This window comes from Stegodyphus dumicola, chromosome 4 (assembly GCF_044657685.1).
Source record: "Stegodyphus dumicola isolate Sdum_Otavi_A_Nest chromosome 4, ASM4465768v1".
In the NCBI taxonomy this organism is placed as follows: Eukaryota; Metazoa; Arthropoda; class Arachnida; order Araneae; family Eresidae; genus Stegodyphus; species Stegodyphus dumicola.
Window position 1 is genome coordinate 139,701,339 of NC_140771.1, and position 288,358 is coordinate 139,989,696.

General features: G+C 34.1%; 2 protein-coding genes across 7 annotated transcripts; both read left to right on the forward strand.

The window, feature by feature from the left end:
- The first annotated feature begins 24,887 nt into the window (after window positions 1-24,887).
- On the forward strand, window positions 24,888-54,716 carry LOC118199127 (mpv17-like protein 2). The gene is made up of 4 exons (XM_035370927.2): window positions 24,888-25,218; window positions 38,075-38,310; window positions 41,424-41,552; window positions 54,019-54,716. Exons 1-4 carry the CDS (start codon window positions 25,050-25,052, stop codon window positions 54,055-54,057), a joined length of 573 nt encoding a protein of 190 aa, XP_035226818.1. The 5' UTR covers window positions 24,888-25,049; the 3' UTR covers window positions 54,058-54,716.
- A 21,266-nt stretch (window positions 54,717-75,982) lies between these two features.
- On the forward strand, window positions 75,983-215,721 carry LOC118190395 (WD repeat-containing protein 89). 6 transcript variants are annotated; one of them, XM_085815552.1, is made up of 13 exons: window positions 80,633-80,693; window positions 126,137-126,227; window positions 150,330-150,421; window positions 165,166-165,250; window positions 165,326-165,372; window positions 171,626-171,737; window positions 179,387-179,450; window positions 186,700-186,831; window positions 187,905-187,982; window positions 201,603-201,653; window positions 203,473-203,543; window positions 203,952-204,057; window positions 215,597-215,721. In XM_085815552.1, the coding sequence occupies exons 1-13, from the start codon at window positions 80,648-80,650 to the stop codon at window positions 215,654-215,656; spliced, it is 1,035 nt and encodes a 344-aa protein (XP_085671678.1). In that variant the 5' UTR covers window positions 80,633-80,647; the 3' UTR covers window positions 215,657-215,721. The 6 variants fall into 6 exon arrangements, 4 of the variants coding, with proteins under 4 accessions (XP_085671678.1, XP_085671679.1, XP_035216981.1 ...); XM_035361090.2 differs by lacking the exon at window positions 80,633-80,693 and adding an exon at window positions 115,101-115,236; XM_035361091.2 differs by lacking the exon at window positions 80,633-80,693 and adding an exon at window positions 115,148-115,236 and having other exon boundaries at window positions 126,114-126,227.
- Window positions 215,722-288,358: the final 72,637 nt, after the last annotated feature.

Genomic DNA, 288,358 nt, shown 5'->3' on the forward strand with positions numbered 1-288,358 from the left:
CCCTATCGATTTACGTAGTATTTGCGTTGGCCATGTGGTTGCCAACGGAAGTAGCTGTCATGAAAACGATAGTTAATTAAAGGTATTTATATTTATTGGCGCCACTCGGGTTTTTCGCTGTCTGGCTGTACTGAATGAAAAGAATTTGTTATTATTTTTTATAGGAAATATTCAGTAAGGATATTTATTCGTTTTATGTTTTAATGGAAATAAATTCAAAATGATTAATGCTTTATGTTCATTTGCCTAATTTTGTAAGAAAGAAGAAAAGTTCGTGTTTTTATATCTCTGATGTATTTTTACGTGTGTTATTTGTGAATAACTATTTGAGTTCTTATTTTTTTCTGAACAATTACTTTTGTGAAAATGGCATTTTTGGGAAAAGCTAGGAAAAGGGATCTATTCCTTGTCGCTTCAGAACTTGGGGAAATAGCTTTAGAAGATATGAAAGTAATAGATTTAAAACAATTAATAACGAATAGTAAAAATTATGAAGAAGAATTTGCTAAAAATTTTTTAGAAAGTATTATGACTGATAGGATAGAAAAGGAAAACTTAGAGAAGCAAACAAGAGCGAAAGAATTACAGTTAAAACAGGGAATTTCAGATACTACAACAAAATAAAGAAATTGAAAACCAACAGTTAGAACTAGAATGCCTTAAAGGAAAACAGAACACAGAATCTGCTAAACCTGGAGGTGAAACGGTATTTAATCAGAATTTTCAGAAACTTATGCCCAAGTTTAATTTAAAAACTGATGATATTAGTTTATTCTTAGAACTTTTTGAGAGGCAAGCTAAAGTTTTAAAACTGCCCACGGATCTATGGGTGTCATATCTCATTGGTGTCCTTCCGGTTGAGGTAAATAATATAATTGCTAGGGAGCCTGAAGAACAGGCCAGAGATTACCAACATATTAAAGAATTACTACTTAAAAGATTTAAGTTAAGTGTGGAGGAGTTTCGGCAACTTCTTGTTAAGACTAAAAAAATCCGGATACTACGTGGTACGATTTTTATCACGAAATTAAGACATTTTAGATGAGTGGCTCAAGGGATTAAAAATCGAAACATTTGAGCAACTCAAGGATTTAATGGTAGTAGATCAGATTAAAAGGCGCAGGCCTAATGAGTTTAAGGAACATTTTATAGATTAATGAACCAAGATCACTTCACCAAAACAGTTGGTGGGTAAAATAGAGGAATTTGAAGATGCGAAAAAGACGATGGTTGGGAAAACGAAATTGGGTGAACTGAAAACAAAAACATCAGGTAGACAAATGGGTGTTTTTCAGTCCACTGGTAACGTTTTCAAAAATAGAAAAAAACCCTCAAGGCACACGATTTAAAAAAGATGATGATGCACGCAATGTTGGGAAAAAGTCGGACTCAAATTTTCATAGGAGAAAAAGACTCCAGTGCTATGAATGTGGATCTTTTGACCATTTACGTCCTCAGTGCTCTAATTTAAAAACTCAAAGGGCAGATTTGTATCGGATAAGCGGGAGATCAGAGAAAAATCTCTTAGATCCCTATACAGTAAATGGTTTTGAAGTACCTATTCTAAGAGATACAGGAGCAACGGTAGATATTATTTGTCAGAAATATGTAGACAGAGATCGAATAAAGGGAGAACACGTGTGGGTTCGACATTTGTTGGATGACCATATGACTTGTTTACCTGTTGCTGAAGTAGATATTGAATGCGATTTGGGTACAGTAACCACCAAAGCAGCTGTTATAGGAGACCACTTAGACCAAGGGCTATATATATAAGCAACCAAACAGCGGCTCTTCTCAGAGGAACTGAGAAAAATTATTCGTCGTATGTCGGTAATGTTAATGCGGTCGTTACTCGATCTCAAGCACGACAATTCAAGGAAGCGGAAAATTTAAGTGAGACGAATCAAAATTCTGAGCAGAATGAGTTAGAATTGGAAGAGGAGGACGATGCTCATGAGAAGTCTGAAAACGGAGAGATATTGCCTCCCGCCGACCTTTGTATCCCCACAAAACCTGCGATTCAAATAGACTCAAGTACTTTTATTTATGAACAATAAAAAAGTAGAGAACTTGCCCCTTTATTAGAACTAGTAAAAAGCGGAAGTAAGACATGTTATGGGATTAAAAATGGGGTTTTAGTAAAAAAGAAGGTAAATAAGTTAAGAAGAGAACATTTAATTGTTATTCCAGAAAACCTCAGAGAGCAAATTAAAGCAATTTGTCATGAAGGAACTTCAGGTCACTTAGGAGTTCTGAAAACAAAAGACCGGTTACTAAGACATTTTTTCTGGCCAAATTGTTATAAAGACATTGAGGTATTCGTTAAAACATGCGACTCCTGTCAAAGTGTAGGAAAAGCAAGTGACAAAAAGAAAGCACCGTTGGTAATAGTACCTGTGATATCTGAAATTAGTAAGGTTAATGTACATGCTTGCGGGCTTATGCCTACATCTACTGAAGGTAATAAATATCTTATTACTGTTATGTGCTTAGCATCTAAATATCCTGACGCCGTCCCGGTACCGGATATAACGTCGAAATCTGTTGTAAGTGCACTCTTGCAAGTATTTAGTCGGATGGGCTTTCCAAGGGAGGTTCAACCTGATCAAGGCAAATCTTTTATGAGTCGCTTAACCGTTGAATTTTTGAAGAGGTTTGGTATAAAAATTTCTAGAAGTTCGGTTTACCACCCCCAGAGCAATCCTGTGGAACGTTTCCATAGGTCAATAAAAGGGGTCTTAAAGGTATTATGTATTGAAGCTGCCCCAAATTGGGAAATACAAGTACCTGCCGCTCTCTATGCTCTGTGGACAGTAACGCATGATAGTACAGGATTTAGTCCAGCTGAATTAGTGTACGGGACCAACCTCAGAACACCTGTCGCATTATTGTATGATAAATGGTTAGATTCTCAGGAAAAAGAAGATACCGAAATAGAATAGGTTTTCGAATTAATCAATAGGTTAAAGAAAAGTAGAGAATTAGCTACAGAGAAAATGGAAGAGGTGAGAGACAAAAGGAAGAAATGATATGACAAAAATGCCGTGAAAAGGGAATTCCAGCAAGGAGATTCTGTATTATTAGCAGTGAATCAACCCCATAAACTCGCTCCTCAATGGAATGGGCCGGGAAAAATAGAGAAAAGATTATCAGAAACAAAATATGTGGTTAGTTTTGAAGAGAATCTGGAAGGGAATAAAGTGTATCACATCAATATGTTAAAATTTTATCATAAGAGACCTGAACTTTTGAATATGGTGCTCCTTGACAACGAAGAGATAGTTGAACCTTCGGAATTAGAGGAGGATTTTCCTTATATGTTAATCGACCCCAATGTGTTTGATTTTAATGAAATAATAGCAAAAGATAATCTTAAAGAAAGACTTAGTGATTAACAAATCCTGCAGTTGGGAAAGTTATTGGTAAAGTTTTCTGCTATATTTTAGAATATTTCAGGGAAAACAAATTTAGTCGAACATGATATTGAACTAATCAGTGACAAACGCGTACAGCATAAGCCTTATAGAATGACAAATCGACAGAACGAAATTCTTAAAGTCGAGATTGAAAAAATGTTAAAATACAAGATTATTTAACCAGGACCTTCTGAGTATACTTCACCCATGATCCTTGTTGAGGCACGAGGTAGGAATCCTAGGCCGTGTATTGATTACAGAAAGTTAAACGAAATAATGCGTACTGAGTTCTATCGGATCCCCAATATAGCGCAACGTGCTGCAGCAGCCAAATTTATCACCTTGATAGACTTGACCAAAGGTTATTGGCAAATTCCGCTGACCCCTAGGGCGCAGAAATTTGCTGCATGTGCTACAAATTTTGGCGTATACAGGCCTTTGAGCATGCCATTTGGGCTTAAAAATGCTCCTTATTATTTCAGTAAAATGATGAGCGAAATATTGTGCGGATGTGGGAAATATGCTACCCCTTATTTAGATGATATTGCTATTTTTTCTGAAACGTGGGAGGAACATTTACAACATTTACATGAAATTTTAGAAAGAATAAGAAAAGCCAATTTAACTATTAAACCCTCTAAGTGCAAGTTTGCACAAGAAGAAGTGCAATATCTCGGTCACATAGTAGGTCGAGGAAAACGTTCTCCAGCAGAAGTAAAAATAGAAGCGGTTCAAAACTTTCTTGTTCCCGCAACTAAAACTGAGATTAGAGCTTTCTTAGGGTTAGCTGGATACTACAAACAATATATACCTATGTTTTCTGCTATAGCCGCACCTTTGACAGATTTGTTAAAAGGGAATAACAAAAGGGGTAAAATTGTTTGGAATGATGAATGTAATGAATCATTCAAATTGTTAAAAGAAAAGCTATCTAGTAGGCCTGTGCTACATGCACCCGATTTTTCTAAACCATTTATACTACAGACAGATGCATCAGATCAAGGATATGGTGTTGTTTTAGCCCAGAAGGATGATAAAGGAGAAGAACATCCCATATTGTATCTCAATAAAAACTTTACTGATAGCGAGCGAAAGTATTCCACCACTGAAAAAGAGTGTGCCGCAATTCTGTATGGAATCAAAAAATTGAAAGGGTATATCGATGGGCAGACTAAATTTTCAATTCAAACTGACCATGATTCCCTAGTATGGCTAAAAAATAATGCAAGTAGAAATGGTCGATTGTTACGCTGGGCCTTAGCTTTGCAATCTTATAATTTTACGATACTTCATAAAAAGGGAAGTGACAACTTAAATGCAGACTGCTTAAGTAGAAACTTTCTACTTGCTAGTTAGACTAGTTATCATTTCTTTTAAATTATCTTGCTATTTGATTATATATATTGTATTTTTATTTTTTTTCGTACTATATAGTAAATTGTTAATTTTATTCATAAAGACAAATTTTTTGTGTTGGTTTTTCATACATTGTATATGTATTTTTATATATGTTCTTTTTATGATGGCCTGCTTATGAGAGTGGAGAGCCTTTGTAAAAGTGTGGTTTAAAATTAACTGGTAAAATGTTGAACAATCTCTATTGAAACCAGAAACTGTGAACTTAAAAGAGAAAAAAACGTTTTTCTTCTCCTGTGTCCGTAGAAACAAAAACTGGAGGCGGAAGGTGTTTGTTTGTATAGAACGCCTGCCTGAACTTGTATTTTATCCTGTAGGAACTTTAAAAACAAGTTTTGTTTCCTCTGTGTCCGAGGAAAACAAAATCTGGAGGCGGAAGGAGTCAGTCTATAAAGAACGCTCCTGAACTCTCGACTAGAGAGAACTTCTCAGCAGACTCCTCACACTACGAGGACTATAATTCATTTTTAATACCTATTTTAAAGAACTGTGAATGGCAACGACGTAACTGAGTAATACGCATGCGTAAAGAGAAGAGACTTCTGGTCGAATGCCTGTCGGAGAGAGAGTTTTGAGAAGCTCCGCCAGCGAGCTGAGGTGTGGAGACTTAATTCGTCCAGTGGTGACGATTGCCATCTTCGTTAACGTCTCTGATCGTGTCACCAGCTCGGATATCTACTAACGTTTTCTAAAATGTATTAATTAAATGTTGTATCTGTGGTATGTGCTGTGAATAAAAAGTGATGCATCACCAATACCAGTGTTAATTCCTTTACCACTGAAGCATCCATGACGTCACAATGTTTTTACAGATGGTTCTGGAATTAATGGAGGAGTGGGTAGCGCTATGGTAATTTATTTTGATGGAGTGGAGATAGACAATGTGGGAATAAGACTTAAACCAATGAATCCGTTTTTCAAGCAGAACTATACGCATTGACAGAGGCTTTAAATTGGATTAATAAAAAATTAACAATTCGATGTTTTATAAATATTTCTACTGATACCCTGTCTGCGCTTCAGGCACTCGCCCAACCGGATCATAAAAATCGACTGATTAATGAAATAAAAGATTTGTTTAAAAAGGCTGAAAGAAAGTATATTGTTAAATTACACTGGGTGAAAGCACACAGTGGAACGGTCGGAAATGAAAGGGCGGACACCCTTGCTAAAATGACGGCACTTGGGGATGAGACCGATAATTTTGATATCCAAGATTCAAGAAAAAAGACCATTGCTGAAATGGAAAACTGGATTTATACAGAATGGAATTTTTGCTGGGAGTCATCTAATAACAAAAAAGAGTTAATGAAAAATATGGGCTAAACAAGTAGATGAATATTATAAATAATGTTGATATAAATAAGGTACTGACTAATCATGGGTGTTAATCGGTTTCATCTACAGAATAATGATAAATGCTTAATATGTGATAAGTTTGGGGACCGCCAAGATTCGTCGATGAATATACGCTTACCCAGCGTGCAAGAGAGAAATATAGAAAGAATTTTAAGGAAGGTTATAAAAATAACTATTCAAATTTGAAAGACTTTGCAGAAACAATAATGAAGATTATAAATTCGAACAAAGATAGAATTGGAATTCGGCACTGAGAGTCAGATTTTGGACTTTATATGTTTTTTCTTATATTTGATTTTTTTTCGCCATTCCCATTTTTTGATCATACGGTCGGCTTGTGCCGACTAGGATGATCGGGCCATTGCCCTTATAATAATAATAAAAATAATATTAATAATCTAAAAAATGCTTTTTATTTTGTACTCGGTGGCACATCCTTTTACGCGGCTTCCAAGCTAAACCTTTATTTCTCGGCAAATCAGATTGAATCAGAATCATATCAGATTTAAAAGGCAGAACAAGTTCATGTCTACCGTTGAAAGAATTTTCATATTATTTTTAAACTCTTCCAAGACTCTAAATTCCTTTTATGATTTTCTGTTGGATCTGTCATTTAAGTACAGCGGACTAAACTTCTTTAAAATATGATCCTTCGGCATCAATACAGCGCTGCCAGGGTGTCTTTCACTGTTCGTAGCTCTTCTTGAAGGGCTCGGGCGTCATGCTGTCAAGGCCTCTGGTCGAAGCCTGCTGGATGGCGTCGAATTGCTTCCCTTTTAGGCCTGCCTTGATTCAGGGCAACAGGAAAAGTCACTTAGAGCCAAGTTGGGGCTGTAGGGGGCTGTGGCAGTGTTGTCACGTTGAACTTGACCAAAACTTCGGCGACGGAGCGCGACGTGTGAGCGGGCGCGTTGTCGTGGTGGAGAATCTAATAGCCCTTGATTATCGGGCGGACGCCGAAGTTTTGGTCAAGTTCAACGTGACAACAATGCCGCAGCCACCCTACAGCCCCGACTTGACTCCAAATGACTTTTTCCTCTTCTCCCGAATCAAGACAGGCCTATAAGGGAGGCGATTCGACGCCATCAAAGCAGGCTTCGACGAGAGCTCTTGACAGCATCATGCCCGAGGCCTTCTAGAAGGGCTACGAACAGTGGAAGACGCCCTGGCGGCGCTGTGTTAATGCTGACGGAGCATATTTTGGAGACGTTTAGTCCGCTGTACTTAAATATCCAATAAATTTCTAGTTCTGAGATAAAAGTCTCGAAACTTTTGAATCACACCCTGTAAAAATAGTCCTGACTCCAGCCGAACAGATTTATTTAGTAAACAAAGCGCCAATAATATTCGCTCCCAAGAGAAGGCTTATTTCGTAAACTGAGGAATCGACATCAGACAAAGCAACTCTTTTTCTCTCAATTGAGAATTCTACAATAGTTCAGTTTTGGCACTGTAGCGCAAATTTTGCTTTCCGGAAGTGTTTCGATCTAAAAGGGGAAAGATTTATCTAATATCTTAATAAACAAATTATAAACATCGTGAATTTTGTGCTTATGTTTCTCTTCCCCCGAATAAAGAAGGCTTCAATTTAATTTGCCTTAAGGTTTTAAATGCAGATTTTCTTCTAGTCTTTCACTGAAAAACGAATGCTGAAAAGCTGTATCCAGTAATGTGTGTACTTTTACCAGTAAGCTCAATATTTTTAAACTTAATTTTAACGATCAGCGTCATTAAATAAACATTTTCTATTCTACAGTTATTAGTAAAGAGGCGTATGGAGGCTTACCAAAGATCGAAAATATAAGTTCAGTTTTATTTTCACCTTAGCAAAGTTTAATTTAATTATGTACCCAGAAGGACTAGTAGCAAAATTCATTAACGTTTTACCTCAAGAGAGGTCATTTTAGTTCATTTAAGGAGCAAAAGCAGCTCGGATGTTAAATTGTAACAATGTTTATTTTAATGTTACTCTAGAAATAAGAATGAATATTGTATGAAGGAAATATGAAGTGCAAGTCATCAAATTGAGAAAAATTAAGTTAAAAGTAAAATTAGCTGTATGCATGAGTTAAGTTAGACTCTTCAGTCAACATTCAAGTTTAAATTACATTTTTGTTAGCACATTATAGGTGCAGTTTTGAAAATAGGGTGTCTTTGAGGTCTCGATTGTCAAATACTATTACCAAGTAGGTTATTGGTTATTGGTAGTGTCTGTAAACACCCTTACAAAAGACATAGTTTCGCTATTACATTCCAGCTCTTCTGGAGAGCAATGGGGTAAGAGATTAGTGGAATAAATGTGTGGTATGAAAGTGTAGAGAAAATTAAAGGAAATGTTTGTGAGAATTATATATTACGTTGTAGAACATTTTTCTAAAGTCATTTTCCTTTAACATTTTCTGGAAAGATGTGAACTGCTGAAAAATTGTACATCGGAAACTGATAGTATGAAAGAAATTTTCCTTTACATTTAAAATCTAATCTTATTGTAATAATTGTTTCTTATTGTAAGAAATGGGCTCTGATAAGGTTAGGTAATTTAGATAGTTAGAATTTAAGTTCTTAACGAGGTCGTTAAGGCCCTCAAGATGTGAGTATTCATATATTTAATTTTACCTAATAGTTAATTTTAAGTTAAATTACTTTTCTGTCATTCTCTTTTCACCCACGCTTTTCATGCCAGGATGTAAATGAGATAGCAAGCATTTATTCAGATTGAAGGAGAAAAAAGGGCTATTTAAGCGAAGGTTTCGCAATTTAATTTTAGAGCGTGTTCTGCCTACTTGAGACCACGTTGTTACCTTGACTTAATAGCGATTTAATTCTGCGGCGTTGAGTGTTTCTAGCCATCAAAGTTGTCTCGCCGGTTTTTCTACGAAACAAAGCCTTTCCTGCGCCGACGTTTTGGCTTGTGTAAGCCCAAGCTGAATCATTGTTACTTCTTTGTGCTCAAATAAAAGTGTCTTATACCCCCTTCTTCTGACTTTTGTTTTGTTCCACCAGAATAGAAGCTAACTCTTCTACAGTCCTTTTAAGGTCGATATTGTGTACTTCCTAAGAATACCAGACTTAACAACCGAAAAAAGAATAATGTTCAGATTGTAAACAGGGAAATAAAGCATTTATGGTCTTAAGTAAGACAGATAAAAAGTAGCAGCGTGAAGTAACCTAGACTTGAATGTATTCTAAACTATAGCAAACAATGTGTTAAAATTGGAAAAGTCCATGTGACCTATCATCTCATAACAAAGGCCGCAATGTGCTGTTGTAAATGTATAGTATGTTGAGGGAGGTGTTGTAAATGCTAACCTAATCTAAATGAAAATTAGTTAAGAAGGGGATACTTCGTTCCAGTAACTGAGCGCATCTGAACATTTGTTTCTTATCAGAGCAAAACACGAAGCTAAAAACCCTCTGATCAGGAGTGCAGCACTTTGAAAATTATAAGCGTGCTTGATCTAGTTGAAAGCAACTGCAAAGCCGAAGAGAAGAAAATGTTGGGGGTCCAGTTGCATAACAATTTTAAATCTAGTTACAAAGATAACTTTAAGGTAAGATAGGAAAGTAAAAATGACAAAAGAGGGATAAGTCCAAGCATGATATATAAGGCATAATGTTGAGAAATGTCACCATGAAGTATATAAGATAGCTTTCCCGCAAAGTAGGTTTAGAGTTGCCAGAAAATGGCAATAGAAGGCAAGATTGCAAGATTTGGGGCGAAATTGCCCATTTGGCGACAAAATTGGCGATATGCCATAGACGGATGGAGAACCTTCTAGAACGAATGCTTACCGAATTTGCCCAGAATGTTCTCGAAGGCACGCTAAAAGCTATATAAATCCTGCCTGTACGCTGAGTAGCAGTCAAGTGTCTCGTAGTCTATAGGGTTGATCGTCGAGTTAGTGTATCGCGAGAGTGTCACGTCAGTGCATTGAGTGTCTCATAGTACATCGGTGTCTCAGCAACAGAATATTCAGAAACAAAATCGGTACTGCTTACTCAACCACAAGAGTAATTAAAGCTGGTGTCCCACAGGGGTCGGCACTTTCGCAGTACCTTTTTAATATTTATACAGGTGACAGGTGACGGAGGACGGGGACGCCTGGTGTTTATCATAGGTAAACAGGCGTGTGTCACACGCCCTCCCCTATCTAGGAATAACAACTCCCTGGGGCCCCGTGAGGCTGCCTCGGGAGTTTATAAATTATTTAATATTTATACACAGGACATCCCTAAAGACCTTTCTGTTCATCTTGCACTCTTTGCCGATGACACCGCCATGCTTACTAAAGCCTGCAAAGCAGTCGCCGTCAGAAAACAACCCTAAAACTATCTCATAAAACTGGAAAAATGGCTCACCCTTTGGAGGATTACATTAATACTGATAAAACCAAGGCAATAATTTTCCGTAAGGGAAACATGAAATACTATCCTCCATCCCCTGAAATATTTGACGAAGAAATAGACTGTATTAATGAAACCAAATACCTTGCTGTCCCCCTTGATCAAAAACTTACCTTCAGAACCCCCTTCCGCTCCGCAGTACAAAAATTTTAAATCACAACAGCTACTATGCGACCTCTTCTTGGCAGAAAAAGCAACTTGTCTACTACAAACAAATTAATTTTATATCGCTCCATACTTCGCCCAGCCCTCCTTTTTGCAGCTCCGATCTGGAGATATGTAGCTAAAACCAATATTAAACAATTTCTAATTCTGCAAAATAAAATTCTACGAGAAATTATCAATGCACCTTGGTATATTCCAAACATTTACATTCACAGAGACCTTCAAATCGAACTTATTCAAGAGTATATTAAACGATTAGCGGTCAACTTCTTTTATTCAGTACAAACCCACAGTAATAGCCTTATTAGCACTCTCAGACACTCCCCGCATCTCAGTGAAAAACATAGGTACCCATGGGACATCCTACCCACATAAGAATTACAACCTTAATTGACTCATTCACGCTAAATTGACTCTGCGGTCTAAGACCCACTGCTACATATTATACACCCCCTTTCTTTCGCCGCCGCTATCACGGACCTGACTCTCTTTTTCCGCCACCCACAACTCCTTCCCCACTACTCTTTCTCCTCCCCCTCATTCTTATCAGAAGTCGAGTAAAAAGTTGTTTCTAGGTCTTGACACTCGAGAATAAAATACGATCTGTGTGTGTGTACCGCGGTTGGAATTAATGGCAGCACTTCTGAGTGTAAGATTATATCAATTGGCTATTAAAAGCTTGAACTGTATAATCACGAAGACTTATTTTTGATCAGACTCTTCAGTGGTTTTAGCATGGCTAAAAAAGCGAAATAAGGACAGTTCGACGTCGAAAAATCGAAGGTCCGTTTTTGTAGAATCAAAGGTCCGTTTTTGTAGAAAACCGAGTTAAAGAGATTCAAGATTACAGCAAAGAAGGATTTTGGAACCATATACAAGGTATCTTAAACCCTGCTGATTTATTGTCAAGAGGATGCTATCTACGGCAACTTCTAAAATCCCAATGGTGGATAGGACCTGAATTTCCAAAGAAACCTTCAGAAACTTGGCCTTCAAATGATCCTGATTTTGATATGAAAGAAATCAATAAAGAACGACGTCGAACTGTCCTTTCGGCGAAGAATTCAACGTTTCAAACTATTCTAGCTAAACTTGCCTCCAGATTTTCAAAATATTCTATGATAGTACGAACTATTGCTTGGATGTTAAGATTCCGACTCACTTGTATGAAAAATGAAAATCGTTTGGCTAATATATCCGCTGAAGATTGCGAGAGAGCAGAAAGAACTTTATTTTTTCTTAAACAAAAGGATGCTTTTGAAGAACAAAAAAGTCTGATCTGAAAAATCTTCAGATTTTCGTTAATGAAAATGGAATTTTAAGAATGAAATCTCGAGCTTTAAATTCTTCAGATTTGCTGGAATACACATTCCCTACATTGCTACCTTCTAAAAATGCAATTGTAGGAAGAATGATCAAACAATTAAACTTAAAACATGCTGGAACAAAAACACTTCTGATGATCTTGAGAGAAAGATTATGGATTATCAAAGGTAAAAAAACTGTACGTTCTGTGGTAAAAAGATGTGTCACATGCCTGAGATATGCTGTTAAGGCCTTAGAAGTACCTCTTCGTCCTTTACCTGATGACAGGACAAAAATGCTCAAAACTTTGAGTGACAGGAATCGATCTCGTTGATTCAGTTTTCTTAAAAAGGAATTTAAAGAATAATTCTCACGTGTGCAGTTTTTAGAGCTGCTCATCTTGAATTAATCACTTTTTTGAGCACAAATGTGTTTATCGATGCATTTAGACGTTTTATTTCACGAAGAGGTCGAGTTGAAGTCATATACTCGGACAATGGTTCGAATTTCGTAGGTTTAAATAAAGCTATGAATCAATTGGATTGGAATGATATCGAAAGGAAGTGTGCATTAATGAAAATAAAATGGAAATTCAATCCTTCCACAGCATCATGGTGGGGAGGATTTTGGGAGAGTTTAATAAGAATTTTAAAGGATTTCCTCCGAAAAAATTTGAGACACGCTTGTTTAGGATATGAAGAACTTCTCACCCTCCTGTGCGAATGTGAAAGCCTAATGAACAACAGACCTTTGACTTACCTGACAGAGGTAGGTGATGATTTGTCACCGTTAAAACCTTCTATGTTCCTACAAAACTTAATTGGCAGCAATGTGTATGTTTTAAATGAAATTAATTCTCTGAGCATTATAGAAAGATGGAAATATTTACGAGTTAGAGAAGGACTTAGAAATCGTTTTAAGAAGGGATATCTAGGCTTTGTTCGAAATATTACAAAGGTAAAAGAGGAATAATTAAAGTGAATGACATTATTCTCATCGGAAATGATAAGAAGAAATGAATAGACTGGATGTTGGATCGAGTACCTGAATTGTTCCCAGTGAAAGATAATATCACGCGTCTTGTGAAGCTAAAAACATCCTCTGGAGTTGTCCTTAGCCAGTTTAACGCCTCTTCCTTTTCGAACTAAGCAATAGTTCAGATAAACTCTCTTTCATGGGGAATAATGTACGAGACAAGCAAATTTATAAAATAAAACAAAACTATCAAAAGGTTCAATGTACACCTATCAAAGAACAGGAAATAAGTCATCCACGATGTCTTAGAAAACTCGTCTTGGCAGAGAAGTATATTCTCCACAAAAACTGAACTGATGAATTTATTGAGAACTTTGAAATACATGAACTTTACTGATTTTCAAAATCCTTTTAAATTTTAGTTTACAACTTTAAGTTATATTGATGTTTCAAAATCCCCATTTTGCAAGGTGGGGAGAATGTTAAAAATGAATACAGTTATATTGTTTTATATTTACCTTTTTGGAACGGCAACAAAAATTATATTGTTTACTTAGAATATTCTATCTGGAAGTTGAGTTTAAAAATGGTAATAAAGATGTGTCTAACTCCATTTTCGTATTCATTGCATAAAATAAACACCGTAGTATTTAAAACTTGGCGAAGTGGAGTTTTTTTCTTATTAGGGCCATTCTCGCCACACGGGAGACACAGAACTTTTATTTGAACTGACATACTAAGTGTTGTGAAGGATAAAGTATTTAAAAAGAGAATGCACAGTCTCAGATCCTCAGATTTCGCCACATTTCTCATATTTATTGGGGACTTTATAAATATTGCATTCGGGAAGCCTTAGTACGCATCTCTCAAAAATATGTTTAAGTTGCATCCACACGATTAATCCGCGATATAAATAAATGAATGAAAAGCAGGTCGCCAGCGAAAATTCAACCAAACAGTGAAACTGATTCAACCAATCAACCAAACATCGAGACCGTGAGCGAAAACTGAGTTTAGTGAATAAAATTAGTGAGTAGAATAAGTCATGTGACATACCCAGAAGGCTATAAGCGCAAAGGTCGTTCGCTTCATTTTACTTTTCTATTCATCCTCGCATATCGCTCTTGATTCACTCCCTATTGACGATCGAATTTATCAAGTTTATTGTGTTTATTTACTCATTAGATCATCGAGCTCAGTTGTTGACCCTGTCCCTTAAGCGGTCAACACAGTTGTTACTGAACGTACTAATAGCTATTTTGTTGTTTTGTGTTACCTTCGGGTAGCAAAAAATGTCCTTTGCTAGAACTCCCGACTCTCACAATGATGATCTAGGTGACTACGCCGATTCTGGAAGATCGACTGTATCACAGCCTGTATTCTCCAGAAAAGATTAATTTTTCAAGAGCTCAGATCGCACAGCTATTAAAGGAAAAGGGAAGAAGACGACCCGATCAAGATCTACCAAACAGATTGAAAAGCTACTAGACAAGGAAACGGACGAAGGACGGATAAAATTCATTAAAGGAACAATAAAGAACTCTGGGATTGACGAAGCAGTGAAAACGATGCAAACATGCGGTTACATCAGCGACGGAAAAGAATCCAAAGAAATCTCGTAAAGAAATGCAAAATTCACAACCCGAAGCGGAGAATGATGAAGAATGGATAAAACCAAAGAAAACTGCAAAAAGTCCAAAGAAATCCCTTCCGATGGAACTAAGTCAAGAAAACAAATTCAAGATGCATGAAACTGTAGCAGAAGCAACTGGAGAAGGAGGAGCGAGGCCAGCAGAAACGGCCCCCCGCCTGTTGTACTGCCGCACGACACCACGGATTGGATGGTAGTAGAAGAATTTTTCCTGGAATATTGCACAGAGGCATGTGAATAAAGTATGAAGCAGAGATCAATTTCCGTTTGCACGAAAAATCAACTCGATTATCGAACTATGACTAAGTTAATGAAGGAACAAAACGTACCGTTTCATACATATCAACTGCATAATGAAAAGACAATCAAAGTGATAATGAAAAACGTGCCTGCCTCCATCAAAGAAGAAACATTTCATAAAGACTTAGAAAGAAGGAAGTTGGTGAAAGTTAGTGCTGAAAGTTAAACAGTTCACCACAACCCGGATAAACTGCTTATCTTCCTGATTGTGCTGAAGAAAACGCCAGAAGGACAGGAAATTCACAGACTAAATAATATGTTTAGCTTCAATACCCGAATCGAAAATTACTCTCCGAAAAAACGTCCCACTCAATGTTTCAGATGTCAAGAGTTTGGACATTCCCAACACTATTGTAACAACCAAATACGCTGCTGCAAATATGGAGGACTTCGTAGGAGTAATGAATGCCCGATGAAAGCAGAAGAGAAGCCGAAGCGCATTTTCTGTCAAGAAGAGCACGTCTGCAGTTACAGAGGGTTCAGTGTCTACAAAAAGCGTTTTGAAGAGAAGATGACAATCCCAAACCTGAAATCCCCGAAATAAATAAAGTGTTCTTTGTTCAGCTTTCTTTCCCGAGAGCATATTTCACAAGTGCACATCTGTGTAGCCACCGAGGGAGTGGCTTCTAGGATGGACAATGAGCATCCAGTAATATTTCTGTCATGTGACATAACATTTCGCACGCTTTAAGATTTAAGCAAGATGGTTGAAAGTATTTTGCCCCGCAATTTTCTGTACAGTCAAAAGTCGTTAATTCGGACACCCATAATCCGGACCTCAAAGCTAAAAACTTTCTGCGCATGCGCCGCGTTGACACATGCGCATAGGCGTTTACGTGTGCGCGTAAGACCTTTTACGTCTGCGCATATGCGTATGCGCAAGCGCAGAATACGTTTTCGTTTGCGCGTTTTATGTATAACGGACGGTATAATCTAAAATTATCTAATTATATATTTCAGTTAATGTTGATGATTGCGTTGTTCCTTAATTTTCGAATTGGATCCGGCTTATTATTTTTTGCAGACTGTAAGAGCAATACTATAAAAGTAAACTTGAACTTTCCATTATGTCAAATAAAATTTCGGATTCTGGAGCTCCCAAAGGATCGTACAAAACGAAAGTATGTTTCGATGTCCATCAAACAAAAAGTGGAATTGCTGCAAAAAATGGACAAAGACATGAAGAATGTGACAGAGAGGTTAGTGAAAACGAAAAAATTTCGATTGACAAGTTAGTTGGTATTCTCGGCGCAGCAATTAACGGGACTTGAACAGCGGAACTTTGTAACTAAACAAGAAATTATGTCTGTTTATAGAATTAAAGAGAAAGTATTATCACATAAAACGAAGCAACTTAAACAACTTACATTGAAAGAAATGTTTAATAAAGTAAACAAATAAATATTAAGCTTTTTTTTATAAATTTTGATACCCTTTAGATCATAATTGTTCTTTATTTTATAAATTACGGTTTCATATTTTTAATTTTAGAATTTCTGCATGCCATCTTACGAGATTTAAACTGATGATCTATAATCCGGAAAAATCGATAATCCGGAATCGCCGAAGTCCCGACGAGTCCGGATTAACGACTTTTGACTGTAAAAAATAATTAAAGCATCGTGTATTTCTTCTGAAAATTTTCATTGCAAAATTAGATAAAATATAAAAAATTGTGAAAATTTCACTACCTGGTTAAAAGAATTTGAAATAAATACAAACACATGTTGGATACTCAGCAAAAAATATCATGCGAAATATTACTTAATAAGTGATAAATAAGACGAAAGAAATATATCTGAGCCCAAATGCTTTCTTTACATAAAACTAAAATTACATAAAACTAAAATTGCATATGAGAAAAATATTTACACCAGTTATATGTGTAAATAGAAGTTAGCACTTTTTATCGCAGTCTATATGGAAAAGATAATAGCCAATGCAGAATTTTATTCAAAGTGAACTTCACTAATTTGCAATCAGTGTGTTAAATTTCATATTTAATAACTGCTCACTCTTAAACATACTATCTACACGAGAAATAATCACCAAACAGAATGAATTTATCTATTCACAACGAATGTATTCAATTTATTCACATATAACTTTTAATGTTAACAATGGATATAATCAGATCATGCACGATATGTATTCTGAATCTCACACTTTCAAAATCAAAAGAATTCAAGCATTGAAATAAGAAAACACTAGATTAATTGCAACACTTCCAGTCCTTCTCAGCTCAATAAAAAATATTAAAAAACTATACACATGACTTCTCTTAATCCATATTTGTTAGTAAATTCATATATTTGAGGCTAATTGTAATTGAGTCCTTTTCTCGATGTAAAGAGCAATAATATACCGTGAACATCAATCCAAATATCAATGCGTGATAAAAATCGCGAAAGTGAAATGTCAGCCATTAATTAAACTCATAAAACAAAAGCACTACGAGGTTTTCTACTTTTATGCGATACATTTATAATTGCGAAACAAATGCAAATTAAAACGTCAACAGCATACGCTCATATGGCACGAAGATTTAGCGTCACAAGAGCAATAGAAGCTCATTGGTCCATTTTCGAAACCCCTTCCTCAGTGGCTACGCTGATGTGCACTTGTGAAATATGCTTCCCGAGATGAGAAATAAAGCTGAACAAGTGATAGAGAAAGTAAGGAACACCTCTTACAGCGAAAAGTTTAAAGGAAAACTCCAATTATCACACCAACATATTACAGAAGCTTTCTCATGGCTCAGCGATGAGAAAACAAGGAATTTTATAAGTGGAATAATCTCTCATATTGAAAACAATAAGAAAGCCAAAACTACAGCTGAGAAATTCAAAGTCGGATTTCAAACTACCATGATGATAATGGAATTCGCAGAAAATGATGATTAGCTACCTTAAGAACTCAACGTTTAGAATTCTCTCTGCAATGATTTAGGACTTTTCAGCTCTACACTGATTTTCTGTTTTTACAGGACTTTCGTTTTTTCTACACCAGCACTGATCGCACGTCCTGCATGGACTTTTCATTTTCGCTTTCGGGTGAGCGGCGCGATTGCGCCCTAATTGAAAAGTTTTGAGCATTTTTGTCCTGTCTTCAGGCAAGGGAAGAAGAGGTACTTCTAAGGCCTTAACAGCATACTCTCTGGTATGTGACACATCTTTTTACCACAGAACGTACAGTTTTTCTACTTCTGATAATCCAAACTCTTTCTCTCAAAATCACCAGAAGTGTTTGTGTTCCAGCATGTTTATGTTCTAAATGTAATTGCTCAATCATTCTTTCTACAACTACATTTTTAGAAGGTAGCAATACAGGGAATGTAGTATATTCTAGAAAATCTGAAGAATCTAAAACTCGAGATTTCATTCTTAAAATTCCATTTTCATCAACGAAAATCTGAAGATTTTTCAGATCAGACTTTTTTCGTTCTTCTTCAAAAGCATCCTTTTGTAAAAGGAAATATAAAGCTTTTTCGGCTTTCTCGAAATCTTCAGCGGATATATTAGCCAAACGATTTTCATTTCTCATACAAGTGGGTCGGAATCTTAACATCCAAGCAATAGTTCGTACAATCATAGAATATTTCGAAAATCTGGAGGCAAGTTTAGCTAGAATAGTGTAGGATGGCATTGTACATTATAATCGGATGACGTGACAAGCTGTGAGAATAAATCTTTTACTTTTCCGATGATAGAAGTCAGACGATTCCGCTATTAAGACGATGATGCGACTGAAAGATGTTTACATGTAAAAGACGGTCGATTCTCTTCATCTGTAAATATCATCTATGAAAATTTATCCTTCTACACATGTAATCATTTTGTAGTTTGTAGGAACTATTCATGTTTCCATTAAATATTCAAGTTGTTTGTAAATTGGACTAGTTTATTAGCCCCTAGACAGCCACAAAAGAAGTAAATTTACAGACATCATATTCCTAGACAGTAAGTACCGATTCTACAGATTTGGCCGCTCAGGCCGCGATGAGCCTAGGAAGAATCATGATGAATATTACAAAAGAAAGGAGCAAGTTTTGTTTCGATTATTTCCGCATTGTTACTTCTAAGAATAGTGTTCTACGATACTGTGAATTAAGATAACTACCTTAAATTCTATTCCTAGAATTTCAAATTCCTTAAAGACTGTGCCTACTAAGTCAATTAAACTTTTACATCAAATTGTGTTTGGAACTTCACTTGATCGAAAAAATAGAGCGAGTTCGCTTAATTTTTGTGGTTTTCCATCTGATTTTAATATTGAAAACAAAAATTACTTAAAACTCTTACTGCAAATGATTTTATTTCTGTGTGTAATTTGTTACACCTTAATTATGATTCAAATCCTGATAAAAACTTTGATTTAATATTGAATAGTCTTTGTGATTTTAAGCTTCTAAAATCCGAAAGTGATGACGATGATAAGTTATCTGATAACAGACAAGCAAAAGAAACCACTGGAAACAAGGAAACTACAGAGACAACCGGAGAAGAAGAGAAGACTGAAGAGTAGAGGTCAATCAGAAAACCTGATCACAACGACGCTGATACAGAAAACAAAGACGGAACAAAAGAAATTAAAGAAGGTGAGAAAAAAGAAGCGGAAATGCAGATTCAGAAGACACAGGAAGAAAATCGAAAATCTTTGATAATGAAATAACGATTTTTGATAATTCCTGATTTAGACTTTTTTCCCGACTAGACAAATTTCTCCAGATTTGACTAATGGGATATTGTTTTAAAGACGTGAACTAATTTAAGAAGACTAAAGATGAGTCTAAGGATAAAATGTATAGAAGGAAGACGGCTTTAAGAAGATGGTATCTAAGAAGACGCATTCAAGAGACGTATCCGGATGATGTTTAAAAAGACGTAAATACGAAGACGAATCCAGACGAATTGTTCCAGACAACATCAAAGGAAGACTTGTTTGTGAAGTACATTCCTTCAGATAGACTGTTCATGATGAACGCATACTGAAAGAGCATTGAAGAAAAGACAAAGCCTTATTTCTGAAGATGTTAAGATGATGAGGGAAGATGGCTGAAATAAACCATTTAAGACGACTTTTCCCTCAATACTAACTAAAAATATTTTTTTTTGGTTTTTTTTTTAATTTGTTTTTCAGATCCCTAGATGTTGATGGTCGTACTGTAAGGATCTTAAGTTTTACTAACGTTTATTTTATTTTAAATCTTTACCATCACTTCTTATTTTCTACTTCCGGCCAGAATTATAAGCGTTAATGTATTTATGCAAAGTTTGTCTGGCGAACGCCAAGTATTTAAGTTGTGGCTTTTTGCCAAGCGAGAGAGAGGAAGCAGAGAGTTGAAGCAGGCCGCTTACCTTAGAAGTTTTACTCAGTTGCTGGTTGCCTTTCAGGCCAGAGGTTTTAATCCTCTTGATAATTTTTAAACGTATTGTAGTGTTCACAGTTCTCTGTACTACATACGGCTTCCTGTTAACATAAGGCCAATCTTCCACGTTTATTATTTTAAAGTTAAATTAGAGTTTAGTTTTATTTTTATATTTTTACGTTAGACCACAAGTAGCGGGTCTGTGTATTCCGAAGTACGGAAGTTATTGTAAATAGTGAAAAATAAAGGGTTTTGTATACCCTTCTTGTGTATCCTGTCTACTTCCCACAGTGATTGAACATAGCTTTAGTAAGCTCTCTGTTCCGAGTCAGGTCCTTGCATGTTCCCGAAGAAAGTAAGACGGAACATTGAACCTGATAGTACTACGAGAATGCGAGGCCGCATTCTGTCAGAATAAACTGAGCAGTTGTGGGATGGCATCGTTCATTATAATCGGATGACGTGACAAGCTGTGAGAATAAATCTTTTACTTTTCCGATGATAGACGTCAGACGATTCCGCTATTAAGACGATGATGCGACTGAAAGATGTTTACATGTACAAGACGGTCGATTCTCTTCATCTGTAAATATCATCTATCTAAATTCATTCTTCTACACATGTAATCATTTTGTAGTTTGTAGCAACTTTTCATGTTTCCATTAAATAGTCAAGTTATTTGTAAATTGGACTAGTTTATTAGCCCCTAGACAGCCACAAAAGAAGTAAGTTTACTGACATCATATTCGTAGACAGTAAGTACCGATTCTACAATAGCTTCAACCGTTGAATTCTTCGCCGAAATGACAGTTCGACGTCGTTCTTTATCCATTACTTTCATATCAAAGTCAGGATCATTTGAAGGTCAAGTTTCTGGAGGTTTCTTCAGAAATTCAGGTCCTTTCCACCATTGGGATTTTAGGAGTTGCAATGGATAGCATCCTCTTGACAATAAATCAGCAGGCTTTAAGATCCCTGGTATATGTTTCCAACATCCTTCTTTGCTGTAATCTTGAATCTCTTTAACTAGGTTTTCTACAAAAAACAGACCAATTATTTCGCTTCTTTAGTCATGCTAAAACCACTGAAGAGTCTGACCAAAAATGAGTCTTCGCGTTTATACATTTCAAGCTTTTGATAGCCAATTGTATAATCTTACATCCAGAAGTGCGACCATTAATTCCAACCGCGGTAATGTGATCTCTTTCAATGGGGTAAGTCGGGATTTTGCTAGGACAAGACTCAAGTAAACTTCTTCATGTTCTTCCGTTCTTAAAAATATACAGGTACCATAAGCTAGTTTACTTGCATCGCAGAAAACGTGTAAAGAGCTTGTTGAATTAATGAAAATTCTTCTTGGGATTCGGCAGTCAATCAAAAAATGTACTTCTGTAGATCATTTACTGAAATCTTTCTGAATGTCTTCTGGTAGTTCCTCGTCACAGTCAGACTTTAATTTCCAAGTCTTCTGCAAAGTAATCTTTGGAATAAGAAGAGCTGGTGAAGAAACTCCTATAGGATCAAAAACTTTCTGAATGCATGATAGGAGGATTCGTCTTGTGGGAGCTTCAGACCAAGATACTACTCGGCATCCCAATTCATCTGATGGGTGATATCACTGAAGACCGAGCACATTTTCTGGACTTTCATTCAAATCTAAACTACTTTTCCAACCTCTAAGGTTGAACCCAGCTGTAGACATCAGTTCTGTGGCTTCATTAATGCGTGATTCGATTTCTTTATCTTTTTCCTTCTCTGTAATTCTTTCATCAGGATCTGAAATGCGTAGTGTTTCTAACTTCCAAAATTTCGATGCTTCAATAGAGCATTTCATTGAAATAAGTAAACAAGAAAAATAGACGTTGGGTCGTAACTACTACCTAAGAGTGTCCAACCTAAAGTGGTTCTGACAGCCACTAAATTCTTTTCAACAGAAACCACCTCGGATGTTACAATTTTCGCCCAAGCGCCTGCACCTAATAATACCTGGATATCTTCCAAATAATGATTATCTTTTAAACAATCACTTATCTCAATTCCTTTACGTTTAAGGATTTGATAAACCTTCTCATTTTTAAATCTCGGTACGTTAGTACAAATTTGATCAGATCTAATAACATCAACTTCAAAAACAGTTTGAGAATCAAGGCTTGAATACTTAGTTTTGTACATATTATGTGTCGAGAACGGAATTCTCTTACCACCGAACAATACTTGCGATAAAGTTACCTTGCCTTGTGGTCTCAAATTACATTCTTTTGCAATCGAATTTTTAATATAACTTTTCTGAGAGCCTGAATCACATAATACTCTCACTGGATGTGTTTTATTATCAACAACAATATGTGCAATCAAAGTTTGTTAATATGAAACAGAATACTTAGATGAAATAGATAAAGTTTAACTACTTCTGATTCATTTTCATTCTGAGACGTTTTATCATTTTCATAGTTTCTAATTTTGGACCACATTATAGAATAATGTGACCTTTGCATAACGCACATCTTACAAAACCTCGGCATTTTAAACTCATATGGCCCGTTCTGAGACATTTAAACCAAATACCTTTCTTCTTCAGTACTTTATTACGTTCTTTAATTGAATAATCAGCAGTTGTAGCACAGTCTTGGGAATTATGACTTTTTCTATCACAAAAAATGCAAACTCTTTCTTTAATTCGAGAATTCTCTGTTGAAACTAAGGCAGCAGCCGTAGGAATATCTTTATTTCTGCTGTTAATTCTCGAATTACCTTTTGTTTTGCCATTAAAAGGAAATTTTCTTTCATCATTAAAAGAATCATTTCTAAGTTTTAATCTTTTCTCACCTTCTACTTCTATTTTTAAAAATTCCAATAACTCGCATAAACAATCATAAGGAATTTTAGTCGAAGCCTTTTTAGTTACCCGGTGTCTTTCCCAGATCTTAAAAATGTTTTCTGGAATAGCTAACTCAACTAACGGGAAAAGCATCGCTGCATATTTTTCTTTAGTTACGCCTAAAGATTCTAAAGCACGTAACTGTGTTTCTAGTTTGTCATACAGTTGCGAAATTGGAATATTTTCCTCTTTTAATAGACCTAGAGGCAATAATTCACGAACATAGAATTCTATTAAAAATTCTTCCTTCCCATATCTGGATTTTAAAAGCTCTATAGCTTTCGCATAATTTTCTTTTGATGGTGGGAAACCTTCAATTAATTTTTGTGCTGATGACCCAGATTTCATACTAAGGCTCAAATATTCAAATTTATCTTCATCTGATAAAGAATGATATCATTATGAATTTTAGTAGACAGTCCCCAGTAACCAATCCAGTTCCTTAAATCTCCATCAAATTAATTCTATCTTAGGTAATTTTATCTGAGTTTTGAACCCAGTCTGACATATAGCTTCAACATCTGAGAGTACTGTTTGAGTAAAAATTGTTTCTTTAATTTTAAGAAATCTTAATTCGTACTACGCATTCCGCTATTTCCTCTTCCACTTTATCTTCTGTCACATTTTTATCTTTCAGAAGTTCTTTTTAATGAGTGGAATTTAGAGCATTAATTCTTTCATATTTTATTTTTAATGCTTCAAATCTTGCTTTCAATTCTGTTTTATTCCCTCTACTGGAGATAAGTTCTTCTAAATTATTTGCATCAACTGTGAACAATCGCCAAAGAACTCTTCGTTCTGTCGTATCCGTAATCTTAATGCACAGTTTTGAATCAGAAATGAAACCTAACACCGTAGTTCAATTTATGACTTTTATTTAAAAGTTCCTATTCGCCAAAATATGGCGAAATAGTCCCGAGAAAATAGAAATCCACTTCACCGGGTTTAAAATACTACGGTGTTTATTTTTACGAGAAGAATACGGAAACCTACTCATAGATAGAACAGACTCGCATCTTCATTAGCATTTTTAAATTCAACTGACAGATAGAATATTCTAAGTAAACAATATAATTTCTGTTGCCATTCCAAAAAGGTAAATATAAAGCGATATAACCAAAGAATGCATGATATAACTGCATTTATTTCCAACAGCAGGTTCAGTTACTGTGATGTTTATAAAGAGTGGAGCAAGGGACTAAACATTAGTAGAGCAATGGAAGTCACAATTAGTAAAACAAGAGTGCAGATGCTAGATACAAAACAGCTCCGGTACAGATATCGAAGATCGGACTCTACTTACTGTGATAAATGCTTACTGATTGACGGCACGGAACATGTAATTATTCATTGTAAAAAATACTAGAAAGCTAGAGACGAAATACTAAGGAAAATGAAGCTAGGAGATATAGATCTAATGGCCGATTTGATAGCTCATTGCAATAAGAACCCGAATTTTAGGGAATTTTATCACCAAATGGATTCAGAATTCTGAAGTACTGTTATTAAAAGATAAGGATCTTTACATGATTGACGTTCTCTCTGGGGTGGAGGGAATACGTCCATGGAGGGACTCTTACCTAAAAAAAAAAAAAAGAAAAAAAAAAAAGAAAAAAGAAATGTTCGTACGTATGTGTAGCCGAAGGGAAGCCGAGCTATAGTGTACTAGAAGATCTCTAGTATCTTCTAGTACACTATAGCCGAGCCAAAGAATATGTATTGACATAGACGTTCTTTGGCCGAGCTTCACAAAGTAGCTTAAGAAGAATATGGCAACAATTGGTATCCTTGCGTCATACAGAGGTTGAAATGAAATTTTTTACTAAATTCAAATATGTATCTGACTATTTCTTTAAGAAACATCTGTTGCTGACAAATACTGGCATAGGAGTTATGTTTTTAGGCGCTGGTGATGCTATTCAGCAGAATATTGAAAAGAAATTATATCATGGAAAAGTTTACGACACAAGACGAACAGGTAATTAATTCACTTTATTTAATTTTATTCTTGGGCTCAATAATTCTTGTATGTGAAATGTAAGAACATTTAAAAATATCTGTGCGTGAATAAATTTAATGTATGATATATGTATAAAATGTTAAAGGTTTGGCAGAGAAAGCTTATAATTAGAGATATGTCTGTGATTGTTATTAGAATAGCATTATTCAGCAAAATTTTGACACTATTAAAAATAAATTATATTTTATTGTAATAATACATAATAATCATCTAAGTTAAATTATACAGTGGAACAATGCTGCCTGTTTTTTTAATAAGCAGCTAGACATTTTATCTTACGTGTTTCCCTCCGCCGAATCCTCCGTGGAACGGTGTACACACCAGGGTAGTGTGATACTTCTTTGGCAATATGAAACAACTCCAATGATGGAACACAGAAAAAAACTTTATTTAGCACTCAAAATGGCGACATACAAACAAAAAGAGAAAACATATTCAAACATTTAAAAATAAAATTACATTCTTCCTGCGAGAGTCGCACGAGGCACTCGAGTCTGGTTTCAAATATTGCCATTCACAAATACCTTACTGTTCATCTATTTAAATTATTTAAACTACAAGATTTTAATATTATTTAAATCTGTTACAACCTCATCCCCAACGGAGAGACTTTTACTGAAGGGAAAAGTTCTGTAAATTTCGAAAGTTTATAAGCTCGGCTTGCTCAATTGCTTAAAGAGAAAAGATAACTTCTCTCATAAGTTTCCAAATTTTCAGGCCGAAAATTTTAAGTTTTAAACAAATATTTTTACACCACATTTAAATAGGAAGAAAATGGACAGTGTTCAAATTAGTCTTCGTTTTTTTCCTTGATGGCGCCTAGATCTCTTCCATGGTGGACCAGTTCCTCGGCTATAATTCACAGCAAAGCCTTTCCTCAGGTCATCTGTGCCTTTCGGATAATATTCATTTGTCATTTGCTTTCGACAATTGTTTTTTTCGTATATTAGTAGCGGCTTTGATATTAAATCAAAAGCCGAAAGATGATGATAACGCTGCATTGCAAAATGATTCTCAATATTAATTTCTTTATCGTTTTTCAAATTTTCGTGAACATCTTCCTCGTGTAATTCTGGTGATTTAACTTCTTCAAATACATCTCTGGATGCTTTATTTTCTTCCTTCGTTGGTTCCAAGATCTGCTCTTCAGCTATTTTTCTTTTCCTTTGAGCTCTAGTAGAAATGGCATTAAAATGGTATCACTAAGTTTACGTTCAAGTGATAAACTAATAAAATAAGGCAGTTCAGTATTAACAGGAAGTAATAACCTGATATCACTAATATTACGTTCAGTGATGAACTAATAAAATAAGGCAATTCAATATCAACAGGAAGTAATAACCTGGTATCACTAATATTATGTTCAGTGATGAACTAATAAAATAAGACAATTCAATATCAACAGGAAGTTACGTTCAGTGATGAACTAATAAAATAAGGCAATTCAATATCAACAGGAAGTAGTAACCTGATATCACTAATATTACGTTCAGTGATGAACTAATAAAATAAGGCAATTAAATATCAACAGGAAGTAATAACCTGGTATCACTAATATTGCATTCAGTGATGAACTAATAAAATAAAGCAATTCAATATTCACAGGAAGTAATAATCTGGTATCACTAATATTATGTTCAGTGATGAACTAATGAAATAAAATTATGCACGATTATTCGATCTTGGTCGGTGCCTCCAAAATAATTAAGACTGTGATACTTCTTTGGCAATATGAAACAACTCCAATGATGGAACACAGAAAAAAACTTTATTTAGCACTCAAAATGGCGACATACAAACAAAAAGAGAAAACATATTCAAACATTTAAAAATAAAATTACATTCTTCGTGCGAGAGTCGCACGAGGCACTCGAGTCTGGTTTCAAATATTGCCATTCACAAATATCTTAATGTTCATCTATTTAAATTATTTAAACTACAAGATTTTAATATTATTTAAATCTGTTACAGTAGCTATGTGTGAGAATTTTCCCTAATCGAATATAGTTGTACTTTCCTAATCAATACTAAAAGCATAAACTAAATCCAAATTAATAACTTTTTTTTTTTTTTTTAAAAAAGAAGAAATTCAAAGAATAAATTTAGAAATGGTCAAGGTTAAATTAAAAATGCACGTTTGGTATACCTCTCATTTTCTTTTAATATCTGCACTTTTTATGTCAAGCCAAGGTCTCATTCGATGGCATATGTGCCTTTGTTGATGGGTCGACATAAATTTTTGATGATTAACATTTAGATGATAACCTAATTCTGTAAAATTTATGTAAACTGACATTCATCAGAATATATAACTGATCTAGCAGCAACTTTAGGCTGTATTATTGGTATTCAAGAAGTTGTATCTTGATACTGCACTTAAAAGTATCGACAATCTGAATTGAATGCTTCTTCAGACTAAATACCCATCACCATCAATTCTTATGCCATAATGTCTATTATTGGTAATTGCAGCACCACTGTCTTCAAATATGGCAGGTCTATCACTCCTATCCTCTATCACTCCTTAGAACTTGGCCTCGATCATGCTTTCTGCGACCTGCAGATCTGGCTTCGTCTATTTGCGCAGGACTCTCATCAGAACCTTGCATCTAAGGTCTTGCTGTCACAATGAAACTGTATACCTCATGGCAGTGCAATATTAATAGTAAACAAGTTGGAGATGGTATTTTTGGTAAAAGTTTACAATTGGGTGCCTCTTGTTTTTTGGCGATTCTTTTTTGATGCCAAGATCGGTACCAGGAAGACACGATTTCAAGGTGGCCGCTACACAAAACCAAAATAAGAAGTCAAAGAATTGCATAAACTCTGTGTCCATGTATACATTGATCTGTTTTCACTTAAAAAAACATCCCAGAATTGCACAAACTAGGCATTGTGCACTGCTTTAAATTTGACCATATACACATCAATCTATTTTTATTTAAAAAAAAAAAAAAAAAATCAGGAGGCTAAAGCAAAGTTAAACTATCATGGTAACCAGAAATGAGGTTTTATCACCAAAATTTTACAAAAAATTGTCGCTAATCGAAGGGGCAAAAAAATACGTAATAGTAAAAAAATACGGCTCTACACTAGAGCCGTATTTTTTTACTTGCATGTAAGTCTACCAGTAGTATCCCTAAAGATATACTTGAAAAAATACAGCACAAGCTTCAGGATTTCACATAGAGTCAGACTGGAATGATCCTTTGATTTATATCTGTGTAATTAGAGAAATATCTCCTTTTAGAATGGAACATGTGACATGACAGACTTTCTGGGGGGATTGATCTGCATTCACTACCACAAGTGTCACTACTACGCCAATGATTGGTTTCTGCACATCCATGTCCTTCTTCTAAAAGGCTGTGTTCTTCTACAAAACCAACAGCAACTTTTTCACTCAACAGCAGTTTCATCAATTTTTAAGACAACCAACTTGTGAAAAATCTTTTAATAGCATTGTAGATATTTAGGCTTTATAAATTATCTGAACTGCTTTTAAAATGAGAAAAGTACTGCTCCATATCTTATTCCTTTTTGTAAATATTCCAAGATACCCCATAAAAGTATTAACAATTATATTAATTATAATAGAAACTCTTAATAAAATAATTAAAACATTAAGAAAATCAGGTGGACTGCATGCTATACTGACACCAGATGAAGATATAAAAATAAATATTTTCCTATAAGTATTGTATTTGCCGGCCTATAAGTCACCCTCCCTTTTTTATGCACATTTTTGAAGGATAAAACTTTTGTTACTGATCATTATAATGAATTTATAGTATTTTAAATATAAAGTAATACAAATACAAAGTATATTTTCTGCAAATACCCAGTCTATCTGATATGGAACACCTTTTAATCTCCTTTGTGAAAACCCAGACACTCATCTCTAGAGCTAAGTGAAGAGTTACTTGAAACCTCTTCTAAATCAGCATCCGAGTTCTTGTACGACAAATTGTCCTCTATACCATTCAGTGCAATACTAATCCCACACTTCTTAAATGATTTAAAGATTAATCTTTGGATTATGGTAACTTGGCAATTTTTGGGTGAAAATTTGGAGACCAACCCTGCTACAGTAACCTGCTAGTTTTTGTTTGAACGCCATTTTGTTTTCACGAAGTAAAGGCATGTTTTTTTTTCTTTTTTTACTCAACATTTTTTTCCAACAATCTGCTAGCCAAATTACGCTTATGCTAGAACTTTTATGGAACAAAAGTGCTTAATCATGGCAAAGATTAGGTGCGAAATTGGAAGAAAGTGGAGAATCGCAAACTGCTTGCCGCGTTTTTAAGAATTACACATACACGGTATCCATGTACATGTCGACCTATTTTCACTTAAAAAAAAATCCCAGAATTGCACAAAAATGGCATTGTGCACACTCTTGACTTTATCCATGTACACTGCTAAAGTCCTAGCTAGTAACCTTTATTGCCTTACCAAAATGTCGGCAAACTACCTGTTACCATATTCCAAAGATTAGACGATTTAACCACTTTCTCTGTTTTCACAGCATCCCATAAAGCTTTGACCCATTCACAAACGGCGTATCAACGTAATAAGTATCGACGAATAGGGTGCAAATATCAGCATATAAGACATATAGTATTTTTCAGACCTGTTTTCAAAGAAAAAAGTACGTCTTATATGGCGGCAAATACGGTAATCGATTTCTTTGGTAAACAATATATGTATGAAAAGAAACAAGTTTAGGCTTTGTTTGAAGTATACAAAAGTTAAGAAAATCACACACTGATGAGACAGATGTGCTTTTTTTGGGGGAGGGGGGCACTACATAACAAATTAAATCTTTTGAAAAATGTTATAAAATCAACACAGAAAAACCTAGCTGAACACATAAAAACCACATTTAAACCCAAATAAAATAAAAGTAGAACAGCTGTCACAGATAACCTTTCTACGTCATGGGCTGGAGCTCAAATAAAGGGCTTTATCACATTTGTCATCTTTTATTCGTTTATGGAGAGTTGCTGTACTCAGAATTGCAGTTCAGATGTATGGAAGATTGAGCAGAAGGTTGCAGTTGCAACATGACTTTGTGGTGATCTCATTCACTTCTCTAACTTTGAGTCTATTTTTATTTTAAGGATTCGATAATGATTTTGACGTTGTTCTGTTCAATTATTGAATGGAAGAAGGAATTATTAAATGGATACTTGTTGAAGTATTTGACTAAAGATATGCTATTTTCGTTAATGAACTGGTTGGCAGAGAGCTTGCCATTAATCTCTCTTGTTCATTCAAAGCATACCTCTTGACATTTTTCTTACTTCTTTTTGTAGTAATAAATTTTTATATTCAGAATCTATGTCTTGGAACAGCTTTTGTATAGCCCACCCAGAATTGTAACCAAAAAATATTGCCAAGAAGGGTGATAAATCATATGATGTGGCAATCCACACCGGTTTACGAGCATGTGGTAACCCATACTATACGGCAAACGCAATGTAAACAACTGTAAATTTCTGATTTCTAAAGAGGATGGAATTATGGATACAGCTAACATAGTGGTCAATTACATTTATTAAATTTCAATACAAATTACTGACATATCCATTCACTCATAGTTAAATGCACTTGCCCCTGTATTCTTACTTTTCCTGCATAGGTCCTCTTAAAATTTATCTTGCGCTGCATTGCACGGGGAAATACAACATTTTTTGGTACTTTTTCATTCTGCCCGCACAAATCTCGCCAAGCAGGTGTTATTGGCGACAATATATAGTATACACATAAAAAATGTTAACAAATGTTAGTTCTAAGAATTTTTTATGTTGGAGGCATAAACATTTTAATATCGTTTAAAATTTTGTAGAAAACCAATAAATAAAGACAATAAATTTGTAAAAAAGACGCTAATTTAAAAATTTACTACGCATTCATGCTTCAACATCCTGATTCGCGGTTCATATCACGTTACCACGAGTAATCTCGCATAAACTACGCTGCAAAAATCTAATTTCCTAAGTAATTATTTACATTAATTTCAAGTTAAATCTTAATTTGGAATACAAGTTTAAAAGCAAGAATTATTTCAATTCGTACGATTAGCTCACTCAGAAATTATGTAAAACCGCAGTGCTTTACTTCACTATTGCATTCTCATTAGAAATGAATCCTTGATTTTGCCCTTTCTATATTTTCGCCTTCGGGTGAGTGGTGTGATTGCATCCTAATTGACTTAATTACTGCGAATGGCATTAGGGCATAAAATTGAACGGTACAACTTTGATATACCCTCCCCCCAAAAAAAAAATTATGCGCCAAATCTGGCACTCCCTACGGACTTTTTAGGGTTGCTGTTTCTTATTTTGGTGTTGCCAATTTAGGTTTTTTCAGCTTTTGGGTTTTTGCTGTTGCCAAATTTAGTATTTTCTTGTATTTTGTACCATTTTTTGAGTTTTTTTTTTTTTTTTAAAAGTTTTGTGGGAACGATTTTTGGATTTCATATATGTTTTACCGCCATTTCTTTGTGAAGTGATCAAGCGGATTTCTGACTTGCTGTATTTTGCTGCAAATCTGGTTGTATTTTCCAATTATATTTTTTTTTCTATTAATTATTTTTATCTTTTAGCTTTCAATAGGCTTACTGTATATAGTGTTGTTGAAAAGTTTCAGGGAATTTTGAGTCGGAAAATTGATAGATGTGCTTCTTTTTCGTCGGGTAGGCCGACAGTTGGAAGGCCAGGTACAGAAAGAGGCGCAGCCCCCCATCCACCTAATCGATTTGATTTTATGACTTTTCCAGGGGGCGCCAAGTTAAAAACCACATAATAAAATACGCCCATTAGGATATAACCTAATGGACCTTAACGGCACAATAATAATTAAAATAAATAGAATGGTTAGAAACTAACTAAACAAAAGGACAAAACACAAGACACAGACCATGCTCTATCATAAAAACACTAAACACATGTTAAATCAAAATTCCGACATTAACACAATTATTATTAATAAAATTCATTAATTCCCTAGCAAATTCAAATTCAGTGTTTTTTCCAGTAAATATATTAATATGTCCAAATTTTTGTCTTATATCATAAGTTAAATCACATTCATTTACAAAATGTTTAACTGAACCCGTAACTCCACAATTATAACATAACTCATTTTCTTGTAGACCGAATCTCTTTAGGTACTCCGGGAAGCATCCATGTCCTGTGATAATTTGATTAAGATCCAGGCAGCATGAAATACATTTATTATATGTAGGGCTCAAATTATAACTGTAATCCTTTTTTCTATCAGACTCATTCCAATCCTTTTTCCACATATCAATATAAAATTGTTTTATTTTATTTACAAGAATTCTTCTGGATGGTTGGACAATGGACAATGGAAATCTTAGCCTGGGTGGTCTAGTATTTTTGCCGGCCCTAGGGAAAAACATATATGAAGTCTTTCGCAAATTAAAAATCAACTTCTCATCCTCGGCCCAGTTCTTTAGAATATCACTCACCAGTTGAAAATGCTGTTCTAATTTTTCTAAAGATACATCATATACTACATATAAAATATCGTCTGCATAGCAGATCACATTTGGAAGGCCAGGTATTGTTAATTGTTTATTTTTGCATCATTTGGTTCAGAATATGCAGATTTTAATTGATTTTTTGATGGAGGTTGGATTGTTGAAGGCTGCAGTGTGTAAGAAGTGTGCAGTGTGGTCTGGTATGAAACAGAAGTTGAAGAAGTCGTATTCGGATGGATTTGTGTATGTTTGTCGCAAAATGGTAGGTGGTAATCAGTGCAACACTGAAATGTCGATAAGGCATAATTCTTGGTTTTCGAAGTCTAAGCTTAAGTTGTTTGAGGTTTTGTTGGTCACGTATGAGATTTTGAAAGGCACCAAGACAGGTAGGATTGCAGAGGAGTATGGTTTCTCTAGTACTACTTCAGCAGATTGGAGGCAATTCATTAACGAGACCGTTTTGAATTATATTGAGGAGAATTCTGAGAAGGTAGGTGGTGATGGTGTTGTTGTGGAAATAGATGAGTCGAAGTTTGGCAAAAGGAAGTACAATAGGGGTCATAGTGTTGAAGGTCAGTGGGGTTTTGGTGGTATTGAAAGGGGATCAGGTAAGGTTTTTTTAGTTGCTGTGCATGATAGGTCTCAGGAGATGTTGTTGTCGGTAATTAAGGAATGGATTAAGCCAGGTACGTCTGTTTATTCTGATTGTTGGAAAAGTTATGATTGTTTGACGAATGATGGTTTTGAGCATTTAAAGGTAAATTATTCTTTAACATTTGTAGACCCCGATTCCGGGTGTTATACAAATACAATTGAAAGTACGTGGAGGCATGTTAAAGCTTCTTTGCCTACGTACAATAGCAAGGCAGATTATAAATTTTACCTTGCGATGTACATGTTTTGTAAATCATGTTTAGCGGCTAATGTTGATTGTTTCAATAAATTTATTGAAATTGCTGCTGGGGTAAATTGGGAGGAATTTAAAATTTCCGTATAAATAATTCTTTTTATTAGATTGCCGACACGTATTTTCAATTATATTTGTTAAAATTTTTGTGTAAATTGTATATAATATGTTATTCAGTGTCATTTATTTATATTTTTTATGTATTCATCGTATTTTTTAGGTATTCCTTTTTTTTGTATTTAATGATTCCGTATTTTTTATGTATTAATTATTTGTATTTAGCGAGAATCCATCTTGGCAAGAAAAAAAAGGCGCCAAAAACAATTATTTTGCTTGGCGAGAAAAAAAGTCGCCAAATTTCCGATTTGGGGGGTATATCAAAGTAGTTCCAATTGAACTATCTTGTAAAAATTCTGTATCGTTATGTGTGAGTATTGAAAGAAACAATCAATCTGATAAGAAATGGTTGTGACTTGTTTTGAAAATCAGGCGTAAAAGGTTACCAGTGAGGATATTCCATTTGGCATCAGTTGTACCATATTGGCAACTTTATCGCCTGCGCCAGCAAAATGGAAAAGTACCTAAATTTCAAATGATACCATGTACTCAGCATTTTGTTTTAACTTGAAAAAATATCAGCGAATTGCACAATATAGGCATTGTGCACAAATCAACAAAATAAAGTAAATTACAAATAATTCAAAAAACGACAATAACAACAGAAATAGCATAGCAAAAAAAAAAAATGAACATAACATTCTACAAAATAAGAACAACAATAAAATAAAATGCTCTTACCATTGTGAAGGCTTCTTCAAACAGCAGAAATATCAATTTCAAACATCAGTCAACCTCATCAATTTCCAACAGTTTATCCTTCCTCCCTGTCGTCTAAGACACAGAGCATACAAAGTCCAGCATATATATTCGTGAATAAAATTTACCCAGTCTCGCAATGTCTGTGAACAAAAAGCCACGATATTGCTACACTTCTTTCTGCGATTCAAAATTTCAAAAGTAACGATTTTACCTTGCACACAATCCAAAATACGCGACTAAAATTTTGCCACCACGTCTTTCATTGCAATATAAGCCATTTCAAAATGCCCACCTAAACAACCAACCAGTTAAATAAAACAACTCCAGGAAAATTAAGTTGTAACGTCAAAAGGGTTGCCATAAAAACCACATCACGCCAGAAACCACTGCAGAACACACAATTGGGCCAAAAAACAGTGCAGCACACATATCAGCACATTTGGCGACGCCATACATCTAAGGGCATATATAAGAGTAGTACCCTATTTTCCCCAACAGTCGTAAATTTTTCAAAATATTATCGTTATTTTTTTTAAGTGATTAACAGTCATTCGAAATATTCTTTTAGGTTATTGATGTACAGAAAATGCTCAGGTTCAAGATGCTTTTTCAGTTTTGATGGTTTCATAGCCAAAACATATAGCAAATTTAAAAAACAAAAAAACTGTTCATTACCATCACAGGTACTGAAAGTAAAGCCGAATTGGAAAAACATCTCATCATATTTTCTTTCTCTGATTAAATCCTCTTTGAAAAGATTTTGTGCATTGACACCATATCGTTACCTTCATTGCTCAGATTCAACCATTTATCAATGCGTAAAATATATTTGTGTCCTGAAATATACAAAAACTAACATCTGTGATAATAATTATTCAAATAAATACCTAACTTAATTGAATAAAACTGTGAAATACAGTACTGTTAAGGTACTTGCAATGCACATACTTGTTGCAATGAAACAGAAACAACTCACTATATTTGAAAGGTGTTTTCATAATACCAGTTACATAATACCAGTTAATCAACCTCTTATTTCCTTGCATGCCTTTGGGGTGCAGGACATCACATATTTTGCATTTGCAGCATATTTTGATTCTGAAATAAGTTACCTGCTGATGCTGCAATATTATCATTGTTATGATGTGCTTAGTGGTATTTTTCAGGATGTAAATATAATTACAACCCAACTTGGCCAATGTTATAATTTTAAAACTCTGCTGTAGAGCAAAAGTAATATATTTCAGTTTATGAAGGAATTGCCCATAACATTTTGTTAATTTCATGTATCTGAATTAAGTTTTCACTTTGCAAACCAGAATTTAAGAAAGATTGCCTTGTGTGATGTAAATGCAAGCAGCTGCTCTCTAAATTTCTGGATATATCTGTTCAAATATGCCATTGAAAGGATGATTGTCGAAAATGTGCAAATTAACCAAATGTTTTATTTAAATATTGGAAAAAATGTTTTAATACAGTTTAATATTTAATATTTTAGACATTTAGTTTTAATATAGTTTAGATAATAAAGTGGTAACTGTTACATTTTCTGTATCTCAGTAAATTAAATATTGGTCATCTGGAAAGTTCTATGTTTTTTCAGATTACAGCGTGTTTTCTTCTAATTATTTTGTTGCTGCTGATTGAGAGTGGCCTTGATCAAGGCAGATATTTAAATATGGTCTTTTCTGATTATGTTGCACCATTCTAGCATGTGTTGTGACATCTTTTTTTCCCAGTGCAATGCTAAGAATGGAGAACATTCATTTTTGTCATATTATGCCCTTTATTTTAAAAAAAGAAAAGAATGCTAGTAAGACTGCTCATAAAATTTGTGCTATCTATGTACAAAGGACTGTTTCTGATGATAAAGTTCGAAGGTGGTTTGAGAAGTTTATTAGTGGAAATTTTAGTCTCAAAGATGCTGGATGATAATTTTCTGTAAACAAGGGGCCTGTTAAAAACTGTCACTCAAAATCCATGTTATACATTTCAAGAACTACCAGACAGATTAAATAGTCTCCAGAGTACAGTACATGGTCATTTAAAAAAGATTGGTATGTAAGCTGACTCTTAAGATATATGGGTACCCATACGTCATACTCTATTTTATACGTCATACTCTATTAGAGCAGAATATGCTTTAAAAAGGCAGAATATGTTTGCTCAGATTTCATGTATGATTTTTTGCTGAAAACAGATGAAACTCCTCTTTTTTTAAAGTGAGAAAGTGGGTCATTATTCGATATGAAAAATGGATACTATACAAAATGTTTCAAAAAAATTGTGGAGTTAAACATTGAGAGGGTAATTGCATTCCCAAAAAGTAATGCTTTGTGTACTACAAAGCATTACTTTTTGAGTACCTAATCAGATGATAAATTTGAAAAAAAAATTTTTTTTCCATGTGGCAATTTTAAAAGAAGTTGGTTGAAGCAGTGGCAATTTTAAAAGCAGAAGTTGAAGCAAAGGGGCCAGAGATGACCTGTCGTTGAGCTGCTGTTTTCTATCATGACAATGCTTAGCTCCACATTTTGATGAATGTCAGACAGAGTTATTGAGTTTGGATGGTATGTTTAGTATCACTACCCATTCACCAAATCTGAGAATTTATCTCTTCAGGTCACCTGAAAATTCTCTGAATTGCCCAGCGTTTACTTCTTTGAAGATTGTCAGACTGCACTACAGTACGTTCTTTATGAATAAAAACCTAATGACTTTTTAAAAAAGGCATATTTGAGATGGCAAGAAGTCACATAACAAAATGTTTATTTGTAAATTATATATATGCGATTCAATAAAAATTTCTTTTGTTTTTGTACTTCTTCATTTGTACTTGTCATCAAGATCCTTCAGAACTTTCCAGGTGACCCAATAATTATTTTTATAGCATTTACTACTTTTATTGATGCTTATTGGTTGTACCAGGATACATTTTCTTGGAGATAATTTTTGAGTGACTAAACATCCCCAGTGATATTTTAGTAACCATACCAAACTCTTCGATAATTTGAAATAATGGAAAGCATGTGATGGCTTTCAACCTAGGGGAATGGATTCTCTTCATAGAAGACATTTTAAGGGAAATTGGCTCATATTCACATTGCACAATGGAAAATTCATGAAAACTCATTTGCCCTGATTTAAAGAGTTGTCAGTGTTCAGCAGTCTTATTGCTTGCCTGTTGGTTGGCACCAAACTTTTGAAAAATGGTTGTAAGCATAAGCATCTGATTTTTCTTTGCGTAACATAATTCATTGTTTAGATGTTAGAAGAGAAGAAAAGTAACAAGCGAAATTAATGTATGGAAAGATTGATAAGAGTGCAAATTATTAGAATAGAGCATATAACTTTTATAGACCCAGAGGGGGGATTAGAAATAAGAAACAGATATGATGTGTGGGTAACTAAAATGCCACTGGATTTTTTTTTCCACCAAAAACTGTCATCATGAAAATGTGACCTTATAAATTACCAATTATTTCCTTTACTTGGTTATTGGTATCATATAAAGTCATAAACAATGTAAATGAATATCATTTCCAATATTATTTTATTTAGAATGTTACTTTTTACAGGAAATATGATGTTTGCTGGAAGTGCTTTTGGAGTTCTGGGACATTATTGGTATAAATTTTTAGATTTTAAATTTCCTGGTGCAAGTGCAAAAGCTGTTGGAAAAAAAATTCTTTCCGAAATGGCTATTGGACCTCCACTGTTTTTGGGATTTTTCATAAGTATTGGTCTTCTGGAAGGGAAATCTGTTGATCAGAGTTTTCAACAATTCAAAAAGAACTTTTTTCTTATATTAGCTGTAAGTATTCTGTTATGCTATATTCCCATGCACAAATATCTTAAAGTTACTAAATTATACATCTTGGGACTATAATTTCTTGTATATTTTATGCATTCAAGAAAATTAATATATGTATATATTTATATCCTTTTTCAGTTAAAGAATAATGATCTATAGTTTGTAAGATTTTAGAGCATTAGGTTTTTTTACTGCTCCTTCAGTAGTTAAACTCCATGTTATTAAAAATTGTACTTGACATCTTCTTTCATTAATCCCAAATTTTAATTGTTTTTTCTTTAAGTGAATGAATGAAGGAATGTAAATTATATAGATAATTTGAAAGAACTGTGAGGAAAACTAAACATAAAAGGATACTAGAAATTTTATGCATTATGTAATTAAGTATGCAATCATTAATGCAAAATGACCAGTCAATGATGCCATTATTTCAAGAGATATATAAAAAGTATTAAGTGATTGAAAAGTATAATTTGAATCTGAAAATTACTTTTTGTAATGTGTGGAATATAAAAACCTTTAATAGGGTACATCTCATAATGGAAATTATGGTAATATATTGTTATAATCTTAATATATTGTTACAAATTTGGTATTTAAAAAGCTAATGTTAGTTAAATTATAAATTAAATGGTTTTATTTCCCGCGCAGTGCAGCGCGTGACGAATGTTAAAAGAAAGCTAAGCCGAAAAAATTGAAAATACAAGAGCACGTGCTTTTAACATTAAATAAATAAATATGTCTTTTTGATTTCAAGAAAGTACCAGAAAATTCTCGCACGTGATTTAAAAATCTTATAAAAGGAGGAAAACCTCTCAGTTTGTTGTAGTTGCTTAGTTTGTTGTTGTTTAGAAAACTGCTCTTGTTGATTGTAGCAAATTCGCGGATTAGCTTTCTTTAGCTGTTTTGGAATAAGTTCTTTTGAACTTTTGAAGTTTGAGTAGTTAGAAGATAACTACTGTGATATATTGTGATACTGCATGATTATTTGAGGACAGTTAATAATATTTATTGTGATAATAATAAATTTTTGTTCATTTTTCATCGGACTTGTGCATTCATTTTGTAACGAACCCGTACGCACGCAACAATATTTAAAAACTGAATAATAATTGAGAAGAAAATCTAGCTGATTGTTTTGAAATCAGTAATAAATTTATTATTATGCTAGTGTTAATTTTTCAGGATTTTTTTTATCCTGCTCTAGAGATAAGGAACCAGAAAAAGTTTAGTCTTCAGTATATTTGAATCTTATAGTTAAATATATATTGGTATTATGCAGGGCTTAATTTCTAAAATTAGAAATGCTGGAGGTTATGCAAGGCCATCAGAAAAGAGCTACAGAAACAAAGAAATAAAATAATTAAGTTATTAAAAACATGAGTAAAATGTAATGAGATACAAATTCAATTAATTATTAAATTAATAAAATAACAAATCTTGTCTTATTTGGAGCTGCGGCTGGAATCACATTTTCGTTCAAATATAAAGAAACAGCAGCTCTGAATGTGCAGAATGTACTATTTCAAGTAACAACGGATAAATATGAAAGCATCCCTGATGATAACAGAGAGAATAGATAGAAACAGTATGCCAGTATGGAAGGAAATTTTAATGGAGGAGTGACTCTTTGTTTTTACAAAGAGAAGAGAGTCCAGTACTTTCGGATTACGATCTCTTACTTAACTGTTTCTAGTTGATGTATAAACTGAGAACGGTTATGCACAACAACCATTTTCATCCCCCCCCATTTGGTTACATTATCCCATGTGTATGCTCTTTTCCATGAGAAAGCACTAGCAGTACATGCATTTGAGTTGTTTATCTTAGTATTTCATTATGTTAAACTTGTAACTTGGAGCAGTAACGTACACAACATAAACTCCTTCGCTGTTCTATTTTAAATGTTGTTTAATTGAAACTGCTGATTCTGAATTTGTGGAATGATGATAAGGATGATCTCTTCTAGCACTTTTGACTCACACACAATGAAAAATTTATCCATTCTCAAAAGCTTTCATAATTTCATTGCACTTCCTGAAGAATAAGGTTTTGATATGTGGGTAGGGGCATCTCTTTCCTTAAAAGTTGCAGTCTATCTCTAAGGGTTCGTTCCATGCATTCAGAAGTTAGAATTGACTTTTAAAGTTTACTCATTACTAAAATAAATTTTTATGATATCAAAAGAACTTTTTTTCTGAAATTATGGTATGGTTTCATAAAAGATGTACATTCATAGCTCCAGTGCCCTCTGGTCGGAATTATAATTTATCTCAGAAGCTGAGAAGTACCAGAGAAAAACTCAGTTTAAGCAATTTAAAATCTCTCTGATCTTATAATCAAAATATATTGATATAATCTAATAAATGAGTATTAATTTGGTTAAAAGTTAGATGTAGTTATTATCTTTATGACAAAGATGAACAGGATAAAAAATTATACAGTCAATTTTATAAAATAATGAATATATGTTAAAATGGTCTGTTTAAGATTTTTTTTTTTTTTAAATGTAAGAATATATGTTACTTTCTGATTATTCACAGCACCGCTGAAAAGTTGCCAAAAAGTAAATAAATAAAATAAAAATCATAAGGCAAAGCAATATGTTGTCCAAATAGTTGTGTGGCAACCCATGATGTTGCCAAAAAGTATTTTTACAGCAATCCAGGTATGTGCATTGCATGTCTTTTTTGACAGGTGTGTGCAACGCAGAAGTTTTTTAGCTTTTTAAATGAAAGCAGGTCACTGCGTACATGGTAGGAAGAGCACAGCAAAAAAAAAAAAGGATTTCTTGAAAAAAGTGTTTTATTGTCAGTGTTTCTTGCTTTTAAATTTTATTGATTGATTGATCATGTATTTGAAAATATTGCCTTTTGCGCATCAGCTTGACGAAAAGTTCACAACTTTTCAGTGGGACCTATGAATAATCAGAAAGTATAAAAAATTTTAATACTGAAAAGAAAAGGTGGAAATAATCCAATTGTAGCGTATGCAGAGAGAAATAAATTTCCATACTGTGTTATTTAATTGAAAAAATTTAGATTTTTAATTAAATAGCGTATAAAATTTCAATATTCTTTATTTTTTATACTGATTGGTTAAATACTTTTTAGGCAGATTGGGCAATATATGCTCCTTTGCAAGCAATAAATTTCTTCTATGTTCCTCTAACATACAGAGTTTTGTATGTATGTGTTCTTTGTTTGGGATATGATATCTTTCTATCATATGTTATACATAAGGTAAGTCAAATTTTATTAGTAGCTTTCATTATATTCTGAAAAAGCATTCTTTACAGAGTCTATGAGTTTTAATTTGAAGCTGTTAAATTTATTAAAGTTTAATTTTTATGGTGCAGTTTTACATGAAGAGAAAAAGAAGAGTAATTGATCAGTACTTAACAGCAGTTTTCAAACATTTTGGCTCATGGAACCCTTTTTAGAACCAATTTCTATGGTTGAGCTCTCTCCTTAGGCTTACTGTGTGTCTTACAAGTTAATAGCATTTACGAGCAGTGTTAGGAGGAGGAAAAGGAGATAGATAGTCAAAAAAATGACGAAAGAGGTATTTAAAAACTGTGCAATATCCATGCAATAAAATTACTTTAAAAACTTTGAAATTTACTGTTCTTTTGTTTATTCTTAACTATAACAAATACAGTACAAAGTGTTTAATCCGGATGTCTATAATCTGGAATGATCTATAATCCGGACCTCAAAGCTACAAACTTTCTGCGCATGCGCATTTAATGGATAACGGACAGTATAAGCTAGGTTAACATTATCTAATTACCTATTTCAATTAATTTTGCAGATTGTGTTGTTCCTTAATCTTCTAATTAGATCCGGCTTATTAATTTTTGCAGACTGTTAGAGCAATTTTATAAAAAGTAAGCTTGAACTTTCAATTATATCAAAAAGAGTTTTCGGTTCTGGAGCTGCCAAAAGATCTACAAAGCGAAAGCACGTTTCAATGTCCATCAAACAAAAAGTGGAATTGCTGCAAAAAATGGATAAAGGCGTAAAGAAAATGACAGAGGGGTTAGTGAAAACAAAAAAATTTCGATTGACAAGTTAGTCAGTATTCTCGGCACAGCAATAACAAGCTGTGCCTGAATACAGGACTTGAACAGTGGAACTTTGTAACTGAACAAGAAATTATGCCTGTGTATAGAATTAAAGAGAAAGTATTAGCACAGAAAACGAAGCAACTTTTAAACAACTTGCATTAAAAGAAATGTTTAATAAAGTAAACAAATAAATATTAAGCTCTTTTTTTTTTTTTTTTTTTTTTTTTTTTTTGTAAATTTTGATACCCTTTACATCATAATTACACTTTATTTCATAAATTACGGTTTCATGTTTTTAATTTTATAATTTCTGCATGCCATCTTACCAGATTTAAATTGATGATCTATAATCCGGAATCGGCGAAGTCCCGACGAGTCCGGATTAAAGACTGTACCATGTGTATTCATTGTAGTTGAGAATCTAAATAAGTATTGTCTCACCAATGGCCGAATAGTCAAAATCACTGAATATGGGGAATTCAGTCTCAGGCAAATGAGCTGGCTATATGGTGGTTTTCATGATTTCCTCCATGTGTAACATTAATGCGAGCTAGTTTCTGTTAGGAAGTCCTTCATGAACACATCTCTCTCATTAGGCTGTTAGCCCATTTGTGGTTTGTCATATTTAAATAAATTAACCTAACGTTATCCATGGTATTATTAAAACTATGCAATAGAAAAAAGTTATTTCAAAGTTCTTTAAATCAAACCTTTTGTATTAAAACAGGTTATTCATGACAGCATTAAAATAGATCCATACAATAAACACAGCTCCTTCAGTTTAAGTGTTATATTAATCAATTTAAAATAAACATTTGTTAATTATTTGTAATTAAAAATTGTGATTAATTACAGAAAATGATTTCAGTTTAGTTTTGCTAACTAGAGTGCTGCATAGTGCAACAGAAGGCCTAAATTAAGATGTAATATAAAATGGCACTGCTTTCTTATTTTAAGGTCAGTTGCTAATAATTGCAGGTGATTGTCTGGTTCTATATTTAAGTGGCTTCTGTATCTTGTTTTGGTGCTTGTGTAGGTAAAGAATCCTATGTCAAAAGACGTATAGTTAAGAGACTGATACCGGTATAATTTTCTCAGATGAGATTTTGAATTCATTTTGTGATGCATCCAGAACTACTGCAAGCATGATTTTTAGTCCCTTTTAAGATGGTGAAGTCAAACCTTGTATTCTGCGGAGTTTAAACTGAGTGGTTTTTAGCTATTCATTCTGAGTGCATTCAAGAAAACATTTAGAGTCTTGAGCTGTTGGAAAATAATATTCAAACAAATTTTTCAAAGCTTCAAGCTGTGCCTGAATAGTTTTCTGTAGTTTTCTTTTGGTCTTGATGTTATCTTCATTCAAGAAGCATTTTGTAAGCGGGAAGCTAACATTATTTTAATTTACCATGCATTCCAATTAATACATAAGTTTCATCTTAAAAGAAGATGCTTTGACATTTGCAGCACAAACTGTAGCATTTTTTATTTGCAGTGGTAGATTTATTTTGTTTATTGCATAATTAGGATATATTTTGAAACTCAGTTTGAGTTAATAATAGTAATAAATTAGAAAATTAACATATTTATTCAGAAAGAACAAATATATATATACATACATATATATGTGTGTGTTAAGGTAAAAAAATAATTTAAATCAAAATTATAATTTAGACTAGTTTTAACCCCTTAATTCCCCTTCTCTATTCTGAAAATCATAATAATAGCTTTTCTGGACTACGTCATTTCTGGATTAATCAATCTTGCATAACATTTATCATGTATAACTCAGAACCTGAACTCAAAATTTTGAGAATTGAAAGCTTTCTAATCTAACTTTTCTAAAGCCTCCTCTTGGTGAGCCTGGTCGTGTTACTAACAATGCTATTATCTAAAATGAGATACTCTGTATAAAATTGTGTGGTGCATATTGCACTCATGATCATGTATGATGAAGTATATATTTTCGATAATTAGTTCATAAAAAACTAAACTCAGTGGTGTAACAGCCCTGAAAGGCCAATACAGAGTTGCCAACTCTCCCGATTTTCGACCGCTCTCCCGCCAACCCGATTTACAATATATTTCTCCCGACTTTTTCTTAAAATTTCTCACAATTTTTATGGAACTTGGCTTAATACTTTATTATATGAACAAAAAAGATGATTTTGGATGTCTGAAAGCAATTGAATTTTCTCTAGATTATATCTAAAACAAAACCTTGCGAATCGGATGAGAATTTCTGTTTTGTGAGTGAGAGCGCATACGTATCCAGAAACATCGTCCTCCAGTTCTCCAATTGGCATCGAGCTCCACTGCGTGTCATCTGGCATATATTAGCTAATTAGCACAAAGCAAGCAAGCTGTTATTTGTATGTTCTTTAGTAGTTTCGTTCATCTTGTCCCAAGTTGTGTGAGTTTACGTGCTTTTGGGAAATAGTTTTAGAAATTATCATCTTTTGTTATGTCTGCTAGAAAGGTGAAATACTCGTGTACGTTTCAAAAATAGTACACAGTTGACTTTCCTTCCTTTATTTCCTCAAGGAAATGTAATAAATTTGCGATGTTTGCCGTCTGTCGTTGCGATATTTCGATTTCGCATGGTGGAAGGGCGGATGTTCTCAAACATGTGCAAACACAAGGACAACATGAGTTGTTTTGGAAAAAAACTGAAAAATTAAATTTTTCTTCGGAAACAAAAGACCAAAAAGTTATTAATGCAGAATGTTTGTTTTCTGCCTTTTTACTGGAGCCTTTTTTCTTGTAATTCTATATATGATGTGATTTATGGTGAAATAGAAAATCACAAGAAAGATGAAGATTTGGTAATAGGAGCCGCAACTACAAAAGTAGTGGAAGAACTTTCAGAAGAAGACAAAAATAAGTTTTATCTTCATGTTAGAAGTTACTTCTGTCGAGTATGTGATTATATACTACATAAATTTCCAGTCAACGATGAAGTGATTTTGCATGCTAAAGTTGCTGATGTTTCTGCTCTAGCAAGTGCATTTTTTTCTAATATAAGGTACTTTTTGAACAGATTTCCTGTGTTACTTCATTTAGTCATGAAAGATGATGATATTGATGTTGTCACTGATAAGTATTGCGGTCGCAAGTTTGCAGTTTACGAATAGAAAACTTGGATTAAGTTATAAAATCAGCTGGATTGACATTTAGTGGAGTTTAATTGGAAAACTGAAATGTGCTGATGGAACTTTAAAATATAGTAAACTGCCTAGAATTATGTTGGCCATCTTGACAGTTCCCCATAGTAATGCAGAGTATGAGAGGATTTTTCAGTGTTGCGAAAATGAGAACTAAATTTAGATCTAATATTAGTGAACATTAGAAAAACTTTTATTAGCGAAAGCAGGCCTACGTGACAATTGCTATGAACAAAATTATGAAGTTTTTTCCTTAACGAAAGCAAAATCTGCCACTGTTCCATAACATTTGTACGAAAACTGATTAAAATGTCTTTTTTTGTTGTTTTGTTTTCTTAAACGATGCAAGTAATAAAAATGGTTTTATGTGTAAGGTATTTTTGTGTTGCTTGCATTTAAGAATTAGTAACTATTTAAAGTTAATTCATTATTAAAAACTATATTTTTTATCATTTAAAAAGTCTTTTTAACATTGTGAAAAATCTCCTGATTTTTGAGTGTCATAGGTTGGCAAGTATGCCAATGCCTGCAGCGCCCCGAAATCTGCTTTCTTGACCGTGGGCCCCGGGGTGCGTAAACATATGCCCTGAACAACTGGTCAGCTTGTCGCAGCCCCCCCCCCAGTGTTTAGTCCCCAAGCGAACTTGGTACTCATTTTATCAACCCAAAGAATGGAAATCAAGGGATGAAAGGCTGAGTCGACTTTGCCCAACCCGGGGATCGAACACCGGACCTGTGGTGCTGCTGCGCGATGCGCTAGCCACTGCACCACTCGGCCTCAAATAGTTCATGTCCAGCAATAAAAATTATATTAAATTCAGCCACACCTGTCTACAAGTTTCTCCTTTCAAGTTTCATCTTTCTGACTATACAGTAAAGTCCCTCCTCCCAAGGTTTATAACTCGGGAACCACTGTTAATATGTTGCAGCTTACTCCAAGCCATTATATTATAGATATATATGTAATGATATTTTTAAAACAATTGATTAAATTAAATTCTATTAATATTGCTTAATAATGTGTTGGCGATTCTCTACCTAAATTGCATCCCTGTTCCTAAATTTTGGCGAAATCCTTTCTTTAGTATAAAATATATTAACCTGTTGGCGCCCGCCAAATCGCCAAACTCATAAATCTGTCATATTACATAAAATACTTAAGAACACTCCTGATGAGAAGATAGCGTCACCTCGTGATTTCAATTAATATCGCTGATTGGAGGAGCTTCGTGACGTACACATATGTATAAGTAGGGCTTCTGCTCGAGGTACGAGGAGAAGCTTACGAGATGGATGCTAAAATAAACCTACCACTTTATATTCCAAAATTTGTCTCATTCCTGTTGCCCCGGCTGCACAAAACAAATAATGTATGAGAAATTACATTTCAGAAAGCCGGTAGGATACCACCTTCAAAGGGATTATCTAAAAAAGAAAATACCCCAAGGATTATATGGATAAAATGTTACGCACTTTAGATGAATTTGCCGCTGTGCGACTTCTATGTTTCTGCATTTTTCGCTAGGCGTTCTTGCTTCAAGAGAATCATCCTTCTGTTACCTGTATTCTGGTATTCTGCAGATTATTTTACGTCCAGAGAAGCATCCTTCTGCCCCCTGTGATGTGTGATTTGTGTTTCCATCGAAAGTTCGTCGTTCATCAAATGTGCTCTTACCGTTGACCTACTTTTGAGGATGGAAATCTTTCCCTACGTCTACGCCGTTCTGTGTTGCTCTCGAGAGCTTTGTGCTTGTGTGGTGATTGATCGTGTTTTGCGAAAATCTAATCAAGAGTGCCCAAAAATGTGTATTTTCGTGTCGATTTCATCACTCGTATTCTCGTCACAATAAGTCAAACAGAAGCAATTAGTAAAAAGATTGGCGATGCAAATGATATTATTACTATTGAATTATAATTACTGATTTAATAATAGTGTTTTTATTTTGAAAATTTTAAAAAGTATTATTTTGGTATAAATGTATTTTAAATTTGGTATTTAAAGGATGTATTTTGGTTTTAATATTGTTTTGGGAAAATTTAAAGAGTATTATTTTTGAATTAGTTATTTATGAAAGTATTATTAGTTTTATTTATAAAGTATTATTAGTTTTATTTATGAAAGTATTATTAAAAGAATAATGGCTAATGAAAACCTCTCTGATCCTGATGATTCATTAAGGGCAGCTAGCGCTGAACCTGAAACAAGTATAATTCCCTTTGACGCGCAGAATGATATGGATATAAATTCATGGCTTGAGTACTTTAACAAAACTCATTTAGATAAAGATGAAACGTGGAAGCTTAATAATGTAGCTCGATATCTAAAAGGTAATGCACTTAGCGTATATGTCAAAAACTGCCATAAAATTACTAAATATGTGGAATTAGTCCAAATTTTAAAGGAAAATTTTTTCGACCCCACTTTAACTACGTTTGGTGATTTTGCCAATTACAAGTACAATCATAAAGAGGACATAACGCAATATTTTCGCAAAAAATTAGATATTGGTAAAAAATTAAATCTAACTCATGAAATGATCTTGGAGGGTCTGACGGATGGCCTTCCTATAGAATTAAAATCCTTAATGACGATCAACGCACCCTCTGACCCCATCTCTTGGCTTACTCATGTCCATAAGCTTATTAAGATTAGCGAAAATCAACAAATCAAAAGTGCACCTCCCAGATTTGTTACTCCGATTGGGAACAGTTCTCAAGATTACCATCGATTTAATAGAAGTAGAATTTCAGCTACTGTGAGACAAGATTCTCCTAGACCCAACGATTTCCAACGTTTTCAGAGACCAAGTAATTTTTATAATCGGTTCAGTGGTCCAGGATTTACAAGCCATCATAATTATAATTCTCAAAATAGATTGCCATTGCCACCTAGTCCCTGTAGACTTTGCACCCGGAACGGAATCCCAAATGCTTTTCACTGGTTTCAGGTTTGTCCTTTCAGAAGGGAGAGATCTGATACACCTAATGTTACACCCCTTGCAATAGAACCAACCCCAGTAACCCCTCACAGTAGTTGACTATTAAAGGTGTCGGGATATTTGCCCAATAAGAAACGTCTAGAGTGTGTTGTAGACAGTGGTGCCACCATATCAATAATTTCTTCCAAAACAGCTAGACAATTACGTTTAAAAGTACAAAGAGTTAGATCATTTTCAGTAACCCAAACTAAAGGAAAAATAATCTTCAACAAAATATGTTGTATACAAATGAAAATTGGACGGATTAGTAAACAAATTACCTTGTTTGTTCTTGATAATAATTTGAATTATGTAATTTTAGGACTTTATGAATGCAAATTATTTGAGTTGAGTATTGATTGTACTAATTTAAAAATTAAACAGAGAGCTATTGTACTTAATGATGACTGCCATTTTGACAGCCGACCCATATCTCTACACCTCCAACTTCAAGGTGGTACAACAAATGTTTATCCATGTGTTAGTAATAATAATAATAATGATGATGATGATGTAAGAAATTTTCCAACCTGTAAATCTCGGACTACAAATCCAAATGAATTAGTTTCTCAGTCTAACATTTATGTGAAAAATGCTGTTTCTAATACTGTCGATAACAAAGAGTATAACTTGGAAAAATTGTTAAATGATTATTCATCTGTGTTTTCTAAAAATAAGTATGATGTAGGAAAAATTAATATTGAACCTCAACGAATTAATTTAAATTCTGATTTGCCTGTATCATTAAGACCTTATAGAACATCCCCTATGGAAGAAGAGGAAATTAAGACCCAAATTGATCAATTATTACAAGCAGGTATAATTAAAGAAAGTTGTAGCCCATATTCGTCCCCCGTGACTTTAGTACTTAAACGTGAGGAAGGAAAAAAAACTAGATTGTGTATAGATTATCGAAAATTGAATTCCCTGGCTAAAACAGATGCAAACCCTCTTCCTCGCATTGACACTTTCTTAGACAAATTAAGTAAAGCAAAAGTATTTTCTACAATTGATTTGAGATCTGGTTTCTGGCACATCCCGATTCACCCTGCAGATACTGAGAAATTAGCTTTTTGCACGAATTTTGGATTATTCGAATGGTTAAGACTCCCTTTTGGTTTCAAAAATGCACCTGCAATTTTTAACAGAACAATTAGACGAATATTAACAAAAAATAAAATTAATTTCGCTTGCAGTTACTTTGATGATATAATCGTTTACTCTTCCTCTGAGAAGGAACATTTAGAACATTTAAAAATTTTATTTGAGGTGTTTAAAGAGGAGCATATTAAATTGAATCGAAACAAATGTGTGTTCGCCCGAGATCAGATCACATTTCTTGGCTATGAAATAAAAAATGGTAGAATAATTCCCAATAACCATAATATAGAAGTTATTAAGAAACTTAAAAACCCCAGTAACACCAAAGAGTTACAAAGAGTTTTGGGAAGTGTGAATGTGTATCATAGATTCATTCCGAATTATGCAACTATTAGAGCTCCATTAAACAGACTCTTGAAAAAAGATGTCAAGTGGGAATGGGATGACCAATGTCAAAAAGCTTTCGACGAAATGAAAAGAATACTGATTTCCAAACCTGTTTTACAATTGTATGATTCCAGTAGGCCATGTCATATTTTTGTTGACGCTTCTCAAACTGCTGTTGGAGCTGTTTTGAAACAACCAGATGAAAATGATGTCCTTCACCCTGTATCATATCATTCCCGAACTTTAAGAAATTATGAGAAAAATTATACGATTACTGAGTTAGAATGTTTGGCCATAGTAGATGCCCTAGACAAATTCTATTACTATCTGCATGGACAAAAATTTGTTATACATACGGACCATGCGGCCCTCGTTTGGCTCAAAAATGTTAAAAATTTAAAAGGTAGACTCTTCCGTTGGTCACTCAAACTAAGTATGTTCAATTATGAAGTAAAGTATCAGAAGGGCTCTACCAATATTGAAGCTGACATGCTTTCTAGACATCCTGTTTCACAGCACCTCCAACATTATGTACATTTACTTGATAGAAATGAAATAATCCAACAACAAAAAACTGATAATGTCTGCGGAAAAAATTACCAAGAGATAAATGATATGATGGTAATTAAGAAAAAGAATTTTTATAAAATTGTAGTACCTAAATCTTTAAGATTAAAATTGTTGAATAAAACCCATGAAAATTTTGGTCACCCGGGAGTTCAAATTATGCTTAACTTAATCACCCCTCAATATTATTGGCCTCATATTAGCGAAGATATCGGAAATTTTGTTAAACATTGTCATACTTGTCAACTTAATAAAAAGAAAAAACAGAAAAAATTTGGTCTTATGCAAGACGTACCCCCAACCGACAAACCTTTCGAATGTCTCTCTATTGACACTGTGGGAGGATTTAATTATTATAATTCTACAAAAAAATATTTGCATATAGTTATTGACCATGCAACAAGATATGTCTGGGCGTTTCCCTCTAAAAGTGTAACTTCAGAAACCTATGCCAATTGTCTAAAACAAATATTTCAAATACAAGTCCCCGAAAAAATTCTGAGTGACAGGAATGCAGCCTTCACTTCCTCTAGATTCAAAAAATTTCTTAAAAAGCATAATGTTAAACAACTTTTAACTTCATCTCACCATCCCCAGACAAATGGTAAAGTAGAAAGAGTAAATCAATCAATAGTAAGTCGACTAAAATGTAAAGTAAATTCTTCTTCTAAAAAAGTACCGTGGACTAAAGTGCTAGAGCAAGTTGTTATCGAATATAACAACTCCCCTCATACGGTAACTAAGTTCACCCCAGCATACTTACTATTTGGTAACCTCCCTTTTGAATCTCCAATTGATCAAAATAAATACCCTTCCTTAAATGAAGCAAGGGCTTTAGCAAAGAAAAGAACTATCGAATACCACCGAAAGAATAAAACTAGATATGACATCAGATTTGTAGAATCTAAATTTCAACCTGGAGATTTTGTCCTTTACGAGGAATTTGAATACCCAAATACTAGAAAATTGACTTCACCCTATTCAGGCCCTTATCGGATTATGAATAAATTATCTGAAGTTAATTATGAAATCGACAGGGAAAATTTTCACACGAAGAAACCAACTGAGATTGTACATGCGTCAAAATTAAGGTTCTATTATCCACCCGAGAACTTTAAATTACATCATGAATAAATCAAAATTTATAAATCAATAAACTATCCATAACCCTTCTTTTAGTTTTCATCCTGTTGTCCCCCTTAATAATTGATTTATCTCTCAGTGTCTGAAAAGTTTGTCTGCCCTTTTCTTTTACTGGGCTCCTTCAAACTTGAGTTTCAGGTTCAATGCACTTTCCGTGTGGGAAACACTCAATTGAGGCTATACTACAAGTAGAGTACTATACCCTCACATTTCCTTGAGCTCATGGTTTCCTATGTTTGTGTTATAAATTGTAGCAACAGTTGAAAAAGTTAAATTTCAGTTGTTGAAATTTCTGAATTTCATTTTGTTTCTGCAGCATCGTGTACAAAAAACTGGTATGGATGTTGGAAGTTAAATTTTGTTTTGTTATCATTAATAAGAGAAAAATAGAGTGACAAAATATGTTAAAAACCTAGCAAAATGTGTATTTTCAACAAGAGATAAGAGCTCTAGTATCGTGACATAAAAACTCAAATGTTTTCAGTGCCAATGCTGATCCATAATTCTAGCGCTAATTAAATGATCCGGAGATCTCCAAAGACCAGTAAAAGACTGAAGATGAGACTGAATGACAACTCTAATGATTGTATGGACTCATACACAAACTGTGAATGGCATGCCCTAAGATATAAACTTACAAATTCAGTTATATTACTATTTCCTATTGCCGCGTAGCTAACCAGCAATGTGTTATTAGTGCTTTATTTGTTCTGCACTTAGTTACTATATTATAATTTCATTAATCATTTATTATATTTTATATACTGTATTAATTATATTCAAATATTTTATGTCATATTTTATGTAAACATTTTGTGTCCCTTGAGGTAAATACAATCAGTTTTCCTACTCACTTAATTTCCTAATAACTAAATTTTCTGCTCTCACTATCTGGACTGTCTTGGGTCGACGGCCGCGACAGCAAGCCTTTTCAGATGGGGGGGATAATCTGTAATGATATTTTTAAAACAATTGATTAAATTAAATTCTATTAATATTGCTTAATAATGTGTTGGCGATTCTCTACCTAAATTGCATCCCTGTTCCTAAATTTTGGCGAAATCCTTTCTTTAGTATAAAATATATTAACCTGTTGGCGCCCGCCAAATCGCGAAACTCATAAATCTGTCATATTACATAAAATACTTAAGAACACTCCTGATGAGAAGATAGCGTCACCTCGTGATTTCAATTAATATCGCTGATTGGAGGAGCTTCGTGACGTACACATATGTATAAGTAGGGCTTCTGCTCGAGGTACGAGGAGAAGCTTACGAGATGGATGCTAAAATAAACCTACCACTTTATATTCCAAAATTTGTCTCATTCCTGTTGCCCCGGCTGCACAAAACAAATAATGTATGAGAAATTACATTTCATATATATGTTATAAAATTGAATCTATTTCATCATTAACATCATGCAAAAATACTACAACAAAATGAAACCTTTTTTTTTTTTTTTTTCCTCTTGCATAAAATAATCTGTTTTGCAAATTTGAAATATTTAAGAAGTATTATTTAAATATATAAATTTTAAAAAGAACAATTCATTTATAAAATCTTAAATTGTAATGATAATTTTTTTTTTTATAGGGGCAACATTTTTGAGAGGAAAAAAATCATTGAATGTAACTTCAGTAAATGTGTAATGAATGTAACTTTAGTTAATGTATAATTCTGCAACACTTTACACTAGATTTTTTTTTTTTTTACAAAATAATTTAATTTCCATTTTATTGCAGAAGTAATAAAACATTTCTTTTCAAACAGGTTAAATTGTTTGTTGTAAATTTCTCTGCTTTAGCTTTTTCATGAAGAAATTAATAACAATAATGCAAGTAAGCTTTATCTCTTTTACATTATTCTTATTAATTTCTTCCTGATCTCCACTGCTCTGGAAAAACTATATGTCTTTTGACAGAAACCTTACCTGAGAGATGCATATAATTTCAAGTTTTTTGAAAGGTTAAGGTTAACAAATGTTGTAGTGAAATTTTAAAATTTCATGTTTGTAAAAATATTTGTAGTTTTATGCTTTGCTGAGCTATCAAAGAGATTTATTCTTTTAAATCTCATTACATTAATATTTAAGTTCAGGTGAAACATTTTAATGATCTTCTAAATATACTACATATAACTTTATGTAGAAATAATACTACATATAACTTGATATTAAATCTTCTTAGTTGATGTAAATATTTTGTCTTTAGTAAGATACTTTATATATACATTGCTATGCATTCTGAAACTGTCTTCCTACACATGAAAATTTTACTATTAAGTATTTATTTTCTTTCTAGGAAGATCTTAAGGAGCAGAAAGAAAAGAACATTTTATAAAGATGGTTTTAACTTAGTTACTGGATGTGCTGTTGTGAACAAAAATTATTTTCATCTAGTGGTTGGAATGTGATATATCAGCAAAACCCGAGTTTTACACCATTATGGAAATCTAATAGTTATTATTTTTTTAATCAGCATTTGCATAGATATTAAATGAGTGCTGGGAATCAAATACTGTATGTATTAAAAATGAAGAACATTTATTTAGTATTTTAAATACATCAGAATGTTTTCCAATACTATTGTTTGATGTTTTATAACCATGCATTTATACAAAATCTACAATCATATGGTTTAATTTGGCATCATTTTGCTTTGTTTGTTTGCATCTAAATGCTAGTAATGTTTGTCAAAGATCCGAAAAATTAGGCTATGATTGTACAACTATGGCTTAATTTTATTATAATACATTCAAGCACATATCAGATATAGAAATTTATAGATAAAAACCTTGATATGTGGAATTTAAAATTCTCGTAAACAGGTGAATATGTATATTAACACCTGTATAAAAAATTTTGTTTCAGACCTAAATTTTATTTTTATATGGAAATTTAGTTATATATTTTTAATATAAATATTCAAGCTATATTATATTTTATTTCAAATTTCTTTATACAAAAATTAATAAACAAACTAAATGTTTTTGATGCAGATTTTTCTCTTTTATACAAATCATATGTGCATAAGAAGTATTTATTTTAAATTTGAAAATTTTGATATTCTACATTTTGATGCATATTTTAACATAATGTTACTGGGCTGCTACTTTTCTTGTAAAATGGGGACACTTCTGGCTTTTATCACATTTCCCAGTAAATCTTCTAGTTTTTAAAATTTATCTAAATTAAATCATCTTTTTCAAATGCAGTTCTAGAGGAACTGTTGATGAATAATTTCATAGGAAGCCAAAATGGTAAAAAAGGGAGGGCGCTTGATAAAAAATGTAAAAACTCTTATATTATCATTTCTAGATGAACTCCAATTTTAAAAATACAATTTTTCCCCAAATGATTTTGAATATCTTTCGGATTAACTTTTATTTGATATGCATTTTAATCTATTGCAGAGTTTTATGGAACATTTTATGAAGACTTAATATATAAAATATATAATTTTGTTAGTGACATTTATTAAGTTAATGTTTTGAAGTTATAGACTACTATTATCTACTAAACATTACTAAGTTTATTTTCATGGTTATATGCACATTTATTATTAATTTTACTTTTACCGTTTAATTATACTTAATAAAAAATTTTCTCCTTACTTGGGTTTTCAATAAAAAAATTTACGAAAATTAATAAAAGTGAATGCAATTAGCCAAACACTAAAAGTGAAATTAAAAATTTAGAATAATGAATTAAATATAAACATTAATTTAATGTATTTTGCAATAATCACAAACATGTTATAATTAGTATATTAACCTGAATTTGCATTGTAAAATAAATCAGATTTGCTAATAGTGTTCTTCTGAAATTGCATTGCTCTGCAAGTGCAAAAACCTTGTAGTTTTTCAGATTTTGAGGTAGCCAGCTATGGTATTAAAATGCTGCGTCATCTTGAAAGTTCTGTGGTTTTTCAATAATAAATAGAAATGAAGCAGTACAAATTTTCATTGAAGCTCATAAGAACCATTTTGTTCTATGACATTTCCACATCTCTTCAGCAATTGGAAAATTCCTTTTTACTACCTTGTACGAAGTAAAAAGGAAGTATTGTAATCGCGAAAAGCTTCAGGCAGCATATTTCAACGAAAATATCCACTTTGACCACTTTCGAATGCAATTTAACGATGTTTCTGCGTGATATCTGTACGTAAGGGCAGAATAAGACTCTTTTCCCCCAAAAAAACTAAAAAACTGCTTTAAAATAAATTCTGAAGGGAATTTTTCGTGGCGTATGTACGTACGTGTGCACGTACGAATGTACGTATCTCGCATAACTCAAAAATGACTAGCTTCAGAACGTTGAAATTTTGTATATAAGACTATTATAACATGTAGATGTGCACCTCGTATTTTGGTTTCAATCAGCCGCGCCAAACGTATAAAAATATATTTATAAATATATCCACTCTGTTACCCAGCTCAGTGATCTCAGTTTCTTTACTCTTATATGTTTGTAAATTGTACATTTTTTGCTTTAAAAATGATTGAATTATGTTGTTTTTATCTTCCAGTTAAGGGTTTTATGCCTTTAGTAAATCTGTATGCAATATGTTTAGAATTATCGGCAATTTTAAAGTTGTTTAATTGCCGCTAAGCCTTTTTTAATGGCGGCCATTGATGTTTACATTTGAAACAGGAGACTAGTGGATTTGTTGCCCATCTAGAGAAACTTAGCTTCACAACAACAAAGATCGCCTTCATTTATTATTGCGAATTAAATCATGTTTAATCCTTTCTGGAATTTTTTCGAGGAAATAAGCGTTTAAGATTTACTTCGTAATTTTTAATATAGATATTTTGAGTTTTTATGTATTTTTGCCTTGTCATGAAGTGAAAACTGAATTAATTGAATGAGAAATACTCAATCGTCTGTGAAAAACTGTTTCTTTCTTGTTTTGTTTGCTTAATTTCTTTCATGCATAGTTCTAGCTTTATTATAGTATTTGAATAGAACATGTGGCAACGATAAGATAATTCTTTAAATGATATAAATTTTGTGCATTCTGAGTTATAATATGAGTTATAATATGAGTAGTTAGTATATTGTATATTAGTTAGTAAATATATAGTATTGTATATTAGTTAAGTAAACATAGGTCGGCGAAGTAGGTTTAATTCAATCTAATAAGTTTAAATGAAATGCAAGAAAAAGTGCGTATAATTTAATATTTCCTGTGTACAAGGAAGTCATGTGGTGAACACAGCAGATTTTTTTAATGTTACGAATTTGGTATTTAAAAAAACTTATCTGGATGCTGCCCTGCGTTACCCTACAGACCGTGTCCTATGAGAAGATCGACATCGAGGGAAAAGTATTAACATCACGTTTGGAAGTGCTGCTTACCATCACACGGCATATGTAGCGGAAATTTCTGTTTTTGGCTATGGATCCAGGAAGTAAAATTTCTGTTCTTGCTGGTATTGTGATATTGTCTTGTGCTATGATTTTATGAGCATCATTAACTCCAAATAACGCTATGTCCTCAGATGTAGAATGCAATTCGTTATTTTTAAAGTCCAAGGAAAAATTGTATTTCCTTAGAAAGTCCAATCCGAGTATGCAAGAATCAGTGATCTCTGCTACATATGCCGTGTGATGGTAGGCAGCACTTCCAAACGTGATGCTTATGGTTAACTTCCCAGTTATGTTGATCTTATCACCAGATGCAGTCTGAAGGGTAACACAGGATGGTGTCCAAATAAGTTTATCTTTAAACTGTTCAGCTAAATCTTTCCTAATGATGGTAACATTAGCTCCTGTGTCAATGATCATATTGCAAGGAACTCCATCGATATTCCCATTAATGGACGGTCCGTTACTGTTGCCACTCACTGTATAAATTTTAATATTCGTCACGCGCTGCACTGCGCGAGAAATAAAACCATTTAATTTATAATTGAACTAACATTAGCTTTTTAAATACCGAATTCGTAACACTTCCCCATTCCCAAGGACTGCACGTCCCAGGCAGTACAATCCCTGGACAGGAAGCTAAACTTACAACTGTGGCATAAATGCATTAATAAGCATTACATTACAATAATAAACAACATGAACAATAAATGCAATACATAAAACAAATCAAATGCTATCAAATACTAAATACAAATCAAATCAAAGACACATTTAAAAACAAAATGGACCATGCTCTTATACTATTTACAATTATTTGCATTATGTACTATGGCCATAGTAATGAGCTAACCTGTTGTAATGAACGACTTTAGGTTTAGAGTTCGAAGACTTACGAATCCGAACCACGACGTCATTCAGCCTGTTTAGGACTGTGTACAGGCCATCCCATGATGACTGTAATTTCGGACAAAGTCCTTTCCGTCGAGTCGGATTCCACAACCACACCTTGTCTCCTTCGTGGAATTGATGTTCAGTAGCTCTTGTGTCGTATCAGGTCTTCATCTTCTCCGTCGCCAAGTTCACTCGCTTTCGTGCGAAACGGGGCATCACCTCAAAAAGGATCCTCGCCTGGAAATGCTGACGCCTTGTCCGAAAGATCCAGCTCGGGAAGCTGCCGAAATCATACTAGGGTCGAAAAGAAACGCAAGACTACCAGCTCTTCTCCAGCCCAGTTGCTCTTCGGTCGAGACCTTCGTCTGCCTTGTGACCGCCTGTTTCATCGCCGTACGGATGCGCCTTCATCGCCGTACGGATGCGCCTTCATCGCCTGAGGAACACATCCAAGATGTCCAGGCCCGTTTTGAAGTGATGCCCCGTTTCGCACGAAAGCGAGTGAACTTGGCGACGGAGAAGATGAAGACCCGATACGACACAAGAGCTACTGAACATCAAGTCCACGAAGGAGACAAGGTGTGGTTGTGGAATTCGACTCGACGGAAAGGACTTTGTCCGAAATTGCAGTCACCTTGGGATGGCCCATACACAGTCCTAAACAGGCTGAATGACGTCGTGGTTCGGATTCGTAAGTCTTCGAACTGTAAACCTAAAGTTGTTCATTACGACAGGTTAGCTCATTACTATGGCCATAGTACATAATGTAAATAATTGTAAATAGTATAAGACCATGGTCCATTATGTTTTTAAATGTGTCTTTGATTTGATTTGTATTTAGTATTTAATTTGCATTTAGTATTTGATTTGTATTTGATAGCATTTGATTTGTTTTATGTATTGCATTTATTGTTCATGTTGTTTAGTATTGTAATGTAATGCTTATTCATGCATTTATGCCACAGTTGTAAGTTTAGCTTCCTGTCCAGGGATTGTACTGCCCGGGACGTGCAGTCCTTGGGAAGGGGGCAGTGTTACGAATTTGGTATTTTAAAAAACTTATCTGGATGCCGCCCTGCGTTACCCTACAGACTGTGTCCGATGAGAAGATCGACATCAATGGAAAAGTAAATGTTAACATCACGTGTGGAAGTGCCGCTTACCATCACACAGCATATGTGAAAGGCATATATAGAAACCTTATGATGACGGTCAACCCCCTTTTAAAATTAGAAATTTTAAAGAGGTAGACCATACAGTGTGTAGCAGAACTATTGGAGTGTATGTATCTATACGGACAATTTTGCTAGGAATGTGTTGAAAAGAAGAATAGGAAATGTTTGTACGAAAGGAAAAGAGAGGTGGGAAAAGCGCAACTAACGCAGTAAGTGGCGATGTTGGTGGTATTCAAGGTGACGGTGAACAGGGGATTCGAAGGATGTCGACGGAGAGAAGAGGGACGTGAGGATGGTAAGCAGGATGAGGCCGGTGAGGTTGCAAAAAGTATCGGTGATGTACGGAAAGGTGAGGAACCTGTTACAGATAATCGTGTGCCTGTGGATCCGGGGCAAAAAAAACATCTGTGAAGCGATTACCAAAGTATTAAGGAGTGCGCATTTAACAGATCTCGTAGATGGAGCATTAAATTTAGATGACTCGAGTGGATTAATTTACAGCGTTTTGACGAATGCAATGGAGGGATTATCCTTTTCTGTGACTGGGATGTCAATGCCCTCAAAAGTACCGCATTTTTATCAGCTTAAAGTGGTGTGGGGTGGAACGATGGGTGTAACAGCAGGGGAGAATGTACCGCCTACTGTCGAATCACAATTTTCGTTTCTTGAACCAATTTGGAAAGTGTGGGAAGGGGGATTTGACTTAGCGTATGTTGCCATTAACACGAACATGGAAGGGTTCGAGATGGAAGTAGATCCATTTCATCTTGATAGGTGTGGTATTCGGGTTGAGGGTCTAAATGCAGAGGGAGTATCTATTGGATATAGTGAAGGACAGCATCATATGACTTACGATGAGACTCGTACGCCGAAACAGTTGCTTGAAATTTTGTTGGGTTTGATTGGTGTTGCGGGACGTATTGGGAGGTATGTGCTTCTTGGAAAGGAGTCGGGTGAGGGAGATGGTGTTTTTTGCGAGTTACATCCAGGAACTCATCCGTCGCCGCTTGATGCCATTACTGCATATTTATGTCGCGACGATTACGAGCAATACCCGCATGTCCTAGAACCATTGCAAATTTCTCACAAATACGATTGGTTTAGTCGTGAGATAGCCGGGCGCTGGGAAGCACCAGTGTTAGGAACAAGTGGACTCCCAGTTAATGTTGCTGCCCAGCGAAAGATTAGTCGGTTGTGTGTCGCAAATGTGGATTTCGTTACGTCACGTGTGCATGAACATGTGATGGAGGAGTTGCGTGCGGAACAGGCTGAGGTAGCACAGTTTGTAGCATTGTTAAATTCGATTCAGTTTTGATTAATGATATTTTGAATAGACGAGGGGACATTGTCTTGTATAAGTGGGTACTAAAAGTTTCTAGAGAAAACTTAGCATATACGCACATGTTCACTTTTCCGCATAGCGTTGAGTATAGGGATGGATACGTTACTGCGTTTTTAATTTCCTCAGATTTGCGCTTCGTCGTGTACAAACATCTGTTGGATAATGTGAATTCACGTATGGGATTTGTTGACCTGATTACCCCGGCCCATTGTTTAAATGGTTTTTCTACACCGCTCTACGCTATGCAACGGGGGAATATGACCTTGGGGACGACCTTAACGACATGGTTGCGATGTTTTTCGAATTTTACAAAGGAGACGTTGTGCCATACAATTGTCCAGGATGTGACGGCGCCGTTTATGGATGTCCAAGCGCTACAGTCCCAGTTTGGTAGTCCGAATTCTGTGAAGGCGGTGTTGTTTGCGATTGGGATCAAAGTATCATTGGTGATGTCGCCCAACCTGCACACTTACAATCGACACGTGCAGGCACGTATGCTAATGAATTTCTTTTGCACGTTTTTTGAGTGGGCGTACTATGCATGGTTGGCTCGGGACGGCTATGGGCGAACCGCTGAGGGAGAAGTGATTCATGATTGGGTGAGAGAGATTGCGACGAGGCGTACATGTGTGATACGTGATTTTACAGTTCTTGAGTGACCAGGTGGCGTACCACGGGGGACCGACCCTCGTCAATGGTATCTAATGGTAGCGTTTTGAGATTTCTTTTGTGAGAACGACGTCTCAGTGAAAATCGAGATACCAAATCCGGATTATCGAGTGGGGATTCGTCGTGTACACTTAGCAGGAGTGATTTATGCTCCACGTTCAGGGGAAGGGGGAGAATGGACGCCGTTACAAACAGTTCTCAATACGGTGGACACTCTGGGATACCAATACCAGGAAGTATTCTACTCAGGGAGAGATCGTCTGCAGAGCGCGGCCACCAAAGAGGCCATTGCTCACACACTAGCTGTTATTTCACGATATATTATTGGCTTTTCTCAGTTCTTTCACTCGACGTATTGTCCAATTTATCATCTTGTTTTCTTGCATCCTGAGTTATGGTTCGATAGCGTTGATCCGGGTGCGGACTGGCGTAACATGTATGGAGTTCGGGAGAACCCAGAATACCTGGAGCAGATACGAAATAGAACAGCTCCTTATGCCCGTCCCTCCTTTACTGTGTTCCCATCCTGCTATTGCTTCGTTGTCGCCCCAGCAGGGAGTAACTGCATTTAGTAGTTTGGTGGCGATGGAATGCGTATACCGGGCGGGGATGCGTGATGTAGATCAGACGGTGGATTTGCAAACATACATCGCACTTTGGAATTCAAATAATGTGAGCAGTGTGTACGGGAATACGAGTGGAGACTCACGTTAGGACGACAGATGATGGAGGTTTTGGGCATTATTGCGGGAATTAGTACGGGCACATTAATCCGTCAGGTGGTAATCCAGGAGTTTATTGTGCGTGCGCTCTCCCGTGGGACATTGAACACGAACTCGACAGTCGTGCTTATGCATGCGTTTGGTGTGGCCCCGAATAGCTCGGATCTTGTGCGGAATATGGATATGGTAGAGTTTCGAACGATCCATCTGGATCCATGTGTGTATCGTCTTGAGTATGGGCAAATTACGCCTACAGATGAGTTCCACGTATTGGGAGGGCAAAATCGAAATTACTTGCGTGAGTCTGTGTTGCGAAATTTCTACTTGTTATGCAATGCATTCTTTGGTGATCGGGCTGGGATGGTGCGAATTAGTCGAGGGATGACGTATAGTATGCATTGTATTCACGGGTTGACATTTCAGACGCTGCATGAGTTATCCCTGGTTAATGTTTATATGATTCCACATCCCCATGCGGTGCATAGTGAGACTAGGGATCAAACGCAGATTCTGTACATTATCTATTTGGTGTATCAATATTGGAATGAAAATCTGGAGCTTGAACAGCGTCGTGTTGAAGTTATTGCACGTCATTCTCATGAACTGCTGGAGCTGGCTCAGCAACATTTCAATGTGCAGGTGAACTTTCTGACGTATATCGTTGAACAACCTTGTGCGATAAATAGTGCCATTGTGAGCTTTATTGAAGAAGCGGTGCAAAAACAGATTGGGGTAGTGTGCTTTCCAAAAGCTCGTTTTATGTATAACTACTCCGTGTGCCAGATTGGGAGTGCGACGAGTGAGTTTGCAGCGGAAGGTAATTGTTTCACACGTCTGCAATCTACTCCAGAAGACGTGTTGGGATCGGTTCACGTTTGTGATACCCAAATAATGCGTGGTGGTCATGATCCTGGACGGTGTGTAAAACCTTTACTGCCGGCCGTTGGTGTTGGAGATGACTTCATATTTGGGAGTGATGTGAATGTTCATGGATGTCGATTACAGGGATTGCATATTTGGGCGAGTGAATTTTTTCCACGGTTAATTCAGAATGGAAGTGCGCAAGTGCAAGTGTTGAGAGATGGTCAACTCGTTGCTAGGTTAGATGTATTTCTATACACGGCATATATAGAAATTAACGCAAAATCTTGTTGAGCCTTCAGTAAGTCCATGGGCATCTCCCATCGCCCTAGTCAGAAAGAAAGATGGCTCAACAAGATTTTGCTTCGACTATCGCCGGTTGAATGAGGTTACGAAGAAAGACAGTTACCCTCTTCCTAGAATTGACGACATTCTAGACACTCTTTCTGGAAGCAAGTGGTTCTCAACACTTGATTTAAAGAGTGAGTATTGGCAGGTAGAAATACACCCTGAAGACCGAGAAAAGACGGCATTTACTATGGGACAAGGGCTTTGGCAATTCAAGGTGATGCCGTTTGGACTGTGTAATGCGCCGGCAACATTCGAACGTTTTATGGAGACTGTTTTGAAAGACCTTTCCTACGAAGCCTGCCTGATATACCTGGACGACATCATCATCGTCGGAAAGAGTTTTGAAGAACATTTAGAAAATCTTAGGAAGGTGCTTCAGAAACTGAAAGAAGCCAATCTGAAGCTGAGTCCCGCTAAAAGCAAATTGTTCCGAAAGGAAGTGACTTACCTGGGACATGTCATCTCTGCAGTAGGTGTGCGCACGGATCCTGAAAAGGTATCAGCGGTTAAATCCTGGAAACGTCCCGAAAATGTCCATCAGCTGAGAAGCTTCCTAGGGCTTTGCACCTACTATAGGAGATTCGTGAAGGACTTTTCTTCCATCGCAAGACCCCTTCACAAGCTGACAGAGAGCAACCAAAAGTTCTTGTCGACAAAAGAATGCGAGGATGCATTTAACAACTTAAAGGAGGCTTTAACAATATTATTAGGTTTATTTGTTAAGTTATGGAGGTGCTGTTTGAGTTTCCAAAAAAGTGAATTCTAAGCTGTTCAGAGAATTTTGAAGAGACATGGAGATCTGAAATTTTGAGGGGGTAAAATCTGATAAATATGTGGGTGGACCCCTAACATTCCAGCCATACTCATTAAGCTTTTGACATTCATCGAAAAGTGGGGCCGAGCATTGTCATGATGGAAGACACCTTGATGATTATTCAGTTTGAGTTGCATGCTTTGCTTTGGTTTCTGCTTTTAATACTGTCATTTGGGAGCATTTTTTCTGAATTTACTGTCTCATTTGGTGGCAATAATTCATATTATACAATTCCTTTGTAGTCCCACCATACACGAAGCATTACGTTTTGAAGATGCAGCTTTTTTCTCGATGTTACTAAAGAAGATTCTTTGAGCTTACCCCCATTATCTTTTTCCTTTTAACATCACTGCTCAGTATAATTTCTTATCTCCAGCAATGGGCTACTTCCAGAAGAGAGCTTCTATATTTCTTTTCAGTGAAGAATCACATTCTGAAACTCGTACATGTTCTGCTCTGTTAAAAGTGTGGCATACCTATACATCATTGTGGCTTACATATTCACTCTTTTTCAAATGATCATATACTGATATAAATTTCTAATATTTAGTCTATCTGATAGTTTCTGAACTGTATAATGTGGACTTTCAGCTAAGCATCTTTTAATAGGTCCTTGTTTACAGAGGCTGGTTATCTAGAGGAGGCTTCATCTTCAAGTCTGAAAATTCTACACCTCTCAAACCATCCAAGTCTGTACTTTGCTCATATATGTCACAAATTTTATAAGCATTTTTTCTTTCTTTAAACTGAGAGAAATGTCTATGTGATAAAAATTAAGTTCTCCATTACATTGAACAAACACTGCACTTGAAACACTATAACGAAGCAAAATTATGCCACAAACACACTAGAAATATGCAACTTGAAAATAAAGGAATATATTTAAAATCTCTACTTTGATCAAGGCCAATCTGTATCAGCAGTAACAAAATAATTAGAAGTAAATGTCCTTCAATTTGAAAAAACAGCAGAATTTTCAAGACAACAGTACATTTATATGTCATGGTAAAACTTATTTTTAACAGATTTTATTTCTTCCATTAGGTTTAGAGATTCAATCAAATACTATAAATCACCTATTGTTAAAAATTTTTGTCTACTGTACAGACCTTAGAGAGGAGATGTTTATTTTCTTAAAAAAATACTGTTCAATTTCAAATGTATCTAGAAGTTATCATGCAGCGTATCATACATAAAGGTTTCACTGTAATTAGAAAATCATTTTTATGAAAGTATTTATATTAATTACAAAATCATTTTTCATAAAAATATTCGTAATATACGTATTTAAAAATGTTTCTATACTAAATTTTTGTACTAATTCAGTAATTAAAAAAAAATATGAAATGCATATATGTGACCTGATAGAGAATATATTCAAATATCCAGTAATGTCCTAGAACGTCTCATAACTGTGAAAATGGCAGAAGTTTAATGCATTACTAATTATTTAATTTGTCTGAGTAATGCCAATCTTAATAAACAAGTCACTTGTAATTTGGATGATCAAAACAATTTATTTTGGTAACTATAAGTTACATAAAATTGATAAAGTCTAAATAATTTTGGTGGCATGATACTTAATATTGTCTTATCGTATTGCAAGATAATTTACATAAGAATTTCTGATTCTTATGTAATTCTGATTCTAATTCATGAAGATTTCTCAGTCTCTGTAGTACAAAAAATTCTGAAAAAAATGACATTTTATTTATTGTATTTTATATTATTTATTAAATATATTACTCATTTTCTGTTGTATAATTTATTTGCATAATTTATTAAAAACTATCTTATGAAGAGAAGTTTTATAATTTTCAAAATGTTCAGATGAGAGTAAAGTTAAACTAATCAATTATATTTGAAATGAATACAATTGATTATTTGAAAATTTTCTTAGATTATTATTACACTATTCAACATTTTGGCAAAGAGTATTATATTATTGAATAATCATATTACTCTTTATAAATAGTAGTCTTTATTAGGAACTTGAAAGTTGTAATATCTCAGCGTTCCATGATGTCTGAAATGCAAATATATCCATCAACATTAAAAAATTCTTATATAGTTTTTCTTCTTTATTTGATAAAATTTTAAGAATGAAGGATGATTTTTCTTTAATAAATAGTTTAAACTTGTGTATATTTGTAAAAGTTGTTGTTAAAGTTTAACTTAACCACATCAAGAATGACTAGAGGAGATAGATGGATGGAGTGGTTATGCTGTAAAACTTAATGTGATAATTCATTGAACTGATGAAAGTGGTCACTTTATACATGTATTCACATTTTTCTGCATAAAATAAGATGCTTTTTTGGGAGGGGAAGTCTTGAAATTATGATAAATGCCTTATATTTTATTATTAAAACACAGAAAAATAATTTTTCATAATTAAACAGAAAGTTTGTCTACATGTATGTATTGCATATTATAGTGATAGATTGGCCTAGAGCACATATTTCAGTTACATTTTGTGGAAAACAGCTTTCTAATCTGCTGGTATGGAGAATATATAAGCCAGCACAGTTGACAAATTGTCTGCAAATAACGTTGCCTATTACTGGCAGATCAAGATAAAGAAGGTAAGTCTAAATGAATGTTCCAATTCCATAGATGTATTATGTAAAATGTAATAAATGTATTCATTAAAAATGTGCATGCATGCAGAGGTAATATAAGCAAATTTTGAATAGTTTCAAATAGATGGAGGTGGAAATCAGCGTTTCTGGAGAAGAAAATGGGCAGAAAACCAACGGCTTCATAAAATGGCGATGCAACAGCAAAAAAAATTTTGTGTGTTTGAGTTTCATGTTAGCAAGTTTATTATCATTGTTAAGTGCCAGTTCTGAACAAAACAGGCAGACATCACTGGATCATAAGGCAATTCATCATTGGTATGTAAAATTTCAAGAGACAGGCTGTGTTTGTAAAAGAAAATCAACAGGTCTTTCTTTAGTAGGAGAAGACGTAGCTGAACTTATTGAAGCCAGCTATGTGAGAGGCCCTCGAAAATCGGCATAGTATCAAGATGGATGAGAACTGGGAGTAGCCCTTAAAACTGTGTGGAGAATTCTTAGTTTGCAGCTGCTGCAACATCTGAAACCTGAAGATCTGACATGTATGGAGGATGAAGAATTTTCACAAAATTTAGTATTCAGTGATGAATCAATTTCTTCACATTTTTGGATTAGTAAATAAGCATAATGTGTGAATTTGGGATAGTGAATATCCACATGTGCCAGTGTAATACCAACATAATTCCCCTAAGGTTAATGTGTTTTGTGCAATATCAAATTAAACTCACTGCAGTCCATTTTCTTTTTCTGAAGCCACTGTGATGGGAAGAGTGTACCTCAATATATTCAAATTATGGCTTCTGCCACAGATACAAGTAGATATACCTAGCTTTATTCTGCAATATGATAGTATACCGTCACATTATATGATTGAAGTGCGGAGCCACTTCAATAACATGCTACAAAAATGGTGGATTGGTTGCATATCTACGGCAGACAATGCACTCTTGCCCTGGCCACCATGATCCCTGATCTTACCTCATGTGACTTTTCCATGTGGGGGTTTGTAAAAGATCGTTGCTTGTATGGGCCTCCATGGCAATAACTGGTTTGAAAGCCTGTATCACAGCTGTTTTCGCCAGCATCGATACAGAGTTCCTGCATGAAGTTTGGCAAGAATTACATTTCAGACTTGATGAATGCCATATAACAAAAGGAGTGCAAATCAAACATTTGTGAGCAGTACATTCAAAACTTGCTTATATTACCTCTGCATGTATGTAAATTTTTAATGAGAAATTACATTTTACATAATGCACCTTTACTAATAAATGTTATGTAAAATGCACCACCTGCATTTTACATAACATTTATTACATTTTACATAATGCACCTATGAAATTGGGGGATTCATTTTGATTTGCCCTGTATTACCTAGCTACTTAAAGCAGAAACGACAATAACATAGGCCTGATGATGATATTGATGTTTTCGGTACTTAGCAAATTACCTAAAACACTATTAGGCTTGACTGATAGTCTTCTTGATTCTTCACGTGAGAAAACTCATGTGTCTGTCTTAGGCATTATGGAAGTTTATCTTAATCATTTCTTTGCCAGACATATGGCCGTTGTTATGTCCAGCACACTTGTTTCTCATTAATACAATGTATCATTCATTCCTCCAATGCTGGCAGCATCTTATGCTTTTTTGAATGAAGAATTCTGAGAAATGGGTTATGCATGAGGAATGTAGAAAATGCATTTTTTCCTTCAGGCAAGGGGTATACATTGCATAAATTATAGATAATAGATTGATTCAGCACCTGAGAAATCTACAAATTATATTTTGTATAGGTAGGATTAGATAAGTCAGATGAAAAAATATACTTCTTAATGAGGTCGAAAAATAACAGTTGCATTATATGGGAAATTTAGCTATCCCTTTTCTTAATTGAAATCATCAGCATGCCAAGCATATCACTAACCAAATGGTTAAATTTGTGACACAGTAGTAGTATGCAACAAATTCACTTCCAGTGATTGAAAGCATTGGTTGCATGAAGTCTGTCAGTGTATTATGAAAAAACAGTCCCTTATCCTCATATAGCCTTCCACAAAGACATCTCTACCTTAGACAGAAACTCTTTTTTCCTTTGCCATAGTTAATTTAATAATTAACATTATAATTGCAATAATAATTAACATTATTATTATTGCCATTATTTTTGCAATGGTCGAGATAAGTTTGAAATAGTGTTTGACGTGTATTTAACTAATTTTATGTAATGTATTTGTTATGTTCTTTACACTATCTATAATTAAATTCTTTTAATGTTTAGCTTATAATTCTAATACTCCTAAATAAACCTGTGTTGAATTATTGTTAGAGTTCAAATCACAGAGCTTGTGTTCCATTTAGTAAAATTACAATTCGTTACATCTGCAGGTGTCTGCAGTTAAACTGCTCATATTTATAAACAGAAACAAATTTGTTAAGATGTTAGTTTAAAAACAAATAAGCTTAATATTAATGTTCTATCTATAGTCTAATAATTTCTCATGTTAAATATTTATGTATCTTTTAAAACATATGGCGTTAGAATATTCATATTTTTCATTTTGTTGACAGATGTAACATTATTATTCCGTACATGTTATCATTAATCCCAGCGTGAACTGCTTTAGAATATTTTTCAGAGCATTATTACACTATGTATGTTATTATTAATCTCAACAAAAAAGAAAAAATAAATGTAATATATTTAAAAAATTCGACAAAATAACTTAACATACATTAAAAATGGAATATTATTTCATTAATACATGCGATAAGTTCGCCTTAAAAGATTATATAGTCGGATAGCAATTACATATTTGTAAAAGTATTCAATGTATATTATTTTTTGTGTTAAAGATAGTTTTAAAGTCTTTACCAACTTATAAAGCATCTATTAAGTTACATTATAACCAACATTTACAAAAGCCAATAATCGAAATGCCATGACTTTGACATATTTTTAACTATGATGTAACATACTAGGAACATTAAAGAAAACAAATTCTATTTTTTCCTTTATGCTTGTTGAAAAGTAAAATATTAATAAAATGGTACAACATTCATTCTAGTACTTACAATGTAAATTTACATATAAATTTACTATAAATTTTCTATAAATTTTGGTGCAAATTCATTATAAAATGCATTTGCTAATATTTAATAGTTATAGCATTCAATATCAAATCATGGAAATTTAAGTAATGATACGTCAGTTGCATATATTAATTTCAATACTCAGCTCAATGCCAAATTTCTTCTATATCTGAGATAACATGTATTTTTTTAGAATAATTCTTTTGTGCCATCTTTTCATTTAAAAATCTCTTTGAGATATATTTTAATGTAAATTATTTTCAAAATTATCCTCATTAGAATGAATGTTGTTCTCTTTATTATGTTTGAAACTGCCGTTACGCTAAAAAATATATTCAGAAAACTATTTATTGCTGAATGTTTAAAATAAGTTCTACTGCTCCTTTTTGACAAAGAGTATCCATTTGAATTGCAGTTGGTTTTAATTAATCGTTGGTTGTATTTTTAAGAACTACTTGATAAAATTCAACAAATTAGTTCAATCTATGAGTTCATCTGAAAAACCTAAAATTTTTATTCCAATTCTGTCATGTGTATATATTTCAAGAATGAAAAAGAATTACAAATTCACTATCCAACAATACTGAGTAATATAAGTTGTTGATATAGCCAAACTTAAAATGACCCATTTTAAAACCAGATTAAATAAATCATCGCGTATTTTCGGTCATCGAATTTCTTTGGCGTTAAAAGTGTCATAGATTTAGTAAATCCAAGGGTCAAGGTAAGCTCAGATATTTTTTTTTTCATAGTTCATATTTACTAAGTTATAAATTTTGCTGATGCAAAAGTTATGTAACTTATGCAAACATATGCTTAGAGTATTTGAACTAGTGTTGAAAAATCACTGGAATTTAAAATGTAATTGACAGTATGCCTTAAAGCTTGTTTTGGTAAAAGCATATTTATGGGTGCCCCTTGGCAAAAATTGGCGATTTTTGGCAGTACATGGATACCGAGTTTGTGCAATTCTTTGACCATGTTATTTTGGCTTGTGTAGCGACGATTTGTGTGCCAAAAACCGCCGCTACATGAAGACAAGAGATTGCACATACTCGGTATCCATGTATACATCGACCTATTTTCGCTTTAAAAAAATCTGCGAATTTTACAAACTTGGCATCGCGCACTCCCTTGACTTTATCCATGTACACATCTACTTATTTTCACTTAAGAAAACATCAGAGAATTGCACAAACTTGCGCTCCCTTGATATTACAGGGAGCACCCTTCAATATACTCTAACTGTTGTTTTTCATAAATTAAAACATTTTAGGCATTTAAGATATCTTCCTGTAAGTTACAACTAAATGAATGACTCTTAAGCATAAAAATATCAAATTTTTATGCTTAAGTGTAGAAGGAGTTATACACTTTTTAAATAACAGTGTCAGAAAAATGTACTTTTTAAAATATGTAAACCATTGTTTGAAGTACAGAAAAACCTTCCTTAGCAACTATACCTCTTTAAGTGACTATGTCAAGTATTCTGGTGATACAAACATTGATATTAATTATCACTGAGAATCATGCTTTGTGAAGTAACCACCTCCATTAAATATCAAAATTGTACAAAATTATGGAAGGTTATAGAGAGGTTTTACTGTATACTTAAAGTATATCATATTACTGATAGATATTGATGATGCAAAAGATATTATCTAATCATAAATATTTCAAGCATTAAATAGCTTAGTGTAAGTCAATAAGTTTTCAGATTCTGACTTTGTACCCTGTCTTTCACTATGTAATATTTTTCTAGCAATTGTGTTAAGTACCAGTAAGTAAGTTTCTGTCTTAAATACCACTTAATGTAATCAGGTATCATCTGTTCTGTCTGTAAAACTTAATCGTAATAAGCGAACAAATGAATATCTATAAAACTAAAGATGACACTCTATGTAAAAAATGCAAGTATTAAAATGTCTATGAGAGGAACATTTAAAATATTAAATCCACGATCAATTTTTGCGACATCTAAGATAGAAAATACCCAAACTGACTAGTTAATTCAGAGGAAGAATGCATGTAACATCATTGTTCATGTGTTTGTTAATTGTGTAAGCTTTGAAGTTCATGCATTAATTGTTGATAACTATATTATTGGCCTTATATATATACTTGCATTTCAAAATTTTGTATATTTTGCCAGTGAGCTAAGTATTAAATGCTGTTACGTATAAGTTCACATTATGTGGAAAAGTAGTTTTTGATCTAACACTTTCTGAGAATTTTTTAATGTTGATCATCAAGCTTAAAGCATACGGCTGAAATTACCAGTATTAACCATAATTTAATTATTCTCCTATTTCAGCGTTTCTCAAACTTTTTTCGAATAGAGATTATGTGAATTATCATAATTTGTGAATCACCTTGCTGCTGTTCCCTTCGAAAGCAATTTTTTAGCATATATTACTACTAGTACACTTATATTTTTAATATATAATTAAAATCCGTTATATTTTATAATTAAGTCCATTGAAGAAAAGTTATATTTCTAATATTTCAAGATTATTAATGAGAAGGATGATTTGTAATTCTTGCATGGCTCTTCTATATTTGGATATATGATGGTAAGACCACAGTCTTAGTGGATATATGATAGTATATTTGGATATATGGTGGTAAGTACCACAGTTATAGTGCTTTAAATCCATCTTTTACTGCTAAGACTGAGTGGGAAATCTGTAAGTAGGGTAACCAATAATAAATTTCATAAAATGTCTATCTTACGAGAAAAGGTGATAGATGATTGTCATATGTAACTTTTTAAACTCTGAGATTTTTCAACTAAATTTTTTTGTCTCCTTTGGAAACTTCGGAGGACCATGAGGGCAAGCTGTATGATCCACAGATTGAGAAGTGCTACCTTAATACATTTCAATTTCTAGAGAAATTAATCTTAAAAAAAATCTGATCATTATTAAAACTACTTTACAGATTTATTTTATATTACAAATAAATATAATAAATATCTAATAAACCTCAAATTATTTTCTGCAAAATGAATTATTTAAATTTGTACTGTTTTTGCTTCAAAAATGGATGATACATGCAATTTATGATTTCATGAAAGGACCAAAAGGAAAGAAAATCTGAGTCATTTTGATTATAGTGATAAATTAGTTCCATTAATAGTAGGATAGAAAATTAAAATTTTAAGGAGCCATTATGCATTATCAATTTTTCATTAAAAAATTTTTAGTTTATTACTACTATCATATCAATTATTAATGCTGAATTCTTTATCTTCAGTTTTTACATTCTTAAGTCTACTTTTCTTAATTTTCTAGGCATAGCAGAGAAAAATATAATTATAGGATCAAGGCATTTCCAAATACGTTATATTTTCTTCCTTAAATTTTTAAGATCATTCTATATTCATCATGTATTTGTGAGAACATTGTGGCTACATCGATTCTTGTATCGTTATCACGCGCGAGCACGTGCGTCGAAAGGTATAAAAACTGGAAGGACTGGTTTGTCTCTCTCTTTTTCGTTTTCCCCCTCTTGCTGCTTGACGTCGAGCTTAGCAAGTGTGTGGGCCTTCGGGCCACACACACTCAGCAGTCGCCATTTGTTCCTGCCTAATTTTGCCGAGAAAGAAGCAGAATGAAGAAATCCAGTACTTAAAGTAGATGTTTGATTTGTGAATAACATAAAATAAACGCGCAAGCAGAATATAAGTAACTGTTCGACTTCAAGATGTGCTTGACCAGCAATGTGTCACCACTTGTGACGTGTGTAAAAATCATATGAATGTAAAAGGAAAAAGAAGAGCTTATAAGTGTGTGTGTAACCAGACAGCGCGATAATACGAAGAAAAAATTGACCACGTTTCAACCGCAAAATTATTCGATGGAACAGGATTGCGCGAATAGTCACGCGTCGGCACTCCACGGACATTCCATTTGAGTTATCGCATTGCGAGTATCTAAGTTATGATATCTTAGTATGTATATGTGTGTGATAAATGTGTCTTATTTAATCCAGAAAGTATGTGTATTAAAATAAATATGAGATTGGAAAAAGAAAATATTCGGCTCATGCATGCATCAGTGGGTAAGTCTTGTTAATCTATTTAGTAATGATTATGCAATGTACTAAACACCAAATTTTAGTTTAAGTATTTACGCAAAATTAATTTGTACTTGATATTCTTAGTATCGACACTTTTGGCGATCACGCCCGTAACACCACATTTATGGTGCCGTGACCAGGATTATAATAATAAAGGCACATTATGGTGCCGTGACAAAAAAAAAAAAAAAAAAAGAGAAATTAAGTTTTAACTGTTTCATTTCAGGTAGAGAACCATTTTATGCTTATGCCTAAAAATATAACTACACATGTGATTCCAGTTTGATAATTGCTTAAATATTTTGAATTTTGTGATGATGTCTGATATCAAATAGGTGAATATTAGTAATGATTGGATAAAATTTTGAATTTTGTGTTTATCTGATATGAATCATTAAGAAAAAGTTGAAAATTGCATATGTAAAATATATATATATATATATATATATATAGAATTCCATATGACTGTTTCCTGCTAATGTGAAATAATTTAATGATAAAAAATAGATATGTGAAAATGGTAATATCAATTCAAAATTGGTCAGTATTTAAAAAATTCCTGAATGTATATCATATTGTGTGGTAAGGAGTATGTAATAACTTGTATCCATGTGAAAAATTTCGATAAGTTACAATAGTGTATTTATGAATGTACTATACATTAGAAGTAATAATAATAGTAATTTAGAGTGGTACTAAAGTATAGTAAATTGATTCAGAATGGCTAAGAAAAATAATGTAATGAATATGAGTCTGGCTACTGCTCTGCCTACTTTTTCAGGGGAGCATGACGAAAATATAACGTTTTTTTTAGATCAATTATGCCAAATGGCAAATTTAGAGAACTGGAATGAGAACAGAAAAAGTTTGGTGTTAAAAATTCAATTGAGGGGTAAAGCATTAAAATTTGTAATTGATAATGAATCGTGTAAAGATATGTCATTTGATGATTTAAAAGCATTACTAAGTAAAAGATTTGCAAAATCTCAGTCACTTGACACAATTCAAAATAACTTTAACTCAATTAGACAGACCCCAGATCAGTCAGTCGAGGACTTAGCGGAAAAAGTGAATATTTATGCCACAAAATATTTTGGGTCCTATCCTAGTTCGAGTGAAGAGGTACATAACCTCACTCAAAAAGCAATGCTTTCAAAATTCTTAGAAGCTCTCAGACCAGATTTAAAACTGGAGGTTAAAAAACTAGGACCTATTGATTTTGCTACTGCTGTTAAACAGGCAAAGAATATAGAAAAAGCATTGGAGGATTCTGGTAATAGCTCACAGACACATGATTTTTCACCTGAATTAAATACATTAATTATGCAACAAATTCAAAATAATAGAGCCATTGAGGATTTGTCAAAAAAATTCAATGAAATTTTACCTAATGGTAGTGTAAACAATGTAACTAGCCTAGAAAATAATGCTACACAAAGTAGTAGTAATAGAGAGTCTTGTCATATTTGCCAACAGAATCATTGGACTACAGAGTGTCCTTATTTTCCTTCAAACAATAATTTTCAATATTATAGACAGGCTAGAAACAACCAGAGAAGAAATTTTTATAGGGTTAACTTTATCAATAGAAGGAATAGATATAATAGTCGGTATGCTTTCACGCAAGGTAATAGACTACAGAACAGTAATAGAAATAGGCCACAATACAAAAGATACAATACTCATACAAATAATTTAAACTAATGAAGGGTACTTGCAGATCTCCCAGATACACAAAGTATTACTCAAGTGCCCATAAAAAAATTTGGGGGAAACAAGACAAAATAAAAAAAGTAAGGAACTCAAATAGGCCAAATACACATGAAAGATTCCGACACAAAATTAAAGAAAGTAATGAACAAAAATTGGTAGCTTCTTGCCAGACTAATAGTATCACAGAATTACCAGTAATAGAAATCAAATTTGGTGACTTGGTGGTAGAAGCATTACTTGATACAGGTGCAAATTTAAGCTTAATACAGCCAGACACCTTGCAAGTAATAAAAAATTACACAAAGATTCATTACTTAAGCAGATCTGTAAGAATACATACGCTAAATAATGCTACTATCCCATATGCATCTGCTGTAAACTTAAAATTTCGTTTAGGAAATAAATGGCTTGCCAACCAATTTTTTGTTACACAACATAATTGGAACACAAATTATCAAATGATTAGGGTATGATTTCATTCAAAAAAATAAGATACTTATAGATGCAGATAAAAGTCAGTTAATCATTGATAACACATATTTTGATCTTTTGGACAAAAGAAAAAACTGTACTAATATTAATGCAAAAAAGGTAGACAAGTCGGAGAAGAGGAGTCGGGTATTGTAAGAGTAGTATTGAATACCAGAATTGCGCCAAATACAGCAGAGAGTGTAAAGTTAAGCATTCCAATTAATATGCAGAAAGAAAAGCAAATAATGTTCTCACCAGACAGGCGAAAAGTGGGCAACATAGGTGTGACTGATTCAATTCATGAGATAAGTGACAGGCAATATATATTCACCATAATTGAAAACAATTCCAATGCCGCAATTATTCTAAGAAAGGGTGAAAAGATTGGTAAGGTATATAAAGTCGAAGAAAAACAATTTGAAAAACCTAGAGAGCAACAAAATTTGCAGATTAACCATATAACTTTAAAAGAAATTAAACAATTAAGAAAGGAGGAATTAAGCCCAGATGATTTTGATTTAAGTCATTTAGAAGCAGAACAAAAAATAAGATGATTGAAATGCTCATGAAAAATTCAGCTGTGTTTTCAAAATCTTACACCACTCTGGGTGAGACTGATGCTGTCGTGCCACAATTTAATTTATTACTTAACTTTCCAATTCAAACTAGACCATACACTATTCCTCGCATTGCTAAAAAATATGCCCAAGAGGAGATAGCCAAATTGTTAGAAGCAGGTATTATAGAGCCATCGACATCAAGTTACAGTTTTCCAGTAATTTTTGTCAAAAAGAAAGCACCACCTAATACTGATCCTAGCAAATTAAAATTTAGAATGGCAGTAGATTATAGATTGTTAAATTGCATAACTGAATCATATCAAATATGTCTACCTAAGATTTCAGATATTTTGAATAATATAGCAGGTAAAAGTTATTATTGTGTGCTAGATCTTAAGTCAGCATTTTTTCAAATAAAGTTAGATCAGAAAGATAAAGAAAAATTAGCCTTTTGCACGGAACTTGGCAATTTTCAACCAACTCGGTTACCTTTTGGTGCAAAAAATTCATCTGCTTATTTCCATACTCTAATATCAAAATGTTTAGGTGAACTGCAGGGTCCAAATTTACAATATTTTCTAGATGACATAATTGTTGCAGCTAACAGTATAAATGAACTAGTAATTATTTTACAAAAGGTGTTTGACAAGTTAAAAAAATTTAATTTAACATTAGACCCAGCCAAATTGCAGTTATGTAAACAAGAGATTACGTATTTAGGTTTTTCGGTTAATAAGAATGGTTTTGCTCCTTCAGAGGAGAATATTCAGAAAGTAGCCAAATTTCCTAGGCCAAGAAATGTGAAAGAGGTTCAAACATTCATAGGCATGGTAAATTATTTTCGACACTTAATTTTTAATTATGCAGAAATTGTCAAGCCAATAGTAAATTTAACAAGAAAGAATATACCATTCGTGTGGAACGAGAGATGCCAAAATGCATTAGATAAAATACAAGAATTAATTTTAGAAAAACCCACAATAAAAAACATAGAAAATGATAAACCTTTATATTTAGTAACCGATGCTTCTAGATCAGCCATTTGTGGCATATTAATGCAAAAAACTGATGAAAAGTTTTTCCCAGTACAATTTTACTCAAAAATTTTAACACCTGCTGAGGCTAGATATCCTTCAATTAGGAGAGAACTTTATGCAATCTTCAGATCAGTAAAGCAATTTCACGAACATCCGTATGGGAAAAAATTTATAATATTAACAGATGCTAAACATCTGACTTTCCATATTAGTCTTGACAAACAGCCAGATATTGTAGCACGTTGGTTGTTATATTTACAGGAATTTCAATACACGATGGAGCATATTCCTGGTTTAAAAAACCCAGCAGACTACTTGTCAAGAGTTTCAGAGGATGTAGTGGTAAACAATGTAAATATATTTAAAACCAATGATAATTTGTCTATTCAAAACATAATTAGTAAACAGCAAAGTGATCCAGACATAAAATCAATTATAAAAAAATTACAGGATAACCACAAAGAAAGTGTAGAACAATATTTTATTGATAGTCATACAGATGTAGTAATGATAAAATTAAAACCTGTAAATATGAGAAAGAAAGACAGAAGTATCCAGAATAAAATTCTAATTCCTAAGGCATTAATTAAAGATGTATTACAGACAGTTCATGCGCCTCACTTTGGTATTCAAAAGACATATGAGTTTGTAAAGGCAAAGTATTATTGGAAAGGTATGTACAGCGATACGAAAAGTTTTGTAGAAAATTGTTCAGATTGCTTACAAAATAAGTCTAGACCTCACAACACTCTGCCACGTCTAATTCCTAAGAAAGATCTTGCTCCTGGAGAGATGATAGCTATAGACATAGTTGGTAAACTGCCAAGATCCATAGATAATAAGTTTTATGTACTCACTATCATTGATCATTATTCCAGATATTTGGAAACAGTTCCGTTAAACAACTGCACTTCTCAATCCATCATAAAATCTTTAAATGATTATTTTGCCAGATTTGGCATTCCAAAAATTTTGTTATCAGACAACGGTTATTATTTTTGTTCCACAGAATTTACTCAATTTTTAAAATCTCTTAAAATAGAACACAGAAAAAGTTCAATTTATTATCCACCGTCCAATGGGTTGATTGAAAGAGTTCACAGGGTAATGAAAGAATCAATTGCAGCAATATGAAACAAAATATTTGAATGGCCACAAAAAGTACTGATGTTTAAACTGTATTATAATAATGCTAAACATTCTATAACTCAATTTTCACCAGCAGAACTATTTTTCGGTAGAACATTAAATACTCCCATAGATAGCAATGATCCTCTTAAATTAGCAGAAGATTTCTAGGAATATTCCAAAAGAATAAAGGAACAATTGAGTAGATATAAGCAACAAGTAAAATTAAATGAGGATGAATACTTTAATTGTGCAAAAAAATATTTGAAAGGGAGAAAAATTCCAGAATTGAAATCGGGGGATAAAGTTTTTATGCAGGAATTTACTGATCGAAGGGTGCTACATCCAAAATACAAGGGGCCATATGAGATCATTAAAAAGCTACGAAATGATAATTATATAATACAATTAGATAATAAAACCACTAAAGTTCACGTAAGTAAATTGTTTTTACAAAAGCCTTCAAGAGTAGATTCAACACAAAATGAGGATTAGGAGTGTAACACAATTGTTAATTGTAGATCAGCAAATCAAAAAAAAAAAAAAAAAAAATGTAAAGACATTGTGATTATGATTAGAATGCAGCATGTGTACAAGCTAGATAATGAATGATGATCATGTGTGGTATGGATCAATTTAGTGTAATAAAGCGCTAATTGCACGATTTTGGTAGAGTTGGCTGGTCCATATACCAGAAGAATTGAATTATACTATGCAGGGTCTCATTGATTACTAGGTAGCAGATTCAAAAAAAAAAAGTGTGGTTCAATTCTCCTTGTCTTACTGCTGAATCAAATTGAAGGTATGTAATTTAGTAGTGGATCTAATACAAATGTAGCTTGTAACAATGTCATGACATATTGGTATATGAAATGTATATGTAAAATGAATATGATCAAATGATAAAAGTAGATATGTAATGAAATAGTGAATGTGATTCTAAAATGTAAAGAATGAAATAAGGTAAACAATGGTTAAGAGGAGTTCCATCAAAATTGATAATGCAAATGTTCTTAGTTTAAGTAATTGATTGGATATTTAATCATATGTGAATTGTAAATTATGTGTCTTAAGTGCCAATTTTCATTGCTTGGAATCGCATTTGTGGTGATATTTTAGGAAAGAGTAGACATGCATGAGTACGTAAAAGAATAATACTAATGTAAAAAATATATATCACAAAATGTTTAAAATGCTGTGTTTTTTTTTTCAAGCAATGTGAAATATTAACGTGAAATATGTGTGATAGTGCATACGAAAGCTCAACTGTGTTCATGTAATGAGGAATGTATGGAGTGCCAACGAAATGATAAACTGCAGTGCCTTTGCAAATGATGTAAAGATTGGTGTGAAATGTGTATGTAATGCAGACGAAAGTTCAAGTGTGTCCAGCAGAGAGGGATTTCATTTGTCCAGTGATGGGACAATTTTTTTTTCTTGGCCGGAGGGAATGTGAGAACATTGTGGCTACATCGATTCTTGTATCGTTATCACGTGCGAGCACGTGCGTCGAAAGGTATAAAAACTGGAAGGACTGGTTTGTCTCTCTCTTTTTCGTTTTCCCCCTCTTGCTGCTTGACGTCGAGCTTAGCGAGTGTGTGGGCCTTCGGGCCACACACACTCAGCAGTCGCCATTTGTTCCTGCCTAATTTTGCCGAGAAAGAAGCAGAATGAAGAAATCCAGTACTTAAAGTAGATGTTTGATTTGTGAATAACATAAAATAAACGCGCAAGCAGAATATAAGTAACTGTTCGACTTCAAGATGTGCTTGACCAGCAATGTGTCACCACGTGTGACGTGTGTAAAAATCATATGAATGTAAAAGGAAAAAAGAAGAGCTTATAAGTGTGTAACCAGACAGCGCGATAATACGAAGAAAAAATTGACCACGTTTCAACCGCAAAATTATTCGATGGAACAGGATTGCGCGAATAGTCACGCGTCGGCACTCCATGGACATTCCATTTGAGTTATCGCATTGCGAGTATCTAAGTTATGATATCTTAGTATGTATATGTGTGTGATAAATGTGTCTTATTTAATCCAGAAAGTATGTGTATTAAAATAAATATGAGATTGGAAAAAGAAAATATTCGGCTCATGCATGCATCAGTGGGTAAGTCTTGTTAATCTATTTAGTAATGATTATGCAATGTACTAAACACCAAATTTTAGTTTAAGTATTTACGCAAAATTAATTTGTACTTGATATTCTTAGTATCGACACTTTTGGCGATCACGCCCGTAACACCACAGTATTATAGACACAGTATCAGGGGATTCTGTTCAATTTTTCAGTTAGAATTTGGGACGAAGTTGTGAAGTCATACTTACATTAAATGCTTGAATTGATTATTTGAAATATGACAAAGCAAGAGAGGGCCATCTGTCCAAGGAAAGGAATATTTTAAGGAAAACTTCATGTTACACAAACATTTACACAGGCAGCCCATTCTCTAGGATTTAAATCTAGAGCCAAATGCTAGTGTTCAGCTTACTGTCTGGCTGCCTGTAGGCAATAAATGTTTTAGTAGAAGGAATACTTGAAAAATTAAATTTAGAACTAACTAATTCTTCAATTTTGTATTCAATGAGAAGAATGTAATTTATTAATAAAGTTTTAAATCTGGGAAAATGCCTGTACAACTGTCCGATTAATTAATCTATTATTTCAATTAATGGTGAGTAGCAGAAGAGATTAAAAAGCATTTATGCCTAAAAGAATTATATGTTGTAATGTAAATGAATAATGCAATTAAGCATGAAAATAATTTTGGATAGCTTGTGATAACTGAATTTAAGTTCATTGTTGAGTTACATCAATAATTTTTTTTAGAATTTGAAAAAATATTTAGAATTGATTATTGAAACAATTTCATTAAAATATTTTTTGCTGTAATCATATCCAATTGCAGTCTCTTTAGATTACACTGTTGGGTATAAGGAGAATGATTTGGTTTAGTTTATTTAAGTATGGCAAAGCACACTAAGACTATCTGCTTAAGCGGAGAAATGCCTTTGTGGAGGAATTTCGAAGGGAAACTGACTTATATACATGTTACACATGGAGAAAACCATGAAAATACCCATGCAACCAGCCCATTCGCGGGATTTGAACCTCGGACCGAACTACCAGTGTTCAACCGAGGAATTCTAGAACATTACTAATTTATTGCCAAAAATATATTATTAAGTCTAATACACAAGTTTTTTTTTTTTTTTTCCAGCTATTTCATGATGCATGTGTAACTTTGAGATGTCTCAAAATTCAATAAAGGAAAGTAATGCAGATATAATAAAAACATAAAATTTGGGCGTCTTTTTAACATTGGGAATATTTTGAAAGAAAATGTTGTATATCTTTTAGAAAATCTAAGGTATTTTTCCTTAAAAAAAACTTAATAATATTTAAAGTTACATAACTTCCCTTTCCCCACAAATAAATAAATGCAGCATATTTTGTTACAAGCAGTAGCTGTAGACATTTCACATAAAACACATGTTCTACATGTGTAATTATTTATAGTAATATTACAATTAAAATATTTAATATTTGAGAATACATCATTTTTGTATTTTGTATAAAACAAATATGTTCTATATGCATAATTATTTGGAAGAATTTTTAAGTAAATTATCTGCAACTTTTACATATATATCCTTTAAAATTTCACATGAAAATACATGTTCTTACATAATCACTTGCAATAACCTTACAAGCAGAACACTAGTAATCTACAAATATTCCCTTTAGTAATTCACATTCAAAAATTACGATCTACTTACACTATTATTTCCTGTAATCTTTACAGATGTTTACATTGGTAAATCACATATGAAAAACATGTTATATTTACACGATAATTTCCTGTAACATTACAGATCTTTGATCTGTAACCTTTACAGACATATGCTTCGGTAATCAACATACAAAAACTTTGTTATGCCTACGGAATAACTTCCTGTAACATTACATGTCAAACATCTGTAACCATTACAGGTATAATCTCTGTAAAGTTACTAAGAATATTCCTGTTTTGACTACTCAAATAATCCATGGCATCCCAGTTTCCACGACTTTTCTTAGTAACTTTACAGATTTTTTTTACAGTGTAAGCGCTCTCGAATCCTTAGATATTAAAACCTAAAGCAATGCTTGTTGGTTATATCCCATAGTAGGAATCATGCCTCTCGGAGCCTGGCAAAGAAGCCCGCTTTTTGGAGAATAAATGACAATATTTCTCGCCTAACTAATTTGATGAAATTTTTAAGTTGCGAAGTGGAAGGGGAGGAAAGACTTAAGTTTAGCGCTGAGTGGATTTGAAATTTTTTGGCGAAAAGACAAGTATTGCGCTTTTTGGAGAGGTTAAAATTGAACCGAACGTACATAAAAAGTATCGAATCAGGCTATACTCTCTCAATCCTCATGTGAGAAAAGAAATGAAATTTGTATTTTTCCCTATTTTAAAAGAAAAAATGTAAAAAGATATGGCTTTGAGACATAGGAACAGGTTGTCCGAATATAGAGATGTTAATCGGCAGCGACATTTACAGTACAATTCTTACAGGGAAAGTCAAACAGCTCGATGGAGGTTTGACTCCAGTTGACGCTGCATTAGGATGGACTGTTTTTGGCCGACTTAAGATGCATTCCGAACCACAAGGTAGAGGTATATCTACTCTGAATGTAAATCTAACGTTTCAGGACTTAAACGTATCCGATCTTTGGAACTTAGAGACAATAGGAATTTCAGATTAATTCTACAAAGAATGCAGAAGAATATATTGCTTAAGAAGAGATTTTAGGCTCCTTAGGTAAAAAGGAAGAAGAGAGATACTGTGTTGGTCTACCCTGGTTAAAATATAACATAGATTTACCGTCCAACCTCGATATCGTTGAAAAAAAGGCTTCTCAGCACAACGCAAAGACTTAAATCTTTGAATATATTTGAAGAGTACGATGAGGTTTTTAGGAAATGGCTTGTTGAAGGGGTGATAGAGAAAGTTCTGGTGTACGAAGTCTAAAGAACATTACTTGCCGCATCATCGTGTCATTAAACTAGATTAGTCCGTCACAATTATGTACAGACACACGCCAAAGGTGTACGGAAAAGTTTACCGTGACGTCACTGGCTTCTGGATGGGTTACAATATTTGGCTTTTTATCATGTTTCGCGGTGAATTATGGCAAAGATTAACAATTTATCGTGCGATGTAAACAAACATCAAAGATTTCTTGTTAGGGTGCAAACGTTGTTGTAGTCAAAGAATATCTTAGATATTCGTTGTTGTAGTGTTCGCTTATTAATAAATTTCTTCTGGTGATAATTCAGTTAAAATCACTGACAAAAGTTTGATAGGACATGTGAGAACTTCCATTGCAGTGTTCTTTGGATTAACATTTATTTCTTGCTAAACGTATTATAAATAAAAGAACAAAACAATTTCAATTTTTAATATCTCTGTTAGCACTTCATATAATTTTTTTAGTGGTATGAATAAATTTTGTGCATATTGATTTAAAACTATTACCATCAGGGATACAAAACTGAGTTTTTTTTCCTCTTACGAAAGCACTGAAACTGTTTAATTATAAAAATACTATTTTAATACTGAATTTTGAACGCATTTTTTCTGTTGATAATTTAGTTAATCGTAAAATGACTGTGCTTTCGCATAATTTAACATCATTTGTGAAGTGAATGACACTAAATTTCAGATGTGATGATTTTTTAAATTGTTTCTGCCTCTGAAATAAAAATTTATTCTAATGTTTTGCGAGTTTTTAAGTGTATCAAAATGTCAATGTTCTATCGGCACTTGTGCAGAAACATGGGAAATTGACTCATCGTTTGTTGTAATTATTATGTCATTTAATGTGAGCAAAATGTTGCAATGTATTTGATTTTTTTCTTGATGAATTTGAAATTATGAAAAAATAACGTATGGTGTAGATGATGATAGAAATTTTTAATGAATGAATTTAGAAACTGTAAGATGAAAAGAATTTTACCTTTGATCTGATTCACAACTGCATGTCACAAAACATACTTCATAAAGTATGCCGAAGTTTTATTCCTTGCAAAAAACATGATATCTATTATTCAAGTTTGTGATCAGAGAATTATTATAGAGCAATGAAAGAATATGATCTTCGTGAGGGGAGCTGTATTCTTCATAATGAGGAAAATTTGGAATTTTATTCCTTGCAGAAAACATGATATCTGTTATTCCAGTTTGCGATTAAGGAATTTTTATAGAGCGATGAAAGAATATGATCTTCGTGAGGTGAGCTGTATTCTTCATAATGTGGAAAATTTGGATGAAAGTGCAAATGAATTAATAAGGACTAACCTCCTTGGTGTATTTTCTGCATCTTCTAAATACATATTTTGAAACCATGTTTCAGAAAACACAATAATAAACTGTTTTAAGCAGGATAACTTTTACTGATGGCAAAATCAGTCGCTTTCCCAAACAGATCCAAGTACAAAATATGAAAAAAATGTCTTTGAATATGATGATGAGAAAACTTTCTTACTTATTATTTCTCAAAACTGTCTCACCCAGTGCTCATAAACTGTGTATGAATGAAATTTTTCATGACAACTGCATGCTCTCCACTATTATTGAATTTTTAGCTCTTATTTCTTAATAAAAGTCCTGTGGAAACATGCAATTTTATATTTCTATTATACAACCATTTATTTAGTTAAACTGTATTGCAATTTCCTTGGGCATATTTCTCATCATTTAATATTATGATTCAGTTTTTGCTATCAACACAGATATGGACGAATGTAATGATATGCAAAACAGTGTGTGCTTTTTTTGTAGAAAATGCAATCGAACTTTCCAAAGAGAATAACCTCTTACTTAAATAGATTTGTATTATGGGAGTGGTTATCTAAGGAAATGTGCTATTAGTGATGTTCTATTATCAGCCATTATTTTATTTTATATCAAGTATGCTAATCATTCACAAAGGACCTCTTCACATAAATTTTCTCTCCATTATACATGTATAAATCAACTAGTTGAATGCTTTGGCATAATCAATAAAGTATTACTACTTGCACAGTGATGTTTTGGTAAAAGTATATTTACGAGTACCCATTGGTGATTTTTGGCGGCACATGGATACCGAGTTTGTGCACATTGACCTACATAAATGCGACACGAAAAATTACAAATTATGATCAGAACAAGAGAGTTATAATAAAACATTGGTATAACAAATACATTTGTTAATGGAAAAAAAAAAAATCACAGAATTGCACAAACTAGGCATTGTGCACTGCCTTGACTTTCTTTATCCATGAACACGTTGACCTATTTTCACTTAAAAAATCACCAGAGAATTGCAGAAACTTGGCATTGTTCACTCCCTTGACTTTATTTACTGACTGAGTATATTTACGGATGTACAGAACATTCAACTACTCAGCAATCAACATAAATGAAACAACAATTTGGCAATAAATGAAACAACATCTTCGCAATAATACAAGGGGTACCCTTCAGTCTACTCTAACCGATGCTTTATATAATTGCCTGTACTTCTGATGAAATGATATTGTAGCTTTTGCTTACAATATTTTATCAATAATTATTTTCTTTTCTATTAAGAGCATGTATAGTCCTCACTGTACCTTTACTTACCTCATCTTTATGATATGCATTGCTATGCTTAATTTGACATCTGCTTTCTATTTTAAATATTTTTCCTCCTCTTTTTTTTCCCCCCAACTCCTTAAAGGATGGGTCTTTGGGAGGAAAAATTAATGTCTCCTAAAGTGTCATGTGCTGTTCTCAAAGTGGGCCAATCTTTTTTTTTCCTGCTTTTTTATTTTCAGCTTTCTTGAAGATAATCTTTTTAGCTCAAAGGGGCAATTTGCCCAGAAAGGCTATTAATTTTGTTTTGGCATTTTGCGTTGATTCATTATAAATGGTGAATCACTTTTTCAATTGTTGTGGAAAAATCCCCCAAATGATTTATGTATCGCCGTTAGAGGGCGCTTCGCTTCTGAAAAAGAATGTTAGTTTTTTAGTTTGCGACGTAGTTAGTTAGCAGTGAACCTTCGATGCAACCAAAGTTGCTTTGTAAATAAAATGATTATTTTTGTAGATTGTTGAAGTATTTCACTTCATTTAGAATTAGAACCACCTTTCGCATTATGGCGCATCGGTGCCGAGAACCTTTGGCCAATTTAGAAGTTTGTGTTTTTTAATTTTGGATATCATTTTATGCGAAGACAGCCAAGGTAAGCCTGTATTTTCTATTTTTATATAATATGGAAGATCTTATTGCTAAACTGAAATCGAAACGAAAGGTATTGAGGACCGGAGTGTCCAAGATATTAAAGAAAATTGAAACCGAACTGAATAAAGATGATAGTAGTATAAATGTAAATGTATTAGAAGAAATTTTAGACCAGTTAAACGAAAAATCAAAATCCTTGAGTAATTTAGACGCAGAAATAGAACGAGAATTAAAAGTCGAAGAAGACGAATTTGAACTTGAAATCTCATCCGCTTTGGAATATGAAGAGAAAATTCAAGTGTGGCAGTTTAGAGGAAAGAAAAAGTTGAAAGAGTTGAATAAGTTGGAAAATTCGGACAATGCAAATAGAGACATTTCTAATGAAACCGTTACAGAATCCCAAAACGAAAGTATCAAATTCACTCGTCTTCCAAAATTAACGATCTCTAAATTTTATGGTGATTCTTCGGATTGGTTAGAATTCATAGGTCAGTTCGAAAATGCGATTGATAAAAATCCGAATTTATCAAAAATAGAAAAATTAATTTACTTAAAAAGCTTTCTTGGTGGCTCAGCCGCTAAAGCTATTTCTGGTTTCGCTCTCATCGAAAATAATTACGAAGCTGCTCTTGAACTGTTACGTTCCAGATTTGGTCAAAAGAACATCTTAATTAATTCGCATTTAGGACAACTCTTAAGTACTTCACCTGTTAGAAATCCTAATGATATAAACGGATTAAGAAAACTTTTAGATCACGCCGAAGTACAGATAAGAAATCTTGAAGCATTAAAAATAGACTCTGATACCTACGGAAATCTGTTAACGCCTTTAATTTTGAAATTACTTCCTAATGAATTCGTTCTTGATTATAGCCGAAAAATTAAAGACGAAAATTGGGATTTAAAAGGTTTGTTAGCCTTTTTGGGGAACGAAGTATTCAGTAGAGAACGCGCGGCTTCTGTTAATTATAATTCTAGAGAAAAATATTCGCGATTGGAAAAGCATTTGCCCTTCAAACATAAACATTCTCCAGCCATAACGAGCAAGCCGTCTACAGTTGAGTTATTAGCGGCGTCATCCGAATCGCAGTGTCTGTTCTGCGGGAACACAAATCATAAATCTGCGGATTGCTAAGTTTTAAGTGTAGAAAAGAAAAAGGAGATATTAAAAAGTGAATCGCGGTGTTTTTTATGTTTGGGTCGGTTTCACCGGATCCAAAATTGTAAACAAAAAATAAACTGTGCCTTCTGCTTTAATAAACACTCGAAAGCCATTTGTTATTCATTCCATCAGAAAAAAGATAATGAAAAACCTGAAAAGAAAACGTCGGATTCGAGCGTTATTTCCGCTGTTTCGTCATATAATTCCGATGAAAATAGATCTAATAAAATATTATTACAAACGGCTTCTGCATTGATCCGAAATAATGATAAATCTGAAAATGTCAGAATTCTTTTTGATAATGGCTCAATGAGATCTTTCATAACTAAAGATGTATCTACTAAAATGGAACTTCCGATTGTTAGAAAAGAATCACTTTCTGTTTATTCCTTTGGTGATAAAAGTGCGTTAGAAAAAACCTTTAATGTTGTTCGAGCAAAATTAGAAAATGTAAACGATCCTAATCTTAATATATATATTGAGCTTCTTGAAACCAAAAATATATCCAATACTGTTATCTCTCCTCCAGATTTGAACTTTGCTAAGAAAAATAAAATTTTACAAAATTTACAATTAGCAGATTGTTGTAGAAAAAGTGACAAAATTGATATTCTCATAGGGTTAGATTTCTACTATTCTATAATTACTGGTAAAATTAAAAGAATTTCAAGAAATGTAGTAGCCACAGAATCTTTATTTGGGTGGTGTTTGCAGGGTAAAGTAAATAATGATCATAGTGAATTATTAACTATGAAAGTAATTGTAAATGAAAACTTGATATCAGATCAGTTACAACAGTTTTGGAAGCTAGAAAACTTGGGTTTGGAAAATGATACTCAAAACGACAAAACTGTTGATTTAGAAATTATGAAATCTTTCGAATCTGATATCAGGTATAAGAACAGCAGATACCAAGTAAAATTACCTTGGAAACCGAATTCAAAACATTTAATGGAAGATAATAGGGATATAGCACTTGAAAGATTTAATAAATTGAATAACAAATTTAAAATTGATAACTCTTTGTTTGTTCAATACACAGAGGTTTTAAAGGATTACGAGTTAAAACATATTATTGAACCAGTTCAAGAAGAAAATCAAAATGATAAAACCCTATTTTATTTACCTCATAGAGCAGTCATCAGAAATGATAGAGCAACAAGTAAACTAAGAATAGTTTATGATGCTTCAGCCCATAAACCAAAAACACTCTCTCTAAATGACTGTTTATATACTGGTCCGAACCTATATCCTGATAGTTTTGATTTATTGATAAAATTTAGACAAAATTCGATAGCCTTTACAGCGGACATTACACAAGCATTCTTGCAGATAGAGTTAAATGAAGAAGACAGGGACGTTACACGATTCTTTTGGAAAGATGATCCTAATGATAACAATGAGAGTTTGAAAACTAGATTTACTAGAGTTTTGTTTGGAGTAAAATCTAGTCCCTTTCTTCTCGCTGCTACTATTAAGCATCACCTTAAAAAATATTCAGAAATATATCCTGAAACAGTAGAACTCTTAAAGAACTGCCTGTATGTTGATGACATTATTGGTGGTCAACAAAATTTAGAACAAGCCCTGAAAACAAGTTTAGAAATTGTGAACATTTTTAATGAAGCTAGCATGTCACTACATAAGTGGCATACTAATTCCAAAGAACTCAAAGATATTTGGCATCGCAAAGAATTTTCGATGCAAGAATCTCCTGAAGTTGTCCCGATCAAAGTGTTAGGAATTAACTGGGATACGGATAATGATAATTTTTATTTTGACACTGAGCACTTGACAAATTTCATTTCCTCGTCAATCAACTCAAAACGTTTTCTATTGCAAACCGCAGGCCGTATTTTTGATCCTGTGGGATTTTATGGCCCTTTCACTATAAGAATAAAGTGTCTGATTCAGGAAATCTGGTCTGCCAAAATTGATTGGGACGATGAACTTCCACCTGATCTTAGTTGTAAATGGAAAGCCTGGTAGGAAGGAATTGAAGAACTGAACCACCTCAGAATTCCCTGCTACTATTTAGAAGGAATATTAGATGCAGATGTGAAACAAATAGAACTCCATAGCTTTTCTGATGCTAGTTTGAAAGCTTATGGATGCGTGGTATATCTGAGAATAGTTTTGAACAATGGAACTTTTCAAACAGTTTTTGTTGCTTCCAAGAGTAGAGTTGCACCTCTGAAATCCCTTACACTTCCTAGATTGGAGCTTTTGGATGCGCTTTTATCCGCTAGATTGAGTGATAAAATAGTAAAATCTTTAAAATACGAAGTAATCCCCTTCCACTGGACTGATTCTCAAATAACGTATTTTTGGATTCAGGGATCTCTCGAAAAATTTAAATCTTTCATCAAAAACAGAGTTTATGAAATTCAGAAACTAACTGAAAGCAATAATTGGCATTATTGCCGTGGGAAAGATAACCCCTCCGACCTCATATCACGAGGAACTACTGTTGCTAATTTAAGAAATTGTTCACTTTGGTAGTTTGGACCAGATTGGTTGCAAAACAAACGTATAGACTGGCCAGTTCAACCGAAGTTTGACGTGGGAAACGATAAGCAACTAGAATTCCGTAGTAAGATATCTGTTTATGACGTTGTTGTGAAAAGAGATGATCAACTATTGGATATAACAAAATTCAGTAATGTGCTGAAATATCTCAGAATTATGGCATGGGTTAGACGTTTCGTTGCTAAGGCAAGAAAACTGCCTGCTAATAGTGGAACATTAAGTGCTTCTGAAATTCAGAACACTGAAATTTTTTGTGTTCGTAAAGCCCAGATGGATTTCTTCACACCTGAAATTAAGGATCTTCAATCTAACAAGTCAATTTCTCCAAGCTCTGATATATTCAGCTTGGCACCGTTTCTTGATGAAAATAAAATTCTTCGAATTAAGGGAAGATTAGAAGAAATCGAATATACAGTTGACGAGAAGCATCCAGTTCTTCTTCCTAAAGATTCCAAATCTACTGAATTAATTGTAAAAAGGGAACATAATAACGTTCTGCATGCGGGAGTTGCAGCAACTTTAGCCAAACTAAGACAGAAATTTTGGATTCCTAAAGGCCGTCAGTTGGTAAAGAAAGTCTTAGGGAACTGTTTGATTTGTCGGAAATACGCAGTAAAACCAGCGAAACAAATGACAGCTCAGTTACCTAAAGATCGAATTGTTGAAACTCCACCTTTCTATGTTACAGGCGTGGATTTCACAGGTCCAGTTTACATCAGGTCTGGAAACGACATTCAGAAATCATACATCGTATTGTTTACGTGCGCTGTTACACGAGCGTTACATCTAGAACTCATTTCCAATATGTCTGCAAACAAATTCATTTTGGCTCTCAGACGTTTCATTTCGAGAAGAGGAAACTGTCGCACCTTTTATTCAGATAACGTGAAAACTTTCAAATATGCTGCCAAAGATTTACAGTATTTTTACAGCATAATTAAAGGTACAGACTTTCAAAATTTTCTAGCAAATGAAGGCTTGACTTGGAAATTTATCGTCGAGCTTGCTCCATGGTGGGGAGCTTTTTATGAACGCCTTATGAAAACCATAAAGGAACCGTTGAAAAAGATATTAGGCAGAGCTCAATTGAATTTTGAAGAATTTATGACTGTGTTGACAGAGGTCGAAAATATTGTGAATAGACGTCCTTTGACGTACGTTTACAACGATTTACATGAACCTGAACCGCTTGCACCGACTGATTTTCTATTGATCGGACATGAGGATGAATATCCATACAACTTTGCTGAGATCCTGAATAACTCTCCAACAAGAAAGAGTCTAATAAAACGAAAAGAATATCAGACAACACTTATAAAACAGTTCTGGAAAAAATGGAAAAATCAGTATCTCCTTGAGTTAAGAAATGCTCACTTCTTCGGTACACCAGAAGCCAAGAAAAATCTTAAAATTGGTGATATAGTTTTACTTGAAGGAACAACTAAATCTAAGTTCCTCTGGGATTTAGGTCGAGTAATTCAAGTCTTCAAAGGACGTGATGGTCTTGTACGATCATGTGCGGTAAAAACTAAAAAAGGGGACTTTAAGAGACCTGTACAATTGATATACCCCCTTGAACTATCAGACTGAAAATGAACTAAATTTGTAACCTTTTAATTTTACTTCTTGTATTTCATATTCACTAACATTAATTTTAGATAATTAGTTTAGTTATTACTAATAATTTACTGTTTGTAATTTGAATTAATATTTACGTATTGAGTAACATTTGAGTTGATGCAGTTAACTATATTTGTTTATTTTATAGAATTTCCTTTTGCAGTTTATATTTACATCAGTTGAATGTATTTGATATGTAAGTTGCTTTCTTATATTTTATTATTTGTATGCTGAAATAGTGATAATTTTTGCAAAAATTATCAGGTGGGGAGTGTGGAAAAATCCCCCAAATGATTTATGTATCGCCGTTAGAGGGCGCTTCGCTTCTGAAAAAGAATGTTAGTTTTTTAGTTTGCGACGTAGTTAGTTAGTTAGCAGTGAACCTTCGATGCAACCAAAGTTGCTTTGTAAATAAAATGATTATTTTTGTAGATTGTTGAAGTATTTCACTTCATTTAGAATTAGAACCACCTTTCGCATTAATTGTTGCCACCAAATATTAGAGTATTATATTTAAAGAAGTTAAATAATGAAGAATCTGCATAAATGTATGTATGTTTCTCACGTTGTGATAAAACAACTGTGTTTAGGGCCATCAAATTTTGAATAATGTATGTCTCCATTAGAATATGGGCATCTGGAAGCCCTAATTTGGAATTGTTTTATTATCTATTTCATATCTTGTAACGCATTTATAAGTCTTTGATTAAGAAACTCAATGATTTCAAACTCTGTATCAACTCTGTATGGGAGGAGGGAACATTTTTATCTCCAATGTGCGAGACTGTGTACTGGGAATTCGAAAGACATGCTCTTTTAAATATTTGTGATATTGCGGTTGAATTGAATTTTATGATTTAAGTGGGAAGAACATGATATTTAATAAATAAAGATAACACAAAATGTTAAAAAAAAAAAAAAAAAAAAAAAAAAAAAACCTCAGGGCATAATATAAAATCTGAAAGCTTTCAGTTTATTTATTTATTTATTTTCAAAAAGTAGTCAATGGTTGATCATGTTCAGATAAATGACTTGGTGGTTTCACAAAATGAAATTTGCTGTCTGGTTCCGAAACGAAAAGTAAAACAGATCTGATGAATTGGAAACGGATGAGTAATTACACGAGATGTCAAATTCACTCAAAAAGTTGCACTAAATGTATTTAATATGGTACATAATTTGCTATTTTTATTTTCTTTTATATGAATTGTTGATAAATTATGATTAGTCATGTATACTTCAGATTGAAACTACTTTGTGAAATCAGGTAAGGTATGAGGATTGAATATTAAAATTATCGTACACAAACTTAAGAGCGTATTTCATTTCTTAAATGAGTTGAATGAAAAATTTAAATGGGTGAATTATCTGTTTTCTTGGTACATTCACTCTGCTAAAACAGATTACAATATTTGGATTTTATTTTTGCCTTGTGATTCGGTGCAGTTTTTTTAATCAAATCAATTAAATTACTACAAAAATTCAAGAGGGAGTCATACAGTGAGCTATAGTACAATGAAATTAATAAATATACAGATATTACACGATTTGTAAGTTTTAAAATGTTTTATTCTGTAACATATTACACATAAAAAATGATTACTACATGAAATGAAATAAAAGTTCATCAAATTTGACATAATACCATAAAGGTCATTGTGTGTTCCTGTTGGTACAGGACACATATCGACCGGGTATCACAATTCTATTCACAAACATAGTAAAATTTCCCTGCTGATGGTCATCAAAGGAGCTATAATGCAGTCTTGGAGTTTTGATATTATTAGCAATAGGAGCATATAAATATAATCTAAAGCACATTCCAAAAGCAAAAGATTGCGGAGTGTATGGTCAATGATCTCATGGTCATCTGAACAACATTGAGTCATCTTCTGATATTGATCAATCCAAAAAAAAGATAGAAATTTATTATTAGGTAATACAACAGTTTTCAGAGAGGAAATGTGTATTTTTCTGAATCATATTTCATTTAGAGAAATAACAACTATAACGTATTAAAATCTGACATACCTTTTACAGTGTTTCTGTAGAAAAAAAGGACCCATGTACCTTTATCAGTGAAATGGCATATAAAATGTTCAAGTAAATATAATTTCTATTCAGTAACAGCACGACAATTTTCCATGTCCAGTACACAAACGTACCTATCCAACAAATGCTTCACCACTAGATAGTGGAAGAATTGTCTTCCATGCATACGATTGCAAAATTTATATTGCAGCATCTGTAAATAATATGGTTTTAGTTGTAATCAACATTGCAAAATCTTCCCTATGTTTGGTTATAGAACACATATTTGCTACTAATGTAATTTGTAGACCTATCCTGTTTGTGGATTACATGCAGTGATGAGCTATGAAAAACTTGACAAAGAGTTTGCATTTTATTCTATATAAACAACTTATGCAATTCTAATGAACTGTTATATTTTTTACAAAAACAGAAAATACTAATAATTGTATATGAATGAGAAAAACGTAATATCTTTTACCAATAAATCACAAAATATCAATTTTTAAATATTTCAATACGTTTACCATTACCAGTCTCAGGTTAATCTCATTGATTTTGGAGGGTTAATCTCATTGATTGGTGATAAAATGTATCAAGAAATATTTCAAAATGATTTCTTTAATGGTTTTGCTTACTGAATCTTGTGATACTACTGTAAAAGCAGTATACAGTAATAAATTACAATATTAAGAAAAATATCTAAAAGTTTGATTACAGCTACTTTGTTTCCCTTCTTAATGTCACACCAGCTGTATGTGAACAAACTGCAATTAAATCTTTCTTCAAATAGTTTTTAAAAAATAGGTATGAATGTTAACCATTCATTATACATGCATGTGTAGATTCAGCAGCAGCATTTTCTGAGTCTAAACAAGAAGAATAAGTTGTATCTATTATAGCTTAGATATAAATTTAATAAGGAGCTAATGCAAGTTTCCTATAGCTCAGTTACTAATTTATATGTGAAACAAAATTTTTGCACTGTTTCATTGGAAATGACTGGCCATCTGGGGTTCTTGCCTTTATATAAGTAGCCAGTGTTCTTGAACTGTCAATACCATCATAGGATACTCTGCAGGCTTAGAGTCATAGGATGCTTTGTGTACACTGGTGTGCAAAAATTAAGGACGAAGTTGAAAAATTAGCATATCAGCTGAACGAAGAGGTAGAGCGGACAGAAAGACCAATCAGGAGATTAAGTAAGGTGATGTATGGTAGCACATGCGCAGATATGCAGGTAGACGTAATGGGGGAGTGTCTGAGTATTATACAGCATGTTGTCGGTGTAAGATCAGTATTTCTGGCAAAAAGATTGCACGCCGTATAGCAGTTAAAATCACACCGAGTTGCTGCCTCAGCGAGAAATGGCGAATAATCAATCTGTTAGACGACATCTGGATGCTTTTACCCGAGGTCAAATCATTGGAAAGTTGGAGGAAGGCCGCAGTGTGACAAGTGTGGCTGCAGAGTTCGGAATTGCTCACAGCATTGTTTCACGACTTTGGAGACAATTTCAAACTACAGGAACAGCTATCCGGGGGTTTAGTAGTGGTCGTCCACGAGGAGCCACACCCGCAGATGAATGATTACAGGCCAGAAGAAACAAGCAGGAGACAGCGGGAGAAATCACTAGACACACAACACAGGTGACTGGACGACCGATATCGCGTTTTACCATGGCCAGAAGACTGCACGGTGGTGGTCTGTTTGCAAGACGCCCTGTACGGTGTGTACCTCTAATGCCTGCCCATCGGAGAAGGTGTTCTCTGTGGTGCCGGGAACACTGGAATTGGAGAGGCAATGAATGCGGACGAGTACTCTTTACAGATGAGAGCAGATTCAGTCTGAGTAGCTATTCTCATCGCATACTCATCTGGAGATAGCGGGGAAGCCGCAATCATCCCTCGAACATCATTGAAAGGGACAGGTATGGAGGTGGTGGTGTTCTCGTTTGGGGAGGCATCATGCTTGGTAGTCGTACAGACCTTCACATCTTCGATGCAGGTTCAGTCAACGGGACCCGTTATTGTAACGAGATTCTTCTTCCATATGTGCGTCTGTTTAGAGGCACTATGGGACCGCAGTTCCTTTTCATGGACAACAATGCACCATGTCATCGCACAGTAGCTGCCGAACAGCTCTTAGAGAGTGACGATATTGAACGTATGGATTGGCCGGCACGATCACCGGATCTCAATCCCATCGAGCATGTATGGGATTTTCTAGGCAGACGCTTGGCAGCTCGTATCTTACCACCAGTAACGATTCCGGAGCTTTGATTGGCGCTGCAAGACGAATGGGCAGCAATGCCTCAACAACTCATTGACACCCTCATTCTCAGCATGGGCAAACGCTGTGAAACCTGCCTAGCAGTCAGGGGAGATCATATCCCCTATTAAAGACCGGATGTTTCTTGCTGGACACCCATCAAAGGGATGTTTCGGCCTTCAGTTGCATTGCGCTCCATGCTACTTTTTCAATAAAGCTTCTTTTTATCCCTCTGATTTCTCTTTTAGTAAGTGTTGTGTACATTACTCATGTCCTTACGTATTGGGGATCTTACGGTATTAAATGTGTTGATTTGGAAAGCTTTTGTACAAAGTTATATTGAAAAAACCATCTTGTCCTTAATTTTTGCACATCAGTGTATATCAATCATGCTTGTCTTTGACATATGTGTTGCATAGTAAAAATTTATAATTATTTTGCTTTTACTAAAACAAAAGCTTTTCTCTACTGTAACTTCACATTTTCAAAATAGAGCATATATTTTTGCTACATATCACAAGCAAGTTTCCATGCACAAATTTTGAAGTTTAAGACTTTTTTTTTCATTACTTGAATATCAAGAATGTATGAGTCATCGATCACATATTCTTGATTACTTACAGAATCTTACAACCTAATGAACCATTTGTATTTTCTCCCTCCTTCCAGCATGCCTTTGTGGTGTAACAGTTAGCACAGTCGGTGCTTTGAAAAGTCCAGATTCGAGTCCCCGGTGAGAGCAGTGCTTATTTCTCACGTCTCCTGCTTGAAAATATCCTAATGACTCTACATTAAGACTGTACGATGATAGATAGAACTGAAAATTTCTAGATCAATAGTTCCCCCCCCCCAAAAAAAAGAGCATATGATTGATAACACTTTTCGCAGGCGTTGTAGAGACATTAGGATTTTGTTTGGAAGCAGGCAAGATGAAAAATGAGCAAACGCCTTAGCCGGGAATCGAACCGCGGACTTCTGGAATACCGAGCCAGCGTGCAGAACCACGAAGGCGGGAGAAATACCTTATATACTCCCCCCCTTTTAAAGGGCGACTGGGGTTTTTAGCGGACAATCGTCAAATCCTGGGTATGGAGAGTCATCATCCACAACCCTTTTAGTTTGGGCACCACTGTAAAGACAGACATTGGGATTTTTTTTGGAGGCTGGAGAAATGAAAAATTAGCAACCGCCTTCGCCGGGAATCGAACCGCGGACCTCTGGAATACCGGCCCAGCGTGAAGAAACACTACACCACGAAGGCACGCTAGGAAGGCGGAAGAAATACCTTATAGTGTAACTTAATTTTGAGATTCTACATATATGACGTGCTAGGAAGCAAGGACGGCGGGAGAAATACCTTATAGTGTAACTTAATTTTGAGATTCTACATATATGACGTGTAGAACTCTCTAAAGGCATTTCTTTGAGAAAAGCAGAGATATGCCTATTTTAGGCAAGAAAATCATCAATGAGTAAACGTTTTTACCTTTTATATCTTGGAGATAGAAGCTTGAACAATATAAGTCATCCTGTGTTGTGCTGGAAATCATTTGATACAATAAGAAATTCACAGTGAACGAGCTATGAACAGCAGTTGACACCCACCAATGGCTGGATGGATAGGACCACTGAATACCAGTAGTTTGACCTGGTTTGGATGTTTATAATTTTCGTGTTTTCCCATGTCTCACCAGAATCCCTTTTAAAGTCCTCTACAAAGTTAAATCTTTTGGAGAAATAGCCTCTTGTACTTTGTCTTAATCAATTTGTAGAGACATTAGGTATTTTCTGGAGGCCAGAGAGATGAAAAATTAGCAACCGTCTCCGCCTAGAATCGAACCACGGACCTCTGGAATACCAGCCCAGCGTGCAGAACCACTACACCACGAAGGCACGCTAGGAAAGCGGGAGAAATACCTTATAAATTTAACAATGATAACAGCTGAACAGCACCCTCAGAGCTTGTTGTGAGTCTGGCAATCCCAAAGTATCCTAATCCTTCAGAAGATCACCCTCTTGGTGAAATGGGATTCGCGATCCTGGAGCCCTAGTGATCTTTCTTCCTTTCTTTTTCGTCTCTGCTTTTCTGTTCTATTTTCGTTTCTTGCACCTTAGTGGGTTTCCTTTTCGGTTGTTGGGACTGAATGTGTGATTCTGTTACATCACTTTCTTTCCAGTTTCTCATGAACAGGAAACCGCTTACGCGTTTGCCGTGCCTTGTCACCCATAAAGCTGGAAAGGAGGATCCTGGTAGTTGAGAGGTGGGGTACTGTCCCCAACACACTACTTTGCCCTCTGCTTCAGATTAAAACAGGAGGCTCTTAGCTGTCCCCTGTAGTGTCAGTCGGTTGGTCACTAGTCCTTGGTATCAGTGGTTTCGGGTGTTTCCGCTTTTTGGAAAGCTTACTGTGGGGCTTCAGATTGCGTATAAAGTCAGTTCACCCTGTCGCAGGAATTTGCATCCCTATGTTGGACTCTGTGGTGGGCTGGGCTGCTGCCGGGGCTGAATCTTTTATTTCACTAAATATGGCTTCTAATACACAAACAAATGAACAAAATGAAAATTGTCCTATTTCTATAAAAGTTAAGACAAATGCAAATTCTGACAAGAATAAAAAATAAACTGCAGTTTCTGATAATTAGTAATCCATCAGGAAATCTTCAGAAAGTGACACCGTTTTTAATGTGTGTGTGTGTGTAAGAACGCTAAGTTCTGCAGCCAACAACCTGATAGGCAGATCATCGCCTGCGTACCTGAGACAGACAAGGATAGACACTATGCGAAGGTGGAGGCTATCGACTTCCGATTTTGTTCTGATTCCGTGAGGGCAAGAAGTGACTGTATAAAAAAATGAAAAATTTCCTTGTGTTTATCTAGCGCGAGGAGCCGCTAAACAACTGTTATATCTCTATTTAGTCTGTTAACTTTTATCCGTAATTAAATAAATGCTCTGTGACGTGGAAAACATTCCAATTTTCACTCAAAATTTTTTTAAGGCTAGAAGTTTTCAACTTAGAATTGGCTCTGTTTTTTTTTTTTTTTTTGTTGTTGTTGTATAACTTTGAACAAGACGAGGTTTGCTCATGGGTGTGTTTTGAGTGTTATCTTAATCACGCTAAAAATAAACCGTATCTTAAAGGAACTTCCTCTTACTGTTTCAGGATAATTGTACATTGACAATCTTCAAGTTACCAAGGGGCAGATATGAGATATGTGGAGAGGCAATTACGGATCACTATTAATAAGATCCAGATATAGTCAAAGAAAAATGGATTTGCGTCTTCAAAACGGAAGGCTGTCACAAGCACTTTTGCAGAAAGGGAAATCTGCATCCTGAGATTTAACTTGAAGGGTCATTAATTCCAACTACGCCCGAAGGGAAATTCCTAGGAGTGATTGTTCAATCGGAAACTTACTTTCCTTCCACGAATGATGTACCTGAGGAAGAAACGTTTCAGAACTTTTACCTTCTCAAAGGTCCTGGCGAACACCTTTTGGGGTGCAGAGGATGGGATCATTGTCCCGCATATATAGGCCATTCATCCGCTCTAGACTGGACTCCCGATAAAACGTGATTAGGTCTTTGTTTGTACCTTACTTCAACCCATATTATTACTCTCAACACATTTTATTATTCTAGTTTTAGCGCATTTATATACTTTGCATATAATTTTCAATCCTCATCGCTAGAATACAGTGTCTTAATCTAGATACTAATCTAAGTCGCGCAAAAGCGTTTATCCTTCTATTTCTAGCCAAAGGCCTCAGAGCACAACGCCAACTAGAGGTCAAAACTCCTAGTGGTTGATGCCTCAAGAGCCACCAGCGATGTCTAGACTGGCTCAGAAGTTAATGATTCGGTAGAGACTTCTGTATTATTGAAACTTGATTCGATTCATCATTGAGCTCTGCGGATTTGCCCTAGAGCCTTTAGAATATCTCCTGTATAAAAACAGTACATTTATTGCTTAGAATCATCGTTTAAATTAAAACGTGAACAATTGACCCTTCATCACTAGTTTCGTATAATGTCTCAACCTAAACATCCTTGTCTGAGTACTCTTGATGACTGCTATAGCTTATTATTTGCAGCACGGCCTCTCTGCATTCCTACGTTCCCTGCAAGAGCTGAGCCTTTGATAGAAAAATATTCAGTGCTTGATGTGAATAACCGTGCCCCGAGCAGAATGACGTGATATCCTACCGTGAGATGGTCCAGAAATTCGGCTCATAGAAACTTTTACGATTATGATAACAGAAACACGAACGAGTTAGCTTACAAATAGCTTTTCTATGAACAAGGAACGAACACTGCAATTACATTCCAATATACATTAATGGCTCAAAAACAGCAGGTCATGTGGAAGCATCATTTGCGTTTCGACGTCACGTAGAGAAAAGAAGGCTGCAATGTGCTTGCTGACTATTTAAAGCTGAAGTAACTTGAATGTATCGGTATTACAATACATTCAAGTTACTTCGTATATTTACTTTGATACTTACGTATCGGTATTACGAACTTAAATAATTCGGTGTATGACGCTGTTAAATATTCATCTAAGCCAAAAAAAGTTTATAAAGTTATTTCTCCGGCCTTTCTATCATTCCTTGGTTTGAGTCCCGGCTAGAGCATTGCTCATTTTTCTTGTCTCTTGCTTCGAAATAACCTAATGTCTGTACAACTTACACCGATTTGTTAAGTGCACAAAAAGCTTTTCAAAGTTTCTCTAGACCCAGAAACCGATGGTGACAGAAGTGTTATTGACTACCTTAAAACTTAATAAGCCGTGAGTACGAGATCCTTTACTGCTGGGTTCTTGGACACATACAGATAACGGGTAACGAACTGGCAGATATCACAGCAAAATCTGCCGTGGGACTGTTTAAATCAGCTTGTTACTTTGAGAAATATTAAAGTGATTATCAAGGGTAAAATCCTGAGTCTATGGCAAGGACCTGCAAGTGAATAATAAAATTAGAAGCATAATGCCTAGAATTAAATATTGGGAATCAGAGTAGGAGGAAGTCATTTGAACCTGTCTGACAAACGGTCACTTCCAAATTACGCACAATTATCTCTTAAAAGCGGATAGTGAACCAGTATATTCCAGTTGTAATATTAATCTGTCCTATATGACTGGCGGGTGGCGATTGGCCTCCCGAGGACAAATGTCCAAAACCGGCTGGAAACCACTGCAGGCGGTGTGAACCGTGCGCTTGAGATCGTCGTAGGCAGTGGCGGAAGGCAGGAGACCTGGCGTTTGATCAATGGGCGGGGACTGTGGGAATGGCTTTAGGCTTGCCTGCTTGCGTTTCCCACAGCTTAGCGTCAGCCTCCTCGTGGTCCTGCTGGAAACTATGCCGTGCCTTGGTCCAAGCCTTTGCTCGTATAGGCTAATGACGCTAAGCAACCAATCCCAGGGGATCGACTGGTGGGAATTTCCGGAACCGACCATTTATGGGAGGAGACCCGGGGTTCTCCCAGACCACTGGCTGGACTTGTGTCCTGCAAGCTTCGATTTGTTGGGTAAATAATCAGACTTCACAGGACTAGAACCACAGGTCCATCCTATGGTAGGCGCGGGCTTGGCAGGGACCGTACTGGTACTGTCGTATCCGTTGCCTTTGCTGTGGGGGCGCTCTCGTGTAGATTTTGAGTGCTGTGCCGAGGGGGGGGGGACGGCTCCCCGCGTAGCCCTCAGTGTGATGGATTATGGCGATGAACATGAGAAGTCCCTGCGGGCTGTTCGGTTGGTTGGCGCCCCGCCAGCGCAGTCAACTGAGGAAGGCCTCTGTATCATGTTAAGGCGCTCTAGAAGCAGCCAGGTAATGTTGCCCGAATCGGAGTTAATGTTCTGTATGACAGATTTTGTTAGAAATGCTCACGTTTTGATAGACTTCAGGAAATACTATTTCACTTTTTCAGGTACTTCTCTCGACTTTTAATTGGAAAACCAATCGGGTCTCACGAAAATTTCCTGCCACCGCAAATATCGTTTGAGCAAATAGTTCGCGTTGACGTGTTGAATCATATTTTGTGAAACAATTTTTGGCGTTTGAAAGGAAGAGACTTGCTTTAGAACACTATATTGTGAAATTTGTAAAAAAAAATATCATTATTATTATGTACAAGATGTCTGAAATGGAACTATCACGCTACGAGATTTAAACTATCATTTACTTCCAGTTTTATTGCAAAAAGTCAGCTACAGAATGTCACCAAATCGTGTGTATAGCTTTAGGTGTGTGTGTGACTATGGCAAAGCCTCGAGGGCTATCTGCCTAAGGGGAGGAATGCCTTCGTGGAGGACTTTCTAAGGGAAACTGTCTCGTAAACATGTTACACATGGGGAAAACCACGAAAACACCCATGCAGCCAGCCCATTCACGGGATTCGAACCTCGTATAGCTTTAGGTACTACTAATGTTTGACATTGTTAAGGTCAGTGCCGGATTTATGTATAAGGTGAACATAGCTTAGGGCTCTCCGAAATATTGTAGCATATCCCATATAAAAAAATTGACTGATATCCCTCATAAAGGGCCCCATATTTCAAATAGCTTAGGCTCTCGTCAAATCTAAATCTGGTGCTGGTGAAGGTTTGGTATCGAAATTTCAAAAACAAGCATTACGACATTCAAGAGGCAGAGCATTCGAGTCGGCCTACTGATGTTGATGAGGTCCGCCTGCGAGAGTATGTGGAAGAAGTGCAGTATGCAACCAATTGAGAGCTTGTTAATGAGTTAGTGCCATGTCCATTGGTCGCAGTATGCATCTCATACACTTGACGTTAAAGTTGAATCGCTGGGTGCCACATGAGATGATTCAAGCAGATAAGGACGGACGTGTTTGGGCCTGCACTAATCTGCTCGAATATCAACGCAAGGATAAAATTCTGTACCGGATCATCACTTGTCATGAAAAGTGGACTTCAACAACACAGGCCAAAAAGAGGGGTTGGTCTGCACCCGACGAGCCCATCGGCAGCATCGCAAAGGGCAATTTGGCTAACAAAAAGATAATGTTTTGTATCTGATGGGATTGCCGGGGTATTATCTGCAATATGTATCTGGAAAAAGATAAAGAGCGAGATGCTAGTCTGTGTTGACGCTGCTATTAAGGGCAAACGTTGAACTGAGTTCCGGAGCAAAGAGGTAATGTTCCATCAAGATAATACAAGACCACATGTGTTTGCTTTCACTGACTGGACTCTGTAAGGACTCGAATGGAATCTTTTGTCACACCCCCCATATAGCCCTGACATTGCTGCTTCGGATTTCTACCTTTTTTCACATCTGCAGTTACATCTTGCTGGTGCTATCTTTCATTCGGCACAGGACGTCTGAAATGAGGGTGATGTTTTTTGGATTCTTGGCCAACAAGTTTCTATGCCGAAAAACTACCAAAACTTTGGCAGAAAATCATAGATTTGGGAAGTGATTACTGCCCGCACTAAAGGTACTGGTTTCATGTTTTCTCCCTAACTTTAATGAAAACATTAACCAGATATTAATCCATTTAAGTTTTTAAGGGAGACTGGGTTTTATTCCTTAATCTGAAGTGGTTGTAAAGCGTTTTAATGTACTTTAATAATTAGAGATTTTACTTGGCTTTATATTTTATTTGATCTTGTGAATTTTATGCATCCCTTCACATCACGGTTTTACTACGAGGCGTTTCATTATTTTGTTGCTTTTATGTTGTTTTGCATTTTTCTCATTACATAATGCATTTTCAACATGTGTTAGCTGATTTTTATAATTTCATATCATTTCTAAAGGAGAGAATAGATTATCATGCTTTTGACCCATTATAGTCATGTGCCAAAATATCCACCAACTAACCAACAGTATATAGTCATAAACAGACCTAAAATTGTATAAGCTTGGTTTTTTGAGATGAATCATAATTCTAGACGGAGCGCACCGGAGTCCTAAATAAGAACGCTCCGGCACTTCTATGTAACTGAACAATAATTTCAGTAGAAATATGGTCTCGAAAATTTTATTTTTAGCAATAAAATTATATTAAAAATTGCTTATTAAATTTTAATTCATCTCTGTACATTTCAGTGCTGGTTTAAGCTCATTTCCGGTGCTGTGCGCAGAGGATCTAGGGGGCCCCTTGGTACTGGCAGATCCAAGGAGGAGCGATAACAAATGAAACAAAATTTTAATTTTTATTGTAAAAATATATATAAAAATAAACAGTATTCTTAAAAAAAAAAAAAAATAATTATACCAGCATTTGCTATGACTACACATAAAGCACAAGGACAATCATTCAAAAAAGTGTAGGTATACACTTAGCTGAACCTTTTGTCACATTAAGTAGAGTAAGAAATAGATACAATTTAAAAATCGCATTGCCCGTAGATTCAAAAGAACACATTACAAATGTAGTTTACAAGGAGTTATTGTAACCAGATTAAAAGAAGCAATACTTTTATGAAATATATATACTTAAAAAAAACTTTTAAAGATGAATACTATAAAATCCATTCTCAGAACGGGTAGCTCTGCTAGTACTACTACTAATAATTTACGTTATTCACTACTATCTGCTATCTTGCAAACCAGTACAGTAATCTATCGTTTTGTTTTTCTGGCAGTCCACACTCCATTATTTATTTATAATGTTTGTGTCGTGTTACATATTTGGTAAGGTACTGTCTGTAGTCTAATTCATCTGCCTGCTTCCTGATGTAAGACTCATTATAGTTGTCATCCCACTCTTACCACCCGGAGCCGCAAATTTGATATAGACAAATAATATGGACATGGATGTGCAGGTGAGAGGCGTGGATTATTTCCACAAAACTATTTATAGTTTTTCTATCGAAATTTATAACCAAAAATTCTGGTTGGGTCCAGCTTATCCGGGCTATTTTATATTATTATTATAACTACTTAGGTTTTTAAATTATTAAAGTTTCTCATAGCCATTTTATTTATTTATTTACTTTTGTTCCTCTTTCCTGATGGTCTTGCATAGGGCTTTGGCATTTTAGAAACTAAACCCTGGTCATAAAAGACAAAAAACAAAAACATAGCACCAAAATGTATCAGATTTTGCAGATGAATTAAGGCTGTTTTCCCCAATATTTCAATAAATTATCAGCAGCTGTCTAACTATACTACATTACAAATATGAAAATAATTTGGGAAACTTTTCCTCCGGTGCATATCAGTGCATCCCAATATATAAAGCCTCAGAAGAATGCAGTTTTGTGAAGCCAATAAAAAAATATTCACGATTTTCAACAAATGATGGAAAACTAACAGTTCTTTCAAAAAATAATAGCATAGGAAAATGAGTAGTTAGTTAAGGCATTTTCTGCTCTAAAAACAAGAAAATTAATTAATTTAGGAGGAAAATTATTCAAAGAGAAAGGAAAGAAATAAAAGGAAAAATTATGTAGCATTTGTGAATGAACAAGACAGATTTTAATGCAAATTGATCAAAAGCATGTATTGTGATTTGCTAGATTATACAGAAAGTATGCCAGACATTTTGAGATTTATTAATTCCTACAAATATTTTCCATTAGATGCTATTTCACTACCTTGTTGTAGAACAGCAATTTGCAACTGGAAAGCAGGGAAATGTGATTAGTTGCAGCTTTTCAGCCACATACCAGCAAGCCATCATTGTACCTTTTACACGAATTAGATGACTGGCTATTAATATCATATTGATCACCAATACGACATTCGACAGTTGCAACAGGATTCACTTTTTCTTCATAACTAGACTCGGACATTGCGACTCTTGTTTAGTACAACAAAAATTATTCCTTACTTAATAATGTCCTGAGCCATTCATTTCATTACACCAAGAATCTTAGCACCTTCACATTAATCCAATCTCTCTTGTCAGAACAGCTGTTACCAAAGGGTTTTCAAAGATCTACAGCAAATCACATCCAAGCAATCTTAAAAAAACTGTCTTCACTTAAAATGGAATATCTGCAATTCCTTGTCAGAATGTCAAAAAAAAAAAAAAAAAAAAAAAAAAAAAAAACATTATGTAATTTTCAAAACATATTATAATTATGAAATAAATCTTACCATTTCTTTTATGTCTTGAAATGTAGTGTTTCCCTTGTGCTACTTTAATTGAAAGTAGTGATTACACATTTCCATTTTTTGTTTTCACCCCATGCAAAAACTAACATATTTTTTTGTCTATCATTTGTTAAAATCAATTCCTTCAAAAATTTCGGTACTGTTCTGTTATCAGGATCAGATTCAGAAATGTATGCATATATATATATATGTACACATGAATGTATGTACATTTCTGAATCCAGTCCCGGTAACAAAACAGTACCAAAATTTCATTATAAAACACAGTTGTTACTAATAAATGCACATGTGTAACTGATGTTTGACAAATATCATTATATTAAAAAAATATTTTTATTTCATATAATAATCAACAGATGATAAAATAACAATCAAGAAAAACTATAATAAAGAAAAACTGAGCATAGGTGAACTTGCTATCCTAAGGAGGGTCCAGACACCAGACATAGAACTAAGATGTCCTAATTTTCACAAAAGGGAAATCTGAAAATATCCTAAAAGCACTTACTTTTTGAAAGCTATCCAAATGTACTACATAGACAATCATAAAAACAAGTGCCATTGGGATTTCATGAAATATGGTCAAAACTATATTGAAATCTACGTAAATTAATTTACATTTATATCTTTAAACAGACACAAAAACATCATGTAAGCTCTTATTTCAATATTATTAATAAAAAAATGTCAGCAAAGATTTTAATGGCTAACAGAGAAAAAGAAATTGATTATAAAAAAAAATCCCCCCTGAAACAAAAATTTAAACTAGTTTTAGGAGACTATTTAAAATTATTAATATTAGAAACAGTCCCAACACTGACAGACATCAAGGCCTAAATATGAAATCGAAACAAGATTCATCACAGCAATTTAATTATTAAATTTCAATATATAAAATTTTGAATGTATCAAATTGTATGGTTTTTCTTAATTTGCATAACATATTTATTTTAAGTTTTCCTGTTCTCAACTTCTCAAATTTCCCTTCACATTCTCTCCAGGACATAAATTTAAAATTAAGTGAAGTGCTATTTAAACGTGTGATTATATCAGTTTATTCAGAGCGTGTTTCGCTAGCCTAGCACACGTTTCGTAATTTCACGGTCACTCGAGTAAGCCTTTTGGCCTCATCCATTTAGTATCACACCGATTAGAATTCTGTGATTTATAATAACAAAATTATCGAAAAAAAAGCAGATTTAAAGTTATTATGTAAAGCTTTATTATTGCTGTAAGTTCATCTCATTCTAATCGTCTAATGGTAATAAATATTATTATTATTATTTCATTAAATTAGTCATTATCATTATTTTGTTAACGAAAATATGTTATTAAAAATCACATTCCAGCCTGCAGACTTACATACCTAGTTTGTATTTATTATGTTTCGTTAAATTTTTCTCTTGTTTTCTTATTTCTAATACGAAAATACGCGAATATAAATGAAGAGTGAAAACAAAGTTAAAAAATTCACAAATTATTTACGAGATTGATCAGAAATAGTGAGTGAAATATAAACATTGCATACATTTTGTTCTAAATAAATAGTGCACTAGATATGCATCCAGTACTGCATATTTATTTAGAACTTCATTTAAATGAAAGCAAAATAAATATTGAAAAAATCACAAATCTAGCAACTCATCTACTATGGGACAGCGTCTGACAAACATGTAAATTTTACTGTATCCATGGGGGGGGGGGACTAACGACTTTTCTCATTAGGAAATTTCAAAGAGGAGGCAAAACTGTTTCGGATCACGCCGGTCTGAAGGCTATATTATGAGAATTTCGGCCCAGTTTTAGAAGGTGAATAAAGGGTTATTTTGCACCCCTCTACTGTGCTGGTATTTATTTCACACCTGTGACAATTTGCCAGTTTCATTGTAGGATCTAAGTCAGTGTATGTAGAAAAGTAGATAGATCTTCCAAAATTTAATATTTAGAAATAGCATAGCATAAAAATACACAGGTTTCCATGCCACCCAGGAGGTACTGTGTCAGCTCGTTACCATAATGGTTCCCCAAAACTTGCATTTTTACATTCAGTTCTACATAATTACTATAATTTAGGTTTTAAAAGTAAAGTTTGTAGCTAGTCAAAGTAAAAATGTTTGTTAAAGGCCTATAATAAACTAACTTCATGAGATGGATTACAATGAAAGTTTCAGAAAAAAAAATTAAGCTGTTTAAATTTTTTAAAAAGTGTTTACTTATATGATATAAAATACTAATAAAAAATAAGTTTAGGACATATTAATTATTTTGAATATGAAAAACAGGATAAAATACATCACTTACATAAATTTAATACTACAAGAGAATTAAAATTTTTAAAAAACAAATATACTAAATATATCATTCAAAACCAGACTAGTTAAAACTTTAGCTCTCATAATCTCAGACACATCCATTTACTTGAGTTTTCAATCTTTAAATTTTTTTTATCATTTCCAATGGCTTGGCAAAAAATTACAAAAAATTAAAATTTTATAAACAAAGGTTACAAACAATAGAACTATGGTTAAACAGATTCATGGTTTTTTTATACAGACACAGTATTTTTTTACAAATAAAGCAAAAATAAATTTTCTTAAAACAAACTTTATTACATGAATATTAAATTGTACTAAAAAAAATCATTAAACATTTTAAATCATGACCTGCAGAAGATTTTGGCAAGCTTCAGAAAGCCACTGTTATTTCAACATAATGAAGGTATTAAAAAATGAAACAGATTAAAACTGTGTAAGATGAAATCATATAACCTGACTAATGTACTTTGGTGTAGGAATAAAAACTCAAAAATCTTGGTCTTCTGTTTCTTATCATTAAAACATGCAAAATTATTTCCTGAACTTACTTTCCTTCATTTATCTTCCCACCTAAACTAGTATAAATAAACTTTCTGAAATCATATGTATTAAAAGGCTGATCAATATCCAAATGTCGGCTAAGTTGATGCACAAAATAGCATATAAATACACCACAACTCATACCATCATTTTGAACAGTGTGACTTGGAAATGAAACACACCAACTATCACTAATGTTTAAAATACTATTTATGACTTTTTGCCACAGCTGAATTAATGAAGATACTGAATTTTGAACCGAGTTAAAACCAAGCGGATCATAAAATTGAAACATTTTATCTTTAATTCTTGCTACCAGTAAAACCCAATGATTATTTTTTACAAGAACTGGAATAAAAAAGAAATCAACAGAAGCTAAATCCTCTTTTTGCCATACAGTTTGATCTTTACTACCTGATTGAAAGAAAGGTGTATGATTACACTTGGCTGCTACTGAAGAAGAACCACAAAGACTAATAAAAAGGAAAGCATCAATAACATTGTCACTGAGCTAACCAGGCTGAAAATTTAAAGATGCAGATTTTAATGTTTGTATTTCCTCACATGGAATGTATGGATCCAGAGATTTTACATCCAAAAATGTTAGCGGTGTTTCTCAAACATATAAAATGCATTTCGAAATATCCTCATCAATAAGCTTGGGAGTAAAAGTACTTTTATTAATTGTGCACGCTAAATTAATGCCTAATAAATCTTCTTTAACGGTTTTTTTATTCTGAATATTCAGGTAAGTTGAAATTTTACGCTTTGCACTTTTTTAAGCAGTTGTACGAAACAAAGTCTGACGGGCTAATTTTAAATTTGGGGGAACACTGACAAATGGCATTTTGTCAGGAAATTCTTTCAGATAGTTCGACTCTATTACACCTTTACAATTAGAAACAATTTCTTTCAAATTTTTTGTTATAGTAGGCAACAATATTTTTTTAACTGTTGGATTAGGCAGCATAACCTGTAATTCAGATATTAAAGTCTTACAATTATCAATTTTATGTTCTAAGTTACATGCTACTGCATTCGAAATAACAGACTTTGTACCTGTTTGTATGGCTGATGAACAGCTTTCGCTTTTATAAGTATCTGTTACGAAGAAGGATGGATCTCTTTGTCTGACTGAATGTACTTTATGAATGTGTTTACATAATGGACTGAAATCTGGACAATTACAATTATATAAATGACTACACAAATTAAGGCAAGATAAGCTAATACATTTAGAGTAACAGTGATCAGTTTGAGGACATAACTCATATAAGCATTTAACTGTATACTGAATATTAGAAGCCTGTGATTTTACAATCCACAACAAAAAACCAGCCCCTGTTACATCACTATCTAAAATTTTTATTCCCGAATCATGTCGCTTATTATATGTTGGTGGACAAGTACTCTGCTTGTAATTAGTTTTAATTTTATAGCTGTGAGCCATGTATGTATCCTCTTCAATTTTTAAAAGTACTTCAATTAATTTATCTAAACGCCTGTTAAATTTTCATCTAAAATATGTAGTTTTTAATTTATTATGAAACGATTTACAATACATATTGGTATCTGTGAACGCATGAGGGAAGTTTCTATGGGCCATTGACCAAAGAATAGCATGGCTATAGTAATGTTCTTCAAAATATTGTATAAAAGATGGTGCAATAGTTCGAAACTTCTGAAGGATATTATCCATCATCACTATGAATCGAGCAGTTGGTTTCTTCAAGTAATACTACCATATTAAAATAGATTTCATCTTTAAGTTTTTGATTAGAAACCATTCGGCACAAATTACGTTGCCAAGCACGATGCACATGCCATTTACATAACAAATGTGTAATACCAGGACCAAATACTTTATCAAATGCAGGATGGGTAGTCTTATCATCATCTGTCATAAGACAATTGACATAAAGTTCCGGTATTACACATTTGATACTAAGGAATAAATTATACATTGTATCCTGGTCTAACTGATTTGTAATGAAAATCGCTACAGGATAACCACTACCAAACTCATCAGGAACGATTAAATTTAATAAATAAAAATCATATTGATTTGTTTTGTGAGTAGAATCAATACATAAAATCCTGGAGCAACCTTTAATCATTATATCTTTCTGCTGTTTAGTCTGCAATCCTAATGCAAAAGACTCATTTGTAGAAGAAAGTTCATCAAGCCCTTTTGGACCGTACAATGTTGGCTTTCCTTGTGGTTTATAAATAAGTACTGGATCATATGATTCTTGCCTGAGTTTTTCAACTATTGTGGCAACTGAAAGTGAATCATCACCAGGAAAGGAACATACTAACCGCTTTTTGTAAGTGTTTATCACTCTTCGTGTTACAAATACATCTTTATCATATATGCCCTCCCTATTATCCTGCAGTCCACTTCCATCTCTGATAAATTCTTAAATATGATCCGTGGATACACCTAACTGTGCATAAGCTTTAATTTTGTTACGGAAACTCTGACTAAGTTGGTGGAACCTGCTATTTTCAAAAGACAATTCATGATTATGATTCGAATAAAATATGGCTGTGACAAGGTGCGATTCTTCACAAACTAAAATTTTTGACGGACACTTAAAGTTGGAAGGTAAAGTATCTTTTAGATTTTTTCTACTGGAAACAGGAACTTTCTTTTTATGCATTACATTAAATTGACAACAGTAATAATGAAAAGTTTTATCATTCCTACATCTACTTCCAGCAGACTTTTTATAAGAACTGAATGTCTGCTTACTATGCGATTCTAACCAGAATTGAAATTCTCCTATTGATGAAAATGTAAGTTCTTGCATAGCCATCTCATAATCATGATATTCAGCCAAATGTTTATTACATTCATTATCAGAACAAAATATTTCCTTACAATCAGGAATAACACATGGCTTAGAATTATTAGATGTAGGATTTTTAATACTACAGATCTTTTTATGATGAAAAAGGTTACTGCGGCTTTTACAATCTCTCTCACATCGGTCACAAATATATGCCTTTGGAATACATTCAGCTGATGGTGCTTTGCAACATTTTTTATGATTGGAAAATGATTGTCTAGTGGAGTACGACTTCATGCAAACTTCACACACTCTGGGATATTTCATTTCTACAATACCTTTACAGTTACATTTATGATTAGATAAGGACTGTTTAGAAGAAAAAGGTTTCTTACATTTAGGGCAAATCTTAGATTTTCCATTAGAAGCACAATTTTCTTTATCATAATTACTCACGAGTTCAATTTTATTGTTATTTTCAGATTTATTTGGACTCTTAGCACCCCCAAACTTAAAGTTTGAACATTAATTATCATCTTCAAAAAGTGAAATCGATGAAATGGTTGAAAAACAGCCGAGAGATCGAAGATCAACAACTGTAAGATCTGATGAGATGAAAGAAGCCGAGTCTGAAACAGGAGAACTAGAATAGGTGAGAACCTGAAAAGCAGAAGATTCAGAATTGAGCACAGAAGCAACAGAAAACTGAGGAACAGATGCAATGGCATCAACATTATTTGGACCAATGTTAACAGCACTTTCAAGAAATGGAAAATCTGATAAAGCAGATGAAATGGAATTAATTGCAAGCTCAGAAGCAACTGTAACAGGATACAAAGAACCAGAAAGCTGAGAAACAGATACACTTGGATCAGCAGAAAAATGAGAAACAGATGGAGTACTGGAATTCTGAGAAACTGGTGCAGTGATGTCAAGAATACTCGAAACAGTGTCGGCTATAGGCTCAAGAACTGGAAAATCCGATAACAAGAAACCACTGGGATGATTATCCAAAGACGTGTTGGTAGAACCATATTTTAAAACATCTGAATAAAGAGGTTTAGAAAGAACATCAGGAGAATCCAACAATACTGAAATACTGGGATGGTTATCCAAATCAGTCAAAACACCTGGTAATGCTAAAGCATTAGGGCGACTATCCAATGTAGTACAGACATGCGAAAGTTTCAAAACACTTGAATAAAGTGGTTTCGAAGGAACACTTGAAGGAGCACACAAAACTGAAACACTAGAATCTGATAAGCCTAAAGTATCAGGATGACTATCCAAAGTGCTGCAAACAGAAGAAACTCGTTTCAAAACACTTGAATAAAGAGGTTTAGAGTGAGTACTTGGAAGTATCTGAAATGACAGAAGCACGAGGATAATTATCCAAAATCGTGATAGGTACAGAAGGATGTTTTCCTGAAACAGTGGATAAAGCTGGAAACTCAATAGCAGATACAGAGGAAAAAGATGTAGCACTTACCTTTGGAAGGGATTTCACACTCAAAACGCTCTTTATGTCCTTCACAAAAATTCTCCCAAGCTGTGCATTACCCTTACGGTTCAGATGCAATCCGTCTCTTGACAGACAAGTACTCCAATAGTACTCACCAGATCTGCAAAAAGAAAAAGCTTCTCGGCCTTTGAATGCTTCGAAAAGATTAGTGTTTATCCGAGCTAATTTTCTGTTCAGCTTCTTTAAACTGTACGGGTTGAAACCATTCTCGAATAAATTTCGTTCACGCGGGAGGACACCTGAAAAGAGAATGATCTTCGGGTTTAAACGCTCAATAACCTTATACAGACAATCATATTTATGATGAATATCATCCAAAGTGTCACAAGAGTTATTGGTACCAACGTGAACCAAAACTAACTCAAATTGATTGTCTATCAAGGTTATCTTGCGTGTCAACCTTTCAATCGTAGCACCCGGAAAACAATGAAAATGAACTTCATAATCCAGTAAATTCAGCAATAAATATTCTTTTAAATATTTTATCATCGAATCTCCGATTATAAGTATTTTCATTTTTCGGTTTAATCCTAGTATCCGGTGCACACGGGATTTAGCGACTTTATGATGAGCAATAAAAACGGGACATATACGATGAGCACTAAACGGGTCATTCAAAGAATATATATAGTTATATACAGTATATATTATGTATATACACACATAGTATATAGTGTATAGTATATAGACGTTCTTTGGATCATTTTTGGTGTTGGCAATAATTTTCAAAATCGCGCCAAGGCTGCACCGTATACTAGGATTTTACCCATTTTTCCTGTTTGCTTAGACAAAGACATAATAAAAATAATACAAATAACAAAATCAAATTAAGAATTAGCACGTGCAGAAAAAACACTCACCGACGAAAATGGCGGAATACGATTTCTATTTTTACTAGATTTACGTATTTGGCGCCAGGTCCAGTTTGGCGTGAAAAAGATAACCCTCCAACCAATCACAGCAAAGTACATTTTTCCGTAAACATTTGGCGTTTGGCTGTACATAATTGTTCAAACTCCGAAGTCGTTGGTACAGTGTTGCCATTGCTCGCTTTGAAATCGTTGAGTTTTTGATCAAGAAATCATAAATGCTTTAAAAACAAATAGATAATAAAACAAATTTCAAATTCGGACTTCCAGATGCCCATATTCAGGGGTAGACGTACGTTATTCAAATTTTGATTGTCACGTTGGGAGCAACATGCATATATTTATGCAGATTTTTCTTTATTTAATATACAGGGCAATCTGGCGCTAACGCGCTTTGGGCTAATAAACCGAATTCAGGATGTTGAATGAATAAATGTGTTAAAATAAACTTTTGTATATTTTTAATAAGGTAATTTTTTATTTGAAATCGGTATGAAATTTTTAATACTTTTACATTATTAATGCTTTGAATTTCTTGACATAATGGCAACTTATTTGCCGTATCCCTTCTTGTAAACAAAAAGCGCGTGGTGGCAAGAGCACATGTTGAAATTTGAAATTTTGAACATTTGTTTGAACGTGTAATAAAATATGAGTAAGTAGAAATCTTTCGTTCTTTTACAGCGAATTTACTAGGTTTTTGACTTTTATTAGTACTAACTGTAGCATGTAATCATGAAAAAAGTTATATATCGGAAAATTAATATGCAAATATTTTTACTTCGTACTCTTTCTGTCCATCATATATTGTTAATTTTTTATCAGTTTTATTACTCTAAGCATCTAAAAGTATATATATGCTCAAGAACATTAATAATGTTATCTTTTAAGTGCACAGTGCGTGGTATCGTGGAATGTGTCCAGACAATTACAATCGAATGTATATCGAAAACAAAGGCATTATGGTACAAATTGGGAGGGTCAGTTTGGTATTGTATTCAGGAAAATGCCACTTCCTTCTGGTTATTTTGGCTAAGGATTTTGGGGTCAAACCCTTGATCACTTTGGAGGGTTAACCCATCAACGAGCCCGCCTCTGGGAACGAAATGCTTTGAAAATGGTCGCATTGTCAGAAAACAAACTCCTCCAAAAAAAAATCGCTTTCGTTTTCTAAAATCTCTCTAAGATGGCCCAGCCTAAGGAAGTATGTTTGCTTCCCCTTAGTGTGATGGATAAGCCATAAAATTGCCTCCCCGGTATTGAATGGCAAGAAGTAGTTGTTGCGTTTAGTTTCGTCTTCCTCCTCTTTCTTTGTACTAGTAGCTTGTAGACTTGTTTCTTTTAATATGTGACGGCCGAATTTTCCGAAATCTTTTTAGAATTTTAGCTTCCAAGCTTGTAAATTTTCAATTATTCGAAATGTTTTATTGGGCAGTATTTTAAGAAAGATCATTATTTATTTTGTTACACAATTTTTTTTACTACTTACTTATCTATTTTATTTAGTTTTAGTAGGCCAATTTATTTTGGGAAATTAAATTTTAATCCATTCTTTTACCGACTCAGTTTTCATCACATTATAAGTCCATATATATTTACGATGAGAGTACAATATTTATCAGGAATTTTTGGAAAATTTGCCATATGTATTTATATTTTAGCGTTGAATTTTTTTCCACAAGTTGTTTGTTAACAGTCAAGCTCATCCTCGTAAACGCTTGATCTTTTCAGCGTGGAATTGGTAAGCAATAATCTTCCTAATATTTTTCGGGATTTTATAGCAATTTCTAGAATTTTGGCGGTTTTCTACAAATATTTTGGTAAGTTTAGCTATTATACAGTTGCTACTAATTTGGAATTTAAAGCCAAAAATGTATTCCTTCGTTGATTTGAGAGATCACATTTCGAATTTAAACGGAAGTTTAAATGAATTTGATACAATCTTACCACAGACTAGAAAGAATTATTTCTTTGTATTGGATTGATTTTTCTCACTTTTCTGCATTTGATACATTAAATGCATAAAGCAGACACGCACAAATAGCATTTAAATAAATTTATTTAACTAAATTTCTATTTTCATTTAAAATTTTTCATTATTAGCACCTCCCGCAGTTTTATGCAATCATAGGATTTTCCGAATTCTATTAGGTCGTTAACATAATTTCAAGGCCTAATAGAAAAGTGATAATATGGAAAGACTATATCTTAAGTACCAATAGCCGAGTATTTGTAATTAAATAAAAATAAATATTGAATACCAGACGCATTTTTATTTATTTTTAGTCATATAACAAAAGATAAACAAGAATACTATTACATCTAAGATTTATTTAGTAAATTATTTTGCTAATGTTATATGAATGAAGAAACACAGTAAAAATGTTTTAATGATTGAATTCACCGTTAAAAATCAAACAAACCCCAAAATTCCTTTTTCCCAAAACTTCGTAAAATGTTTTGATTAAATATGATTTGTACGAGTTTTCCAATTCTGTTTTGAGTGATATAAATTAGGATATAAATATTATTAAATTAGGATATAAATATTTGGATATAAATTATTATTAGTGATATTAGTGTATTAATCATACTTCTCTATCCGTAAATGCTTATAATATGTATCATAATATCCAGCATTATGATACTTATGCTGGTATCATAAAATCCATTATGATACCAGCATAAGTATCATAATTCATTTTATTAAAACAACTAAAACTGAATGCATGATCCTAGCATTATCAAAGTACGGCTCTTTATCCCGTTAAGTATTGCTTGGGTCGTAACCAACACAAGTTTTATTTTTGAAATATTATTCCAAATAAAACAGGAAGCGTTAAACTATATGCATTTTAAACAGTTTTACTTTTTTATATGCATAGAAATGTTAAGTAGCTTTAAATTGTACTTCACTTCTGAAACTTCTGCGGTATTATTTTTAGAACAGATCAAGGACTTTAAAGAACAAATACATTTTAGTAATATGCAACGTTAATGGTATAGTTCAAATGTTTATTGAACAGCTGTACGATTTGTAACTGGCACTGGAAGGAGCAAAATTTATCTACAACTTTCCCTTTCTTCCCAAATTCGTCTGATTAGCAAGGATTGAATAGATAATTGTAAACGTCTTTGCTAAAAGTAATAATAATCGGGGAAGAGTCCTTTCTACCCCTGCCTCCTGGGAAAAAAAAAACGACTTGGAAGGGAACATGACCTCCGCAGGTTAACTGACACTAATGTCTCCAAAGACTATTTCTAGTCAATAGAGTTTTTTCATTGTAGAAATACTCATTATCTAGTGCTATCTTTTTTTCTAGCCATTGTAAGCTACAGATATAGTGGGAAAAAATTCTCATTTTACTTAATTTTCGGATAGTTACATTTTACGTTAAATAATTTTAGATTTTGATTAACACAATCGATAAATATGGCAGAATAACAGTCTGTTGGGAACAAACATTGTAAATTTCAACGTTTTTTAAGTAAAGTTTTCAAGTATTTTAAACCAAACCAAAGATTATTAAAGTCTTATAATGTTTACTGTTTGGTTTTCAGTGTTCTGAATTTGCATTTTAAAAACATACTAATGTCTAATGTAGCAACTTTGTATGTACTTAACGAAAGACTTAGAGGAATTTATAAAGAAAACTAGTTCACATGGAAAAAAATCACGAAATCTTCCCTACAGCCAACGTGTTGACCAAAAACCAAAGCCAGGTCAAAATACTTATGATCATCTTTTCTATCCACATAGCCATTGGTAAACTTTTCAAACTTATACTTGTTCTTATTGCAGTTATAAACAGAAATGTGAACACTCAGATACTGCACTTGTTAAAGTTAGTACAGTCTGCAGCTGATTCTGTATCTGCCGAGGTGTTTTCGAAAAAAACTTGAAAGATAATAAATTATGTTACCTGCTGAGGCATCGAAATATTATATATTTTTTTATTGAAACTGAAATTTTATAATTTTCTATAAAACTGTAATGGAATTATTGCATTGAGTAATCTTCAGTGTGATCTAATTCGTGTCCTAAATATAAAAGTATGTAAAAATCAAATTGGGAATTACAGCAAATCAGACCATAGAAATATGCTATGCCTGTATTAATCTAGTAGCAATCAATTATTCATGAATATTATAGTATGCATGTCATATAATAATTTGTCAGCAGTACAGGAAACAATTTCGATATGTGTGCCTTTTCTTTTAACATAGTTTTTCTCTCGTTACTTTTAAGATAAACATATAACTTGAAATTGTTTTTCTTCCTCCAGCTTTCATTTATTTATTTCTTAAAATATCTCCACTAAAATCACAGTGATATTATCAACGATTTTTCTTTATTATATAAATATAAAATTTATCCTTTATTATATAAATAATTGAAATGCTTAAATTTGACATTCTAATAAATATTTTATAGTAACTCTCTGAAAAATTTAACTTCTTTTAAAATGTATGAAAATGAATTAAATCATGTATTTTTTTGCAGTCTTAATGATAATAAAATTTTAGAATCATCAGTTATATATCCGTATGATTATGAGAAATTATCTCATTCTTCCCTGAGCTAGAAATTGCTCAAAGGAGCTTCTTCCAGCTAGAATTTGAACTCGGGGTGTAAGTGATAGTAGATCGGACTATCAGTCGGAATGCCTGTGGTTCGTATTCTGATGATAGGATAACGGATTTTTCGTGTTTTTTTTTTTTTCTCGTAAAAACGCCATGTCTCTTTAATGGCACCCCAACGAAAACATGTCAGACAATAATTCGTTAACACTAGAATTATTCCACAGTGCCTCGTGCTTCTTCTCTCTCGCCCTTTACATGAAAACAGATAATAAGGAATTATGCCATTCTCACTATCTTGTTAGAAATGGGAGTCCTTCCAGCTAGAATTTGGAAGACCTCCTTATTAGAAGCATAATGAGTGCACTGCTGAATTTTCGCATTTCTTGCTTCGAAAAAAGTCCAATGTCTCTGCATGGTATCTTACTGTTTCTGCAGCATTCAAAATTATTCCGCTTTCGCAAATTTTTTAAATTTACTTTTTCTTGTATCGTTTTTCCGTTTGTCATATATCGATAGGTGAAACAGTGCAGATTTCTGTCTATTTTCTTAAGTTTTCGTATCAGCAGAAAAATATACTGTCGAATTTAAAATTGGTTTTAATGCTGAAAATGGATTTGATTGTTTGATTCTATTTTTCCTTTTTCTTCTTTTAAAGATTTATTTTTCTTCCATATATTTATTTATTTATTACATTTTATTCTAATAGTCTCCCAAAAACTAAAGCGATAAAAAGTTCTTTGATTCCAAGATAAAAAAAACTTTCATTATGCTTTGAATTTCTTCAGCAATCTTTCACCAGTAGGATTTATTTTCTTCTTTCACCTACTGATACTATGTAATTCTATATCTGTAATATATCTGATTATGTATGTGTGTGAGTGTGTCTAATGGTTTAATTGATATATATATATGTCATCAATGATATATATATATATATATGCATTCATATTTTAGCATGTGTATATATTAGAATGCACACACACACATATATATATATTGCATTTTATAATTTCATTACACAAAAATTTTATACCTTAGGGAGTATATCTTTTATAGTAGATTTTGGGATTGCTTGAATTTTGAGTGAAAACGAAAGTCAAGATTTCTACTACTTTACCCCATTCAGTGCTTTCTCTTTTACTGAGGAATTAACATCATAGAAGGGCTGTTTTCGCCCAAAGGATTGGCCTTTGTGGGAATGGTTAGGGGAAACCGGAAAAGCAAGAAATAATTTTTCATTCATGAATTGACATCTTCAAGAAGCATTGACTCTCAGTGAGTAAAAGACAAACATCTGGGAAGATGTATTTAAGCATAAAATGTTTTCGAATCCAAATAACATTAATTTAGAGAAATTTTTATGGATGCAATATATAATTTTGAGATAAAAGTATAAAAGTAAGTAAAAGAGGGCAATGTAGGGTGATTTCACTATTTGACTATTCGATACACTATTCGACTATGTTAGAGAAAGGCCTCAAACATAGTACTGTCAGCCCTGTGTTTAGATTTGCTAAATTTACTAAAGCACACAATATCTATCTACCAAGATAGAGATATTCTACTTCCAACGAGCTTTCTAAGAAACACTTACACGCATTTAGTTTACATGTTGAGAAAAATCATAAAAATTCCATGCAGTTGATCTATTTCGTCGCTGAAAATAAAAGCCAAGAAGAATCGATAGTGTTCTCTGGCTTCAGGCAACTAGATTTCTCACTTTGAATTTGGAACTAGAAATATAATTACAAATGTCTCTACTAGGGAAGATCAAATTTCATTATTTTTTTACGCATGTAAAATCTGGTTAAATACGTTTTCTCGTTTATAAATTACAGAAGATTTTTCAATAATTCCTGATATTTTAAAGAAAACTTTTGATGTATTTGTTTCCTGTAACAGGTCTAAATAATCATTCGTTAAAGCCACACTAATTTTAACGATCTGAAAATTAACAAATGAGTTGAACTCTTTCATAATTATAATAAAAAACTTAATTTGTGTTTAAGATTACCTCAGAAGTGAATTTTTTTTATTTTTTAATTTAGATGCCTTACAGTCCAACAGTTATTTCCCCTATTAAACTACGGCCATATTAGTGGCCGGTAAATACTGGTAGTTCGACTTAGATTTACTCCCTGATGAACAAATATGATGGCTGAATGGTATTTTTCGAAGTTTTTTCCTATATATAACATGAATATGAGACTTTTCTCATTAAAAGTCCTCTACGAAGGCATCTCTTTCCTTAAAAGCAGATAAGAGTTCGTGTGTTTTGCTGTATTCATGTAATCCTAATCTTCAAACTACGGCACCTGTCACACTAAATCAAGATGAAAGGTTTCTAAACAAGATTTTTAATCGGTCTGCGGGCCCCAGTGGCCAAGCGCTAAAACTTCTGAGTACTGGTCATTCTACATAAGTTCAAATCCTGGTGAATACGCTTGTTCGGTGAAAGTTTTCTACGTTCAATGTGAAGAAAATCTAGTTCCCCGTAGAAAGTCCTCCCTGATAGTTTCCGTCCTCTTGCGCAGATGCCAACTCCATTAAATTTTCTGCATGAAATACAATTGTAATTCTTTCTTTTTAAAGAAATCTCGGGAAAAAATTGTAAACATCAGATCAAGTGCGATTATAAATTATTATTTTAAAGCGGTTAACACTTACGAAATGAGCGGGAAAAGCATTTTTAATACGCTCATAAACAACCCCTCTAAACTGGCATCAAACTGTGTCGATTTCTACAACAATCTATATAAATACGTTTCCAAAAAATTCTGCTAAAATATTAAAAGTTGTATTTGTAGATCATTTATTAGTTAGATTTGTGACTACCTACTCAACTTTTGGTTTTCATAACCTATAAGGTATTTTCTCCCGCCTTCTTAGCATACCTTCGTGGTGTAATGGTCAGCACGCACGGCGTGTATTCGAGAGGTTGGTGGTTCGAGTCCTGGTGAAGGCATTGCTCCTATTTCACATGTCCTGTTTCGAAATAACCTAATGTTTCTATAGTGGTGCCCAAACCAAAAAAGGTGGTGGATGATGATTCTCCGCCGCAGGGATTTGGCGATTCGGTCCCCTAATCCCCAGTTGTCCTTTAAAAGGGGGGAGTATTATATGGTATTTTCTCCCGCCCTTTTAGCATGCCTTCATGGTGTCAGTACGTTCAGCGCGCATTCGAGAATTCCGTGGTTCGAGTCCCGGGTAGAGCATTCCTCATTTTGAATGTCTCTTGCTGTTAAAAAAAATGTATAATGTCTCTACAAACCTTCCATTCATCAGAATAGTAATAAAGTCATTAAGCATAGGGGTAAGGGAAAAAAGGAATTTTAAAAATTATTTTTACGAAATGACACAAAATTTCTTGAGACAGTATAAGTAGTTATATAACTCAAATAATTAAATATTTGACCTCTCTTAATTTTACCAATATTTCTGTATAGAAATAGAGCATAATTAAAATCGATAATGAGTATCATAGATAGTGGAGCACATCAAATGAGCTTCACAATATTTTCAAAAGCAGCCGCTTTGACAAATGAACAGAATTGTCGGGAATCGCTTATGAATGATGCTTACACGTTTCATAATGCCAAGACTGTTATAAAAATATAGTGGATGGACAAAAATATGGAAACACCTTGTGAAATGCATGTTTGAAAAGAAAGATTGATTTTAATGAAATATGTAGGTGGCGCTGGCGTATTTGACTACTGACGCCACCTATACAACTTCGTAAATGTGCTAAACAGTTCAGTTGTTGTTGGAGTACTGTTATGTGAGGTTGTCATTGCATTATGTCAGAGTTAACAGACTTCGAACGTGGGCAAATTGTTGGAGCACGTATGGTAGGTGCTTCCGTAAGCAAGGTAGCCGAGGTGTTTAGTGTTTCAAGAGGTACTGTATCGAAGATTTATTCCGCATATATGAAAAGCGGAAAAACATCATCTGCTAAATCACTGCGCGGACGAAAGTGTGTCCTGAGTGATCGTGACAGACGATCATTAAGGGCAATTGTGACGAGAAATAAGAAGACCACAGCTGCAAAAGTTACTGCTGAAATGAATGTTGTGTTACCGAACTCTGTGAGTACCAAAACAATTAGAAGGGAGCTTCATAAACAGGGAATTGCTGGCTGTGCTGCAATTGAGAAGCCACTCATCAGTGATGCTAATGCCCATAACAGGAAAAGGTGGTGCTTAAGTCATAAAGCCTGGACTATAGAGCAGTGGGAGCGAGTAATATTGTCTGACGAGTCTTCTTTCACATTGTTTCTCACTTCTGGCCGAGTTTACGTCTGGAGAACGCCATCTCAAGCCTATGATACAGACTACTTGTAGCCAAGAGTGAAACATGGCTGCCCAAACCATAACAGCCCCATGATAACTGTGTCAGGGCACGTGACTGCCAAGACTTATGTGAACATTTTGGTCGATCAAGTTCATCCCATGGTACAAACTTTGTTCCCTGATGGTGATGGTGTCTTCCAAGACGACAAAGCCCCTGTTCACACAGCTCAAATTGTCCAGGACTGTTTTCTGAGCACGAGGATGAGTTGTCCCATCTTCCCTGGTCACCACAGTCATCAGACCTGAATATTATCGAACCTTTGTGGTCTACATTGGAACAGAAAGTGCGTTCTCATTATCCACCGCCACCATCGTTATCTGAATTTGCCACCGTTTTGCAGGAAGAATGGTATAATATTCCCTTGGCAAACATACAGGAACTGTATTTATCCATTCCGAGAAGACTGCAAGCTGTTTTGGATGCCAACGGGTTTCCTACACCATATTAAGCAAAGAAACATGTTTTTTTAAAGGTTTTTCCCATTCATGGTGTTTAATTAAAAGCTCGTCGTCTTTTTTTTAACTACTTCTCAATAAGCTATTGAGTTCAAATTTTGTACACATACCGTTTACGGATGATAATAATTCGATTTAGAGTTTTTAAAATTTAATGTTGAAGAAATTTTTTACGCATATTTCCATTTAAAGAAGAACTAAAAATCTCGAAATTTTTAAGTTTGCATCATTTTACAGAGCGTAAAATAGGTTTTGAAATAAAATTTGCATGAAATTCGTAACCTAATTTCTGATTTCGGGGCGAATTTTGTTTTAAATTTATATATCTTTTCGATTATTTGAGGTAAAAGGATACTTAGAAGTAAAAGACTAAACCAAAAGTAATAATAATAATAGTTTATCGCATGGATTAATGGTAATAAGAGTTTACTTAATAGCCTCTTTGCTAAATTCCTGTACAGTTTTATAACAAGAATCATAGGTTCTTAAATTACGAAATCAAATAATTGAATCGCATTGTCAGACGTATAAGATTTATAAATTTATCAAGAGAGACTCACGTTTTTATTATTTGTGATATAAATTTGTAGAAGAATTTTTTAAAGAGAATTATTTAATCTCGTATTCCCATTAAATTACACGATACATTATTTTTAGCTCAAAGGGCATTAGCCGAGAAGGTCTATTAACTTCATTTTGGCATTTTGCTTTGAAAACTATGTCAGTTCACTTTTTAAACTGTTGCTATCAAATATTACAGCCCTGTATTATATTTAAAGAAATTAAATAATGGTTTTGGTTTATTAGATTACGGCAAAGCACTCGAGGGCTATCTGCCTTGAAATTAAATAATGAATAACCTGCGTAAATGTATGTATGTTTACATACATACATTTATGCAGGTTACCATCCAACGGTACCTAGACCAAACCCATCGCATTGTGATAAAACAACGGTACCTAGACCCATCCAATTTTGAATAACGTACATTTCCACCCGAATATGGGCATCTCGAAGCCGAGATTTTGAATTTGTTTTATTATCTGTTTCATATTACATAAAACTTCAATGAATTTTTTATTAAGAAACTGAACGATTTGAAAGCGAGCAAAGACAACACTGTATGAAAATAATAATATAAAAAAATTATCTCCAACGGGCGAGACTGTGTATCGGAAATTCTAAAGATATGCTCATTTAAAATTTATTTTGCGGTATTGCTGTTTAACAGAAGTTTTATGGTTTAAGCGCAAAGAACATGATATTTAAAAATAAAGGTAACCCACAAACCGTTAAAAAAGCGCCCTTTTGGGCGTAATGTAAACTCTGAAAGATTTGCATTTTCAGATTTTTATGTTTGCATTTATTACTTTTATTTTTCTCGTTTTAATTCATTAATGCTCTTATAGGTAAACGTTCATTTTGTAAAAAATTCTATTTTTTATTCAATAACTGCTCTAAAACGGAAATTCTTAAATCCCTTTATATATGCATCCACTTTGTAACTGGTAATAAATTTGTTTCTTTAGAGTCAGTGTAAGGCCTTTATCCCAAAACATCAATAAGATTTCTCCCCACGCTAATGACAGCCATTACCCATTGTCATCAGGATTGCATGGACCCTTGTCCCCTTAGGCATTGGGGGTTGGAAGACATACAAAAATACGGGCTAGTCGTTTTTGGCGCATTTTTTCACTGATACAAAAACACAGGACTGTCCGTTTTCGAGGGTACATTTAAGCTAACAATAATCCGTAACGAACCGTTAAGAGACCTGCATAAAAGAACGAGAAAATCCGTGTCAAACTGTTAATGGGTTAATAAGTATAAAAATCTGTATCTTGCACATTGCTTCATTGTTTTATAAATAATAATTTTTCACTTGATTGTAGTTATTTGTTCTAAATTTATTACTTTTTTTAAATGGGAATAATTCTGTTATGATCATTTTTTGTGTCTTAAAATATTTTAAGACTAAGTATGCGTGTGTAACAGGTTATGAAATGAAATAATAATCAGCTAAATTTTTAGCATTTTATTGTATTGCCTGAATCAGTGTAACATTTAAAAGTATAGAACTTTTATATATATATATATATATATTTTTTTGTGTGAACAGATATTTTAATTATGTAAATAGAAGATTTTTGTTTTATATTTTAGATTCTATTATTCCTAATGGTAATGCAAAATGTGAATTGTTATCGAAACAGCATGTGACAGATGAATATATATTACAGTGTGTTGTAAATAAGTAAGTGTTTTTTTTTAATTATATGTTTATTATTCAAATACAGTTTAGTAAAAATATATTTAAGGGTGCCCTGTGGCAAAAATTGAAGATTAGCCAGCAAGGCACAATTTCAAGGTGGTCCTTACACAAAACAAAAATTACAAGTCAAAGAATTGCACAAATTCGGTGTCCATGTATTCATCAATCTTAAATTTAATTAAGAAAAGCATCAGAGAATTGCACAAACTTGGCATTGCGCATTGACTTGATTATGTACATATATACATCAATCTATTTTCACTTAAAAATCAAAGGAGCACCCAGTTCTACATTACAGCCAAACAAAAAATGTGACTTGATTATGTACATATATACATCAATCTATTTTCACTTAAAAATCAAAGGAGCACCCAGTTCTACATTACAGCCAAACAAAAAATGTATATCTCAATAAACTGTACTTTAAATCAAAAAATGAAATAACATAAAAAAGGAAATACATCTTATTATATCTACACAGTACACAAAGGAAATATCCACTTAATTTATTTAGAAATTTCTGTGGCACACAAAATTCCTTAATAGCATCCAAAATTTTTCCTCAAACCATGTTCTTTTTCTAATGGAATGCTTTATATGGTGAGCATTTGAACCTTTTATGCAACAAACCCATTCAAAGCCCTCTGAACGATCTTTACCTTCGACCATATGCATTTCCTTCGTACAAACAGGACACTTATAATTCCGTACATCCAACAAAGTTTCTGGGTGCTACTTTGATAGATGGTTGTACTGTTTTTGGCGAGTGATACGTAATCCATTGCTAGACAAGTTATTTATGGTAACTGATACTTTGTTGTCATTTTATTTAAAAAATAATGCATTTAAAAAAAATAATGCATTTTATTATGTATAAATTCCGTGTTTTAAATATTATTTTTGGCTTCTAAATATTAAAAATCAATTTAATTTTGCATTTTTATTTGAAATAAAAATTTTATTGTTTATGATATTTTATGGAATTTTATGTTGTGAATGATGTAATGACGTAACATTACTTTAAAAGTAATTGATTTTAATATCTATAAATTTAATCTAATGTTTTAAACATTATTTATGGCTGTTAAATATTAAAATACAATTTAATTTTGCATTTTTTTAAAAATGATTTTATTATGTATGATTATTTAAGTAATTTTAATTTATTTGTGATGTAATCAGCTCCCTGATTGGTTACAGAATATTTGTGCATTAACAAGCTGTAATCAGCTCCCTGATTGGTTACTGAATATTTGTGCATTATTGTGCCATTTTAAAATTTTATTATTCATCTCTTCGAATTCCTTAGATTACATTTTTCAAATTTTTTTCATTCATATCTAAATTATGATTTTGATTTTTTTGTGGTACTTATCAATATACGACAGGTTAAATACTAAAAAAAATGTAAGTACACATTTTTCTTTTACTTTATAATTGTATACTTCAATTTTTATTAAAAAATTAATACACCGTTTAAAAAATTACTGAGATATTTATTGCCACATATGTTTTAATGTTAAATAATTATATCCTATAAAACTTATTTTAAAGGATTTGAATTTAAGTAACATTTTAATTCTTTTAAACATTGGTATGATGTTTTTAATTCGATATTCAATTTAAGTAATAACATTTTAATTCTTTTAAAAGTTGGTATGTGGTTTTTAATTCAATATTCAATTTAAGTAATGTTTTAATTCAATTAAATGTTGGCACAATGTTTTTATAGCGGTGTTTTTATTCTGTTTCTGTGCTGTATGAAAGTAATAATTTAACCTTACTTTAGTATTTTATACTCATAGTAAATGTATTTATTTACATTTGCCTGCCATCTTAAAAAACGACATTTTCAACAAAAAATTAATCCATTATTTTTTTAAAGTTTAGAATACTTTACTATGCGTAAAATACGTAAAAACAGCATTTTTCAAGATGGCTGACAATTGTAAAAACCGCTCCAACAATTGCGCCGATGTAAATTGCCAAAAATCCGTGCAACCATCTACCAAAGTAGCACCAGTTTCTGTTCTTCTGTAACTTTCGCTCTCTCATTTTATACCACCAAACACCCAGTTTACCAGCGACAGCCATTTTACGATGCAAAGCACACAGTTTACGATGCATTTTACGATGCAAAGCACACAGTTTACGATGCATTTTACGATGCAAAGCAACGTATTTTCTAATTGACATCCAACAAATATTTTCCCATCAGTTAAATTCACTGCAGTCATGCAACCAATCATGTCATAATAAGGTTTCCATAACATTCAACTGCTCAGGTTACCATAAATGAAACAGCAACTTGGCAATAATCCAAGGGGCTCTCTAAAATATAGGTTAACCTACAATTTATATAATATATATGTAAAGACTAATGTAGCTGTAGACTAATGCAGGTTCTATTTGGATTGTTTTGGATGATACATTTTCTTAAAATGTGAACAAAGTTTTAAATTAGCTTATAATTTTATTAATATCAGATCTTAAGTAGCATAGTTTTTTTATTTTAACAAATGTTTTTCAAGGATGTATAAAAATGCCATTGGGAAAAGACAGCTTTATATAATAAATTGAATAAATTTTTGCCTGCAAGCATTGTAGATACCAATTTGGGTACTTACGTATTGTTTATAATATTAATCTGTGCCTTATGTATTGTTTATACTAATTATAGATACTAATCTGGGTCTTATGTATTATTTATGTATGCCAAGTTTCAAAATGCACTGAACTCTATCAGTTTAAGCATAACTGTTCTCTAGTTTTAACATTAAGCAGTGTCATCCTTTTCACATGCACTGTTTTTGTTGGATTCCAAGTCTCAACAGTTTTTATAAACAAACTTGAAACTAACATTGAGTAACAAACTGCAGTAAGAATATATATTTTGCCTTAAAATTGCTTTGAACATATGCTTAAAATGATCGCCATAAAATTTCTTATAAAAATTTAACAAATCTTTATAAACAGAAACAAAAATCTGCTTTTAACCCTTTGAGGGGCGGTATATAAAATAATTTAAATTGTAGTAAAATTTTGCATGAACTATAACTTATGGACCCAAGGACACAAAATTGAGACTTAAAAAAAATCTAGAGCGAAATCCTAAATTTTGAGACCTGCTATATATTTTATACCGGGCCCCTCTCAGACATTTTTTTCCAGGTAGCTGCCAACTGTTAATTTTTTTTAAAAAATTAATTTTGCATACTTTTGATGTGCTTCTAGTGATGAGTGCTTGAATATAGTTATGTAAGTCTAAAGACAAAAAATTTTAAAATTTCGGTAGAAATTTAAAATTAAAAAAATAAAATTTATGTTTTTATTCACTTTGAGGATGCAACCCGGCTGAACACACTTATGTAAACTATGGGTAAAAAGCTTTTTAAGTTGATTTAAAATCAATATTATTATTTTATTAAAAAAATTAGCAAATATAACACTGCATGTGTAAATTGTATCATGCTGTAACTGAACTAGTATAATATTACAAGCAGATGTAACTCAGCCAAAAATTAAAAAAAAAAAGAAAAATGAAGCACTATGACTCAGAAAGTATGTTGCATTTTTGAAGTTGTATTTTATGCTTTAGATAATACAGTCAAAAGTCGTTAATCCGGACTCGTCGGGACTTCGGCGATTCCGGATTATAGATTTTTCCGGATTATAGATCATCAGTTTAAATCTCGTAAGATGGCATGCAGAAATTCTAAAATTAAAAATATGAAACCGTAATTTATGAAATAAAGAACAATTATAATCTAAAGGGTATCAAAATTTGCAAAAAGAAAAAGCTTAATATTTATTTGTTTACTTTATTAAACATTTCTTTCAATGTAAGTTGTTTAAGTTTTGCTTCGTTTCATGTGATAATACTTTCTCTATAATTCTATTAAACAGACATAATTTCTTGTTCAGTTACAAAGTTACGCTGTTCAAGTCCTATAATTGCTGTGTCGAGAACACCGACTAATTTGTCAATCGAAATTTTTTCGTTTTCAATAACCTCTGTTACTTTCTTCGCTATCGAAAGCGAATTATAATGACGAGGAACTTGTTTTAAATCATATCAAAGACGGAGCATATCGAGATGAAATACTACATTTGGTAAGGAATTATAAGCCAAATAAAATAAAAACATCTGCGCTGAAGATAAAGATAGTGTTGACAGATCAACTTAAAATTCATTACGCGCCCGCCACGCGGCGGTCCCCCCGCCGAGCAGCGTGAAATTGATAAACAGATTTCGGATTTCAAAACATACTTTCGCTTTAGATCGATTTAGATGCAAAACATACTTTCGCTATTAACAAATATATATCGGAAATTCTGTTTGATATAATCGAAAGTTTAAGCTTACTTTTATAAAATTGCTCTTACAGTCTGCAAAAAATAATAAGCCGGATCCAATTCGAAAATTAAGGAACAACGCAATCATCAACATTAACTGAAATAGATAATTAGATAATTTTAGCTTATACGTCCATTATAATAAAACGCGCACGCGAAAACGTATTCTGCACTTGCGCAAACTCATATGCGCAGTCGTAAAGGGTCTTACGCGCACGCGTAAACGCCTATGCGCATGTGTCAACGCGGCGCATGCGCAGAAAGTTTTTAGTTTTGAGGTCCGGATTATAGATCATTCCGAATTATGGGTGTCCGAATTAACGACTTTTGACTGTATGTGAAAAAAACTATGCTTCATACTATGATATCAAGAATCGCCCCCTTCCACGCACACACACTTTAGATGATCGAGGACCTATGGTGATTTCCTATATGTTTTACCACCAATCCTCGAATTCCATATCACAGATTATGTTCTTACTGCATTAATATAAATATTAACAAGACATAGTGCACAATAAAAATTAAGCTTTATTTCGGAACATCGCGCACACTGCCCAACAGCCGGCCTGTTTCGCTCTCTCGCTACTCGTAAGAAACTTCTCCTCTAGGGTTGCCACACTTATCGGAGGGCACAAGGCGCGCTCCTTATCGACATCACCACAGACCGTAAGGGTCCCATTTTTATTTTTTGTAAATATAGGTTGTAATATATATCTTTTTGTTCAAGATGAAACGTCGTTAAACAATTTTTTTATTTGATCTCTTACAAAGCGCTTATTCAGATTTTCAACCCCTTTGGCTTCCTAGGAGTTGTTTTTAAACTTTTGGATAAACATGGCGTCTAAATCTTTTGGCATCTAAAACGGGCCTTAGAAATATTTTCCCTCCTTTCACCAATTGTGAAAATTTATTTCGGAAACAACCTGTTTGTATCAACCAGAGGGCGAATTTCTCTTGTGTTCTCTACAGGGTTGCCACGCTACCTGGAAAACCGGGAAACCTGGAAAAAATCAGGGAATTCGGAAATTGACCAAAAAATTCAGGGAATTTAAGTGTTTTAGTCAAAATCTGGAAAAGTTGGGGAATTTCATACAACGATCCCACTAAAAAAGGCGAGGTTTGTGCCGACGTCGGCAGAGATAACTTTTTTGGTGAATTGTGTATCACGTGAGTGTCATTCGGGCAGCTGGCATAGAGCCAATTTTCGCAGCTCCAATTTGATTGTCTTTTAGAAAGGCAAATCAAGTTTCCCGCAACTTTTGGTTTCCAGTAACCTCGAGAATCGCATGTGCAGTGCATGAACTAAAGAAAGTACCTGTTCTCGTATAAAACAAAATGGGTTTAATCCTAGTATACGGTACCATGAAGGTTAGAATAAAAAAATATGTATTGTAAAGAAAGAAAACCTCTCTGCAACAGACGTGGCTCCGTTCCATCATAGAGGGAAACAGCTGTGCATGCGCAATATATCTGTCGCTCAAAACCGGTGTCGAAGTTCGAAGGTCACGTTATCAAGAGTTCATAAAATGAATGTCGTTTAAAATTTCTTTAAACTCTAAAGGAAAAGAAAATATTTTTTGGCGCAAGTAAATTAATTCATGGATTAGTTATTTTGGGGGGGGGAAACTTCAAAAATCCGTTTTTAAAAATATTGTGAAAAATCCAAGAAAAAAAATGTTCTTTGATAAAACGTTTCTTCTTAGATTTTTCGCAATAATTTAAAAACGGATTTTCGTAGTTTTCTTTTTTGTCAAAGAATGTTTCTTCTTAACACATGTTTCTCAATTTCCTGTACACATCGCGGAGAGGGAAATTCTGGCCGCCAGGTTCCGTCGCCAAATCCCTTGGCAAATTTTTCCTCCGCTTTCTACCCGCGTAATAGCATTTAGGTGTATGGAACCTTTTCTTCTTTACATAGACGTTCTTTGGTTAGAATAATCTCCATGTGCAGCGGGATTTGGCGACATGATGATGAGCAGCAAATGAGTCATTTTGTTCTTGGCGACAATCTAATTTTCAAAATCGTTCGAAGGCCGTACCGTATACTAGGATTTTACCGCAAAATCTTTTTTTTTCTTTTCTTTTTAATAAATACCTTGTCATTTTGCAGTAAAATAAAAAAATTGTAATCAGTCATCTAGGCTAACCATGTAATATAACTATATTCGCTAAAATATCGTTGATTATTCTAATTCAATTTTTAAGTAATTATCTTAATTTTTATGTTATTCATATCATTTAATGTTGCTTCTTCCCTCTAAATTTATTTATCATTAGTAAATAATATTTCCAAATTTCAGGAAATTTTCTCTGGCATAATCCTGAAATTAATTCTAGCAGTGTGATAACATCACGAAATTTAATGCACATGTTTTTTCCTTATGTATGCTGCGAAATAAATATAAAATACCTCAGTTTAGTAAAAAAATATCATTAAATAGATTTCTTTCTTTCATTTAGCTGCAGAATGTCTGCAAAAAAAAAAAAAAAAAAAAGCCTTATTTTATTCCAGATTGGGGAGATTCTAATCTCAATCTTCAGTGGAGAAAACAACTCCTATTATATTTGTGTTTTCAAGTGTTAAGGTGCCTTTTAAGAAGACACCTCACACAAATTAAATTTACCTAAAATCTAACGTAGCTTTTAGCATTGCGTTGTGATTTATAAGAACCGAATTAGCCTCATGTTGAACTGGTGATGATCATGAGTAATAATTAAATAAAACGTAAAATTGCTATCCAATGTATATATCTTAAATTTTATTAAGTTTCTTAAGTGGAAAAGTAAACAAAATTATCAAACAAAGTGTACCAAGAATAAATGTCCTCTGGGATTTATTGAATAATTAAGTGAATTTGCTACACAGTACAAGTAATACCATAATTAATTTACCTCTTAGCACAGCCAACGTACATTACGCGGATAGACTGGAATTTTCTTGAAACATACCGGGAAAAGTCATGGAATTTCATTCTCCTGTTTGAGTGGCAACCCTGTCTCTAGTCTTTCATGAGAAATTAACAAAGAATTAAAAAAGAATTTCCCTAAAGAATAAAAGCATGCTTTCAAACCAGCAGTTTTTGTGATTACACTATGAGATGGAACTTAAGTACATTTCCATTTTAAGCGAGCTTTCCCTTTGTATGATCTTATTACACCTCACAAAGGGAAGAAGGTGTGGCTCCCGAATGACAAATTGGTTGTCAATCACCTCTTTTCATTTTCCTTGCATTCTAGGATTTTGAAAAACACGAAGCAACAGGTATCTTTTGGGGGCTAGCATGCCACATTTAACCCCCACAATTGTGTAAAGTTTTGACCCCAGACGGCAATTTTGAAATCGATGAGTCTTTCTCTTGGGAAAGGGATAAGTGCTGAAATAAAATTTTAGCTAAATACAGACGAATGAAACTTGAGCTGAGTACACAAATAATAAATGAAACTAATATACTGTATTCTCAGCAATCATTTTCTAGTGATGAGAGGGATGGAAAAATCAGTTACACTGTGCTATATAGTTAGCAAGAGATGTAATAGAAAAGAACTAAGTTTCATTACTTGTACTAAAATACTGTGTTGAGGTTTATATTATTTTTAATATTTTGTTGATAATAATCAGAAAAAAAGTAAAAAATCTGACAGCTTTCAGGTTTTATATTACGCCCAAAAGGGCATTTTTTTTAATGTTTTGTGTGATACCTTTATTATCATATTCACTTAAACCATAAAATTCAATTCAACAGCAATATCACAAAATATTTAGAAAGAGCATAGCTTTAGATTTTCTGATACATAGTTACATGAGCTGAAGATAAAAGTTTTTTTTTTTTTTTTTTGGTACAATGTTGCCATTGCTCGCTTTGAAAGCATCAAGTTTGTTAATCAAAAATTTGTTAAAATTTTACAAACTATAAAAGAGATAATAAAATAATACCAAATTCGATTTTCCAAATGCCCACATTCGAGGGGAGGACTATGTTATTCAAAATTTGATGTCTCTAGGTGGTGTAGTTTTTCACATTGCGAGAAACATGCATACATTCCTGCAGATTCTTCATTATTTAATTTCTTTAAATATAATGTTGGTCTCTAAGATTTGGTGGCAACAATTTGAGAAGTGAAACATCATTTTATAGTGGACGACACAAAATGCCAAAAAGAAATTAATAGCACTTCTGGGCAAATTCCCCCTTAGGGCTAACAATGCAATTGAAACATTTGGTGTGAAATTTCTCAAAACATTTGGTGCAAAGTTTCTCAATTAGGGGGGATTCCATAGTTTCAGAAGTAGAATGTGGTGATTCTTTTATTTAGCTGTTTAATATTGAGTTTTAGTTTTTGAATACAAAAAACTACTTTTATTCAGGTTTATAAATTAAACAACACAATTTACAAAAAAAAAAAAAAAAAAAAAAAAAAAAAAAAAATTTGTAAATTGTGTTGTTTAATTTATAAAGCACATTAGAAAATAATCTAAATCTAAATAAATGTATATATATGTATTTTGCAAATTTTGGGAAAGGGAGGAATGATCTAACAATGGTGAAGGGATTCATGGGACAAAAAATGTTGAGAACACCTGAATTAAGTCAGCGTAAGCACTTTAATATACAGCTCTGAATGCATTCAAATATCTTAGCATCATCAGAGAATGAAGTTTGTTATTTTAGTGGTATTAAAGGTACTGACTTCTGACAGTGAGAATTATTATATACTTCAATAAATTGAAGCTCATATGTTGTTTATTATAATAGGAAGTTCTTGTGTTATATTTATGAATGCAGTCTGTATGCTTAGAAGAGATAAAGAACTTCCTCCAGTCATAGTATTGAACTAAGGTAAATGATCTAAAGAAGGTGTTAAGTGAGTGTATTACCTTCGGTTAAATTTATTACTGAAGTAAGAGAAATGATTTAAAGAGGATATTAAAATGCCAAAAATAATTATGCCCTAAAATAGTATAAAACTGCAGTTACTTTAATCATGGCAGAATTCAACAATAATTTGGATTTATTTTTTTCTATGAAGACTGTTATATGGGTCAGAAGCTTTATATGTGTAATATTCATGATTGGGCAGTGACAAAGCTTTTGATAGCCAGTATCCAAGCTTAAGCTTGGTTTGATTCATGTTAGGATTGTAAAACTTAAATCATGGAAAAGTAATGGTGTATTGTTCTGTATCAAGTGGATCAGTCCACCTTCACTGTCTCTCTCATTTTTGGGAAAAGTATGTTCATGATCCCATATGGTTTGGATTCAAACTAAAGCATTGAAGTAGACTAGTTATGAATATTTACACCACATTATGATAGAAGTCTCTGGGTCCATTAATTGATCAAATCATTATTACCAACTAGTTCTAGAGGTCCTTTTATCAAATGGTATATCTCAAAGGAGCTTATCACACAATGAGTGCACTACATCATATTGCAAAACTAGCAACAGAATAGTTTGAAGAGCATGAAAGTGATTCTATCGATCCTGCTATTCAGTTCACTTTTGAACTTGAGACTTGCAATTCTCTTCCGTTTCTCGACATTCTGGTCACACGTAACACATCCAATTTCAGTACTACAGTTTACCGTAAACCTTCATCTGTTTGCCTTCCACCACACTTTAAATCATGTCATCCGACTAAACAAAAGTTAGCTTCATTTTATTCCTATGTTTTCCGTGCTCTTCAAGTTTGCTCCTCCAAACTAGCCCTTGATGAAGAACTAAATTATTTAAAAGCAATAGCTATTGACAGGGGCTTTTCACCCAACATTATTAATCAAGCAGTTAAAAAATTCTCATCTCAACACACTAAAAGCCACACTCTTATTTTAGGAGATTATAAAAATTCTGTTGTCATTCCCTTCTTTCCATCAATTAGCTATAAAGTTGCACATATTTTGCAGAAATTTAACTTTCGAGTTGTTTATTCTCCCATCAATAAAATTCGGACTTCTATACTCAAAGACCCCATTCCGGATATGAATTCCTGGGGTATTTATAGGATTCCTTGCCAGTGTGGTTTAATTTACATTGGCCAGACTAAGAGAGCCTTAAAATTTCGTGTCAAAGAACATGAGGCATATGTTAGAAAAAAGGAAACACAGAAGTCTTCTGTTGCTCAACATTGTTGGTCCGAAAATCACACTTTCAATTTTTCTGCTGCTAAAATTATTCAAAAAACATCTTCCATTGGAGAACTGGATTTTCTAGAGGCATTTCACATTCATAAAAATCTTTCTGTTCTAGTTAACGACCCTAATTCCAATCCAAATTTGCCTTCGGCTTTTAGAGAAATTATGTTTTAGTTCTGGTTTCGCCAACAGATGGCGCCACTTGCTTATTCTTGTCCAGGCTTTCTTATCTTATCTAATCATTATTTCCTATCTTGTTCATTTGCGGTTTTGCAGCTGAAGATGGTGGTTCGGTAAAACCATCGAAACTAGTCCTGTGAAAATTTTGCAAATATTACGCTGATTTTTGTTGTTTGATTTCTGAATTAGTATTTATTCGGCGTGTTATTGTGTCTTAAGCATGAAAGTGAGTTTAAACATCTTTTTTAAGCTGAGTAATCTCATGAAGTAACTCCACATCATCGAGTTATTTTGATAATTCTAGAGAACTTAAAAAACATTTTTTCCCCTTCCAGCATCATAAGTAAACTAATGGCTGTTCTGTGTGAGGAATGGTTAAAAATACCTCTAATCATTGCAAAAGGCATTACTTATTAGTCCTGGGCTATAAAAACGTTTAGTCAGTGGACTAAAAATAAACTCTTAATCATTGGATGTGAGTGAGATTAGAAACAGTCCTATCCACTCTGCACTCTCAGCATATTCATACAATATGATTTTCATGAGCTTTGCTTGATTTGCTGTCATAGCATGAAATAGTAATGGTCTCTAAATTTCAGTTTCTTAAAAATGGAGACTGCTATATGTATTATAAAAATATAGCAATTTTAAATCCATTCTTGATAATATAACTTTATATAATTTGAGTACAGTTTAAAATGATGATAGCTAATTGCTAATACAGTGTACTTTAGATTATCTGGGCTAATGCTAGAGAAGTAGGTTATGGATAATTAAAAAATACTGGTTATCCAAACTATCAATTTTCATGCATATTGTATGTTTTTATTTCTTAAAAAAATCAGTAATTTGTTTTTGAGAACATTTAAATATTTGTAGAATTTCATGGTGTATTTTTGAGAGTGCTGTTATATCATTGTATTCGAATCCCCTTTGATTTAATGAAATCCTTGAATTTCTTTATGCACATGTGACCGCTGATTGGCCCTTCCTAAATCATGTTAGCATAGCCGAATCTAAGTTTTTGTGTGTTGAGAATTGTTTGAGAATAGAATTGAATCATACAAATATTCACAGAATTCAGGTACAAAATTTGAAATGGACTGTATCATCTTTTATTTTACTTATTTAACTTTATTCTTATTTAACTTATTTAACTTTATTTTATTTTACTTTTATTCTGTTAACCTTTTGAAGACGGGCTGGCCATTATAGTAGCCTCTCTTTGAAAAGACGGGGTTGTCCACTTTAGTGGCCATGTTTTTTTCCCCCATTTTCCAGGCTGAAAAGTGGGGTGAAATGTCAAATTTGATGTCCCTAGGGTTTTAACCACTTATCTCTTTCAAAAGTCTTCCTTTTGGGACATAGATGCACCCCTCTGAGAATCCATTAAACTACACACAAGAATCTTTGTTGCAAATAGGAGGTGATTTCTTAAAGGGGGGAAGCATTCGGTTCAAGATTCCCCGTCCTTTGGTAGCTTTTACTGCTACCAAAGACCCGGCCTCAAAAGGTTAACAGACATTACACATACATATATGAAAACTTATGTAGAATATTTACTATTTAGATGGACACTCTTGTCATTCACTCCGTAACATACATTTCACAAACCTGAGCTACCAGCATACACTCAATCAATGTCAGCTAACTTTCAACATTTTTCCTTTCTTTCAGTTGCCAGATCACTAGTTAAACAATACTCTCAGTATATCTTGTTGTCACTTCACTTCTGTCTTAACATACTGCCCAGGTTAGGTATTTGTTACACAGTTAACAATGACCAAAATTAAACAGTTTTTAAATCACCATATAGTCCAAAGCATGTGTGACAAAAATTTAAATTGATACACATGAATAAAGCAATAAACATAATTAAACACAGAATTTGAAATGCAGAAAATATGAATTCAAATACAATGCATAAATAATAATAAATTTTTTTAACTCTGCAAATATACATTGAATTTATGTAACATCTACTGGTAGTACAGCTAATTTAGTTATTGGCCTTTTTAAAATACCTGACTTGGTTTTTACAGTACAAACTGTAACTTTACCATAAATTAGTTCTTCGATTTTCCCTAGTAACGAAGTTGAAATGGACATGTTGTCTTCTTTTAGTAAAACTATAGTGCCTTTTTTAATGTTATCCTTAGAAAAATACCACATAAAATGTTGCTGTAAATGACATTTTGTCACCTTTTCCACAAATATTGGATTACTTTAGTAGTGCACTTTCAGCACTTTAAAAATTATGAGAGAAATCAGTAAGATCAGGCTCTGTCATAGATGTTAAAGGTCGCCCGACTAAAAAGTGTAAGAGTGTAAGTGCTTCCAAATCATTGGCGTCATTCGACAGCAAGGATATTGGATGTGAATTTAAAATTCCTTCAGTTTAGTTCAAAATTGTAACTCCTCAAATGTAAAAATCAACCTTACAACTGCACGTTTAAGATAAAACTTAAGTGATTGCTTCTCAGATACCTAAAGTGAGGAGCCCTGGAAGGAATAAATTTCCAGTGAATCCTTTCAGGTGTCAGATATTTAGTTAGAATTCATCAGGGTATTTTACCAAATTGCATAGTCGCTTCAATTCATTGGTAGCCCCAACAAAATTTCATGCATTGTCGCTATATTTCCCTCTTCTAGAATTAAATTGTTTTAAGGTTGCAATAAATGATTCTGTAGACAAATTTGAAACGATCTGTAGATGGACTGCTTGAGTCGAGAGGCAAACAAAAATTGCAACATAAATCTTGTTCACTATGCTCTTCCTCTGAGATGTATATTTTGTACCAAAAAGGACTACAAAAGTCAACACCAGTGTGGTTAAACGGAAAGGGTAGATTTAGCCTTTCTAATGTCAAACTGTCCATCTTTTGATCCAGCAATAGTGGTTTTACCTTGGCACACATTACACATTTTCTTACGATCTTTCTAGCAAGATTATATCTACTTATTGGCCAAAAATTTTGTCTAACACTATGCAAGAACAATTGTGCCCCAGTACGAAAGGGTCGAAGATGGTGGTCTAACAAAACTAAATGAGTCAATTTATGATTTTTTGGCAAGACAGCAAGGTGCCTTGTGTTAAAAGGCAAGTTAGCTTGCTGTAGTCTACCACCTACTCTAATAATTTGAGATTCTTTAATTGATTAATTGATTGTATTATATTGATTATATTAGATTAATTGATTATATTAGAGTTTCTTTAATTGATTATATCAAAGTATAATGAAGGATTTTGATTTGTCTCACCTCTGATAAGGCCTTTTGAAATGTGTTCCACTCTTTTTAAATGTGTCTTGCTCTTTGAAAGGAAGTGGATCATCCCACTCTAGATGTAAAAGCCACATCTTTTGCAAAAACATCTTAGCACGCATGATTACAGGTCCTAGAAATCCTAAAGGAACCAACAGTTTAGCAATATCTGCCAAAACTGAGACAAACTAGACACAGTAAAACTAAAAGAGTCTTCTGGATTCCATCTTAAACCTAGAGTCTTTCTGGGGCTTTGTGAAGATTCTTCAAAATGATACTCTTGTTTTTCGAATGGAACTCCTGTCAGGGGACATAGTTGTTGTTTGACTTCTAAATTAAAACTTGAGATTCATCTAAAAAGAGGCATAAAAATTTTTAACTGACTATTTTTAACCTACTTCCCTTTTCTTACTTCCCCTACTCCTTGAATTATTCAGGAAAGCTTTGCCATTTTACTAAGGAAAGCAATTTCCTTTCACTTGACGAAACTTCCTTTACAGTCGAGGAACATAGTTATTTTTTCTTGGATCTACAATTTCTTAAAAATCTTAAAACATAATTCCAAAGAGAATTGTTAATAGTTACTGTCAAATTTACATTAGAAATAAATTTCAGTTCGTGTACATAGTTCTCATTTGATTTTTCCAAGTTGTTATTAACACTGTTATAATTAATGACCTGTTGATACAGGAAATTTGGTCCTTGATACCATGAAGAGTTATTAACAATATTTTCTGGGCTCAGACCACAAGAAATTAGGTCGTCAGTTTCAGAGACTTAATGCAAGTAAATAATTCCACCATATCCAATCTTTGAAGTATCAGCAAAACAGTGGAGCTCAGTTCCTTTAATTGATTATATTAGAGTGTAATGAGGGACTTTGATTTGCCTTACCTTTTGAAATGTGTCTTGCTCTTTGAAATGAAGTGGATTATCTTATTCTACATGTAAAAGCCACATCCTTTGCAGAAACATCTTATCATGCATGATTACAAGTCATAGGAAACCTAAAGGATCCAACAGTTTAGCAATATGTGCCCAAAACCGAACATTTAGTACAGATGTTAGACGAACTAGACACAGTAAAACTAAAAGAGTCTTCTGGATTCCATCTTAAACCTAGAGTCTTTCTGGTGCTTTATGAAGATTCTTCAAACTGATACTCTTGTTTTTCGAATAGAACTTGTTCTAAAAGAATTTTTTCGTTTGAGCACCACTTGTGCAATTCCATTTTCATAGATTGTAGCATGGTTAGTAACTGCTGTTGCAGTTCTACAGCAGAGGTGACATCCTCTGCACCAGACAAAATGTCATCAACATAAAAATCGTTGAGTGTCGTTTTAGAAGCCAATGGATTCTTATCCCTTTCATCTGTGGCGAATTGCCTCCAAACTCTTGTTGCTAAAAAAAGTGCTGGTTTTGTTCTGTATGTTATGGTAAGTAATTGATAAAGCTTAGATGCATCATTAAACGTAGTTTCCCTAAAGGTGCATTGAAGTTTGCGTTGCTCAGGATTTATATGAATCTGCCAATACATTTTGCATATATCAGCAGTGAAAGCCACCTTGTGTTTTTCTGAATTGTAGCAAGGTAGAGAACAGGTCATTTTGAACCACACCTCCATTCATCAAGCAGTCATTTAATGAAAAGCCTGACGATGAAGGAGCCGAAGCATCGAGTACCACTCGAAACTTAGTTGCTCTCTGCTCTATAAACACCATGATGAGGCATTATGTATTTAGGAGTTTCTGACACACTCTGCATTTTTTGCGTATGCCCTAACGCTTCATATTCATTCGTGAATTCACAGTACATCCTAGAAATGTCAAGGATTTTGTCTAGTCTCCTCTATAAATTATCTAACTGTTGTGTGTGGCCAGTTGCAAAGAGTCAATCAACTGGATATCTTGCTTTAATGGTAGAGTCACTACATATCTACCCTTGATATCCCGCTGATGTGTTTTCCCAAAATGATCCTCACATTCTACTACTTCTTTATTTTTTATTTTGAGAGATTCTGTAACAACTTCAATTTTCCAAAAAGACTTGATTGGTGAATTTAACTCCTCTTAAACTGTCATAAATCCACAGTGAATTGTACTGTCTGAATTTGAACCAAAATTTGCACCACTAGCAATGTATCCAAACACGGAATTTTGAAAAGTAAAATTTGAATTTCATGGATGCATTAAATCAGCCTTCAATAGTTCATAAAAGCATTCTGCACCTAACAAGGCATCTATTTTCTGTGGTTTATTAAAATGCGGATCCGCTAGTTTAATATTTTGAGGAAGCTGTGAAAATAATGCACTGGTACTAAATCATTAATTTTAGTTACAACAAAGAATTCAAGAGCTCTGTGGTAATCATACTTGTTTGATATCACAGCAGTAAGCTTGGATTTTACTGATAAAGCCATTCCATTTAAACATGACATTGCTATGTTAATTTTATTCCTTTTTATTCCAAGCTTATTAGCAAAACCAGAAGTAAAGGAACAACACTGACTTGAGCCAATTAATTCCAAATTGGTTATTTGGTTGCAATTAAATAACATTGCAAAACATCTGGCATTAGCATTTAGCTTAATTGTTTACTGAGGGAGGGAGTCAGGGTTATTAACATATATTTCCTTCCTTCCCACAGGAGTCGCTATGGCAGCAGAGGATTGCGAAATATCTTAATTCGGAAAATGCAACAAAGTATGATGTTTTTTCGTGCATTTTGAACAGCTAAATTCTGAACGACAATTTTTTGCAGAATTAGTTGGATTAAGAGCCAAGCAATTAAAACATAATTTATGTTTTTAACAAATTTAAGACGTTCCCTTACAGTCATTTTCAGGAAAGAATTACATTTATATAACTTGTGAAAATTGTTATTCTTACAACTAATACATGTAAATTCTTTATTTCTAACATTTGACACCAAAGCAGTTATCTTTCGAATAGGTTTGACCTCTTTTTTGCATTAAATACATTACATGACTTTGATGACTGCAAAGTTCTAGCATGATTTTTTAGAAATATAATAAGCTCAGATAATTTAGGTAGCTCATTTGCTTTTGAATCTCTTTCCCACCAAAGATGAGTGGAAACATCTAACTTTTGCAGCAAAATATATGCAAGAAACGTTTTATGAGAAACCCTGTATTTTTTGGTAAATTTTCCAAAGAACTTTAATTCATTTTGTTTACTAATTTTAAAATAGAAGACAGGCTTTCATTTTGTATGGGAGAAATTGACATGAAATGCTTTATTTGAGCATTTTTATTTTTTATATTTATTGAGCATTTTTATTATTATATATTTATTTGACCTAATCACGTTTCTTAGAGTATGTTTCTTCCAAAAGATCCCAAGCAATTTTATAGTTGCTGTTACAAATTGTGATTGACTGAATAATCCTAGCTGCTTCCCCATGAAGCAATAACTTCAAATACAGGAGCTTTTGGGGATCCGTTAATGCATTACTATGAATACTTGAAATGAAAAGACCCCAAAAGCTTAATGCTGAATATTTTCATTAAAAGATGGCAAGTTTAATTTAGGTAATTTTATGCATTGTGCACTAGTATTTTCAATCTTTAAATTACTTGCATCTTTAACACTAAGTTTTGACATTTGTTGTTTAACCCATAAAGTATCAATGTTCTCTTGAACAGTTTGCTGTTCAGTCACATATTTATCAAAATCTTTTAAATCAACTGCTTCAAATAATTTATTAAAAATATCTGAACATGCTCATTGTTAAATTTTGCACATTTATTTTCAAAAAGCTCTAGCTGAACCGAATCACAAGTATACTTTTATAAGTCCAAAGTAAGCTGAACCGAATCACAAGTATACTTTTATAAGTCCAAAGTAGCTTTCGTTATACTTGCTTTTAAAACTCTTTTCTTAATTAACAATGCTTCCATAATTTAAAGCTAATTAATAATACAGAGTATATACAAACAAAGTCACTTATCTCCGTTTGAGGTAGTCCAGATGAAAACCGCAATTTGTAATTCCAATCACACTAGTTGTTTCTAAATATTTTGACAAAGCAAAATGTCACACTTTCTATCAATTTAATAACTTCAAATTTTAGCTTTTTAATCAGCACTTTATCCACAGGCACTAATCTTCCTACCACTGGGTCACTAGGACCACAAATGTTTGAGAATAGAATTGAATCACACGAATATTCATGGAATTCACTCACAAAATTTGTAATGGACTGTATCATCTTTTATTTTACTCTGTTAACAGACATTATACACACATATATGAGAACTTGTGTAGAATATTTGCTACTCGGATGGACACTCTTGCCATCCACTCTTTACATTTCACCAACCCGAGCTTAACATACATTTCACCAACCCGAGCTACCAGCACGCAATTGATGGCGGCTACCTTTCACGTTGTTCCTTTCTACTCGGTTGTCAGATCACTCTAGTTAAACAATACTCTCATTAGACTTTGGTGTTACTTCACTTCTGCCTTAGCAAGAGTTTCATGCTCTTTCAATTAAAAGGACTGTCACAATCTCTTTCGAAGATCTCTAACTTCTTTTTTGTTTAATAATATCATGAAAAAGTTTGCACATCAATTCCATATTTTTGGCGAGCTTTCTTGTCAATTCACAATGTTAAAATCTTTTAATTAATTTAGGTAAGCAACTTCCTTGTGCTTAGTACTTGTAGTGTGTTCTTTATTCACCATTTAGTTCTAAAATTTTAAAAAGACTAAGGAGAAAATATATATGAAACAAAAACATACCAGTGATCAACCGAAACAATGCCTTCAACTGTGCACATGCAGAACAAATTATCCAAAATAATCATCAAAACTAAACACAAAGTTGCATTTCCTTGTTTGTTTTGACACATTTTTGTGCAAAGCATTGTGCTTGTGCATTGGCATTGCCATGCATGGATAATCAAGAGTACAATGTATTTCAAATAATGGACTGTACATTTTAAAGAAAATTTCTCAGGCTGTGATAGTAAAGACTTTGATGAGTAAAATATTTATTAAAGGTAACTACATTGTTGTTAAGAGTTATATTACTTGTCGCTTATGCTTGAATATTATTTTGTTTTTAAAAGCTTTTCACACACTGATTGTGTAAAGATTACAGTATTTCTTATGAATTTTTTTCTTATGAAATATATTTTGGTTACATTGATTTTTTTTTCTTTTTTAAAAGAATCTCCTCTAAAAAATCTCCTATTTATTATATATTGGCAAATATGCTAGATAGCTCCGTAGCACCTATCAGGGTTCAGGTAATCTTAACTAGTTACTTGCTATATACTTAAGATGTTATATTGATTCTGTGAGCAGCTCTCGCCACTATAATAGCTAAACTTGCCAAAGAAACAGATGCAAATAGATGTCAGCTTTCAATTTATTCTATCTCACCAGTTGTAAAAGCTCAGTTAAATTATACAACACAAGTACCAGTTATCTGGATTCTCTGAAAACACAAGCGTTTTTTGGTATTTATGTAATAATGCAATCACCTAGGTGCAAGCTGGTAATTTTTTATGGATGAAAAGATAAAAGCTACTTATTGGGTGCAAGTTTGGGGTTTTTGCCACTGTTTTTAAAAAAATTTCTAAAAGTATTGATATTTATTAGGAGTCAGCAGACATTGCCAACTTAGGAAATGAAAACACATTTAAGGAATTTAAAATATAAATTTTAATTATTAAATAAGACTTACTTGATACACTAGAAAAATAAAACACATTATTCTCCAAGTCTTTCTGTAATTTTTTTGTGCAAATCTTCTTCCCAAGTACACAGCAATCTGTTTTCACTTAAAAAACAGCAAACAATTGCTGAGACTCGGCATTGTGCAGATCTCAGCAGCACTGATTATGTATCAATCCTTGCTGCCCCTTTAGAGATTTTGTGGCAAAATTCTGTATTTCTGCAGAAATTTTACCACAGTTTCTTCCATAGAAGGCAAATTCTGGAAGTGCTCATTTTAAAACCAAGTTAAGTTATTAAATATCATGTTCTTCACACTTAAATCATAAAATTCATACACTGGTGAGAATTTTTTTTTTTTTTTTTTCTGTACAGTGTTGCCATGAAATCATTGAGTTCCTTAATCAAAATCTCATGAATGCTTTACAAAATAAAAATACATCATAAAACAAATTCCAAATTTGTGCTTTCAGGTGCCCATATTTGGGTGAAGATATATATTATTCAAAATTTGATGGCTAAGAAACCATTGTTTTATCACAATGCGAGAAACACACATATATTTATGCAGATTCTTCATTATTTAATTTCTTTAAATATAATACAGAGCTCTAATACTTGGTGGCAACAATTTAAAAAAAGATTTGCCGTTTATAGTGAATCAACGCAAAATGTCAGAACGAAATTAATAGCTCTTCTGGGCAAATTGCCCCTTATGGCTAAAAAGGGGAAAATTTTTTTTTTTTTAAATAAAAATTATTGGAACTTGGAATACAACAAAATGAATGCATATGAAAATGCTGACATTGGGTGACTGAAGAATTGTTATGAGTGTAGGTGTCTGAAGAATGTTTATGCATTTGATAGCCTGAGTTTAGTAGATTCTAGAAATTTGGCAACATTTATTAGGGTGGTTGTGATAACACGCAAGTCCTGCTTTTTTAAACTGTTCAAATTTTGCAAACAATCCAACTTATTTTAACAAATGCTACAAGGTTGACCTAAGACTGAAACTGTTATTCAAACTTCTAGTTTACCATACCAAATTTATCTTTGCACTTTTGTGTCTGACATGAGACAACAGTGCTTTACTAAGAAAGAGAAATTCCAAGGCAAGGAGTGTTGGTGGAAATACCAAAACTTTCCCATACAGCTATGCACAAGTTTTCTGTTAGATAACCATGGAACTTCGTGCGGTTTTTGTTACTCATCAAAAACGGCCCACGTAAATCATAAACACCCATTTCATTCTTTTAAATAATATTATTGGCATATTTCAGTTACATGTTCCAAATGAGACAGAAGCTTATAAATAACCATTTTAAAATATCCTTTTTTCTTTGCTCCAAAAATTGTGATACAGCTTTTGTGATATCATCGCATTTTCGGAACTGCTGTCCTGCAGATGGTTATCCATGGCCAAAAATAGATAATAATCAGGTGGAGCGATGTCCAGGGACTAGGGTGCCTGAGGCAGAACTTCCCAACTGTGTTTTGATTACCTCTTTAGTCGCTTTTGTTATATGAGGTCTGACATTATCTTGGAAGAGGAGAACTCCTCCTCTGTTGACCAGTAGAGGCTGCTTCTGGTGCTGTGCAGCTGAAACTTTTTGCAGTTTTGATGAGCAAACCTCGGCTGTTATGGTTTTTCCCTTTTCTAAATATTCATCGGGGAATATGTCAGGTCTGGTCCGCCAAACACAACAACATTACCTTCTTTTAATGAATGTCTGGTTTAGCAGCCAATGGGCCCAAACTAAAAGTTGACCAATGTTGTTTCCTCTTCTGGTTATCATACATGTTCCATTTTTTTTTTGTCTCATGTCAAGATTTGTCCAGGAACAAAGCTTTAATATGGCACAACAGCAAAGACAAGCACATGTTCAAATGTTGGATCTTGTTTTCCTTGGACAGTATGACCAACCCACTTGCTTAGTTTCCATGTCATCCCAAGATTATGAAGATGTGATTGAATGGTTTCATCAGATACTTCAAACCTATGTGCAAGCGCCTGACAAGTTTGATCAGGATTCTGCTTGATTTCCTCTTCCAGCTGGACTTTGTCGAAGGTTGAGAAAATCGGTGAACCACTTTTGAGCAATCCGTACTCACTGATGTCTCTCCAAGTACGGAGCATATTTTTTTAATGGCCTCTGCAGCTTTGTTTCCTAATTTCAGCCTCAAAATCTCCTTTTCCAGCAACATGTTCTTTGAAAATTGCTCTTCCTGCAAAACTCATACCAAAACTTGCGATGCACTGAACAACTCTCTACTGAATAAGGTTTGAAGGGAATGTAAACATATGATGTCATCAGAATTAATTTAACCACGTGCCAAAAGTAACTGATAGAAAAGATAGAAGAATTTTAACTGAAAAAGATTATAAACTGTATTTAACAGATAGTGCGTTCTATTATTTGCTTTTAAAAATACTTTAATTTAACTGAGAAATTAATAAATATGTATATGCATAATATGTATTTAATTGCTTTCATTATTTGTCTTTAAAAGTCAATCAATTAACTTACATATAATATTTTGAAGCTAAAATTACAATTTTCCATGAGTTGTTTTAGCAAAAATAGACAAAAGATAGTATACTTCTAAAAATAATCACAAAAATTCTTTGCAAAAACTTATATATAAATATTCATTTTAAAAAACAGTTATTTTGATGTTGTGCTAATAAATTTGGATCTTTTCTGTTTTAAGGTAACATGCTAGAAAATTAATTTTTTTTAAATCATAAGAAATATGTATTTTAAAGTTTTTTATTTTAATAAACAGAGAAAGGTGAACATGTATCATGCAATATGTTACTTTTAATTATTTATTTCTTAGAAGGTGCCACTGGTCCAAATGTGATAAAATGGTGGGAAAATGAAACGGGTAAAACAACAACCAACTTCAGCTCTGCCATCTAAAAAAGCTAGCTAAGTTAAAGCATTACATAGCATAGTAAATGGTTACCCAAAGAAATATGTGTCTGATATATAATAATACACTTCAGAAATCTTTTACTGGTTAAACAGTCAAAATGTCGTTAATTCGGACACCCATAATCCGCAATGATCTATAATCCGGACCTCAAAGCTACAAACTTTCTGCACCTGCGTCGTGTTGACGCATGCGCGTAAGACCTTTACGGCTGTGCATATGCGTGTGCACATGCACATAATAAGTTTACGCATGTGCATTTTATGTATAATGGACGGTATAAGCTAAGCTAAAATTATCTAATTCAGTTAATGTTGCAGATTGCGTTGTTCCTTAATCTTCGAATTGGATCCGGCTTATTATTTTTTGCAGACTGTTAAAGCAATTTTATGAAAGTAAGCTTGAACTTTCGATTATGTCAAATAGAATTTTCGATATATATTTACTAATATGTAAAGGATCTAAAAAGGGAAAGTATGTTTCGAAGTCCATTAAACAAAAAGTGGAATTGCTGCAAAAAATGGGTAAAGGCATATCCTTTGTTTCTCTAACCATTCCGAAATCTGTTTATCAATTTCACGCTGCTTTGCGGCGGGGAGGGGGGGGGAAACATCGTGGCGCGGAATGAATTGGAAGTTGATCTGTCAGCACTATCCTTATCTTCAGGGCAGATGTTTTTATTTTATTTCGCTTATAATTCCTTACTATATGTAGTATTTCATCTTGATGTACTCCGCCTTTGATATGATTTAAATCAAATTCCTCGTCATTATAATTCGCTTCCTACAGTGAAGAAAGTGACACAGAGGTTATTGAAAACGAAAAAATTTCAATTGACAAATTAGTCGGTATTCTCGACACAGCAATTATAGGACTTGAACAGCGGAACTTTGTAACTGAACAAGAAATTATGTCTGTTTATAGAATTAAAGAGAAAGTATTATCACATAAAACAAAGCAACTTAAACAACTTACATTGAAAGAAATGTTTAATAAAGTAAACAAATAAATATTAAGCCTTTTTTTTTTTTTTTTGTAAATTTTGACACCCTTTAGATCATAATTGTTTTTTATTTCATAAATTAAGGTTTCATATTTTTAATTTTATAATTTCTGCATGTCATCTTACCAGATTTAAACTGATGATCTATAATCCGAAAAAATCGATAATCCGGAATCGCCGAAGTCCCGACGAGTCCGGATTAACGACTTTTGATTGTAATTATTTTGGGGGAGGGGAAAGAAAAAAAAAAGGATGTTGATATAATTTAAAGATAACCAGTAGGCAAAAAATATACTTTGGCTGTTTCAGAAGTTGCCCCATATATCTCTTTGATAGAAATTTGTTGTATGTCCTTCTGTAATGGAAAAGATCTATGAACTCCCATGAGAAAAGCTAGAAGATATTATATTTTGAAATATGTTTCCTGATATGTACATTTTTTTAAAATTTCATTTCATTGTACATTTTTTTTAAGCTTTATCTAAAATCATCATAAATATTTTTAGCCATGAACAAGTCAAGCTGGCTCTTGTGATATCTAATAATGATATTATGTTGCTTGATAGCGTAAGTAATGCTGCCCCGACTTGTTTAAAGGGTATGTAAATCCATATAATATTTATTATTTTAGTATGTAATGCTTGTACCGATAATACTATTTTGGAAGAAAATATAATTTAGTCCAATGATCAATATACTATTAAAAGTATCTCCTTAATAAAAGGTTAGTCATTTTTTAGCACAAATGGCAGCCTAACCAAGGCACTGATTTCATCAAGTATTGGTGGGCTGCTGATACAACCAAACTTTTCTGGTATTATTCATAAAGTATAGTTGTCAATGCTGGATAGATGAATATTATTTTATTCAGAAGAATCATAAAACTGTTCAGGTTGAAGATCATGAAGAATTTTAGACAGATTAGAACTAAAATATTCCTTATACCATATTTATGTCATAGAAAGATAACTCATTGTTTTGTTCTAATAAACCACTCCTTTCAAGATGCACAAAAACCATGAATGACTATAGAAAAATCTGGTAGCACACAGTGTTCAGTAACCTGTCAGCTCAGGTGAATGCAGTTAACATGAAACGGGCTGTTGCACTGCCCCAGGGTAATATAATGGTGATTTTCAGATGGTTTATGAATATTTGAAGAAAAATAGTTATGCACAAGAAATTATTCTATGCATCTTCATCAAATCATTAGTCAGAGTTGAATGATAATATAGCTTTTCACAGCATGAGAAAGTTTAGGTGATATAACCCTATATGAAATGTACTAATTGAAATTTGAAGCCATTGGATCTGTCTGCTGCTGGCCATTTGGCAGAAGATAAGAACATTATTGGTAAAAAGTAGCAAAGAGTGAAGAAAGAGCCGGAGATTTTGGAATTGACAGTGCGGATTCAAATAGTAAGCACTGAATGAAATTAAGGGATAGTGGGACTTTTTCAGCCAAATATATTGGGGTAGAGAAATATAAATTAATTTTATGATCTAAGCCTAATGTTACATTACGATAAGTTGATTAAGAGCAGGCAATTAAGTAATAATTTTAGTTAAAATATCCAGATTTAATATTAATTTCTTTGATATTTTGCATATTTTAATTGTTTCATAGTCCACTGATTTCCTCAAAGTTGAGATGAGATATATATAACTTAGCTAGCAAGTAGGCACATTTTTTAAGTGTGTTCAAATGAAAGCACATTTTTTCTTATTTTGTTACTGCTGATAAGGAATAACTTTGATCAAAGCAGATGTTTAAATATGGTCTTTTGTGTTCACATTGTATAATTTTACCATGTGTTGTGGCATAATTTTTGTTTCAATGTTGTGTTAAGAATGGAGAGCATAAAAGTTCATTTTCATCATATTATATTCTTTTATTTAAAAATGCATTAAATAATTATTTTCTGTAAAAAAAGGGCTTATTAAAAGAAGCTGTAGCTAAAAATCCACGTTATGCAGTTCAGGAGGTACCAGAGAGATTGAATATCCCAAAAGGTACTGTGCATGATCATTTGAAGAAGACTGAGTATGTAAGCTGCTGTTATGTTTCACAAACTTTGAGTAGAATATGTTTGCTTGAGTTTTGGCATGATTCTTTGTCAAAAAAATAGAGGCTTCTTTTTTTGAAACTGCTTTGTACTGGAGATGAGAAGTGGATACTGTATAATAATGTTACGAGGAAAAGATCACAGGCTAAGCCAAAAATCCTCCTTTATTAGCAACTGGAAAGGGGGCTGCATCCTCAAACATAAACATTGTGTATGGTGGGACTACAAAGGAACTGGATAATGTAAATTATTGGCACTGATTCAAATAATTAACCCCCCAAATGTTGTCTTTTGTGATGAAAATGCCGAGCCCATTATTTCACTGAATGTTAAAGATGAAAATGCCGAGCCCATTATTTCACTGAATGTGAGTATGGCTAGGATGATTTGTATCATCCTGTCATATTCACTAGACCTCTCTCATGTTTTCAGGTCACTTATGGCCTGGAATTCATTTCGTTGGAGACTGTCAAACTGCATTTTAATAACTTCTTTTCAAATAAACTTGTAGTATCTAGTTGCTAAACATTCAGTGTGACTGCTGAAGTAAGTGCAGAGCCAGACAGGAAAAGGGTGAAAAGAACCCTTTATTAGATTCTTTAAAATTCACAGTGCATCGACTTGACACTAACAAACTATGTCTTGCTTGGGCGGTAACTCAACTAACAAGAACTAAACTTAAAATTCAAAATATATTAACATTTCCCAGGGCATTTTTCCAGGAATTTTTCCCAGGGCTCATATAATCCTGTTACCTAAAACCGCATTGAAGTCTAGTTGCAGCAAAATAATAGCAGTTATGCCACTTTAACCCTCAATAAATACAGAATCAGAATCTCACACCACAGAGGTACAGTACTTCCCCACTCTCTGTAACTTTCCCTTCTAGAGCTCAGAATTTAAACCTTTTTCTAATACTGGTAGAAATTGTATTCTTTCAGCCGTGCTACCAAATTTACATATTCTGGATTAACAATTAGGGAAAAGAAGGCCTATAGGAAAGAAAGCGTAAACTTAACTGGTTAGTCAAAATAAATATAAATCCCTACACACCTAATGGTTTTTTCCATCAGTCTTTTGTTTAAGTCAGTCAGGTAGGCTGTCATTTCAACTAAAAATGCTTAAGTCACACTTGAAGGATGGTTGTTTTAACATCCTAGTTTGCTTGCCCTTTTCTTAAAAGAGAGGTATTATTTCATCAGTCAAATCAGCAAACCTTTTCAAAGCCTGTACTTCAGAGTAATGTGTGAGATTACTATGTGGTTCATCTGTGTGTTCTAGGATTTCCTTAAATTGCCTGTGGTTTAAACCATTGTGATCGAATAAAATTGATTGTATCGCTCACTACCTTCATTAGGCGGTCAAATCCTAGTTCTTTTGCACACAGCTGTTCTTGATGTATGATACAGCGATTCTCAAGCAAATATTTGCCTCGATCATCCAAATGGTTTCTCAGTAGACTCACCTGTCATTCTGAATTCCAGTTATGGCTGCAGCTCCATAAGTAGTGATATTAACAAGTTCATCAGTATTAAAATTATGTGCAGAACACAGATTTAAAAGACTGAGTTGTTTGAATGAGTTCAATTCAACTTGTTGGAATGAGTTTAATGAAGGGGTGTTCGCCCTTCATTGAACTCATTCTAACAAGTTCTTCAGTTTCAAAATTTTCAGAAATTTCTATAATAAATAAAAGCAGTCGAGCTGTTGAAGTAATGTGTGTTGACTCATCAGCTGCTAGAGAAATGTACTTGAATATGGTACTAGCAATCTGCTATTGTTCATTAATATCATCAGATATATAGTATTCAGTTCTTTGTATTGTTATTTTGCTGACATTTTTTGTCATTTTGAGACTCTAATTTTAAAATTTTTTCCTATCATCAGGGCATACTTTCTCAAATGCCTTTCTTTACAAAATCACCATTAGTAAATAGGTTTAGCAATAAAGGCTGCAATTCCCAAATAATCTAGTTATCTAATTGTGAAGATGCCTTTGTAAATACATTCCTTTGTGCGACAAGAGAAGGGCAAAGAGACTGGATTTTATGATTCTCAAACTTTGAAAATGTTGAGTGTTTCATGTCGTAATGTTGCTTAATATTACAGCCCTTGCAAACACTAATCCTAAACTTACATATCCAGCATATAGTTCTATTATCTTGAGCCATAAAATAGTATTTTGAAGTACAAGCTTCTGAAAATTTCCTGTTATCGTCCGCTGCCTTTCTTTTCATTTTCAATCCATTCATCATGGCAAGTAACTATCAAAACCACATGGAAAAAAAATGAAAAAAATTCTATGTTGGTTTTTCTTTCAAAATAATATTAAAAAAAGTGAAATATTCAAAACAAGAAAATTCTTAATGGTCTTGAAAAGAAAAATAAACAGATTACTGATAAAACAATTTATAGTCACAAAGCCAAAAGTGCAGCAACACAAAGCAAATTAATGCAGTGCTTCTGATTCAAGCAAATATTTTTATCTCCCTTTACTAGTGCATGCATGCAAACACACACATGCTACGCCATACAACAGACGGCATTCCTCAATCTGTGTGCTATGGTAATTTCCTGTTATGTTTTACCACCAATCCTCGAGTTCCATATCACAGATTATGTTCTTACTGCATTAATATAAATATTAACAAGACCATAGTGCACAATAAAAATTAAACTTTATTTAGGAACATCGCGCATACTCCCCGACAGCCTGCCTGTTTCGCTCTGCTCGCTACTCGTAAGAAGCTTCTCCTCTAGGGTTGCCACACTTATCGGAGGGCGCAAGGCACGCTCCTTATCGCCATCACCACAGAGTTTCCCCCCAGTTCCTTTAATGGCTATTCAAAGGAACGACATAGGTTATGAAATTATCTCAGAGTATCCGTGCTGTCGGGTATTTTTTACATGAACAAGGTTTTGTACATTTGTCATCTCTACACTTTTTCCCAAAACGTCTATGATACCAGCAAACAGAATAATCTCTCCTTTTGGAATTGCTTCTTTCCTTATTGTGATCTCCGCGATTTGGCGAGCGACCACGAGAAAGAGAAATGCGATCAATACATTTGTTTAATTTTTCTATTTGTTTAAATAATTTATCCTCAAGAGACTGATCGACTGTGCGAGAAACGGCACAAGTCCCTGGGGTTGGATTTACTTCTAAAATTCTGTCGGCAATTTCTGCAGCTTTATCTACAGTTAAATTGGAAACCGCTGCCAAAATAGACTGAACAGTCGAAGGCAAACGTTGAAGGAATAATTCTAACATTAAGTTATCAGGAACATTTAAAGATTCTGCTCGACGTTTCATATTTCTAAGCAAATCGGAAGGTTTTCGAGAACCTAATTCTTCTCCAGATAATAATTGGCGAATTTCTTGCTGAGAAGATTCTCCTGAACGATTTATTAACTCAGTTTTAAGCTTTGCATATGGATCAATAGGGTCTGGTTTCATAAGTAAATCCCGTACTAGTGATGCGATATCTGGAGGAAGATGAGAAACTACATAATTATATTTAGTAATGGATTCTGTGATAGGTTTGGGGGTGGCAAGAGCAAAGGTACTTTCACACATAATAAACCATAAAGATGGGTCTGATCGGTTATAAACCGGAATTTGGACGGCATAAACATCAGACATTGTGCAAGGTTTTTAAGCCAAAATAAAAGCAAAAATTTTACTAAAGAAAATGAAATTAAATGATAAGTAGTAAACAGAATTATAAAATGATCTATAATTACTACTCATCTGTGATTTGGAGGATGAAAACCGATGTAATCCATTACTTCTGGTTTGGAGATCTTGAGTGATGGCTTGTAGTCAAAACCGAAAGTGCTTGAGAACTGTTCATACGATTTAACACAGTCCAGGTTACCATTATGGTAATTTCCTGTTATGTTTTACCACCAATCCTCGAGTTCCATATCACAGATTATGTTCTTACTGCATTGATATAAATATTAACAAGACATAGTGCACAATAAAAATTAAACTTTATTTAGGAACATCGCGCATACTCCCCGACAGCCTGCCTGTTTCGCTCTGCTCGCTACTCGTAAGAAGCTTCTCCTCTAGGGTTGCCACACTTATCGGAGGGCGCAAGGTGCGCTCCTTATCGCCATCACCACAGTGCTTTACAGCTAGGAACAGTTTTTGCACTCAAGAATGATGAAACTTGCATTGATTGAAGCCGGGAACTTAGCTCAGTGCCAAATTTCACTTAGAGAGGAGAGAGTGGAATGAGTAGCAAAGAGGGAAACAATGAAATTTTTTCTGATCTCAATCCCTTGTAGATACAACTGACATGTCAAATTGCAACAAAATTTTGAAGAGGTGTCAGCGAGCCACAGGTTGTGCATCCCTAGGCTAGAGAAACAACTCCAAATTATTTAAAATTTGTGATAGACTTTAGTTAAGTTACTGGTCAAGAGATGGTGCCACTAAACTATAGGTATTGTTTAGGTTATGGGTACATGATTGTATTTCTGTACACAAATTGAATCAATTTACATTGTTTGTATGTTTTTTAGTGCTATTTTATGCTGTTACTGTAAACTTTTGGCTTTCTTTTCAAATTGACAGTAACAAATAGCAAATTTTTGGCAGATAATTAAAATCTATCTTTAATCCTTTCATGCCAAATGTCATGCATATGTACCACCAAGAAACGCACCCATTTCCCTGCTGGCATTGTAGCCTGCCAGAGCATTTTCTTGTTCACCCCCATCCATCACACATTTGGGCCTGTGTGTTTTAAAAACTAACTTTTTCCACAAGATGGCATTGCCCATAGGATTTGAAATACATGCAGATTTGACCTTCTACTCAAAATGAGAGAAACATGATTCACTCAAGGAAGGAGGGAAATCATAATGTAAGCCAACAAAGTTCATTTCTTTAATTTGCCTTAAGATATAATATGTGCATTTCTCACATCCCTCCGAATTCTTTTTTTCATTACTTTGTAGGGTCTTTTAGGGCTACTACGTGGAATTCTGTAGCGTTTTGTGTCGCTTTTGGATAATATTCTACGTTCTTCCCTTTTTATTTTGGAGAACCTTGACTCCAGTTTATTAAGGCAAAAAAGCATTGTTTATCAGATAAAGGATATACTCACATAGTAAATGAGCGAATTTAGTGACATGGATGAGAGTGGTGATACATTTGCTAAAGTGATATTGCTAGTGATTCTAATACGGGCATATTGTCATAAACTGAGATCTCAGAGTCCTTGTCTTTCACTTGCCATGAAAGATTTTGTTATTTCTTGTAAATAGTCTTTCTTGTACTTTTTTTAAAATTAATTCTGAAGTTATTAATGTGTTTTGTCAATTAAAAGTTCTGAATAATTTGAATAGCTCATTTGAAAATTAGTTTTAAAGTAAGCAATTTTTTAAATATATATTTATGTAAAGTAAAGAAAAAAAGGCTATTTAATGCTAATTTTAACACATATGATAGCTTAAGTAATAATCTAAAATGGTACCAAAAATTGTGACGTTAGGACTTAAACTTTTTTTTTATGATTTTCCCCCGCCTCAAGTTAGGCTTAGTAATGCAAAACCTCCCTCCTGTGGGAGCATTCCTTTCAACTCCCCTCTATTTTGAGGGAACGTCTTGAACAAAGGCACGCTGTCTTGAAAGGGTTAAGTGGTTTATGGAGTTTTTATGATCATTTTCACTTTGTAATTCAGTTTTAAGAAATTCAAAAAATTTGGAATCAGTTTATTTCTAGGAAAACTATTTGAGGAAATCATAAAAATTTATATCATCTTTTTGTTTGACCATTATGAGCTTCTGCTGCATACATGTATTTAGCTAAGAGTTACCGTTTTGGGTATAACTATCATTTGCATTTAAGTTTATACTATTACATTTGTTTGCTTTAAATCATAGCTGCCAACTCTCAGTGTCTTTGTAGATAACCTAATTCCCCAATTTTTAATTCTTAGCTTCTTATTTTGTTGCTATAAAAGTCTTCAAATTACAAAACTAACCTGAACAGCTGATTTGAGCATGTGAAGAAGAGCTAAAAAATATTTTTATATTGAATCCACATACTTGTTCAGGTGGAAATGAACTGAAGGAGTTGTAACATAACCAATATGAAGAGATTGTATTGTTTTGTTTCTGCTGCATTTGTCTGCATTGGTATTCAAAATTTTCAATTAGTCATTAATTAATAAATTTTGTTATTTTACATTAGTTATTAATTTTATTTTTCTCATACTCAAAAGTACTTCATTAAGAAAATTTTTTTTTTTTTACTCAGCATTTTGTCAGTATAAAAGTTTAGGAAAATTGCAAAAAGAAATATGCAGTACAAAGTCCGAGATCCGAATGTCCAATATCTGGCATGATCTAAAAATCCCAACCTCAGTGCCGCCAATAACTCTAAAAAAAAAAAATTTTTTTTTGTATGCTTTACGCATGCGCTTTTGATTTTCTCCCTCGCTCATAATAAAATATGTGGAGAGTCCCGATTCGTAATTTCACTTCGGTATTAAATAAAATGCCTCGTTATTGAAGAAACAACTATTTTAGCATAAATTCGTATGACCGAGAATTTGGCTCCAATCCGTATCTCCTCCTTTTTTCACTAATCAGTAATTCACTTATTCAGTTAAGTGAATCAGTTTGTGAGCAAATAGCACATCTCTGTTCCTGGCATGCTTCAATGCAAAAGTTATCCATGAACAGTAAAAGAGTTATCAATCCATTTTCTGTAATCATTATTCTTTTGCTCAGTAACGTGAAGGAGTTCCAGAGCGAATCATGCCGCCACATGTTATGGGGTAACTTGACAGCATCTGCCAGGTTCACTGCCATTGAGCTAGAGCTCAGAGTCACTTCACATTCTTACAGGAGAAAAGTCAGAAATATCCTACTTGCTTGAAGTCAGAAGGTTTCTGCAGTAGTTTCATCTGACTCCTCACAGAGTTACAAGAATTTACTAGTTTATGTTGTTGATAGCACACAAATATTTTCCCTTCCAAGTCAGGTAGAATAGAAAATGAAATTTATTTGACTACAAAAGTCAGTATGAGTCTTTAGTGATTCAGTACTAATATTCAAGCATCAGGAAGGGACAGTGTTCAGCAACATAGAGCAGCAGTATGGAAAGATAAGAAGTAATTTGATGATACATTGAGCAACTTATTTTTCAAAATATGCAAGCATTGTATAGATTAATAATAATTATTATTACTTATTATTTAAAACACACAAATGCTTTTGGTTAAGGTAAATAATGTGTACATATTTTATATAAATATCTTCCAAAAATTTAAGTGGTCATTTTACTATGAATTCTTCATGGTGTCTTGAAATCACATTACTCGATAGAAATTAAAACATAATACATAATGTCATTCATGAGTTACGGTAAGTAATATAGTTTCTTCAAATAAATTACTTTTATCAATTTAACTTGGTTTTTAAAGACTTTATTGGCTCTGACTACAAATTAATCTTTATTTTTACAAATATTATTGATACATATAAATGCTAATCCCGAAATTGCATAGGGGGTTTTATTGTCCGCCCTACATGCGACTGTTTTGCAGGAAACTTGTTAATTTTAGGAGGTAAGTCTGTTGGAGGTTTGACAGGTTGTCTTATTGATGTTTTTGGTTGCTTCGTAGTAATGTCTGGTGTTTGCAAGAAATATGCAGGCTTTAATCTATCAATCGACACTGTAACATCTCTGTGACTAATTTTTAGTGTAAAATATTTTGCTTTTCTGTCAACCACTTGAAAAGGACTGTCGTTAGAGGGTTCTAATTGCTTTTTAACTCTATCTTTGCGAATAAACACATATGATGTTGTTTTTAAGTCTTTAGGGATGAATATTTTTTGGACATATTTATTGGATACTGTTCTTGGACCAATTTTTTCCATATTTTTTTAGCTACTTGACAAAAATATCCGGTGGTGTAGAAGTTGTGCAATCGTGAAAAAATTCTCCAGGTAGTCATATATTTTGTCCATAAACCATTTGAGCAATGGTGTATGCAGAGTCTTCTTGCATAGCTGTGCGTATGCCAAGAACAACAGTTGGAAATGTTTTAGTCTAGGCCAGGCTATTGTGCACCATAAGTGCGATCTTGAGAGATCTATGGAGGCGCTCTACCTTCCCATTTGCTTGGGGGTGGTAAGCCGTTGCATGTTGCAATTTTATTCCACACATTTTTGATAGGTTATTGAACAACTCTGAACTAAACTGTGGTCCATGATCTGTGACTAGGTGACATGGCATCCCAAATCTTGAAATCCAATTAGATTAAAATGCTTTAGCAACTGTGTCTGCTGAAATGTTATTAAGTGGAATCGTTTCCATCCAGTTAGAATACCGGTCAGTGCAAGTGAGACAGTAAATATTCCCATTGGATGGTGGTAGGGGTTCATTGAGGTCAATATGCACATCACAAAATCTTTCTGAAGGCAGTTGAAACTCACCGAAACTTGATTTTGTGTATCGATTAATTTTACTTTTTTGGCAAGCCATGCAAGATCGAGTCCAAAGCTGTACATCTTTATGGATACTTGGCCAAATAAATTTAGACTATAATAGTTTTGCAGATGACATAATGCCAGGTTGGGCTACGTTATGCATTTGATAAAATATTTTCTAGCAATAACTGTCAGGAATATATGGTCTCATATTATTCGTTGAAGTTACACACCACGAAGACTTACCAGAAGGTTGCGGATACTGCTTGAAGTTCTGGGAAATTGCTGATGTCTTCAAATTTTGCAATTCTTTATCCATAATTTGTTCATCTGCAATTTTGTCGTAGTCGATCAAAGAAATTTCTTCAATTCTAGATAAAGTATCTGCAACAGTGTTGTCTTGACCTTCTACGGGCTGAATATCAGTTGAAAATGGAGGGATGTAAATGTCTAAGTTCATAAGGTGATGGTTTTTCTGGCTTTTGTTTAAATGCAAAGATTATGGGTTTAGGGTCTGTGAATATTGTAAATGTTCTTCCTTTCGGTAAAAATTTGAAGTGTTTGATGGAGAGGTAAATTCCTAGTAACTCTCTATCTTAAGTACTGTAATGCTTTTGTGCTTCGTTTAGTTTTTTGGAATAAAATGCAACAGGTTTCCATCCGTTATCTTCAAATTGTTGAAGTACCACTCCAATCGCCGAGTCTGAAGCATCTGTATATAATGACAGAGGTAGTTCATGGTTTGGAAATGATAAGAGTGTTGTATTGATTAAATCATCTTTGCATCACTGAAATTTTCCTTAGCTTCATCTGTCCACTGAATTTTCCGTTTATCTTTTATTCGGGCTCGTTTAAGGTAGTCGTGTAGGAAAGATTGATTTTTTGATGCATTTTTTTAAAATATTGCCAATAAAAATTAAGGTCTAAGAATGTTCTGAGTTCGTGAATGGTTGTTGGAAGCTTGTAATTAACAATAGTTTGGACTTTACCAGGTAAAGGTCGCGATCATTGAGGAGTAATTAAATAACCTAAGAATTCTATTTCTTGTGTACCAAAGATGGATTTGGAAACATTAATGCGGAGTCCATAGACATTTAATCTTTCAAACACTAGCTTCAATTGTATTCTGTGTTGTTCTTCACTATTAGATGCTATCAGAATGTCATCTAAGTATGAAAAAGAGAAATTTAGACCAGAAAGAACTGTATTTATAAATCTTTGAAATGCTGCTGTGCATTCTTCAAACCCAAACTCAGAACAATAAACTCATGTAATCCAAAAGGAGTAATAATAGCAGTTTTACATCTCTCTTCTTCAGGAATGGGTGCTTGATAGTAGGCTTTAAATAAATCTATTTTGGAATAAATGTTCATACTTTTTAAAATATGATGGAAGTCTTCTATCCTAGGAATAGAATATCTATCAGGAACTGTTCTATCCTTTAACTGTCTATAATCTCCACATGGGCGAAGAGTACCATCTTTTTTTAACACTACATGCAAAGGACTTGCCAACTCGAGGGTCTTATTATGTTATTGTCCAACATGAATTGGAACTCTTGCTTAACTACTGCAAGCTTTCGAGGATCCAACTGTCTTGCTTCATTAATGCACAGGTTGACCATGTGTTATGATATGATGTTGAACATTATGTTTTAAACCTGATAAGAATAAATTTGGTTTGCATAAGTCTGGGTATTGTTTTAGAAGAGTATTAAATTTTGTTGAATGGGTTACTGTAACGATATCACTATTTTCACTGATGGAAGCAACTTCCCCAGTTACCTTTAGTTGAATCAGTCCACCAATCAGTTTTTTGCTATGTAAATCAATTATTAATTTAAATTTGTTAAGGAAATTAGCTCCTAAAATTCCTTCATTAATTTTGGCTACTATAAATGGAAATTGGAATTCATGCTCAAGTCTTAAATTAAGTGTTAACGTTTTAATACCATATGTTTTGATTTCAGTACCATTCACTGCATACAACTTGAAATCATCGGATTGTTTGTCTTGTGCTGATGCAGGTAAAATGCTAACGTCTGCACCGCTATCTACTAAGAAACACACTTTCGAATTTTTATCTCTGATAAATAGGAAAATTGGCGACATTCTTTAACATTATTGGCAGTAGAACTTGCCGCCTCTTCTACTGCACATTGTCGTTTCCATGATTGGATGATCTATCAGTTGACCAACAGCACGGCTGAGTACATTTATCCTGATGACATTTGTTACCAAAACGGAAATGATAAAAGCAATATTTCCCTTTAGAATTAAATCTTTTCCTAGAAGTACTGCAAGATCATCTGCAGAACGTATAGTTGTTTCTAAATCATGGTGTCGATATATGATGAACAGTCATTTTGGCAATTTGCTGTTCAAGGGATTGAATTTTCATTAACAGTTCTGTATTTGAGCAATTACCAGCTGTTGATACACCACAAATCTCTTTAGAAGGTGTCATGTCTGAAATTTTATAAACCATAATCGCCAACTTGGGTAATTCTTCGTCAGTAACAAGTATTATATTCCGCACAGAATCCAGCAATTTCTCTAACCATAAAGTTTAAAGTTTTGGATACATCCAATGTTGCAACAGATTTTAATTTTTGTAATAATTGATTGGGTTTCAAGTTGCCTAAATCGATTCCTGTAAGAAGTTTTTAATTCTAGTACTTTCGCTTTAATTAAATAAATTCAAAAGCTTTGTTTTGGATTCTGTATATTTAGTAGCGGAATTACTTGTTACGATATCCCAGATGTTCTCAACATATTTAGGTTCCAACTGTATACTAAATAGTTAAATTTCATTTCTTCCGAAACAATTCCATTTATCTTAAACTGAGCCTCAACTTGAAAAAACCATATTTCTGGGTGATCCAACCAAAATGGAGGAATTTTGACACTTACCTTACAGAGTTCTTGTGCAGGATCCCTGACAGTTTTATCATCTTCAGACATATTCACTTTAAAATTGAAAGTTCAAGTCACCAGTTATTGGCTCTGACTCCAAATTAATCTTTATTTTTAGAACTCCGTGTCATCAAATAATGTCAATCCACATTTTTAATAAAAATAATCTTTATTTAGTTCTTAGCAAATGTAAACAACTTTTTAGAACAATATCATTAAAAATCTCTTGTCATTCCAAGAATAACAAAAATTGAATAATCTTTTTGTTGCCATTCTCAAAACAACAAAAAACAAATAAAACAATATTAATCAGTATTTAAAGTTTCTGTATAAGTTCAAGCCAGAATAACTTTATGTATAATATTTTAATATACAATTTTTAAAAATTAACTTCATAATCTAAAGTAAAAAAAAAACTTTATAAAAACACTTTGTAGCATAAGAAAATTATAAATTATTCTATGTATTTTATTGAAGGTCTTTGTCTCAAGTTAATATTATTTTAAGTAATATTACCTTTTTGAAGTAAGTTTGAATTTGGCTGGCCATTTCAAAGGTATATATGATTAGTTTTTGGCATAGCTGATGGAAAGTTAAGCAAGTTCTTTTTACAGTCAAAAGTCGTTAATCCGGACTCGTCGGGACTTCGGCGATTCCGGATTATCGATTTTTCCGGATTATAGATCATCAGTTTAAATCTCGTAAGATGGTATGCAGAAATTCTAAAATTAAAAATATGAAACCGTAATTTATGAAATAAAGAACAATTATGATCTAAAGGGTATCAAAATTTGCAAAAAGAAAAAGCTTAATATTTATTTGTTTACTTTATTAAAAATTTCTTTCAATGTAAGTTGTTTAAGTTTTGCTTCATTTCATGTGATAATACTTTCTCTTTAATTCTATTAAACAGACATAATTTCTTGTTCAGTTACAAAGTTCCGCTGTTCAAGTCCTATAATTGCTGTGTCGAGAACACCGACTAATTTGTCAATCGAAATTTTTTCGTTTTCAATAACCTCTGTTACTTTCTTCGCTATCAGAAGCGAATTATAATGACGAGGAACTTGTTTTAAATCATATCAAAGACAGAGCATATCGAGATGAAATACTACATTTGGTAAGGAATTATAAGCCAAATAAAATAAAAACATCTGCGCTGAAGATAAGGATAGTGTTGACAGATCAACTTCCAATTCATTACGTGCCCGCCGCGGCGTTCCCCCGCCGAGCAGCGTGAAATTGATAAACAGATTTCGGATTTCAAAACATACTTTCGCTTTAGATCCTTTACATATTAACAAATATATATCGGAAATTCTATTTGATATAATCGAAAGTTTAAGCTTACTTTTATAAAATTGCTCTTACAGTCTGCAAAAAATAATAAGCCGGATCCAATTCGAAAATTAAGGAACAACACAATCATCAACATTAACTGAAATAGATAATTAGATAATTTTAGCTTATACGTCCATTATACATAAAACGCGCACGCGAAAACGTATTCTGCACTTGCGCACACTCATATGCGCAGTCGTAAAAGGTCTTACGCGCACGCATAAACGCGGCGCAGGCACAGAAAGTTTTTAGTTTTGAGGTCCGGATTATAGATCATTCCGAATTATGGGTGTCCGAATTAACGACTTTTGACTGTATTATGAAAGATCACGTGGGAAGGGAGTAGACATAAAAAGAAGGGAAAAGTTTGTAATTATAATTCCAAACTTTGAAAATGATTGAAAACTCGAATAAAGTTGACTCTTGATAGAGGGAAAGTGTAATTTATTTTAATGTTCAAATCATGTATTTAAAATTTTGTTAAAGGTAGTTACAGCTATATTTTAATTTTAAGCTTTTGTTTTTATAAATATAGCTCTTTAATATTTTATCAAACTTTTCTTAGGTCATCAAAAAACAATTACAGATATTAAATTTAGCCATGAAGACCCACATATGCTTTTTTCAAGTTCTCTAGATGGGAGAATTTTGTAAGTAAAATAGCAATTTTTTTAAAAATTTTTGTAATTATTTCTTTTGTGTAATAGAATTATTTCTTTTATTAGTATATGGGACACAAGAAGTAAAAATGATCCAGTTCAGACATTTTACGGTAATTTTTTTTCTTTTTATATAGTTTGAGAAGAACTTATATATATATATATATATATATATATATATTGTAATTAATAAAAATTATTTTGTAATTTTTTTTTGTTGGTTTATCTCTCACTTGTTCAGTAATTTGGCATGATTTTATCAAAAGAGCAACATTGTAATGTCTTGTGTTGAAATTCAGAGAATTTCTTTATACTAGAATCAAAGTAGTAGGTTTTAATTATATCTTGGGCAATTATGACATATGTATAAGCACCATGAGCACTTGCATTGTGTAAGAGATAACCAAGCTATTTACTTTCATTGTTTATGCCATGTTCTTTTGTATGTTCAAGCCTAAAATTTCTAATAGCTGAATTGAAAGTCACATTCTTTGAAACAGGAAAACTGGGCCATTCTTAAAAATAGTGTTCTTGGAAGGGATTCCCACAAGTATATCATACTCTGTGACTTCCCATGTTGTTTGGATTTTATTCTTCATTTTGCTTCAGTATTCATCATGGCATACTATCTTAGCTATGATCATGGTATGCAAATATCACAGAATGCGTTTAGAAACTGTTTTGAGTCATGATGTGTCCTTTATTGAAGGGAATGAAATTTGGTTGAAGAATATTTTAGTGATCACAATTCTTGTACAGGAAATGATACAGATACTGAAATAGAAGATGAATCTTTAGTTTCTTAAAACAAACACTTTATTAAACCCCTACATGGCATGACAACCTTTATCTTGTCATGAGATTTCTTGTCATTTGCTATATACAGTCAAAAGTCTTTTAATCCGGACTCATCGGGACTTCGACGATTCTGGATTATCGGTTTTTTTGGATTATAGATCATCAGTTTAAATCTGGTAAGATGGCATGCAGAAATTATAAAATTAAAAATATGAAACCGTAATTTATGAAATAAAGAGCAATTATGATCTAAAGGGTATCAAAATTTACAGAAAAAAAAAAAAAAAAAAAGCTTAATATTTATTTGTTTACTTTATTAAACATTTCTTTCAATATAAGTTGTTTAAGTTGCTTCGTTTTATGTGCTAATACTTTCTCTTTAATTCTATAAACAGACATAATTTCTTGTTTAGTTACAGAGTTCCGCTGTTCAAGTCCTATTATAATTGCTGTGTCGAGAATACCAACTAATTTGTTAATCGAAATTTTTTTGTTTTCAATAACCTCTGTTACCTTCTTCACTATCGGAAGCGATATTTTCTGGATCTAGAACCATACTACAGATTTCGCTGTCCGTTAATTGATTGATGATTGGGATATTGTCATCGCAATGAAAAACTTCTCTTATATCATTTTCATTTATTATCGCTTCTCCACATTTCTTTACAAAATCCAACAACTAGAAAATTTCGCCTTTAGTTTGCGATGTCCAAAAACCTTCAAATTCGCAGCTATCATCTTCATCCTCCTCACCATGAAATATGGTAGATGGCCATAAATTATGCCAAGTATTTTTTAACGTGCGGGGGGGGGGGGACGACGCGGCGCACAATGAACTGGAAGTTGATCTCTCAGCACTATCCTTATCTTCAGGGCAGATGTTTTTATTTTATTCGGCTTATAATTCCTTACTAAATGTAGTATTTCATCTCGATGTACTCTGTCTTTAATATGATTTAAATCAAATTCCTCGTCATTATAAATATCACGAATACACATCAAATAGTTTTCTGGTTGCAATTTTCTAATTTCGACTATGTTCAATGTATGCTTTACACATGCGCACGTTGAAAGTAAACAAATAATTATAAAGTTTTTTTTTGTAAATTTTGATACCCTTTAGATCATAATTTATCTTCATTTCATAAATTACGGTTTCATATTTTTAATTTTATAATTTCTGCATGCCATCTTACCAGATTTAAACTGATGATCTATAATCCGGAAAAACTGATAATCCAGAATCGCCGAAGTCCCGATGAGTCCGGATTAAAGACTTTCACTGTACCGTTATACCGTCTGTTATATATTAAAAGTGCATGCGTAAACATATTATGCACATGCATAAACGTATTATGCACATGCATGATGCATATGCACATGCGTAAACGCATATGCGCATGCGTGAAAGCATTATGCGTTGACGCATGCGCAGAAAGTTTGTAGCTTTGAAGTCCGGATTATAGATCATTCCGGATTATGGACGTGCAGATTAACGACTTTTGACTGTATTATGTTATTATTTAAAATACTTTATTTTAAAATTTTATTTAAAGATTTAAATAATAAAGAATGAAAGTTTATGAAAACAGAGCCTAAGATAACTAATTGTACAATTTTAACAAGTAAATAATATTTAAATACGGTTCTTGGCAGATCTAAAGAGGCATGCTACTCAGAGGGTTAATAAAGACAGTCGTTCCAAAAGGTTTAAAAAGAAATTTTGAAACAGATGCTTGTTTCTAAAAACACTCATTAAATCATTTAAAAGAACACAGTGATAAGTGAAACTAAACAAGCATACAACAAGTAAAAACATATAAGATTTCAGTATTAATGAGCCACTTAGTAGTTTGAAACTTATCAAAGATGTGCATTGTGTCCTAGCAAAAAGGACAGAGTTTATTTGCTAAAATTGTAAAATAAGCATTTACAGTCACTCACAATAGAAACATGAATGCGGTTTCTGTGAAAATTATATAAAACAAATCTGAGTAACATTTATTATTATTATAAAATAAATTTATTTATTTATTACCCCAAAGGGCTATTAATTTTGTTTAGACATTTTTTAGTGTTTTACTATACACAGCATTTCACTTTTCAGATAGTTGCCACCAAATATTATTGCCCTGTATTATATTTAAAGAAATTAAATATTGAAGAATCTGCATAAATGTATGTACATTTCTCGCATTGCCTCCATTCGAATAGGGGCATCTGTTAGTCCAAATTTCAAATTTGTTCTAATATCTATTTCATATTTTGTTAAGCATTTATGATTTTTTGATTAAGAAACTCAACGATTTCAAAGTGAGCAATGGCAGCACTGTACTGGGGGGGATTTTTATCTCCAGTGTGTAAGACTGTGTATCAGAAGCTCTAAAGATATGCTCTTTTAAAATTATTTTGTGCTTATTGCTGTTGAATTGAATTTTATGGTTTAAACGTGAAGAACATGATATTTAATAAATAAAGGTAAAACACAAAACATTTTAAAAAAAGCCCCTTTGGGCATAATATAAAATCTGAAAACTTTCAGATTTTTTTTTAATATATTTTTTGTATTTTACTTATAACATGACTTTTTCTGTCTATGATGTTTAAATTTTGAGAAAGGTTCTTGGTATGAGATACCGAAGATAGGTTCCTGTGTTTGTATTTACTGCTGGAGTATTGCCAGATTAAGTTCTTGGGTATTAACTGGTTCCTGCTGATGTATCACCTACAGTTCAAACTTTGCTCTCCTGCTAGTCTTGGGTTCTGCAATTTATAAACAATACATTGTACAACCCAAGAAGTTATTTTGAATTTTTCTAGAAAGATGCAATTTTTTATTTCTTAATTCATTAATGCTTTTTAATGTTTAAGAGATGGTAGGGATGCCATTTTAAGAAATCTCAGTGTCAAGTTCAGATCAATTATAGCTTGCATATATTTATCTTAGTAATTTCTTATGTTACCTTTTTTCTGCTGAAAGTTCTTGGGACAATGATTGTTATCTTGTGCTTGTTTTTACTGCATTTTGCATAATATATTTACTAGATTTTTCAAAAAAATAAAGCAAAAGGAGTCCTTTCTTTTCAGGTATGTGATATTTATTATTTTTATTAATTTTTTATGTTACCTATTTTCTGCTGAAAGTTCTTGGGTTAATGACTGTTATCTTGTGCTAGTTTTTACTGCATTTTGCATAATATATTTACTTTTCAGGTATGTGATATTTTTTTCAGAAAACTGCAAGTGTTCTAATTCTCTTGCAACAAAACTGCACATGAGAAAATATGTGCAATGAAAATGTAATGTTAGCAACTGTCATCAAAGTGTTAGAATAAGAATTAGGATAAGAATCCAGTAATTTTGAGAAATGGAAAGTACTGGTAATTTCCTGGGGGTTGGTGCAAATATAATTATATATGCTATATAGTTTAACACCGGAAGAAAGCCTCATGTTTTAGTTCAGAATTGACTCAGAGTACTGAGAGATCTCTGTGCAAGCTTTGTTCTTTGCATGTGTTCTGTTTAATGCAATGCAAAGCATATCTAAAGTAGTTTTAAATGGTAACTACTGATTGCAGTCTGTGATATTGAGAAGACTGTATGAATATTTTTATGGAAAGTTCCAGAAGTGTAAAGTCTTCTTTTGGTAAATTAAATTTTATCAAGCTGTCATTGCTTCTGTATGCTTTCAGTCCATTACAAACCTGCACATATGTAGCAATATCAACATTTTGAAATGTGTTTGTATAGTTAGTTTTGCATTGATAAAAAATACCTGTATTTGACATAAATGCAACTGCAAAGTGCAATAAAAATTTTTAAATAATTAAAAATCTGATTATTGCCTGTGGCAATAATTTTTAATCACCCCTTTTTAATCACATCTTACTTCCAGGAAGTAGCCATATTTATGATTTCCAAAGAAAAGTAAGCTCTGTCAATTTGGGTTTGATATGATCAGAAATTTATTTATAGCACATTGAATTGGTCAAAGTAAAATTATTGATGAAAATTTGTAACACATATAAACCTTTGGCTAAAATACTTTGAACTAGTAAAGTACCCATGAAAGTTCTTAGCTTAAAAGGCAAAATTACAAAATTTCTTAATATAGGCTGTAAAATATTCAGCATCTTTCCATTTGAAACAAACAATATCCAGATTTTCACCACTGCTGATTTATGTAAGCATTACATTTTTGTGATGATGTAGGTTGAAAATATTTTTTTTAATTGTTCACAATAAGAATTGTTATCAAACTAATCTTAAATTCATGGATGTTCAAAGTTCATTGTTTTCTGGTTGGAGTAAAACTACTGCTGACTCATGTACGTATTGCCTTTTTTATGCTGGTATAGGCATTACAAACTTGAAAAGACAAATCTAAGAAAGCAGGTGATATGAAAAGTGAAGTATTGAGATGAAGTGCTGCAAAGAAAATATATTTAGTGCTCTGAATTAAATATATATACTGAATTTAAATTGGAAGTTAAAATTACTGCAAGAAAAGAATGAGATTAATAAGATGAAAATTAATACTAGATGAAAAGTGTACTTTGATAAGGAAACAAAAAGTAATATCATGTAATACAGTTAATGTGAAATAAAAAAAATCCTATTTAAAGTTACAGAATACTTTTACAAAATTTTAAAATATGAACTGTTGTTAAGGAAGCAAATTTAATAAACTATGAAGGAAGGGCATATGCTTTAGGAGTGTAACCAAAAGTTAATAATCAAAGATTTTGAATAAATTTCATTTAGAAAATTTTTTTTGGATATATCCAGTGGTGTAAAGACAGAATTTCTGTGATGATTAATTTGATTGTAAATTATGTGAAAAATATGGAGGGAAAAAATAATTAAAAAAAATCTGAAAGTTTTCAAATGTTTTGTGTGTTACCTTTATTTATTAAATATTATGCTCTTCACACTTAAACCATAAAATTCAGTTCAACAGCAATATCACAAAATAATTTAAAAAGAGCATATCTTTAGAATTTCTGATACATAGTTTCGTACGCAGGAGATCAAAATGTTTTTTTCCCTGTACAGTGTTACCATTGCTCACTTTGAAATCATTGAGTTTCTTAATCAAAAACTCATAAACGAAAAAAGATAATAAAACAAATTCCAAATTTAGGCTTCCAGATGCCCATATTCAGGTGGAGATGAACGTTATTCAAAATTTGATGGCTCTAGGTATCGTTGTTTTATCACAATGCGAGAAACATACATGCAATTATGTAGATTCTTCATTATTTAATTTCTTTACATATAATACAGGGCGATAATATTTGGCTTCAACAATTTGAAAGGTGAAATGCTACAAAATGCCAAAATGAAATTAATAGCCCTTCTGGGCTAACACCCTTTGGGCTAAAAATCTAAATTAAATGCGGAAAAATGGTTTCAATATATGTGTGGATCTCTCTGGAGAATCAGTATTTCAAATTTAATAATGCTGGGTCTTTCTATCTTTAATTTATATGACAAAAACATAAACATTTTCTTTTATTATTATAGATTATTTTTCAGTTATAAAAACTTGATTTTTTTTTTTTTTAGATGATACTGATACGATATTGAAACCTCTTTCTTGTTTTGATTTCAACTTGAATGAAAATTATGTATGTGCTGGAACTGAACTAGTTAGAGAAGATGCATTTCTTATTTTTTGGTAAGTGTTTTTTTTTTTTTTTTTTCTGTTTTTAAATGATTTTTTTATGTATTGTTTGTTTTTAATTAAATGGGTCAATCTGATAAATTAAAGTATTATGTGAATATGATTCAGTGGTTACAGCTGAAAACATCGTGGACGAAAACGTCGCGGAGAAAACAACGCAAGGCGAAAACGTCGTGCTACAAAACATCGTGGGAGAAAACATCGCAAAGAGAAAACATCACAGGTCTAAAACATCGTGGTACAAAATATCGTCGTCGAAAATAAAGCCGTTCAAAAACTTCGCAGTTTGAAAACATTGTCTTAGAAAATATCGTGGTAAAAAATAAAGTATCTACAAATCATCGCATGACGATAACATCGCAGACATGCTTTATTTTTTTCAGGCTTTTTTTAGATTATACTTTTTATGAAAAATTACCAGTAAAAGCTTAAAAAAGTAATTTATTAATGACCTTTGTTAGTTAACTATGTCGGTTTAAAATTCTGTTAAGTGCTATAAGTTGCATTACTTTTCTATGCTCAAGTTTCCTTCTTACTTTATCAGCAAAAATGTATTAGTTAATAAAAAATATGAAAGTAAAAATTATCCTTCTTTCCATCTTGCGCTCAATCACTATAGGAATATCCATTTACAATTACTATTAAAGCCTGAAAAAAAGCATGTCTGCGATGTTATCGTCATGCGATCATTTGTAGATACTTTATTTTTTACCAAGATATTTTTGACCACGATGTTTTTAAACTGCGAAGTTTTTGAACCACTTTATTTTCGCGGGCGATATTTTGTGCCACGATGTTTTAGAACTGCGATGTTTTCTACCACGATGTTTTGTAGCACGACGTTTTCGCCTTGCGTTGTTTTCTCCGCAACGTTTTTGTCTGTGATGTTTTTGCCCTGATGTTATCGGCGGACACCGATTCAGTAGGATAAAAATTTATTTATTTCTACCTATTAATAAAAAAGGAATTCAAAGGTTATTTAGCTATGGTATATTAATTCATGTATTTTTTTTTTACCTTTTCTTGTATGAATTTTCATATATTTCCTTGTATGAATTCGCATGGCTCCTTTATTTTTAAACCAGCATGAATCTGTTTTCCCTTTCTTCTCAGGACTGGTTTTGAAACTGTTACTCTATCACTTCGGTACTGCCGGAACCACTCGTACAAGACAGCATCGAGATTTGCCAATTTCGAGATTTCTGGTGTTAGAATCACTGTTGCTGTAAAATTTCAACAGCTTTTGTTTGTTTCTCCATATATTATACACAGTTCATGTTGCAGTTCCATACAATTCTGCTATAAACCAAGGAGCCTCCATCTTTTGCAAAATTTCCACTTTTTGCATTACTGTCATTTACGTGTTTCAGCGTTGCAAGCAGTAAAATCATGAACACACTTTCTTGCGTGTCATTGTATTAAAAAGCGCTGAAATTTAAAATACTTTTAATTTATCCACAAAATAGATTTTTTTTTTTTTTTTTTTTTTTTTTTTTAAAGACAGTATTAAACAATCTTATGAAATAACCAACTTCACAAAATACACTGTAAATTGTGACTTTGAAATAAAAGTTGAGTGAATTGTCTGCTTTTTTACCTCGATGCAGATTGGAGAGGAAAAAGCTTTTACCATGATGTCAATAATTGGGTATTTCTGTTATGACTCATTATTACTCAGTAATTATGACGTCGTTTTTTTTGGTAAGAATTTTTTTCTTCGGTATTTCATTCTCCATGTTGGGGTTTCCGGAACCTATAAATTGAATGTTTATATTTTGAGAGGCAATGCAGATTTCATTAGCTGGCAGATTTCAGGTCGGAAGATTTTCAGTATTTGACTGTATTGCAATCTGATAATGTCACAAGATTATAATTTGCATTTACAAGCAGATTTTAAGTATTTTTAGCAGAAATTAGAATTTTTTTGGGTCTTAATCTGTGCTTTCCTTTCTTTTTACCCCAAATATTGATATATTTTGAGAAGTTTTGATTGACACTGAAAATTTTCAGGTTTGTATAGCTATGTAATAAATGCATCTTACCTGTTTAATTAAAAAAAAGTAATTTTTTATGATGTAATTTAATCTTCTTATATTTTGGATTAAAGTTACAATGTTGTAATATGCTGATTTATTTTAGATTTCGCATTTTCCTGCCTCTTAAAAAAAAGGCAAAAACTTATTAATTATTATTACTTTGCATTTGATGAAACACACTTAACAATATTTTTTAGTATTGGCATTAATTCTAATTAAATCAAGCTCAGTGCCTTTTGAGGGAAAAACAAATTGTTTCGCATCCTGAGGTACAAATTATCTTGCTGAGATTTAAGACTCATAAGTATAGCATAATGTCATCTATTACAGTTAAAAAAAAATTAGCCTGAAATATGTAATAGAGATTAAATTTATACCAAATAGATAAATTCAAAATTAACATGTTTCTTTTGCGTATGTTTTAGCATATTGTTGAAAATAATATAAATATACTTACAAATTTTGTACATAGATAGGTAATTTTAGTGAAATTATATATGAAATTGTTGTATTTCTTTTGTGTAATGAAAATCTAAAGGGCAAAGCTTGCCAGAAAAGTAAGAATACAGGGGCAAGTCTATCTAACATTTAAGTTATTTATGGCTATCACACTAATTTTCTGAGATATCGCTAAGTTCATCGAAAATTGCTAAGTTCGCGAGATACCGCTAAATTCATTTTGAGCATTTCTGTGGAAGTTTCAGAATTCTGAGGTGTTTCTTTTGATAAAATAAATTTTATCAATCTATCAATCGGACCTTTGTGCATTCAATCTTTTATGAACTATATGCATGCAACAATATTTTAGACAGATGAAGATTCAGAATGTTAGTCCCCTTGTACCAGCTTAAAAGTACTAAGTATAGCTATTGAAAAATCAATGAGAGTAGTGGTACATCAGTGTAATCGAAAACACTTTTTTATGTATATTATTATTATATCTACAGATTATTATTTCTTTTATTTATTTTACAAATGCCAGTCGATTGTCATTTTATCGTTAGATTTCTGGCTGTCCAATAATTTTCAACAAAGTAACTGAGTTTGCAAATATGTCTTGACTTATGCATCAGAGACTTGGGCATTGACTTTACATGATGAGGAAACTCTGGGAATTTTTGAGTGAAATATCGTATGTTGCATTCTTGGTGGGGTGCAAGTGAATGGATCATGGAGAAGAAGATCTGATTTAAAACTCTGTAAAATTTACAAACAATCTGATATTGTAAAATTCGTCAAATTACAGAGACTTAAATGGGCTGGCCATCTGGCTTAATGAAGAACGAATGAAGATCATTGCTGCAAGAAAATCGTTTTGGCAAAGCCCATGGGAAATAGACCTTGGGGCCGACCCCTGCTAAGATGGATTGATTGTGTTGAAAAGAATAATATTTTAAAGGTTAAAAACTGGAAAACAGTTGCCAAAAGTAGAGATGCCTGGAGAAGGCCAGGGCCCACCCAAGGCTGTCAAGCCATTGAAGAACTAAGTTTGCAGAGTGCTTGTCCAAATGTTCAGCCATTACCAATCATTTAGAAGAGGATAAAATACAACTAGAGATTGACCAGTCCATGTCAATGAAGCTGAATGATTAGCCATCACTGGTTGTTTAGAAAAGTTAAAAATACAAACAGGGATATTGGCCAATCCAAATCAATGTAGGCAATCATAATTCTCTGAAAGTTTAAATTTTGTGAGAATAATATTTCTTGAGGAATTCAGAATCACTGATGGATATATAAAAAAATTTCTTAGACCTTTTTTCATTATATGTTTACAATGACTTCTCATAAGAAATCTGTTAAATTTTTCAGTAGCTTTAGTGAGTTCAGATTTACACTCTTATCAGGTTTCTTGCATGACAGTGACTCTTTTTGCTGGCGAGAAATTCATAAATTGTAAATTATTAGGATATTAAAAGATATGTTAACAAAAGTTTATTTTACAGAATAATTTTAAAAGCATTTGATGAATTTGATACACTGTCATTCTAAAGAGTGAAGAAATATCTTTTTGGTAATCAATTCTCTAGAGTTTGAAGTAAAACGTATTTTTGAAATAAATTAATTAAAAATTTAGTTTATCTATAAATCAGATTTGTTTACCTTCTTATCTAAAGATTGCTAAAAGTATCTCTGACAGCAAATAAAATAACCCCACAGAGTAATGTGTTGGAACTTTTATTTATGCTTGGTTTTGAAAAATTAAACCAGTGTTTCCAGGTTTCTCGGAATCTGGACTGGTGATCCAGAATGCCCTCTTCTATTGTGTCACATCTCTAGTAAAAAAATATTTTGAGCAATGGCTTCAACAAAGCTGAACAGGCATTTCATGACAAATTATACTGATATGAAAATTTAAACTGTTGATTATTATACAACTGTTGAGAATTTAAAATAAACAGTGTATAATTTAATAAACGCATTACAGTTCACAAGGTTCATGAAACAAGTTATTAGGTTGTAGAGCTTATTGCACAGAAAAGGAAAAATCACTTTGTTGGTGAGAATACAATAATACTTGCAAGTAAAATTATAGTGGATAAAACATGGAAGAAGATTCAGTAAGGAGAACTGAAAATTTTCTACTTTCAAACAACACAGTAAATCGACGAATCAGTGATGTGTCACAGTATGTTGAAGAGGTTTTGTGTGATAAACTGAGAAATGCCAGTTTTTCAATTCAAGTGGACATTACAACAAGTTTAACCAACAAATGTCATGTTCTAGCACTTGTAACATTTATTAATGAGGAAGAAATTCAAGAAAACTTCCTTTGCTGTAAAGAATTGAGACAAGCAGAGGAATAGTTATACAGTCAAAAGTCGTTAATTCGGACACCCATAATCCGTAATGATCTATAATCCGGACCTCAAAGCTTGACGCATGCGCATAGGCATTTATGCGTGTGCGTAAGACCTTCACGGCTGCACATAATATGTTTAATGTATAACCGACGGTATAAGCTATAATTATCTAATTATCTATTTCAGTTAATGTTGCAGATTGCATTGTTCCTTAATCTTCGAATTGGATCCCGGTTATTATTTTTTGCAGACTGTTAGAGCAATTTTATAAAAGTAAGCTCGAATTTTCGATTATGTCAAATAGAATTTCTGATGCTTAAGCTCCCAAAGGATCTACAAAGTGAAAGTATGTTTCGATGTCCATCAAACAAAAAGTGAAATTGCTGCAGAAAGTGGATAAAGACATATCCTTTTTTTTCTCTAACCATTCCGAAATCTGTTTATCAATTTCATGCTGCTCTGAGGCGCGGGGGGGGGGTGTGGGGGGGAGGAAACGCCACAACGATGAATTGGAAGTTGATCTGTCAGCACTATCCTTATCTTCAGGGCAGATGTTTTTATTTTATTTGGCTTATAATTCCTTACTAAATGTAGTATTTCATCTCGATGTGCTCCGTCTTTGATATGATTTAAATCAAATTCCTCGTCATTATAATTCGCTTGACACAGCAATTATAGGATTTGAACAGCGGAACTTTGTAACTGAACAAGAAATTATGTCTGTTTATAGAATTAAAGAGAAAGTATTATCACCTAAAACGAAGGAATGTAAACAACTTACATTGAAAGAAATGTTTAATAAAGTAAACAAATAAATATTAAGCTTTTTTTTTTTTTTTTTTTTTTTTTTTTGTAAATTTTGATGCCCTTTAGATCATAATTTTTCTTTATTTCATAAATTAGAGTTTCATATTTTTAATTTTATAATTTCTGCATGCCATCTTACCAGATTTAAACTGATGATCTATAATCCGGAAAAATCGATAATCCAAAATCGGCGAAGTCTCGATGAGTCCGGATTAACGACTTTTGACTGTAGTTAATATTTTATCTGCGTATCTGAAAAAAAAAAGGGGGATCTTCCTTGAAAGACTTATAGTAAAAGGGGAAAAAATGTCTGTGTTGTTTTATCGTACTGTTTTATTCGTATAGAAGTGCTGATATCAATGAACTGCAAAAGTATTTGGTGGTGTTATAAAAATAGTGAACTTCATTAAACAATAGCCACTTCACTCCAGAAGTTATGAAAAGCTCTCTGGAAACATGGATAAACAGCACACAAATCTGTTGGTATGCACCAAAATCTGTTGGTTAAGTAGAGGCGCAAAGTTCTTAATAAGGTTTTTTAGCTAAAGAGATGAATGCATGTTTTCAATGAAACAAACAAACAAAATTTTATTAAGTGCTTTGAGGATCAAATGTGGGTGCAAATGCTATCTTATTTAACAGATATCTTGGTGACAGTTTTCAAAATCATGCCAAGGCCATACCCTATACTAAGATTTTACCACAAAATCTTTTAAAACTTTTTTTTCTTTCGTTTTAATAAATGCCATGTCATTTTGCAGCAAAAAAAAAAAAAAAAAAAAAATAGTAATCAGTCATCTATGCTAACCATTTATAATTATATTCACCAAAATATTGTTGATTATTGTAATTCAGTTTTTAATCTCTAAGTAACTTTATTTTAATGTAATCTGTATAATTTAATGTGGCTTTTTCTGTCTAAATTTATTTATTATTAGTTAATAATACTTTCAAATTTCCGCCAATTTTTTCTGGCATGCTTTTGAAACTAATTTTAATGAAATCATGAAATTTATTACACATATGTTTTGCTTATGTATGCTGCTAAATAAATATAACATATCTGAATTTATTAAAAAATATCATTAAATAGATATTTCTTTCATTTAGCTGCAAAATGTCTGGACAACAACAACAACAACAAAAAAAAAAAAAAAAAAAAAAAGAGGGTTGGGGCATCTTTAATCCAGATTGGGCAGATTCTAATCTCAGTCTTCAGTGTAGAAAACAAATGCTATTATAGTTATAATAGTAATGCTTTGTGAATAAGTCAGTCATATGTAATTGCCAAATTTTTGTTATTTCAATTGTTATCATAATTGATTTACCTCTGAGCACAGAAAATGTGCACTATGCAGATAAACTGGAATTTTCTTAAAACACACCTGAAAAAGTTAGGGAATTTCATTCTCCTGTTTGAGTGGCAACCCTGTTTAAATAAAAAATTTTTAAAAATATCCAGCAATAGTTTTAGTTGCTCTTTCAACTGTTATCAAAAGGCTTTTTAGAAAACAATTCTATTTGTGTATTTTTTAGCTAAAGAAATTGTATCCATTATTTACCATTATAATTTATCTTTATACTGAATATGATATTTTCTAGTCCATCATTGAATAGGTTCTCTCTGTAATGAAAAGAGAGATCCCTGAAAATAGTGAATTATGAGTCGCTAACCTATAATGTTCCTTTATTAACACTACGAGGGAAAGTAAAAAGATTGTAGTTTCGAAGCTTTTAACACCAGCATTAAAGTGAGGAGCAAATAATGGTCACATTCACAGACTGAAATAGCATTTATGGTTAGCCAATTTAGGGAACATTTTTCTTTTAATGTCTTATATGCAAAGTAAGATTTAAAAATTATATATGTTCCTCATACAGTAACGAGAAAATATATAATTCTGTTTATAATTACTCTGTTATATTTATCACTGAATTATTCTGTTGGTCTCCCTTTTTTGTTTTGTTTGTTTTAAGTTATGTACTTATTTTGTAGGGATCGTAGAACATCAAAAAATCTTGGTGGCTACTGGAATTGTCATTTTGACGATATTACTCAGGTAAATTATATTTCAAATTGTGCCTACTGTTGTTAATTATTGCTAATTTTAATAAAGTTATATTATAATTTTTATTAACGTTCTTTGAAATATTCCCCCCCCCCTAAAGTTATTCGGGAAATTTTTTTTATGATCTTCATAAATTTGCGTATTTTGTGTTTTAGGATTTTATAGTAATTTAATAATTTTTAAATGCCATTTGATCAAGTTTGTGTGGTGCACAGTAAAAATTTGTAATCATCTTAAAAGGGTGGCCTTTTGCGCAAGCGTATAGGACAGGGGTCAGCAACCTTTTGAGTCTGAAGAGTCAAAAATTACAATTTACAAAATTTCAAAGTTTTTATAGAGCCACAAATTTTTTTATTGCCAACAATAAACAGTACTCGCATAAATAAAGTTTTTTGATTAAAAAAAACTAATCTAATTCAGAAGTCAAACAACAAAAATCAGTGTTATATTTTCAAAATTTTCACAGGACTAGTTTCGATGGTTTTTCTGAACCACCATCCTCGGCTGCAAAACCGCAAGTCAAACAACAAAAATCAGCATTATATTTTCAAAATTTTCACAGGACTAGTTTCGATGGTTTTACCGAACCACCATTCTCTGAATTAGTATTTATTCGCGTGTTATTGTGTTTTAAAAACTAATTTATTTATTCATAAGAAAAAAATATCTATTTATTCATAAAACATATCTATTTATTCATATATAAATAGTGTTTTTCACAACAAATTAGATAATATATATAGGGCATTATTAGATAATTACTTATTATTTAAGTAAACATTTACTTACAACACTAACTTGTACTTCAATAACAAACAATTGAGCAAACAAATTCAATGGGATGAATGGCTTTGCATGGTTATTAAAGTAGAGAATTTAAACTTTACTAAACAATGTAACTTGTACTTAAATTAAAAAAAAAAAAAAAAAAAAAAAAAAAAAAAAAACATACATTTGAGCAAACAAATTCAATGGGAGTGTTGGCTTTGCATGGTTTTAGAAAGTTTGGATAAATTTGACGGCTTTGCATGATTTTAGAAAGTTTAGGTAAATTTGACTCACAACTTCTTGTTTTAAGTTTCAAACACAACTCTAAATTTTTATTTGTTAGTTGGCTTCTTACTGTACTTTTAATTATATTCATGCAAGATAATGCTTGCTTGCAGGAATATGTCGATCCAAAGATAGTCAGCACTCCATATGCCAACTTCTTCACCTCACTGTGGCAATCTGGAAGACTATTCCATGAGTCGAATATAAGTGCCTCAACTCGCGGCATTTCTTTTAAAGCTGTCCACTTTTGTTGTGTTACATACATACATTTCTGGACCTCCAACTCTTCCAACTTGCTTTTCATCTCTGTAAATTTTCCACTCCACAAAGCTTTACTTTTTAAATCGATAAATTGCATTTCTAGAGATCAAGTATCAATTCCAAATGGCTCAATGTGGATTTCTTTACTATTTGTGTTGAGAGGATTTACTATGAATGCTAGAGTGGTTTTGTTGGTTTTGAATTGCTCAAATCTGTCAGCAAATTCATCTTTAATTTTTTTTTATAACTGTGCTGAAGTAATTCGTGTCAACAGTTGCACTGGTTTTATCGCGATATTGCTTTAGAAATTGAAAATGAAGTAATTTACCGCTCTGAATATCTTCTGCAAAAAGAATTAATTTTTCTTCAAAACAAACCAATTCTTCTACCAAAACATAAGCTGGGCTTCCCTTTCCTTGCAGTTTTAGATTCAGCTCATTTAATTTCGCTGTGACATCCACCATAAAGTAAAATTTTTGCAATCATTTATCATTCTCTAATTCAGGGTGATTAATGCCTTTTTCATTTAGGAATGTATTTATTTCATTCAGGCACAAAGCAGAACGCTTCAACGCCATCGCACTTTATTGTGAAGAAGGAAGTCGGAATACTGAGTCTCCATTTCGTTTAAGAATTCTTTGAACTGACGATGGTACAGTGCCTTTTGACGAGATGCTGATAACAATCTTGATTACCAAATTCATAACCTCAACTATTTCGGCCAGAAATGTTTGGGCACAAAGCCCTTCTTTGTGTATTATGCAGTGAAACATAAGAATTTCGGGGTTTATTTTGCTCTGAAGAATCGTTGTTGCCCCTTTATTTTTTTCTGTCATACTTCTGGCTCCATCAGTTGCTATTGAAACGATTTTATTTAAATCGATCTTATTGCCTTCAAGACATTTTTGCATGGCATTCGCTATATCTTCCCCTCTATTTTGTCCCGAGAGCGGTATCAATCCTATAAGTTCTTCTTTTGGATCTCGGGAAGACACGTACCTGACAAAAAGGGCAACTTGTGCCATGTTTTTTATGTTGCAACACTCATCTGTAGCAAGTGATAAAGCAGAAGAAAGCTGAATATCTTCCACCTGCAAATATGTTACATTTGAAGACATTTTAGCTTTTCTATCTTGTACAGTTTTAGTGGATAGTGGCAAATCTTTGATTTTTTTTTCAAGATTTCTGGTTTGTTTTTGAAATCACAAAACAGTTCTTCAGATGCACGTATGAAGCAATATTTGACATATTCCCCATCTGTGAATGGTTTGCTTTTTTTTTTTTTTTTTTTTTTTCAATTTCTAATCATACCGCAAAGCTTGCCAGATTAACATTACTTGTGGATTGCGTCCAGTTACTTAACATGGATCTTGATTGCTGTTTTTGTTTTTGGATCTCGTCGATAGTTTTTTTTTTTTTCATTCTTCGCCGGCTGGATATTTACTAGCAAACTGAGTGTGTTTTTTAGTGAAGTGTCTCCCTAAATTTGATTTCTTATTGTCTGCGAGTTTTTCATGGCAAATGAGACAAGTCGGAAGGCCATCTGAGTTGCATATGAAATCGAACGACTGCGTCCAATCCCAAATGAGACAAGTCGGAAGGCCATCTGAGTTGCATATGAAAGCGAACGACTGCGTCCAATCCCGATTGAATTCTCGATGCTTTTCTTCATCTTTTTTTTTTTTTTTTTTTTTTTTTGTTTTTGGATAAAATAAATAATAGTTGCGTATGGAACTAAAGAGCCGCAGCTTCACATCCAAAGAGCCGCAGGTTGCCGACCCCTGTTATGGGATGATTGAAGGTTGCTCTTCGTTCCAGCCATTTGAGATCTTACACTCTAGCGTTATATCAGCAAAATATAAGGCTGAATAGAGACTTGTGCTGAAATGAAATGTGGGCATACTTTGTAGTGTTGCCACAATATAAGATTTACAGTATTATCCATAATAGACATCAGATTTAGATCCAGAAAAAAAATTAAGGACTTATGTTCAGACAAAGAACATTCTGAGATACTGTTAACTCTAGGTCAGCGATTCTCAACCGTGCAAGAGAAAAATAGGTGGTACGCAAAGTATTTTTAACTACTAAATTCAGGAATCTTGTGAAGAAAAAGAAGGATTGATAGACATTTCCTATGATTGAACTGTAATTGAAGATTTCAAACATAACACACTTGTTAACTTTAGGCTGAACCAAAAAGGGAAAAAAAAAAAAAATTAAAGACATTTCAAATAAAGCTATTAAATTTTTATTGCCTTTGTGCATAACCTATTTGTGTGAACAAGGATTTTCTTCCATGTTATATTGGAAAAATAAATACAGAACAAAATTAGAAGTAGATCTTAATTTATGATTAAAACTAAGTGAAATAAGATCAGACGAATATAAAGAAATTGATCACTCTTAAAAGCCCAAATTTCACCCTAAATTTTAGAATTATATTATTGTAACTTAAATTTTGATAGTAAAAATGGTAATCAATTTTTAATCTAATATTTTTTTATCTGTACAAATTTAATATAAACAGCCAATAGGTTGTGCAAATGGCAAAACTTTTTTTTTAATATTTCTGTTGAGAAATTAAACAATAGTCATTGCAAAATAGATGGTACGCATTAGTCAAAAGGTTGAGAACCGCTGCTCTAGATCATTAGTTCAGACACAGCTTATGCTGTCTGCCTGGTTCAAATATTGCTATTGCAGTCATCACATAAACCATTATTAACTACTCTCTAGGATCCTCTTCTAGTAGTACATATTCTAATAATAATGTTTTCTGCAGCATTGCAAATGATGTTGAACATTGACAGGTATGATCAACTTATACTGATGATGGTCAGAAAATTTTTTTTTATTAAATGGGTAGCAGTAGTCATAACAAGAGAGTATTGCCATATAGATATTTGTTTACCTGAGGCAAAGAGATATATTTGTGTCAGTGCATAATGTTGAATTAACTATATATGTGGAATTTTACATTTGTTAAAGGTAAATATTTAAAATTAAAATGTTGTATCTCTTTCAATTATATATTTAGGGAAATGATGCAATAATTTACAGTTTTTAGAAATAGTTTACTATGAAGGATATACAGCTGACTTAGTTTTTAAATTAAAAAAAAAAGTGTTAAAAATACCTCTTTCATAAATAGCAAATTACACTAAAATGGCATAACTAGTAAAGTAGTTAATTGTAAAAATTATTGCACTTAATCTATTCAAGCTTTTTTCATAATTTATTTTTTCTTGTAATAAAGCAAGAACATAAATGTGTATTTGTTTAAATACTACTTCAGTATTTAATTCATAAGTTGTAGAGAGAGGTGCCATGTTTGATAATTTTTCTCGACTAATTGAAAAATACATATATATATATATATGGATATATATATATATATATATATATATATATATATATATTAGTTTTAAATTTGTTGAAGTTTATCTTACCACTAGCAATAGTAACTGGCAAAGTTAAAATGTTCTTAATGTTGACTTTTAACTGATAGAATAGAACTAAACTATCTTTAAGACTCACCTTTAAAAGATCTAAATTTTAGCTGCTTAGTGTCAAAAAATATCATGAATTTTAAATTTAAGTAGAAAGTGATTATCCTTCTATTTTGTGTGTTTGCATAATTCATAACAGGAGATTCAAAGCATGCTAAAACTATTTGTCTAACAAAAGCTTGCTTTCACGGAGGACTTTCTAAGGGGATATATGCAAAAAAACCATACAAATACTTGTGCTTCATCGGGATTTGAGTATAGGTTAATCGCTGTTTTATGAGTGTAAGTTTTATGTATAGTTACAGCTCCGTATTGCAAGCTTTTAATTATCTGTTTGGTTTCTTGCAATAGTAAATTTGATGCATATGAGTTACATAGCATTTTTTGATTAATTTGCTTCGAGAGTTTTTATTTTTAGCTCATTGCAATGATTTATTGTTTGTTACCTTATTTAAATTTGATAAATTTATATAAATGTTAAGTAATTATTTTTGAATTGAACAAGTTTTCAATTTGATTTAGGCAAAATGGCGAGGTCGTTTGTAGAGGACTTTCTGTGCAAAACTGGCTTGTATTCACATTAAGAATGAGCAAAAACTGAAAACTTTGTGCAGCATATCATAGAAGTCTAGTTATTACAGAATGTCGCCAATGTTTGATACATTAGCTTCTAGTTTAATAAAGTGGGAATAACAATCTTTTACTTATTATATTTATTTTAATAAAGTAACGTTAATTTACTGCAATTATTATTAATAAGTAAGAATATTTTTTTGGTATTACTGATATCAGTAAATACTGGTATTTTTGCAGTTTGAATATTAGTTCCCTCAAAATAAGCCAAAATGATTTGTCTTTAATTTTACTCTACAAAATTTTGAATTTTGTTTATTTGTTTCCTTGTTTATTTGTTTAATAATAAGCAACTCCTTTTTCTATTATTATAGACTATGAAACAAATAAAATAATTTCATCTTACTTCTTTATATTCTTTACTCTCTGTATATTCCAGTTAAAAAAACACTAAGTTGCTGTTTTTTTTTAACCCATCTACCAAAAACTGTAGCTATTCCAGGAATAACTTAAATAAAACCAACTGCTTATTCTCAGAGAAATTAAATGTTGGTACAATAGGACAGAAATACAGCCTGTTTGCTCATCAAGTGTTAAACTTGTGGAAACAAAATTGGATCAAACCAAATTTCGTATGAGAAGATATTGATAGAAAGGTGCACTTAATTTTTAAACATCCTTGTTTAAGCTCCAGATGCAATTCCTACAAACTTTTGTGTGTTTGCTCTATTGACACAAATTTTAGCAGTTAATGAACTTTGGAAACCTTGTTTTGGCAAAGTGAGAGTGGTACGAGCTGCTGTTTGGATTGAATGGAGACTGGAGAAAATTGCTGATGTTTGCAATGTGTGATATTCCTTGGCAGATTTAAGTTATGAAGCTCGTTATTAGAAACATAAATCTACTTCTATATGTTAATTTCTAATAATAAATTTTAATGTTAGAAAATAGGGTATACAGTTCTGTGAAAAGACAAAACTTTTGAGAACAAATGTCATCAATTCTAATTGATCTAAATTATTTTTAATACATATTTCTGGAATACCTAATTTGGCACCCTATCTATTTGTTCATCTGAGGCAAGTGCTTTTCATGCCTTGCCCTTCTCCTGGCTCTGATTGGTTAATAGCTTTTTTTGTTAAATTTTGAGAATTAGCTTAAAATTTTAGTTACTTTTTAATTATCTGCATCCATACTAATAAGTTCACTTTAGAGAACATTTGTAAGCTTGTTGGTGACAATTTTTTTTTATCAAGCTAATGTTCAAAAGGCAACAGCCATTTTCAGAATGGTGGCACGCTTAGTATGTCATACAAGAGTAAGCAATCAATAAAATTAAAAATGCCTGAAACATATATAGTAAAACATGTATAAGTTTTTGAGAAATTCTCTCTCTCTCTCTCTCTCTCTTTTTTTTTTTTTTTTTTTTTTTTTGTGTGTGTGTGTGTGTGTGTGTGTGTGTGCTGTCCTCTACGTACAATGATCTGTTTTCACTTAAAAAAATCAGAGTATTTCCCAAATTCGACTTCATATAACTTTGATATTGTGCACCAGCCTAAGCACAACTATTTTGGTGATGCAATGCTTTGCCTTATGAATCCTTTTTTGCAAACTTCCAGTGGGAATGTGGATAATAACAAAGTACCAGATTTTCTTCTGTGACAATGTTTGTAATGAAATAAAGATTAAAATTTTCAGAAGCTTGAAAAGAATTTTCATTACAGCAGTATTGTTGAGTTACTTTGCTAGAATATGAATTTTTAGCTGTATTAGCAAACATGTCCTTATGGAAGTTAAAATGATATTTTAATACAGTTTGATTTTAAAAAAATTATTTTAAGGTTCAGTTTCATCCTACACATAACACTGGTATGGCTTCATCATCAGTAGATGGTCTAATTAATGTATTTGACCTTATGGGCTGTTCAGAGGAAGATGCATTATTGTCTACCCTTAACATTGGTTCTTCTGTAGTATGTATTTTTTTTTTTTTTTTCTGTCTCTTATTTTAACTTTTACTTCCAATAAATGAATTTGTGTATATCTTTTCTTAATGCAATTAAATCAATTAAAATGCATAATAATTGTTTTCAAGATGTGTATTTAATTTTTTTCATTAGAGATTTGGAAAATGTGTAATTATCTTTTTGAAGCAAGTAATTTTTAATTATTTATTTCAATGCCATTTAAAATTTATATTCCCACTGAAGATATGAATACTATAAAATAAGCAGATAATGAATATAGTGTATATAGTTTTAATATTGGCTTCTTTCAAACTGCATTTTAGGCATATCAAAAAATGTTTTTTTTATATTATACATAAAAGATTTTTCATAATTTGATCAACTCTGTTTTAAATTTGGGAAAAAAAAAAAAAAAAAAAGTAAAGAATTTATTTTTAGTGTATATGGCTCTTACTATTATTTCTAAAGATTTTTACATTTAATGTGCTCTTATGTGAGATATGTCCTTCTACATAAATTATTGATTGCCAAAATATTGTTGGAAAGTTTTGAAAAATTAGACATCAACATGTTAAAATCAGAATATGGTGTGGATTATTGATTATACCAATTTATAGATGAATTTTAAATATATATGTATCTAATAGAAGAGAAATACACCAATGTAAAATTTAAAATTAGGCAAAAAAAGAAGAAAAAAGTAATCTTTGTCTGAGATGGATTTTGAATAAAACTCTCTCAAAAAAAATTCCCCCCCCCTCTTGAAGAAGGAGGCCTTGTGCCCTCAAAATTGATACAATTTTATTCAAAATCTAATTGTGAAATATATCTCACATAAGAACATATACCTCACATAAGAGCACATTAAATGTAAAAATCTTTAGAAATAATAGTAAGAGCCCATATACACTGAAAACAAATTCTTTACTTATTTTTTTTTTTCAAACTTAAAACAGAGTTGATCAAATTAAGATTGATTTTTTGGCCTAATTTTAAATATTTGTATCTGTTTCAGTTATTTGAAAAATCAAAATATAGTTTTGATTTTAAAATAGTTATTTTTTTTTATTTTTTGAAAGATCAGATTTTCTTGGTGTAAAGAAAACCTTTGTTGTACAACTGGAAATGAAGAATTTCAGCTTTGGTCTGTGAACGAAGTAAGTATGTTTTTCATGAATAATATAATTCTCAATTTCTTTGTCAGTTTAAAATATTTTCAGATGAAAGTTATCTAAAGTAGCAGTAGTCTGTGTTATTAAGTAGCAAAAAATCTGTATGAATGTAAGTATGTGTGTATTGTTGCATGCATACAGTTTCATAGTGGATTGAATGCACACAGAACCGATGATAGCATGATAGAATTTATTTTCCCAAAAGAAACACTTTACAGGTTTGTAATTTTCCTCAAAAGTATTCATACTGCTCTTCTCAGTATGGCAGAGCACAATCAGCAGTTAACACTTCAAACTACTAGTAACATGAAACACAATGCAAAGCAAAGCACATCCAAAGAGCAAAACTCACATGGCGATCTCTTACAACTCTGAATTCAGCTCTGAACTAAAACTGAGAACTGATGGTCTTTTCAGGTTTTAAGTTTCCCCCCGGCTGCTGAGAAATCTCTAGTGCCTTCCATTTCTTGAAATTACTGGAAGGCCGAAATAGTTAAATCTACATATTAGGGCTGGATACAGTTGTGTTTAGGGATCAATTACATTTATTTAATTACAGTTACACAGACCCAAACCCAATGTCACTAAATGGTCACCTTCTTGCCAAATTTGGCATCAGTGATATTATTTACCTCAATGTTAATTAGACTTGCCCCTGTAATCTTATTTTTCTGGCAGATCATAGCTTTTTCAAGCATTTCATGTTACATTATACTAAAGATACTACAATTTCACTAAAATTATTTACATGTAAACAACATTTGTAACAGTGTGTATGTATATATATTTGTTCCTTGTATTCTGGAAAAATGGTGGTATGTAGAGTCACCAAATTTTGAACACGGATTGTCCTCCACTTGAACATCAGAGCTGGAATTTTTTAATTTAAAAAAGTTTTTTTTAAATATTTCCTGGAAAGTCAACAAAACTTTGATTAATAAACTTGGCAGTTTAAAAATAATGTGCACCATTTGGTAAAGCATAAAATATTTATCTTTCAAATGTAATCAACTAACACAGCAATTTAAAAGGAATGCTTTGTGCTGCTTGAAAAAACATATACAGTACAAAGTCCAAAATCTGGACTGGAAAATAACGACTTTGGCAATTTCGGATTTGGGATTTTTCCGGATATTAGATTATCAGTTTAAATCTAGTAAGATCGCATGTAGAAATTTTAAAATTTAAAATATGAAATCATGATTTATGAAATAATGAAGTATTTATGATCTAAAGGGTATCAAAATTTACAAAAAAAAAAAAAAAAAAAAAAAAAAAAAAAAAAAAAAACCCTTAATATTTATTTGTTTACCTTATTAAACATTTCTTTCAATGTAAGTTGTTTAAGTTGCTTCGTTTTTTTGTGTTAATAGTTTCTCTTAAGTTCTGAATAAATAAATTCACACATATACTTATTGAGGACGCTAGATATCTTACCGCCTGATGAAGTCTCTGTGGGTCCTAAATTTTGCTATTCGTTGCGGCCATACGAGCCTTGGCACTGGTTCTGGGTTTATGTGAATAACAAATCAGTTATTCTTAATTCAATTATTAAATGTAATCTTTGGGAGTCTATGAATATCATCATCAAAATTTGTTTTTAGCATATGGAAAAATAGTTTTGGTAAATTTTTCCTCGTCAACATTTTTTAGCGCATTTAACTTAAATCTGTAATCATTGCCAAGCTTAATGTCAACATAAAAGGTCACTTCACTTCTTTATTATTCAATTACTAAAAATTGTTTAGGCATCACTACATGAGTCATTACTCAAGTTGTCATGTTTTGATTAACATGCGGTGATGAAGGGAAAGTATAATAAATAAGGATTTGCCAGGTTGCCGTCAGATCAACGACGTATCTATGTGGAATGTTTCGATTTGAAATGTGTGCCAAGCAAATATGCAGCAATGGAGCCAAATTACTGATCATACAAATTTATGCTAAAATGATTGTTTCTTCAATAACAAGGTATTTTATGTAGTGTTGAAGTGAAATTAAGAATCGGGACTCTCCAGATGCTTTATTATGCATGGAGGGGAGAATCAAATGCACATGCATAAAGCATATAAGAAAAATGTTGTAGTTGGTTTTGAGGTCCGGATTTTAGATCATTCCGGATAATGGGCATCCGGATTTCGGACTTTGTACTGTATGTACCTTTCATGTGCCATTGTGTTGCCCTTTTACAAAGTGTAAGATATTTAACTTTCAAATTTAATATATTTGTTATTCATTAAAAGACTACTGTTTACTGAAATTTAAAAGCAATAAATATGGTTCTTTATCTGTGTTATTGTTAATTAGTATATGGGCTCATGAAATTACACTAGCTGGACTATATATTAAAATTTATTTTTTCTTTTTTATAATAATTATTTTAGGCGTCTGGTTGCATGAGAAAGTAGCGTAGAAAATAAACTTGAGGCTGAAAGTAGATAATATATTTTATCATTTTTATTCTACAATTTAACCAAAACAATTCTTACCATTTTGGATAGTCAGAAAGAAAAAGTCATAAAGCAAATAATAATCACCACTAATCCTCAAAGTAATCACCACTGTCATCCACTGCCTTTTGCCAATGAGTGGCTAGCTGTGCGATGCCATTGCAGTAAAATTCAGGAGTCTTGGATGCAAAGAAGTCCGTGAGGTCCTTTTTGAGGTTTGGCCGGTTGATGAAGGTTTTTCTCACGAATATAGTTGTCCAGGGAATTGAAAAGGTGGTAATCTGTTTGCACAAGGTCTGGGAAGTATGGTGGAGGGGATAGTGTCTCCCCGCCCAGTTGCTGGATGGTGTCCCTAGACTCCCGAGCCACATGTGGCTTCGCATTGTCATGGAGGAGGAGTATACCCTTACGAATGACCAATGCTGGCTCTTTATGCATCTGTGCTTGATGCACACATTCCAACTACTGTGAATACAATTTTGCTTCAATTGCTGTGATGGTTTGGCCCACTGGCAGGAGCTTATTGTGCACCACTTGGCGACTAGTCCACCAGATACAGAGCATAATCTTGCGTGGGTGGAGAGAAGGTTTCACAGTATGAGGCACAGGGTCCCATGGTGACAACCAAAGTCTGGAATGTCTGGATTATACTAGACCCACTTTTCATCGCTGGTGAGTACTTGATAAAATATGGATGCATCGCAGTGCTGAGTTAGCAATGACAAACAGGCAGCAACACAGTGTTGCTTGTTTGCATCGGACAGTGAGTGGGGTACACACTTACTCAGCTCTATGCAGTGCAAATAAAGTCTGATCGTTTCATCAAATACCTGGAAGTGTGCAGCAAGCTCACCACATGTTTGGCTACTGTCACTCTCTATGGCTACTCAGGGCTTCGTTGTCCTGCACTTGTGGCCGACTGCTGCGTGGTGCATCACTAAGAGATATATTCTCTGGCCTGAACTTTTGGAACTATTGCCTAGCATTTCATTTGTTATAACAGCATAATCCCCAAAGGCCTGGAAAATTTGGTGACTTGATTCTGCTGCTGACAGGTCTACTTTAAAATCATACAGCAAATAACTGCAAACGAGCGCCTTTAATGTGTCTACTTCAATCAGTCGCTGTGTGAGTTATGTTTGAAGTAGGAATCTAGGAATCATCACTTAAATTTTGGTGTCTACCACCAACGGGTATTTGCCAATCATTCAAAATGCCCCTAGGCCAATTGCGGTTGTTTTTAAATTAATGGGTGTTAATTAACACCACCGCCCGCAGGCAAAAAAGGTCACAGGGGGCATTGCCATGAGGTAGAGCTAGGAAAAAGCCTCCTTTAGTTGTAGAAAGTCCTCTCTGTTGACAGTCAGTTGTGATTGACCAGAGCCAGTCACATGGGAGGTCACCCTCCCAAGAACTGACCCCGACCGATGCTTCTTGAAACAGGAAATCTGTGAGGGAAGGAAAATGAAATTTTAGAAAATGATTACCGTATATACCCGCGTATAAGTCGATCCCCCACTTCGACATAAAAAATTTGTAGAAAATAAGAAACCCGCGTATAAGTCGACCCCCCACTTCCGAATTCGATCGAGAAACTTTGAAAAAATTTTTTTAAGTAGTACATATATTCAAAATCATCTGAGGAAAAAAAGTAAATATATGATAAAAAATACCTTGGTAAATAAACAAAATCAAAATCCTTCAACGTCCGATTCATGGTCAGATTCGCCAAACATTTCATAGAACTCTTCTGTCGTCATTGGCTCGTCATCATACATATTTTCAGTCTCGAACTCTGTATTGTTACAATCACTACTAGAGCCTTCGTCGTCATTTTCACTTTCAAATATACCATCATCTTCCGTGTCTACATAAAAACTATCTGCATTTCTCTTTTCTTGGTGTGTTGGCGAAACTTTTTTATTGCTCGATATTGATCGGTTGTTCGGGGGCCGAAAATTCTTTGGTTTAATCGAAACCTACTCTAGTTAAAGTATGAAACTCTGTGATTAGTTCATCACATAATTTAAGTCATGAAATTACTTCAAGTAAGTGACTTATTTGATAAGTCGTCCAATTTGAGTGCGGGAAGGAAACAACTGCATTATATAAAGAAATTTTTGAACTTCCGATTCTTTTAATTTTTTATGGCCCCACGTATAAGTCGACCCCACCACTTTGAAATCTTTTTTTTTGTCCAAAATATCTCGACTTATACGCGGGTATATACGGTAATTCCTTATTTATCATCAGGTGTGCGTTTGTCAGCTGATCTTTCTCTTCTGGGATTTTCATAATATACATTGCCGCTCGAAATTCAACTGCTAATTTCTGTGTCATACTTTTTGCTGCTCTGTTTCTGCCTATATGTTCGATGATATTTCATATGAAATCCTGAATTTTCGGGTCTTGTAACCAAGACATCGCTTCACTGGCTTCTTCAGGGATCTTTATAATTTTCCAAACCTTTTTAAAAGGGATTCTTGCATTTTCTCACTAAAAAGTGGTCTTATATTTCGCTTTTCTTTTTTGCTACTTCGATTAGCTGCAGGAAATCAGCTTCCTTCCTAATGAATTCTTTCGGTGCTTGCTGCATGGGTTTCTTCACTATTTTTTCAAATTTTTTTTTGTACACTTTACACCCACGGTACAGTAACTGCATACATGATTTTGTTTGAAGAAAATGCAAACTAGCTTTTCTTCTTTCTTTAGGGAACACATATTGCTCCTATGTTTCTCACCGCATTTACAACACCTTACTGCATTATTGCATAGATGCTGCGAATGTCCCCACTCTTGACATCCATAGCACTATGTTGGTCTTCTGCATGGATTGTACTTTTCTATCTTAACATTTATGCTGAACATATTGTTCAGTGAGTGAATAGTGTATCCATTCTTGTTTTTCTTCAATTCTAGAAGCCAGATATGTAGTTTTTCAAATTTATTTCTTCTACTTCGGGAAAATTGCTTAATTTTTAGAATTGGAAATTTTCTTTTTTCTAGGTCTGCGAAAATATCTTCTTATTTGATATCCTCAGGCAGCTCTTTTAATATAACTCTGAGTGCCTTTTCATGTGACATCAGGTAGGTGTGAAAACGAATTCCTCTTTTCTGTGAAAGTTTTATAATGTTTCTACGTTTGTCCACATTTTTGACGTTAACAAAAAATGCCTTGACTTCATCTGAGCTTCAAAATCTTCTTCACAGTAATTTCTTAAATCATCTTCAATTTTTAACCAGTCTACTTTACCTTGTTGAAAAACAGTAGGTGGGGGTTTCTCATCGGGATTTGCACTTTCTTCATCATTAGTGTTTTCAGTGTCCAATTTCTCTTATCTATTTTTTTCACCTCCATGGGAACATCCTTTTCTTTTGGTTTCGCAGATTTCCTCGGTGAGATCCAGGGACCTTCTTTTCTTTGCTGAGTTCGTGAACATTATCTCGTTGGTTTCTTGTTTCTGCCTGGGTTGGTTCGACAATCTTCTTATCTGTCGACCCTTTCATCTTCTCTTCCACTTTTATTTTTCTTAATATTACCTTTTTTTGTTCATCAGTAATTTCAGCCTCAACTATTTTGTTCTTCTTTTGCTGTGTCACATCAGTTTTGGATGAAGTCTCCATTTTCTTCTTTTTATTTTTCTTTCTCGTTGATTTCAGATAATCCTGTTTCCTAATCGGGAGTTCAGTGATTTTGATGACATTAACAAATGGTCTGATTCCATCTCAACTTGTGATGACTCCCCAGGTGTCCTAAAAAAAGACATTTTTCTGTACCCAAGGGTACCTTCAGAATTAAGAAAAAGTTTTATGTACTAATCACTAGGTCAAAGAAAGTCTGTGTAAAGAAGGAAAGGCTCCGTAGACATAATGTAAACCAGTTTGTCTTCTACGCCGCTAGAAATAAAAGGGAAATAAAAGAATTTCCCCCTTTGTGATGTACCTGGGCGTGATTTTCCATCTCCGCCACGTGTACAGGAAATTGAGGAACGCTGGTTAAGATGAATCGTTCTTTGACTTTTCGCGTTAATTTAAACTCAAATTTTCATGCTTTTTTGCTTTACTAGTAGAAGTTGTATTATCCATATCTCAGTTTGATGTCTGATTTTATATCTGTCAATATGTAGGGAGAAAAATGCAGTCACACAGCTTTAAACTCTTGATAAACGTGACCGTCGAACTTCGACATCAGCTTCGAGCTTTGCCGCTTTTTGGTGACAGATATTTCACGCATGCACAGTTGTGTCTTTTTTCGTTCGGAGGGAGCCACTCCTGCTGCTGCGAAGCTTTTCTTCTTAACAATACATATTCTTTGACTAGGTACTTAGCTGTCCGCCTACTGGACTGGGGCAGAGTCAGAATGAGTGAGTATTGAACGAGTGTTTGAAGTACTTTCTTGGATCTTGGATCATATCTTTACTGCTGGCTTTAGCTACCAGGAGCTCGTACCAGTATATTATCATTTTATCATAGGCCATAAAGTTAAAAATTTAAGACGTGTATTTAAAAATACACCGTGTCCGAAGGCGAGATCAATAAATGATAGAACTCATAAAATAAGTTTTGCTAAATTGTATAGCATGGGTGATTATATACGTAAGTGGTGGCGAGAAGCGAAATAAAAGTCTAAGCTTCTGGGTGAGTCAAGAAGAGCAGAAAAACGTGATCAGTGTCCGGCATTTAGATTGTTCGAGGAGTCAGAGTTCGAAAAATGAAGTTTTTTGTAGTTTTTGGAAATAAATAAAGTTTGAACATAGTAAAAGCAACATCTATTTAAGAGTCCTATGTCTTTTGAAACACTTGAAAATCTAAACTTGCGATATAATCATTAAATGAATAGGAAATTGTAAAAGGCGAAAATGAGGTCATGTAGCTCACTAGGGTTAATGAGTGAGAGTAAGCACTTGGTGTTACCACGAACTTTGATTTTAAAACACACGATACGAAATAGTAAAAATAAAAAGTAAAAGTAAAAATCTTGGTTAAATAAGTAGTAAAACGAAGAATTCATCGATGAAAAAAAAAGTCCTAACTTTGCAAAGTTCATCTTTCTTGAATAGTAACTGCAGAGGAACAGTAATTTTTTTTTTTTTTTTTTTTTAACATTATATACACTACCAACACTTAGAATTGTGGTGGATCGTTCGAGGTCTTTTCACTACGTGCTCAATAGTAGGGTCATAGTCTGTAAGCGATTTAATAGCTTCATAGGGAGAATTTCTCATATCTTCAAAGAAGTTGTGTGCAGAAATTAGGATTTGGTCGTGAATTGGGTTGATATCCAGGTCTTTGTGAATTTGAGAATTTTGCACGAACCAGGGTGCGTTCACTATGCTACGTAAGATTTTGTTTTGAAGAAAATTTAATTTTTGTCTGTCTATTTTTCGGGCAGTAGCCCAGGCTGGAACTGCATAGAGGATTATTGGGCGAATAAGTGAGACATAGATATTTTTCTTAGTACGGAGGTTTAACTTAGAGTTTCTTCCAATTAATGAGTAGAGAGCAATGAAAGCAGCATTAGCCTTATTTGTAACATATTGAATATGATCTTTGAAATTTACGGTTTTGTCAATATAGACACCTAAGTATTTATAGGAGTTGGCAATAGGAATATCTTGGTTATTGAGTCGGATATTTATATTCACTGGGATATTTTTTCTGTATCTGCGTAAGAGAACTATGCAGCATTTATCAGTATTTAGTTTGATTTTCCAGTCTTGACAAAATTTGTTAATAATGTTGACTTGGAGCTGAAGTTTCTCTAAAGCATTATTTGGACTTCGTGAACTGGCGAGGATGACTGTGTCATCGGCATATTTGAGTATATTAAAATGAAGAGGTAGAGGCATATCATTTATGAATATTGTAAAAAGCTTCGGTCCTAAAGTTTGAAGTACCACTGATGCAACACACTTTTATACTCTTGATCAATGTCAGGACTCCCATCCTAACCACTTCATCGCCAGGTTTGGCAACTATTTTTATGTTGGGGTTCACTCTTCCAATGTCATATCAGAAGCGACAAGACCTGTTTGGGTACCCTTGTATTATTAGAGTACTTTGCTTTCTTAAAATTACTGTAATATTTCCTTTCATTGGTGTTTTAGTATAGTGTTAATATCTTATCCATGTGTAACGAATCTGTTGTGCTTTTTAGCTTGTGATTGAAGAGAAGAAATGCTAAAGAATGCTACTGTACAGTTTTGTAGAATTATAGGAAGAAGTTAATTAAATTAAACATTAGAACATACTGTGAACATCAAGAATTTGAATGTTTTAAAAATGCCATTACGGACTATGAATAGAAGAATGCAAATTACTAAAACTGTTAACAAATGAAGCTATCCTGAAATTGTAAACTAGTATTTCTATTCTACCAACTATTAGATTCGTAATTACTACATACAGTTTCCTAATTTAGAAAAATTTACTGTTTAAGGATTGGCGGTGTCAATGTAGAGTAAATCAAGTGAACAAGCTTAAGTGAAGCTGGGCTATTCCATAATCTGACAAAGAAACCTTTACAGTTTAGTAACTAAACTGTTATTTCAACTTGTCAGAATAAAATGTATTCTGATTGGCAATTTTCAGCACAAACAACTAAAACCTCCTTTAATTTCAATTTCAGAAGAACTCTGTAAAATAATAATACATTTACATGTTAATGTTTTTTTGAAGTATGGAAAGTATCATTATTTTTTATCAAGCAGTATAAAAAACTGTATTTTTATTTCACATGTTTAAATATCATGTTTCTTTATGTTAATATCACAGAACTTGTAAATTTTTATTGTAAGATTTTACAGCTGAACAACTTTCCCCACCAGTTAATACTATATGTTATGACTTTAAAATGCCTTGTAAAATTATAATCTTAAAATTTGAGATAAATGATTGATTATTATGCTTGTCCATTAGGAATTCTATTTTTTAAAAATACTATTACTAATAAAGTATATATATATATATATATATATAATTTATTTCTTAAACAATATTGATTAATTGATTATATTATCTCCTAAGTTTAATTAAAGTAGAATTATTTTAAAAGAGTGAATCCATACTGGTAAGTTATATTTTGAAAGATGTTTTGAAGTAACTTGAAAGTAAAATGTTAATAATGTTTTAGCAGGGACTGGAATTAAATCATCATGAAGAACAAAATTTCAATTGTAAAAGAAAAAATTAAATTAAAAACTTGTAATCATTGTTATTGATCGGAAATTAGTTGACTTTTCAAGGGGAACAAACCAACTCCCGTTCAATGAACAATAATTAATAAAAATACGTAAATACGAAGGTGTTTCGTCTTTACTCGAGTTATAAGGTAAAGCCAAACCCGCAATTCTAGTCAAGCCAAATATTTCTGCGAATAGAAGTGATTACAAACCGATGCTGATACTCAAAGAACTTATTCTTATGAAGCATTTTAGCCAATTCAATTTGGAGTAAAAAGCAATTTCTGTAGAGAAATCCGAAAAAACTCGAGTAACCGTCCCCGGCACCCTCATGTTTATGCATTTGAGTTCCATATTATTTGTAAAAATTAAACATTGGAAATTGTCATTATGAAATAGAATTCAAAGTAAAGTTGAAATAAACATAGAAGATTACAAAATAAGAAAAATAATGCAAACTTTGTAAAAACAAATCAAAAATAATATAAAAATAAAGGACCTTAAGCAACTTGCTCACTAACCACCATGAAATAGATGAAACAGTAGAATGACATTATAAGACGCCAGTTTACAGCAATTACGTAGATTCTCATCACCAGCACATAATTACTGGCAACCTGAATATCATACAAAACCATCAACTAAAAACACTAATGAGTTTTATGGTACAAAATTTAGACCAGTCAGAAACATAACTAAAAATTACTGTTATAAGACTTTCGAAAACAACTTCAACGAATTTATAGTTAAAGCAAGCTATCAACTGAATTTACCCATAGATACCTTCTTAAAATGGAAAGCTAAAATTCTTCAACGCATATCCACTGAAATCAGTCACCTCAAGTTTAAAAGCACTGAATTGGTCGCAACTTACATCAGATATTAAAAAATTAAAACAGCTTTTTACTGTTACAAAAATAGATAAAGCAACTAATAACTTTAGCATTATATGAAAACAATTCTACACAATTATTCATAAAGAACTTCTCAACGCAACTACTTATGAATTAGCCAACCTTACAGAAACATCTATAATAAACAGGATTAAAACTTTTCATAAGAAACTCAATATTACTTTCAATACAAGCTAGAACAGATTTACTAATCTTTATGCAATTCCCAAATTCCATAAAATACCATTAAAATTCAGATTTATAGCTAATGGAACTAATAATTACAAGAAAAATGTAGACTATTATTTTTCAATTCAACTTAATAAAATCTGTAAATTTATTTTCAATGATTGTAACACTAATCATAACTATTGCTGGATCATCCATAATAACACTTTCAAAGTCATAGCAGTTAATGTTTTGGATGTTAATTGTTTAATACCATTCAAACAATTAACATCCAAAACATTAACTGCTATGACTTTGAAAACTTATATACCTCACTTCCTCTAGAAGAAATCTATACCAGTCTACTTGATCTGCCTAAACTCTTCCCTGATATGCTCAAAATTATGACTCTTGACAAATGGAAAACCTACCTAAAATGCACACTTTTTCATAACTACATCAAGTTTCAAAATCAACTTTTTAAACAAGTCAGAGGATTGCCAATGGGCTTACATTCCAGCTCCTCGATCTGTAATATCTTTTTATTTATCAAAGAATTTAACTTCCCAAAAAATCTACAACCACAAGAGTTAAATTACTACAAACACACCTACAGATATATTGATGACCTTATTACAATTAATAATTTTGGTAAAATTTAACACTCCAAGATTTATCCAAATTGTCTTACACTTAATAAAACTAATAATTCACAAAATAGCATAGACTTTCTAGATCTTCAAATCATTGACTACAAAAAAATTTTACTTTTTGACAAAACAAGAAACTTCAATTTCAATACTAACAAATTAATAAATTGGAACTCCAACATATCCAAAAAAGTAATTAACAATACAATAATTAATCAAATACAACGAATTAAAATTATATGCACAGATACAATAGATTTACAACAGGAAATTTTGCTCCTTATTAAAATTCTCATTAACCATTGCCTTAAAAGAGCAGGCGTTAAATACTCACTCTAAATCATTTAACTGATAGGGATATGATAATTTGTTCCTAAACCTGAGAAGGTGGTATAAGTTGGATGACTATCAGTTGAAGGATTTGTATATAGTGTAATTACTCAGTTGTATATATTGTAAAAAGCTAATTGTCTTCTGACTTATACTGTTACTATGCTGTTACTAAAAAATGGGCCTATTTCATGACTTTAGTCTGTCTAATAGCTCTTGGACAGTGAAAATTCCTTTTTTCCTTTCTTAAATTCTTAATCATTGCGACACGACAATTAGCCAGAAATTAATTAATTTCCATTCACTAGTAATTTAAAAAAAAATCTTAACAGACAGTTTCACTCAAATAGGAACTCCACATAATACATCCCTCAAAAATTCCGACTCCCACCCACTACCATAAATTACTTCACCCAAGTCTTACTGACTGATATTATTCAAAGCCCCCACTGCCGCTAAGAATTTTCGGACACCTTACACTTATGAGTCAGACACGAAGAGAACACTTTCTCAACTCCCCACTAGAAAGAATGTAAGTTACTTAATACCTTTTCTGGCCTTTATATCTTCATGTACATTCACTGTTCTTATTATATTTTTTATATTATTTTTGATTTGTTTTTACAAAGTTTGCATTATTTATCTTATTTTGTAATCTTCTATGTTTATTTCAACTTTACTTTGAATTCTATTTCATTATGACAATTTCCAATGTTTAATTTTTACAAATAATATAGAACTCAAATGCATAAACATGAGGGTGTCGGAGACGGTTACTCGAGTTTTTTCGGATTTCTCTACAGAAATTGCTTTTTACTCCAAATTGAATTGGCTAAAATGCTTCATAAGAAAAAGTTCTCTGAGTATCAGCATTGGTTCGTAATCCCTTCTATTCACGGAAATATTTGGCTTGACTAGAATTGCGTGTTTGGCTTTACCTTATAACTCGAATAAAGACGAAACACCTTCGTATTTACGTATTTTATTAATTATTGTTCATTGAACGGGCGTTGGTTTGTTCTCCTTGAAAAGTCAACTAATTTCCGATCAATAACAATGATTACATGTTTTTAATTTAATTTTTCCTTTTACAATTGAAATTTTGTTCTTCATGATTATTTAATTCCAGTCCCCATTAAAACATTATTAACATTTTACTTTCAAGTTACTTCAAAACATCTTTCAAAATATAACTTACCAGTATGGATTCACTCTTTTAAAATAATTCTACTTTAATTAAACTTAGGAGTAGGAGATAATATAATCCATTAATCAATATTGTTTAGGAAATAAATTATTATTAACTAACTTTGCAGCAATTGCGCAAGTAGTAGTAACTTGTTTTCGCACTAAATGAATTTAAGGTCATACAACATTATATATATATATATATATATATATGTATATATACACATTGACTAACTCTTATTGAAGAAAATGAAAATACATTAATAATTTCGTAAAAGTATGAAGAAATGTTGTTTACCTCTAAATTTCATATTTCTATAAAATGGTTTATGGTTTATTCATTAGCAATGACACTGTAAGTTTCTTTGAGCAATCTTACTCATTTTCACACTTTAACTCATTGTACTGTCACTGTATACTTCACTTATTTGGCAATGGATATCCGTAGCTGTCATATTTCTTACTGTTCAGGACCAGCTGACCTGTTGTATTTCATATTCAATGACTTGCTTGATTTTCTTAAATATTTTAACCTCACCTTAGGAAATTTACTGACTGATGCCATGAATGCAAATGGCACTGGATTGTGTGCAAAGAATATCAGAAGGCTGTGTGCACTCTGTGTGTTCTTACACATACGTGAAATTTCAAGTTTTAGATACCTTGCTTAAAAATATTCCTCATATAATGACATATTTGAAGCATTTCATATCTTAATATCTTTATTTTATGCTTTTGTTTTTAGCCATCTCCATATCTCTCTGCTACCAGGGACGAACTTTCACAATTATCTCAGGTATGTGTATATATTTAAATAACTTAGTATAAAATCATTGATAGTTTTGAAGATGCTTACTCAGCTTAGAAACTTCAGTAAAATCTGTAGAGATTATTCATAAATTATCCTAAGCTCATAATTTAAATAGGTTTAAATGTATTCTCATTTAAATTAGTTCATATGTTTATATAAACATAGGCAATGCAAAATAAATAAAATGTATACATGTAGTATATTATGAGAAGAAAGTGTGAAAATAACAGAAATTCTATTCTAGATAGCTTATTATTATAATTAAGAAAAGTATAAGACACAAGTCATGCTTAGTAATATGGCTTATAGGGTTGTGAGTGTATTTGTAAGAAGGAAGTGGAGCAGACATCAGTTCCTCCAACTAGAGACCAGAAAGTAATTGTACACCTGGCATTCTTTTAGTGGCCATTATGAATTTTGATGGTAAATTTGATAATAATTTAGATTTTGTTTAAAAAATTTTAAGCTAAACCATGGTTTGTTCTTCTGCTATTCAGGGTCAATACATTTTTACAAATGTTCTGGAAGCATTTTCATGGCCCTTTTCATAGAAATTTTCTAGCTGGCTGTGAATCCACTTTCAAACACTGATAGTGATGGCATTGTTTTCTACAAACTGCATGTCTTAAAAGTGGGATTTAAGGCTGGGTTTCAGCATTGGCATAATGATCCACATTTCATTGCAGTCAGTATGGAGTTCCAAAATGTATTCTCTTCATCTTCAAATTGCTGGAGGAGAGAACTAGCAGTCTGTATGTCATCACTTTGTCCGCGTCTGTCAATATGCATAGAACCTACCAGGCATATGCCTTGCTATAGTGCAAGTGTTTTTTCGCAATGATTTCTTAACTACCGACACACTGACTGAAAGCATCAATGCAAATTCTTTGATAGTGATGTGCCTGTTTTTGTGAACAACTGCAATTACATGATTAATGTTTGTCAGGGTGATAGATGTTCCACATACTTTTGTCTTTCACTGAAGTACTTACATCACTCAAAGACTAATAGAGTCATAGAGAGAGACTCGTATTGTGTTTGGAGTTTCTACCAAATTTCAGGTGATTGGACTTTTTTCGAATGAGAAATTTGATCATATTGCCTTGATCCGTGTTCCAAGACAGCTGTTGGTCACTCATCGTTTTCGCAATTGCCAGACTTGACTGAGCAAGTTCTAATCTGTGTGAGAGGACCCAAGGATCCAATTCACCCAAGAACACACAGCACTATGCATGGGTAATTGTTTGTAACCGCCGCAACAGCCCACATTCATATTTGAATCCCATTGCATTAATTTTATTTTGAATTTTAGTATAAATATTCATCCGGAGATAATTCTTGGAATAAGAAGTTAGAAGAAAGGTATTTAGTAATACAATTTATTTAAGCTGTATGTTAATTCAGATGCTAAACTTAATTTTAATTCATTAAATCCTTTTTATTAATAAGAATTAGAAAGTAACTGATTTATAAACTTAAAAAATAAAGGGAATAATCAAAAGAACTGAAATTTAAATAATTTGATTAAAATTTTTTATTTGAATTCAAGACTTTTCTGTATAATTTTTTTTTTTTTTTTTTTTTTTTTTGTGAAAGATTTATATCATGTTCTCTTTCATCTCTAAAATATTGTTATAAATTTTATATGTATACAGTTAACTGTAATTCAGTTATTTTGTTGAAGTTCATCTAATATTTATATGTGATTCTTTTTAACGCTTCTGAGATTTTTTTAAAAATTGTTTTATTTGTATTTTCTAAGGATAAAACTGGATTTAACTCATTTTTATTTCATTTCATTTAGTACAAAGCTGATTATCTAATTGACAGTTTTATGGTAGAAAACTCCTTGTATGTTGCTTCTGGTTCTAATCAGTAAGTGCTGTTTTTATAACATTAAATCAGTTATTTATATATAAATAATATGAAATTAATTGATTATATTATTATAATCTTATGATAAAAAGTTTTACATTTTAATATTTGATTTTACTATATATTCTTGATTGAGTATTATATATTTTCCTTTAGTATGACAAATAGAAAATGAAACTGAAATTTGATTTTGATTCTTTATAATTATATATAGTGTATGTTCTGAACAATTATATATAGTGTACTTTAAGTATATTAAGCTGACTAAGCTTATAAAATGTAATATATTTTAAAAGCAGATGCATTTGTACCTTATCTGAAAATTTCAGATTAGATTCTGACTTCATAAATAGATATTTCAAAAAAGCTTCTATCATTTTTACTATTTAATTATGAATTCTTTTGCAGGGGAGTTGTTTATTTGTATAGTGCTGAAACAAAGAAACTACAGCTTTCTTGTGAATTACAAAATGGTCATAGTGATGTTGTTCGATCAATATTCTATAGTGAAAAGGTTAGTTATATTTTATGGCTTTTATAACATTTGTAATAAATTTGTAATCTCTATTTATTTATTAATTTTATATTATTTATTTTCAGTGTATTAAAATAGCAAGCACTGACATAAAATAAGTATTAGTAAAAGGAAAATACATCATGATAAAATTATGTTGAAAAATAGCATATGTTTTTGATAAATTTCAGAATGTAAGCCATAAGTCATTTCTTCTTGAAGTCCAAAATGCAATTTGAAGAATGTATTCTTATTATATTTTTGTACTACCCGAGCAATGTATTTCTGGCAAAATAGGCCAGACTACTGTCCTCCAGAAGATGCATTTTTGAAGCCATAATAGCAGTTGTTTGAGCAATGTTGTAAATAAGAGGCAACAAATGACCCTGAGCCATTTTATTTAGATTTTGTCTGTGACTATTGTATTGTTGAGGTTTGCTGCTTGGTGATTAATGTTATCTGAGTAGTTCTGTAATCTGCAGTATTCCTTGCTTGTTAAAGAAAATATTAGTTAACCTGCCCTTTCTTTTTGGACTGTTTTTAGCTGTGTTAACTACTTATATAGCCCCGTTTAGCTGTGTTAACTACTTATATTCACATGCAACGTTCCTTCGCATAGCTCCCGTGAACGGGCTGGCTGCATGGGCGTTTTCGTGGTTTTCCCCATGTGTAACGTGTATATGAGCCAGTTTCCCTTAGAAAGTCCTCCACGAAGGCATCCGTCCTCTTAGGCAGATAGCCCTTGTGTGCTTTGCTGGGATTAAATACACCAAATACACCAAACCTTCGCATAGCTGCCCATTAGCAAGAGGAGAAAAAGGAGACATGAAGGAGTTTTGTCTTTAGGACCCATTCAGAAGACCACGGTATTCTTTCCCTTTACACACATAAGCCACTGTGAACAATCACATCACAATCGTGAATCGAATTGGCTGATTTCTAATACTGTTTGCAATTTTTTAACATTGTTTACTGTTATTACTTTCACACTGGTACCGGAACTTTCGTAATGTTTCCCAAAAAAGTCATGCTTTATTATTATTATATGCTTTTATTTAGCTCTCTCCTGGTGCTTGTCAGTATGGTTAAGTCATCAATATTTAAACTGCTTTTTGATAAGGTATTGGATTCAAACTTTGTACATACACACTTCTTGGATGTGGTGTCACGATTTTGATATTTAGAGATTAGATTTTTTTCGAATTTAAGTAATCTTAAATTTGAAAAAAAAATTGAAAAAATAAACTGAAAATCTCGTACAATAATTATTGTTTGCATCATATAATTTTTGAAAATTGCAGTTACATAATAGGCTCGAATGTTCTGGAAAGTACTGGTCTAGGGGGAAAATCCTGAATTGCAGAAAGTTAATTAAAGGTTGCTGGTTCGCATAGAGCAAAGCTGTCCTATTTTTTATATTTTACTCATATATTTCTTAGCATTTAATTTTAAAGACTGATTTTGGTATGTAATATTTTATTCTTTTATTTGTTTAAAATTCTAACATCCAAAATGTATTATTATGAAGATTTGAAATTTTGAATGGCATTAACCCCTTACTCGCCGCAAAATTTTGACAATATTTATTCAAAAATCATCAATTTTTTTATTAATGTTTTTTAATGCTTATGAAATTTAAAATAAATTCATATAAAACACTATATTTTTATATCTAATCTTCTAAGGTAAATCTTTTTTGTTTTGTCAACCACATCTGCTTGATAAGTCAAAAGGATATCACATAATTCTGGTGAAGTATAATAATTATCTAAGGTGATGCAGTAACCTTGTTTCGATAATGGCATCATCAGAGTCATAACAACTTGTGAAGGTACCGAGAGAGATTGGAATTTAGGATGAAAGAAAGTATCTTTCCCGGTATATATGATAAATGACCATATATAACCAGAACTAGATTCGCTTAGCATGTATGTTTTGATACAAAATTTTGCTTTTTACAAGGGTATGTATTGGCACCAGGATAAACATCCTTTGTACAACATCAGCGTTTCATCTGTGGTAATATCTCTTTCTGGAGTAATTGTTTTTTGATATACTTTATTCAGATGCTCACAGATAGGCCAAATTTTGTAGAGTTTCGGGTTAGGATGATTTTCTGGATCATAAGACTCATTGTACACAAAATGCAATTAGTCCAATACATGCTTTCTTCAGGTTTTTTTACAATACCTTGTAAAACTGAAAGTGCAAGGAACAAATGGATTTCATGTGCCGATATGGGTTTGCATTCTCTTTTACCTTTCAGTTTCCTTTTCCCAACAACATTACCTGATTGCTCAGCATAACGATTAGTCTTTTTTACAATTACATCAACTATTTCATCATTTATAAAATGTTCATAATGTAAAATGCCTGCACTGACTTGAAATGAAATATTCACTTCAGGCAACAATTTGAACTGGAAACGTGGAGGAGAAATATCTGGGACATCCGACATAATTTGGTTCCATTGGCGCCCTGGTAAAAGTTGTGCGGGATCGTCACTATCTTCAGGATCCGATACCTCAGAATCAAAAGCATCTGAAAAAAAGTTGCCTTCTGAATCACTTCCTGATTCTTCAAGACTTAAATCCTCTTGTTCACTTGAACTACTCATTTTACAAACATTAAACATGAAAAAGCGATGAGCACTGAAACTGCATCCTTTCAAAATATGTTCTAACAGAAAAAATATTCTGAATCTACATACTATTGTTATCTAATCAACTTACAAGTATTGTGCTACCATCTGTGTAAATGGAATTGATATGGGTACAATAAAAATTGGTATTCCTTGACCTTTTTATTGCAAAAGCAGAGCCCGTGTGAGATACGGGCGTGACAAAATTTATTCACATTGGTTGCCTGTACGAGACACGGGCACGATGAGTAAGGGGTTAAAACAAATTCTTCACTCCCTTTCAAAACCAAAACCATTAAAATGTATTTAGACGATTTTCTATTTCATTTTAAAACTAGCAGTGTTTTATATGATTTTACTTAACTCTTTTATGGTGTTTGTCATTGTGGTCAAAGCTTTGATGTCTATTTAGAACTCAAATTTTGCATACAAACTCACAGTGGATGAAAATGAAGTCATTTTTCAAAGTTCATCTTACATTTTTAAAACCTTCAAATTGAAACGATTTTTCACACATATATTAGTTTAAGGAACAAACTAAAAATCTCTGAATTTTGCTGTTTGCACAATCATAATAGAACAGAGAAAAATCTTCTAAATAAAATTTTAAAGTTATTTCCCTCCCATTTTTAATTGCTAGATTTTTTTTTTTAATCGTATGGAGTGCAACAGAATTGTTGGGAACAAAAAGAGTAATTATTCATTGTTGATATATGGTTTTTGAAGTGAATAATTTGATTGACAACATGTCATTGAAACTAAAAAGATGCAAAGGGTAGGGGAAGAGAGAGAAAGAGAGAAAAGTTCTTATAAAATAAGTTTTCTTTTAAAACCCATAAGATAATTAATTAACTAAAAGTGAAGAAAGAATTAATCATCTGAGATTAAATAATTATTCTCTTTACAAAATTCATGTACAGTTTTATATCAGTAATAATAAAGCAAGGGAGCCTAATAAAAGAAATCTAATAATTGAATTTCGTTGTCCAAAGTATAAGCTATTATTTTTATAAATTTACTAGAAAGCCCAAATGACCGCTGTTCTAGATATTATAAATAACAATCAAAATGATTTGTGCAAAGGTGTCTGCTAATCAAACTAAATTACCCAGGGCAGGCAAAGAGGACGCCCATTTGCTTACTGCCCCTTGGGGTTTCCCGATTTTACTTGCTTAATTGCTTAGAGAGCAATGAAGGAAACCACTGGCGGTACATTTCTTAAGAGCCACCCCTAGCTCAATAAATAAAGGTGATTTAATAAAATTTTAATTCATATGTCAAAGATCTCTTTGTACACAACATTTCTTGTGTAGATCTTTCTATCAATTTTTAAGCTCGCCTTGCAGAGGTCCATCCATTATTTTTAATTTTATGTCAATTCTTTCACGAATTCTTGAACAGGCAACATAAAGTTGACTGTGTCCAAATGCAGGCTCAGGTAAAAAATGCCAACACACTTAAGCGTTTGGCCCTGAGACTTATGGATGGTCATAGCAAAGGCAAGTTTTACAGGAAATTGTCTACGTCTCAATTGAAACAGCAACCCTGTGCCGTGGCAACTTCACCCCATTGGCTAGTACAGTTACGCAAACAACCAATAAACTAATTCAGAAGTCAAACAACAAAAATCAGCGTTATATTTACAAAATTTTCACAGGACTAGTTTCGATGGTTTTACCGAACCACCATCTTCAGCTGCAAAACCGCAAATGAACAAGATAGGAAATGATTAGATAAGATAAGAAAGCCTGGACAAGAATAAGCAAGTGGCACCATCTGTTGGCAAAACCAGAAGTAAAACATAACACATGAGTTTCACATTATGAGCGATAAGATGCCTAATCATTTCTTTCTGTGAATCTGAAACTTTACTGAACTTGAAAACTTTTTCGATAGGAGCCAAAATCTTTGGAATCGAGGGTTTACAGGTTTGTGAGAAGTTAAAATTATATTTTAGAATTCTCTCTTGTTCTTCTGAAAGACTAACATTAGAAATATTAACTATTGGCTTGATGTTTACAATGGGAAGATTTTTTGAACTACTTGAGCTGGAAGACTGTAAAAGAAGTTTTTCGAATTTAACTGCAAGGGTGTTTTTATGACTGTTAACTGCATTCTCCGTTCTAGACCAAGACTTTTGTTCAAGGGCAGTGAATTTTGGATATGATTTAGCGAGTTCCAGATGAAGCTTATAGAGTTCATGTTCAATTTTGGACAATTGTTGACATGTATCCCTTATCACGGACCGAAGTAAGGCAAGCTTGCAATTTAACAGAATTCTTGAAACGTGACTTGAAGGTTTTTGATTAGATTTGATTTGAATAAAATTGGGGATCAATTTTTTACATTTACATTTAAGTAAAAAGTCAAGATGATTCAGGAATTTTTGCCGTTTCAGGCGTAATTTAGTGAAACGATTAACGGATGAAGGCATGATAAACAATGTAGATGTTATGTCGAGAATTTCAATTATTAATATGTGTTTTAAGTCATTATTATTCTAATATTTTTATTTGTATTCAGGTGTATTTTGATCTGGGAAAAAAAAAGTATTCTTAAGCTCTTAAGGTTTTATTTAACTCATTATTCTTGAGTGGGAATTGTAACAAAGGCGAGAGACGGTTGCGAGGACACACATCTGGTTTATGGCCGTTTCACTAACAATGTCGCCCTTTTAGCTCATGCGTGTGAAACGGAAGTTGCTTTCCTGTCGCTTTGTAAGTTTGCAGTTTTATTACTTCAAGACAGTGGGGGTGGCTGGTAATTGGATTTTCGTAAAAGCTTATTTTCACTTGTTAGTTGGGGGGTCTATTTTTTTTCTCACGTTATGAGTGCAGATGTTTTTCGGATTTCATTGTCAGATTTTCTGGTGTTTGATTCGTCATGGGTGTATCATTTTCTCAATTTAGATAACTTAAAATTCCGGGATTGGTAAGATTTAATTTTATGATTTTTTTGAAAGCCTATGAACTCACAGAGGCGGAGAAACCGAGATTTCCTGGGTGCTTGCACCAGGCTAGAGTTCATTCTGATTCTGTTTTCTGATTCTGATTTTCAAGAAGAGTAAGAGGAGAAATAGCGGGGGCTTGACCCTTCGGGTCTTGCTTCTCGCGAGCCGCGTGAACAGCCGGCAGAGGGTATGATTTTTCTCTCGACTTTTAGCTGGCGAGAATTTGCGTTGGTTTAAGGCATAGAGCTCAGAAGAAGAATTTCGATTTCTCTTATCCCAAGAATTGTTCGGCAGATTCTCTTGGTGATCCTGACATCCTGATGCGGTATTCCTGTTTTTTTACCGGCTTTGACTTCCTACTTAGAGTTTGTTCCAAAGGTGCTCTACGCTTATGGTGAGTTTCGGGGTTTCCATAATGAAAGAGACTCGGGTAGGACCCTTCTAAGGTGTGCGTTGCTGTTTATTGTGCCCGTGCCAGCTGCGTCAATTTTTTTTCATCATTCCATGCTCTGGAATTCATTTATTGTAAGGACAGCTTCAGTGGTGTTGCAACCAAGTCATCTTTAAAATTCGCAAGAACTGTCTGCCTCCATTAACGATGATTTTGTGAATAAAGGACAGCAGGAATAATGTGGTGCTCGAGTAAACTTTGGACGCTGGACGATCTGTTGAACTCTCTAAAACTCCGTATTAATCCGTCGATGATGGCATTCTCGATCTCTTCGAATGGTCAACGCAATGAGTAGGACGATCTGTTGAACTATCAGCACTCCATATTAATCAGTCGATGATGGCATAGGAGTTGAATGTATGAACTTCACCCTGTGAGTGAATTTTTTTTCTGTCTTTTGTATTTAAATTGTAACCGAGTAATGATACTATATTAATATACGGTACAACCGCCTAAATTGTGAGTTATGTAATGTTAAAAAAAATTTAGTACACCTAACATGAGTATAAGATTTAAAATGATATATATGTTAATTTACATCTTAAGGTTAATTTGTAGGGGACTGATCAGTTTACCTAGTTATCATATGTTTGAATATTCTAGAAATTAATAAATGTGTTTGATATGTATTTTATGTTTCATTTGTTTAATTTAGTGTAGTTTCTGTGGTCTGTCATGTCCCTCCATTTGTTTGAGCCGGGGGGGGGCTTTTAAGAAACATGGAGTTTACTTGAATTTGGAGTTATTGATTTTCCCTTTACATAGGTTACTCACAACGCAAACCTAAAAAGTTAAATTGTACTATACCACTATACGAATGTTTATAAGAATGTCGAAATGATATATGAATATTATGAAATAGATTTTGAATGTGAATTATCTGATTTTGATTTTTTTTTTGTTAATTTATCTGGCACCACAGTGAGTCAGTTAAGTTTAAGTTATAATGGAATAAAGTATTTAAAATAGAAACATAATTTTTTTTGGATATAACATAGAAAATCAAACTAAATTAACTGAGCAATAATAAAGTACACACAAAACAGCAGAAAAATCCCTCACTGAAATGAATAGAAAACAAAGCGTTTGTAAGCAAAATGCATGAAATCAGACAAGCAAAGCACAATATCCAAATGTACAAAACATAAACATAACTTGAAAATTGCAAAAAAGTACTCATCGAAACTCGTACAATCACAAAATGGTGGCCACACCACGTGCAAAAAAGAAAGCAAAATATAAGCCTGTTTGGGGCTTCTATAATTAAGACACAATAACACGCTGAATAAATACTAATTCAGAAGTCAAACAACAAAAATCAGCGTTATATTTACAAAATTTTCACAGGACTAGTTTCGATGGTTTTACCGAACCACCATCTTCAGCTGCAAAACCGCAAATGAACAAGATAGGAAATAATGATTAGATAAGAAAGCCTGGACAAGAATAAGCAAGTGGCGCCATCTGTTGGCGAAACCAGAACTAAAACATAATTTCTCTAAAAGCCGAAGGCAAATTTGGATTGGAATTAGGATCGTTAACTAGAACAGAAAGATTTTTATGAATGTGAAATGCCTCTAGAAAATCCAGTTCTCCAATGGAAGATGTTTTTTGAATAATTTTGGCAGCAGAAAAATTGAAAGTGTGATTTTCGGACCAACAATGTTGAGCAACAGAAGACTTCTGTGTTTCCTTTTTTCTAACATATGCCTCATGTTCTTTGATGCGGAATTTTAAGGCTCTCTTAGTTTGGCCAATGTAAATTAAACCACACTGGCAAGGAATCCTATAAATACCCCAGGAATTCATATCCGGAATGGGGTCCTTGAGTATAGAAGTCGGAATTTTATTGATGGGAGAATAAACAACCTGAAAGTTAAATTTCTGCAAAATATGTGCAACTTTATAGCTAATTGATGGAAAGAAGGGAATGACAACAGAATTTTTATAATCTCCTAAAATGTATTCCTCTCCTAAAAGTGGTATTACTTTCTGCCCTATTGTATCAAATTTAGGTAATGCCTCGTATCCATTAGCTAAATATTTAGTTTCTAGATTTTACACTCTATTAGACAATAACATTTACACCACAAAAAATTCAATAGAGTTTGTAAAAAAGGTTAAAAACATATCTCCTAGTAATTTATTCATGGTTTCTTTTGATGTAAAATCATTATTCACCAATGTCCCAGTGGAGGGTGCATTAAGATGTCTAGAAACCAGACTTCGCGAATTTCATTTCTCTTGCATCGAAATTGATGAGCGAATTTCTCTCACTCAACTCTGTTTGAAACAAACACATTTTGTTTTCCAAAATAAATATTACAAGCAAACTGAGGGATTAGCCATGGGAAGCCCCCTTAGTCCCATCCTGGCTGATATCTACATGCATTATTATGAATCAAAATTGTTTGAAACTTTAAACTTCCCGGCATGGTTCCACTACGTAGATGATACTTTTACCCTGTTTGAAAGTAATAAAGATGATTTAAATAAAGTTCTTTCAACAATGAATTCTATTGATCTTGCTATTCAGTTCACTTTTGAACTTGAGACTTGCAATTCTCTTCCGTTTCTCGACATTCTGGTCCCACGTAACACATCCAACTTCAGTACTACAGTTTACCGTAAACGTTCATCGGTTTGCCTTCCACCACACTTTAAATCATGTCATCCGACTAAACAAAAGTTAGCTTCATTTTATTCCTATGTTTTCCGTGCTCTTCAAGTTTGCTCCTCCAAACTAGCCCTTGATGAAGAACTAAATTATTTAAAAGCAATAGCTATTGACAGGGGCTTTTCACCCAACATTATTAATCAAGCAGTTAAAAAATTCTCATCTCAACACACTAAAAGCCACACTCTTATTTTAGGAGATTATAAAAATTCTGTTGTCATTCCCTTCTTTCCATTAATTAGCTATAAAGTTGCACATATTTTGCAGAAATTTAACTTTCGGGTTGTTTACTCTCCCATCAATAAAATTCCAACTTCTATACTCAAGGACCCCATTCCGGATATGAATTCCTGGGGTATTTATAGGATTCCTTGCCAGTGCGGTTTAATTTACATTGGCCAAACTAAGAGAGCCTTAAAATTTCGCGTCAAAGAACATGAGGCATATGTTAGAAAAAAGGAAACACAGAAGTCTTCTGTTGCTCAACATTGTTGGTCCGAAAATCACACTTTCAATTTTTCTGCTGCCAAAATTATTCAAAAAACATCTTCCATTGGAGAACTGGATTTTCTAGAGGCATTTCACATTCATAAAAATCTTTCTGTTCTAGTTAACGATCCTAATTCCAATCCAAATTTGCCTTCGGCTTTTAGAGAAATTATGTTTTAGTTCTGGTTTCGCCAACAGATGGCGCCATTTGCTTATTCTTGTCCAGGCTTTCTTATCTAATCATTATTTCCTATCTTGTTCATTTGCGGTTTTGCAGCTGAAGATGGTGGTTCGGTAAAACCATCGAAACTAGTCCTGTGAAAATTTTGTAAATATAACGCTGATATTTGTTGTTTGACTTCTGAATTAGTATTTATTCGGCGTGTTATTGTGTCTTAACCAATAATTTATCGGCGACAAGCACTTAAGCCGCATATAATAAAGATATTTATTTATTTCATTTTATTTGTTTTTTCATCATTGCCAGTTGCATATTTCCGAATTCTATTATATATAGATGTTAAATTTATTTATTAAATGTTAAATGCACGTGCTTTTGTATTTTTAAATTTTCTGGCTTAGCTTTCTCATAATATTCGTCACGTGCTGCACTGCACTGCACAGGGAATAAAACAATTTACAGTTACACAAGCAACCAATAAACAATCGGTGACAAACAGATGTTAAATTTATTTATTAAATGTTAAATGCACTTGTTCTTGTATTTTTAATTTTTCCGGCTTAGCTTTCTTGTAATATTCGTCATGCGCTGCACTGCATGGGGAATAAAACAATTTACAGTTACGCAAGCAACCAATAAATTATCAGCGACAAACACTTAAGCCGCTTATATATATATATGTATATATAGGCCTCCCCATGCATTTCACTGTTGTGATATTAGATAGCAGATGCATTTTGTGAAGAGAGTTATTTGATCTCTTGTTCCATTTAAACTATATGATAATATTTTTCTGCTTTTAGTTCATTAATTATTTTATGATTTTTAAACAAAAGCTTACACGAAAAATGTTTTTTATTTTAATTTCCCTGCTAGAATTATTTTTGCATGCACTATTTAGTATGCGCTGCTTAGAGGAAAGATTGCTGTTCCATCAGAAATGGCAGATTCGCTGAAAGAATTCGCTGAATATGTTACTTTATAAATGCAACATTAATGTTACTAAAATTGGCCTACTCAGAATAATGATATCCTCCACATTACAGCCATATTCGTCTCAGTGCTTTGATTTCAAGAATATATCTTATATACCCACATGCAACTAGTACATATCTCTTTAAATACTTTTGTAGTGCATTGCAGTTCCTTCTAATTCTTTTTTTAATGCTATTGCATCCCAGAATGCCTTTTGCATCAAAGCGATAGTTTCACTGAGACTTCAGTGAGCGGTCAAGTGCCTGTTAGCCATGTTTTTTCTTAGAACTAAGCGAATTGCATGATGCAGTGTGGGAAATATCCCCATTTACCCTGCTCGAGAGAGGTAGGAGCATTCTACATTACATTTCAACAGGCAATAAAATCTTGTTCGCCACGTGAATGGGACAAATAGGGAGAACCAGTTTTTGCCACTAGTCGAATCATCTCTTTTGAATAGAGCTCAAAAATTATTATCATTCTGAATAAGCGTAAAATTTTCGGTTCACCTAGCCAGTTATTTTAAAAGAAATCTGCAAACCATAGCAGAACGCAGAGAGAAGCCATAGCAGCAATAGTAAACAGACATAAGCAGTAAAATTCTGTTTCTTCTTCTTCTTCTTCTTCATTTTTTTTTTAATAGTTTGTGTAGCTTTAAATTAAGTGGATTAAAATATAGCATTAGGCTGACAATTGTTTATTAATAAAAATCTTAATAGACCAAACAATTATTCAAGTCTAAATCAAACAATATTTCCTTACTAATGAGTATAATTTCACGTTTTTTGATTTTTACTTAAAGAAATATCAAATTTGACAAGGATCCTAAAAAATTTGAAAAAAGTGACAGCATTTAAGTAAAATCATAATAGCAGTTTTATTAAATATCTTGGTAATTATATTAATTTGTGTGTGAATAATTATACTGTTTCTCTATTAAACGTATTTATTGTTTTGTTTAAAGAAAATTTCATTATATTAATATGCACTTGATTTGCATCTAAAATTAAAACAAAGTCATTAAAAGTTACTTTGTTCTCCTCATTGTTGTCTAGAATGATGTCAAAAGAGTTTTCTCTTAACTTTTTTTATTTTTAGAGATTTTATGAAAAATGACCTTTTAATAATTATATAGTCTTTGATTTATTTCCTGAACATATGCATTTATTTTTCAGGGAAAATTTATTGCAACAGGAGGTGAAGATGGTGTTGTCTCTTTATGGAGTCATTTTTGATCATATTTATTTCTTCTATAACTTGTGTATATATAGATAAAATAAAAGTGAATATTTTAATTGAATTTATTTTAATTTTCTTAAAAAAATCTCTTGAATTTACAAAGATTTTGATAAATTCTTTTATAATACAATATAGTGATTTCCAGTTTCATAGTACAGTATACATAATTTGTAACCAACTGAAAAAAACTGCACATGCGGTTTAAAATAGATTTTGTTTTGAAAATTAATAGATATTATCCCCACCGTTTTTGATATTTCATAAATTTTAACAACGTTACTGTAGAATTCTGATAATCTGCATACCTTGGAACAGAAATTTGTATGAGTTAGCAGATTTTGCAGATCATGTCTCAGGTCATGTCTTTCTCAGTTTAGTTTATATTTTGCATTAAATTTGGTTTGTTTATACATAAATGACACATTCATATCTTAAGAATTATTTAATGAAGATTTACTGAGTACAAAATTATTGTATTTTTCAATATTATTGGTTACTCACAAAATATGAGTACAAGAGGACATAGTGTAGAGATAAAATAGAGACAATTTTTGAGTCAAAGATACAGATACAAGTCAAAGGCATGATAAAAATAAGATATGATAAGATAATAAGATATGATAAAAAGTAGAAATAAAATAGAGACAATTTTTGAGTCAAAGGTAGAGAGAGATGCAAGTCAAAGCTGTGAGTCAAAGATAAGATATGATAAAAATAGAGACAACTCTTTTTGTGAAAGTGCATCAAACAGTTTTATGCAAAAAAACTGCATATCCATCAAGAAAATTACAGTAAAATCTGCACTAATCAGAAAACTTGAAATGCTGAATGCTGGATGCGTGAAAATTCCAGATAATTGAGGGCATAAAAATTGGAATTTATGATATTGAAAATCAAAAGAATGAAAGAAATTTACAATCTAAAATTATTAGAACACTTATTTATAACTAACTTGAATATCAAAACGTACATTGAAAATTTATAAGATTTCGGGAAAAAATATACATTTCAGTTGCAAAAGTCAACATATTGGTTTAAGCACAAAGCATCTCATTCGATTATTTAATAAGAGAAGTGAAATATTTGTACATTTTTTATACACTTTTAAATTTTGACAATGAAAATGTGTTTGATCCAATCTTCCTATATTTATTTAAATATTTATCCCTATAAAATTTAACTGTTAAATATTGAAATTCAAGTGTATGAGTCTGTCTGAGTACATTCAACTGAGTCTTAATTTCTTATTTATACGGGGAGATTATGACATTACTAGAAACCTTTCAGAAAAATTGGTTTTAGAGCCCCAAAATGTATTTATGGAAATAATACAAAATATTCCCAGATGAAATAACCAATATCATTAACCTCAAAACAAAAATTTGTCATGAAGGCTTGGTAGATTTCACCAGCATAAAGGTCTGTGAGCTGCTTTCAAGTTCCAGTGTCAGCTTTCTCAAAGTTACTAACACTGCAAAATAATAAAGTAATTTAATATATGCAATAGGAGCTTATCCGTGAGAGATTATATAAAAATACACTAGAAATAAACTTGAGTTTGCAATAAAATAAGGTATGAGCAAAAATAATAAACAAACAAAGAAACAAAAATCTGTATACACCAAATGTGAATAGAAGAAAAAATGAAAAAGGTGGACCATTTTAGGTCGTTTTTTTGGCAAGAAAATTGGATACAATTTTGCCGATAAATAAAAACATTTACGCTATTTCATATTTTATTATTTTTTTAAAATTTTATATATAGTGCTCAATGGTTAATAAAATAAATTGCTTATTGCATTTAAATTTCCAGGAGCCAAAACAAATGTATACAAATCAATAGAAAAATTGCTGTTAATCAAACTCATCTTTGCCACTTACAAAATTTATATTGGCAAAAGACTGATTTTTTAGGGTTGGAATATCATCTGCAACCCATTTTTTAAAGATTGAATGTTCAAAACCTTTACATTAAGATACACTCATTATGTTTATAAAAGTTCTCAGAAATCTTCATGAAATGCTTCCTAATATAATCATATATTATGAGTCTTTGAATGGGAAAGTAAACGAAACATTGATTATGCTTGTATAACAAAATGAAAACTTTCTGCTGGCTGGAAACATGAGTTTTGATATTAAATAAATCATTGTAAAAAAAAAAAAATTAATTTGTAGTCTATGCAATTTTTAATATATTGAAAATGTGTAAGTGAAAAGATTATGACGTTCTTTGCACACGGGGTGAAAGGGGAGCTACTTTTAAACTGGGAATTTCCCAAATAGCATTGCGCAGAGAATTAAAATTGATGAAGACCAATAAAAAAAGCATGTCTCAAGGAATGCAAAAGTGACTGAAAATTGAGAAATATTGTAACTGCTCTTCTAGAATGGAATCAAGTTATGAGACTGAAAAATGTCTTTCTACAACTGTGTTCTCCATCTGGTGGTTTGGGTGCCCGTGAGCGACAATCACAATATCACCATGAGACAAAAACTTCACTCTAATCCTAATGCTTAAAATAAATAAATAAAAATGAAGGTAAAATTACATATCACTTACAGGGGTATTGCAATTGTGTTCACCTACTCATATGTTATCACCTTCATTGTGTCCCATTTCTGCGTGTGGCGGATTAGGATCAGAGTGCCCATTTTTACAAAAGTCCCGTTTGATGCTGGCACCATTGTATATCCGCACAAGCGATAAATCATCCATCCAGCTATGTAGTTGAAACTTGCTGTTCATCAATTCAGTTGAAATAAGCTAATAAAAGTTCATGGTAGTGGTACCAAACTGCACTGTTTCTGACAAGTTTTAAAATACCTCATAATCTGTATATTTTATGATGTGCTTGTCGATATGAGTGATATGCCAGGGCCACCAAAGAACAGAAAACCCATCAGTTCAACAATAAATGAAAGGAAGATTTATAAACATTGGCATTATATTATTATTTATAAACATTGTTATAAATAATAATATAATGCCAATGTTATTATAAATTTATAAACTGTTATTTATAAACATTGGCAAAAAAGCAGTTTGTTTATTATTTAGGAGCAGTTTGTTTATTTATTTAGGAGCAGTATGAGAACAATCAGATATTGAACATCATCATTAAACTATTTGTAAAGATTTTAGCTGTAAATATCCATTCAGGTAGACATAAATTTCAGTCATTAAAATCATCTCTAAAAGCTGAACAAAACAGTCTTTTTACCCTAAAAAATGAAGCAAAGAAACATACAGGGAGTATTGTGTGTTCAAAGTAAGCTGCATTCTTGTATCACATAAAAAGGCACATCCAGATGGCCTCTATGTGAAGGAAGATGTGCTGGCAATTTCAGTGTCTTTATTTTGTGAATTTAAAAACAAAAATGAAATGATCCAAATCATAAAAGATGTGCTTTTGTCCTAAAATGCAGTGGCATGATGAGTGGATGATATGTGAGATCAGATTTGGAAAGTGTTTCATATTTTCCCCTGTAGCTGAATGAATCTACTGATGTTACTGACTCGCCACAACTTCCGATGTTCACAAAAATGGGGTTTTCTGTTTTCATGCAAGAAGCCTTGTTGACCATGCTGATTTTGACAAAACAACCAACAGTATGTTCATAACTAATATTGGGTTTATTGAGCTTCATAAGCAGGATGACATATTTTCCAAATTAAATTCATACTACTGCATTACTTATCAAGATAATTTGGCTGCTGAAATGTTCAACTTCAATCACATAATGACTGCTGAAATGTTTAACTTCAATCACATAATGACTGCTTGTACGCTTTGTAAATTTTATCTGACGATGGCCTTTGAATTATTGACTTTACTTGATGAGATAGATAGTGAGTATGGTGATATAATTTATCATGCAGAAGTAAGGTGTCCGAGTCAAAAAATTTTAACATGATTTGTTGGAATGCTACGGGAGATAAAAACTCTTCTTATATCCAAAGAGAAGACCAAAAATTGGATGACATGAAGTGTGGCTTGCTGACTTAGCGTTTTTAATTAATATCACTGCAAAACTGAACAACCTAAATGCCACTTTACAAGAAAAAGCAAAACTCAAATCAGAAATGACGAGTTAATTATCTGCTATTCTAGTAAAGTCGATTGGTAGAAGAGCAGTCAACATTTTCCATTATTTATGCTTATTCTAGATCTAGAATTTATTCTAGAGTATGGTCTATCTAAACATTTTGAAAACCCATCTGTTACTGAGAATTTAAAGGAAAATTCCAAGACACATTTTATGGAACCTATTTTATAGTTCACAAAAAATTCTTTCTTGGAATTAGATATAACTTCGTCAATGGAAAATTTTTGTTTTATTAACAAATTGGAAGCTGAATTAGAGAATATTACTCTTCATACTGATATATACGGAAAATAAAAGTGATGAAATTTTTTAAATTAATGGACCTATTAAATACAAAAACACTAACAGTGAAAGCACTTTTGGGGTCAACATACCTTTATGAGCAGGCTTCTTCATGACTTAAAATAATGGGAAGCAACTACAAATATATGTTGACAATAATATATTTCAAACTTATCAAGTAGTATTTACCACTATGATTTTGCATTAAATTGCTTGCTACCTCAAAAATCCAGAGTCATCAAATTTTGAATAATGTAGTCCTCCACCTGAATATGAGCACCTGGAAGCAGTGTTGCCAGATTGTGTGCTTTTTCATAGATTTGTGACTTTTGACAAACTTATGCTACTAAAATTTTAATATTTGCGATTTTGCCCCATCAATCATTCTCTTAACCCTTTTGTGGGCCGTGGGAAGGTTACTTACCTACATGATCCTGAGAAATACACCTGGTGGAAGCGCAAAACCCACTATTATATATTGGCTTTGGTATTATAACGTTGGGAACTCTGATTTCCACTTCAGTATAGTGCTGCCATCTGTGTTCATTCGATTGAAAACAGAATTAGCACATTTGTTTTGAAAGTTCGAACGCGTTGTGTGAGATCTGTTCCACTGAGACACCTGTTTTGATTTGACATTTGCATTGCTATACGATTCTGCTACAAATGTAAGTAAACACTGTTTTTATTATAATAATGTTCTCTTATTTTGTATATTTCTGCAGTAACTATATAATATTGAACAATAAATAATGGGTGAAAAGTGAAAATGCTATTGCATCATGTATGAAAGCCACGTGCAATAGGTATGTTGGAAAAATTAGAATATTTTTGAAAATATCATTCAATTCTACTGAAAAAGAAAAGGATTATTTTAGCATGATTTTTACCGAGGATTTACAGAATATTGTTGACGAAACTCATATGCAAAGCAACCTAAGAAAAGGAAGAGATTGAGTCATACCACAAAAGACATTATCTTGAACTGGAAAGAAATCACATCAAAAGAATTGAAAGCATGGGTAGGTATGCATACACTCATGGGTATACATCAATTGCCTGAACTGAAAAAATACTGGAGCACAGACCCTATTCTCAATGTTCAATCAGTAGCAAGAATAATAATCGCAAAGAGGCTCAAAAAATAACTGAGACTTTACATGTAAACGATAACAGCACACATCCATGTGGGCAACTTGGTCATGATAAATTCCATAAAGTCAGACCAATCCTCTCACAGCTCAATGATTCCATACCTGTCTATGAACCTTCGTCAACATTATGAATAGATGAACATATGATAGCTTTCAAAGGGAGAACTTCATTGAAGCAGTATATGCCAATGAAGACTATAAAAAGAAGTTACAAATGTGGTGTTTAGCAGACTCTAACACTGGATATATTCAAAAAATTGAAATTTATTGTGGAAAAGAAACTTCTGATAATAAAGATAAAATATTGAGCTTAGGGAAAACACTAATAACTAAACTAACGGAAGATGTGAAACAGACAGGTCATCTTATAGCCAATGATAACTATTTGACATCTTTTAGGCTTGCAAAAAGTCTACTTATAAGTGGTCTGTTTTCTGTGGGGACTGTGAGGCCGCAAAGGAAGGATCTTCCACCGATACTGAAGGCTAATAACAAACTACAAAGGGAGAAATCAATGTTCCTAGCTAAGGAAGGTGTTGCTGCAATAAAGTGGATGAACAAAAAGGCTGTTACATTGTTGACTACTGCACACAATTCAGCGATTATTACATCTGTAAATCATACAAAAAAGGATGGTACTAAAACTGAAGTACCTTGCCCTAAAGCTGTTGCTGTATATAACGATATCATGGGAGGGGTTGATTGCTTCGATCAAAGAAGAGAAAGATACCAAATAGGAAGAAGATATGTAGAATGGTGGCGTCGTATTTTTTATTTTCTTACTGATCTTGGCATCGTAAATAGTTTTATAGTGTGGCAAGTAAACAAGAGAAACAGAAGTTTAGACCAGCTAACATTATGTATAGCATTAGCTCGTCAACTAACAGACGGATATTCCTCGAAAAAGGAGAGGCCGTGCTGCTAGCTTCCAAGCAAAACTGTGTGCAGCTCCGGATGATATACGCTTAGCCAATGTGGGAAATCATATGCCAAAGATGGCTTCCAACTATAGACGATGTAGGAAATGTAGCACAAAGGCCCAAGAAAAGAGGACCCGCTATATGTGTGCAGTATGTGATGTACCCTTGTGCATTGCAACATGTTTCTCATCTTTTCACGGCAAATAATCGCCTTTACATTGCATTTTCTCTATGACCATAAAAGGTCCCGTGGGAAGTATACTTCCCACCCCTAGAATTTAAATGTAAAAAAAAAATTTGGAAAAATAAAATATATTTCCTTAAATGTTTAGTTGTTCCTGTTTAGTTGATAATAAAACATAAAAAAACAGGAGAAATTCAAAAGAGAAATAAATGGCCCACGAAAGGGTTAAGCTACTTTTTGCGACTTTAAAGACTTTTTTAATATATCGTAAAATGCTTTTATATTAAAATAATGTATCAAATAAAAGTTATTTATATTAAAAAACAGTTTATTTAGGATTAAATAGAAGTTGGCATCTAGCAATCTGATTTACATGTGACCTTTCCTATACAAGGCTGCACACCTGACGCCAGTATAACGAGAACGCTACGGGAAGTGGAAAAAGTGGAAAGAAAGAAATGCTTCGGGACTTCTCACCACCTTCCCTCATCCACCATATGATTTGTTTTTAAGTCAGTTTCTCCTCTCGCAGTTCTATGGTGATAATGAATTGAACCAAAGAGCTTGCAGCTTGCGCAAGACAAACAGAGAAAGAAATGAAATTCCTACTCTTGATTATAATATTGCTAAGAACTAAGCAATGGAAATGATTTAAAAATCAAAGCAATGGCATTTTTCTAAATAACAACATAAATAACTTTAATAGTGAAAGAAAAAGGCTTTCTTAAGTAATCAGAATTTGAAACAAATCCACTATACAGAACGGAAAACTCACTGAAAAGCATTCCTCAATTAAAAGGTTCACAATTAAGTGGAAAAAAAAAAACAATAAATTAAAAAAAACTATTTGCCAACTCAAAAAAGTTAGTACAAAAGCACTAATAGTCTAAACATGAGGAATCTCTTAAGAATGGATATCTGCAAATTAATTTAAAAATAGATGAAATTAAATGAAAATTAATTAAGAAAGAAATGGATATTTAAACAATTGAAAGTGAAAAAGATAGTTTTAAAATTTTTGTTAAAGCTAAGATATATAATTAAAAAGACTAACAATCGAATACAATCTGTAAGTTACAGAACCGAAAGACGGTAAGTTTGTGCTGACGTCAGAGGTCATGCGAGCATGCGTAACTTTGACGTCACAAAATCACGTGGTCTCTGACATCATTTGTGATTCTTTTAGTCCTCTTTTGCTACTTTGGTTGAAAATTTTCTGGCAACACTGCCTGGAAGCCCAACTATTGAATTTTGAATTTGTTGTATTGTGTATTTCATATTTTGTAAAACTTTAACGAATATTTTATTAAAAAAAACTCAACGATTTCAATTTTGAGCAGTGGCAACACTGTACGCAATAAAACATTTTTATCTTCACGCGAGACTGTCCCTCAGAAATTCTAAAGATATGCTGTTTTTAAATATTTCTAGCCCAAATGTTTTCAAAACGTGCATGTGTGTATAAATCAATAAAAGAAAAAAATACCCCTTTCGATGTAATATCTGAAAGCTTTTAGATTCTTTCTTTTTTTTAATTATGGAATACGAATTATTTGCTTCTTAAAGCGAAAAAACATATCCTTCAATCCACAGCTTGTTTGCATGCGACATCTTGAAAGACAAATAAATTTAAATATACCAAATGATATTTCTCATTTCAAATAATAAGCTGTTGTGAAAAATTTTTATTCCAAGACATTTGCTTTTTATAAATTCTTTATGAGAACTGTTCTAAAAATGTGTAAATACCTTCTGCATAAATGCTGTTCAAATAAAATCAGTCGAGCTCTTTAGCAATGGCTGCTGGATCTTGAGTCTGTTTTCAAAGACAGGACAAATCAAATTTAATTATACAGAAACAAAAGATACTCGTTTCTACTGTAATGAATTAATTTCACAAATACAGATTTAAAATTAAAGTTTAGCTCTATAAATTTCTGTGGATATCGACAAATGCTCGACGTGAGAGCCCTTTGTAACACCTCAGGCGTTTACGCAATCATTCAGTTTCTGATTTCTTGCCACAGAGGTGTAGGGATCCATCCTGTTCTAACTGCTGGATCCACAAAGACAGTCAGATGACTTATGATCTCGTCTTAAAGTTCTAAGTAAAATAACTCTAATTCAGCAGTTTAAAATAAATCTTCTTTTTCAATTGTCAGACTAACGTTACCCAAGCCGTGTATAAAAATATATCTACGCAGCTTTTGGGAATATCAGGAACAGCAGTTCAAATTAAATTAAAATATTAAATTACAAGACAAAGTGACTCAAGCCCTCAAACTCTCACTAATAATTACAGGTAGCAAACTGCAGAGACAATGAATAACAAAGTTGCTAAGAGAAGTAATAATGAGATGTCAGCTATAGCTGCTTAAAGCTCTCTTCTAGTTATAGCTGTATAAAGTATTTTCCCCGCCTTCTTAGTATGCCTTCGTAGTCTAGTGGTCAGCACACTGGCACATATTCCAGAGGTCCGTGGTTCAATTCCCGGCCAGGGTGTTGCTCTTTTTTCATCACTCCTGCTTTCAAAAAATATCTAATGTCTCTACAAATGGTGCCTGAACTAAAAGGGTGGTGGGTGATTATTCTCTACACCTGGGATTGGGCGATTGGTTTCGCTAAAATCCCCAGTCGCCCTTTAAAAGGGGGAGTGCATAAGGTATTTCTCCCACCTTCTTAGCGTTCCTTCGTAGTGTAGTGGTCAGCACGCTGGGCGCATATTCCAGAGGCGAGGGCATTGCTCATTTTTCATGACTCTTGCTTTCAAAAAATACCTAATGTCTCTACAGCTGCTTAAAGCTCTCTTTAAAGAACTCTGTGCTTAAGACATTAACTGATTTGGATACTAGAGGGAGCCGATCAATGTAGAACTGAAAATAAATAATAATAATAGTCCTGTTAAAGAGGGCATAAAAAAGTCATCTCTTTCAGTTATCTCCAAAAATAAATCACTCGGTTCTTAACCATTTTCTTAAAATAGGTCTTAACACATTGCGTTTTGCTAAGCAGCAGAAAGCATTTACTCAGAGAATTACATACCCAATGTAACTAGTGGGTTTTCCATGCTCCAAATAGCAAATTGTACCTGTTCACTTTGCCATGGAAATGAAACATGGGTTCACAGAACAATACAGTGGCGTAGTGAGCATAACTGGTGCCCGGGGCAAGATACCTTTTTGGCGCCCCCCCAAAAAAACAAGGTAATATAATGTATAGAATATATTCTTAATAAGAAAATAGTACAAATAATAATAAAATGCTGAATCTGCCATAAAATACCCTAAAATATATTCAGAATAGTCACTACCTAACTGCACTAGCATTGGGTTCGGAAATGTATCTGTGTCGGCAGAAAAATCAGACATACAATGATCTAGAATTATTTAAAAAGGTATTATTTATTTTACATGTTTATATAATTGTGTGTGTGTGTCTGATTATGGCAAAGCCTCGTGGGCTATCTGCCTAAGGGAAGGGATGCCTTCGTGGATGACTTTCTAAGGGAACTGGCTCGTATACACTTTACACATGGGAAAAACCACAAAAACTCCCATGCAGCCAGCTCGTTCGCGGGTTATATATTGTTTTTTTTTTTTAAAGTGCAATTTTTAAACAATAAGTTTAATATATATTATAGATAAGTAGATATATTTATTAATAATAATTTAATATTATAATACATTAATAGAATTAATTACTAATGTATACATTTTTCTTGCCTTGGATGAAGCAAATTTATGAATTACTTTATCAAGTCTATCATTTCAAACTTTTCTCTTCCCACATTTAAAAATTCTAGATGACTTAGGGAATCTTGTCACATCGTTGATTGTAAATATGTCCAAATTTATTTTAATTTGCTGAATGAACGTTCATAGCTAGCATTCGATAATGAAATAGTGAGGAGTGGTTGAAGTGCTACTCTTAGGCTTGGAAAAACATTTTTTCCATAGATCTGTAATGGAGTTTTAGGTTCAATTTCTTTTCTACTGTGGAGTAACATCTTGGATTCACATTCACTGTTCAAAACAATTAGGAGATATTGTGAGTTCGGTATGAAATAACCATATAATCGACAACCTTTTTAACAAAAGGAAATAGAAGAGATTATAAAGGAAAATTATAACATTTACAAGTTGGGAATATGCAAATTTAGTAGTCTGTGACGTCGAAAACTATGCGTTTTAGATAAGGAGCGACCTGCAGCATTTTTTTTTTTTTTGTACTATAGGAGATTAAAAACAATTGACACGCGTTGAATGCTTTGAAGCAGTGAATATACGATGCTTCAGCCTGATGACTTAGTTGAATCGGTAGCCAGGAACGCCATCAGGCGTTAGTTAAACGCAATCCATTGTAACGAAAGCGTTTTCCAAAATGTCATTTCCAGACTATGGAATCAATTTTTGGAAACTGGATATGTTTGAAAAATTCGGGAAAAGGTCGTATTATCGTTTTAAAATCAAAAGTGGGATCTATATGTCCATTTCGTTTTTAAAAAATAAAAATATATCTCTATTTTAGAGAAATAAAGTGGTCAGAAAGAACGTTTTGTATGCGGAGATATTTGGTTGAAGTACTGCAAACATTTTATTACACATTTTATCAGACAAATCAAGAAAATAAAAAATTAATTATATTACAGTAATTATTAATTTTAAATATTTGTTCGGAAATTGATCAAAATAAAAACTGAAATTTTCCGGAAAATCTTGTTTGGAGACCATTTGGCGCCCCTCTGCGAGCAACGCCCGGGGCATCATACACCCCCCCCCCCGCTACGCCACTGGAACTATAGTCTGCCCGCGAAATCATGCTCTTTCAGATCTATAGTAAAATTTATTCATTTAACTTTTCGGCACATTTTAGTGTTCTTGCTTTGTGAAGTTTTTCTTGAGAAGCTTGTGAAACACACTCCATAATTTTACTTACTTATCTATTGGCATGATGCAAGGACTTGCTGGAGCTTCAAGGCTAAATCGCAAGAATGTTTTCAGCTATTCCAACTATTGACCGCTGCTTGGTTGTTGAAATGAACAAAAGTCAGCATATTTGTGTTTTTTTCTTACAGAAGCAACCCCTGCCCTTTAAATGTTTCATCTGCTTTGTCATATTATTATGTGACTGAGGTGCTTTTTTTTTTTTTTTTTTTTTTTTTTTTTTTTTTTTTTTTTTTTAGCAAATTTGATTAAAAATGTCTCTAAACAACGATTATTGTTGGGTATTTTGCATGTTCTAGCCCACAATGATTTTTTTTTTTTTCTGATACCGCCATTTTGAATGCTGTCAAATGAAGGTTACAGAATTAACCTATCATTCCACATCTTTATCTGTAAACTACATTAATTAAAGGGATTTTACCTATGCTAAAGTTTGAATCTTAATTCAGACCTAGACAAGGAGAAAGATTTAAAGTGTAATTAATATCTCTAGCAGTTACCTACTGCTACATACTGGTTGAAGAATGAAGAGTTCATACGTTTGAACAAAGAAAATATGAACTTTCTTTTTCTCCTTTCAGCTTGTTTTCTCTTATGTACAGTGGGTACAGCTTAGTATGATCATGTCCGTTCCAAACTTATTTGATTGTATAACGCGGTTGAGTTCTTTTCACTTAATTACGCAAGGTTGATAAAGAAACTATTCTAAAATGTCAGTATTTTATTTTGTACAAATTCCTATCTTGCCATTGTTATATAAAATATCTGTCCACATATCCTCCTGATTTCAAACTTGCTGATGTTTTTGTTGTTATCTGCCTCAAAATTGTGCTTATCCAAGAATGTCAGTAGCTTTCCATCGCCTCATTATTACCGGAACTCCACTGTCATAGCGTTGCTGAACTTTTTTATATGTAATTGAGGCAAGTTCACTCTTTGTTGCGTATCAGTTTTTGAGTGATTTGTGAATAATTTAATATTGCTTATTGTACTTCATGTCTTTATGTCACTTGATTTCTCCATGTTTTTATTTTATTTGTTCAAACTGCAAAATATGCCCCCCCAAAAATGAACATTGCGGGGGGGGGATGAGACAGTTCTATATTTCCCATTCTACTGGGCCGATTGACAAAATTCAAATTGCGTTTTTCATATCTCGAAAGCGCGACTTAGGATATATGTTAGATTTATATATAGCACTATTCTAACATAGGTATTTTGACACAAAATCGGTCTTTTTCTTAAAATAACATACCAATTTTTTTCCATATTTCGATTCTACGACTCAAATTATGCCAGACTGCCAAGTTTTGTAAAAATGGTACGAGTAGTACTTAAAAAATTAGCTCTCAAAATTTTAGCTCTTCAATATTAGTTGAATTTGGTATATATTTATTAATATCTCTTTTTTTTTTTTTTTTTTTTTTTTAATGTTTTTGCATTTTTCTTTCACATTTCGAAATTTAGGTTCATTCCAAATAAAATTCATCCATTTTTTGTGTTTTAGTTTTAAAATTTCTATTTTTAAATATTTTTTTTATAAATTTTTCAAACAAAAATTTGAATTATAACCTATGCAATTTTTACCATCATCTTAAAGTAGGTGTAGTTAGTTCTAAGCATACATGCAAAAAATTAGAGTTTTTTATTCAAAATTTTCTAAGATATACACGAATTTACATATTTGCGCGTTTTGAAAGTTGGTATTTTTTTCTTGAGCGATAATAACGCCAAATGTGTTTTATGGATTTTGTTACGGTGAATTGTCACAGCTATTTTAAAACTTAAATTTCAAATAAATTTTTACGGATTATATGAAATTTTTGCTCTCAATGATGCGTAATAAATATTTATTAATACTACATGAAAAGTTATTTTTTTTAAATTATAAATGCTATTATTAAAATTTTTAATATTTTTAAAAATTTTTTATTTTTTTTCCTTTTTTTAAAAATATTTGTAAGAGTAAATTTTTACCTTCGCCGTGTTATCGTCTGCTACTTTACTTTAACTTCATTTAAACTTAATTGTCTAAAGCTGACAAAGTTGGTTTGATGTTTATTTTCACAATGTTTTTAAGCAAACAAGACGTTGACAGTTTGGGTAATGTCCCAGCTTTAAAATATGTATATATATATATATATATATATATATATATAAATATAAATTTTTACATTAATTCTCTTAGAAAGAATGTTTTAAGTAGTAATTTTCTCTAGTGTTGTAGATTATATAAAAAAATCTTCTTAAATATAGAAATTATTGGATTCTATATTAAAAATTCTAAATAATATGATTTAGATTGTTTGCACCCGATATAATAATCTGGTTATTCGGTGGTACAGGATAAGTGCTGCTGGAGTGGTTTATTTCTTTTTCATTTAAAAAATCTTTTAATTAAAATATTTATCATTTGGACTTTGCTTTAAATTTTATTTATAGTTAAAATGTCTAGAAAGTTAAAAGCTGTCTTCAGTTGAAACGCATTTGATGTAACTGATATTTTAAAAAATTTCACAAGAATGCAAAATTTATGGAAGTGTAATAATCGAAAAATCTTAACTTTCTTGTGTCAGCACTAAAAACAAATCTGCTGAAGAAAGGAAAAAAAAAAAAAAGGGGGAATCTATTTCAAGGTAGCTGGGTGTTCAAAGAGAAAACACTTGGACGTGTACACCAACAAATAGCAGCAATTGAGTTTGTGCTAACGGAAAAGACAAAAACGATATAATTGCGGATTGAAGTGATGAGCGACTGGCTTTCGACTGTATGGTTGTATAAATTTAATTTAATTCATAGAACATCATATTGTATCATAAGCGGAGCATCTCATGATTTCTCATTCGAATTATTTGAAGATTCAAGAATTTATCCAGTAACGTATATGGATATCATCTAAAGACGTTTTCCCTCTTGATGAAGCCAGCCTTTCCTTTCATCTCATGCCTTCAAAATGTTTATCCTCTGAAGACTGATAAAGGCTCTGACCAAATACTGATGAAATGGATTGGATTGGATTATTAAATTACGGCGAAGCAGGGCTATCTGCCTAAAAGGAAATATGCCTTCGTGAAGATCTTCCTAAGCGAAACCAGCTCGTATACACGTTACACATGAGAAAAACCATGAAAATGCCCATGCAACCAGCCCGTTCGCCGGGATTCGAAACCCGGAGCGAACTACCACTGTTCAACGACTTTACGCTCGGCCGTTTGTGGTACCTTTTGAAATGGGAGGCGATAACTTTATTTAAAATTAATATCAGAAATACCAAGATGTTTCGAAAAGTTGGATGCTTTTAATATATTTGCAGAATGCCTTGGGGGAAAAAAAAAAAAAAAAAAAAAAAAAAAAAAAAAAGAAGCCATTAACAAGGAAAAAAATAAATAAATAAATAAATAAATTTTTGCATAAAATTTAGTATTTTTTTTTGTAAAAAATTTATGATATTTGATTCCTGCGATTTAAAAAATAATATATTTGACTAAAATATGAATAACATTTTAAGAAATTAAACGTAGGATGATAAAATTGGGTAAAGCAATGGGCACAATATTAAAACTACTTAACTATACTGTATTTTCTCTTTTAATATACGCAGTTTTCAAACGCATTGTAGTCTGGGTCGCAAAGTATTCTTCCGAATGAAGCGCAATTCAAATAAATAAAATCAAATTCTGGAAAATTTATATTAATAAATATATTTAAAATGCGCAGTTCGAATGAATGAATTGAAAATTTTAAAACAATTATCTGAAGAGACAATGCAACACAAACAATTAAAAACAAGTGTAAAAATTTAAAAATTACCTAAAATAATAACTGTGACTAAAAAATATAAAGAAAACTATTTGAAAAAAAAAAAAAAAAAAAAAAAAAAAAAAAAAAAATAAACGATACACCTTTTATTTAAACTACGCAGTTCGAATGAGTAAGTAGAAAATTTTAAAACAGTTTATTTGAAAGAAACATGCAACTTAAACAATTAAAATGAAATTTGAAAAAGAAAAAAAAAATAAAATAATAACAATTATAATTAAAAATATAATATAAAGAACATTATTTGATAGAAAGAACGATGTAATTTTTTTTTCCGCTCACGCACAATTCAAAAAGGGAAAGGGAAATAAGTTGCCATATACACTGGTGTGCAAAAATTAAGGACGAGACGGTTTTTTCAATATAACTTTGTACAAAAGCTTTCCAAATCAACACATTTAATACCGTGAGATCCCCAATACGTAAGGACATGAGTAATGTAAGCAACACTTACTAAAAGAGGATTGGATTGGATTGGATTATTTTATTATGGCAAAGCACACGAGGGCTATCTGCCTAAAGGGAGGGATGCCTTCGTGGAGGACTTTCTAAGGGAAACTGGCTCGTATACACGTTACACATGGGGAAAACCACGAAAACGCCCATGCAGCCAGCCCGTTCGTGGGATTCGAACCTCAGACCGAATTACCAGTGTTCAGTGTCTTTACCGCTCGGCCGCTGGTGGGTCTCTTACTAAAAGAGAAATCAGAGAGATAAAAAGAAGCTTTATTGAAAAAGTAGCATGGAGCGCAATGCGACTGACGGCCGAAACATCCCTGTGATGGGTGTCCAGCAAGAAACATCCGGTCTTTAATAGGGGATATGATCTCCCCTGACTGCTAGGCAGGTTTCACAGCGTCTGCCCAAGCTGAGAATGAGGGTGTCGAAGAGTTGTTGAGGCATTGCTGCCCATTCGTCTTGCAGCGCCAATCGAAGCTACGGAATCGTTACTGGTGTTAAGGTACGAGCTGCCAAGCGTCTGCCTAGAAAATCCCATACATGCTCGGTGGGATTGAGATCCGGAGATCGTGCCGGCCAATCCATACGTTCAATATCCTCACTCTCTAAGAGCTGTTCGGCAGCTACTGTGCGATGACATGGTGCATTGTCGTCCATGAAAAGGAACTGCGGACCCATAGCGCCTGTAAAAAGACGCACATCTGGAAGCAGAATCTCGTTACAATAACGGGTCCCGTTGACTGAACCTGCGTCGAAGATGTGAAGGTCTGTACGACTACCAAGCATGATGCCTCCCCAAACGAGAACACCGCCACCTCCATACCTGTCCCTTTCAAAGATGTTCGAGGGATGATTGCGGCTTCCCCGCTCTCTCCAGATGAGTATGCGATGAGAATCGCTACTCAGACTGAATCTGCTCTCATCTGTAAAGAGTACTCGTCCCCATTCATTGTCTCTCCAATTCCGGTGTTCCTGGCACCACAGAGAACGCCTTCTCCAGTGGGCAGGAGTTAGAGGTACACACCGTACAGGGCATCGTGCAAACAGACCACCACCGTGCAATCTTCTGGCCACGGTAAAACGCGATATCGGTCGTCCACTCGCCTATGTCGTGTGTCTAGCGATTTCTCCCGCTGTCTGCCGCCTGTTTCTTCTGGCCTGTAAGGCAATATACCGGTCATCTGCGGGTGTGGTTCCTCGTGGACGACCACTACTAAACCCCCGGATAGCTGTTCCTGTAGTTTGAAATTGTCTCCAAAGTCGTGAAACGATGCTGTGAGCAATTCCGAACTCTGCAGCCACACTTGTCACACTGCGGCCTTCCTCCAACTTCCCAATGATTCGACCTCGGGTAAAAGCATCCAGATGTCGTGTAACAGATTGATTATTCGCCATTTCTCGCTGAGGCAGCAACTCGGTGTGATTTTAACTGCTATACGGCGTGCAATCTCTTTGCCAGAAATACTGATCTTACACCGACAACATGCTTTATACTACTTAGACACTCCCCCATTACGTCTACCTGCATATCTGCGCATGTGCTACCGTACATCACCTTACTTAATCTCCTGATTGGTCTTTCTGTCCGCTGTGTCTCTTCGTTCAGCTGATATGCTAATTTTTCGACTTCGTCCTTAATTTTTGCACACCAGTGTATTAAGAAGTTCGCCAAGTGGACTATTCTTGGCGCAAACTGAAAATAAAGCGCCAGTATAAATTTTTGAATTTCTCTAAATTTCGCAAAATTTAATATTTAGGCATAATTTGAGTCGTAGACTCGAAGTATGTAAAAAAAAATTGGTATGTTATATAATACCTATATTATATAAACCTATGGTATATATAAATCTAATATATATTTTAAGTCGCGCTTTCGAGACATGAGAAACGCAATTTGAATTTCGTCAATCGGCCCAGCAGAACGGGAGGTATCTCTGTCCGATTCCCCCCCCCCCCCCGCAGTGTGCCCACCAGCGGCCGAGCGGTAAAGTCGCTGAACACTGGTAGTTCGGTCCGAGGTTCGAATCCCGCGAACGGGCTGGCTGCATGGGCGTTTTCGTGGTTTTCCCCATGTGTAACGTGTATACGAGCCAGTTTCCCTTAGAAAGTTCTCCACGAAGGCATCCCTCCTCTTAGGCAGATAGCCCTCGAGGCTTTGCCATAATCACACACACACACACACTTTTTCGCAGTGTACATACATATTATATTTCTTGTATTTTATATGCGGTGCTGTGGCTTCTGCAGGATGTCGTTTCGTTTAGGCATACGAGGTTGGATATTTTCGAGGGGAGAAACGTTAAAAAAAAATAAGGTTGGATATTTTCGAGGGGAGGAACGTTAAAATAAAAATTTAAAAAACAGACTTATTTTATATAAGATTTCAGTAATTTTTTTATGAATGAAATGTGCCCATACCTGAACCACTTCCTTCTGGCATAAGGCCCTGCTGTTGAGATTAATACTCTTTTTCGATATGCTGTTTAATATGTGTGATGGTTTGAAAGTGGTACTAAACGAGATACGCTCTATGTGTCGAAAAAAGTCGCATGTGAACCAATAATTGCTGGCCTATACTAAAATTAGTACATTGCCTTAAGATAACCCTAGAAAAAGAAATAAATAAAACACTTCGCTTACTTGTTCAAGGTATAGTGCACTTCAAAAAATACACATACTTATTTAACCAAATTGGTTTATTTAATTACTCATCAGTAGATTTAGCATCACTCTTGATTAAATACACAGGTAAGAACATTATATATCCAAGCAAATCTTGCTAAATTGGCTCCCGTAATTAGCTGCGCAACCACGTGCATGAAAGTGTACGGGATTTAATCTGTCACCATTCCTCTTTGGAATAACTTAAAATTACTCACTTGCACTCTTGATGTTACGATGTGTCGCTTATTTTTGTAAAATAGACCTGTTGTGATGAATTTCACACCGTCCATTATATTTTAGCTTTGGATGGACCACAGCTACGCAGATTCCACTTAATGCTTCGCGTGCTTCAGTTTTCACGATGGAATGAAAAAGGGTTGCAGAAGAAATTCGGCAAAATCTAGGAATATGCAAAATTAATCTTTTACTCCTCTTCTTCATTTCATGCTTTCTTTAAGCGTCAGCTACGTAGCACACCTTTGACACTAACTCATTACGGGAAGAGCGGGGCTGAAACCCTGCTCTCCCGTTAGTCGTCGTCGTCTGAAAGAGAGAGAAAAAATCAAATCAAATCAAATCGGTTCTTGGCTTTTGCAGCATTAGTAGATTAATTGCGTCGTATGGTAAATGTGCCCTAAGGCGATGGCTATTAGGCCGCGCCATCCATGGCGAAGCTCAAACAAATACTCAAAGGTATGTGATGTGATGGTAAAGTACATAAATAAAGTTCGTAAAGTTCAAAAGTCTATGTGTCAAGACGTCCGAGCTGGGAGGCAAAGTTTTGAAGGAACGGTGTCTTCTAGTGGGAAATAAACTTAATTTTCGGCTTCTGCGACTTGCATCAGATATTGAAATATCTGAAATCCAATCATCATCTTTTCGGGAGTAATTTTAGCGCTTCTTAATTTCTGAATAAATGGCATCAATTTTTGTAAGGGATCTAGAATTCCTGCGTCTTGAGAGGTGGGCTGTAAGTTTTGAAAGGCGAAATTTTGGTTATCTTCTGTAGATTTATTCTAAAGGATTATTATTGAAATTTGATTTTTTGGTAGTATACGTGACGTGAGGTTTTCAGAGATTCAGGAACGGGAAATTATCGGTGTTTTTCTGTGGTATCTGAGGTCTTGGGTTATGCTGAGTTTTCTGCGGGAGTTTTTTAATGTTTCTTCTGTTTATTTCGTCAATTCTTTTTTGATATTCTACACATTCTGTATAGGAACTGACGTGGGTTTGGCCGCAAAATACGCATTTAGGGGCTTCTGTCTTCTTTAAATTACATTCATTTGTTCTGTGGTTTGAACCACATTTACAGCAGCGTACATGGAAGCAAGTGCGATGACAGTGATGCTGGGTGTCCCCGTACCGCTGGCTTTTAAAGCACTGGGTAGGGCGTTTTCCGGTGTTTCTGTATTTTTCTATTCTTATGTTATCTCCCGTGAACTGTCCGCAGCCAATGCATCTTAAAATAGTAGATATCACAATTCAGTGAAGTCTTGGTCTGAGAAATTAAACACTAAAGTTCTTGTACAACACTGAGGCACATGGGTTACTGAAACTATACACCATGTACATATAGGGATGGCGGTATTTGAGCGAAGTAGCAAATGGTGAAAAACATTTTACACTAGCAATAAATAATCAGAGCTTTGAAGATCCAGGTACACGGATCATGTCCATAAGTCCACAATATTACAAAGTCTCTGATATAAAAATAAGAAGATTACGAAAATGACAAATATGAGATCAGTGCTTTGAAGATCCAGGTACACGGATCATGTCCATAAGTCTATAAAGTATCAAAGACACTGGTAAAATGACACAATGAAGATAAAATAAAGATAATAGTACTATATACAATAATAATATATAAGATAATAGTACTATACAATATATACACATTTCATCATTTGCTGTTATGGAAGATGCCTCTTGGGCGCTTTGCTGCAATTTCTATAGTAGGATCATAATTTATCAGATTACGGATATGCTCATATTGAGAAAATTCTATATTAGCATAGAAATTGTGGCTCGTGGTGAGAATTTGATCAGCTATGGGTCTTATTTTTAGTTCTTTATGTATCTGCAGGTTACGTACGAACCATGGGGAGTCAACAATTTGTCTGAGTATTTTGTTCTGAAAGACATGTAGTTTGTGTCTATAAGTCTTGTACACAGTGGCCCAGATAGGAACTGCATAAAGTAGGGTGGGTCTTATTAAGCTGGTATAGATCTTCTTCTTGAGACTGATATTTAATTTAGCATTTCTTCTTATTAAAGGGTAAAGAGACATTTTAGCAGCGGTGGCTTTGCGCAAGGCATACTCCGTGTGTTCTTTGAATAACAGCTGTGAGTCGAAGACCACTCCTAGATACTTGGTACTTGAAACAATTGCTAGGGCTTGAACATTAATTTTTATATTTACGTTCCCAGGAGTGAACTTCCGATGGCATCTGAAAAGGAGAATTTGCCTGTTTGATGGATTTACTTTCAATTTCCATGAATCATAATAGTGTGCTATGATATTCAGTGCGCTTTCAAGTTTATCTACAGCGAGCTGAGGTTTTAGCGACTTGGTTAAAATTTCTGTGTCGTCGGCATATTTCACTACTTTTGCATTCAAAGGAACCGGCATATCATTTGTGTAGATATTAAACAGAAGCGGTCCCAGAACGCTTCCTTGAGCCACTCCGCTTTTAATTCTTTTTCTTGAAGAGAGAGCCTGTCATTAATTTTTTTCCTGTTTTTAAGATAGCTTTTCATGAGCTTAATAAAACTGATGGGCAGATGAACAAGGTGCAGCTTGTAGAGGAGACCCTCATGCCACACCTTGTCAAATGCTTTTTCTAGATCTAGAAAGCAGCTGGCGATTGTGTTCTTTTTTGCGAAGGAGTCTGCAATAAATTCTGTAACGTTCAGTAGTTGGTGCACGGTACTATGACCGGCTCTAAAACCAAACTGCTCTTTACATATAATTTTCTTATCCTCTAGATGTTGAGTTAATCTCTTTTGGAGCACACGCTCAAATACCTTTCCCAAACTGGGGAGAAAGCTTATCGGACGGTAGGAGTTTAAGTCCTTTCGGTTTTTCCTCAGCTTGACAAACGTAATTATCTGCGCGTGCTTCCACTGTTGCGGAAAGTAATTGAGCCTCATACAAGCATTGACTATGTTTGTAATGAGGACTATGTAGGTTCTTGGGAGAGCTTTGAGAACCGTATTGGTGATGCTATCGTAGCCGGGAGCTTTCCTGGACTTTAAGTTGCTAATTATATTACTTATTTCTGATGGAGAAGTTGGGTTGAAGTGATTATTACAATTTCTGTCAGCTAGGTGGTTAATGAAATTATCGACTTCTTCATCTCTCTCATCATTATTAGAGGCATGATTGGTCAAAGTCTTTTCTAGATGCTCCGCAAGGGCTTCAGCCATGTCATGTTCAGAATAAGCAATTCTACTACTGGTGTGGAGAGGACCAATATTTCTGTTATTAGTATTCCTTAAGGAATTTCCAATACGCCAGACTGTATTCGGAGAGAAATCCATGGAGTCTAAGAAATCGTCCCAACAATTTGATCTGTACTTTAGGAGGAGGGTCTTGATGTTCCTAATTTTTCTGTTCAGATTTCTTTTAACAGTGGGATCGCCTGTTCTTCGCCAGATTTTTGCTGTGCGGTTTTTGTCTTTTATTTTCTCAATGATGTGGTCGGGGAGTTTGTCTTTCTTATAATCTTTGAATTTGGTGGAATCATCAAGGGCTTTCTTAATTTTACTATTGACCTTAGTAATATTGTACTCAATGTCTACAATATCGGCAAGAGCCGGGTGTGTAGGTAATTGTTCCAGAGAATTATTGAATTTCTGCCAGTTTATAATTTTCTTTAAAGGCCAGGTCTTCTCAAAGCCATGGTAAGTAAATTTAACACGGAGATGGTCAGAGGTTAATTGATTAATCACCTGTAGAAAGGGATTTGCTGGATATTTTTTGTAATAACAATGTCGAGAACATCCGAGCTGCCTGTATGATGATACCTGGTAGGTTCCGTTGGTCCAAAAATTCTAAGGTCATTCGTAAGAGCATAGCTATAAAGTTTGTTGCCATTTGTGTTATTTCTTTGAGAATTCCAGCTATGATGTTTAGAATTCAGGTCCCCTGCTATAATAACAGGGTGAGTGATATTGTTAAAAATTTGCAAGTCATTGTTGCTGAGAATGTTTCTGGGGGGATTATAACCCGAGATGATGACAATCGGCTCATTTGTGCGCGAATGCACAACGATCGCAGTGGTTTCAATGCTGCTGCTATTGGGAATATTAAACTCGTTGGCGTGCAGATGCCTTTTAATTAATATCATAGTACCACCGCCCCTGTTATGGTCTCTGTCCGTCCTGAATGCGTTGTAACCATTGATCTTGAACTTATCATTAGGTCTGAGCCAAGTTTCATTCACTAGAAACACATCAATATTATGGTGATTAAGGAAGTTTGCAACTTCAATGTTCTTGTGGCGAATACCGCTGGCGTTAAAAAATGCGAGGTTTAAACTGCTGGGGGCAGTGAGGTGAGTTCTTGAATTACTGTTAATGCGGTTAAAATTCATAATTGATGTTTGATAAAAGTTCAAAGGCTTCCCAGCAGACTTGGATGTTTTCCAATATTGATTTAGATTTTAAGAACCGCTCGAAGAGATTTTTTCCTTGCAGGAATAATTTTTTCAGCCAAATTATGAAATCGGAAACGGAGCCTAAGTTCTCACTTTCGACAGCTGCTTCCTGATTGGTGGATGAAGCATTCTGCTCATTAACATTTTCACTGCTATTTTGGGTTATGTTTCTTCTTGGCAGAGGTGGGAAATTTTCTAAGTTGATATCAGGGGGATTATTTTTTGAAGTTTTTTTCGCTTCTTTTTGGAATTCTTTTTCTGCAATTTTTCTTTTCAAGTTATGCGGATGCATTTCGCAACCACGGTGGGGGCCTCCGCAGAGGCAACATTTGCCGGGTAAGTTTCTGTCTTTTGTGCATATAGTAGTAATATGGTTTTGCCCGCATTTTAAACACCTGGGTTTGTGCTTACAGTGAGCACGACTGTGGCCATACCTCTGACAGTGGTGACACTGTTTCTGTCCTGGAGTGGGTCTGAAGGGAGTAATTTTAACAGCCGAATCTAGAATATGCGTTATGTTGTATATTTTCTTGCCTTCTATGCTGCGTTTGACTTCAACCATGAAAGTGGGTAGTTTGACAATTTCATTGTCAATTTTCTTGGTAACTTGTCTTACTGTTTTAACCGGGATGTTATTATCTATTACTTCTTCCATAATGTCCTCGGGTTTGGTGTGAACAGATAATTTTTTGATTACAACTCTTATCGGTTTATCCTGAGGGAGAGGGAAGGTATGGTAAGGAATTTCCTTTTCGTCTAGGTATCTCGTGACTTCACGATACTCAGTGTCCGATTTTACTTTAATGTGGATATCACCACCTTTCTGTACACATTCCATGGATATGGTAAATTGCTTAATATTATCTCCGAGGGCTTTCCAGTCCGTGACATCTGAAATGATAATCGGCGGAATTCTGTTAGCCTTTTTGTTGGGCGTAATGAAATCACCTTCATTATTAGTACTGTCTTCTTGTGAGTTTAGCGAACTAACATTTGTAGTGTCCATTTTATCATCTATTTTTAGTGAAGCGTATTTATTTTTGGTTGACGTCATTGAAGCGTTGCTGCTTTCACTAAGTGTGCGTTTGTGGAATTTTTTGGGTGTAATCTATTTTTCATTATAATTATTTATTTTGCTTATTTCCTGAATAACATTTGAAACTGGTTTCGGTTGCTTTGTAGTTTGATTAGATGTCGAATCATTGCTAGTATTAACTAACGGGATGCTACCGCAGATATTTTGCACTGAATCTCCTGCAGCTTGTTTAATCGTTACACACTTCTCAAGCTCTGCATAGGTTTTTTGGAGCCATTGCTCCATTTCTGGGGTGATTTTCCGTAAGCCATTTCTAAGCGTGTTAAACGCTAAGTTAAACTCAGCCGTAATCTGCCTACAATCCTCAATCGTGCCATGTTTAAGAATATTCTCAACAATATCGCACTTATTAAGGACTGCTAAATCATTTATCTCATCCATATTTGCTAAGTCAAGCTATCCTATCGATGTACAAGACAGTGTCCATAATGAAAGCGTAGAAATCAAAAATATACTCACGAACTTGTCCAGATGAGCTACTCTAAGGACACCTCTCGAAAGGGACCAACGAAAAACACTTACTATTTATAAATAAATTTCCTTCACTTCCTAAATTTTAGAATCACACTCGTAGAGCAAAATAATAATACGAATTCAAACAACTTTCGTATCGAACTGACGAGAGAGAAAAACCAGTTCTGCGAGAATTTATTCCCGCGTGCGACTATTCGATGACGATTCAGCTTGCGATTAAATGAATGACAATTAAATCCATCAGTGAGAAAACTGTGTTCTCACAGTATGTAAGTTTATTACACTTTTTTTTCATCAAACTTCGATTATTTTTTCGCGGATTTGTCATCCACGAAGCCGTCTTAATTCAGAAAAAAAAAGTAATTATTTCAACATGTTACACAGATCAGTACAATATGTAAGAAAATCAAACGTTACAAAAAACTTTATCAATTCGAGTTTATTGCATATTTCTTGTTACTGTTGTGTAGAAAATTTGTCTGATAGCGTTATAAAAACTATGTGAATGATTTTCTGATTTATAGAAATTTTAATTTTATTTGATTCTGAATTATTTATTTTAAGGCTTTAATTTTGGGGAAAAACAGATGCTTCTGGGAATATTATTTAGTTTAAAAGAATATTATTTATTTTCTTTTATTTGCAAATTTTGTACAAGCTTTGATTCATTGTGAAAGAAGCAGGGAAAGGGAGGCAATTTTTGCCAAGTCATGATTTCGCGCGCTTTGTCCTTTAGAATGTTCGAGAAGGAATTTTCATTGACTTAAGACCTTAAGAGAGGAAGTACGTGACCAAAAGGTCAAAGGTTGCTACTTGTCTTTCAATGTAAGTCATTCAGGTTTTTGGCGATTGAGGGTCCGGTTGTTGGCTAAGTGAAGAAGGGCGCGCATGCGCGTTCACCCTTATTTCCGCATTCAGGGGTTGAAAACGCAAATTTTGCCAAAATTAAGGGGGCGATAAGTGAAGCCATAGTGGGAGCCCGCGTTGGTGAAGGAGACGAAGGAAATTCGAGTTGGATTCACTCTCTGACTTTCGGGCTTGCTGGACTTGTGGACGTTACTCTTGAAACTTGCTGGAAAGCGAGAGACCAGATGTAATTACGAAGAGAGATGTTTTCCGGCGGGGAGCGGCAAAAATGCTCCCCGGCCGCGTTTTGGTTAAGAGGCACTCACTTACTGACTGGCGCGTGGAACTTACTTGGGACGTTACTCGTGAAGCTTGCTCTTGGGATGAGTAAGAACAGGCGAGCCGTAATTGCCTAGAAAACACGTTTCTGGCCGGAAGCTGCAAACACGCTCCCTTGCCGCGTTCTGGTAAAGAGGCGAAATTTGAACCAGTTACCTGCGTGTTGACTTTAGACTTTCAGGACCAAGCGGATAGCCGTCCTGGGCAGCAGTGCTCCTGTTTCTGTTCTACAGTGGTAAAATAACGTCGACAGTATGAGAACCAGTGTAAAGATGAGCCCGGCCGACGTCAACGCTTATTAAGATACGAGTCCTCCACTTCAAGATGTCCAACCAAGTTAAGTGCTATTTTTTTTGTGTCTGAACTTTGAGTGGGTTTTTAATAACTTTTTCTTGGAAAGTAAAAACAGCGTCGAATCTTAAATTAATTCTCAGGCTTTGAATTGTTTCCCTTTCCCCTTTTAAATTACCAGACAAACCTTAAGTTTTTTTTTATATGAATTTAAATGAAAAAAAAGGGTAAATGACAAATTGATGACTTCTCCTTAGATTCTCAGATGAGGTTAAGATTTTTTCCATTGTGATGTAATTGAATAAACTGATATTTAATCTGGAAACCTATTACAGTATGTTTTCTTTATATATTTAATATGTTTTTCCTATATATCTTGTATATGTTTTTCTTATGTTTTCGATCCTCTCACGGCGCGGTCCCGGGATGCATTTTTTCACAACGCAAAATGCTTTAACGTTTCACTATACGATCACTAAAAGTTTGGGTAATTAACAAATTCTTAAGAGTTTAGTTTCCTCCCTAAGAGGAAGTAGAAACCTTTCACTGCAAGTAGGTTCATATTTAACATATAACATATAGGAATTTAAGATATAACATTGGTGCAAGATGTCTTTAACAGATAAGTTATTTTTTTTGTGTTTATTCGATCCTCTCACGTGTAGTAAGCATCTTCATGACATTACTAGCCTTTCAACGGTAGTCTCCAGGATACGACATTGTCTGTAACTTTCTGTATCTCCACTTTTAAGTTCAAGCGTTTTTTTTTTTCAAAATTTTTAATGCTTGTTGAGACTCTGCTGCTGTTGGTACAGGATCGGGATTTTCATCTTCGAATTCACTTTCATTTTCACTTATTCCTTTGTTTTCTGTGACTTCTTCGATGATCTCTCCATCACTCTTTTCAAAGCAAGTCTGGATACTTTCATCGATTCCCAAATATTCTCATCATGCATTTCATCATTATCACCCTTGTCTTATGGCATATCGTGAGAGTTTCCAGAAATTTGCTTTGGATGAAAGCCGGCTTTTTTAAAAAAATTTGAAATCGTCTGCGAAGTTACTCCGTCCTACGCATTTAAAACAACATGCATGACATCTAACAGAGAAATCGCCTTAATAATTTCCTTAGAAGAACAAACTGCATCAGTCGTATCAATTTCATTAATGATATTTTGAACCACTTATTTCCTGTTCAATGCTTTTATAACACCCTGATCTAGTGGCTGAAGAATGGAGGTTGTATTAGGAGAAAGAAAAGCTAATTTTGTATTCTTCAACGAGAGATCAGTTGGATGGGCATTGCAGTTATCTAACAAGTTATCTAACGCTTGCAGTTATCTAACGCTTCTTCTTGCTGAACTCTTTATTTCGCTTCGGAGGCCCACTAGCGGATGAGCGGTAAAGCCGCTGAACACTGGTAGTTCGGACGGGGTTCGAATCCCCGCAAACGGGCTGGCTGCATGGGCATTTTCAAGGATTTCGCCATGTTTAACTTATATACGAGCTAGTTTCCCTTAGAAAGTTATCCACAAAGGCATCCCTCTCCTTAGGCAGATAGCCCTCGTGTGCTTTGCAGTAACTAACCATTATCCCACTTCGTAAGAAAAATAACTAAACATATTTCTTGTCATCCAAGCATTTTTATTATTGTATCAGGAGGAAGGAAAACTAATTTTATGTTCTTCAACGACAGATCAGTTAGATGGGCAGCGCAGTTATCTAACATGAGCGTCACATTTTCTTTCTGAAGTTTTTTTATTCCACTTCGTAAGAAAATCACTAAACATATTGCTTGTCATTAAACGCAGATAACACAGTAAACGTTATTTATTTTTTTTTACAGCCAGCAGACGGCTCATTTTTAAACATAAAAATGTGCTGAAGTAGGACTTGACAACAAAGACCAGTCTCATCAGAGTTAAAAATTTGATGCGATTTGTATTCTTGCAAATGCCCGGAGCACTATTACTTCCTTAGATGTAAGTATTGCAAAGACTAACGTATGCAACATTGGTGCCAATCTAACGATGCTTGTGCGGGCCAGAAAAGACCGAAGAAACGGACCCGAGGGAAGCTGCAACGTTACAATGTAGGAGGGCCTTTTGAACGCATAGCCTTCGACAATGTGGGACCTCTGCCCGTTCTGCTGATAGCAAAAAATATATCTTCGTTGTCATTGATTACTTTATAAAGTGGCCTGAAGCGTATCATGTCTCAGATCAAAAGGCTGTTACGGTAACACAGGTAATTATACACCATTGGATTTCTAGGTTTGGAGTGCCTGTTTAATTACTTTCCAATCAAGGAAGGTATTTTGTCCCGACTATAATTAAAGAACTCTAAAACTGCTCGCCATCGAAAAATTCCAAACGACACCTTTGTTTAAGCCACCAACAGTATCAACAGACACAATTTGAAAAGGGTTGCCCAGACAGTATAGTGATTATGGGAACCGACTGCGATACTGAAGGGCCAGGGTTCGAATCTTGGAGAAGGTATAGTTGTAACTGGCCGTCCCCTTCATAGGAGGCAAATGTAGCCGCCTTAGGTGCCTCCACAATAAAATATCCACCACTTTTGACCTTAGGGGAGTGGCCAGTGTCGAACAGACAAGTGCCCGCCATTAAATTAAAAAAGAAAATCAAAATGTTCACTTAAACGTGTTTTTCGGCCTCTTCCAATGCAAGTTTTATGTAAGTGTGTTTTGTGATAGTGTACTAATAGTGTTTTTTTGTAAAAGCTACTTTTGCGCCATTTTCCTGGATTGATTCTTCAATGACTTCGGTACTTTCAAGAATATCGGCTTCATTCTCATCTGCAAAGGTAGGCCTTTGAATTTCCTTTAGTTTGATGTACTATACTTGACAGTAGAGTCAATAGCCTCAGAGTTATTAAGTTTTTCATTCATTCCTTCTTCTTAAACTTCATGTTTCCCCCTGCCTAATTCCGTAGCGTCGGTCCTGCCTTCCCTCCCCACTTAAGTAGCGGAGCAGGGGTTGTCCGTGACCTTCGGGAATCAAGAATTATCCAGTTGGCTGTGGCTCCCCTCTTTTACAGACCTTGAACTTCTTCCCGATTCAAGAATGCGTTAGCGTTACAGCGTTAACCTGCAAGTGTTCTAAGTAACTAAGTGCCACGCAGAACTGTTTTTATAGTTCGGCAGTTAGATTTTCTGCAAACAGTGTTCACCTATCTATTTCTATTACAGTAGCGTATTAGCTATATAAATATATATATCTGCATTTTTTTATATATATATCCATGCTGTATGTGTAGGTTTTAAACCAATATGTGAAATAATGTAATTACTATTAATATTTTTTATTCATTCTCTGTGTGTTACTTCCACATAACTGGTACTATGATGTCAGTATTTTTATATATTATTGAACATAACTATGTTTTTTATGCATATATGCTATTGTATTTTTCGTTGTGAGAAAAATTTTGATGTCCCATCTTACGACATGGAAGATATTTTCTAAGTTAGTGCTTAAAAACTAATTTTAGCAAAATTACCCTAAGCCTTCTATTTTTTTTTCTTTTTTAATTTAAATTAAAAAAAATTTCCTTCCAAAAAAGTTCTTAATTTTTTTTAAAGTTTTTTAATATTTGACTTTTTTATATTCTTCATATTTATTTTATTTTCATTATTTTTTATTATATATATTAGAAATCTTATAAAAGAAAAAAAGTCTCCATACATTATACTATACGCAAGCACCTTAATTGATCTTCTTCATCTTCTATTCTATTAAACTTCAGCATCCCGTCACTAATTGTTTCTACGCTTTAAGCATTTTAATTTGTTTTCATTAGATTTATTTTCACTTAATTTCTTATTGCTCTCTATCAGTTTCGGCGCCCACTAACCACATTTTTCAGACTTCCCATTAGTTTTTTTTTCTGTCCGTAGACAGCCAACATATTGTTAACACTAATTCAAGCCTCTGATCTCCCCCCTTTTAATCACTTTTAACAGCCTTTAATACAATTTACTTTTCTGATAGCTTGCCTTTATATCAACCTAAAGTTTCTTAATAAACTCCATCCAATTTTATTTAATTCTCACTTTTTTCCTTTCACTCATCCCATCTCCTTCAAACACCTCGTATTTTGCATCACCTTATAATTCATTTTTATTTCTCTCATATCTCCTCTTCTTATTAACCTAGAACAATCTAGAAACCTCCATCTATCGCCTTATAATATCTTTCATCTAGAACCACTCTCGACCCCAAATAACCTCCGTCAGCTAACCCCTTTCAATTTTTTTTCGAACTATAAGCCTTCCAAGAAACTCCCTTTAACTTCTTTCAATTTAAACTTTCTTCTGACTTCACACTCAACTCTCTCTGACTCCCCTTCTTTTCACCCTCATATTTACCGTGGTTTAAATTATCCTGTTCTTCTCTTCTAATTAATGTAGAGACTCCAAACAAACTTTCTTTTAGTAATACCTTCCCACTGAATTAATTTAATTTTCTCTAATCCCCCTTAATCTTGGTCCCTTTTAGTTAATCTATTTTAAGACTTCGGAATAATTCTCGCGGCTCAGAAATCTTAGCTCTGCAGTTATTTAATTCTATTATTGTAATTATCAACCATTTTCATCTTACACACTGTAGTTGTGCGTACTGACTCACCTACTGATCAGCTAGTTTTATCTGATGAAAAATGAAAGATACATGCACTGAAAGATCTGAAAGTTGCCTAGACTTGGCAACACTTATTTCGTCAAATTCAACCACCCATGAAGAGAAAGTGCATTTAATCTTTAAAGAGTGCACAAATATTGTAACATAAAAAAAGAGGAATAAGTTTCTTCTACCAACGGAAGATCGTGAGCATATAGTTAAGGCTCTTGCTGCTCTTCAATCCCTCGTTTTGCAAGGCTCCGCATATAGAACATCGCCACCATCAGTTGAAGCAGCTGTAAATACAGATTTTGTACTTTATCCGATGTCTGGAATAGCTACCACAAACAATCTGCCACCAGAGCATATGCCCAAATCCTTTGCGGACGTATTACGGCGACCAAAGAAACCAAGTGTTAGTCATTCAGCCTCGTGATGAAGTCTCTGCAGAAGAGCTAAGAAACCAACTTAATTAAAATGTTCCAATAGCGCAGCTAGGTGTGGCAGTGGATAAAATAACATCCACTAGAAGGGGCGGAATAGAGGTACACTGCAAAACAGCGGAAGATGTTCTCAGACTTGAAGAGCGACTTCAGCAAGCCAAAGTTTCAGCTGACATCAAGAACCCAGCAAGGCGGAAACCACGCTGCGTCATCCATATGTCGCGGAATGCACTAAGCCAGAAGAAATCATTGATGAACTCTGTGCAATTACAAGAATGCCGAGAAGCTCCTATAAGCCCCTTTTCCGCCTTAAGGAAAGGAGGAATGGCCGAGTCAAGTGGGTCATTGAATCTGACTGCGTCAGCTTCGCAGCAGTACTCAGAGTACAAAAAGTATACACGGGATGGACAGCGCATGGTATTAAAGAATACCTCGGTATCGTGCGGTGTTTCAGGTGCCAGCTATATGGCCACACCCAGGAAGTCTGCCAGAGTAAAAGAAATTACTGTGGATACTGCGGGGGAAATCATGCAACAAGAGAGTGCATGGCCAACAGTGCAGAATGTATCAACTGTAGAGAGGCCAATCACAAATGCGGCACCCATCACGACTACAGGCACCCAGCATATCATCCAAGCTGCCCTGAATTCCAGCGAAGCATTTGTTACGTCCGCAGTATTACAGAGTACTAAGGCAGTAACGGGGAAACGAACAGTTGTCACAGAGCTCAATTCCTTAGCAATCCAGAAGACTGACACGTACTCAGGCAACAGAGCATCCGATAAGAATCCTGAACGTATATCTCAGGAACCCACATCTTCCATAACTCACGAAAGCAATTTTCCTTTTATGCCAATAAATACTAACATCTTCGAGTATGATGAGATTATGATACTCCAGATAAATTTACAAAGAGCCAGAGCCGCAAAGGCCCAGCTGGTGCAACAAGCGATGGAAACGGAAGTAGACTTTATTCTTGCTCAGGAGCCGTACCTGCAAGCAAACAATGTAGCTGGCCTCCCTCTAATGTGGACCATCATCCAGTCACATGATGGAGAAGGCCCAAGAGTAGCTACTATTTGCTGTAATCAAAAATGGGCACCCACTATCATCAAAGCTACCAGAGATGCAGTAACAATGGCGATTGAGGCAAAAAATCTTAGAATACTAGTTACTAACATCTACATCCCTCCCACGGCAGATATTTCTGAATCACTAGATCTACAACAAAGAATTCTGGCTGATTACCCCAACGAACAGCACCTTCTTGCGAGGGACTTTAATGCGCATTCTGAAACCTGGGGATATCCACATACGGATCTGAGAGGACGTGCAGTAGAAGACTTTGTGGCAAGTAATGATCTATCCATTCATAATGAGCCCGAATGCCTGCCTACGTTTGAAACCGTTAATGGCAAAGGGTGGCCGGATTTAACGCTCTCATCTGCAGCCCTGACCCCAAACATAAAAAATTGGACAGTTGAGGATTCCATTACCAAATCAGATCATAGGTACATTACCTACAGTATAAACCAACAGCATGAAAGGCTAGTAATGAAGCGCTATAAGCTTACCAGAAGTAAAACTACTCAATTTTCCAGGAAAGCACGTCCAATCCTAAATAGATTATTAATGGAGCTGCCAAACACCATAACAGTCAAAGACGCGGAAGAATTGACCAATAATTTGATCAGTGACCTCCAAATTATCTGTGACAGCACCTTTGCGCTGAAAACCCCCAAAATGCTACACGCTGCAAACTGGTGGACCAGGGACCTCAGAACACAGCGTAGCCGTACCAGAGCTATGCGAAGCGCATGAAAGCAGAAAGAGATCAGCATGCTAGACAATTACTATCCATAGAATATAATAAAGCGCAGGCCAAGTATAAAAAGGCCATATTACGGGCCAAACTTGAAAGCTGGAAAACGTTCTGCACTGATCATAGAGATACCTATGGGATTCTGCACCAAATAGCCAGCGAAAAAGTTTTTAAACCGACTCTACATCACACTTTTCATGGTCATACCTATGGGGAGTCAGGTATTATGGAAGCAACCATAAGAAGAATCCTAGATGCAGTTTCCATCAGAGGAGGATGACACATCAGACTTGCAATTGCATCCGGCGTTCTCACTTATATCAGGCACTCCAAATGATGTACCTTATACCGATTCAGAAGTAAATGCAATTATGCGAAATCTGCCGAAAAAGAAAGCTCCAGGTCCCGATTCTTTAGATTACGATATCATTAGAGCGGTGCACAAAGCGAATCCGAAATTTCTTGTCACCTACTTCAATAAGATCTTCTCTCTGCAATATTTTCCTAAGTCCTTTAAGATCGGACAAGTGCTATTTCAGAAATCCTTCAGAAAAAGAAGATTCCTTCAGAAATCCTTCAGAAAAAGAAGAAATCCTTCAGAAAAAGAAGACAAGTGCTATTTCAGAAATCCTTTCAGAAAAAGATCCTTCTTCCTTTCGCCCCATCTGTCTTCTTTCGGCTTTAGGCAAAATTTATGAAAAGCTGACAATACTCAGGATCAAGCATCATTTAACTTTGTCTGGCCACATCTCAGAGGCGCAATTTGGCTTCAGGGAGAACCGTTCCACTCTTAACGCTCTTGACATTGTTAAAGATGAAGTTCAAAACATCAAAGAAGATAACCAGCATGCGGCCGTCTTCAGCCTTGACTTACAGAGTGAGTTTGACTCCCTGTGGTGGCCTGCTATCATTGAAGCTTTACATGCGGCAAGCGTGCCTAATATTCTTCTACAAGTAATTAAAAGCTATCTCAGCGACCGCACTTTTACCGTGGTCTATAATGGCGGCATAGTAAATAAAAAGCAAATACGAGGCTGTCCACAGGAGTCATGCGCTGGACCAGATCTCTGGAATCTCACATTTAACTCCATACTAAATGCGCGTTGGCCGTCGCATACAAAGACAGTAGCCTTTGCAGATGATGCCACTTTCATCGTTCGAGGCCACAGCAGGGACGAATTGGAGAAAAACTGCAACGAGGTTATCTCGCTCTTTGACAACCTCTGCACTGAAAAACGCTTAAAAATATCACAGGATAAATCAAAATACATTATATTTAACAAGCCTAAACAAACTATCATAAGGAACCCGTGCATCAAGCTAAGAGGAGTGACGGTCAAGAGGGTCAAGGAGTTAAAACTCCTTGGCCTCATTTTGAATGAAAACCTCACTTGGATTCCTCACTTGCAAGCCCAAAGGGTTAAAGCCACAAGAATAGCGACTAGAATTAAAAATATGCAGGGAAAAGATTGGGGATTACGACCCCACATCCTCAAGACTATTTACAAGACGGTAGTGGAAAAAATAGTTTTGTATGGGGCAGCTATTTGGGCCCTACCCATGACTGCGAGAAAATTGAATTTACTTAATAGCATCCAACGACCTTTCGTCCTTGCTATCACGAAAACATACAGGACAACGGCCACAGTAGCGGCAGCGGTTCTAGCTGGACTTACTCCTCTGCCAATAGCCGCACTACAAGAGGCAACTGTCTCTACTGTCATGCTTCTTAGGAAGTCAGCCTCATTTAGGGGAACTACATTTGTACCATCAGACTTTGAGAACAAAAATTCTCAGTTCAAAGTTCATCCCGCTAGTTATGGGTTGGGCATTCGTGCCCATACCTCTATGTCTCAGGATTTACGGGTAAGAGACACAGGCGGTGCAAATACCATCAGCATATTCACTGATGGCTCAAAAATCAATGAAGAGGCAGGCTGCGCTTTTATTTCTCATTATCATGATAAAGTCTTAGAAACATGGAAAGGATACCTTGGACTTAATAGATCGGTATTCCAAGCTGAAGCAGTAGCATTGCGCCAGGCTATAACAGCAGCTATGAAGTTTGTTGACCAAGAAGTTTGTATTTTCTCAGATAGCCAGTCGGCAATATTTGCTCTTCGTGATCCATCCATCACCATTCCATCCATCACCGATCATAGCAGATATACAATGCCTGCTCAAAGAAAATGCGCATGACTGCAACATCCAGATTTTATGGATTAAAGCGCACGTGGGCCACAGGGGCAATGAGGATGCAAACACTCTTGCAAAGGAAGCTGCAAAGAATATCGGTGCGCAAGATGTCCAGATCCCGCTTCCCAAATCTTATCTGAAGCGAGTCTGTCGCATTAAATCGCAGCAACAATGGTAAGAGGAATGGGACTCTATATCGCAAGGCCGTAGAACCCATGACTTTGTCTATAGAGTTTCCCAAGATCGACTCATCTCAATAGTACCTTTTCTTTCCCGTTTCATTACAGGCCACGGACCATTTCCCCAATATTTCTATCAAAGGGGAATATCAACAACTAATCATTGTGTCTGTAATGAAGTAGGTACACCTGATCATTCATTACGTTACGTCTTGCCCACTCACGGAAGAATGGCACATGAGGCTTCCTGATACTGACGTTGCTTATAAACGCTTCTTCATTAAGCAGCCAGCCTATCTCAAGAAGCTCAAAAGCATTATGAACAAACTTGAAGCACTAGGACTAGAATTATGCAGCCCACAATAACAGACTTAAATTTCGCAGAGATTCAAAGGACACTGGTTTCCAGTGGCCTCTGCAAGAAGCCCATCTTGAGTCAGCACGCAGAGTAACATTAGGCTGGGAACACGAAAAACAAATGTAAATATGATTTAATATTATCCAAATGTAAATAGTTTAATTATGTATATTTGTAATGAGTATATTAATGCATGGGTGCAATATTGTAAGCATGTGCATTTTATAAATAGAATATTGTGCAGCGTATTGTGAATAATGTATTGTACAGCACACTGTGTATAGTACCTTGGTAAAATGTGTAAGTGCTCGTAGCATGCAGAGCTATGCTTTGAGCCGAAGGAAGCATAATAATTATAACTGTAGTACTACAACTTAATGTATTCAAGAGCACAGAATGTAAATATTACAGTGGTAATTATTATAGTAGTTATATGTATGTAAATATTATTGCATTCTGTAAATTTTAGTGCATTGAGTGATTTATATATAGTAGTGTGTTAACGTGCATATTATGAAATGTATAGCGCATGGTAAATACGGTATTTAATGTATCTAGCACATGTAATGTTTTAACTGCAATTAATTTAATCTGTAATTTTTTCCCTCAATGCGTATTTCTAACAGTGTTTTTTATAAGCTTTTTGTATTAAGAATTATGTTGTATATAACAAAGAGTTACTACCACTGCCTATATTATTTAATCAAGAGTAATGTTCAATGTAATATGTAGCCAATACACACAGTGCATTAAGTGTAGAAATGAGTTTGGTAAGGTGTCCTAAATATAGTGCAGTGTTCAATGTAATATGTATTATAAAAATTTTAGTGTATTGGGTGTTTTATATACAGCAGTATGTTAAGGTGCAATGTAACCAGTAGAATGTTTAATTACAAAGTTATTTTTGGTATATTTTAAGAATACAGCAAAATATATACCACAGTTAACTTTTAACATGTTATTTAATCAAAAGTAATATGGGCTGTACTATGTCCTTAAATCTGTATTTTGTATATTATAAGTACAGCACAAAGTAAACAAAGAGGATTTCTGTGTGCAAAATGTGTAATCTGTTTGTAATGTGCAATTTTGCTCTTTATTTAAGAGCTTTTAATTTATTTATCTGTTGTATCAAGTTATTTATTTAAGTCTGTTTTATATAACGAAGTTATGTACTATATAATCCAGTTATGTCTTATTTAAATAATTACATTGTTCAGAATCTATGTTGAATTGTCAAGAATAATGTTTAGAGTAATATGTTGCAAAGTATAGTGTATTAAGTGTGGCATTGAGTTGTAAATGTGCCTTAAGTACAGTGCAATGATCAACGCAATGCATATTATGAAATGTATATTGTAGCGAGTATGTGTAGCAATGTGTTAACATGCGATGTAGCCAGGAAAATGTTTAATTTCGCATGCAGAAAAATGTATTTTGCCCTTGTATGGCCATGTACTTTGCCCTTGTATTGTTTTCGGAGTGTAGCTTCAGATAGTTGCGGGTTCCGGACGATACCCGACTAGTCTATGTAAGCGGTCCGGGTGTCCGGACCTGCTCTCACCTGTCACCTGTATGATTTAAACGTTCAAAGCCAATGTGCTTTCAGTTTGAAATTTTTTATTATATTTCAAACATATTTCATAATTAAATACGGAAGTCTGAAATTCAACAGTAGTAATTCTAATCAATTGAAGTAAGAGATTAATTCAGAAATTAATATGAATAATCTGATAGTGAGCTATAATAATACTAGAAAGCCCAGCGGTCGTACGAAATGACCGCTGTTCTAGATATTATAAATTGTAATTAAAATAATTTGTGCAAAGGTGTCTGCTAATTTAAATTGAATTACCCAGGCAGGCGGCGAGGACGCCATTTTGCTTACTGTCCCACGGGGTTTCCCCCTCCTACTTGCTTAAACTGCTTAAAGTAGAGTGCAGTGAAGGAAACCACTGGCGGTACATTACTTAAGAGCCACCGTTAGCTCAATCAATAAAGGTGATTTAAATAATGAAATGTTAATTAAATGTCAAAGATCTCTTTGTACAATACATTTCTTGTGTAGTTCTTTCCATCATTTTCAAGCTCGCCTTGCAGAGAACCATCCATTATTTTTAATTTTAGGTCCGTTGTTGCACGAACTCTTGAACAGGCAACATAAAGTTGACCGTCTCCAAATGCAGGCTCAGGTAAAAAAATGCCAACACGCTTAAGCGTTTGGCCCTGAGACTTATGGAAGGTCATAGCAAAGGCAAGTTTTACAGAAAATTGTCTACGTCTCAATTGAAACGGCAACCCTGTGCCGTGGCAACTTCACCCCATTGGCTAGTACAGTTACGCAAGCAACCAATAAACTATCGGCGACAAACAGAGACTTAAGCCGCATATATATATATATATATATATATATGGGGTGAAGTAACATTATCTCCTCCGAAACGGCTGGCTTCTGGGCTTAGCGAAGCACGCCGTTAGATTCCGCAGGTCTGTGGCACGCCATTTCGACCATTCGCGTCTTCTTGGGAGTTTAATTAGCTGAGATAGTAATTAAAAACTAATTTTCCCCTACATTTCCACTTTCTTTCTTGGGTTTCCCTATTACAGGGATTTTGGCTACGAGCCAAATTCTTTTTTCTCGAATATCTACGGAACGGTGCCGAGTTGAAATTCAAGACGCGTATCCTCGGATTCCAAAAAATTCTCCGAATCCATCGATACCGTTCTCATCTTCGTACGAATTTAATCGCCGAGATATTAATTAAAAACTGCGGAAACGTTAATTTCCGCGCTCATTTTTCCGAGTGGCAACATAAACTATCGGCGACACAAACTTTAGCCGCTTATATATATAAAGAAAAGAAAAGAAGCCGAATATTGCATTTGAAGAAATATATTTTGTATTGTTTCTCCAACACTGTATTACCCGTTTGTCCCATAAGAAAAGCTTACTTACAATATACTGTGTGCAACAGCAGTGTATGTAAAAGTTTACACGATTTGGTCCTATTATCTTGGAATAATGATTCAGAAAGTTATAAAATTTGATTTTATTAAAAAAATCTGAAAGCTTTCAGATTTTATATTATGCCGAAAGGGGCGTTTTTTTCAAGGGGGTTCAAAACAGGATTTGGAAAGTGATACAAACATTCAGAGTCATTCGACGCAAAATACCGTTAGGCATTGTAATGTCTTTGCTTTGCTATGCGACTAACATAATACCAGTAAAACCCTTATCACATACGATATTTGTTGCCGGAACAAAACGTTTGCAGTAACAGTTCTGAGAAACGCCCTTTGGCGAAATAGGGTTACCATCTTCACTTGGTAAACAGGCTGAAAGCCAAACAATAATCAGTTATCGCTCATATTGAAAAAAAGTGACGTTTCCTTTCAAGTGACATTCGCTTTTTCGAGTTGTTTTATATCGCTCACACGCTTTTCGTTTTAAACTTTATTGTTAGTAATGGAAGATAATAGAAAGGTGATTGGTATCAAGTTACTCACTTTGATCTCCACTCTGGCACTTCAAGTATCAGATAAACACACTTCTGGTTATAGTAATCAATTACATCAGTAATAGCCAAATTCTGTATACACTAAAAAGAGTTTAAAACGTGTGCTGGATAAGTCTATTTATCAGACATTAGTTATGCGTATTTTCTGTTGTCTGCATTGCAATGAAAATTTGATGGCTCACTGGAAAATTTGTGACCTGGTGACCACCTTCTGACCTTGACTAACTTTATGATATTTACAACCTTACAGCCAGCAGATACTATTCAGCAAAATGAAGATCAAATAAAGCATATGAATACATGTGCAATCAAACATGTGCGAGCTGTTCACTGTCCCATAGAACACTCGGTAATACACCTAAAACACATTAATTATACCAACTCTAGAAATTAGGTGGTGCACATTATGAGTTTGTTGTATGTGATTACGGCAAAGCCTCGAGGGATATCTGCCTAACAGGAGGGATCCATTTGTAGAAGATTTTTCAAAACTGGCTCGTATACCAGTTACAAATGGGACAAACCAAGGAAACGTCATGTAACCAGCCCGTGCGCGGCATTCTTACCTGAGACAGAATTACTAGTGTTCAACGACGCTTCGGCCACTAGTAGGCCCGTGCACTTAATTGGAAAGTGCAATTCATTATGTAAACAGACATGAAGGTGATAATCAGTTGTGCACTGTTTTAAGTAATCAAATGGTATCAATGCACAACTGTTACATTTCTTATTATTTATTAGTCATGTTTTTATTACGTAGATCATACATATGATATAATTATGAATTAACCCAATAACAAAATGTGTACACTCTTTAGTACTCAAATACTCATCAATTATTTTTCAAATGATTATTACATACCCATAATAATTTGCAAAGAACTGATAACTATAGTTGCTGCCAATTACATAATCGTTACCTGAATTAAAAGTAACTTCAAATAAACTTCTCGGCAATGTTCATTTTTGTATTCACCGTGAAAAACCGAAATTGGAGAATGTTGACTTTCACCGGAGAATATCAATATTCACCAAATACGTCGGTGAAAGATCGAATGTGTCACTACATTCTTGTATATTCGGACCCTCACCGGTGTATGTCGACAATCACAGATATGCTCTGGTGACAGTCGAAAAGAGAGGTCATAAAGTGCCATAATAGTTTAAGTTGTTGCAATAAATAAGATTTGAATGACATAATTTAGTAAGTTTTTTATTACTGTTATTTTATTTTCTCATTTAGAACGTAGTGTATAATTAAGTAAGTTTTTAACTTCTATTATTTTCCTTTCTCATTTTGAATGTATTGCGTGTTTTAGGTTCTCATGTTCTTAAGTTCTTATTTCACGTTTCAAGTGCGTTTATTCGCGACTGAATTACGGAGATGAAAATATAATATTGTTATATGTTCAACATTCACCATTAGTACATGGTGAATGTCGACATTGACCGGTGTAAGTCAGAAATAAAAGTATTTAGAAAATATTTCGGACATACACCAAGAGACTATGTGAATGTTGACATTCACCGGTGAAAGTCGACATTCTCCAGATTTCGGTGTTTCACCGTAACATATACACGTTATTGAGATATTTGTAATCGCATTCTTACTGGTTAAAAGGAAGTATAGCTTTCTATCAAGTCCGAAACATTCATTAGCTTTCAGCCAGGTCCGAGTTATTCTGAAACTAAATCCCATTCTGTATGTTACTTTTGAATGGTTATTTATTGTGTCATGTTTATGATTTGTTAAACCATGATCTGTTATAAAGTTATATATATGACCTCTGTAACCGCTTATCGTTGTTCAATTATGATCCAACACTTGAAAATGCTGCTAAGCGTCCTAGGAGCATTTTTCATAATCCAAGGTGGTGAAACTTGTAAATAGCTGTACATACTGTAAATATTTTCCCACTAGAGACTTTTGTGTTTTTTTCAACTTATTTAGGACTTAAAAAAGCTCAGTGGATTACTACTTTATATCATTATTTTCAAGAATTTTATATTTTATTAGTGTTCCTATAAAAAGACTTTGTTAGGGACACACAAACTGACTTAATTATGTGTGTTTCACCATCCCGCCTTCTAAACTGTGACTTATGCTGAAATATTGTGTCTTTTAAAATTACAAGTGTTTCTTAAAAAGTGTGTTTATTCCAGAACTTTGTACAGTGTGAACTGTTTGTGAATACTGTTAATTTATATGACTTTAACATTTCTCGTACGAGAACTCTTGAAATTCACCAAAAATATGTTACTGTTGACTTATTCCTCATTTGAGCCACTCCCACCAGTATAATTACGATCCATTTCATTCTGAACCTGTTTCAAAAGCATACTTAATTTAAATTACTTAATGTTTATTTTTTCAAATGCTTTATTAAGCAAACTTTTCAGCTAGTTATATCTTTCGTCACAGCTCGAACAGCTCCCAGATGCTTTTTCACTCTACATACCTTTGTATTTGCTTCAGCTTCGCCTAGTAGGCGCGGCGTTACACGCCCATTTTTTCAATTATATATACCAACGCCTAAGGGCATTTTTTTTCAAAAGCGTGGTTAAAGCAGCAGAGGCTGCTAATTGCCTCCTAACCATTCAAAAGACAAAGACAAAGCTTATCGTTGCTTTTCAGAACCGAAGAGTCACTGGAGGAGTCTTTATTGACATAGCAAAAGCCTTCGACAGAGTTTGGCTTGAGGCACTCACCTACAAATTACACAGCCTGGTTTTCCCTGGCTACATCATAAACATCACTAAGTCCTACCTAGCAGGTAGAAACTTTGTCGTTCACGTATCTGGTACAAACTCTACACCTCACCCCATCAGGGCTGGGTCCCACAAGGGTCCCTTTTAGGACCCACATACTTCAATATCTATGTGAACGACATCCCAACATCACACGATATAACATTAGCCATGTATGCTGATGATACTGCTATCCTATCACAAAGTGCATTTGCTGGTTCAGTTATACAACGATTACAAAAATACATACATTCACTAGAGGCTTGGCTGATCAAATGGAAAATTCAAATCAATATCAACAAAACTCAAGCAATAATGTTCACCAGAAAGCAAAAATTCAAGTCTAACCTGAAATTCTATGGAAACTCCATCCCCTGGGCCAAGCAGGTCCCTTATCTAGGGGTGATCCTCAGTAAGACACTCTCATGGAACCCACACATTACAGCTAGTATACAAAAGTTTCGAGCTCGTAAAGCTAGACTCTACCCCTTAATTGCTCGAAACAGTGTTTTATCTGTCGATAACAAACTGCTCATTTATAAAACCATTATGCGTCCATTACTCTGTTATGCTTGTCCTGTCTGGGCTTATGCTTGCAATCGATATCGTGGAAAACTACAAATTGCTCAAAATATCATGCTTCGGCAGATTGTTAATGCTCCCTGGTACATCAGGAACAACTGTATTCATGAGGAACTTGGTGTATGTATGCTAAGGTCCTTTTATTATAAAATAGCAAAAAAATTCCACATGAAACAAAGTACCCTAACTAACCCTGCCATTAAGATTGCAACATATGATTTTAAAGATCTGAATAACAAAGACAGGCCGCTGGCCTTACTAAATATTTGGATTATGTAACTGTGTACTAGTTTATATCTCTCTTATTTATATTATACTGTTTTCTTTATATGGTGTACTTGTACTGCTTTTATACTTACCAGTAGCTTCAATGTTATTTTACTGCTTATCTATTCTTCGGCACCAAAATCTTCACACTTCTCTGTCCATGTATTAACACATTCCTTTCCAGGACAATTCACCAGCTCGACTGCTTTCTGGCCTTGTTTATTCTAAAAGAAAAAATGAGTTAAAAATGAATAAAAAAATATTATATAAAAAAAATAAATAAAATAAATAAATAAAACAAAATTTAAAAATAAAAAATTACAAAAGTAATATATATATAAAAAAAAAACTGTTCGATATTCTTTATTTTGGCTAACTGTATTGTGAATCGAAACGTCTAATATGATCTACAAGGGGTAGTGCCTCTGGCACAGGCACCCTAGTGTCTCAAACATCGCTCCACTGGGAATACTTATCGTTGCTTAGTATTATTCTGCCTGTACTTATTTATCTGTGCTAGTGCTTGTACTTAGTATTATTCTGCTTGCATGTAACTCTGCGTATTACTCTGCATATCTCAGTAATAAATATTTGCTTTGCGAACCACGGCATTTTCTATGCTTAACAGCAGAGCATGGTTCCTTGAAAAGTTAGAATTCGCTGATAGTTCCCTAATTGAACCTTCAGTGTAATAATTTATCGTTCGTGTGATTTCGATTTGGTGTATTGTAAATGATGGCTTTTTCCGGAGGTGAAAGGGAAGCTTTTGGTGTCGCACCATTTGACGGTGTTAATAACTTTACTGTTTGGTGTCGAAGAGTTCGAGCAGTATTTACGGCAAGGCAATTGGATACGTTTTTGGAAACAGAAGCAGTTGCAGACAGATTTGCAGATGTTTTGAAATCAAAAAAGGCTTATGCCTTAATATTTGCGCTTCTAAGTGATAATGTTATTGCTTCTCTTCAACATGAAGACACGGCATGTAAAATATGGAAGAAACTACAGGCTACGTATAGCGCTAAAGGTGCAGTGAGTCAAATTTTAACGCGTAAACTACCATAAGGAAATCCAAGGATGTGTCAATTAGACAGCATATCGACAGCATAATGAACCTGGTGAGTAGTCTATGCGTCTCTGGCTCTGAAGTAAGTGACTTTGATATTATTATTTACATTTTAATGTCTTTGCCAAAGGAATATGAAAATATTAAGGCATCTCTAGAGAATCAGCCAAGAAGTAATTTGAGTTTGGATTTTGTTACAAGTAGACTTATTGATTATGTTTGATTATAAAAATGAAAATAAGTATTCTAAACCAAATACAGATAACTCTGTTTTTATTAGTGCTCGTAAAGACTTGTTTTGTACTTATTGTAAAAGAAAAGGACATTCTGTTAAATTTTGTAGGAAAAAGAACTGCGTCTGTCATAACTGTGGGAAAACTGGTCATTTCAAAAGTGAATGTTTTGATAATTCTAAAAAGCAGGCAAATTCAAATAGTAATAAGTATGCATCCCCTGCAATATCTTTTATGGCTGGAAATCTTGTGCATGATCAATTTATTATTGATTCTATTGCAACTTCTCATATGTCTTCTCACAAGGAATGGTTTACCTCAATTATGCCTAAGACTGGAACTGTTAAGTGCGCGTCTAAGTCGGCGGTTTTAGAAGTGGAAGGAATTGGTGATATTTGCGGTAAAACTAAGAATGGTGTTAAAATAATGTTAAAAGATGTTCTTTAAGTTCCAACATTAAACGGACAGTTAATTTCTGTCAAAAATATTAAAGCAGCAGGTTTGAGCGTAATTTTTAAAAATGAAATAGTTTATATTGAAAACAAAAACAAGCGTTTTGGATTTGGATATTTGGACAAATGCGGACAATATTTTAGTGATTTTTCACCAAATCTATTTACAGCTTAAGCAGTAAAGAATGATGATTTATGGCACAGAAGGTTAGGACACTGCTGTGATCAAAAATTAAAACTAATGAATCTTCCTGCAAAAGAATCCTTTTGTGAAGTATGTGTTCGTGCCAAACAAAGTGCTTTGCCTATAGGAAAGGGTCCTCGCATAAAAGAATCCAAACCGCTTATAACTATACACACTGATATATGTGGTCCAATAGAACCTCAAACACTCCATGGGGAAAGGTATTTCATGACTATAATTGATGACTATTCGAGATTTATGGAAATCAGACTGCTCAAAAGAAAAAGTGACATTGCTGATGAACTCAAGCTATTCTTTAAATTGAATCCAACTGTTACAAAACTGCGCTGTGACAATGCGAAAGAATATGTCAGTGAAGAATTGCATGAAGTTGCTAAAAGAGCAGGTGTAAAAATAGATCCTGCACCTCCCTATACACCTTTTCTAAATGGTGTTGCTGAACGAGCAAATAGAACTGTACTGGAAAAAGCTAGCGCAATGATACTTGAGGCAAAATTACCAAAATTCCTTTGTGGTGAAGCAGTACGTACGGCTGCTTACATAAATAATCGACTCCCAAATAGTTCAATTGAAAATCGTGTTCCTTATTTTTTGAAGTATGGTGAAGATCCTGATTTAACAAACATGCACGTATTTGGCTGTGATGCTTATACTCTAGTGCCACCATCGCAAAGAAAGAAACTAGATGAAAATTCTGTCAGAATGATATTTGTAGGTTATTCCACAATGGGATATCGTTTATTGATTCCAGAAACAAGACGCATCATTGTTTCCAGAAATGTTAAATTTAATGAAGAAAAGAAGAAAGTAGAAAATCAAAAATATATTTCCGATAATTCTGATTTGAGTGAAAATGACAATGATGACATTAAAAATAAAGACATATCAATTTCAGACACTGATAACGGCGAATTAAATGCTGCAAATAAGGAGGAGAAACAAAGAAAATCTTCAAGAGAAAAGAAACAGCCAGTTAGGTATCCTCATCCTGAGATTTACCAAGTAATGTTTGCACAAGACACTCTGACATTTGAAGATATTGTAAATCTACCACAAGTAGAACAAGAACCATGGAAAAGAGCTATGGACGAGGAAATGAAATCTATGGAAGATAACGACGTCTGCGACCTACAAAATTTACCCCCTGATAAAAGAGCTATTTCCTGCAAATGGGTTCTACGTAAAAAACGAGATGGAACTTACAAAGCGAGGCTTGTTGCTCGCGGCTTTATGCAAAAGGAAGGCATAGATTATACAGAAACGTTTTCTCCTGTGATTAGTATGTGCTCTTTACGTTTAATCCTGGTAATTATCAGTAATGAAGGTCTGCAAACTTTTACTTTAGATGTCAAGACAGCTTTCTTGAACGGTAAGTTAGATGAAATCATCTACATGGACCAGCCAAAAGGATATGATGATATGAGTGGTAAGAAATGTAAACTTAAAAATTGTTTATATGGTCTTAAACAGTCTCCTCGACAATGGTATCAGAAATTTCTTAATTTTGTTATTAAATTAGATTTTAAGCAATTGGACTCTGAACCATGTATTTTCATCAGAAATTTAAATTGTAAGAAAGTAATTATGGCTCTTTATGTAGATGACTTATTAATTGCAGGTTCAGATGTAAAAGAAACAAATATTATAATATCATTGTTTAGTGAATTTCAAATGTCAAAATCTGAAATTGTCTCTGAGGTTTTGGGTATTAGACTGAAATTTGAGTCTGATTGTTTGTATTTAGATCAGAAACCATATATTGAAAAATTACTTGATAAATTTAAAATGTCTGATTGTAAAACAGCCCAAATTCCCATTGAACCAAAATCTACAGCAGCTGATTTTCAGAGGGGAAATGCATTTCATGGCCCATACAAAGAATTAATTGGATCTTTACTTTACTTAGCATATATCACAAGGCCAGATATTGTTTTTGCAGAAAATTGCTTAAGCCAACTGCAGGAGCATCCTACTGATGTTGCCTGGTGTGCTCTAAAAAGAATTCTTAGGTACTTGAAAAACACCTTAAATTTAAAATTGATATACAAAAAGGGTGATTTGGAAAGGGCAAACTTGTGTTTGTATGTAGATGCAGATTGGGGGGGAGATACTCAAGATAGGAAATCAATTACTGGTTACTTTATAATGTTTTCAAACTGTCCTATTATGTGGTGCTGTAACAAGCAAAAGTGTATTGCACTTTCATCAACAGAAGCTGAAATAATTGCTTTATGTAAAGGTATTCAAGATGTTTTATGGATAAAAAATGTAGTAAATGAAATTTCCAGTGTTAAAAATGTTTATATTTTTGAGGATAACCAGTCATGTATCAAAAGTATTGTTAATGAAAACCTTTCAGGTAGGTTGAAACATATAGATATAAAATTAAAGTTCACTCGTAAGACTGTTAAGGAAAATAATATTAGAATTGAATATGTACAATCAGGTTTACAAATCGCAGATATGTTAACTAAGGCTCCGTCCAAAACAAAATTCTATGAACTGTTATCATTGAGCTGTTTAAAAATTGTATTATCAAGTAGAGCGGTGTTTGCAACACCAGGGTGCCTAGGCCAGAGGCCTTACCCCTTGTAGAATATGTCTGGTTCCATTTAATATTATATTTACAGTTAACCATTCAATATAAGCATATAAGTAATTACCAAAATAATTTTTTTTTAATATAAATTTTTAGGTCTTTAGAGGGTAAATTGCTGTTATGGTGGAAGCCCAGGAAAGCTGTCGAGCCGTGGCTACAAAGTTACATGGTAAGATGGTAAGTGAGTAAGTCAATAGTCTGGATCCATTAAGTACATGATACATGATTCAAAAAATATATGAGCAATAATTAATGATACATTAGAAGATAACAAAAGTAAGAACATACATGACATCAGAGGCAGGTAAAAGGTGAGAAAGAGTATACACAAAGTAGGAATAAATTACATAATGTACACATTGAGCTGAGCAAGGGGACGATCAATATTCGCAAGATCGTTATAATCATATTCACAGATTTTGATGCAGGGATTGTCAATAATTTGCTGCCTACTGTGAAATCTTTTGGCCAGCCTGTAGTAGAATGATCTGAGCTGCATCATGCCCAGCTCTTCATGTATTCTATTATTCCTGATATACCATTCTGCGTTGGTAATTTGCCTTAGAACAATATTCTGACAAGCCTGCAGCCTGCCTCTGTTAGTTTTGCGTGTGTGGGCCCAGAGAGGGCTGGCATAACAGAGTAATGGTCTTAGAATGGACTTGTAAATAAGTAACTTGTTGTCTATAGATAACACACTGTTCCGAGCAATTAAGGGGTTGAGTTGCGCTTTACGAACCCGGAACCTTTGGATAATAGAAGTGATGTGTGGGGACCATGTGAGAGTATTGTTGAGGATCACCCCAAGATATAGGACTTGCTTGACCCAGGGAATGGTGGTACCAAAGAACTGGAGATTTTTCTTGATCTTGGTTTTCCTAGTGAACAGGATGGCCTTGGTTTTGTCGACATTAACTGCAATCTTCCACTGGGTGAGCCAGGTCTCTAGTGCATGGATGTGATTCTGTAGTCGTTGTATTGCTGGACCAATAAATGCACTTTGTGCCAGGATCGCAGTGTCGTCCGCATACATAGCTAATGTTGTGTCATGTGTGGTGGGAATGTCGTTCACGTAAATGTTAAAATATGTAGATCCAAGCAAGGACCCCTGAGGGACCCTGCACGGATGGGGTGGAAAGTTGAGTTTGTGCCTGATAAATGAACGACAAAGTATCTACCTGTTAGGTAGGAATTGGTGATGTTAATGATGTATTCTGGGAAACCCAGAACATGTAACTTGTATGTGAGTGCTTCCAACCAGACTATATCAAAAGCCTTTGCTATATCAAGAAAAATTCCACCAGTGATCCTCTTGTTAGCCATTCCTTCAGCGATGGTCTCAACAACCCTGTAGAGCTGATTTGCCGTGGAGAGTTGCTTCCTGAAGCCGAACTGATGGGGAATCAGAATGTTGTCCTCCAGGTGTGCGTTGATTCTTTTGAGCAGGACTGCTTCGAACACTTTGCTGATGGACGAAAGCAAGCTTATAGGCCTGTATGATTCTGGTTTGTTTGGTGGTTTCTTAGGCTTCAGTATAGGGACTATTTTAGCCTTTTTCCAACACTCAGGAAAGTATTGCCATTCCAGGATGATGTTACAGACCTTGGTGAGAATGAAGATGACTTTGACTGGCAGCTTCTTAAGCATGATGTTTGTGATGTTATCAATGCCAGGGCTCTTCCTGTTTTTGAGTTTCTTGATAATAGGTAGGACTTCTGAAGGTAATGTTGGAATAATGTTGTCAGTGCGTGGGCTTGTAGAGAAAGTGGAATGAAAGTATTGAACAGTGCTTTCAGTGGTGGAGTCATGAATGTTGTTAGTGCGAAATTGAGATTCCAGATGCTGCGCTAAAAGTTCTGCTTTCTCAATTTCGGTGTAATGTATCCCTTGAGGCCCTTTAAGGGGCGGAATGTTGTTGTGGCATTTCGTATACCTTTTGATGGCTCTCCATAGCGAGTTATCGTCTAAGGAGAGGTTTTGAAGGTACCTGATCCAGCTGAGTTGTGCCTGTGTATTGAGTAGAGATCTGACCTCTCCGCAGAGTCTGTTGAATCTTTGTTTGTCCTCTCGGTTGCGGGACCTCTGGAACTGACGTCTGGCAGCGTTGCGTTGTCTGATGAGTAGTCTGAGCTCTTGGCTTCTGTAAGTGTGCCCCTTCGGCACAGGCTTTCTGGCTGCAGAGTAAGCATGAGTGATATCATCGGTGAAAGTCTTGATTAAACTATCAATGTCATCCCTCGATTGTACTGTGGGGGTTGTGTAGTGCATGTTGTTTAGAGTTTTGGCGAAGGCTCGCCAGTCCGTGCGAAAGACTCTTGTGTCTGGTGGAGTATAGCTGCTGACGTTCAGAATCAGTCTGACCGGATTGTGATCAGAAGAGAGTTCGTCGAGCACAGAAATATCCAGCGGAACGCTGGTATTTTTGAGCAGGAAGAAATCCAAGATTCCAGTAGAACGAGCAGTATACCGTGTTGGTGTTTTGGGAGCTGCTATGTGTAGATTCGCCGATTTGGCCAAATTGAAAACTACACGTCCTATGTCATTTGAATTATAGCAGTTCCACGCGCGATGTCTAGCGTTAAGGTCTCCACCAATAATAACATGTGTGCCAAGTGAGAGTAAAACCTGCAAGTCCATACGGACAAGTTGAGGGTTACGTGTGGGTGGAATGTATGTGGAGACAAAAATGTATGTTATATTATTGCTTGTTATTAGTGAGATGGCTGAGGCCTCAATAGCTGAAAGCCGTGGAATTGGAACAGGGTTGTGAGGAATGCAGCGTTTAATAAGAAGTGCTGTGCCTCCGCCATGAGGGTTCTGATCTGTAGCTGGTTTGTTATATCTGTGTACAGCATAATTCTGCACAAAGATAGGTGATGAAGGGCCAAGGCGGTGTTCCTGTAGGAAGAAGATATCGGGGTCGTACTTATTTACAAAATCCCGAAGTTCATGAATTTTACGGGATAGTCCATTCGCATTCCATGTAAAAATATGTACACAATTATTCATCAAGTTATTCATTATTTACATTATTAGAGCCAAATATGTCCTCACAAATGTTAAAGACAACAAATAGCTTGTCAATGGCATTATTAGCTGCTTGTAACTCTGGCAGCCTGGCACTAATTTTACTAATAACATTGCCTACTGAGAGGCCTTTAAAAACAGCTTAATTCCTTCAATAACTTAAAAATGTCCATAATGGCACTAAAGCCTCCCTCAGCAGAGGGGTTACAATTTTTAGCAATATCAACATGAGATTGTACATTTTCATTTTTACGAGGCTTAGTAGATGGCTTATTTACAACATTTTCAGAATTATCAAAAATAACATTTTTAACTGCCGCAGCAAAGGTACGACCATTAGACACATGAGAATTTTGAACATTGGTTTCGCTCTGGGAGCGCTTAGGGTATCAGAACCAACTTTGGCACCTGCATTTTTGTTTTTAATAGTGTTGTTGACGGGGAACTTAGGGCACCCCCTATAATTAGCAGTATGCCCTGTTTGTAAGCAGTTACAGCATTTAACAATATCAAGCCTTTTGGCAGAGCATTCGGCAGATTTGTGTGGCCCAGCACACTTTACACATCTTGGTTTAAATTTGCAGTTATCTGAAGAATGATGGAAGTGCTGGCAGTTGTGACACTGCACAACACTTCCGTTTGATTGGTAAGCAGTCACTTTAACATAAAATCCCAGGAGCTTGACAATGTCATACACCTGCTCAACACTAGGTACATTGTTAATTTGGGCCTGATAGAGTGGCATAGGAACTCTGGTTTTTATTCTGTGCATTTGAGCGACTCGTCGAACCTTGAATCCTTGGTCTTGCAGCGCTTCGCTTATCTCTTCCACTGGGCAGTCGATTGGCAGCCCTCTGATTACCACCTTGATCGGTCTGTCATGCTTTGTGAGTATAACATAGTGATCCACTTTTTTAGAGTCTAGGTAGCTCAATTCTGTGGTCATTTTCTGTAGCCGGAAAGATTTTCAGGAATTCTCCACTGACTTTGCCTACAAGGTCAGCTTTGCTGTCAGTTTTTAATATCTTAATGAAGTCGCTGGATTTTATATCAGGCTTAACCATGATAGGCCGAATTTTTGGCAATAGAGCTGGTGGTATGACACTGTCAGAACCCTGTTGCGTGTCCATTTCAATAATTTCAACTTTTTTCATTACAATTATTTGGTACATTTTCATTAGCATCATTATTTGCACAAGACAGTTTTTCAAATTTATTGGCCAAAGGGAGATCAATATTGTTTTTAACTAATTTAACAGGGCGGGAGGTATTCTTCGGGAGAATAAAACCCTCGTCATCCCTAGTATCATTAATTGATCTTTTAACTCGTTTGACCGAGTTTTTTCTAGCCTTGGGCTTAAGTTTGTTATCATTGTCAGTAGTATTTTGAGCATCAATAACATTACACATATTCAAAACATCAGAAATATCAGATAAATTAAGATTCCTATTAATTACATTTTCCTTAAATTGATTAACAAAACCAGGATCCAGACTACTAAAGAACTCGCACTTACCTAAGCATGCAGAAATAAGTCCTTCGGCAATCGCTTTGGTCTTTCTGTAGTTTTCTTCCACAATCTGTTTCTGGGTATCATCCGTCATAATCCTTAGGCTGTTTGCACAATATCGACCTTGTGAGTTAATATCCGCTTTGATTTTGTCACGAAATTGCACAAAGGCGATGTAATCTCTAGGTCCGAAATCCTCTTTATGAAGAATGTCACACCAGTTTCCACCTAATATCGAGTTACCGTAATCGATGTAATCCTCAGAGAAGTTAACAATTTGCCGAGCAGCCTTTTCCATAATTTTCACACAATTATCACCTTCACTCATGATGAGTCAACAGAATTTCACAAATCACACGTTGTAGATTCGCAAAACACACTGAAAAACTTGTAATCACATAGCAATCACAGTAATCCAGGCACGAAAAAAGCACGAGTAAGCATCCAGCAGTCTAAGCCGCCAAGCCAGCATCCTTTAAAAATTGTGTAATTCTTTTATGTTTTTATAACATGCGATTAAGGGGGAGTGTTGAGATATTTGTAATCGCATTCTTACTGGTTAAAAGGAAATATAGCTTTCTATCAAGTCCGAAACATTCATTAGCTTTCAGCCAGGTCCGAGTTATTCTGAAACTAAATCCCATTCTGTATGTTACTTTTGAATGGTTATTTATTGTGTCATGTTTATGATTTGTTAAACCATGATCTGTTATAAAGTTATATATATGACCTCTGTAACCGCTTATCGTTGCTTAGTATTATTCTGCTTGTACTTATTTATCTGTGCTAGTGCTTGTACTTAGCATTATTCTGCTTGCATGTAACTCTGCGTATTACTCTGCATATCTCACTAATAAATATTTGCTTTGCGAGCCACGGCATTTTCTATGTTTAACACTCATCTAGTAAGTCATATATTTACATACAGATAGAAAAATGCGATTGTTTAGAAGTTGTTAATATATATTTAGTAGTATTAATGTAATGAATAAGATTTATATTAAAGAATGTATATACAAATGTTTTTCATCATGCATAATAATAAATCCATAAATTTCCAATGTTTCAATATGTAGCATTTACAATAAAAGTATAGTTTCTAATGTATTTATAATCCAAAAAGTATTTCATTAATAACATGAAAATAATAGATAAATTTAATGAGTATTCTCATTATAACATAAGCTATGCTTTTCTTTTTTTATGCATCTTTTATGCTGTTTAAAATGTGTCACTGATTATGCAATTAACAATTTAAAAGATAAGTAATTAGGAGAAAAGCCGCGCATATACAAACGGATTTAAAAAAAATATTCAACTTAAATTTAAGAAATAAAGTTCTATTATGTAACAGTGATAATACACGATCAGCACGAAATACGACAAATTTGGCGAACTTCTGGCGACAAACAATTTGTAAACAAATCCGAACTGCAAGAACGTCGTGGTTAAAATGCGGTTTAGCCCACTGCTTGACGATACTTTTTCAATGGGCAATAAACGCGCCAACATGGCTAACCCGATGTTTTGAAGCTGTGTTGTTATTCTGTTGCCACTAAATGTTGTTGTTATTTTTTTTCCTGTTGTCAACAAAGGGAGAAAGAGGTACTGGAGGCAATTTAACGAATCGCTAATTAAGCCCCTAATTGGCCTAGCGATTTTGTTCAAACGGATTCTTCTGATTCAAGCCATGGGCTGTATGAGATTGTAAATTTGAAGAAGATCGATCTGCTACTTCAAAAGTTACTGTTTTTCCGGCATTACCAGGACTTAGGATTATCGTCTTCTACAATAGTGATTAATGCAGTGTGTGTGTGCTTTTTAATTAATTCTGTGCCTGTGTTTAGCAATTGGATTACTCCGCAGAACTACCTATAGTGTACAGCTGATGCACAGAAGAAGTATCGCAGCCAAGTGCATTTCTCTGCAATTTGCTTGCTAGTCACTATTGATTATAGCACTCAACATTTATGTAATAAAATGTACCTGTTACATTCAACCCAGCAATAATACCAGTATTTCCTAATAATATACAAGGCATTTTTGCGGTGTTCTTAAAGTGGAAGTGTGTTTTTGTGTCAAATTAACGTGAAAGTTATGTACGTGGTACAGGTGAAAAATGATTTAAAGTGTTAACGTGAAAGTGTTATTAAGTGTTGATATTGCATGGTGAAAGTGTTTTCAAGTGTTAAGTGATTTACGCGAAAAGTGATTTAAGGTGTTTACGTTTTGTCAACGGTGATTTATAGTGTGATTTAAAGTGATTTAACGTGATTAAAAGTGATCCAAAGTGTTAACGTGTCTGCAATTTGCGTGCTCGTCACTATAGATTATAGCACTGAAATTTATGTATTAAAATGTACCTGTTACATTTAACCCAGCAATAATACCAGTATCTCCTAATAATATACATGACATTTATGTGGTGTTCTTAAAGTGGAAGTATATTTTTGTGTCAAATTAAAGTGAAAGTTATGTACGTGGCACAGGTGAAAAGTGATTTAAAGTGTTAACGTGAAAGTGTTATTAAGTTTCGATATTGCACGGTTTACGTATTTTCAAGTGTTAAGTGATTTACGCAAAAAATGATTTAACGTGTTAACGTGAAAGTGTTATTAAGTGTTGATATTGCATGGTGTACGTATTTTCAAGTGTTAAGTGATTTACGCGAAAAGTGATTTAAGGTGTTTACGTTCCGTCAACGGTGATTTATAGTGTGATTTAAAGTGATTTAACGTGATTAAAAGTGATCCAAAGTGTTAACGTGTCTTCAATTTACTTGCTGGTCACTATTGATTATAGCACTCAATATTTATGTATTAAAATGTACCTGTTACATTCAACCCAGCAATAATTCCAGAACTTTCTAATAATATACAAGGCATTTATGTGGTGTTCTTAAAGTGCAAAAGTGGGTTATTGTGTCAAATTAACGTGAAAGTTATGTACGTGGCACAGGTGAAAAGTGATTTAAAGTGTTACTAAGTGTTGATATTGTATGGTGAAAGTGTTTTCAAGTGTTAAGTGATTTACGCGAAAAGTGATTTAAAATTTTACGTTCTGTCAACGGTGATTTATAGTGTGATTTAAAGTGTTTTAACGTATTTAAAAGTGATCCAAAGTGTTTACGTGAAAGTGATATTACGTGGTGAATTCCATCAACACTGATTTAAAGTGACTAAGGTGATACAAGTGTTAACGTGAAAGTGATATAAATGTGTTATTAAGTGAAAAGTGCTCAACGTGTATCGGTGATTCAAGAATGACACGTAACTCATCTGCACAGTCGGAAGGAGAGCCTCAGATGCAAAGGTCGGATTTCGATCCGCAAGAGATACTCGACAGTGACCAAGACCATCAAGGCAAAGTTCACCTACTCTACGAATTTATAAGAAAGACAGCCAGCACCAGGGGCAAATTCCTCCTACCTCAAGATCTTCGTGAGCTACTGCTATGTGCTCTGGACGCTCTGGAAACGCTAGCCTTGAGAGGCCCACACCTTGCAGAGAGTCCAACCCTAGCAGACATAGGAGTAAACACGTCGACGGTTCTTTGTTGTGAACTTGCTCACTCGATTCAGCAAAATGCAAAAAGACAGGTGAAGCAGCTCCATGCAAGCAAAGATACTATACAGCAGGATGAGCACCCGGTTATAGAGGGCAAAGATGGCCAACCTACGTACGCGCAAGCGGTAAAGCGGAGATGGAAAGGAAAGTCACGAACATGCCGACACTGCTGATCCTCCCTAAACGTGATGAACAGAGTGCGGATATACGCGGGTTACTAGAAAAGCATGTCCAAATTGAAGATCTGTGTGTCAACCTTCGGGGCATTACGAACTTAAGTGGCGGAGGTGTGGCGGTGGGATGCAACAACAAGGATGAAGTACAGAAGATAAGTCAGTTCCTAGCTCAGCACGATAACCTAAAGGATACAGTACGCACGCGTATACCACGGAAGAGAACACCGAAATGCACAATCGACAATGTACCGACAAAGCACCTCGGAGGTGGAAGTACAAGAAATGCTACAGTCTTGCAAACTTGGGTATGAAGAGTGTAGAGTCCTCTTCAAGCGCCCGGACAGAAGGAATAGAGCCACAAAGTGGGTGATTGAATGTACCCCTGGAGTCTTTCATGTCCTCATGTCCAAACGAAGATTTTTCCAAGGATGGAGGGAACATAGTATCTACGAGTTTACAGGAGCCAAGCGCTGTTTCCGCTGTCAGGACCTGGAACATCGAAAGACTGCTGCCACAGGCCTTACTGCGCTTACTGCGGAGGCTGTCATGACATTAACGAATGTAAGGCGGACTGCCCTGAATGCATTAACTGCATCATAGCAAACAGAGATTCAAAAGTTAAAGTGGATACACACCATGCAGCGTACGCAGCAAACTGCCCAACATTCCATGCGCACATCCAGAAGATTAAAGCACGTACAGACTACGGCGAGGACAACTAATTTAATAGCCCAGCAAGCAAGACATCGTCTACCTACTACAACAGTACAATAACAAGCGCACCTCTCTAGGAAGCAAGTCAAGTATTTTCACAGTTAGTAATTTTACCTTAAAAGTCAATTAATTTACAAAAGTAATGGAAGTGAATTCAAGAACAGAGGAAAGCAATGTGCTCAAGTTTATCCAAATCAACCTCCAAAGAGCGCGCGCGGCTACTGCACAGCTAGTGCAATATGCTATGGAGGAAGAGGCGGACTTCCTTTTAATTCAAGAACCTTTTCTTTATGCAGGGCAAGCAGCAGAATTTCCCCTCCAATGGACCGTCATCCAGGATTCAGGAAGTGAGGGAACAAGAGCGGCAGTAGTTTGTTGTCACAGCAGATGGTTGCCAGTTGTGCTAGCAAAGTCAAGAGACATGGTCACAATTGCAGTCGAGGCTATGAGACTGAGTGTCCTGGTCACGAATGTTTACATTCCACCTACAGTAGACGTTTCTCCCACATTAGATGCCTTGCAGAATATCCTTACGTCCTACCCGCATGCACACCATATATTGGCAGGAGATTTTAACTCTCATGCGGAGGACTTCGGATATCCGACCACAGATCCAAGAGGTAGAGAAGTTGTGGACTTCATTGCATGCAACGGACTCATTCTTCATAACGTGCCGGACAGTCTGCCGACCTTCGAGACCCAAATGGGAAAAGGATGGCCCGACATCACTCTGTCAACAGCGCGTCTGGCTCAGAAAATACAGCATTGGACCGTAAGTGACACTCCCTCAAACTCGGATCATCGCTATATAACGTTCCAGATAGGTCAGCCACATGCGCAGTTTATGAACAAGTGTTATAGAACCAATGGCAGAAAATTAAAACAACTTGTAAGCAGGCTAGGACCAGTACTAGAGCAGGTGGACGAGGCACTTATGAAATGTCAGAGCATAAAGGATGCTGACGACTTAACCACCAGTATGATACGAGATATTGAATCTATCTGTGATGCCACCCTAGGCCTGAAATCACCAAAAGTTTTAAGAGTGGCAAACTGGTGGACGAAAGAGTTCCGTGCACAGCGCAGTCGCACCAGGGCATTTAGGCGTAAGATGAAGAGCGAAAGACAGGAGGCAAGCCCTTAGTGTTCTTTATAATAAAGAGCAAGTTCAGTACAAAAGGGCAATTACAGCCGCAAAACTTGCCAGCTGGAGGGAGTTCTGTACTAAGAATGTAGAAGTCTATGGTGCTCTCCACAAGATAGCTTCGAACAAAGTTTACAGACCACCGGAGCTAAGAGCCTTTGCAGGGCAGCAGGCTGGACACATAACAGAAATCACGCTCAGGACAATTCTTGACGCCGTACTTCCGGAAGAGGATATTACAGATCCGTCCGACCACCAGGCTTATACGCTGCACACATCTGTCCCAGATGATATGCCATTTACGGAGAAGGAAGTCTCAGCAACGATCAAAATTCTCCCGAAAAGTAAAGCCCCTGGTCCGGACTCAATAGACTATCCAATCTTGAGAGCAATACATAAAGCAAGATCCGGCTTTCTCACGCGTTATTTTAACAAACTGCTAGCACTGCAAAGCTTTCCGGAACCTTACAAAACGGGGCAGGTTGTGCTCTTTAAGAAAGAAGGGAAGGATCCAAACAGCCCATCCTCTTTTAGGCCGATTTGTCTTTTCCCGGTAATAGGGAAACTCTATGAGAAGCTTTTAGTCCAGCGACTTAAATTTCATATGACGCAGAGTGGGGCAATCTCTGACGCACAATATGGATTCAGAGAGCTACGCTCAACGATTACTGCCCTATCAAAGATAAGAGACTATATCAGCCACTTGCATGAAAGGAAACAGCATGCAGCGGTCCTAAGTCTGGACCTGCAAAGCGCATTTGACTCTCTGTGGTGGCCCTCAATTTTAGAGGCACTGCACCAGGCAAGGATCCCTGATAACCTCTTGCAGGTTTTCAAGCAATACCTGTCCAATAGAAAGTTCATAGTAACACACACTGGCGGTGTCATAACCAGAAGCCAGACAAAAGGCTGTCCACAGGGATCGCGCGCGGGTCCAGACTTGTGGAACGCAACTTTCGATTCCATCCTACGATACGAATGGCCGTCCCATACACAGATAGTAGCCTTTGCGGATGACGCGACCTTTGTGGTGGGCGGTAAGAGTAGAGATGAACTGCAGCAAAACTGCAATGATGTAATTGATACTGTTACGAATTTGGTATTTAAAAAGCTAATGTTAGTTCAATTATAAATTAAATGGTTTTATTTCTCGCGCAGTGCAGCGCTTGACGAATATTAAAAGAAAGCTAAGCCGGAAAATTGAAAATACAAGAGCGCGTGCATTAAATAAATAAATATCTCTTTTTGATTTCGAGAAAGTACTGGAAAATTCTACCGCGTGATTTTAAAATCTTATAAAAGGAGGAAAACATCTCAGTTTGTAGTAGTTGCTTAGTTTGTTGTTGTTTAGAAAACTACTGTTGTTGATTGTAGCGAATTCGCGGATTAGCGTTCTTTAGCTGTTTTGAATTACGTTCTATTGGACATTTGAGTAGTTAAAAGAAAACTACTGTGAGATATTGTAATACTGCATGATAATTTGAGAAAATTTAAGCATTTCTGTTGTGATAATAATAAATTTTTGTTCATTTTTCATCGGACTTGTGCATTCATTTCATAACGAACCCGTACGCACGCAACACTTTTTGGTGTCAGAAGTGGGATTTGAATGCCAATAACAAGAGCGATGGAAGAACAATTGAGACAGCTCATTAGTGCTTTTGCTGCATTCCAAGAAAAGATGGAAGCTGGCCAAGCATCATTTAAGGAAGAAATGAAATTGGGCCAGGAATCCGTTAAGGAAGAAATGAAATTGGGCCAGGAATCCGTTAAGGAAGAAATGAAATTGGGCCAGGAATCCGTTAAGGACGAAATGAAAGCCGTTCAAGCTGGTCAAGAAGAAATGAAAAGAGAAATTACTTGCATAATAGAAAATAAATTTGAAGCTATGGAAGGCAGAATTGACGCAGTTGAAAATAAAGTTGGACATATTGAAGAAAGAGTTTCTTCGGTGAAAGAAGAAATAGAAGAAAGAGTTTCTTCTGTAAAAGAACAAATTGATGAGAGAGTTTCTGCAGTTGCCAAAGAAATGGATACTTTAAAGAAATTCGTAGCGTCGGCAGGGAGCAGGAGTGATGATTTTAAATTCTTACCAATGCCTGCTCGTCCACCTCTGAAGCTATCCACATATGATGGGAAGACCTCCTGGCAGGTGTATAAGACACAATTTTCTATCGTGGCGGATGCGAATGGATGGGATTCCCAAGCTAAGGCCTGTCATCTCGCCGCTTCTCTAAGAGCCGACGCAGCGGATATCCTTCAGACTCTTCCCGAAAACAAAAGGTTAGATTTCGAAGCTCTGTCCGGCGCCTTGGAGTTGCGCTTTGGGGAGAAGTGTTTAAAAGACTACAGCAGGCTCCAATTAAAATCTCGTCAACAGAAGCCTACCGAAACACTTCAGGAGCTCGCCGCGGATGTTGAAAGGCTGTCCCATCTCGCCTTTTCGGAATGCCCGACAGAAACAAGGGAAATCCTGTACTTGCAATACTTTATCGACGGCATCCGAGATACTGAAATACAGAAAGCTCTACGAATGGCGGATGTAAAAGATTTAAAAAGTGCTCTAGTGTACGCCATGAAATTTGAGGCAGCCCAGCAAGCCACTCGTCGAGACCGCCACCCAGTCAGAGCTGCTCAAGTCCAGGAGCCAGGGGATCAAGTCACCGCTCGACTTGACGATTTAACTAGACAACTGAACGCCTTGAGACGGAATATTGGTGAGAAGAAACCGACCGTTAAGTGCTGGAACTGCGGTGCTGAAAGACACATACGACGAAACTGCAAAACACCCCAGGATACTGATGTTAAGACCGCTTCTAACAAGCAGCAGGGAAACTAATTAGTGGCCATCTCGCGGGGTGGAGGTTGCCAGATAATGAAAAGCCCCCGTTTAAAGCGCTTCAGATTTCTGCAGTGAGAGGCGGCAGTAATGGACTTTTCATAATAGGACATATTAATGGAGTTCCGTGCAATATGACTATAGATACAGGAGCCAACGTCACCATCATCCGAAAAGATTTGGCTCAACAACTAGGAAACAAACTTATCTGGACGCCGCCCTGCGTTACCCTCCAGACTGTGTCCGGTGAGAAGATCGACATCGACGGAAAAGTAAATGTTAACATCACGTTTGGAAGTGCCGCTTACCATCACACGGCATATGTAGCAGAGATCACTGATTCTTGCATACTCGAATTGGACTTTCTAAGGAAATACAATTTTTCCTTGGATTTTAAAAATAACGAATTGCATTCTACATCTGAGGACATAGCGTTATTTCTCGTTAATGATGAAGAAGTTAAATCTGTCCATAAAATCATAGCACAAGACTATACTACAATACCGGCAAGAACAGAAATTTTACTTCCTGGATCCATAGCCGAAAATAGAAATTTCCGCTACGGCATCATAGAATATCCCAATAACTGTAATATCCCAAAAGGAGTATTAGTAGCCTCAACACTCGTCGACCTATCCAGAACGGTTATCCCGGTGAGAGTCGCCAATGTAACTGAAAAGTCGAGAGTTATTAAGAAAGGTGAAGTGGTTGCAACATGTACTCCAGTAACCAGCGTTGAAAAAAAGAGTAACATCCCAGAATCCATGTCTTTAGAGAGCATTATATCAGAGTTATTGCAGAATGCGCAATTAAACGATGAAGAGAACAACGCTGCCGAACGTGTCATTAAAGATCTTCAAGACGTTTTCTCCAGCTCGTCTTCTGACGTGGGTCGAACTAGTTTGACACAACATAGAATAGATACTGGCGATCATCCCCCGATCAAGCAACATCAAAGACGTCTACCATTTGCTAAACAGGAAGAAGTGCGAACACTGTTAAAAGATATGGAAGAAGGCGATGTCATCGAGCCTTCAGCGAGTCCATGGGCATCTCCCATCGTTCTCGTCAGAAAGAAAGACGGCTCAACAAGATTTTGCGTTGACTATCGCCGGTTGAATGAGGTTACGAAGAAAGACAGTTACCCTCTTCCTAGAATTGATGACATTCTAGACACTCTTTCTGGAAGCAAGTGGTTCTCAACACTTGATTTAAAGAGTGGGTATTGGCAGGTAGAAATCCATCCTGATGACCGAGAAAAGACGGCATTTACTACGGGAAAAGGACTTTGGCAGTTCAAAGTGATGCCGTTTGGACTGTGTAATGCGCCGGCAACATTCGAACGTCTTATGGAGACTGTTTTGAAAGGCCTTTCTTACGAAGCCTGTCTGATATACTTGGACGATATCATCATCGTCGGAAAGAGTTTGAAGAGCATCTAGAAAATCTTAGAAAGGTGCTTCAGAAACTGAAAGAGGCCAATCTGAAGCTGACTCCCGCTAAATGCAAATTGTTTCGAAAGGAAGTGACTTACCTGGGACATGTCATCTCTGCAGAAGGTGTGCGCACGGATCCTGAAAAGGTATCAGCGGTTAAATCCTGGACGCGTCCCGAAAATGTGCATCAGCTGAGAAGCTTCCTAGGGCTTTGCACCTACTATAGGAGATTCGCGAAGAACTTTTCTTCCATCGCAAGACCACTTCACAAGCTGACAGAGAGCAAGCAAAGATTCTTGTGGACAAAGGAATGCGAGGATGCATTTAACAACTTAAAGGAAGCTTTAACATCTGCTCCAATCCTGACGTATCCTCAGCTCGACAGACCATTTATTCTCGACACTGACGCGAGCAATGAAAGTGTCGGTGCTGTTTTGTCCCAAGAAATAGACGGCCAAGAACGTGTAGTAGCTTACTGGAGCAAGTGCCTGTCTAAACCGGAGAGGAATTACTGTGTCACAAGGAAATAGTTGCTCGCCATAGTCAAAGCTGTAGAACATTTCCATCATTATCTATACAGGAGAAAATTCCTCCTCCGCACGGACCATGCCTCATTGGCTTGGCTTTTAAATTTCAAAAATCCTGAGGGTCAAATAGCCAGGTGGATACAGAGACTCCAAGAATATGACATCACTATCCGTCATCGTAAGGGATCATCACACGGAAACGCCGACGCCCTGTCTAGAAGACCTTGCCAAGAAAACTGCCGATATTGTTCCAGGGTGGAAGCGAAATACGAGCTGCTGACTCCGGTCGCAAGACAAATTACAACATCAACATCGGCTGGTCGAGACCCGTGGAGTGATGATGAAGTCAGGAAAGACCAGCTGGAAGACCGCGACATTAAACCCATACTTGATTTAATAGAGTCATCAAACAGAAAACCTACATGGCAGGACATTTCTATCTGTAGTCCTACAACAAAACAATACTGGGCACTCTGGGATTCACTTCACATTCGAAACGGCGTCTTATACCAGAAATTCGAGTCGGATGATGGGAAGACGTTCCGATGGCAACTGATACTTCCAAGATCCCGGATTCCTGATGTCCTCAAAGAACTACATAACAGCCCTACAGGAGGTTACTTTGGAATTATGAAGACCTTACAGAGAGTTCGTGAGCGCTTTTACTGGAATAATGCAAAGAATGACGTGCAAAAGTGGTGCCGATCTTGCGATGCCTGTGCAGGTCGGAAAGGACCGAGGAAACGCAGCCGAGGCAGACTGCAACGTTACAACGTAGGTGCGCCTTTTGAACGTATCGCCTTTGACATCCTGGGACCTCTGCCACGAACTGCTGATGGCAACAAATACATACTCGTTGTCATTGATTACTTCACAAAGTGGCCTGAAGCTTATCCTATGATACAGCACTGGATTTCCAGGTTCGGAGTGCCTCTTCAGTTACATTCCGATCAGGGAAGGAATTTTGCCTCGGCAGTAATCAAAGAACTATGCAAACTACTTGGCATTGACAAAACTCAAACGACGCCATTGCATCCCCAGTCGGACGGCATGGTAGAGAGGTTCAATCGAACCATCCTTAATAACCTCTCATTAGTGGTTTCCAGAAACCAACAGGACTGGGACAAGAAATTACCACTCTTTTTACTGGCTTACCGCAGTGCTGTCCACGAGACTACCGGCTATTCTCCATCACAGATGCTCTTCGGTCTTGACCTTCGTCTGCGTTGTGATCTATTGTTTGGCCGCCCTCCGGATGCTCCTTCATCGTCTGAGGAATATATTCAAGATCTCCAGGCCCGGTTTGAAGTGATGCACAATTTTGCACGAGAGCGAGTCAACTTGGCGACGGAGAAGATGAAGACCCGATACGACACAAGAGCTACTGAACATCAATTCCACGAAGGAGACAAGGTGTGGTTGTGGAATCCGACTCGACGGAAAGGACTTTGTCCGAAATTACAGTCACCTTGGGATGGGCCGTACACAGTCCTAAACAGGCTGAATGACGTCGTGGTTCGGATTCGTAAGTCTTCGAACTCTAAACCTAAAGTCGTTCATTACGACAGGTTAGCTCATTACTATGGCCATAGTACATAATGTAAATAATTGTAAATAGTATAAGACCATGGTCCATTTTGTTTTTAAATGTGTATTTGATTTGTATTTGATAGCATTTGATTTGTTTTATGTATTGCATTTATTGTTCATGTTGTTTATTATTGTAATGTAATGCTTATTAATGCATTTATGCCACAGTTGTAAGTTTTGCTTCCTGTCCAGGGATTGTACTGCCCGGGACGTGCAGTCCTTGGGAAGGGGGCAGTGTTACGAATTTGGTATTTAAAAAGGTAATGTTAGTTCAATTATAAATTAAATGGTTTTATTTCTCGCGCAGTGCAGCGCGTGACGAATATTAAAAGAAAGCTAAGCCGGAAAATTGAAAATACAAGAGCGCGTGCATTAAATAAATAAATATCTCTTTTTGATTTCGAGAAAGTACTGGAAAATTCTAGCGTGTGATTTTAAAATCTTATAAAAGGAGGAAAACATCTCAGTTTGTAGTAGTTGCTTAGTTTGTTGTTGTTTAGTAAACTACTGTTGTTGATTGTAGCGAATTCGCGGATTAGCGTTCTTTAGCTGTTTTGAATTACGTTCTATTGGACATTTGAGTAGTTAAAAGAAAACTACTGTGAGATATTGTAATACTGCATGATAATTTGAGAAAATTTAAGCATTTTTGTTGTGATAATAATAAATTTTTGCTCATTTTTCATCGGACTTGTGCATTCATTTCATAACGAACCCGTACGCACGCAACAATACCTTCTCTCGGCTATGTCAGGAGAAAAAGCTAATAATTTCTGAGGCAAAATCGAAATATATAATTTATCATAAGCCAGGCCAAACTTTAATAAGAAACCCAACCATCCAGCTTAATGGGAAGACCATCGAAAGGGTCAGAGAACTAAAACTCCTGGGTATTATATTGGATGAAAAGTTCACCTGGCTGCCTCACCTTAAAGCCCAAAGAGAAAAGGCTCGCTGAATCGCAAACAATCTGCAAAAAATGCAAGGCCCGCACTGGGGCCTTCGGCCCAATATCTACAAGATACTTTACTCCACTGTCGCAGAGAGGGTCCTAACCTACGGAGCAGCCATCTGGGCAGCCCCGATGACAGTCAGAAAGGCAAAATTGCTAAGTAGTGCACAGCGACCATTTGTCCTGGCCATAACGAAGACCTACAGGACAACGTCGACTGCGGCCGCTTCGGTATTAGCAGGGCTTATGCCGCTCCCAATCAAAGCGCAGCAAGAAGCCTCAATTGCAAAGGTGACGCAACTCTAACAGCAATGCACATATGGGAATACATGCTATCTGCCAGAAGTCTACGAAACACGCATGTCCAAACTAAGCACACATCCGTCGGAATATGGACTGGGCATAAAAACGTTCCACTCACCAGCGTTAACCCCACGCTTAGACGGACCAGGGGCCGTGCTTTATACAGACGGGTCAAAAATTGATAACGCTGTAGGCAGTGCCTATATAGCCTATATAAAGGGAAACATAGCAAAGGAATGGAAGGGCCAACCCAGTGTTCCAAGCGGAAGTAGTTGCCCTCACAAAGGCAGTGAAATGGGCAATTTACACACGGCAGAATCGAGCTACGATATTTACTGACAGCCTGTCAAGCATTTATGCTATCAACAACCCTCTCCAGCGCTCCGCACTAATCTCGCACCTGCAAGAAGTCCTCCGTCTACATGAAAAGTCAATGAGAATCCAAATTTCCTGGGTGAAGGCGCACGCCGGAATCCAGGGAAATGAAGCAGCAGACGCTGTTGCCAAGAAGGCTGCCCAAAATGAGGAAACGGAGCAGATTCAGGTGCCCCTGCCCCGGTCATGCCTAAAGAGGCAAATAGAGGAGTCCGCCATTGGAAACTGGCAGAATGAATGGGACCAAATCCCGCAAGGCCGCAGAGCATATGAGTTCCTGCCCAAGGTAGAGGTGGACCGGCTCATCTCAGCGCCCTACCTCACGCGATATATAACATGCCACGGCCCATTTCCGACGTACTTTGCAGAAAGGGGTCTAGCAACAACTGATATGTGTGTATGTGACAACGTGGGCTCACCAGACCATTAATGTCACGGAGTGCCCCTTAACAGCAGAATGGCACATCAAAGTCCAACTACCAATGTTCTGCCTTTCAAACGCCTTCTCGTAAAACATCGAGGCACGCGGCAAAAGCTTAAAAGCATAATGGACAAACTAGAAAAAATGGGCATAGACCTCTGCAGGCCGGAATAGGGCACATGCAATAAAACACAATTGGCATAAAAGCGTCTTACAACTGTGAAGTCTCTAGATGGTTGCAGGGCCAGGATAATACCCGAGTAGTCATAGAAAGCCGTCCGGGTGCCCTATCCTGCTGTCACCTGTCACCTGCCACTAAATGTTATCGCCCTGTGTTATATTTAAAGAAATTAAATATTGAAAAAATCTGCATAAATATTTCTCGCATTGTGATAAAACAACGGTACCTAGAGCCATCAAATTTTGAATAACATACGTTTCCAACCTAATATGGGCATTTGGAAGCCCAAACTTGGAATTTTTTTTATTATCTGATTGATATTTTGTAAAACTTGAACGAAATTTTTATTAGCAAACTCAAAGATTTCAAAGCGAGCAACTGCAACACAGTACGGGGAAAAAAAAAATTACGTGCAGAGCGCAAAACTGTAAAACTGTAACTTTAAGTGTAAAGAACATTATATGATAAAGAAATGTAACACACAAAACGTTAAAAAAAAAAAAAAAAAAAAAAAAAAAAAAAAAACGCCCTTTGGGCGAAATGTAAAATCTAAAAGTTTTCATTATTTTTATTTTACTTATTTATTTATTTTTTACTTGTTAATTCTGTTGCGGTTTGAATGTTCTTATGTGGTTTCTTTTTTTAATCGAGTATTTCCACCCCCTGTGGATTTTAGCCTTTTTTCTGCATTTATTACGGAAACGGCGTATAAACGTTTGTAAATTCATTTAAAGATGAGGGGGGATCCAAAAGGGTTTCCCTCTGATATAAATTCATATATAAAACCCCTCAAAAAGACTACATTTTTCTTGAAAAGGGTAAGTGAAAAAATTTTTCTTGTATGGTTCGTTTTAAAGTTGCTTATTTTAATATTTTGTATTTCTTTTTTGGCTAAATCGTAGAAGATTGGAAAAGCTAACGTTGTGGAATTCTCTGATTTTTTTTAATGAAAATAGATCGATATGTACATGGGCAAAGCCAATGCAGTGCGCAATGCCGACGTTGTGCACGATGCCGAGTTTGTGCAATTATGAGATTTTTTTTAAAGTGAAAATAGATCGATGTGCACATGGGCAAAACCAATGTGGTGCGCAATGCCGAGTCTGTGCTATTCTGGGATGTTTTTTAAGTGAAAATAGATCGATGTGCACATGGGCAAAGCCAATGTGGTGCGCAATGCCGAGGTTGTGCGCGATGCTAAGTTTGTGCAATTCTGGGATGTTTTTTTAAGTGAAAATAGATCGATGTGCACATGGGCAAAGCCAATGTGGTGCGCAATGCCGAGGTTGTGCGCGATGCCGAGTTTGTGCAATTCTGGGATTTTTTTAAGTGAAAATAGATCGATGTGCACATGGGCAAAGCCAATGTGGTGCGCAATGCCGAGGTGGGAAAAGCCAATGTAGCCAATGTTTCAAATTGTGGCCAACAAGTATTATCGCCTTGTATTATATTTAAAGGAATTAAACGATTAAAAATCTTCATAAATATATGTATGTTTCCCTCATTTTGATAAAACAACGGTACCTAGAAACTTCAAATTTAGAATAACGTCATCCTCCTGCGAATATGGGCATCCGGAAGCCCAAATTTGAAATTTGGAATTTGTTTTATTATCGTTTTCATGTTTTGTAAAACTTTAACGAATTTTTGAGGAATTTCAAAGCAAGCAATGACAATGCTCTACAGATAAAAACATTTTTATCTCCAGCGCGCGAGACTGTGTATCGGAAAATCTAAAGGATATGCTTATTTTAAAATTATTTTGTGATATTGCTGTTGAACTGAATTTTATGGTTTAAGTGCGAAGAACATGATATTTAATTAATAAAGGTAACACGCAAAGTGTTAAAAAAATGCACCTTTGGGGCGTAATGTAAAATCTTAAATTTCAGATTTTATTTTGTTTTTTAATTTCATTATATTTGTTGTCTTTTTTTTAAATTTCCTATCGTTGACAATATTACCTATCGTAGCTTTAGATATCGAAAAGCCATGGCTTTCACAGCGCTTTTTAATAACTAGATACGAATAAATTTCTTCGGAGAGAGCACAAATGTTCGAAGACAAATTGTCAATTAGCAGACGATAATTTATGCTTTCAAAACTATACTTGCAGTTAAAAAGAATTTCCAAGCAGACGATTTCTTTTGGAATTTTTACTTCGTAATTTGAGCAGTTAATTCATTTGCCGTTTGAATGTTCTTATGTGGTAATTATCAATCGAGTGGTTTTATCTGTGTGTTTTTTCCATTTTTCTGCATATATTTCGTTAAATAAACAATCGCTATGGATTTATCTGTGATGCTGAGAGAGGTGAGTGAATGTACATGTAAATTTATTACTTTATTGGAAATGCAAGGGAAACGTACCGTCATTGTCAAAAAGACTTTTTATTTTCCTGAAAAGGGTAAGTGAAAATATTTTTTCTTTTTAAAATTGCTTATTTTTAATATTAATTTTATTGCTTATTTTCTTTCATTGTGAGAAATTAGATTTTTTAAATTTATTAATGTGTAGAATTCTAATACGAAAGTATAGAACGTGGTTTAGGAATTTAAGAAACATGGAAATGAAAGCTGTGAATGATGTTGATATTCAATAATAAATATTTTCCCTTTTTTATTAATATAAAGCTTAAAAATTTTTAGAAAATAATGAAGATTGTTTACTTACTAGTATGTAAGAGATAGTGTCGTTACGTAGCAATAAGGTAATTTTGTAAAGATGATAAAGTTAAAATGTTCCGCAATATGAAATTAAAATTTAAAAAAATCTGTTTTTATTTGTATAAATACTAAAGCTTAAAAATATTCACCCTGTATGAGAGGGTGTCCGCCGATAACATCGCGGCAAAAACATCGCGCACGAAAACGTCGCGGAGAAAACAACGCAAGGCGAAAACATCGTGCTACAAAACATCGTGGGAGAAATCATCGCAAAGAGGAAACATCGCAGTCCTAAAACATCATGGTACAAAACATCGTCGTCGAAAATAAAGCGGTTCAAAAACTTCGCAGTTTAAAAACATCGTCGTCGAAAATATCGTGGTAAAAAATAAAGTATCTACAAATCATCGCATGACGATAACATCGCAGACATGCTTTTTCCATACATGTTTTAATAACTGTAAATGAATATTCCCATAAAGATTTGTGAGCGCAAAATGTAAAGAAGGATAATTTTTACTTTCACATATTTTATTAACTAATAAATTTTTTCTGAAAAAGTAAGAAGGAAACTTAAGCATAGAAAATTAAATGCAACTTATAGATTATACTTTTCACGAAAAATTACCAGTAAAAACTTTATAAAAAATTATTTATTAATGGCCTTTGTTAGTTAACTATGTCGGTTTAAAATTCTATTAATTGCTAAAAGTTGCATTAATTTGCTATGCTTAAGTTTCCTTCTTACTTTTTCAGAAAAAATTTATTAGTTAATAAAAAAATGTGAAAGTAAAAATTATCCTTCTTTACATTTTGCTCTCACAAATCGTTATGGGAATATTTATTTACAGTTATTAAAGCATGTATGGAAAAAGCATGTCTGCGATGTTATCGTCATGCGATGATTTGTAGATACTTTATTTTTTACCACGATATTTTCGACGACGATGTTTTTAAACTGCGAAGTTTTTGAACCGCTTTATTTTCGACGACGATGTTTTGTACCACGATGTTTTAGGACTGCGATGTTTTCTCTTTGCGATGTTTTCTCCCACGATGTTTTGTATCACGACGTTTTCGCCTTGCGTTGTTTTCTCCGCGACGTTTTCGTCCGCGATGTTTTTGCCGTGATGTTTTCGGCTGTAACCGTATGAGAGACTGCGACGTTGTTTAAACAGTTTTAATAACTGTTACAATTCACTTACCGTATTTAATAGTTTGAAATACAAAAAATTTAGTATATTTTTTTCTACATCTGTAGAGAACACATTGTGACGTCACAATCTTAGTCCCACCCATTTATGAACGTCACATAGCTCCGCCTTAGCAACATTGTTTGTACAACGTTTAATGGCGATTTTCAAAAAATCGCCGCTACTGAAAATCGCCAAGCAGCGCGTATTACATTTTCACCAACGTCGTAAAATACTGTCAACTCTGAAATTTCCCCGATTATAAATTTAATGAATATATACATATTTAAAAAATGACTCAGGCAGTTGTATTACAACAAAACAGCAATAGTTAAATCGGCCTTTATTTCCACCGTCCATGACTTCACAGTGAGAGCCATCGCCATATAGAAAGTTACCCGTGATCTTCAGAAGCAGAACTTTCGTCTGATTGGTTGAACGTTCGAGGAACACGTCTCCAGCCGGAACATTTTCGGGCAAGTTTTAAAATGTTGCTCGTAGCCGGGACATGTTCCTCCTAGCTAGACGAAACATTTCTCGGAAGCCTGCCGCTTAAAGCCGTACTACTAGAATCTCGTTTCTCGAAATTGTCCCGGGTAAGCGCGCGCGTCCATAGAAGTGATAGGGGCATAACGTAAAGAAACCTTGTGCATAAAATATTCGTGCATCAAGATGCACGCGATGTTAATGTTAATGGAACGTTTTGAAATCGTTGAGTTTTTTGTTAATAAAAAATTCGCTAAAGTTTTACAAAATATGAAATAGATAATGAAACAAATTTCAAATTTGGGCTAAACAGAAGAGGAAGCTCACCTTGCTTAAGAATCATCAGCAAGCCGCAATTTCAGGTAGATTTAATGTTCTCTATGATACTGATCTTCTGAAACACGAGCAAAATTTTTATATGTTAACGGCTTGCAGTCATAATTAAAATATAATGCCCAGAAAGTGAAAAGCAGTTTGAAATCCATGTTACACACTAAAATTTGATGATGAATAAAAATAATTACAGTAGATGCCGCTTAATGTGATCGCAGTGAATGCTATCATTAGAATATTGTTTTCAAATTTCCGAAGTCCGACTCATATGTATACGCAAAAACAAAAAATAAATCGCTTATTGTAATCAATAATTAGATTCATTTGATCAAAATATTACAGAAAGAATTTGTTAAACTGAACTAAAATCGCGAAATAAAGTCAAAATAAATTATAAAATTACCGAATGAGACGGAAATGTTGTTCTAAAGAGCATGGTACCGATTTTAGTTAACCATTTAAAATTAAGCAAAAAAGCACCTTTATTTCAGGGTAGACTTTGAATAATTCTTTTCATTTCCAGGGCGATCAAACGAAAGACCCCTCCTCTTTTTTTTTCAGGAGCAAACTAACTTCTGCAGAATTTTCTCCAGACTAAGCTTTGCATTTTGATGCTGTTCTAGGTTGCCTTTTTTAAAAATTTTTTATCATATTTAGTAACTTTTAGTTAATGTTATTGTTTATCGCTTTTAGTTATTTTATAATATTTAGTCACTTTTAGTTATTTTTATCATATTTAGTAACTTTTAGTTATTTTTATCATAGTCACTTTTGCTCTATTTTGATTATTTTTAAATTAAGGAAATTAGGAAAAGGTGTAATGATCTCAGATAAAGGGATAAAGTCGATTGATCAGACCGCTATGATTTGCTCCTTAAAATTAAGCAAGGTAATTCTGCTCTAATGTTAAGAGTCTTGCAACTACTTTGAAGCAATGCTTTAAAGAATCGTAAAGGGTTTTGCTTTCAAACCAAAGCAAAATATACACGCGAAATATCAAATAAACAACTAGTGGAAAAATTAAAGTTTTGATTTACTAAAGTTCGCGGAAAATTTCTGACAGTTAACTTCAGAAAGCTCACGAATTAACCGTAAAAATGATGATGTTGTAGGAATATATGGCTGCTTTAGCCGATGGAAGGAAACATTGTTTGCAAACTCATTAATAATGAGGAAAAACATGCTGATTTATTTGCTGTGGGACTGTTAAACGAGCGACCTAAATTGTCTACAATATACCGCCCTGAAAACATTTATAATATAGGTGAAATACAGTGGATGGACAAAAATATGGAAACACCTTGTGAAATACATGTTTGAAAAGAAAGATTGATTTTAATGAAATATGTAGGTGGCGCTGGCATTTTTGACTACTGACGCCACCTATACAACTTCGTAAGTGTGCTAAACAGTTCAGTTGTTGTCGGAGTACTGTTATGTGAGGTTGTCATTGCATTATGTCAGAGTTAACAGACTTCGAACGTGGGCAAATTGTTGGAGCGCGTATGGTAGGTGCTTCCGTAAGCAAGGTAGCCGAGGTGTTTAGTGTTTCAAGAGGTACTGTATCGAAGATTTATTCCGCATATTTGAAAAGCGGAAAAACATCATCTGCTAAATCACAGCGCGGACGAAAGTGAGTCCTGAGTGATCGTGACAGACGATCATTAAGGGCAATTGTGACGAAAAATAAGAAGACCACAGCTGCAAAAGT

Bases quoted from the DNA above. Each gene is read 5' to 3' on its own strand.
- LOC118199127 (XM_035370927.2), top strand. From the start codon at position 25,050: ATGAAATTTTTTACTAAATTCAAATATGTATCTGACTATTTCTTTAAG. The intron at 25,219-38,074 runs GTAATTAATTCA...TACTTTTTACAG, and splicing joins TTACGACACAAGACGAACAG to GAAATATGATGTTTGCTGGA. The intron at 38,311-41,423 runs GTAAGTATTCTG...AATACTTTTTAG, and splicing joins ACTTTTTTCTTATATTAGCT to GCAGATTGGGCAATATATGC.
- LOC118190395 (XM_085815552.1), top strand. From the start codon at position 80,648: ATGAGATTGGAAAAAGAAAATATTCGGCTCATGCATGCATCAGTGG. The intron at 126,228-150,329 runs GTAAGTGTTTTT...AAATATTTTTAG, and splicing joins TTACAGTGTGTTGTAAATAA to CCATGAACAAGTCAAGCTGG. The intron at 203,544-203,951 runs GTAAGTGCTGTT...ATTCTTTTGCAG, and splicing joins GTTGCTTCTGGTTCTAATCA to GGGAGTTGTTTATTTGTATA.